At 36.8% G+C, this 288,358-nt stretch overlaps 19 protein-coding genes and 1 long non-coding RNA gene across 35 annotated transcripts in view; 9 read left to right on the top strand and 11 right to left on the bottom strand.

Moving 5' to 3' along the window:
• Positions 1-28,028: 28,028 nt before the first annotated feature.
• Positions 28,029-41,948, bottom strand: inhbab (inhibin subunit beta Ab). The gene is made up of 4 exons (XM_051867173.1): positions 41,703-41,948; positions 39,028-39,154; positions 37,361-38,459; positions 28,029-30,144 (listed from the first exon to the last, which is right to left on the bottom strand). The coding sequence occupies exons 3-4, from the start codon at positions 37,770-37,772 to the stop codon at positions 29,342-29,344; spliced, it is 1,215 nt and encodes a 404-aa protein (XP_051723133.1). The 5' UTR covers positions 37,773-38,459; positions 39,028-39,154; positions 41,703-41,948; the 3' UTR covers positions 28,029-29,341.
• Positions 41,949-44,938: 2,990 nt separating this feature from the next.
• On the bottom strand, positions 44,939-54,996 carry afg3l2 (AFG3-like AAA ATPase 2). The gene is made up of 17 exons (XM_051867157.1): positions 54,779-54,996; positions 53,885-53,978; positions 53,709-53,789; positions 53,502-53,617; positions 52,745-52,897; positions 52,562-52,636; positions 51,883-52,007; positions 51,414-51,687; positions 51,184-51,321; positions 50,928-51,081; positions 48,942-49,049; positions 48,094-48,219; positions 47,893-48,003; positions 47,636-47,751; positions 47,333-47,533; positions 46,472-46,666; positions 44,939-46,339 (listed from the first exon to the last, which is right to left on the bottom strand). The coding sequence occupies exons 1-17, from the start codon at positions 54,869-54,871 to the stop codon at positions 46,097-46,099; spliced, it is 2,403 nt and encodes an 800-aa protein (XP_051723117.1). The 5' UTR covers positions 54,872-54,996; the 3' UTR covers positions 44,939-46,096.
• Positions 54,997-61,787: 6,791 nt separating this feature from the next.
• plcd1b (phospholipase C, delta 1b) lies at positions 61,788-75,060 on the top strand. 2 transcript variants are annotated; one of them, XM_051873829.1, is made up of 15 exons: positions 61,788-62,050; positions 65,034-65,192; positions 66,589-66,817; positions 66,909-67,038; positions 67,161-67,389; positions 67,722-67,923; positions 68,105-68,249; positions 68,370-68,522; positions 71,523-71,672; positions 71,770-71,929; positions 73,082-73,198; positions 73,329-73,507; positions 73,641-73,773; positions 74,004-74,153; positions 74,386-75,060. In XM_051873829.1, exons 1-15 carry the CDS (start codon positions 62,020-62,022, stop codon positions 74,475-74,477), a joined length of 2,259 nt encoding a protein of 752 aa, XP_051729789.1. In that variant the 5' UTR covers positions 61,788-62,019; the 3' UTR covers positions 74,478-75,060. The 2 variants fall into 2 exon arrangements, with proteins under 2 accessions (XP_051729789.1, XP_051729780.1); XM_051873820.1 differs by lacking the exon at positions 61,788-62,050 and adding an exon at positions 64,203-64,390.
• Positions 75,061-76,513: 1,453 nt separating this feature from the next.
• Positions 76,514-93,963, bottom strand: ctdsplb (CTD (carboxy-terminal domain, RNA polymerase II, polypeptide A) small phosphatase-like b). Of its 2 annotated transcripts, XM_051864652.1 has the most exons (8): positions 93,334-93,963; positions 88,293-88,453; positions 87,999-88,031; positions 84,996-85,097; positions 82,682-82,738; positions 81,179-81,271; positions 80,186-80,371; positions 76,514-78,822 (listed from the first exon to the last, which is right to left on the bottom strand). In XM_051864652.1, the coding sequence occupies exons 1-8, from the start codon at positions 93,407-93,409 to the stop codon at positions 78,697-78,699; spliced, it is 834 nt and encodes a 277-aa protein (XP_051720612.1). In that variant the 5' UTR covers positions 93,410-93,963; the 3' UTR covers positions 76,514-78,696. The 2 variants fall into 2 exon arrangements, with proteins under 2 accessions (XP_051720612.1, XP_051720621.1); XM_051864661.1 differs by lacking the exon at positions 87,999-88,031 and having other exon boundaries at positions 93,334-93,962.
• Positions 93,964-97,230: 3,267 nt separating this feature from the next.
• Positions 97,231-103,220, top strand: hhatla (hedgehog acyltransferase like, a). Its single transcript, XM_051867108.1, is given in 20 exon segments — positions 97,231-97,294; positions 97,297-97,336; positions 98,116-98,161; positions 98,163-98,183; positions 98,272-98,319; positions 98,321-98,386; positions 98,885-99,037; positions 99,039-99,079; positions 99,785-99,962; positions 99,964-99,996; positions 100,185-100,354; positions 100,496-100,535; positions 100,537-100,560; positions 100,562-100,644; positions 100,742-100,777; positions 100,907-101,003; positions 101,005-101,102; positions 101,700-101,787; positions 101,789-101,849; positions 102,742-103,220. Coding segments are annotated over 20 exon segments (1,530 nt in total). The 3' UTR covers positions 102,885-103,220.
• Positions 103,221-105,176: 1,956 nt separating this feature from the next.
• Positions 105,177-109,846, top strand: klhl40a (kelch-like family member 40a). Its single transcript, XM_051875489.1, is given in 6 exon segments — positions 105,177-106,852; positions 107,181-107,341; positions 107,810-107,922; positions 108,021-108,207; positions 108,293-108,442; positions 108,550-109,846. Coding segments are annotated over 6 exon segments (1,839 nt in total). The 5' UTR covers positions 105,177-105,736; the 3' UTR covers positions 108,662-109,846.
• zbtb47a (zinc finger and BTB domain containing 47a) lies at positions 109,607-118,666 on the bottom strand. 5 transcript variants are annotated; one of them, XR_007926868.1, is made up of 7 exons: positions 117,497-117,906; positions 113,308-114,585; positions 112,628-112,775; positions 112,400-112,515; positions 111,056-111,200; positions 109,875-110,977; positions 109,607-109,841 (listed from the first exon to the last, which is right to left on the bottom strand). XR_007926868.1 is itself a non-coding variant. In XM_051875472.1 (6 exons), exons 2-6 carry the CDS (start codon positions 114,502-114,504, stop codon positions 110,571-110,573), a joined length of 2,013 nt encoding a protein of 670 aa, XP_051731432.1. In that variant the 5' UTR covers positions 114,505-114,585; positions 118,367-118,666; the 3' UTR covers positions 109,607-110,570. The 5 variants fall into 5 exon arrangements, 4 of the variants coding, with proteins under 4 accessions (XP_051731432.1, XP_051731423.1, XP_051731411.1 ...); XM_051875472.1 differs by lacking the exon at positions 117,497-117,906 and adding an exon at positions 118,367-118,666 and having other exon boundaries at positions 109,607-110,977; XM_051875463.1 differs by having other exon boundaries at positions 109,607-110,977; positions 117,500-117,907.
• Positions 118,667-121,882: 3,216 nt separating this feature from the next.
• On the bottom strand, positions 121,883-153,731 carry vipr1a (vasoactive intestinal peptide receptor 1a). Of its 3 annotated transcripts, none has more exons than XM_051875203.1 (14): positions 153,567-153,731; positions 152,360-152,402; positions 148,378-148,465; positions 143,261-143,365; positions 135,630-135,736; positions 133,216-133,313; positions 130,634-130,766; positions 127,039-127,192; positions 126,230-126,290; positions 124,624-124,690; positions 124,423-124,514; positions 124,198-124,327; positions 123,473-123,514; positions 121,883-123,323 (listed from the first exon to the last, which is right to left on the bottom strand). In XM_051875203.1, the coding sequence occupies exons 2-14, from the start codon at positions 152,360-152,362 to the stop codon at positions 123,132-123,134; spliced, it is 1,272 nt and encodes a 423-aa protein (XP_051731163.1). In that variant the 5' UTR covers positions 152,363-152,402; positions 153,567-153,731; the 3' UTR covers positions 121,883-123,131. The 3 variants fall into 3 exon arrangements, with proteins under 3 accessions (XP_051731163.1, XP_051731172.1, XP_051731154.1); XM_051875212.1 differs by having other exon boundaries at positions 148,378-148,450; XM_051875194.1 differs by lacking the exons at positions 152,360-152,402; positions 153,567-153,731 and adding an exon at positions 150,931-151,334.
• A 4,768-nt stretch (positions 153,732-158,499) lies between these two features.
• On the top strand, positions 158,500-159,142 carry LOC127498186 (uncharacterized). The gene is made up of 2 exons (XR_007925828.1): positions 158,500-158,630; positions 158,715-159,142. It is a non-coding gene; the product is annotated as an uncharacterized LOC127498186 (long non-coding RNA).
• Positions 159,143-163,749: 4,607 nt separating this feature from the next.
• si:dkey-29d8.3 (uncharacterized protein LOC556220 homolog) lies at positions 163,750-167,375 on the bottom strand. The gene is made up of 7 exons (XM_051878892.1): positions 166,940-167,375; positions 166,725-166,869; positions 166,517-166,615; positions 166,289-166,433; positions 165,957-166,102; positions 164,731-164,870; positions 163,750-164,626 (listed from the first exon to the last, which is right to left on the bottom strand). Exons 1-7 carry the CDS (start codon positions 167,046-167,048, stop codon positions 164,529-164,531), a joined length of 882 nt encoding a protein of 293 aa, XP_051734852.1. The 5' UTR covers positions 167,049-167,375; the 3' UTR covers positions 163,750-164,528.
• A 6,843-nt stretch (positions 167,376-174,218) lies between these two features.
• Positions 174,219-180,752, bottom strand: dnajc1 (DnaJ (Hsp40) homolog, subfamily C, member 1). The gene is made up of 12 exons (XM_051882312.1): positions 180,378-180,752; positions 179,198-179,299; positions 179,019-179,065; positions 177,955-178,120; positions 177,747-177,844; positions 177,567-177,657; positions 177,380-177,467; positions 177,104-177,267; positions 176,905-177,024; positions 175,576-175,624; positions 174,984-175,435; positions 174,219-174,666 (listed from the first exon to the last, which is right to left on the bottom strand). Exons 1-12 carry the CDS (start codon positions 180,528-180,530, stop codon positions 174,598-174,600), a joined length of 1,599 nt encoding a protein of 532 aa, XP_051738272.1. The 5' UTR covers positions 180,531-180,752; the 3' UTR covers positions 174,219-174,597.
• On the top strand, positions 180,076-191,097 carry bmi1b (bmi1 polycomb ring finger oncogene 1b). Of its 5 annotated transcripts, none has more exons than XM_051882384.1 (10): positions 180,076-180,177; positions 188,303-188,434; positions 188,572-188,668; positions 188,865-188,920; positions 189,138-189,188; positions 189,285-189,393; positions 189,575-189,617; positions 189,730-189,828; positions 189,936-190,016; positions 190,108-191,097. In XM_051882384.1, the coding sequence occupies exons 2-10, from the start codon at positions 188,317-188,319 to the stop codon at positions 190,435-190,437; spliced, it is 984 nt and encodes a 327-aa protein (XP_051738344.1). In that variant the 5' UTR covers positions 180,076-180,177; positions 188,303-188,316; the 3' UTR covers positions 190,438-191,097. The 5 variants fall into 5 exon arrangements, with proteins under 5 accessions (XP_051738344.1, XP_051738327.1, XP_051738336.1 ...); XM_051882367.1 differs by lacking the exon at positions 180,076-180,177 and adding an exon at positions 180,990-181,011; XM_051882376.1 differs by lacking the exon at positions 180,076-180,177 and adding an exon at positions 185,166-185,534.
• A 1,959-nt stretch (positions 191,098-193,056) lies between these two features.
• pip4k2ab (phosphatidylinositol-5-phosphate 4-kinase, type II, alpha b) lies at positions 193,057-217,817 on the bottom strand. Of its 4 annotated transcripts, none has more exons than XM_051882328.1 (11): positions 217,706-217,814; positions 208,911-209,008; positions 208,703-208,799; positions 204,499-204,651; positions 204,250-204,396; positions 202,736-202,774; positions 200,804-200,899; positions 199,098-199,211; positions 198,637-198,889; positions 195,427-195,530; positions 193,057-195,345 (listed from the first exon to the last, which is right to left on the bottom strand). In XM_051882328.1, the coding sequence occupies exons 1-11, from the start codon at positions 217,766-217,768 to the stop codon at positions 195,265-195,267; spliced, it is 1,245 nt and encodes a 414-aa protein (XP_051738288.1). In that variant the 5' UTR covers positions 217,769-217,814; the 3' UTR covers positions 193,057-195,264. The 4 variants fall into 4 exon arrangements, with proteins under 4 accessions (XP_051738288.1, XP_051738299.1, XP_051738307.1 ...); XM_051882339.1 differs by lacking the exon at positions 217,706-217,814 and adding an exon at positions 215,639-216,531; XM_051882347.1 differs by lacking the exon at positions 200,804-200,899 and having other exon boundaries at positions 217,706-217,817.
• A 338-nt stretch (positions 217,818-218,155) lies between these two features.
• nebl (nebulette) lies at positions 218,156-222,080 on the top strand. The gene is made up of 7 exons (XM_051882408.1): positions 218,156-218,561; positions 218,697-218,791; positions 218,993-219,077; positions 220,350-220,457; positions 221,006-221,183; positions 221,290-221,423; positions 221,531-222,080. Exons 1-7 carry the CDS (start codon positions 218,493-218,495, stop codon positions 221,705-221,707), a joined length of 846 nt encoding a protein of 281 aa, XP_051738368.1. The 5' UTR covers positions 218,156-218,492; the 3' UTR covers positions 221,708-222,080.
• A 585-nt stretch (positions 222,081-222,665) lies between these two features.
• On the bottom strand, positions 222,666-228,670 carry riok1 (RIO kinase 1 (yeast)). The gene is made up of 17 exons (XM_051882296.1): positions 228,426-228,670; positions 227,927-228,146; positions 227,702-227,792; positions 227,503-227,572; positions 227,059-227,101; positions 226,869-226,961; positions 226,587-226,699; positions 226,412-226,492; positions 226,247-226,333; positions 225,978-226,115; positions 225,781-225,884; positions 225,544-225,650; positions 225,324-225,389; positions 223,618-223,737; positions 223,480-223,533; positions 223,063-223,218; positions 222,666-222,982 (listed from the first exon to the last, which is right to left on the bottom strand). The coding sequence occupies exons 1-17, from the start codon at positions 228,476-228,478 to the stop codon at positions 222,872-222,874; spliced, it is 1,707 nt and encodes a 568-aa protein (XP_051738256.1). The 5' UTR covers positions 228,479-228,670; the 3' UTR covers positions 222,666-222,871.
• A 651-nt stretch (positions 228,671-229,321) lies between these two features.
• Positions 229,322-270,280, bottom strand: rreb1b (ras responsive element binding protein 1b). The gene is made up of 13 exons (XM_051882284.1): positions 269,246-270,280; positions 256,494-256,582; positions 246,470-246,601; positions 245,970-246,169; positions 243,930-244,019; positions 243,565-243,728; positions 238,291-238,432; positions 237,987-238,129; positions 237,688-237,877; positions 234,995-237,575; positions 233,454-233,624; positions 232,431-233,183; positions 229,322-231,850 (listed from the first exon to the last, which is right to left on the bottom strand). The coding sequence occupies exons 2-13, from the start codon at positions 256,495-256,497 to the stop codon at positions 231,342-231,344; spliced, it is 5,079 nt and encodes a 1,692-aa protein (XP_051738244.1). The 5' UTR covers positions 256,498-256,582; positions 269,246-270,280; the 3' UTR covers positions 229,322-231,341.
• A 1,485-nt stretch (positions 270,281-271,765) lies between these two features.
• nrn1b (neuritin 1b) lies at positions 271,766-273,407 on the top strand. Its single transcript, XM_051868219.1, has 3 exons — positions 271,766-272,334; positions 272,573-272,717; positions 272,894-273,407. The coding sequence occupies exons 1-3, from the start codon at positions 272,280-272,282 to the stop codon at positions 273,120-273,122; spliced, it is 429 nt and encodes a 142-aa protein (XP_051724179.1). The 5' UTR covers positions 271,766-272,279; the 3' UTR covers positions 273,123-273,407.
• Positions 273,408-276,759: 3,352 nt separating this feature from the next.
• Positions 276,760-278,142, top strand: lyrm4 (LYR motif containing 4). Its single transcript, XM_051877909.1, has 3 exons — positions 276,760-276,924; positions 277,157-277,277; positions 277,452-278,142. Exons 1-3 carry the CDS (start codon positions 276,791-276,793, stop codon positions 277,512-277,514), a joined length of 318 nt encoding a protein of 105 aa, XP_051733869.1. The 5' UTR covers positions 276,760-276,790; the 3' UTR covers positions 277,515-278,142.
• A 6,281-nt stretch (positions 278,143-284,423) lies between these two features.
• rpp40 (ribonuclease P/MRP 40 subunit) lies at positions 284,424-287,403 on the top strand. The gene is made up of 8 exons (XM_051867292.1): positions 284,424-285,042; positions 285,150-285,294; positions 285,384-285,452; positions 285,716-285,811; positions 285,919-286,044; positions 286,133-286,331; positions 286,542-286,676; positions 287,079-287,403. Exons 1-8 carry the CDS (start codon positions 284,926-284,928, stop codon positions 287,275-287,277), a joined length of 1,086 nt encoding a protein of 361 aa, XP_051723252.1. The 5' UTR covers positions 284,424-284,925; the 3' UTR covers positions 287,278-287,403.
• Positions 287,345-288,358, bottom strand: part of cdyl (chromodomain protein, Y-like) — a 22,700-nt gene continuing 21,686 nt past the window's right edge. Inside the window, exon 7 of the mRNA XM_051867278.1 lies at positions 287,345-288,358. This exon is cut by the window's right edge and continues 1,732 nt beyond it. The gene's annotated coding sequence lies outside the window, so the exon portion shown is untranslated.

The following is a 288,358-nucleotide window of genomic DNA, read 5'->3' as shown; positions in this document are numbered from 1 at the left end:
CACTCAATTCCCAATGGACAAAACCAAGTTTCTTTCTCCAAACATATTTAAAATGTAAAACGTTGTGAAATGTTGTACAGTTTAGAATGAAAACTCTTAAACAAGCTGATATAGGGACGCCTTTAACAGTGTCAATAGTTTGTATGCTTTGCATTAGCATAAAAAAGACCCAGCATCACAAATGTCCCAGAGGTGCACTGCTTTGTCACCGTCATGACGAACTAAACACCAGGGAGCAGCTGTTTGTGCCCCAGAGGTCACCTTGATCTAGAGGTCGGTAGGAGGCTGGTAGACGTCAATATCCCACCACATGAAAAAGCCTGCTGATTGAAGAACCTACCTCTGATGCCTCTATGACTCATATATAGGAAAGGAGCGATAGGAGCCATGGAAGATCAAGGGGAATACAAACACCACATTAAGTTCCCTGTTAATTCTGCTCTGTTTTGTGTTTCTCTCCCATTGTGGCACTAAAGCCAAGAGCATTACTGTGATTCTCATGTGAAAGTTTATTTAGTTATCACATCAAAGCATCTGAAACGATTGTCACATGGGATGCACATTAGCCTATCATCTTGCTGACACAGCCTACTGCTCTGGAACCACTAAGGAAATGAGCTTGTTTATGACTTACATTTACATTGTTTAGTGCATGTGGCCTGCACATTTTCTCCAAACAGCTGCATTCACCCTTCCGGATGGAGTATATGCTCTTTTTCCGAGGTCAGACAATTGTATTCTTGGATACACCGTGAGCGTTGTGAACGTGTAACCTCACACTTCTCTGTAACAGGTTCCCAGACTCCAGAGGGAGCAGCTAGGATTAATATGTGCTTTCAGGGTGAAGAGTCTTCGCCTCTCTCCTTGTCAGCTCTGGCCATCGCTGCTTTGGTTAGACACACGTTTTATACAGAGGTAATGAAAAGTTTATAGAAAACAGGTGGACATTAAATGAGTTTCACAGTGTCTGTCTCAGCTGTGTCCCATTGTGTGAGATAAACATCCAAGAAATCTGAACACATGAGCTCCTAGTACAACATTTCTTCATTGATTTGCGTCAGTCATGGGTGTCTGTGTGCCTTAGTGCAAATATACAGAGTTTTGGTTGTTTATTCACTAAATAGTGGGGTGACTAGTTTTTTTTTAAAGAGTTAGTATTATATAAGTTGCTTCTTTTTATTCTGAACTTGTGAAAGGGGGAATGTGATGAGATGGAACATTGCAAACCAAAATGGCAGCTGGTTTTCCTGTTATCAAGGTTGTGGCCTTCTATCAGTACCATTCAAGAGTTAAAAATAGGATTTTTCTATAAATAAAAAAAAAAAACTTTTTCTTCTGTCTATTTTATAGTAAGTAAACAGTAAGACTGGATGGATATGTTATGCTTAAAAATCTGATCAAGAATTAAAAAAGGCTGCATGGATGAGCGGGGAGAACAGAACCATACCGCCAATCCAAAAAATGTATGCTGTAAAACTTTGACGGAAGTGGTCCTGACAGAAATGAGACTTGAACTTTCTATATTTTGATTTTGACCACCCTGAAATCTGATGTCACTTCCTCTTCATTATGTCTTTTAACATATAATGACAGTTTTACCATGTGGCAGGAATCACAATTCATGGAAACAGATAAATGATCCTTTTTAATGATATATATATAATGAAATATATAATTAAAATCGGTGTTGGCTAGTTTATGAAACGGTGTCCATAGCCAGTTGGTGGTAACATTTTTTATGAATTCTAACAATGCAAAATTGTGAGAACATGAGGGTGAAGAAACATGAACGACGCTCGGGAACAACACTCATAAAAAGTTTAAGCCTCACCAATTTAAATGTTCAAGCTCAAGAAGATGTGAAAGGGAACTCAATTTCGCGCTGTGTGGGAAGTTTTCTGTGCGCAAACATCTAAATAGTGAGCTGAGCTCTCTTTCACGTCTTCTTGCACTTGAACAGACATATATAAACTCTGACAAAATGCCTGTCTTGACAAGAATGTCCGAACTGACTGTAAACAGCTGAGAAATAACGCACGTGTAACAGTATATTGGATCCGTGCATTAGCTCTTAAAGTGACAGCAGCAGGAATATTATGCTGCTGTCACTTTAAGAGCTAAATGTTAATCAAACAACAAAAGACAAAGAATCAGTCATTGCTCTTGACTAAATTGACTTTTGTAACTTTAATAAGGATTTATCTATGTTTCATGGCTGGTAAAAAAATATTTATGGCCAGTAAATTTTCTTAAAGGTTCAGTGTGTAAATTTTAATGGCATCTAGCGGTGAGGTTGCGAATTGCAATCAACGGCTCAGTCCACCACTCACCCTTCCCTTTCAAAGCACATAGAGAAGCTATGGTGGCCGACACAGGACAAAGATGTTATCGTCTGAGACAGCAGAGAGTAGCCAGTCAAGCAAACACGCTCTGTAGAGCAGTTTGTCCATTTAGGGCTACTGTAGAAACGTGGCGGCGCAAAATGGCGACTTCGATGTAGGGGGCCCGCGGTGTATGTAGATGTAGAAATGGCTCATTCTGGTAATAATAACATAACGGTTCGTTATGTAAGGTCTTTATACACCACTGAAAACATACTTATGTATATTATATTGCATTTCTGTCAATAGATCCTCCTAAATATTACACACTGGACCTTTAAGTCACCGGCCATTGGCAGATGTGTGTAAAAAGTTACAATATACTCTATATATATATACAATATATGTGTGTGTGTGTGTGTGTGTGTGTGTGTGACATTACACTAAAACAATTTTATTTTTATTTTAAGTATTACATGCATAGAATAATACACCATCAGGACATTTAATAACTCATATATATTCTAAGATTATAATACACTTATTAGCTGATTTTTTTTGTGTTCACTACACTTCCTCAAATGTTGTGGACACAATTGGTGACACATGAATGATTATGATCATGTTGAATCTTGAATTGAATGGCATGGCATCTAGTCTTTATAATCTATTCTGAATAATTTCTTAGCAGAACTTTGACTGTAACAAATACATACTTGTGTTGTACAAATTACCCTCCAAAAAATGAGGAACTAAACCAGTCACTTTGTGCTAAAAAAATCTGACGTCATTTCTAATCTTGATGTCATCCTGAACGTTCACTGTGATGTCACAGCTCAGAGAAGAGTAACACCTCCCACCGCATGCTTTTTTTGCAGCGGTGCAGAGAGAAAAGTTGTGAAAGAGACTACGCAGAAGGAATCCCCTCTTACCTCACTTTATCTGTTTCCCACAGATGAATACTTATTGACACAGTGATATGTGTGGGCAGCTCTGTTAGAGGATGTCTGCATACGTGGGTGCTTGCATACGTGTGTTTATACCGTTTTGCGTCCATAACGTCGAGTGTGCACAAACGCGTCTGTGCGCATCTCACTTCTATCTGTGGCTTGACCACACTATGTGGGCACCATCATCATCATTATCATCATCCCTGAGACATGGAATGGACGGCAGGGTGTAGGTACACACAGTGTGAGGGCCACTAATATGAGAATGACACCTCTCTGCCCACACATGGCCTGTTCCTCACCAATCAGAGTCACTCACAGAGGCATGCAGGGTGGGCGGCCATATCACGCAGGCTAAGTAATGAAGGTGTTGATGGAGAACACCACCGTTTTCACACGTCACGCCGGGCAGATTGGTCATATGGTGAAAATAAAATGACCTGTGTCATCAGTACACATATACAGAAATAGATCACATGAAATGGTACCATTTTAATTAATCAACATGCTCCCCGAAGACTGCCTACCGATGTCCACAAGGTCCATTTTTGTGATTAAGCCTGTATTTCTATAATGATTACACCCGCTCCCAAAACACATACGCGCACACATGGAACCACATGCCCAATTACCAGGTCTCTTATTAGCTTTAGATTAATGATCCCCCGAGGCTTCTCTTGTGTGAAAGAGCGCAGCCCCACCAACCCACACACTGCTCACACACATGGGCATTTTAATTGGCAGCCAAATCCAACCATAGTAATGCTCTTACAAGTCTGAGTCATCCTCACAGCACTGCATGCAAAACACAATACTATTAACTTTCAAGTGCATTTGTGTGTTGATAGTTTGATATGCTCTCTAATGTGAGGCACATTATGGCTCAGGCGAATTTGAATTATTTTAAAGCTGCTTTTAATGAAAAGTATCCTAGTATGGAACGCATCTGAAAAGTGTAAAGATGTACTTATTCCATTAATCCTTTAATTGTACCTTTAATCAGACCTCTGGGCTCTCTATCACCATCCGGTAGAAACAAAATTGCAAGTTACTTGGACCTTCTTTACTTATAGACATGACAAACATTCAATGGCAAATGTTGGGAGACTAAAATTTCTTGCTAAATTTAACCCGACAGGTCTGAATGTAAACTGTTTATTGTAAGCTAAGAAAGCAAGAAAGCAATCTTATCCTCCATTCAAAACCTTATTCTAGTAAATGAAATAAACTTACTTTCCATTATCATTTAAAATATTTACCTAAACCAATAATCAATTGTTGAGAATTGGCCTGTCCATAAAACATGGCCGATCCTTGAAAATTCAAACAATTCCTGTCTCATTTCCTCAGTTTTGTGTTTACTTTTATTTTGAAGTATATTTTCTGTTCCTATTGTTCTGCTGTTTCACTTCCTGTGTTTAGTTTCTGTTTGCCTTTGTTCCTATAGGTGACTTGTTTGTTTCCATAGTTACCATTGTTAGTCTTTATAGTTATTGATTACTCTCACATGTTCCTGGTTTGCCCCTTGTTATCCTGTGTATTTATACCCCCATTTTTCTCTGTTGGGTCATGTTCATCTATGGCTGTAATGTTGGTGTTCAAAGTTCAGTTTCCTTTTGTTTTGTTTTTCCAGTTTCAGAGTTAACTGTATTTGGATCCATCTCTCCCTCGTCTCTGAGTTTGCCGTGTTACACATAGACCGTGCACACATGAAACTACAACAATGACAGAAAATGTAACAAATATATATCACTCACAACAAAAATATAAAAGAAACAAAACTTAAATAAGATATAATCATAATGCGGCACTTATAGGAATTTCCTTTTACTTTCATTTTACAGTAAAAGTTTAACATCACATATATAATGCAATGTTAAGCCATTTAAAAATTTTCACCATATATTGCAAGTTAACTTAGAGTTAAACTATAACAGGTTTTTACTGTAGCATTTTCACAGTTTTTTTCTGAAAAAAAATACTGTGTGTACTTCAGTGTTTTCGTTTCTGCTTTACCATTAATGTGATGAAGTTAAAAAAGACAAGATGGTCTCTGCTTAATGACACTGAACATGAATGAGTCAGAAAATGAGCAAAGCAGAGCCTGGTCTGACTCAGTGGATTTTTTTTTTTTTGTTGTTGGTTTTTTTTCACTTTTAATCCACCCAAACTATGATCTATTTTAGCTGAGAGAAAAAGTTAAAAGGTTAATGTTGTTTACTGTTTAATTCAGTGCATCTCACTGTATCATGTCTTGAAGGCACCATTGTTGACTTTGCATATTACATTTTGCTCCCTATTCAACCATGTTCTGTTATGATACAGTATTTGAATGAAACACCAAAAATGGCATTTGAATGAAACATTAAAAATGAAAGAACACACTGCACATTTTGCCAAAATGAAGTTGTGATCAAGAAACCATGTGGTGCCAGAGACCTCGCTGGAGAACAGGTTTCAGTATCAAAGGCGGATAAATTTATCCGTTTCCTTCTGTGCATTTGTGAGACAAGCATATGTGCCTACACTGCCAGTAAGTACAGGATGGAGGATGTCTGAAGGGAATAAAATGGTTGAGTTTTTGCTGAGGGGGAACTCAAATAAAACCACACAGCTGACTCAGACACCATCTATCCAACCAACCACAACACACTAACTGCTGCCATAGAGCATTATATTACACCTGGGCACACCACCACAGATTTATAGTCACACCCTACCAGGCTCTACAGCCGTGTCACTGACCACAAACACAAACCCACTGGCACCTGGGAAAACCTCATTTTGTCAAACTTACTGTCAGTGTGAGAGTGTCTCCAGCAGTCATCTAGAGAGCTCCAGGCAAACATTCTCCTGGCATGATTGTAATATCACACATTGACAGAGCCTGAGCATCAGGTGCACCTGTTGCAATTGTCACACCCGTGATCGTAAGTGATGAGTTTTGAGCAACTCATGCCATAGGGGTTCAAATAATGTCCTGGCAATTACCTTATCTGAACCCCCATGGGCAAGGATGGGGGTTGTGACGCTCCAATTTCTCGTTCAGTGTTCAGCATCCAAGCTTTCAACTGAATCATGCACATGCATTTTAAATACTTACATTATGTTCTTCCGTATTTTGCCCAGGTAAAGTCAATAGTAAGACCCATTTAAAGGGTTAGTTTACCCAAAAATGAAAATTATCCCATGATTTACTTAACTGCAAACCAAGGTTTATATGACTATCTTCTTTCAGACGAACAAAATCAGAGATATATTGAAAATATCCTTGCTCCTCCAAGCTTTATAATGGTTGTGAATGGGTGGCCACATTTTGAAGCAAAAATAAAATGCATCCATCCAATAAAAGTAATCCATATGGCTCCAGAGGGTTAATAAAGGCCTTTTGAAGCAAAGTGATGGGTTTTTGTAAGAAAAATATCCATATTTAAAACTTTATTAACTATAATAACTAGCTTTCAACAGACGGCTGTGCGCCTCGATTTTGCAGCGGAAGAGCCCCCTCTAACCCGATGCAATGACGTAATGACGAATGCGGAAGCGCAGAGGATAGAGCAAAACAAAACACCGGTCATAAATTTAAAGTCTAAAATGAGAAATTTTAAAGAGAAATGTTGGAGGATTTTGATATAAGAGAAGAGGAGCTTGAGTTTGTTGCCCAGCCCTATTTGTTTGAACTGCGAAGAGGCATCTAAGCTAATAATACTGCTACATCCTACGTCACATCGCATCAGGGGGTTACTCATTTGGCGCAAGTATGCGTACGGTCGTCTGCCGGAAGCTAAATATTTGAATTTATAAAGTTTTAAATATGGATATTTTCTTACAAAAATGCATTGCTTCGCTTCAAAAGGCCTTTATTAACCCAATGGAGCGGTATGGATTACTTTTATTATGGATGGATGCATTATTTTTGCTTCAAAATGTGGCCCCCCATTCACAAACATTATAAAGTTTGGAGGAGCAACGATATTTTTAAGTATTTCTCCGATTGTGTTAATTGTCTGAAAGAAGATAGTCATATACACCTAGGATGGCTTGAGGGTGAGTAAATCATGGGCTAATTTTTGGGTGAACTATCCCTTTAAGGGATGGTCAAAATTACACTTTAAATTTCACAGTAAATATGAAGATACATATTCATGAAGATGTATTTAAACTCACCCCTTGATACCACACAAATATTTCTGCCCATTATCACTTGTCTGATTGTCAGCATCTGCTTTTCTGCAACAAACTGAATCCGCCTCGTTTATAATACGTTGTTGCTTATAGTTAAAAAAGGAAGAATTTTCTTGTGTTATGATTAGATGGGACAGTCTTCAGCCCTTCCTCAAACATCTCAACACACAGCCCACATCAGACTGCATGTAATAAATGCAAAAAAAAAAGAAAAAAAAGATCAACGCTATCTTTGCCTGACATCTGACTGGGTGTGAAAGACGTATGTTTGGGTGGGCATCTTTAAATAGATGCTTTACATTTACCAATAAGTCACATGAAGCTGCACTGTCAATATTTAAATAGTCAGTGTAACTGTTCATGTCTGAATACAGATGACATGTGCTGTCCCTTCACAACAGCTTTATAGACTAAACTGCACATCATCATGGCACTGAATGTAAATAAATGAACAGCACCTGTTTTGCTAAGAATTATGATCAAGCAATCTTCAACAGTGACGTTGCTGAGCTCATATGTGAGCTCTGGACTATCTCCTGGAGAGCAGTGATGAGTGTTTAAAATTATACAATACAACAAAGTGGTGGAGGGAAATGTGTGGTCCAGTTTTTGACTCACAGAGGAACCTGAAGAGACTGCCAGAGGACATATGGCTCATACCCCCTGTAGTTGGGCCATAGCATTCTCTGATGTGGCTGATTACACATCAACATCCAGAACAAAGAGAGCAAAACAGAGAGAGCACCCCATGTGGTCAAGCATGCGTGACAGTCCTTAATTATCAAAGGTTGGAGTGGGATGTTGGATTGTTTATCGTTGCACGGTCATTGAAAGTGGGAAAACACCCATATTCCCATATCTTTGAGTGAAGCCTTGTTTAGGCATGGCAAGAGGATGGCACACGGCCCTTGCCCAGGGCACATAATGCTATCAATTGTAAAAGCTTTTACAGTTCCTTGACATGTAAACAGTGTGCCCAAAAGACAATTCTTATTGACAGTGTTTTTGTTAAAAAGCAAAGCAAAAAGATGTGAATAAATGTGAAATAGATAACTTGTTCTGGACGTATCCCTCTGCATGGCTGTCCACATTGTGCATTCAAATTTCTGTGATGGTTAGTGTCCAGTAGGCAGCGCTGTCTTCTGAATGACTGTATGACCAGAGGGAGTTGAGGTTAAGATTAAACCTTTTCAGGAAAACAGTCAAATGCATTTATACATGAAGCTGCCAATTCTTTCTCAAGATAGCCTTAAAGGGCTTTCCTTAATCTCACTATTACATAAAAACATATTTGGGGCACTTTGTCATGTCTAAAGAAAGCACATGTCTGGAAGCCGTTCAGGGTTAGTGGTCTGAATATTCAGCACAAATGTATAATGTATTTTGCAGCTCATTTATGGATATTTTTCAAGGCAACCCTTACATTGACATGGAAAGCAATATAAAAGCACTATTTTTCAGCACTGACTTTATGACTAATTCTTCTAGAATGACACCCAAAACCTGCCACATAGGTTAATATCTATGTACATTTATTTATTCCCCCTTTTTGTGTGTGTGTGTGTGTGTGTGTGATTTTCAGTGAATAATGACTTTGATTTTTTTATCTGTTCCTCATTTACAAGACTTTAGAAGCCCCAGAATATAGCTCCCAAATAACATAGATGGCTAAAACACATTAAATCAAGGTTTAATCATATTTTAATGGTGTGTGTTGATAGTAATAACTGAATATAAATGAAAAGTTAAACTCAAGACAACTGTATTTTAGGTTGGGGCAAGTTGTAATTTTATAAAAATACAATTTCCTTTTTTCTGACAAGTTTAATATTTTACATTTCCTTTTTTGCCTTTTTTACTTTTGTTTGTCATTATTGTTTACTGTTGTTATATTTTGCATGTATTCATGAAGGTATTCATGCATAATGCATTAATAAATGCATAAATAAACAAACAAATATTCTATAGTAGGAAGAACACCAATTTTATATTTTTTTCAGGGCAATAATGTAAATATAGCTTTTGTTGTCACATTGTTTTTAAATGTTGTAATTTTATAAAATTACAGTTGCATTTTTTTCAGACAAATTTTTGCCTCTATTTTGTTTTGCATGCATGATAAATTTATTTTATACATTATATATATATATATATATATATATACGCACACACTGATCAGGCATAACATTATGACCACCTTCCTAATATTGTGTTGGTCCCCCTTTTGCTGCCAAAACAGCCTGACCCATCAAGCCATGGACTCCACTAGCCCCCGAAGGTGTGCTGTGGTATCTGGCACCAAGATGTTAACAGCAGATCCTTTAAGTCCTGCGAGGTGGGGCCTCCATGGATCGGACTTGTTTGTCCAGCACATCCCACAGATGCTCGATTGCATTGAGATCTGGGGAATTTGGAGGCCAAGTCAACACCTCAAACTCGTTGTTGTGCTCCTCAAACCATTCCTGAACCATTTTTGCTTTGTGACAAGGTGCATTATCCTGCTGAAAGAGGCCACAGCCACCAGGGAATACCAAGGGTGTACACATGGTCTGCAACAGTGCTTAGGTAGGTGGTATGTGTCAAAGTAACATCCACATGGATGGCAGGACCCAAGGTTTCCCAGCAGAACATTGCTCAAAGCATCACACTGCATCTTTGCTTTCTTCTCATAGTGCATCCTGGTGTCATGTGTTCCCCAGGTAAGCGACGTACACGCACCCAGCTATCCACGTGATGTAAAAGAAAATGTAATTCATTAGACCAGGCCACCATTTTCCAATGCTACGTGGTCCAGTTCTGATGCTCATGTGCCCAGTTTTGGCGCTTTTGGCGGTGGACAGGAGTCAGCAAGGGCACCCTGACGGGTCTGCGACAAAGCCTTGGCCGCTCATGAGAGAGGCTACTCACTGCAGAGCCATAACCTCCAGCTCCCCCTCTCTCGACCTACTGTGGACATGATGTGTGGAGCTGCATCCCCCAACCACACCCTAACCCTACCCATAACCCCATCTCTCCACCCATTAAACAGGCTAAGCTCCACCCTTGAGCTCCAGAGAGGTGGAGCTGGAGGACATTTTGCTCTGCAGCGAGCACTACTTGGCTCATGACCCTGTCGCCGGTTCATCACTGTTCCTTCCTTGGACCACTTTTGATAGATACTGACCACTGCAGACCAGAAACACCCCACAAGAGCTGCAGTTGTGGAGATGCTCTGACCCAGTTGTCTAGCCATCACAATTTGGCCCTTGTCAAACTCGCTCAAATCCTTACGCTTGCCCATTTTTCCTGCTTCTAACACATCAACTTTGAGGACAAAATGTTCTCTTGCTGCCTAATATATCCCACCCACTAACAGGTGCCGTGATGAAGAGATAATCAGTGTTATTCACTTCACCTGTCAGTGGTCATAATGTTATGCGTGATCGGTATATATATATATACATATTTCTATAGATGAAAGGACACTGAGTTCATCTTTTTCCAGGGCAGTAATGTAAATATAGCTTTTGTTTAGTCAAGGCTGTACAAATTCACTTTAAGTAAAGAACATCTCACCACTGTCATTTGAATACAGCCTTTTCAAAACAACACAAATGTTCTAGGAAATCATGTTATAGCTCTGTGCAAACCACACACTTCATTACAGAAGAGGTCAATAATGGATTCAGATCAGCGAGGCTATTTATGAAGAGGATATACACGAGACAAATGTACTGCAACCACATCACAGTATGTAGAACTATAAGTGAGAAGCATCAGCACATAATAAGCTCAGCTGAGAGTGTGGGAGAGGGAATAGGTGTAGGTGAGCTGTAGGGTAACCTTTTGAGGCAGATCTGATTATTTTCCTTCTCTCTATGTAGTGAAGTGGGCAGAACCGGCGTGAGAGAGGCCCGGCTCTAAGTGGGTTGCATTTGAGGGTGGGCAGGTCGCCACCACAGGGACGAGAAGATGCATGGTGCTGCCTCGTGACAGATGTGTCATCATCACCGCGCCAGCCACAGCCAATGTCAGCCCTTTATTGTGAATGTTAAAGGAAGCAGTTAGTTTCTTGATCACTAAATCCAGAAATTTGAAACGGACAGACTTTTCAAACAAACTTTTCCCAGAAGTTTATTCCAGAGCAAGCCAAATGATTGGCTGCGTCATCATTACTGTGCCAGTGGCAGCCAATCGCAGGCCTGTCTTTGAATGGTTAAAGGAAGTGGTTAGCCTCTTGATCACTAGGTATACAATAGGATTGAGAAAACTGACAGGCCTTTCAAACAAACCTGGAGCAGAAGTTTATTCCAGAGGAAGTGTTCTCAAATCCTCCGACATTTAGGGGTAATTAGGGCTTGGAACTCACGCATGCTGTTTACTTCAGCCCTTAAAATCCGACGAGCATCTGACAAGCTCGTAAACTTCGTAACAGAGAGTGAGGTATTAAATGTACCCCTCCAAATTGGCTCACGCTGGCGCGAACACTGAGATCCGCGTATAAAGTTCAACACAACATGTTTGGCTTTTTAATTACAGCCTCTCCCACAGTACGGCGTCTTTACAAAGCTTGTGATATGTGAGAGACTCTCCGTTTGGCCCGTCTGACATTTTAGCAAATATGTTGGTACAGTGTGTGTGCAATCTGTGGTAATTAGCGAGGTCAGGACCACCCACCGCACGCATTCTTTCTTAATAATTGTGCGACGTGTTCTTAAGACCGAAAAGCCCGACTGAAGACGTATAAACGGTAATATAGCCTCCCCCTCTTAGTCCCTCTTCCAACAGCCTACATCCTTCAGGAGCCCCCACACACTGTGTGCCATGTCCTTAACCAGTGTGCGTTATTCACTGTGAAGAGAAGTGTGGCCTTCAGGAAAGTTACAGCTGCGGTTTGATCTTACGTTGCACACTCTCTGACAAACACTGACAAACCAGCATGACTACTTTGGTTTCTACATGTGCAGTTGTGAGTGTGAGATCTGTTTCTTTTGCATGACCAGTCAGGCTGTATGTGTGCGTGCATGTGCAGTATGTGGAGGTGGCACACATGGCATTACACTTTAATCACCCACTATAGCTGTAGGAGTGAGTCAGCATCTCCAGTCTCATCAGAGGAAGGATGCATCCTGAGCCCAGCTGACACTCCACCATATACAACTCCATTACTGGCTCACTGCTTCCCTTTGGTACTTGGTATGCGCAAATCCCTGAACACCAGGGCTGGGAAAATTGTAATAGAATTGAATTGGCCATGGTCCACGGGATGGTGAAATGGATTTTGATTTGGAATGACATAAACAGGAATTTACTGACTTCTAATTCAAAGAAATTTGAAACACAGTCACACAACAGAGAATATATATATATATATATATATATATATATATATATATATATATTTATATATACTGGGTAATATATATATACTGGGTAATATATATATATATATATATATACTGGGTTATATATACAGTATAACCCAGTAGAATACAATTCTACAGGTAAAGGGTTTATTTTTAAATTTCTTTGTTCTAATCCACAGCTAAAATGTGAATAGTGTATACCGCTCTATATACTGATGTATAAAATGTGTGTATGTATGCCTTTAAAGGATTTGTTCACTTTCAAATGAAAATTACCCCAAGCTTTACTCACCCTCAAGCCATCCTAGGTGTATATGACTTTCTTCTTTATTCAGCTTAAGAAGAAAGTGTAAACTGATGTCACTCAGTTAAGCTTTTTCCATAAGTTGAATAGGGAAGGTGTAGGACATAGCGTACGCTTTTTGAACTGCGAGAGTTTTACACTTTCTTCGTAAGTTGAATACGAAAGACAGTCTGGCGGAAGCTAGATATTTTACTTCATAACTTGTTAAATATAGATTTTTTTTAGACAAACGCATCGCTTCACTTCAAGGTTAGTTCACCCAAAAATGAAAATAATGTCATTTATTACTCACCCTCATGCCGTTCCGCACCCTAAGACCTTCGTTAATCTTCGGAACGCAAATTAAGATATTTTTGTTGAAATTCGATGGCTCAGTGAGGCCTGCATAGCCAGCAATGACATTTCCTCTCTCAACATCCATAAATGTACTAAAAACATATTTAAATCAGTTCATGTGAGTACACTGGTTCAATATTAATATTATAAAGCGACGAGAATGTTTTTGGTGCGCCAAAAAAACTAAATAACAACATATATAGTGATGGCCGATAGTTTGACACGCGATCCGAATCATGATTCGACACAAAAGATTCATAACGCTCCGAAGCTTCATGAAGCTTTCTATTGTGAAGATAACCGGTGACAGACACGAAGCCTGAAGACACTCACTTTATTTGCGATTTGTTGATCTGTGTGAGAGGACCACAGTGCCCAGATTAACGTGAGCATAGGGAGTTCGCTGGCTGGACGGCAGGAGTCTGCGGCCCGTATTCAAAGAGCGCGCGCTGGAGGAAGATTCCCCGGAGGCCTACTACTGTGCTGCGGAGTTCAGGTACTTTTGTTTTATTTTATTTTCCTGCTCAGAAGAGTGAAGGGGCCAGTTTGTTGTTTCCAGTTCCACCGCGTAGCTACTCCAGCAACGTCTCAGGCCCGCAACGGGGTGGGTTATGAATGATTGTGTGTGTGTGTGGGACCACAGTTTAATGTTCATTGTGTTATTCAGTGACATTTGATACTCCATCTGAGTTATTTTGTCCATTCATTTCATGTGTATTTTTTGACAGACCAATTTAGTAATTTTGTCACCTGGGTATTGCATTATCAATGTGATATTGTCCCTTTGTGATTTAAAAGGAATGTGTGAATTACTCACACGAGTGCTGTTTTTGTCCCGAATAGCATTGAGTGCAAATGTGATATTGATTTTATACAGCAGTTCAAAAAATAAAAAGTCTTTTTTTAAACACAATATTGTATACTTTTTGCTCAGCGGTGCTTCGTTTCTGAATGTTTTGAGCGAATCAATCGGGTGAACCAATGATTCTTTGGCCTATTCATAAAGAGAGCCATTTACTTAATTCCTGAAGGAATCAGCCGTTTGAATGAATCGAATGACTCTATGGCTGCGTCCGAAATCGCATACTCTCTTGAGTAGGTACTTATTTTGAATAAGTATTTACTTTGCGACCGCTAAAAAGTACTTCTGTATGAATGTGTGTAGTATGACTGTAGTCTGGATTGTACTACATTCGCCATGTTGCCCTTTTCACGTGACCTACCAGCGTCAGTTGCGTCACTTCACTGCCATTCACAAATCCTCTCCCGTGGCCTCATGGGATAGTAAAGTGTCATTTGTATGCACATTTCAGAATCTCGCCGGAAGTAGTAGGTCATCCGGGTACTTTTTGCCTGCTCTTTTATGAGTACTGTGAATTCAGACATACGTCTTTACTGTTTTTCACCTACTATATAGTAGGGAAGTATGCAATTTCAATGCAGCCCTTGAATTACTCATTTAGACATTTACCGCCACCTACTGGCAGTTCTAGTTTCTTCTTTACAGTATAATTTCATTAAAAAAAAAATCATACTTCCATATTAATAATAAAAAAAACAAACATTAAAGGCATAGTTCAAGAGTTAGTGCACCCAAAAATGAAATTTCTGTCATTAATTACTCACCCTCATGTCGTTCCACACCCATAAGACCTTCGTTCATCTTCAGACCTCAAATTAAGATATTTTTTGAGGGTATCTGATCCACACATAGGCAGCAATGTCATTGCACCTTTTGACGTCCAGAAAGGTAGTTAAAAACATGGTTAAAATTGTCAACGTGACTACAGTGGTTCAACCATAATGTTATGAAGTGACAAGAATACTTTTTGTGCGCAAAATCAAAACAAAAATAACGACTTTATTCAACAATTTGAACTGTTGTCATACGTAATAAACTTAGTGCAGGCTTCCTTGTTTACGTTCGAATGCCGGCTCATTATTGGCCGGATCCTGTGTCAGCATCACATGCATGCGTCGTGCTGCTCACGTATTCAGATTCGGCCAATAATCAAGCATATAGCGTTACTTCTGGCAGGTCACGTTAGTCAAGCTCGCATCAGCTGACACTGATTCACATTAACCTATAGGAATACGACACCTATCACCGCATTCGTATATATATGGTCCATTCAGTATTATCAGCAGCTTTATCGCATTGCTCAGGAGCTAATTGCCCTCCTCCATCCCCAGCTCCTCCTTTGTCCAGTCAGGACTTGCCCTTCTGATATTTCTTTTGATCAAACTCATTCTTCAATTATGTTGTTACATTAATTATTGTCATTAAGAAAATTAATGATATTGCAATACTTGGTTCTGTTCTGTTTACCCTAAGGGGGGTTATCGCTGCTCTCCCTGCTCTTATCCATGCTAGGTTGCATGGATGGGCAGGGAGTTTTTGCCCAGAACAGAACCATACCGCCAATCCAAACTGTACGCTAACTGCCAGTCATCTTTGACGATAGTGAGCCTGACAGAACTATACTTACGACCAATATATATAATGAAAGTTTGTGCCTCTTTCTACATGTTACTTTGTTAGGTCAGTAGGTGTTGTAGTCTTTATTAGTGAGTCATTGAATCATTAATTCATCAACTGATTCATTCGAACACAATGAATCATTCAGGAACGAACCCAAGTGACGTTCTTTATGAGTGATCACTAAATCATTCAGTCAACTGAATCATTCAAAAACACTGAATCATTCAGGAACGAAACACTGCTACTGTGGGTTGTACGGAGACGACTCTCAAACTGGCAGAGCAAAAATAGCAAGTTACTGGCAATATTGTGTCTAAAATGCAAGTAATTACAGTATTACATTTTGTTTACTTCTTGTCCTGTTGTTTAAAAGCGCACGAGAAAGCACACTGTCGCACTGAACCTCAGTGGCCTCGAGTCACAGCCCTGCTGTTATTCACAACAACAGTTTTTGTCGTAATTATCACAGATTACAAGAGTTCAGAAGACAGTGAAAACATCACTGTAAAACAAGTGTACTTGCCAAAGTCGCATAAAATTAATGAGAACACACAGTTACCCAGCACAAATTCCCGCCATACAGCTAGTCAGCTACAACTGAGAAACCAATTGTAATCAAATTATAACCTACAATGCTCAAATTCATGTGATAAACACTCTGTGCTTTTTTTTTTTCTTTTTTTTTTTGGTCATAGTTCAGTAGCTGTGATGAATATGGGTACTATTTTGCTGTAATGTAATTTGTTGCAATCCGTGGGCAGCATTCAGCACAATACAAGCAACAATTCATAAACACTCCAAAATTCAGACTTGTCTTACCCTGAGAACCTTATTGTACACAAAATGAATACCGACAAACACAAAAGAGAAGCATCACACAAAGCTGACATACTGCAGGGTAGAGAGGAGGCTCTGTGAAAAAGGCACTATCAACAGCACTCAACATTTTTGCAAGAAATAATATTTAGACAGTCCCAGAGGTGGCATGAGGTCAACGCATCAGGAGACAATGGCTGCCTATTTTATCCACGTCACTTCCCTATGCCTAGAATAACATGAGGACAACACTGACCCTCAATGAATGAGACTCGCATCAGAGCCTGTCCTCAAACCTGGCTGCTATCCCAACAGGCCAACTCAAGCATGAACATTCTAAGCTTTAAAGGGAGGCATTTTCTCGTTTTTCTCATCTCCTAGAAAACTGCTAACTGTACCCACCCCTTTCTTTTTTCAGCTTCATAGACTTTGATAAATAGGATTGGTTTAAATGTTTTAAAACATTTTTAAATGGCTAGGTATTTAATAATATATTTTCTTTAAGCTATGAATATGTTTACACATCTTAATCGTTGTTAATCTTCTGTGTTTTTTAAATATATTACTCGTATATTTAATATAATATATATATATATTTTAACATTTGAATCCAATATATTACATTCTTTGGAAGTCCACATGACATTTTACAACCTGAACTAACCTTGCTTTGTCATAAAAAGGCCAAATTATATTATATTATACTGTAAGAGACATATTGACCTTGACACACAAGTTTTGTTTTTCAAGAATTTCATTTTTTTTTTAATTATGATATCAGTCCAATTGTATCACCCTTAAAGGGGTCATGAACTGCATTTTTTTTTACACTTTATAATGTTCTCTGATGTCCACTTATAATGTTATCAAGATTTTTACATAAAAAAACATCCTAATTTAGAAGTAATAAGCTATTTTCTATCCTGTTTTTGACCCTCACCTTCAAACATAGGCGTGCCGCATTCAAAACTCGGAAGTAAACACCCACTGCTATGATTGAGTAACAGTTTTGCATATTAAAATAAGGAAGTACTTGGAGTTACCACAGTTATAATTGATAAAGGATAACTTACAGTGTTTTGTGTAAACAGAATTATGAATGAATGTACCAGTGTTTGTCACACTGTCATTCTTTTAGTCTATTCTTATTCATCCTTTTAGCTAAAGTGTAAACAGGAAACATTGTCATTTGCAGAGTCGTGTTTTAAATAAAATAAAACACAAGATGTCGCTCACTGAAGCTTTTATTCAGGATTACAGCGAATGGCTTAGATCCTAACAATAAAAGCAGCGTCCAAAGCTATGCTGCTCTTTCCAAAGCACAGGAAAGAACAGCATATCACAACTATTCAGTTTGTATAAGTATAAATACTTAGTACATATCAAACAATCTGTTTAAGACAAAGCAATAGTGACACATGGTAAAAACACTGTTACTCACACTTGTGTGTTCCGACATTACTGTCAGATCCAATTAGTTTCTCGACACTGGAATTTCCAACTTCGATACTATACCTTGAAAAATATCGATATTCGATACCGTTTTTGATTCCACGGGGAAAACTGCCAAATATACACTGCCATACAGGTAATTTGTTATTATCTCATAATATTTTGATAATTTTGGGTAATTTTGTTGAGAAATACTACAGAAATGAAAGTAATCAAATGTAAAACAAACACAAACTGGATAGTTTTCATTGTAAAAATTAAATACAGATTAACGCTTACAATTAAAGTTATGAAAGTTTTTCAGTCAAGAACAGAAAGTGATTGTCTTTTTGTCTTTTGTTTTAACATGGTATCGGTGTATCGATATTGTAGAAAAGGAGTATTGGAATCGTTTTATATTTTAGTATCGATAAATATAAATCTTTTTGACAACACTAGATCCAATATAGTCAGCACAGCGTCATCTTTTATTTTCAGTCTCTCTGAAAAGCCTGCTTAAAAATGAATCCGCAGTAAAATGAAGCAAACTGTGTTTTACTGACACAATCTGACTGGAACTTTGTTAAAAATGAAGTTCATCCACGCTTTCTTAATGTTAGGATCACAAGGTTGGCAATGCAAAGACTATGTTTTTCCACAACTTGGCACTTCAAAACGTCTTGTAATCCTCAGAGGCATCTCTATCGTCTTGTATTTTCTACTACATGACATGCGCGAATCGGTGGGTGGGGCTAAATAGGCAATGATGTAGAAGTAGGCATTGATCTTCTGCAGAGGCTCTCTTTTGTCGCACTATGACGTAACGAGTCGTTTTCTGAGCTTGGTTTCAGTAAAAGCTGCTTTTGGACTAATGAGGAACTTTTGAGTTCTGAAACTTTGGTCTTTAAAATAAATGCTCTTTTTCATTTCTTTCATTTTCAATTCTGGCAATCACCATTTTTACACATACAGTACTGTTATCCATACAGATACAAAAAAGCTTTGTTCGACAGGTTGTGTTTATTTGAAGTCATAAATAATTACATGGTATAAAAGCTTTGCTGAGTGATGTTGGACAGTCCCGTCAGAGCGGGACTTTCATGGCATTTTGATCGGTAAATATTGCACCGCCCGCTGAGCTGCCTCACCCTGAGCCATTACAACCAAGAGTTTCCGAAAGAAGTGCTGACTAACCTGTCAACAGGGTCACTGCACTTTGTCTGTTTGCATAATCTTTTCCTTATTTATCTTATTTCACTCAATCCACTGGCTCTGCACTCCCCCTTTGCACTAGTGAAGTCATACAGATAAGATCCATGTTGCACACAGAGGACTACTTGAATAAACTTTACCCATTTGTGAAATGGAAAGAGAGTTTACTATGTTATACAAACAAAATGTGTTGGGAATGCAGATTCATCAAACGAACAGCATGCACCTCTTCCATCGCCCGAAGCGACTCTGTTGTGTTGTTTACTTTCGGATACGAGGGAAACAGAATTATAATGTGTCTTGGAGAGGATAGGGGTGCTTAAATCGTCATTATTTGCAGTAGATTGCTGGTGTCTTCTGGGAAGTTTAGAATGTTAAGTTAAAGCAAAATGCCTTCAAAACAACTATAAAACAAACACAAGGAAAATATCTAACTATACAAGACAGACGTGCAAATTCTCTGAGGGAGGACAAAAATGACTGGAAGAAAATGAGAAAAAAAAAAATTCTCATCTTCATTTAATTACCAAGTGAACTTCACATTGCTGTTTTACACTCTCTCTATTTAAAGATGGACTTCAGTGGGGTACAATGAGTTAAAGGTCCAAATTGCAATTTCAGTGCAGCTTCAAAGGGTTCTACACAATCCCAGCCGAGGAATAAGGGTCTTGTCTAGCGAAACGATCGGTCATTTTTAAAAAAAATAAAAATGATATACTTTTTAACCACAAATGCTCATCTTGCAGTAGCTCTGCGATGCACCACGCATTACGTAATCATGTCAGAAAGGTCACGTGTGACGTAGGCGGAAGTAGCGATCCAGTGTCTATAAAGTGAACGTGCAAAGACTAAGTCAAACGGCCTTTACAAAAAAAAGGTATAACAATGATATCGGACGATTTTGAAGTTGGAGGAGAACTGGCGCATCGCAGAGCAAGGCAAGATGAGCATTTGTGGTTAAAAAGTATCTAAATTTTTGTTTTTTTTAGAAAACCTTTCGCTAGATAAGACCCTTATACCTCATCTGGGATCGCGTAGAGCCCTTTGAAGCTGCTTTGAAACTGCAATTTGGACCTTTAACCTGTTGTACCCCAGTGAAGTCCACTATATGGAGAAAAATCCTGGAATGTTTTCCTCAAAAACCTTAATTTCTTTTTGACTGAAGGAAGAAAGACATAAACATCTTGGATGACATGGGGGTGAGTAAATTATCAGGAAATTTTAATTCTGAAGTGAACTAATCCTTTAATAAGTACTGAGGCAGTTTTTGTTTGTGCAAAAAAAAAATTTACCTAAAAAAAAAATAATAATAAAAGATTATGCTAAACTACATTTTAATTTTTTTTTCAAGAATTTCATTCTTTAAAGAAGGCGTTTTTCTTTGTCAGGAAAGCTGCATCACCCTGATATTTTTGACTTTATGCACCAAAAAGTCATTAAAATGAATTTTAATTAAAAAACTATTAAAACATTCTCAACATTATTAAGAATTATAAGAATTAAGTATTTATGAATTGCATTTATTGTATTTTTAAATAAATGAACAGATTAAATTAATAGAACAAAAAAATGAGCATTGCGTTATTGACTGCGGACTTTTAGAGGTCGTCATTGTGTGGTATAAAAATGACACTTTGGTATTTCACTAATTAGAATGGGCAAGACGCCCTTTTTTCTTTTCCTGCTAATCACATGACAAATCTATTTATGAGATTTTGGTTCAGTGCACAAACGGACAGATCTGTGTAGGGCCATGCTCTCCATCACCAACCGGGGTCTTATCTGCCCTTTTTCTCTTGTCCTGAATGCACTTTCTGTGCCCTCTGCAGGTATTACTTTACCAGCATCCATGTTCAAGCCCACATATTATGGACTATAAAGGAGTTTATGTCTCAGCGGAGAGAAGAGGAGTCAGGGGTGGAAAAAAAGGGAAGAGGAGGTTTGTAGTGATAACACAGGAGCCGTGCAGTCTGTAGGCTGCCGTTCTAGTTTTTCTCTGCAAACAAAGAGACGAGTGTTAGATTTCCCAGTCACTCTCACTCTTATTGTCAAAGTGAGAAAGCTGACCAGACCAGCAGACATGATACGTTGTTCTCAGCCTTGAAAACAACAGACCACCTTGTGTGGACTTCTACTGTAGGCCAAGGCAGCAAGACCTCATTTTTTCTGTCCCTTTTCTATCTTTCAGACTTTTTTATCGCCCTGAAAGAGTGTCAAGATTTGCGCAACCCCTTGGATGCCTGGCATGAGATAAAGCTCTTGACAACCTTGAGATAGCTCTCCCTTCACCGGCATTCCCGGGAGGGAGCCATTGTCAGAGCCATGGTACCATTGTTGCTTTTGAGTCTTGAATGGGCAGCCTGGGCCATCTGAAATAGACAACTGCATGTCAGGTATTAGATTAACACCCAGACCCAGTCTCTATAAGGTTATAATTATGGTCAATAAAGGAATATTTGGTGTTCAGTAGGTGAAGTTCAATTAACGGGATTTGTTATAATGTGTATGACCACAAATATTAATTTCCATTTGTTCCTTTTTTTTTTTTTGCTAAAAAGCAAAAATCTGGGTTTCAGTAGCTATGTTTTCATCTACAAATTTCAGGATATTGCATAAAAAATGCCCTCAAGTGAGGTGGATAATTTGTTTATTTGGTAAGAAAACATGCAGATAAACTACGATAGAAACACATTTTCTCAATAAATTCAATGGATGTGCAAAAAAAAAAAAAAACTGTGGCTTTGCCTCAACAGTTCATTGTTCACTGTATAACTAGAGTAGACAACCAGTGGACCAATCACATTGCACACCATCTAAAATATTGTTTTAATCAGTCTGTCATCAAGATGATTTGGTATAATTACTTCCCAGAACTGTCTCACACAATTACGTTCACATCCACCTGAATGCAAGATAACAGCATTTGTTATTGCATTTTATCTGTGTGCTCTGAGGTGTAATTTATTATGTATTATGTTAATTTGTAACTTTGGATGGAAACAGCTAGTGAGACACTTGAATGAGATCAATCTGTAAATGTTGAAATAAAAATAGTATAGCCACAAGATGTAAACAATATGTGTGATATCGATTTTAGTGTGAAAATCATTTACTAACCTTTTCTGTAAAAAGCTACATACAATTTAACACCTTTGTTGCCACAATAACGTAATGCCTAAAACAACTGTAAAAAATTATTTAAACCGCTTTACAGCTCAAATAATACATACATTGTAATAAAATATTTAAGGCGGGAATACACTCCTGGGCAAAAAAAAAAAGAAGAAAAAAAAAAGGGGCCAAGCTGAAATATTTAGTGATCTTTTAATGGTCTTACCCATTTAATCATAAATCACTGGTCAGGAAATTAACAAGAATTGCACAAATACTGTAGATCAAGTAACTCAGCACGGGATAGCCTTCCCCTTTGTTTTCTTTAAATGTTTAAAGGGTTAGTTCACCCAAAAATGAAAATAATATCATTTATTACTCACCCTCATGTCGTTCCACACCCGTAAGACCTTCATTCGTCTTCAGAACACAAATTAAGATATTTTGGTTGAAATCTGACGGCTCAGTGAGGCCTCTATTGCCAGCAAGTTAATTTACACTTTCAATGCCCAGAAAGGTACTAAAAACATATTTAAATCAGTTCATGTGAGTACAGTGGTTCTACCTTAATATTATAAAGCAACGAAAATACTTTTTGTGCGCCAAAAAAACAAAATAACGACTTTTCAACAATATCTAGTGATGGGCGATTTCAAAACACTGCTTTGAATCTTTTGTTTTGAATCAGCGGTTCGGATCACGAGTCAAACTGCCAAACTGCTGAAAACATGTGACTTTGGCGCTCCGAACCGCTGATTCGAAACAAAAGATTCGAAGCAGTATTTTGAAATTGCCCATCACTAGATATTGTTGAAAAGTCGTTATTTTGTTGTTGTTTTTTTGTAGTTGAAAATGTCCCCCAGTTCGTTTGAGTTTAATGTGAGACAGATCAGTGTTTTTTCAAACTGTTTCATGTCAGAAACCCCCAAATACAATAATACTCTGCAGGAGATATAATTCCCTTCCTAAATTATAAAAGTAGCTATAGCTTTTCACATGAAAAGACCCACTTATACTGTGTGAGAAAAATATAAGGCATCACATTATGAGTATAAATATAAATGGTTATTTTTAAATTAAATAATTGGGTTTTATTTTTACCACTGTACTAAAGCCAAAGCAAATAAAAAAAAAAAATATATTATCTGGAAATATTTATTTCACATCAAGTTATTTTTTTCCACCGACTTGCATAAAATGAAACGTTATTTCAGATTTATCTGTAAATCACTTTTCACAATGAATATAATTCCAAAGCAACAGGTTTAAATTATAATCATACAGAACTGTAATGCGGTCAACAGACCTGGAACTACTTCAGCCATGCAGCAGGCTACTTGAAAAAATAATCTGCCAATTTTAGAATGCACTGTATTTTTTTTTTTTAATGAAACAAATATTACTAGTGAGCAACAACATAAAAGCCATTCTGCAATATTCTCCTGTACTCCAAAGCATTAAATTACTTTTCAAGTGAAGCAGCTCATCAATACCAGCAGCTAAAAAGGCTCCCCACACAATGACACCTCTCCCTCCATGCTTCACTGCGGTAGAGATGCGATTATTACTTTTTCTCACCAGATTTTTGAAGACACCGCTCTGGAGCATCATCATGCAACTCGTGTTCTATTGTGATTCATCACTCCACACACAGCTTCCCTTATTCTGTCAACAAATTCATTCTGTCTTTGATGTTTTCTGAGACAGCAATGGCTTTTTAATGGAATTTGCTTAAATTTTGCTAATTTCCTGAACAATAATTTGTGGTTAAGACAATTAAAAGCTTAGGTGGCAGTCGTGGCCTAATGCTTAGAGAGTCAGACTTGTAACCCGAAGGCTGCTGGTTCAATTCTCAATATCGGCAGGAAAAATGTAGGTGGGGGAGTGAATGAACAGTGCTGTCTTCCACCCTCAATACCCACAACTGAGGTGCCCTTGAGCAAGGCACTTAACCCCAATCACTCCCTGGGCGCTGCAACAAATGGCTGCCCACTGCTCTGGGTGTGTGTCCACAGTTTGTAGTGCGTTCACTTCCTACTTCTAATGTGTGTGCATTAACTTGGATGGGTTAAATACAGAGGACAAAGTCTCTGTATGGGTTACCGTACTTGGCCTTCATGTCACTTCACTTTGTGTTTAGCCATTTTGGGCTTGGCCCATTTTTTTGCCAAGGAGTGTACATTACATGACTTTTTACTACGTAGAGGAGTCAACGCTAGTTGCCGAAAGTCAGAGCCAGTCTGCGGATTTTGGGCAGTCGGAGTTGACCGTTTTAAGAGAAAATCACGTAATGTATTATGTGCACAGTCTGTGCACAGCTTCTGACTATGAATCCATCCAGTTGGGCAATATCAAACATGTTCAAACAAGTCATGTAGTGTATAACCTTTAATGTAAGTGCTTTTATAAATTTGTAAGCTTTTTTGCTTTTAAATTGGACCCATTTACTTCCATTGTAAGTAGAAGTCACTGTGACCTTTTTTTTTAATAAAGAAAATGATGGATGAGTCGAAATAATTTTGGGGGGTATGCTTTAACTGACTTGATTACCTGACCATTGGACTTGGGTGCCACTGAGGTAAAATTATACTAACCATTTGTTAAAAGAAGAGTTGTGGTAATATAATTTATTTAAAAAACACTGCACTCCGAGTTTCAATCTATCCGTTTGCCAATTTTGAAGCTTTTTTACATATGTGTGCAACAGACTACTAGTTTTCACAACTCTTAAACAGGGAAATCGGCCAATATTGAATGTAAGCTATCGAGACTATGTAAATATGAATGGGAGGGTGCTGGCCTGGTTCAAGGCCACCATGTCTGATTCAGGGGGCTAAATTGTGTCATCCTGTCAGAGAGAAGGTATATACAGAGTCCAAGTTGTAAAAGGCATGTAAAACACATCCCCTGTCTTCATTTTGACAGATGAGGTGTTAGATAAACACTTCAGCCCTTACAATCTATACAAACACCCTTCCAAACACATTTATTCCTGGAGGATTGACAATGCTTTACACCCACACAGATTCTGTAGATCCAGCGCCCTCCTCTCTGCTTTTATTCTCTTGTTGGAGGTATGTTGAGTTCTCCAAGTGCAAGTCCTTGAAGGGCAGGAATGCATGTGATGTTTATACCTCGCGAGGTCTACTGATGATATTCAGTGTCAATCTTAGATGGCAGCAACAGTTTGCAAGCAGCTTGTTTCTAAATGGAAAGTGAGTTATTAGATTATTATATACAAATTATTAAATAATTATTAATAAATTAATTCAACATTGCAGGTTATATTTGTGCGGAAGGCACAACCACCACAAGGAACTTGAACTCTGCCGTGTTTGTTTTGGTTCATCATCCCATTTTATGATTCTATGTTATCATAGAATGTAGAGTAGACCCAACAAAGAGGCAATTGCCTTTTAAGGCACACATGTGACACATTAAAGTGACCAACAATGTTACACATGCACTTTTAAAGCATGTATTGTTTGTGTATATAGGCGGACAACTAAACTTGTGTAAACTCCCTCAGGCTTCAAACGTCACGTTGACCAAGAGAACGTTTCTGTACAAGTTTTACAAGACTAATTCAAAAGAGAACTGACCTTGACCTATATTCCTTATTGGATTTTTCAAAGGCAGAAGTCATATGAAAGTACTTGTCACAGTAATTATAAAGGAGGCAGCAATGAGACATGAAAACAGATATGATTGGTTTGCATACGAAGACTTCAGATGCGAAAGCCTCTAAGTGCCATCTGAAATTTTCTTCTAAAATGAGCATTTTTATCTAGCTCATATGTTTGTTATTTCCCTTTAATGGTAATGAAAAATACCTATTAATTGCCATTAAAGTGAAATTACTGAACCTAAACATATGATCTTGATAAAAATGCTCATTTTAGAAGAAAATTTCAGACGGCACTTAGAGGCTTTTGCATCTTAAGTCTTCATATGTTCTCTGAACATCTCTTTGTGCATTTCTATGGCAAGAGATTTATTTCAAATCATGATTAGTGATAAATCAGCTGTGTGTGTTCTGTTGCTGTGCTCTAAATGGCATGAAGGGTTTATGGGGAAAAGATTATGTCCTCCTCTGAGAGAGGCTCTTTTTCACAGGACCTGTGGGGGTTTTATTTGCTGAGTGATGATAGCGGTAATTACCTTTCTACCCCTGGGTCACATCTCTTGTCCTGACACAGCAAGCCAGTGTGCTGACAAAGTCCCTCTGTAAGTGCGTATATCTCTTATTGAAGGCTTTTTATGCTTTGACTATATTAAATGGAAAACCACACACTCATAATACATATTGGTTTGTGACTTACACTACTGTTCAGAAGTTTGGGTTCAGATAAAAAATAAAAAAATAAAAAAAAACTTTTATCAGGAAGGACACATTAAATTGATCAAATGTGACAGTAAAGACATTTATAATGTTACAAAATATTTCTATTTCAAGTAAATACTGTTTGAACATTCTATTCCTCAAAGAATCCTGAAAAACAAATGATCACAGTGTCCACAAAAATATTAATCAGCAGCACAACTCTTTTCAACACTGATAATGATAATAAATGTTTCTTGAGCATTAAATCAGAATATGTAATGATGTAATGTAATGATGCTGAAAATTAAACTTTTCCATCACTGCATTTTAAAATATATTCAAATAGAATAGTTATTTCACAACAGTGTTTCACAATTTTTACTGTATTATTTAACAAATAAATGCAGCCTTGATGAGCATGAAGAGACTTCTTTCAAAAACATTAAAAAAATCTTACTGATCCCAAACTTGAACGGTAGTGTATAGCTTTAAATATGAGCCATGATGGTGGATTCAATCAAAATCAGTGTTTACTAAACTTAATCATATTATTTAATATTATCTAGCACAATTTTTTTTTTTTTAAATAAAACTATTTCACTATTTGCTATAAATATAAATTATATACTATTTCTAAAATGGTTTAATCATATTCTGTGACAATACAAAATTTGTTTCTTCTCAATAAACATTTCATCGCAAAAAGATAGAGAGAGAGAAATACAATATTTGTCTTTTTCAACTCTGTTATGCTGTGACATTGCCTGTAATGTTTAAGCACACAGCACTATTTTGTAAAAGTGGACTTTTTCCCAGCATGTGCAGCTAGGTATGTATAACTTTAAGTTAAAAGTTAGCATTAAGTATTTTCTGAAAAAATCAGGAAATCTCATATAAAGCAAGCAAATATAAGCTGTTTCTCTGATTCCTTACAGTTGAAACCTCCCATTAGACAGCTTCTGCATGGATAAAAATAACAGAAAACAGCCCTTCAGGAGTTTACACTTTTGCACAGCATATGGTTTGGCTGCAATGGTTACGTGACAGATTTGTCAATTGATTTGCAAATTTATATATATAATTATACTACAATAGACTATATATATATATACTAGACTAAGCCAAACTAGCTTGCATTTAGTGTTGAAATAATGGTATATAGCTCGTCATCTGGCCTGGTAAACACACACTGTTGACTTAAAACAAAAACCTGAAGTTGTACAATTCAGCTTTAATAGTGAAGCAAAGAATATGCTGCAAAATAAATTAGATATAAAACATGACAAGCACATATTTTGATTTGTTCAACATATCACCATATGTTGCATAACTCTACATAAAACAGATCAAGTTCCTTTAGTGTCTTGTACTTTGAACCTGACAAAGCAGATTGCCATTGCCAGGACATTGTTTCTATCTCACTCTTTACTGAATATTTCTGTCGAGAACAACATTTGAAGGCTAGGTTTCAGTTCAGATTCTAAGACCTTTGTTATACATTGGTAGAGACAAACACTGTCGAAACACAGAGAGCAAAAAGTATCTTAATATTGAGGCTTTTTCAGAAAAGAAAAATGAACAAACAAGTTATTTTATGTGCTATATTGAGTTAATGGTTCGTTATGTTGGCCATACACGGTTGTTCCTAATTTAAATAAATTCACAGAGCTGGGCATTTTGTTGAATTGCTCTGAGAATGGGGTGTGTATGGTCTTTGGTTTTTTGTAAGTTCCAAATGCATAATGTTCTAGACTCTAATATGGCAACTGGAATGTGGCCCATAATGCTCTGGGGATCACGTTCTGAATGTTGGCTTAGTGCAAATTTATATTACTTTTCATCAACATTCAGAATGTTTAGGAGAAAAATAATAATAATAATAAAAATAATAATAATAATAGTTGATTAATAATAATAATATTAATAATAAAAATAAAAATAATAATGTAGTTTGGCTCCAGCAGCTGGTCAAACTAATTTTTGTTCAAGTATTTCTCATAAGAAGAATAAAATAAAAAGAACTACTACTTTTAATATGTACTAAAAAAATAGTTTTTGTGTGTGTGTGTGTGTGTGTGAGAGAAAAGGGATGACAATAAAAACATTAAACAAAAGCTAACAAGACAAATAATAATAAAAAAGAAGAACATCCAGTAATAATACTTGACTTGCATAGAGTTGCATGTTTTTTCTTCTTCTCAGAATATATAATTCCACACTTCAAAATAAGTCTCTTTATTGCAGTGCAGAGAATCAGGGCTGACACTTTGACCCATGCACCCGTTCCCTCTCAGTCTCTGTCTCCCTTCATTAAAAAAAATATATTATGCTTTATTCTCCTCTGTCATTTTTATATGAAAGTGCCACGAAAACCGCTCCAATTATCAGTCCTATTGGAATGGTCTGGAAACAAATAGGTTGCCCGAGTTTGCAGCTCAAATGTTTGTGGGAGAACACAGATCGCCAATCCTCTGATATGTGCTTTGTACCAACATTTAAGTGTTTGTTAGGAGTTCATGGCATTTTATGAGCAGCCACACTCCTCCACTATCATGTTCTGAATGTCTTTCTTAATGATCTTCTGCTCCTCGTTGTAGTAGAGCATGGACATTGCCCGTAGGCGCGTAGGCACGCAGCACGACTTGATGTTGGTAAAGGGGCTATACCCGCGCATCCGATAGTGATTGATGACGGTGGAATGAAAGGAGAGGGCAGAGCCTGTGATGCTGGCCACATGGCTGGGGCAGTCACCCTCGCAGTAGTTAGCGTGATATCCAGACGGAGCGATGATCCAGTCGCTCCACCCGATGTCCTTGAAGTTGACATAGAACTGCCGTTTACAGCAGACACGGATTTTGCCATCGCACTCCAAGCCGCGCTTGCTGCGCCGGTGCTGGTGCTCCTCAGCTGGCTTGAGCACGACCATGAGGAAGGGGCGGTGAGATTGTTCTCTCTCCTTGCCCTTGTTGCCCTCTGCGGGCACCAGGATAGGCACGGCACCAGCTTCAGCACACAAAGGACAGGAGACACGGAGACTGAGAAAGCTGCTGTCCCCGTCCAGCAGGGTCTGCACCATGCGGGGCACGGGTAGCGTGTGCCAGCCGCTGCGTCGTGTGTCCACAGTCTTCTCGGACACCACCAGTTCCTGGGATCCATCGGTAGAGACTGGATCAGCTTTGCCATGCTGCAGGAGCTGAATGGACACTTTCCCCTTCCCTCGGTTGCCTTTGGCAACCTTAAGAAACAGCCACACATTGGCCTGCTCCACCACGGACAGAGTGTTGCCCTCCTTAGAAATGTCAAATTTCATGACATCAGGGGCATCTCCTGTGAACGAAAGGCATGGGGCAATTGGTTAGTTTTGGTTTCAGGTTTTTAAACATGGTATATTATACTGTAGAGCTTGATCGGTTTATTAATGACACTCTGTTAGAGCCACCAGATGAGAAACTTCTTAACAGAATCAGAGTACATAATGCCTGCTATACTAAATTGTTGAGAAAGGATAGGTTGTTTTTTGCGGTCAATCTCCACCATCTGCAGTCCTTCGTCAACACCTAGACTCGGTCCATAAAAAACATTTCCTGCTCCTAAAATCCTGGCACTCCATTTGTGTACATAAAGCATGTATGTTATGACAAGGGCCTTCCCTATAACGTGCACATGACTGTCTGCTATAAGCCAGCTCAGCATCAGTAACCACTGATGATTTACAGACTAAAGAGATTGACTCTCTGAAATGACTCTCTGCCAACCCTCCTCAACAGGACAGCCATTAATTAAACTGTTTAGTCAACATGTCCACATTAAATAAATCCTGTTATCTGATATAAAGGATAGTCAGCGTAGCTTCGAAAACACCTTTTCTAGAACTCAATCTTTTATGCTCATCAATGTGCCACTGAGATATCTATCTAGACAAATACAGTTGCAGGTTTACCTTTACTCAGTCATCTCATATGACACTGTATATAATAGTGAGCTATGAAACTAAAGAAGGGTCAATACAGTCAGTTCACACAAGGCTAGACCATTTTTTTATTGTTTGTCTACGTATATATGCGCTAGACTGAAGTCTTTGACCATTGTGATGAGTCTTGCTGTTGTTTTTCAGCATCTCGCACCATGAGCACTGTGTTTTTAATACGCCTTTTCAACACCTGCATCCTGTTGCATCTAGCTGCTTTTGAACACAAGATTCATTTGTGCCGTGATTGGCATGTTATTATGAAAATCTGCCTGGATGAATTACTATTTAAAGCTCATGAAAGCCTCGGAGATCTCAGAGTAACTTTACTGGACAGTCTGTTCTCTTCATTGAATCTCACATTGTCAGAAAACTCCCACGAAACACTGAATGGACTTAACACATAACAGGAAGAACTATTTTTAAAGCTGAAGTGTGTAGTTTGGATGGTAAAATACTTTGTCTTAATCCAATTTAATATGCAGATACAACCATAGCCATTGATTCACCCCCTCAGATATAAACACTGAGGCTCTGTGGCACTTTTAAAAAGATCATCGTTGACTCAACCAGTGGCACGAGTTTGGGGTGGGAACATAATTGTGTTTTACCTTTAAACTGAAATGAAAGCCAATATTCCCTTACTCTGTGGATTAAGTTGTCAAACAAATCAGTGAACAATGCAGTGCCACCATACAAATGTGAATCTGTTTGAAGTTTCCGTTATGCTCCCTTATAACCGGTTAATTTATCAGTTGCTAGACCTTTTTAATTCTACTTTGAGAGTTGCTGGAAATTTTGGCAAGTAATGAAAAATAAAGAATACAGCTTAGTAATGCCAGGTTAATGGGAATGAACAATGTTTTCCCATAAACATTGTAGAAATGCTGCAGATGTTTTCTGAGAAAGAAATCGACAGCACTGGTTTATATTTGCAGATGAATGCGTCTCTCTCTCTCTCTCTCTCTCTCTCTCTGTGTGTGTCGCTATCCAGCCTGATCTCTTATCAGAACACCTCTTAACTCGAACAAGAGCCTCAGTGTGTGACCAAGTAAAAAGAGTTGGCCTTTCTTTCCATATTAAAAGGCAACTGCTTTTTTGCCATTGTCATTTGGTTCCTGAGCCAGTCTTTCACTGTAGTTGTGTTGTCTGTCTTGTAGGTTTAAAAAAAAAACGCCACGTGTCTCTGAGGTGACGGGGTCTGGGTGAGGTGGACACTTCAGAAGCATGTCAGTGGTACTGCAGTTTCGGGGCGAAGGTCAACTGTGCCCGCTGTCACGTAACTCACACTGAATTATTCCTCTTATTTGGAAACTCTTATCATATTGTCTCTATTCTTTATCTGTTTTATATGTTGAAAGTTTGCTATAGTTGTGTCTGTGCACTGTAATATCAAGGACAAGATTGTTTTCAAAATGGTAAAGTTGCATTAAAATCATGTGGGTATAATCTGCTTTATGCACGTAACTAGTTGAGCATGTAGAGTATCAAAGATTAAAGGATTGTTTACTTGTTATATTCATGGAATGGGTCTTTTAATTAATAAAACACTTCCAAAAGACTTGAGATCACTCGGCAAACGCTTTCTCATAACATCTGGACTAAAGAAAGTGTTTCTCAAACTTTTTTTTCCTTGGGTATCGCCTTTATCAACACCAAACCAGATACCTACAAACTAAATGACTGACCTTTATTAAACTAAAAGAATCAGAAACTACAGGAGAAAAACAGACTTACCTAGTAGCTTCCTGTCAAACTGAAGCAGTTTAAAAATATAGAATCAGACACTGCATTGAGTTTGATATTTGTGTGAAGGATTAAAATAGAAAAGATAAAATAATAGAGAAATAATAAAAAAAGAATAAGACTGTAGATAAATGCGCATACGTCCTGCTACAAACAGACCGGACTTTTACATATTAATTTGTTTTCTTTTCTTAAAAATATTGTGATTTTAATTTTTTTTTTGTTTTTTTTAAATATGTCTCCTCACAAAGGCTAAATTTATTTGATTAAAAAAACAGTAATATTGTGAAATATAGTTCTATTTTTAAGTATTTTAATTTGTAAATTATTCCTGGGTTTCCAGCAGCCATTACTCCAGTTTTCAGTGTCACATGATCCTTCAGAAATCATTCTAATTTGCTGATTTGCTGCTCAAGAAAATTTCTTATTATTATCAGTGTTAAAAACACTTGTGCTGGTTAATATTTTAGTAGAAAACATGATATATTTTTCAATAAATAGAAAGTTTAAAAGATAAGTGTTGGGTATTCACAATTGATGTCAGTCAGATCATTGAATTACTTTAGAAATAGACCCAATATCAATTGCTTTTGTGTTAGATAAAAAAACAGCATCCACCCAAAACTGGTGTTAACAAGACGCCTCACTATAGTTGGATATATTGTTGTACCAGGATATAAAAGTGATATCACAGTCCCTGATCACTACAACAAACACCTGATGACCGCAGCACAAAACATATTTTTCACATAACCAAGTGTTATCTTGCGTTTACCTATAATACAATCTTGCAGTGCTTTGTCTTGTACAATAGACAAAGATATCACCTATCTGTCCCCTAATAATGAAGCCTCAGTTATGAATCGTCAGGAGACAGGGTTGACACAGGGGTCAGAACAGGAAATAAATAGTTAAAGGATTAGTTCACTTTAAAATGAAAATTATCCCATGATTTACTCACCCTCAAGCCATCCTAGGTGTATATGACTTTCTTCTTTCTGATGAACACAATCAGAGTTATATTAATAAATATCCTGATGCGTCCTGACCGCCTTACGTATTCAACTTACGAAGAAAGTGTAACACTCACAGTTTAAAAGGCTTATGCTACATCCTACACCTTCCATATTCAACTATTCAACTAAGTTGAATATGGAAGGCGGTCTGGTGGAAGCTAGATATTTTACTTTATAACTTTTTAAATATGGATATTTTTCTTACACAAGCGCATCGCTTTGCTTCAGAAGGCATTTATTTACCCCCCGGAGCCATGTGGAGTACGTTTATGATGGATGGATGGATGCACTTTCATGAGCTTCTTACTCGTTGGTCCTGTTCACTGCCATTTTAAAGCTTGGATGTGTCAGGATATTTATTAATATAACTCAGGTTGTGTTCATCAGAAAAAAGAAAGTCAAATACACCTTGAATGGCTTGAGGGTGAGTAAAATCTTGGGGTAATTTTCATTTTAAAGTGAACTAATCCTTTAAGAAACATCCCTCAGAGTAAACCTCAAGGAACTTTAAGACCTGCATGCTGTAATGCATCGGTCAACTTCTAAGTAGTTTCAGGAAGCTGCTCAGAGAGGTAACAAGCCAAGCTAACCACACCAGATCAGCAAAACTTTCCGAGATCCAGATCGTCCGTATGCATGAAGAGCTACTACGATTATTAACGTGAATTCCTTTAGTGTGTAAAATCTTGCTCTTATTCCATACCTTCAGACCTTTGTGAGTGCATCACAACTGCTATAACCATTTATCCTTTCCAAAATACCTGGCACTGGAATGTCAGTAAAGGGACAGTTCACCCCAAAACCATCATTTAAGGCCTTTTCACAACAAGGACGATAACTATAACTATATAACTAAGATATCTTACTTTGTGTTCCACAGATAAAAGAAAGTCATACAGGTTTGGAACAACATGAGGGTGAGTAAATGACTGAATTTTCATTTTTGGGTAAATTATATTATGTTTTTGTTTTTTTGCGCATTTCAAACTTTTGATGAGTCTCTGTTCCTCCGACTCATCCAGTGAAGATACTTTCAAAGAAACCCGACCATTCCACACACCAACAGAGCAGCCCAGAGTAATTACTGGGCCCCATATTTTGATGAATGGAGCAATTATGGCCAGCTAACAGCCCTGTGGGTTTTGTATGGGATCGAACCACCCCACCCCTCTCCTCCACTCCCCGGAGCATCATTAACACCCCTGCAATCTCATAAAGGCTCTGAGGGGCCTTTTTTAATCTTAGGTTCATTCAAAAGGTCTATTTATAGCATCAAGGCATTGTGCACATTTATGTAAGCAAACAGGCACAATAGACCGCGCAGTCAAATGTTTGCTGGCTCCTTCTTGCACTCAAATGATAGCTGCAATTAAAGAGCTGTGAAAATCGTCCCATTAAGCCTCTGCAGGACTGTTGGTGGTCAGTCTGTGTATAAGAATCAGATGGGACTCCAATCCACATCATGGCCGGTGCTGGTCTAAAGATAGGTCAGCCTTGTTATCTTTAGAAACACTGCTATATTGTTTTTTCAAAAAAAAAAAAAAAAAAAAAACCCTGTTGCCATGAGATTGGGCCGCTTCAACCATCCGCTTCCGTACCCCATTCAGACAAATGTTGTTTTTTTTTTTTTACAGCAGTGTCATGCTGATTTGTGGATCAGTGACATTGTTATAAATAAGTCATGAGGAACCAATTAAAAATGGAATGTACTTGTGGATCTTCCCATCCCAGACTTAGTCTATTGAACCAACTAGGACGTAGTGTTTGTTAAAGTCGGCTCCAAAAGTGTATTCAATAAGGAAGAGCATTGTTTGTGCCATTTTTGTTTTTTTCCCCAAACAATTGTAAAAAATAGATGGCTGTCTATTGGCTACTCTATCATTAGACAAACAACACAATATGAATAGCATATCATCAGGTCAGCAGACACATATTTTCAGAGTCAAAAAGCTCAGCATTAGCGTTAATATGAGCTGTATGACATAAAATAAAAATAAAATAAAAATTCTGCCCTCATTTCGTTCTAAACCTACATGACTTTCTTTCTTCTGCAAAACACTTTTGAAGAACATTTGGGGACCACATTAATATATTTATTGTGCTCTGCAGAAAACAAAGTCAAACAGGTTTGGAACAACATTAGGGTGAGCAAATGATAACATAACTTACATTTTTGGGTAAACTATCCCTTTAAAGAGACTTTAAGAGAATGCTTGACATAGTTTGGATGCATACCATGATAAAGTGTAAATTTTGATACTAAATTGCTGTCTCTACAGTTTCCCGTTGCTTGACAGAATTGAAGATGTTTAAGTGGCTAGATTCAATAGCTGTTAATAGGGGCATCATTTCCTCATTTCATATCAGTAGCGCGGCGCCGAGAGCCTCCGGCAGCAGCGCACAGTCAGTGTTAATGCTCCACAGCTGCAGCGCATGTGTTACCCTTAAGATGACTCTCCCTCCTGCAGACCTCCGCTAACACCTACCTGAGTGCTTTTTAAAAGCACTTTTTCGAAACGGTAGTCTGAGTGGAGCCATTTGTGGTGACATCCACTGTACATCATATAATACTGTGCATATCTTAAAAGTGGAAACCCGCAAACGGACAGTCTCGAGCATAACGCCGTGAATTGTGTGAAAACTTGAACAATTCTAAACTTTTTATCTATTTCAACTTATAATGGAGGCGTGGATTTAGATAAAACAGTTCTACTTTATAATAACATTCATTAATGCAATATTAAACATATAATGCTTAACAGATCTATGCACAGTACCTGTCAAAAGTTTGGAAACATTACAATTTTTTAATGTTAAATGTTTTGAAAGAAGTCTTTTATGCTCAACAAGGATATATATATTTCATGAAAAGTACAGTAAAATATTGTGAAATATTATTACAAATTAAAATAACTATTTTCTATTTGAATATATTTTAAAATGCAATTTATTCCTGTGATGGCAAAGCTGAATTTTCAGCATCATCACTCCAGTGTTCAGTATCACATGATCCTTCAGAAATCAATCTAATATGTTGATTTGCTGCTCAAGAAACATTTATTACTATTTTTTTATCAATGTTGAAAACATTTTTTGCTGCTTAACAATTTTTTGTGGAAATGGTGATACCTTTTTTCAGGATTCTTTGATGAATAGAAAGTTCAATAAACAGCATTTATTAAATTTATGAAAGCATTTATTAAACAAAAATCTTTTGTGACATTATAAATGTCTTCACTGTCACATTTGATCAATTTGATGCATCCTTGATGGATAAAAGTATCAATTTCTCTCCCTTTTTTTAATCTTAACACAAACAATGATACAAAATGTGGTATCATTGTTTCCACAAAAAAAATTAAAGCAGCAAAAACTCTTTTCAAAATAGATAAAAATAATAATAAATGATTTCTGAAGGATCATGTGACACTGAAGACCGGATTAATGATGCTGAAAATTCAGCTTTGTCATCACAGGAATAAATTACATTTTAAAACAGAAAACAGTTATTTTAAATTGTAATAATATTTCACAATATTACTGTTTTTACTGTCTTATGATTAAATAAATGCAGCCTTGGTAAACATAAGAGGCTTCTTTAAAAAACATTAAAAATTGTTTCCAAACTTGTGACAGGTTTTATATATATTAATGAAATTTATATTGGTGTTACCAAGGTTTTAAGTCATACCAATTCATTGCATGTCACCGTTTCTCCGCCGTTTGCTCAACAGGTGAGAGTTCATCACTTAGCACCACAAACAGGCTATTAACGTCATCACATATCCTCATAAGACACTAAAGCATCCCTCACCTGGCTCCGCGAAAGTGATGATCTCAAAGGGCTGCTCCTCAGGTTGCTCTCGTTCCCCCAGCCCTCCTCCGTCTTCCTCTATCTCCACTGTGCCATCCTCACCCACCCGTCCCACATGCAGCTTGCGGATGGCATTGAGCAAGGCGGCGCGGGGCACCGGGTGTGTGACGTTGGGCCGGGTGTTCAGATGCAGCATGTTGAGGATGTGCCTCTTGACCGCCTCCACCATGTCCGTCTGCTCCTCTGAGTCCTTCTGCCTCTGGGCTAGAGCGCAGGACGGACAGGGGGTCACGGCGGGATCATCTGGATGCCCCGCACCTTGAGAGCCGCTCTCGGCCGGCGTGGGCGAGCAGCCCCCTGACAAACAGCCAGAGAGCAGCAGCACCCCTGTCACGAGCGTGAGAGAGGACATCCTGAGTGACGGCAGACTCACACCTCGGTCCTGTTCTGCTCCGCTGCCAAAATCACAGTCACTGCGCTGGCTTGTTTGTCAAATCGATACGGAAAGTGAGAGCCAGTCCAAAATAATCCTTATCTGAACGGAGCGGTCATGGTGATAAAAGTTGAAGAGGGCTGAACGAAGCTCTGCTGGTCCTCTCTCTGCAGGTCTCTCTGGGCTCCTCCTGCAGGTTGATGAGCTCCGGGTCGCAGTTCGTGCAGCAGAGATCTGGAGAAACCTGACGATGCACGGCTGCCCGTGCCGGAGTTGAATGGTTGAGTGGAAAGTGGGCAGGGTTAGACAGTTCTCTGACTCTTTCTTCAGCACTCTCCCTCTCTAGCTTCTCAGTGTTTGTCCCCTCTCTCTTTCTCTCTCTGTAATTATACCTTCCTCCTCTTCATCCCTCCCTCTCACTTTATTACAATCTTTCTCACTACTGACTCACTGACTTTTTCATCTCTCTCCCTCCCTCTCGTTCGTTCGCTCTCTTCAGTGACTCCTCCAGTAACGTGTACCATTTTTTTCCTCCGGAGAATCTAAGTTGCTCTTACGCACTCTCCCTCTCTCTCTTTTTTCCACTGATCATTCATCTCTCCAGCCATCCAGCCATCCGTCTGCACCTGTTGTGCAGGCTGGCTAACTGTGTGGTGGAATAATCTCCTGGGGAGGGAAAAGTCGAGGGTTCAACATGATTATCATAGCTATCTGTGTGCATAACACACGTGTAAACACACAGAGCGACTCATTCATGCTCAGTTAGGCACACACACAGCATACGGACACGCTTTTCATAGAAAATGACTGGAGGGTAGTGAAATGAGCATCAAATGAGCATTGAAAACACTAAAACTGTTATATTTAATATTCAATCACTCAGTCAGGACAGACATTTATAAGAGAGATTCATCTATTTAAATTTAAAAAAAGAAAAAAACTACATTTCTGCCAATGTGAATCAACCTAGAATGCTACATTAATCACTTCTTTTTAAAAAAAAAATTTACATTTCATGGTTACCTCTATAACATCATAGTGATGCATGGCAGTGACATCACTCGACTCCCTCTTGTGGTTATAATTCGTACATTCTCTATCATTTAAAATGATTTTAAGCAGTTATCCCACAAACAGTAAAGTAGGCAGATTGAAAAAACAGAACAATTATGAGAAATAAAACCCAAAAAGGTGATTCAGAACAGGAATGTTCATGACTGCAGAACAGACATACCGCAGCGTTTCTCCAGATGTTTGTGGTGTTCAGACCTCGCGCCTCATGAGACCAATTAGAGATGCATGCTGGTCCATACATGTGTCTGCTTGAGCTGGAGCGCATCACACCTTTCATTCTTTGGCTCCTGTGAACAAGCATTACTCACAGAATAACTCTGTCCCTCCTGAACTTCAGTTTTAAAAACACAAAATCATGATGGCTATAGGTGAAAGTCAAGGCTGAGCAAATGTTTTACATTTTAATGGTTACTATAGCAACCTTATTAACCATGCACATACACTACCATTAATTTGCGGTCAGTAAAATTATTTAAAATGTTCTTGAAAGAAGTATCACCAAGGCTTCATTTATTTGATCAAAAATACAGTAAAAACAGTGATATTGTGAAATATTACAATTTAAAATAATAATGGTTCTCTATGTTAATATATTTCAAAAAAGTAATGTAATTTCAAAGCTGAATTTTCAGCATCATTACTTCAGTCTTCAGTGTCACATGATCCCTCAGAAATCATACTTATATGCTGATTTGCTGCTTAAAGGATTAGTTCACTTTCAAATGAAAATTAGCCCAAGCTTTACTCAACCTTAAGCCATCCTAGGTGTATTTGACTTTCTTCTTTCTGATGAACACATTCGGAGAAATATTAGGGACTTTAAGCAACAGCTGTTGATGGAACGGCAACGACGACCGGAAGTAAACTGTAAACTGCCGTAGCTAAAGAACGCAAAAATCGCTAAGCAACAACAAAGAGGACGGCGTAGATCATTTAATCATTTGACATAGTAAACAATACATTACATGTAAATAAAAGCAAGAGAATGGTTGCTTTTGGCATTAAATGACATACAGATACAACTAAAATACCACATAACCATAGAACATAACATTTACTTATCTAATCTGTCACGTATTATCGACTACGGCAAATCGGCTATTCTCCCGTAGTAGACGGTTACAGTACAACGTCAAGAAGTAGCAGTTAAATTTGCGCATGCGCAACAGAACGCCAGAATGCCGATGCCGTTGTGTCAGCAGATGCTGCTTAAAGTCCCTATTAATAAATATCCTGACGCATCCAAGCTTTATAATGGCAGTGAACATGGGTCACTAGTATGAGCTGAAGAAAGTGTCTCCATCCACATCCATCCATCCATCATAAACGTACTCCACACGGCTCCAGGGGGTTAATAAAGGCCTTCTGAAGTGAAGCGATTCGTTTGTGTAAAAAAAAAAAAAAAAAAACCATAATTTAAAGTTATGAAGTAAAATCTAGCTTCCGGCATACCGCCTTCCGTATTCAACGTACAAAGAAAGTGTAAACCTCTTGAAGTTCAAAAAGCTTACGCTACGTCCTACTCCTTCCCTATTCAACTTATGGAAAAAGTGTAACTGACGCGATGCCAGTTTACACTTTCTTCGTAACTTTAATACGGAAGGCGGTCTGGCGGAAGCTAGATATTTTACTTCATAACTTGTTAAATATGGATTTTCTTTTTTTACACAAACGCATCACTTCGCTTCAAAAGGCCCACAAGTTTATGATGGATGGACGTAGATGGAAGCACTTTCTTCAGCTCATACTAGTGACCCCTGTTCACTGCCATTATAAAGCTTGGATGCGTCAGGATATTTATTGAGATTTCTCCAATTGTTTTCATCAAAAAGAGAGACATATACACCTAGGATGGCTTGAGGGTGAGTAAAGCTTGAGCTAATTTTCATTTGAAAGTGAACTAATCCTTTAAGAAACATTTCTTATTATTAATGTTAAACAGTTGTGCTGCTTAATATTTAAAATAAAACTGATATATTTGTTGAATAGAAAGTTAATTTTGTTCATAAAAGAACAATTTGTAACATTATAAATGTCATTACAGTCACTTTTGATTTATTTAATGAGTCTTTGCTGAATAAAAGAAGAAAAAAAAAACATGAGCCCAAACTTTTGAACGGTAGTATTTAGTCTGTTTAGATCTAAAATCTATTTTTTTCTCATCATTAATCCTCCATGTTGTGCCTAATCAGTCAAGTTTTCTTGTTTTGATTTAAAAGTGTATATCTGACACATTCAAATTTTTCTATTTTGAAGTAATTCTAAAAATGACTATAGTGATTAACAGCTTAAAGGGAAATGAAATTAAATATCTATTCCTGGACTTGTTAACACTTAGAAAGGAACACAACACTCCAATAGATCATTCTCAACTCTTAAACACTTATTCTTAGCATTGCCACATGTTCGCCTGGGCAGCGTGTGTGGTGAGTTTGCTATTTCTGAAAGGTTCCCATAAGGTGGTGTCATCACACATCCTACTGCCTGCCATGCCTCCTCTCTCTATAGATGACACATAGAGGGACTCTGGGAATGAGTAAGACAGGCTTCATCATCTGTGCATTCTCACGTGTTTCTACTTCTATATCATTTTTCAAATGCGTAGCATTCTTTCGATTACTTCAATCAAACCCACATGCCTTTTTTTCCCCGTTCTTTCCACATCTGGAATTAAGAACAAAAATATGACAACTATTCTCTGAAAGTTGTTAAAAATGGCTCTTTGCTGTAGTATTTGTGCTCGTGTTATGGTATGGTGTCATAACTATGAGTCTGATGATGTAAGAGGCTGTAAGGAGTTGGTGTGTGTGTGAGTTTTGGCAGGATAGTCCTCACCCACTACTACACTTCTGTATGAGTCAGGCCCCGCTGAGTGACGCTGTGGTACTGATGGTAGGCGGGATCCCTCGCTCTTTCTCTTCATCACTCTAACGTTACCTGCTCCACCAGACGCTGATCATCGCCAATGAATCACCTGCAGTCATGTTTGCAACTTTCACTGCCAACTGCCTCGGCATCTCCTGAAGCAATCACGTTTTTACATGTGTCCGTGAGTTATTCTCTGCCGAAATGAGTAACAGTTAGTTTTCCTCAAACTTCCTAAAGTCCTTGTAAACTTGCTAGGCAATGCAAACAGCCAGTCATTTTACAAATTATACTAGATAGTCGTATAGCACAAGTACACTATAAACGTTTCAGTTTAGAAGGTTGTTTGTTTTTGAAAGAAATGAATACTTTTACCAAAGACTTTACATATAGAAAGACACTTGTATTAATATGAATGGGAGAAAGTGCAACGCACAATATGGCGGAATAATGCTGCGTTCCAGGCAGGTTTTTGAGCCCATAAGTCACGACTTCAAACCACGACCCACGACTTTGTAGCGTTCCAGGCAAGTCGACGCCAAACTGCCTGAGTGTAAACAAACCAGCATGGCGGACCGTACGCGGCTTATGCTCATTTATAATCATTTTTATCGCCAAAGGTGCTTACTCCTTGCTTATTTGAAAGAAACGGAGGAGGAAAAACGGCGCATAAGGCAAGAGAAGCTGTTATACCTTTTATTTTTATTTTACCGTGTACTTGCATAAACACCGCATCCGTAGGGGCTGCCATTGTTGTTTCGCGGGCTATGTAACATCAGAGCGCGGAAATGGGAGTACATCGATCTAGTACGAGGTCACGGGTTTGACTGCCGCTCCAGTGCACTTTCACGGGTAGAAGGTTGGGAAAAACACGGGTTACAGGTTGCCTGGAACGCGGCATAAGTCCCGCCTTCTAAATAAGAGCCAATCGCCGATTGGTAAAGTCATCACGTTAATGCAGTGGCCGTTAGAAGCTCCGGTTGCGCATGCGCATTAGCTTGATCCAGCCTGAAAAATGCTGTTTTTTGTCATGATTCGAGCGTTTAGAAACAAAATTCACGAGACAGTTGTTGTCAGATTTCACTGGTGATTTCATATATGAATTTTAATCGAAAGCTTGGTGAACAGCTTTGGAGAATTTGATTTTTTCCCCATTCAAAGAGTGAGCAATTGCATGCCCGAGAGGCGTTTCACAGATGGCCGCCGATTGAAACGACTTGTCTTAAAGGGACTTTGCTTTTACTCAGCAAGGATGCATAAAATTGATCAAAAGTGACAGTGAAGACATCTATAATGTCAATAAAGATTCTGATTTCAAATAAATGCTGATCTTTTGGACTTTCTCTTCATCTAAGAATCCTGAAAAAAAGGTTCACGGTTTCCACAAAAATGTCTGTTTCCAGCATTGATAATTATAATAGATGTTTGAGCACCAAATCAGCATATTAGAATGATTTCTGACAGATCATATGACACTGAAGACTGGAGTATGAAGAAAGGATTCTTTCCAAAACATTAAAAAAAAAAAAAAAAAAAAATCTTTTCAACCCCAAACTTTTAAAATATATTGTAGCTAAGCAATTGTTACCTTAGACACCCACAGCAAAATAAGTTCTTCAAGACAAGTATACCTATCTATACCTACCTTATAACCATAATGCCTAATAAAAACAATGTGTAGTCATGTACATGGTAAAGGTCATGGTTTAAAAAAACACACACACACACCTCGATATATTAGAAGATATTTTAAAGTAAGTTTCAACTGGTTTTTGTCCATACAGTGCAAGTCAATGTGATCCAAATACAACATTCTTCAAAATTTCTCATTTTGTGTTCCACAGAAGAAAAATGTTTGGAATGACATGAGGGCGAGTAGTATTTTTTATTTTGGGTGATCTATTCCCTTTAAATGTGAAGTGTGTCATTTCTGTGGCACATTTCAGAATTGCAAAAATAATGACTTCCAACACTTCTGCTATAGTTTAAAAACAATAATTTTGGCGCTACTGGTATAGAAATTACACACTTCACTTTCAAGGAGGATGATTTGACCTGGCCAGGAAATGGTACATGTGAGGTCTGCTAAATTGAACACACAAATGTCCAATTTCCTGTCCAGGTAAGATCAGTGCAAACAGTCTAACATCATACAGCTCACCCAACATATACAGGGACAAGGACAAATGGTGACTCAAAATCTCCTTTGACTTTTTAAAGCACTTTCAGTATGATTTTGACTCCAGCAGTTCCCACATTCCCGAGGCGAGCTGCTAATCTATGCAGGTGATGTCACAGTGTGGGGAAGACTTTCATTTAGTGCTGAATCAGAGGAGACAGCGAGGGAAGCCTCTTCATGTTTGCCTAGTCTAAATGTGGACATCCTCCCCGGCAGGCGAGAGGCTGATTCATACTGCTGTTTAAACGGAGCGCTCCAGTAAATGTTACGCCATTGGAAGTGGGCTGTGGTGTATTTTTGAACGCTTATCACGAACACTCATCACGAACGCTCGTGTGAATACAAAAAATGAAGCCCATGCTTTCTTTGAACACATTACCAGATTCCCATGGGGGCGCTGCAATTGTTGAGAGAAAAACTATGATCCATATTTGCTTCCAGCAACAGTTCAAAACAAAGAGTGGAATTTATCCTCGTTAAAATCTCAGGGCTCCAGACAAACAAAATGACAAGAGTGCCATCGGCCCCTAAAAGGAAATGTGTAGGAGCCAAATGACTCCCTTTTTTTGACTAGAATGCTTTTCTAGTTGTATTCAGTATAAATTTGTTCTAATTTGATGCAGTTATAGTATTATTATAGTATTTATTAATTAATTAAACAGGCCAGGGGGGGAAGAGGCCACCCAGTTACACAAACAGCCAGTTAGTCAAATTCACAGCAACAGTTTCCAGTTCATTTCGAATCAATATAACTAGAAAATTACATCTGTGAGGAAGTCAGTTGTGAACTCATGAACTAACTAATGAGCAAGGGCTGTTTTGTGAATCTTTTTGGTGGAGTCAACAAAAAGAACCTTTTCATAAGAGTTGTTTTCAAAGCTTTCCTGTTCATCAATGCCAACTAGATTTTTAATTTTTTTGTTTCAGTCTGGAGCTGTGGATCTCGTAGCAACTTGAAGTCCATGACCCAAACAAAACAAGCCATTTCATGCCACGCATAGAGGTATCAAGAACTAAAGAAAAATAATTTAAAGTTCATGTAGATTTATTCAGGTTTTCGAACATGTTCAAAACCTTTTTCACAGAACAAAATACACATTTAGATGCAATATCAAGCGATACCTGCTGAAGTCACAAAAGGACAACGTGTTCTGTTCTGTTTAAACCCTCAAAGATTGTTTTGTGATTTGTATTTGTACTGTAGAATAAACACTGAATCTCAAAATCACCTTCATAAGCTCATCATCAACATAATGAACTACTTACTGCTCCAGCATTTGTGTATGTTTGCATCCTATTTCATTACAAATGCGACTTATTATGCGACAATTTCGAATTGAGCTAGTTTAATCAATCTGTATCATGGAGAGCAGCTGCCTGGGCCATAAATGATCCAAATAAACTTCAACAGAAGAAAAGACATCAAAAATCTCTGTCATTCAATTAAAGGATGTGATCATAAACTGCATAAAATAACATTGAAACCAAAGGCTGACACCCATGCCAGTACAAATCTGTCAGAGAAAAGAGTATGTTAGTTAACACGAATGACTTTGTGTACAGTTCACAACATTCATGATCGGATATTTCAGTCTTTTAGACAGCCAGTAAGCAAGCAGCACTGCAAAAAATAGCTTTTAAAAAGGTCACGAAATTTAGGGTGGTTTTGAACTGGAATATCAACATATAGAAAGAAAAAACACAACCTGTGCATGTCACTGAGGCAAAGCTTAAAAGTGATACAACATATTTCCTGTTAAATGTCAAGATATGTGTATATATATATATAGATATATTGTATGTCTTCTTGGTCATTGATAGGTAAAATTGAAATGACTAGAGAGAATATTTCTTGACAAGCTATAGTGCGCTTTAGCCTTGAGCTGAACTGATTTTTTGGCTCAAATGTCACATAAAATACACTTTACCTTCAACAGAATATTTTCTGATCCTTTTCAAAGCTGTTTCAATTTTGCTGAAACACAATTAACTTCTGCACATGAAAGTTTGTATTTCATAAACACCCTACTGTACACTATAAGTCCGATACTTACTACAGTAAGAGCCCTTAAATCATGGCTCTCCTGAAGAACAGGGTACTTGCCTCAGTGTCCGTGTCAGACAAGCGTTTCCCATCTCATAAATAAGTGCTCTGACCCTTTAGGGTCACAATCAACAGATGTCCTCAGAAGGGCATACCACCAGTGATCTGTCGGGCCACCTGCTCCTCTGTACTCTCCTCCTTCTCGCTGCCGCGCTCCTTGTTCCAGTCCTTCAGGCCCTCTGGCAGTGATGTGTCCTCGTCCATGCTCCCAGTTCCCTCAACAAACTCTTCATATGTTGACTTTTCAGCAAACGGCCTTCGGCCCAGAAGCTCGACCATGTCGTTCTTATCCAGCACCTCCTTCTCCAGTAGACGCAGTGCCACCTAGTGGTGAAGAGGGAGAATTACTGTTGTTAAGTTTCACAGTTGCTCTCTGTACACAGTTCTTTTGACATGATGATGTGATAAAAACGAATCAATGTAAAACACATTGATCTTGGTAATGGCCTGCCGTACCTTCTCCACCTCAGCCTTCTTCTCCGAGAGCAGCTGATGTGTGCGCTCATAGGCCATGCTGATGAGGTTTCTGACCTCTGTGTCGATGAGGCGTGCTGTGGCCTCGCTGTAGGGCTTCTCCAGAACCATTTCTCCCTGTCGTGGCAGGTCAAATGAAACCTGCCCTACCTTTTCATTCATGCCAAACTGCACAATCTGTAGATGGAAGAGTAACAATTTTCAGCTGGGGGTCTGTGGACTGATATATAAACATACCATAATTTAACCCCCAATTTTTTTTTTTAAATATTCCATATACATTTTTTCACCAACTTTATTTACCATAGCTGTTTAAACAATAAAAATATACATAAAACAATGCATATATTGATAGATAGGTCAAAAGTTTTTGAACGGTAAGATTAAATTTTTTTAAAAGAAGTCTCTTTTGCTCACCAAGGCTTCATTTATTTGATATCCAAAATACAGCAAAAACAGTAATATTGTGAAATATTTTTACAATTTTAAGGAACTGTTTTCTATTGGAATATATTTTAAAATACAATTCATTCCTGTGATGCAAAGCTGAATTTTCAGCATCATATATATATTATATATATATATATATAGTGCTGATTATGATTACTGGCTTTTTTTAGTTAATTTTGATTTTACAAGCACTGAAATTTGACTCATATATTTATTTATTTATTTATTTACCCACCCATCAAATGCATTTTTTAATTCTTAAGGAATGAAAAAAAAATGACAAACAGTATATCCTATCAAATGCAAATCAAATAGTAAGAAATCATCTGTTTACTATGTATGAACCACCAATGATACTTTCCAAACAGGCAATCATATAAATGTCTGACCTACCTGTGCATAGGCACTCTGTGTCACCTTCTTCAGGTCATCCTGTGCCCCTGTGGTAATGCGGCCAAAAAAGATCTCCTCAGACACACGTCCACCCAGTGTCATGCACATCCTGTCCAAAAGCTGCTCCTTGGTGTAGAGGTACTGCTCTTTAGGCAAATACTGGGCATAGCCCAAACCCTTCCCACGTGGGATGATGGACACCTGAAATGACCAATGATATGACTGAGTACACTGAAAAAGAACAGTTTCAGTGCAGAGCAGTATCAGAGTATTAAAGTACAGGTGAGTAAGTGGGAGTTTTACTTTAAGCAAAGGGTCAGCGTGCTCAAGAAACCAGCCAGCTACAGCATGACCAGCCTCATGGTAAGCCACTGTCTTCTTCTCCTCTGGCTGCAGCACCTGTGTCTTCTTCTCAAGACCTAAACATGCAGAGGTCTTATGATTATATGAACTTCACAACAAAACTATGCATGTGGTCTAATATAGTAATATTACATTTTGCTAAAAATATGTTAAACAAAATTAAAGTGCAATTTTCAGATTTCATATCTGTCACTTACCCCCAATTACTCGTTCGATGGCTTGCTCAAAGTGTTTTTGGTTGATGGCGTCAGAAAGATGGCGAGCTGCAATTAGCGCAGCCTCGTTGCACACATTAGCGATGTCCGCACCTGTCAGAGAAAAATCAGTGAGCAGTGAAGCTCAGTTTACAGCTCATAAACAACTTTTGAAAACCAAATGTATAAAAAGTCTTTACATGCCTGAAAAACCAGGTGTTAGAGCAGCCATTTTCCTTGCCAGACTTTCTCTGTTCAAATCTGCATCCAGCTTTAGTGGTCTCAGATGGACTTTGAATATAGAGGCTCTGCCTTTGATATCCGGTGGCCCTGCAATCATTATGCATTATATAAAATTTACATTACCATTTGAAAATTTGATCTTTTTTAAAGAAATTAATATTTTTATTCAGCAAGGATGCATCCAATTGATAAAAAATGACAGTAGAGACATTTATAATGTTACAAAAGATTTCTATTTATATAAATGCTGTTCCTTTGAATTTTCTATTCATCAAAGAATCCTGAAAAAAACTGAATCATAATTTTCAAAAAAAAAAAAAAATTAAGCAGCACAACTGTTTTCAACACTGGATAATAGTAAATGTTCAGCAAATCAGCATATTAGAATGACCATGTGACACTGAAGATTGGAGAAATGATGCTGAAAATTCAGCTTTGCCATCACGGGAATAAAATAAATTTTAAAATATATTCAAATAGAAAACAGTTGTTTTAAATTGTAATAATATTTTTACAATATTACTGTTTTTACTGTATTTTTAAACAAATAAATGCAGCCTTGGTGAGAATAAGAGACTTTCCCAAAATATTAAAAAATCTTAACGACCCTAAACATTTGAATGGTAGTGTATAGTTATTTATAAAACAATAAATATATTTTTGACAGAATAAATTCACACTTAATGAGGAAAATGTTTTAATAGGCTGCGATTAAAGTTCCCCAAAAGTTCAAAGGATAAACTTTGAAATCTACTGTTAAAAAAAAAATAAAAAAAATTTAAACACTGACAGGTGACAAAAACTCTTACCGATATATATCTGTCTATCAAAGCGTCCAGGCCTCATCAGAGCTGGATCTAGAATATCCGGTCTGTTGGTGCCTGCCAGCACTACAACATTGGTAGCAGTGTTAAATCCTATACAGGAGAGAAAGAGATATATATTTTTTATTTCCAACTTTAAATATTGCTATGGTCCTACACACGACAGATTTTAACGATCTAAGCGAATCCACTTTTGCTAGTTTAACGACAGGACAACGACAATGGTCGGCGTGCCCGGCGCATGGTCTAAAAGGGTTGTCCCTATTCTCCTAATGAGTAATGGGTGTGTTTTGGGCGTAACGTTCAATAAACCAATCAGAGTCTCATCTCCCATTCCCTTTAAAAGCCAGCTGCACTCGTGCCATGGCAGATTCGCTATGTACATGGCGGAATTTCCAAGCGGAAAAACTGAACGCTTCTCTAGTGAGGAAACGGATCTGCTTGCGCGCGAGGTTAAAGCGCGAGCAGACCATCTACGAGACAAGCCAGATTCCACCAAAGCATTTTTATCTTTATGCACACAATAATAATCTTTTACATTGTAATCCTTTTATACTGTGTTTCAAATTATTATGCTAGTGACATATCAGTAGGATTTCAGTTCAATAAATTGCTGAATAGATTTAAAATAATTGCTACAGATTTGAGTTTTTCTAAGAAAGTGTTTGTTTGTTTGTTTATTTATCCATGTCTTTTTAGATAACTAGTATCAATCTCAGACAAAATAGTTTGCCAGGTACTTAGGTAAATGGAAACCCTACTTAAAGATGTTGTTCCACATTATTAAGCAAGTCACAGTTCTCATGCAATATGGGGAGGAAGATAGATCTTTCTGAAGATGAAAAGCATGAAATGGTGCAATGTTGTGCAAAAGGCATGAAAACAACTAATATTGTGTGAAAACTGAATGGAGATTATTGAACTGTCATAAGATAATAAATGTAAATGTTTCTCTTTGTGAGGCTTGGTTAGTGGTGGCTGAAATGCATCTTTACGCACAACTGCCAGCCTGCATGGAGAGCTTCTTGAGACTCCAGAGACACCAGCAGCTTCAAATACCTGTTTGCTGCTCAACACTGGCTTTTTTTTTTATAGCTGCCCTTTTAATACATTTAATTTTTTTGACAGGAACTTTCCTTAATAAGCCTTTATCTGGCCGAGTTCTGCTGTGCTCTAAATCACTCACAAATCTTATGATAATTCAATAATCTCCATTCAGTTTTCACACAATATTAGTTGTTTTCATGCCTTTTGCACAACATTGCACCATTTCATGCTTTTCATCTTCAGAAAGATCTATCTTCCTCCCCATATTGCATTTCCATCTACCTAAGTACCTGGCAAACTATTTTGTCTGAGATTGATACCAGTTATCTAAAAAGACAAGGATAAATTAAAAAACAAACACTTTCTTAGAAAAACTAAAATCTGACTGTTTATTGTACTGAAATCCTACTGATATCTCACTTGCATAATAATTTGGAACACAGTGTATTTTTAGTATTTGGCATGTTTGTGTGCTGCTGCGCGTCCCTGTGTGTGTAATAAGCAGAGTGTACGCATATAGGCGCATATTACTAACGCGCTCTTTAAATAACAAAACAAATATTGCGCCATTGACTTTAGACCAGGTTTCAGTTGGTCAATGGCGCAGTCTATTTCAGTTGCCTCAAAATAGCAACATGCCAACAAATGGCACAAATGGGTGCACAAATGGGGGCAAATGCATTTGCTATTTAAACAACATGGCGCAGAACATGAAAATGATGACGGCGTCGGGCTGAAACTAGCAAAAAATACTTGCGTCACGCCGCATTGTGCCGGATGTATGATAGGGCCCTTAGAGTTTGAGACTAATAAAATACTCATAATTTGAATACGATTTATGACCCTAAGAAATGACAATGTATAAGAGCACCTAAAATCAAAGCATTACTCGATCATGGAAACTACTGTATTTCAGATACAAACCATCCATCTCAACTAGTAACTGGTTGAGTGTGTTCTCTTGTTCACTCTGTCCACCGAAGTTGCCTCTTCCTCTCTTTCTTCCAACAGCATCGATCTCATCTATGAAGAGAATGCATGGGGCATTTTTCCGAGCTAATACAAAGAGATCCCGAACCTACCCAAAAAGAGAGTGTTTTAGTCACACTGTGAACTAAGTTTGTTAGAAAGCATACTGAAGACCATAAAGCTCATAATAAGATACAGAAAATGTACTTACCCTGGCTGGCCCAACCCCTACAAACATTTCTAAGAACTCTGATCCATTCACAGTGATGAAGGGGACATTGGCCTCTCCTGCAGTGGCTTTGGCTAGTAAAGTCTTTCCTGTGCCCGGGGGTCCAGTCAAAATAGCCCCCTAAACAAGAAGATTAAACTTTCTGTTGAAATCTCAGTTCACTTTTACTAAAATAGCCAGTTATGCAATGTTATTTAAAAGTCTTGTGCTACCTTTGGAATCTTGGCACCCAAATCCTGGTACTGTTTTGGGTTCTTAAGAAAGTTAACAAATTCCATAATCTCCAACTTGGCTTCCTCACAGCCTGCCACATCCTTGAACTTGACGTCAATCTCGTCTCGTAGTACTTTGGCCGTGGTCTCACTGACGCTGAAGAGCCCACCCATTCCTCTCCCCGGCCGCCCTGCCCCGGCTGGCCCTCTCCTCAGCATGAACAGCAAGAATCCAATGATCAGTATGGTGGGCAACATGCTAAGGAGGAACGACCTGAAAATGACAGAAGAATAAGACTAAAATTAAAAAAACTAAATTGTGCAGCATTTTAACCTCAGGACTGATGATATTTGAACAAAAATCAATTTTGATATCCTTTCCTAAATTATTTTTTGTCCTATCTTTAAATGATCTCTAAATTGCTTCCATTAGGAAATGTATAGTTGCACATTTAAGTCAATATCTCACCCATCACTTTCTGTGGAATAGACCACCGGCAGTCTGTTTTCTCCTTCAATACCCATCTCTAGCTGAGCAGTCTCCAGGTTCCGCTCAAATGTGTCCACGCTGCCGATGTTGAACCACACATATTGCTGTTTGAAGAAAGGATCACATAGGATTCTTTTTATAGACCTGAGAAATGTATACTATATACATACAGTACCGTTCAATAGTTTGTGGTCGGTAAGAATTTTTTCATGTTTTTGAAAGAAGTCTCCCTATTATCGTGCTCACTAAGGTTACATTTATTTGGTCAAAAATACAGAAAAATAAAACAGAAAAATTGTGAAATATTACAATTTAAAATAACTTTTTCTACTTTATTTCAAAATTCTTTTTTTAGGATTCTTTGATGAATAGAAATTTCAAAAGAACACCATTTATTTGAAATCAAAATCTTTTTTAACATAATAAATGTCTTTACTGTCACTTTTGATCAATATAATGCATCCTTTCTAAATAAAAGTATTAATTTCTTTATTAAAAAAAACAAAATAATCGTACTGACCCCAAAATTTTGAACGGTAGTGTATATCAGCCTTTCAATCTGTGCTGGCTGATAGGTATGATTATATGGCCATTGCCTTGATTATCAATGACTATATAAAATAATAAACATAACTGTAAAATTCTCCTAAAAACTCACCCCATCAACTGGAGTTTTACCAGGGGTAAAGATGACTTTTACATATCGCTTGTTTACAACCTCTAATCTGTCAACCTAGAAAAGATAAAATACACAATAAATTCACAGGTCAAAGTTCAAGTGTAGCTAGAAAGAAACATCAAACAACATTAATTGAAAATACAAATCAAATATAATACATACCACTCCTTTAGCAAGATAACCATTTACAAAGTCTTTCCAGGTGACCTCCCTTCCTCCATCTCGAAAGAAGAAATAATATGTGACAGCTGCCCAGAAGGCCGTTCCACAAAGGAAATACATGCGAAACTCTTTATCGTCCCACGGCATATCACCCTGCATGAGAGTGACAGAGAAATAAGAGCCTGTATTTAAAATCTGAACGAAATGGAAATTCACTCTATGGATGTTATTAATTTTTTTTTTATTGTAAACGATTCATCCATGCATAGGTTTCATTTTTTTTTAAAGAGCATTTTTTAAAGAGTTTTTTTTTTTTGACCTTGTTCAAATTCAAAATGTCATAACTCGATCTTCCGGTGAAACTGAAGACTTCTCTCATTTAGTCTGCTTAAACACGCCCCTCTCTTAAGACTGAAAACTTGAATTCAGAGCCTTCGTCCAATCAATAACTGAAGGACAGAACCAAATTCATCTTTTTTTCGATAATACTTAACTAATTGGATGTACAAAACAATACGAAAGAAAATATCTGTCGCTACTTCTGTTACATTGCGACTTTTTTGAAGAGGCACTCTGGGAAATTACATGACATGCATTTCAAGATATTTTTCAAAACCATTTAAATTTGAATTTAGTTTTAAATCAATGAAATATAAATTTATGACATCTACCTCAGTAAATAGAGTAGTAAACAAGCTTTTTAATATGTTACAATAAGCCTAATATTACAAATAATAGTTACTACACAATGTTTAACCTTTTGGAGACGGCTGTACCAAGTGGATTCATCTTTCCGCCCCCCTCTTTTTCCTCCTCCTCCTCCACTACCTCCACTTCCACCAGCGGTCTTCTGAGCATTGGCTGGTTTGGGCTCTGGGTTAAAACAGATATAGAAAACAGCCATGTTGAAGGGCATCATATAAAAGCCAATTAACATGCCTAATAAGCTTATGAGAGATATTACCTTTGACTTCTGCATTGGATGGCTTGGGCTCACCGTTTTTTGGACTACCATTTTTATTATTAGGGAAGTATTTTTCAAATCCTTCAATGCAAGAAGACAAAACGTTATTAGCAAAAGAGTCTAGGAATGACCAACCTTTGAGCACCTCAATGTCATAATTCATGTGATTCCCACACCTTTGGGAGGTTTGGAGCATAATCTTCTATAGGTGCCCAAGACCTGAGAGAGCAAGGAACTTCTGCCTAGGACAATTTGTCCAACACCCTGAACCTTCAAAGGCAAATACATTGAGATGATCAATATAAATAATCACAACTGCTGAACAACAGACTGCTGTAAAATAAAAAAAATATATATATACTCAAAGCACATTTGGTCCCACATATTGCCACACTGAAGCCATTTGGAAAACATCTAGGGTTCCTCAAATATTATGTTTCAAAGCCTTTCCTTGGTTTACTGAGAAAACACCGTGACATTGACAGTGTTCGTACCTCTTGAAGGAACTTACGGTTTACTGCCTTTTTAAGAGTCTCTAGAGAGTTTTGCCAGTGAGGCTCAAATGCCTGAAGTATCTTTTCAGTGTAAAAGTGCTTTTAAAGATTATGTCATTTGTAATTTTACCCCATTGGGAATTATGTAACTACTATTTTCAACAGCCACTATGAAAACAAGCAGTGAAATAATAAGGTTCTTAACTGTTTTTATATCTATAAAAACAATGTTTACATGAATTACTGAAACATTAGACAAGCAATGCCGAGCCGTCAACAGGACAGACTGATGTTTTGGACACTGTCTTCGTTAGATTTGACGGTATAACAGATTCAATGTGAAAAACTGTGACATAACAAGAGCTAAACGTGTTACCCAACGCAATGTCACACAGGCCGAACCTTGTTTACTAACAACCTCTCCGGACTAGCCTATATCACTGCAGTCTGCAGCAGACAAGACAAACCGATGACACGAACAATAAAATGCGCAACATCAGATCACAGTATTGAAGGGGGTGATGCGTTCATGGATGATGAAAGATCCAGAGAAATACAGTCAAGCAGCACATTTACCGATTGCACACGGTTTGTTGATCTGACATTTGGCAGCAGAGCGTGGAGAAGGTTCCTGCAGCCTCTTGACAGATGCAGATATCGGTGTGCCATTATGGCACTGTGCGCTTGTGACTCTGATCAATACACAAAACAAGACATCGGACGAAAAGTTTTGACAACATGAACTTGAAATTGACTGCGGTCCATTGCGATTTACTTCCGGTGCACGCTGGTGATGTAAATAGCTATAGTTAACCCTCTGTGGTCTGGCGTTATTTTCCTGCACTTCCTCTTTATTCTTTTTATTCTATTAGTTAAATGTGTCATTAACATTACATTGAATAAATTAAAACAGAATCCAAACCTCTTCTGAACATGTTTTCAATTGCTGAAATAAACATCATTTTGATAGCCTAATTTTATTATTAGCCTTACATTATTTACTATTATATAATACGCAGTGAAGTTTATTTTGAATATACTCAAGTATAGCTTCAAAGTGTACGTTTTTTTTTTTTTTCTTTTTTTTTTTTTTTTTACATTTTAGAGTCATTAAATATTTTTTGTAGACTATAAACTTAAGTTTTGAACTTTTTTATTTCACTTTTTAAGAAAAAAAAGAAAAAGCTATGATTCCATTTAGGAATCATATTTCATATTCATCTTTCACATAAAACATGAATTTAATAGTCGTACAAAAATACAGAAATGTAAAGAAGATAAAAAAAAATAGGCGCGATATGGTGAAAATCTAGCTTACGGGATGATGACGTCATGACATCAGATTTGTAGCCAATGGGAAAACATTTCAATCTGAAATGTTAGTCAATGGGAGTTTTGACATAAATTGTTTTTGTTCTCATTATTAAAGGGTACTGTTTTCACTGAATAACATACTTTTTATTGTTAAAGAAAGATACAATTGTTCTATCTCATTTATACCAGAAGTGAATAATTTGGGGAACTGTTTGCAGCATACTCCTATTTAGGACAATTACAGAAAGACTGATAATGTTAAGAGAATTACTTATTTTTTCTCTCTAATCCATTTATTATCTGTATGGACTGTGTGGCCAAATTTAAACATGGCCCCAGTGTTTCTTCAGAAGGGTCGTAGCAGGGTCACAGTAAAGGACAGAGCGAAACACTGTCAGTAATGTGTTCCAAAGCATGAAGCAACATGTTTCCCGAAGTCTTTGACTTGGCACTCCATCTTGCCCAACTGGAATGGTCACATTCTTGTTGTAATGTTAGGTTTTCTCTGTTTTGGGGGCCAAATCCTCTAGATTAAGTTATAATGAAAAATATGCTTTTAAAAATGTTCCTCCAGTTATAGACCCTTCATGTCTATAAATACAGTATAAACGATCAATATACAAGACTTTTCTTCTAAATAATGTTACTTTATCTGAATGCAGCACAGTGTTGAAATGTAAACCAGAACATTTTGTTGACTTATTAAATCATCAGCATATAGAAATCTGTGTAACAGTAGCACAGTAGAAGGTTTGCAGGTGGTTAATGTTACGAAAGAGCCTACGCAGGATGATAATTTTGTGAGCATTCCATGCATGCCTACATCCTACAAGCTCTGTTCCATAGTATCAGTAACATTCATTTCAGTTTCAGTTCCTCTAAATTCACATATAGAAACTAAAATGAAGGAGTGACCTGAATCAACAATCAACACTTTTATACACAATATATGTAATATGTGTTTAAAAAAGTTATATTGTGTTTTTCAAAAATGTTCAAAGGTAGGAGTTTCTAAAAGTAATTGAGACTTCAACGGTAAAAGACTGTAAAATGCGACAGTAAAGACTAGTTGATTGTTTAACAGTACAGTAAAATTCTGTTAAATTTACAGTTTTTGTAAGTGAAAAAAACATTGCACAACATTCACAAAAAAAGTGAAAAAAACATTGCATAATTAACAGTGAAACACATTCCCAGAATTCCCTGTGTTACACTTCACATTTGATGTATTTTCGATTAAATAACTATATTTTTTCAAATAGCTTTTTTTCCTAATTTGTTATGTACATTTTTATGGTACAATTTATGGTTTATTGTTAATGTTTTTTTATGGTACAACCCCATTTCCAGAAAAGTTGTGACATTTTGTAAAATCCAATAAAATCAAGAATCTGTGATTTGTTCATTCTCTTTAAACTTTATTTAACTGACAAAAGTACAAAGAAAAGATTTCCAAAGTTTTCACTAACCAACTTATTTGTATTTTGTAAATATAAACTTATTTTGATTTTGATGGCTGCAACACGCTCCAAAGAAAGTTGGGACAGAGGCATGTTTACACCTTTCTTTTTAATTACACTTTTTAATCACTTGGGAATTGAGGATACTAATCACTTGATTTGCAGGTGGAATTTTCTGTTTTCATCATTGTCTGATTCTCCTTTTCATGATGTGCCAAACATTTTCAATAAGAGGCATATCTGGACTGCAGGCAGGCCAGTCAAGCACATCCACTCTATGGTGTAGTGTCTAAGAAACCACTCAGTTGTAGCATGTGCAGAATGAGGCCTGACATTTTCTTGCTTCTCAGGAAAGATGTCATCTTGATGGCAATATATGTCTCTATATATTTAATAGTAGCATGACGGTTTCTCATGCAGTGACATCTGAGGGCTCAAAGGTGATGCACATTCAACAGAGGTTTTCTCTATTCTCTAAATTCCCTGAATCTTTTCACAGTTATTATGTATAGTAGGTGGTGAAAGACCCAACTTTTTTGCAGTCTTGCATTGAGAAATGTGATTTTTGAATTGTTTGACAATTCTTTCATGAAATTTGGCACAAAATGGCAAGACATGACCCATCTTTGCTTGCAAAGACTGAGCCTTCGGTTAATGCTCATTTTATACCCAGTCCCCTCACCAATTACCAGTTCACCTGCTTATTGTGGACTGTTTCTAAACAGTTTATCTTGGATATTCTATTATCTTTTCACTTTTCTTTAGCCTCTGTCCCAACTTTTTTGGAGTGTGTTGCAGCCATCAATATCAAAATTGGTTTATATTTACAAAATACAATTAAGTTGGTCAGTGAAAACATTGGAAATCTTTTCTTTGTACATTTGTTTGTTAAAGGCACAATATGTAAGATTTTTGGATTAAAATATCCAAAAACCACTAGAAGAGTGTTATATATTTTGTTGACTTGTGTACTTACATTATCCCAAATGTTCCCAAGAATGTTTAAGTCCAGAGAAATAAGCAATTTTAAGCAGGACACTGACCGTGTCCGTACGTTGCCTATCAATGACATGCACGTTATCCTCGATTTCCAGTTTTATTTTGTAGAAACCATGGAAACACCAAAGACGCTTTAATATATTATGTGTTTTATTAGACAGGTGAGCAACTGTTTGGATACATACATCAACAGAAAACTAATCATGTTATATAGCTCAACACAGTAAGTCTTATTGTTTAAATCTTGTTTTCTTGATTTACCACGAGTACCATGTTTTACCATGCCTAATATCGATCTAGCTTACTGCAGTGTGCAACAAGTGTCTCAGAGTAGCCGCAGAGCGAACGCACAGAGTAGCATTATAACAACTTTCAACACAAATGTATCTAATATGATAAAACAGCGCTGAGTTATCCCACATACTCATGACCGGAAGAAGCGGAAGCGCACGTCTGCGGCATAATAAAAGCTCCACTGCTCTCGATCCGTGTCGTGTGTCGTGCTTGTCTCTCATTCTTTTCCACTGGCTGTAGACGTGAAGACAACACCTCCCATGATTCCACGAAATCAAGGCGTTATCAAGCTATGCCTTTGTTTTGAATAAGCGACCTCTAGAGGCGAAAACTATACAAGTGTGCCATTAAATAAAGGTTCAAGAGAATTAATAAATCACAGATTCTTGATTTTATTGCATTTTACAAAACGTCCCAACTTTTCTGGAAATAGCGTTGTACATCTAGTGTTGGTAAATTAATGTTTATTGTTATGTTTATTGATGGTGTTTTGTATTTGTGTGAATGACACTGTGAACCTTTTATATATTAGTATTTACCTTCTCAGCTTGTGAAAAAGCTGCTTGTGATGATATTTGATTCATCATGTGACCTTCTCATCACCACCTGTTTTTGGTGGTTATCAGTTTATTATAAAGGTACAAAACAGATATTAGTATAGGTTGGAATATTAAAATTATATCAGTTAATGAAGTATGTTTTTTACTGTGACTTTAAGTTAATTCTGTAAAACCTAAAATGTTGCTACCCTATTTTTACAGTAAATTTCTGGCAACCACAGCTGCCAGTTGTTGTTTTTTTTACCATAAATTTCACTGATTTTTTTTTACATTGTGTATATATATTTATTTGTAAATGATCATATGCTATATTTCTAGCCAGTCAACTTTTTAATTTACATTTTTATGCACATTACTCTGTTTTATTAAATATGTTTTAGATCAAGCTAATCAGATTATTGTAGCCAAGGCACAAAATGCTGCCTTCTGTCTGAATTCTTACCCTCAGCCCCTTCAACATAGAGATGGATTTGGGGAATAAGGCCCCTCTTCCTGAGGCTGCAGATTGGCCTAATGTTAAAATGCACTCATCCCAGAGCTGACGCTGCTTGGAGGGTAAGCCAGCCATGAATGGGACTGCTGATTGGCACAACAGCACACAGCTATACGCATTACTGCATGACTATTGTTGTATAGGGGTCAAGCAAAATCATACATTAAGTGTGACAGATGACAAGACATTCAACATAACTTCCTAAAATGACTGAAGAGTTACACATGAATTAACACTGACATTCTTCTGCAAAGTATTTGTGCAGGCAGGTATCTTTGATATCTCAGATCTCAGCTCTGCCGGCATTCACTCTGCGTGACATGCGTTGCATGACGACAACTGGATATAATGACCGATCATCTGTGACATACAGGCGACAGGTTATTTTTCAAAAGCTGCATACTTTAAAAATTAGTAAACTTACAGCATGCATTACATAAAGCATTTTGTCTAAGAATGATCACTAGGAAGTACCTGCTAGGTCACAGTGACTTGCTGTCCTTTATGAAAATGAGCAACACTAATACTTTTCTGCTTTTTTTTTTTTTTGAATCCAGAGTAATAAATACACTGATGTAAGGTTTATACTTTATTGGAGTGCACTATTTTACACTATCACTGTCATTTACACAAATTAACACAACTTAAACATCATTTTCTTTCCTAAACCTGCAAAGGATTTTACAATAATCACAATTATTTACTGTAATCTATTGACAGTCATAGTTTTTAATTCTCTAAATCACCCTCTGAAACCTGCTTAACCCTCTGGGCTGCACATACTTGTGTTTGTGATTTACTTCACTAGAAGGTGACAAAGTTCAATACTCTGTTTGGTTTCTAAGGAAACACTGAGTTTCACAGACAAGGCTTTAGACTAGTCCCAGACTAAAATGCATGTTTGAGCTGTTTTAACTGAAAGCAACTTGTTATCTTAAAATATGTCAGTGCCATTGTTTCGTCTCAAGATGCACACCAGTAATGTTTTTTTCTAAGGCACATTTATAAAAGCTACTTAAATGTCCTAATTGAACTAAGGCTTAATCTTGGCTTAATCTAAACCCTGTCTGTGAAACCAGGCATTGAAGACAAGTGACATTACTTAAGTTCATTATATGAAGGCAAATAGTACTCAACTGAACTTAGCAGCAAACATGTTGATTGTATAGAGCAGATATGATGTTCTGATACACTTCATTTGTATTTCATGCTGTAGCCTAAATTCTAAAATATACCACAGCTCACTGAAACAATTTCTTTAACTATTTCTAAGCTTAAATCAATCACAAATCAGTTCATATGACATTGACTTTTGACTGGTTGGTCTCTTGGTCCAATCAAGGAGTGGTCAATTAATAATTCCCTTTTAACAATCTCAAAAATGACCTTACAAACATGCTTTTAATTTTGCATTGCCGGTGGGCACTTGCATACGAGGCTAAAGTGCATGGCGGCTTGTTCAGAAAGCATCTGATATATTTTACACACAAAAAAACTTGACTTGGAATGTTTGTTTTATACTCAGCTGTCACATAGCAGATATGAGATCTGCATTGAGAGCATTACATTTTGCCAGTAAAATGTGTTCCTTGATCACTATCAGTCAGCAAAAGAATTATTTGACAAAGGCAATCTTTAAACCTCCAACTACAGCAGATCTAAATGTAAACACCTCAAACCACAGAGAGCGACAATCATGTGAAATGATAATCATCACAATTAGGAAGAGACCCAATAACACTTGAATATGTGTTCCAGGTTTTATAGGCATGTTTGCAGTGAAGAGATTCAACTGTTTTAGTGCCTACATGCACGAATGATATCAGATTTAGCTCAACAGTTTTTAATGATTCCCCCTTAATTGGGGAAAAATAAAAATCCTTCAATCTTCTTTGAATTTAAAAATACAGGCATATTATATAAGCAGGAGAGAGAGAGAGAGAGAGAGAGAGAGAGAGAGAGAGAGAGAGAGAGAGAGAGAGATTCGCAATATCACTGTTGCAGGGCTACAGGACAAAACCTTATTATCATGTAATGCAAACTCATTTTTAAGGTGCAAACATAGCCTTAAAAAGTCTATATTTCAAGCCTATGTATTTTAATCCAAAGCAAACCCACTGCAGAAATGCAGTCAAGTATCTGTTAAATGACTCATATAAAAACTGCTCAAAATAGTTACATGATTAGCTCATTGCTTTCCAGCCTATAAATTATTAGTGCTGTCTAGCAGATTCAATACACTAATACAGCATATTTACTCTTAACCGGCATGACAAGTGTCTGCAGCTCTAATTACAAGTGAAGCACGTAGTGAACGTTTAAGAACAGCTTCTCCAGAATAAAACAAACCAAACATTCAATCTCAGTCTGGATTTGCATTACTGTATAAGCATAATTTGTCATGACCCCTACAGGCAGCTGGAGGCACAGCATGCAGTTATGAGATGCTGAACTGATCAGTGGGAGTGGCTCATCATGAGATACCTTTTACTGAGACGCTAGTACCCACAGGCAGGTAATCTGTACCTGTGCTGAGAAGGTTGGAGGAATAGGTCCGCTCTCAGTTTCGTCTGTTTTGCGCCAGCGAGATTTTTCGAAATTCTATGTTATTTCTTTTTGCTTGTGAACTCCTGGAGTTGAGAACACTGGACATATTGTGCACGAGGAGGATATAACAGTCTTCTGTATTCATGAGAAATGGATTCCAACGGCATTGCTGATAAACAATGTAAGTGTTGAATGAAAACTGAAACGGAACTCTGTTGCAACTGAATTAATGATTCCGAAATGGTTGTGCGTATCACAAAAGTCAATCGATAAATATCTGAAAGTTCAGTTTGAGAGCAGTGAATGTTCAGACCCGTTCACTACTAAACCTGCACGCGCTCGTGAGTTTCAGCCACGCGCAACTGAATACCAAACATGATCCCTCACGCGCTAGCTATGAAATATTTCATTTAACTGCCGATACAAACAACAGGGAGGGAAATAAAGTGAAGATGAACCAGTTTTTATTTATTATGTTGTATATTTGGTATTGTATTTAATTTGTACACTACGTTTGAAAATACTTTCGCAAACCACACATTTTTGTTTTCAGTAAGATTTTTCCGTGGATGCGTATGATAAACGCATGAATGGGTGGTGTAGTGTAAATTGAGTTAGCGGACATAATATGGCTGCCACACCCTTGGCAACTTTGTATTGTCATTTGTTGGGTGTATTTCTCCATCTCACTACAGTGCTCCAATTCTGCAGCAATATAATAACCTACTAGATTTTCTATTGAGGATGAGGCACAGGAGAGGTGTCAGTAGCCTGGAGCAACATTCCGTCGCCTGACTCGCATAACATCCCTTTCATTACTTCAGTTCCTGAAACGTCTGTCAAATTATGGGTTTACTTGCTCTTCAAACCAAGGCTCAGCTCATTTAACAGTGTTTTTCAGCAGATCACAGTCTTAAATGTGACACATATATTTTAAAAAGTTAATTCAGTTTGTGCAGGGTAAGGTGGTTTTAAAGAAAGCAAGTTTTGTTCTAAGTTTTGTTTTGTTTTTTGTATTAAGACAATTTGTAGAGGGACTGTCTGCCCCCACAAACCCACTGGCTGCTTCCTGTTTTCAGTGAGAGGCAAGACAGTTATTTCCCTCTGGATGACAGAGATACTGGAGATTCAGGAGATGTATACACAACAAGCACACAGTCATTTAAATGCCTTAGGTTTTTTAAGAACCCAAACCTGGGTCATGTTTACTGTAACAGAAAGATATCATGCAGTACATACATGTCTGAATCTGTAAATAAACCATATAATCCACAATTAGGGCAAAACTTGTATAAAAGTATACATTTTTTAGGCATTGCCTTAGTGCAATATTAAAAATGTTTACAGAAAATTTGGTACAGAAATGTGGAATGAAATTAAAAATTTGTATAATTAAAAGTAAGTTAAATTTGGACCTATATCAGTGTTATCTTAGTTTATATACTATTATAGTATTTATTAATATTTTGAATGAGCTTTTATTATTTTCAGGTTTTATTATAATGTTAGTTTATGTATTACTAACTTTCTTATTTGCTTTTGTAATTTGTATTAGCTTTAGTTTTTATTTATTTAGCCTTATTTCAGTTTTTGTAATTTTAGTATTTCAATTAAGCTTACTTTATTTTAGTTAGTTGCCAAGGTTTTGTTTGTTTTCCCCCATGTAATATTTATATAGTTTATTTCAGCTTTATTTCAGTTAACAAGAAAAAAAATATATTTTTAATAGTTTTAGTTAACAATAACATTATTGGCCTATACATTTAACACCTCTAAAATATATAAACAATATTTGTATTGACATTGCAGTGAAAAAGAAACCCCTGTACAATTCTGAACCGGTCATTACTACCATCATAATGAAAGAAAAATGAAGAGCTCAAAGAGAGAGAGAGATTAAATGGCATATTTTGGCATGTTTTATCTGCACGTACTCTTACAGCACGTCTAGGGTTATCATAAATCCACCGGATCAGGTTTGAAGTGTGGCTGCTAAACACATCAGTCTGTCAGTGGACTGGCAAATGCAGCCACTAGATGACGCCTTTGCTTTTGCACAGAAAGTCACGTAAAAACTCAACAGGTATTTTACCAGCTGTTACGCATGTGTAGCATTCGCGCGTCGTGCTTTCGACTATAGTCTCAAGTATACTTTTTATAAGTATACAGTTATATCTTTCTTTAAATACACATCCTTAACTTGTTGATTGAATTTGCCAACAAACATTGCCACTCGTTGGGATCAGACGAAAGGTATCACTACACTGTCTTATTCTAGGGATGAACTTTGGATTAGTACACGCCCCGAATCCGCAGACAAGCGAGTGAGCCATACACCACACAGCGCAGCAAGTGGTTGGGATATGTTTGCGGCTCCTTTTATCAGAAGCAGTTTTAATTTCTGAGAGGAAGATTCACACTATGCAGTGTGTACGAAGACAACCAGTTCGGACCAAGTCTCAAGAGTCCTTATACCGCGCGCACAGCAAGACAGTAGCGCGCGACAACATGAAACTTATAGGTAGGAGGATGAAAATAACAATAATCTTGTTTTAATGTAATCTGAGAACTTCACCATCATACTTGCGTTTACAGTGGTATTCTATTGGTTATTTTAAGATGTATACAGTTCATTGACACGCACCCTCTCCAAGGAAATCTCGTAACCAGGAAAACATTGTCTGTCTCACCTATAAGTTGCTTACCTAGATAGCAGTGTAAGTAGGTCCCAGCTATTGTCGTAAAAAGAGCAAGTTCACGTCACACCTATTGATTCATGGTTAGGTGTAAATTACTCTCAAATACACACACCACGCCTTAGTAAATAATGCATTTTCTGCTGTGGCTGTTTGACCTAATACCTGGTCCTGTTTGGTGTCAGGTGTCCACAGTCTGTGTTCAGTGTCTTTCAGGAAGAGTCTTTTGTGTTTTACATAGAAGTTAAAACCACGTTTTCTTCCTCAGCAGCTGGATTCATGAAAGGGTTGGTTCCTTCCTCAATTGGACCACAGAGGGATAATACAATCCTTTTGTTTGTTCTGCCATCATACAAAAAAGGATGTTGTGATGTGGGAAATGACCCACAAATCTGCCTTTCAAAAGGAAATAATATGAGCTTTGAAAGAATTACTACAGGAGTGGTCTTGTCCTTGTCTTCCCCACAGGTTTGGAGGGTGACAAAGACCTGCAGTTCCTGATAAACGGCGGGGACCTTTTGAAAGTCCGTTCGGGCTCATGGAAAAAGACACGCTACTATAAGCTGCAGGAGGACTGCAAGACCATGTGGCATGAGTCCAAAAAGACCATGAAGTCCAAAAACACATGTGAGTCCTAAAAAAAAGATGTACACAGGGGTGTGTCAGAATCAGCCCTTTCTTTGCATGCGCTCTCGTGTCCTGCACTGACCCACAATGTGTTATGTTGGCTAGTATGTGTGTTGACGAATGTCTCAGTCACACAGAATTTCCCTGCTCAAATCCACATTTTTAAGCATAAACTGATTAAAATTATTGCATAGAGACTACATAAATTTTGTGCATAATGATATGTACAGACAGTGTAAAGTTAATGTCTGTGACAGTATAATTTTCTTGCATTCTTTAATGTTAAAGTTATCAACTGTTATATATAACTGTTATCAGTTTTGGACTAAAGTTTTATGCCAGCCTTATCAGATGGAGAGCCCAATGTTTACTGGGTGTGGTAGAATTGATAAAATTGATATATTTGCTGTACTTTAAAGACATTGCCTTGTGATTTATTGAACTGTTGGTGAATCTTTCTGTATACTCACATTTCTGTTCATCATATTGATGTACACTACCATTAAAAAGTTTGGGTTCAGTAAGATATTTTTAAAAGAAATGAATACTTTTATGCAGCACAGATGCAGATGATCAAAAGTGACAGTAAAGACATTCATAATGTAACAAAAGATTTCTCTTTCAAATAACACATTTTAAACATTTTAAAATATATACAAATAAAAAAACGTTAAGAATTTTCACAATATTACAATTTTTTTCCTGTTTTTGTATAAATAAATGCAGCCTTGGTGAGCATAAGATACTTTTACCAAAAACATTTTAAAAATCTGACCCCAAACTTGAACGGTAATGTACTCTAATATCATAACAATGACTGTCATAATGATGAACTTCATAGTTCTCTTGCTTTTATTCAATGTTTTTATTCTGAGCTTTAAAGCTCAGAGCATTGGCCAGAAGAATTGACCATGATTTTTTTTTTTATGTAATTAATTAAAAGGGGTATTGAAGAAACACTTTTTTTTTCACTAAATTAGGTGTTTCTATGCAAGTGGTGTGTTTTACAACAGCATATTCAAGTTATATTGTAATTTTATGACCAGTGCTGTAAAACATCAGCCCTGAGGCTATGTTTAAAACGTTTGTGTAAGTATGCAAATGCACAAAATAGAGCTTACAACGCTTTTGTATTAAGCATGACCTCTTCTACATATAATTTCCATATGCTCATTGACATCCAGACATAGTGAATCACAAACATTTTTTGGGACATAAAACATGCAAAATATATGCTCACTATTTCATTCACAATTAAATGATTAAATCTGAAAATGACAACACTGCTTAATGGTCTGGATTCAATGTGACCTGCATTACATTTTACTCCATTATATATTTTCTGTATTTTATTTTATGAAGTATGCTTATGTTTTTGTATGTCTTTCTCACTCAGTCTCTCTTGAGGACATTGAAGCGGTACGAACAGGTCGGCAAACTGAGGGTCTGAGGAAATACACAGAAGAGTCAGTGGAGGGTCGAGCATTCTCCATTCTGTTTAAGGGGCGACAGAAAACCCTGGACCTGATCGCTAGCTCTGAGGAGGAAGCCAAGAAGTGGGTCAATGGTTTGGAGAAAGTCATCTCAAACATGAACAACCTCACTCCGCAGAAGAAAACGGAGCAGTATCCTTTTCAAACGCGTGTGGTGTTGAGGTGCAATTCAAGCATTATTCTTTCAAATCTGTCTTTAATTGTCCTTACATTAGTGCTTTAGCTGGATTTACAGTTGTATGCGTAAAGCAGATAAAAACTTGGACAACAAGATGAGTCCGAAAGAGCTGAAGAGCTTTCTACAAGACATCAACATTGAGGTGGACGAAGACTATGCTGAAATGCTCTTTCAGGTAATATTCTTGTTATGCAGGAATTTAACCCAGTTTACCTGTCTATAATATTCTCTCACACTTTAAATAGATGAACACAAGAAATAACTTGACTAGAAATGCCACTTTTTCCCCTCTTTCAGAAATGTGACCAATCGAAGGGTGGATTCCTAGAGGGCAAGGAGATTGAGCATTTCTATAAAATCTTGACACAAAGAGAGGAAATCGATGTCATCTACGGAGAGTATGCAAAGACAGATGGTCTTATGAGCGCCACTGACCTGCTGAATTTCCTGTTGAATGAGCAAAGAGAGGATGTGTCTCAGAATGATGCTCTTCAGCTTATTGAGAAATATGAACCTGATGAAAATGGTAATGTCGCCGCCTTGTGTTATTCTTGTTTGTAAGTTGCTTTGGATAAAAATGTCTGCTATATACACTATCATTCAAAAGTCTAGTGTCAGTAAGTTTTGCCATCACAGGAATAAATTACATTTTAATAATATATTAACATGGAAAACAGTTTTTTTTAAGTTGTAATAATATTTCACAGTATTGTTTTTCATAAATGCAGTCTTGGTAAGAAAACTTACTGACCCCAAACTTTTGAACTGTAGTGTAAGTATATGTATTCAGCTTCAGTCTCAGTGGAAAAAATATACAAGTTCAAAGTCTTTGTAATTGCATGTCTGTGTTTCTTGTAGCCAGAGCCAAACAGCAAATGACAAAGGATGGCTTCCTAATGTACCTGCACCAGCCAGAGGGGCTGATCTTTAACCCGGCCCATAAAAGTGTTTACCAGGACATGAACCAGCCTCTCAACCATTACTTCATCTCCTCCTCTCATAACACATACCTGCTGGAGGACCAGCTCAAGGGACCCAGCAGCACTGAGGCGTACATAAAGTAATGTTAATCAATCAATATTTGAATACATTTTAATTACATACTGTAGTTAAAAAATGATAAAGTGCTTAATTTGATAATTTCTAGTTTCATAATGAAAGCATCTGAATTAATTTACCTCTTATAAAGCATGTTTTTATGGCTTAGTTTTGGAGTAGCAAGTTACATTGTCCCTGTACAGAGCACTTCTAAAGGGATGTCGCTGTGTGGAGCTGGACTGCTGGGATGGATCAGATGGAGAGCCAGTGATTTATCATGGATACACTCTCACCTCAAAGATCCTCTTTAAAGATGTGATTCAAGCCATTAAAGAATATGCCTTTAAGGTAAATAAATTCAAAACATAGAGGATGCTTCTGTTTGTTTTTGGACTTGTAGAGCTTGTCCTTCTGGTGTGCTTTCCACGTGTACCTGACTGACAACAATATCATTGTTCCCTTCACCAGACGTCCGAGTACCCTGTGATCCTGTCTTTGGAGAACCACTGCACTGTGGAGCAGCAGAAGACCATGGCTCAGCACTTGATCTCTATCCTGGGTAGCGCTCTGGTCACCAAACCCCTCGGAGATCAGATGCCCACACACTTCCCTTCTCCAGAGGTTAGTGATTGCAGGATGTTAGGACACAGTAATCCACTAAGCCACGTTATACAGAAGATCGTTTACAGGCATATTCAGTTGAAAGACTATGTAAGGGATACCGTAGGTTAAGCCAATTATTATTATAAAATACACAATAAACCTGACAGGGTGCACAGGAAGCCGAGCCTGAGAGGGATTATTTTTGTCATAATGACAGATTATTTTGTCATAATGATAGACTGAGCAGTGCTTCCCACAGGTTTGAAATATACTTGCAGAGGTAGCCAGGTGAAAAATCCTCCTCTTACCCATGGCAAAAAATGGTCTACTACATGTGACAAACAACAAATAATGTGTGACTTTTAACAATATTTTAATTTATTGAAATTCATTTTAATTACATAGGCTACTATTACATTTAATTACATGCTAGTAGTATTATGCATTGTAAATTATGCAAAAAACAGCATTTAAATGGTAGAGTTCTCCTGCTTTGTCATATAGTGTCGAGTTGAGTTTATTTGACATAAAAAAGTTGCAATACATCATTGGTCCTTGATTTAGTTAACAAGACTTTTTTTTTTTCTTTTTCTTTTTTTTTTTCTCCCATGACGACAGTTTTGTTGGCATATATTGTCACTAATGAACTTACATCCAATTTATTCAAACAAATTCACATTTATTTAAACCATTCCATCTGAAAACAAACTCTTTACTCTTATACTAAAACCAACCTCATCTTTTAAAACCTTAATGTCCAATGGCAACTTATTCCACTCCTGTGCACCTGTATATTCGAATGTTCTATGACCATACAAAGTCTTACACCGACATAGATTAAGATCCATAAAACTTTGTCTAGTGTAATGACCATGTCTTACATTAACCCGTGAGAAATAAGAATTAAAATACACTGGAGCCCTATTATTAATTATTTTATGTACCATTTTTAGTTTCAGGAATGCTAACCGTCTTTCAATTGGTAACCATCCAAGTCTTTTCTTCCTGTGGGGGAGCATCCCAGCCAGAGACTACAATAGTTTACTATGAATTAAATGGAAATCAAATTAAATACAATTTATTGTGTAAACAAAATACCAATAATGCCCAGAAGAAAAAAAAACAAAAACGTGTGACTTTTAATTGACCCTTCGCCAGGAGTTTGATTGACAAGCGATCTAACCAATCATAACGCCGAATCCGCCATTTTGTCCGACAAATCAGTCAGGAGTTATAAGATTAACCTCGGTGGACTTGAACTTGAAAAATGGTGTGTATTGACATCTTTCCGTGTTTGAAACAACATGCCTTCTCATGTTCATTCATGTTTATTTGATGCTATGAATTAACTAGTAGGAAGAGATGGTCGGTTCACGAGCCGCTTGAGCTGAGGCGCTACAGCAATCGGTTTTTATTGTTGGATATTGATTTCAGATGAAATTATTTTTATCATTTAAGAAGAAAGAGACTACGAATGAAAACTAGCGTAGTCTAGCACAATAAAAATGTTTAGTAGCGGAGCACTGATATTAAAATTCTGGCCGATACGATAAGCAAAAATAAGTGTTTAATTGCTGATGTCCAGTAGATGGTAGATATTAAAAACACTGTTATTATGTTAAAATAAAACTAAAACACTAAAATCAGTCGTTTTAAATGCTTGTAAAGCATTGTACAGTGTGAAATATTAATATTAAATTTTGAGATTGGCAAAAGATTAGATTTAACGGTGTTATTAAATTCTTAGTTTTTAAAGATTATTTTATTTTTTATTTTTATTTTTTAATATAATATAAATGTAAAATAGGGGAAAAGGCCATGCTCAAGATCCAATATCTGTATATAAAGATAAATGTTAAAATCTCTAATATTGGAAAATAACCAATATGGGAAATTATATTATGCATCCCTAATGTTTAGTGGTTGTAATACAAAAATATTTGACGACAAAATGCCTTGATTGATCAATCAGAATCAAGTATTCTTGTAAGCAGCATAATAAAGCAATATAAAGTCTGTTTGGAGTAAATGCACACATTATTTTGCTGTTTTACATGCAATTTTATTGTGACAATCCAAATTGCAAATTGAACATTTACTTAAAATATGCATAAAGCAGTTTAAAAGATCAAATAAATTTTATATAATCCAGTAGCTGTGGATTTAGACATGAGACCCAAGAAAGTTTTGCAGCCTGTTTGAACAGGAGATGCTTTCAGAGTGGAATTCTGTGTGGAATGTGTGGAATTCATGCAGCTGCTCTCTATTTCAAAACATTGCTGCATCTCAAACTCTCTTTGTTTCAGCCATTTACGATATTACAAATGTCAACTCTTCAAGAAAATTGACATCTTCAGCACATCAATTATGTGCACATATATGAAATGAGGATACTCTGCAAAGGCAGAGTTATAAGATGTTGATCCATCATCACAGTTTTGTGGCTTTTAAAGGCGATGTATTCGATTGCTATGGCGACTGGTGCTTTGCCTGCAGGGGAGCGGGTGATTATCATAGCTTATATAACATTGTTTTCCATTCCCTCCAGTCAAGGTGTGGCCTGTCCTGGTCACTGTCACAGTCAACAATAAAAACACTTCTGTTGGCTAGGGTATCATTTACAGCATAAGCTTCCTAAAACTACTGTTAGAAACAGCTTGTGCTGCCTGCTGCTCTTACTGTCAAAATCAATATGCAGTACATACATATGCTGCTCAGCATATTAAAAGTTGATAGCATTTTATCATATTCCAGCCTAACATGCAGACAACTGTAAATAAGCTGCTATTAGAATGCATTTCCTTTTGGTGACACTAGTTGTGCAGACACGAATACACGTTTTACTTCTACCTGCATTAAAAGAATTAAATAAAATCTAAAAAGAAAGGAACAAAAACAGGCAAAATGCATAAACAAAATGCATGTCTTTCATTGGAAGAGTTGTTTGGATGAATGCATGTAAATGTGAACTGATGGCAGAATCTGCAGTCTCTGATTTAATGACCGTGTATTATTTAGGAACTCAAAGGCCGGTTCATAGTGAAAGGGAAGAGACTAAACAAACTTGAGGACACATTTTCAGATGAGTTCAAAACAGCAGATGAAGAAAGTGTAACAGAGGAAGAAGATGATGAAGGTGATGAAGAAGACCGTGAAAAGAAGTCTAACGTAAGCATACATGTGTGTCCATGGAAAGTAATCATTTAAGTGCTTTATTTCTTTTCATTTTTAACATTTATTTTATAATTACACATACCTAAAACAGGAATCGAAGTCGCTGAAGTTGGCAAAGGAGCTGTCTGATATCGTGATCTACTGCAAAAGTGTCCACTTCCATGGGTTTGAGGATTCCCGGGACAAGCAGTCATTTTATGAGATGGCCTCATTCAAAGAGGGAAAAGCTGTGAAACTGGCGGAGGAATCAGGTGTGATGTCATGAATTGTGCTGCACAAACGCTACACAGGCTATTAAAAACATAAATACATGTCATGAGACGGAGACTCAGACTCTGTCCACAGATTTATTGCACAGTCATAAACGTGCATTACGTCACAGAAGATGAGTTCTGCTTGAGGGAGACTCCTGACACACAACTTTGAATATGTAAATAAGCAGGTGACTAACAGTGAAAAGAGCCATTCAGGTTTTTTTTTTTTTTTTTTTTTTTTTTTGCTGGACAGCAAAAAAGTGATCCACATTTTATTTATAAACAAAATTATCTGTTGAAATATTCAAAAATATTTTTTCAAATGATCTATTCAAATCTTTACATGTTTAATTTTTAGTAATTCAAATAAAATATGGCAATTCACACAGAAGGCAATAAGTTGTCTAAAAGTGGTAAAAGACCAGTGAAACTTAAAAGGTGGTCACCAGTTACAGTGTCTAAAACAATATACATTACTGTGTTTAAATTAATCTTTTTATTTTGCACATTAGGACACATTAGGATACAAAAGGACAGTAAAGACATTTATAATGTTACAAAAACTTTTCAAACAAATGCTGTTCTTTCAAACTTTCTATTGATCAAAAATCCTGGAAAAAATATTAAGGTTTTCACAAAAATATTAAGCAGCACAACAGTTTTCAACATTGATAATAATAATAATAAATGCTTCTTGAGCAGCAAATCAGCATATTAGAATGATTTCCGAAGGACCATGTGACACTGAAGACTGGAGTAATGAGGCTGAAAATTTAGCTTTGATATCATAGGAATAAATTATATTTTAAAATTAAATTTAAAGTAAGAAACAATTTAAAATAACTGTTTTCTAATTTAATGTTAATAATTTTTCACAATATTAGTATTTTACTAATTACAATATTACTGTTTACTTTTTGATCAAATAAATGCAGCCTTAGTTAGACTACTTTCAAAAACATTAAAATAATGTACCAACCCCAAACCTTTGAATGATAGTGTGTATTTTAACCTAAAATCTCCATTTGTTAACAACCCAAACACATTCCACAGCTAATAATAACTCTTAGATGCTAAAAAGAGAAAAAGCTAACAAGCATGTTCCCACAATAATTACTTCTTCTTTTTTTTTCTTTTTTTCTGTCATAGCAACCAATTATATCCGTCATAATACAGACAAGCTCAGCAGGATTTACCCAGGGGGACTGAGGACGGACTCCTCGAACTATAACCCTGTGCCTCTGTGGAACGCAGGCTGTCAGATAGGTAAAGACATGAATCTGATACCCACCATATAACTGACACTAGTGAGAAACATGTATATTCAGATTTAATCAGAGTGGAAGTTGATGTTAATGTCACAGTGCTAAACCAATCATCTCACTTCTCCCTCCAGTGGCCCTCAACTTCCAGACACCCTGCACAGAGATGGATCTGAATCAGGGGCTCTTTCTTCAAAACGGACAGAGTGGTTACGTCCTAAAGCCTTCTTACCTACGAGACCGAGACACTGAGTTTGACCCCATCACTCTCACCAAGGGACCATGGTTAAAGAGAAAGAGTCTTCATGTGATGGCAAGTGGCTCTGCAACATCTTTATTTTGAGCATATGGACTATATCTTTGTGCTGTTCATTGTCAGCTGCATAGCTTTTTTTTAAAATACTTTTTTAAAATACTTTTCACTACTCTTACTGTTTGCCTAATAGGTGATCTCAGCCCAGCAGTTACCCAAAGTGAGCCAAAGGAAGTCCTCTATTGTTGATCCCATTGTGCAAGTGCAGATCTACGGTGTGCCAGCTGATACGACCGTGGTGGAAACGCAGTACATTGAGAATAATGGTATAATAACCTGTAAAAAGGTAGTGGGTTCGAGTCTCAGTACGGGCAGGAAATGTAGGTGGGGGAGTGAAAGAACAGTGCTCTCTTCCACTCTCATTACCCACAACTGAGGTGCCCTTGAGCAAGGCACCTAACCCCCAATCACTCCCTGGGTGCCGCAGCAAAAGTGGCTGCCCAGGACTTGCCTCAGAATCAGGATGTTGCCTAATTGCTCTCTCTTTTCTCTCAAGGCTTCAACCCCATGTGGAATGAAAACTTCCAGTTTGATGTGTGTGTGCCAGATCTAGCCCTTGTGCGCTTTTTGATCGAGGACTACGATGCCACATCGAACAATGAATTTATTGGCCAGTACACACTTCCCTTCAACAGCCTAAAGAAAGGTTAGTGTGCTTCAGTCCTGTGCGAAAGCAACGGCAATCTGCAAAATGAAATTGACAATCTGCAATTTACGATTTTAAGTTTCGAATTAAAAAAAGGGCTAAACAAAGAAATGTGTATGTAAATTAAGTTTGCATGCTAAATACGATAACCGCTTTAACAATAACAATACTATTGATTTGTTGCTTATGTCATTGGGATATAAAGGGTATATTTCTGTTTGTTATACTGCAGGATACCACCATGTGCCATTGTTCACCATGAATGGAGACCTCCTTTCTTCAGCTGGGCTTTTCGTTCACATCATGATTTTGGATGCTGAATAATACGCACAATGGTGCAGGTTTTATACTGTATCTGAGATGATATCGTGTCACTATATTCAACAGCGCAGACGTCCTAAAGGGGAAATGTCTTGACAATGAGGCAGCTTAAGTGATTCTGATGGGTAGGGAAATTGTAGGAATACAGCAACCTTTCTGAAGTTGTAATATAATGGTCTCGCATTTAATATTTTAATTTTTTTTGTACTTTTTACTATTTGTAAAATGTTATACAGTTTAGTATGCCAAATGGATTACTTACTACAAATGTGCATTCTGAACAATATTCATGAGTATCAACCTTTAGACTTAGTTAAACAGTTTTTAGATATACAGATTTTAGCAATTACAAATCCATCCTCTGTAGTATTTCTAGATGCATGTGTTTTTAAGCTTGCATTAGAGTTTTTGTCTTTTATGTAGTTACACACCATATCAGATTTGTTATATTAAATAAGATACTTAAATTGTCATGTTTCTGGCTGATACTGTCAGCGAACTCATAAAGCCAGTGATTCTGATGAAACACATTGCCAACTGTATACATCCATGTAAAGGAGAAATAAAAGTAAGTTATTTAAAACTACTGTCTGAGTTCTACTAATTTTGTAATAACTTCAACCAGAGAAAAGAGGGATGAAGAAAGAGTATTCATATGAGCTTGAGGGATAACTGGCACTCAAACATCAGGATCAGTTTGCAGTAAACCATGTTTGGCAGTACAGACATATCTTGGATTCACATCTACTAAGAAGTGATTTTTTTCTTTTCTTTAAATCACAATATAAATATAACAGTGTATTTCTAAAACAAATGTTATATGAAGTAAACAAGTCATTAAAAGGGTTAGTTCACCCAAAAATGAAAATTGTGTCATTAATTACTCACCCTCATGTCGTTCCACACCAGTAAGACCTTTGTTCATCTTCAGAACACAAATCAAGATATTTTTGATAAATAATCCAATAGCTCAGTGAGGCCTCCGTTGACGGCAAGTTAATTTACACTTTCAATGCCCAAAAAGGTACTAAAGATGTAATATTTAAAACAAGTCATGTGACTACAGTGGTTGAACTTTAATGTTATGAAGCGACTAGAATACTTTTTGTGCGCCAAAATAACGACTTTATTCAACAATATCTAGTGATGGACGATTTCAAAACACTGCTTCGAAGCTTTACGAATCTTTTGTTTCTAATCAGTGGCCGGTTCGGAGCGTGTATCAAACTGCCAAAGTAATGTGAACCACTGAAATTTCAAAACACTTTAAGACGTAATGAAGCCTTGTTTACTGAAATCACGACTTTGGCAGTATGATGCGTGCTCTGAACCGACCACTGATTCGAAACATAAGATTCGTAAAGCTTCGAAGCTTCATGAAGAAGTGTTTTGAAATCACCCATCACTAGACATTGAATAAAGTCGTTATTTTGTTTTGGGGTTTTTTGGCGCACAAAAAGTATTCTCGTTGCTTCATAACATTAATGACACAATTTTCATTTTTGGGTGAACTAACCCTTTAACCATAGTAAATTTGTTAGATTAAACGTGACTACAGAGGGTCTGACGCTCTTTGGATCATTTTAAATCATGCTGGAGAACATGATCAGGTTTGTCACAAATGTGTGGAGTTCATGAGTGCTGCTGCCATTAAATCACATACATTTTGAAATGAATCATTAATCAATGATAACTCAACGATATTATTTGCTAAAATGTTATTAAATTAAATGCAAATTTTTTTTACTAGCAATCTGACTTTTGGACCCTACTGTATTTATTGAAATAAAATTATTGTAAAAAATGTTTAGTAGGTTAGAAGAATATTTTTGTTTATAATCATTACCCTGACATAAGCACAAGCAATTACTTGCATGCTGATTCTGTAATACAATTAAACCCTAACACTACACTAACATCTTTCAACCTCTTAAGATATGCTGAAAGACACCATTCAAAAGGTGACATTTACTTCTAAGAAATGTAAAGACCTGAGGATACTGGACTTTTAGTACACTGCAATATAAAAGGACACTGTGTTGTTTTTTAAAAAGGTGCTTTAATATAACATGTCAGAGTCCGGAAGAAAACTTGCGACAACCATGAATTAATTCAACTTGAAATATACTCCAAACATCAGCACTGTACAGCCTCTCCAAACTGATTTCAAGCCCAGAGTAAATCGTGTCTGTATGGCTTACTAAAAAATATCAAAGAAAATAAGGCATAATTTAATTGGACGTGCCGACTTATAACATTGACGTGACATCACGAAAACAATGTGTATTAAAAACAGCACCTGACAGTTTACAAGTGAAAAACACAGAACAAAAGTAAATAAAAACTGTGAGCAAAACCAATAGTGTTTCAACGCTGTCAGATCACCTGGAGTTCATTGTATTCAAAAAAAAAAAAAAAAAAGTGACATTTCGCAAACGTGAAAAGTATTGTGTTTAACGATTAGATATGAAAGCAAGCCAAATATCCAGGCAGCAAGATCTTCAGCAACCAGCAGATTTGAAAGAGTCGACGATAGGAGAGGCTGTACAGAACGTCAACAAGCAGAAAACAGCAGGTGTGGGCTAACATAAGCATACAGTTCAAATACTGACAGACCATAAAAGTGAGAATGAATTGCTCTCCCTCGCCTGCTGCGGAACAGGATGAAGAGAGATGGAAAGAGGTAGACGAAGAAAGACTGAGGGAATTGAAAAAAAAAAAAAAAAAAAAAACAGGACAGAACTGTGACGTGGCGGACTCTGGAGAGAGAGGTTATTGCCTGTTCAGCAGTGGATCGGGACATGCCGCCACTGCTCCTCTCATCTTAGGCACTGCGGTGATGCAGAGACTGCACAGCTTGCACCAAACACTTTCAAAACTTCTCAGAACCAGAATCTCATCAAGAGAAAAGGTCTCCGTTTAGCTCTACAGGAGGGCTGCACTGCAACAAGACGAGAGCAAACCCTTTAAGGCCCGACTGCGACTAAAAACGTCTGTTTCTCCTATGGATGATGCTCTGGCACAAGCTGCACAGTGCTCTAGTCCCTGGGCTGGTACTGGTCGTACCTACAGGGAGGTCTTTTGTAGTGTAGTGTACAGTGGTAGCAGCAGCAGGGTATGGTTTAAAACAAGTCGAAACTAATTAAAAAATATAAAGATGATGGACCTGTACCAATTCTCAATGACTCAAACGATGAACAAAAAAATTAAAAACGATAAAAGGGATACATTTGCAATTGTACATCCTGGCTTCCATAAAGGACACTTCCCCTTACTCTAATACAGCCGGGGGAACAACTGCAGTGTCTACGCTACTTCACCAAAGGCATTCAGATCAACGTAAAGTTTCAAGAAAGACTAGCGACTAAAATTCTGTCGACTGGGCAAACAATTTTTGAAATGTCCAAACATTTGTCTCCAGAACCAATATTAGTGGCTGGCCTGTTTGCTGGAAACGAAACGTTTATAAAACTATGAGCGATTGGCACGATACAATCTTCGGTTTAAGATCGGTTTTCCTAGGTTAGTTGGCAAAAGAGGCTGTGGTATACTAGAAGAGTAACCTAACAAGTGCAAATGCATTCCTTTGCTCTTAGAAAACAAACTAAACATATACAAGTCTAGATAATAGTATCAGTCTATATAATGGCACAAGCTAAAGCAAAATTGAAAATAAAAGGAGCACAAGAAGAACAAAGATGGAGACATGTACCCAGCTTTACATAATTAAAAATCTCTGGCCTCTTTAACAGTGCTTTTATAAAAAGAGACTGACCTGCCTCCGTTTTAAAGCATATAATTCTTGTAAAGATTAGGTTCTCTGGAAATATGTTGTGTACAAAATGTTAATTTCCCCCATAAAAATGACATTCAAAAAAGGCACTTTGTTGGGTCGGAGAGGAAACCCCACAGTCCTTTAACCCTACGGATTTCTACCTGCATAGCAACACCTCAGAGAATGGTTATGACTTGAATATTTTCATTTCAAAAAAAGGAAAGAAAAAGTTGATTTTTTTGGTTTATCATAAGCACTTTTCAAAAGAGAAATATTTGAGTGTCCACTAAATGTTAAAAGTCTGTTCATGTCACTGTGTGCGTGTCATGGTGGTATCGGTGAGGTGAGGACTGCAGGCTGGAGGAGAGGAGCTGGGAGCGGAGCGGCTCCTCTGCTCTCCACCGGGGGACTCCACTGGCCCCTCGTCAGGCGCTGCGGCTCAGGCTGCTACCTGCCCCTCAGGTTCTGCAGCACCCCGTACACGTCCTCCTCTTTGCTCAGTCCCTCAAAGAAAGGCAGCAGGTCCAGGAGCTCGGTGTCAGTCATGTCATCAAACCACGACTGCACGGGAACCTTTACAAGACACAAACACACACACACAATTAGAACCTGACATCGTGTTATAACCAGGTGATACAAGCGATAATCCTGCCATCTGTGTTATGAAATGTCACTGGTCCAAAATCTTGCTTCACCTAACTGTATTAAACATCAAATATTGCTGTCCTTTTGGCACATTATGCAGCATTTTCACTCTCAGTGACCAAAAAACAAACAACAACAAAAAAAACATAATAATAATGTTGCCAGAATCTTGTAGCACCGGTTAAGGACAGTGTAAATTGTTGATCAAACTGAGGTAAGTACTACGAGAAATACAAAAGAACAGTGACGGAAATCATAAGGAATTTATCTTGTTTCAGAATCTTCTTAATGATTCTGGTGCCATAATTCTTTTGGCACTTTTTCAGGCAGGAATATTGGTTTTAAAAAAGAAATGCAATAGCCAAATTATGAGATAGAAAATGTTATACATTTAAATAAAATTACATAAATCATTTAAAATTGTTTTCGCAAGTTGCATTTACACCGATTTTTTTTTTAGATGTGGCATAAATGTAATCCAATAATTGACCTTAACTATGCGTTATATCCTAGAAAAAAAAAAAAAAAGAAAAAAAAAAAGAACATTTATTTTCTAAAATAATTCACATAATGTGTATCTTTAAAAGGTACACTTTAGCCTTGTTGAAAGCTCCCGAGTCCCACCACCGAAAGTTCCTAAACTTTGAAAAAGTTCTACCTAGCGAGCAGGGACTTTCTGATGGGGAAATTTTTACCCAGAACTTCATTTAGACCCTGGTTCCTGTGGTCGAAACACACCGAGTACCACCCCAAAGTCCCTGGGAAAAGTTCCTGCGGTGGAAACAGGGCTTTTGTAACTTCTGGCCCCCTAGTGGTTACAAAATAAAACTTGGTTGTGCTTCGGCTCTGCTCCTTTGCACAGATTAATGTGGTTTGAGACACTGGACAAATAAAAATTCTTTTTTTTTTTTTTTTTTAACAACTGGTGATTCGCCGGAGGTTTGCCATTTTGAATGATCCAATTTTTCTTATTTGCTGTGACTTTCAGCTTCACGGTACCCATAGCTGGAGCTACTTTTCTCTGTGTATTGATATGATGCAAGAAGCACAGGTGAATGACATGGGTATGCAATTTTTTAAGAAATCCATCCCGACAGCTCTGATAAACTTATAATAATGATTTATATTTGGGTAAAGACATGGTTTGAAAGATTTTTTTAACACTCCCATTAATAAGATTTTTTTTTTTTTTTTAAAACAACTCAGCCCTCAACCCTACTTAAGATGTCCAAGAGTAACCAAACTACAGTTTGGTTAATGGTTAAGCGTTTCGTCAGCAATCAAAACTCACAGCATTTTCAGGATGGAAAATGTAGGAAGCAGGGGAGTTGTCCACAATGATGACATTCCTGAGCTCTCTCCCGAGCCGACTAAGGTCTTTGACATAGTTCCCTCTGTGGAAAACGCAGGATTCCCGGAAGAGTCGTGCCCGAAACACACCCCACTGGTCCAGCAGATCTGCCACCGGGTCGGCATACTGAAGCACACATAGACAGAACAGACACTTAGACAAGTAAAAAGGTTTTTTTTTTTAAACTGTAGAGTCACTGTGGAATCATCCAGCTGCTCCCTGCAACAAATACAAATCTAAAACAGAGAAAATGCAAGCTGCTAGGGCAACGTAACACTAAAAATGTCTACAAAGAGGATTGTAGGGAAACCTACAAAACCATAGTTAGATACGTGCCTCTCAGTAAGAAAGCTTGCTATTAAAGCGAATGAGCCATTATGTCCTCAATATAACAGACACGAAAGCAACCAAGACACGTGATCTAAACTACAGTGGGCCGCATACATTCTCAACAGCTAATGTGTCACTAACAGGAATGAGAAGAACAAAACACATCAGAGACATTAGCTACCGATACGGTGACAAATGAAACTTCACAGCATATCGTAAAAGCGGCCAAACTCAAACAATGTGAGCTTTCAAAGGTGAAGGCAGCAGCGACTGCAACTACTGGTACATGGCGCGCATTCTGGAAGAGTTGCCATAGAGACACTTACCCATGCATTAGCGGCTAAAACAAACGCAGGCCACACAGAGACAGAGAGGGGGGTCAGATATTAGCAGAGCATGATGATTCAACACCTACCCAACAGACCTTAAATCACTCAGCAGGACTCTGGCAGGTATATCACAGTACTTTCTCCCTTAAATAACATTCAGACTGTTTCAGCCAGTGAGGGTTTGTGCATGGACTTATGAGATGCTGACTGACTGCTGAGTCTTTTGACATGTTTGTTGACATTAAATGAGGCAGTGTCAGTGTGGTGGACAAACCTTGGCTAGACTGGCTGTGAAAAGCACACATTCAAACAGCTCGCCCATTTTCTGCAGGAACTCGTCAACGTGAGGCCTTTTGAGCACATACACCTACGAAGGGGAGATATTGTGAGCCATTTAAGTCAATTTAAATGATAGTAAGTACTCATAATAGAGTTCAACAGTCGGGTTCCGGAAGTAAAAACTCCACTCATTTTTTCCATAGGGAAACTGATTTTTAATGATAACTTAAAAACCAGCCCAACTGTGAGCTATAAGGTTGTTAATCGATGGTATATGCTTCGGTTGAAGCCAGACTGCATTATTCCAACTTATTTTTAAAATGACCGTTTAACAGCGGAATTCCAGGTGAAAAACTACATTACCCATGATGCTGTACAGAAAATTCCACCAATCAGAGTCAAAATAAGCAAACCTCCCCAACAGAGCTCTTTAGCTCCGCCTACTCCCATGAAGCACTGCAAATGACGTAATCGAGTCGGTCTCCCTATGCTCTCAAAATACTTAAATATTTGGATGTATGTTTCTTTAGACAATCAACATTTTTAAATGAGTAGTTTTATGTTTCTACATCGTTTTTAATTTGATTGTGTTGTTTGCAATGCTTTATGGGATTGTAGTTCTTCCCTCAATAAAGCTGTTAAGTACAGTCTTGTACCTTTTTATTTTTGTCCAATTTTCAAATACTTTTCTCTGCTTCAAATCAAAGTTAATGTTATGATTCACCTCGTAGCTGGTTGGCTTGGTTCATGGCTTATAACGCTTTAATAAAGTTCGCTTTTAAATCCCTATGGGAGAAATGAATGGAAAAAATATTTCCGTAACCAACACCACTGAAAAGGTGGATGGGCACTGTTGCACTCTATATATGTATAATAATAATAATAATAATAAATAATAATAATAATAATAATAATATGAATCTTTATAAAACAATATAATACAACATATATTATATAGTACAATATTGTCATAGACAGGAGCCATTTAAGTCAAATTAAATGATAATAAATGTTCATAATACATATAATAATGAAATCTTTAACATGCAATATAATATAAAATATAATATATATCTAATATGACGCACAGAGCATTTAAATTCATTTAAAAAATAATACATTTTCTTTATAAAATATAAAACCTATTATAATAATATTGAAATATTCATAATATAATATAATATAATGTCCAAAAGTCGTTTTCTTGTTCTTCAATCTGAATGTCAAAACACTGAGGAACACAAATAAAGCACAGATGATCTGCATCAGCTCCATGAAGACAAACGGCTGCCACCTAGTGCAAGTAATCATGAATAGGCCTCCCAGGACAGACAGCCTATCCTGGATTACTTGAACAAGGGAACAGCCACTCAGCCATTTTCACCACTCCATCAAATGAAGTTGACACTGACATAAAAACCATAAATGGTTTCATAACTGCTATAGAACACACTAGAGTATAATATGAAACCTGCGCATGTTTCCATCAATTCTGTACCTGATGCACTGTGCCATCTATCTCCACCGGGACGATGAAATCAGCATTGCTAATAGGCTATGAGAGAGAAACAAATGCAAAACAGAGGAGTTATGACCCAGCATCAGATGGGAGACAAATGTAGAGAAAGTGACCCAACTAAGCCCACCCAAAAATAAGTTTCACACATTTTCTGAAATACCTGAATAGCCTTCCAGGCAGTATGCATGAATCTTATTAAATACTCATGTTTTGGTCTGTCATGCACTGGCTCAATACGCTTCTAATATGTTTTTATTTAATGTGGCTATTAACGGTTTTATTCATTTTCATTCCATACATTGTTTTACTGCAACTTTGTGAGCATCACTCAGGCTGTATCCTTCTCTACCTTATAAAATTCATCTTTCAAAATACAGAATATTGCTTTTAAATACCAATAATAAATCATATCAGGCTACATTTGATTTATTAATCGGTTAATTTTAAAAATTCTTATCAATACACAGCCAGTTTTATCACTGGATTGTATTAAAACAACATTTTTCATTTGCCTATTATACAACACTATCTTGAAAAACTCGAAAGATGAGCTAAAATAAAAAGTAAAATGACCAGATGTGAATTTTTGGTTGCATTTTATTTTACAGTACGTGCACTTATGGTGTACTTACCTAAGAAAGTACTAGATAATATAAGGTAACTACATGGGTTAAGGTTAGGTTTAGGGGTAGGTTCAGGGTTAGTACCTAGTTATTACTCAGTTACTGTAATAACTATAATACATACTGTAATATGTACATCGGGAAAAGAACTGTAAAATAAAGTGCTACCTAATTGTATTTATTTTAATAAAACATCAAGTGAGCTTATTACTCACTTCAACTTTCTCAAAACATTACACAGCAATAAACTAATAGATGATAAACAAATTGACAGCAATCAGAGGTTACTGATGTGTGATAAGCTCCATTTACTTATAATTTGCATAATCACAATGAAAGAGCAGTAACAACAAACAGCAGAGGGCGTCAGTGCTCTTTAAATACAAGCCTTCCAAATATTACTAATCAGGTGTGGGGAGGTTTGAGTATGGCACACCTCACACATTTGTCCTTACTAGCATGACTGAAAAAAGTGGATCACAGACAAATTAACCCTGTACAGTCTGACACATGAAAATACATGGAAGGTTTTGGAATTGGAAAAAGTCTTTTTGTTGAGTATCATATTTGATACATCAGGCTTTTATTTTTTACAGGAGAACATGAAGCTCACAATCAGAGTTTCTTTTGTTTGTTTGTTTGTTTGTTTTCAGAAGCCCAAACTGAGCAAAAATATGCAATTTGTTGCTGCTGATGATATTTATATTGTCTAATATAAATCACTGAGATCTTTATAGCAGTATAACAGACTACTAATATGAAATATGTTTTAGTGTGTTTTTTACGCCATGTTAGCATCATGGCTATTTACATGGCAAACACAAAGGTTAATATCATAATCCATAAAATTTACATTATTATAAAAAACATTTCAATATTTTTTAGTATGATGATATTTAAATGCTTTGATTTATGATCAAGCTCTGTTGTTTTCATTTTGGCAATATAATGATTGATGTAGATCAATTTTCCTCAAAAGCCTGATGTATCATTTGATATTCACATTTTAACATGATTTTTCCAAAAAAAAAAAAAAAAAAAAAGTTGCTTTAGTGCAGTGTGCTCATCAATTATTAAAAACAATATGAAATTTCTTGTTTTGTTTAAAGATTGCACATCATAGAGATGCATGTACCATGACCTAAAGGGGGATTTACAATTAAACTAAAAGTTTTAATTGTAACTTATCAATCAGAGGGCAGAAGGCATGTAGTAGATTGTGTACAACAGGTTTTTCAGCAAAGTTTTGATCATGTTGATAATTCGAAGGCCTTAGAATTTTGCGTATCAAATATGATACAGTAGGCTTCATAGGGTTAAACTCTCAGTTATAATCGAACTACTCCACGTTAAACTTTTGAGCTTCACACACAGATCAAGATGATAAAAAGCTCACTATTGAGTTTCACAATCAGTGTTGCTCTTCTACTCTCCTTCTACAAGCAGCAGAGACAAATGAGCCCTGACTGGGCCGTCACTAAGCATCACAGGAAGCTCTGCCCGCATGCATATATATCTCTGATGCAAATAGGTCATCGTGGGTCACAATCACTGAGCAAAATACAAAGAGTAGTCACAGTTTCATTGTGACCCATTCCTGGTTGTTTTTCTTTGGGAAATACCTAAAAATGACCTGGACTTGTGTCGACATGCAACAATTAATGAATTACCTTAAACGAGCTGTGCACCAGAGTCTCATCCAAGTCTATTACCACACACTTCTTCCCATAGTCATTTATGTTAACCTCAGGCAGGAGGTACTTCTCTGGAGGCTGTGGAAATGCAAAACAGAAAGAGTTAACATTATGAACATGGAGCAGGTTCAGTGTAATGAGTGAGAAATAAGGCACGGGAGGTTAAGCCGCGACGTGTTAGACTGTTATCAAGCAATATGAGCAGAAAGATGGGGAAACGAAGCACTGTCCCCAACCATCTACACATTTCCTCTGGAAATTGTAAGGGAAAGCTTCAGGCATTTTAGGAAGTGTGTTTCCTGAGCTGCACAGATGACGCTCATGCAGTAACATCCCAGCTCTTTCTGAGCGGAAGTGGAAAGGATTATGGCTGTGCGTGGGGATTAAAAGGTTTTTCACACATTAATCAGAGATGCAGGTTGTGTAAGGTTAGAGAGTGTGAGAGTGACTTCAGCACTGGCTGCCTGTATGAAATCCCATCACTTTATTTATAAGCTGCGGGTGAAAGGGTCCACCTCTTGATCCAGTTCTCTAATCCTAGCTGCACCATCTCAATTCATGCAGAGGCAATCTTGTTATAGAGGGAGGCAGTATGCTGTCGAGTCTATCTAATCTAAATCCCTGTCTGTTTAATAGGATGAATCAAGCTTAGGAGGAACCGCTGGAGTGCAGTCATGATCTCAGTCCGAACTGCTGAATGAACACAGAAAAACACTTACACACTGGACACGAGTTCCTGTTCAGTACGCAAACAACAGTACAGCAAATCATGCAGCAGAAACTTCATTGGGGGATTGTGTGATCGCTACGTCTAAAATCTTATGGCAAAATCATAAGATCTGACCTTCCCATCTGGACTTCAACAACCTACCATTGAGATTAAAGGGATAGTTCACTCAAAAATTAAAATTATTCCATGATTTACTCACCCTCAAGCCATCTTAGGTGTATATGACTATCTTCTTTCAGACGAATACAATCAGAGATATATTTAAAAATATCCTTAGTTTAAAAACAGCCATACGCATTCAGCGTACGTCCAAAAAGCGTTAACTTCCGCGACACAGTACACAATGCCATGACGTTCTACACTACGCCATGGCGTATAACACGTAGTATGTCATGTCATTATGTACTACATCGCGGAAGTTAACATTTTTTGGACATACGTCGAATGCATATGGCTGTCATGCTGGAAGCTTGTTATTTTACTTTATAAAGTTTTAAATAATAATACTTGTCTTAAACAAATGCATCAATTCGCTTCAGAAGGCTTTTATTAACCCCCTGGAGTCATATGGATACATTTTTTTATGGATGGGTGCATTTTTTTTGGGGGGGGGGGGTCTTCAGAATTTGGGGTATCATTCACAACTATTATAAACCTTGGAGGACCTTATAAGGATTTTTTAAATATATCTCCGATTGTGTTTGTCTGAAAAAAGATAGTCATATACACCTAGGATGGCTTGAGGGTGAGTAAATCATGGAATGAATTTCATTTTTGGGTGAACTATCCCTTTAACAGCAAAAACAAACAAACAAACAAACAAAAAAAAACACGCTAAACCCTCATCAATTATATTTTGCAGACAATCACCCAACCTATTTATGAACTTTTTGAAGTGTCTTTTTTTTTTTTTTTTGCCATTACCTAACATAATATGCAGAAAAAACCATAGCCGTTTATAGGTCGATTTCCAAGGTGCAAACCAAGACTCAACAATAAGGATGGCACAGTTGATGGATCATTGAATATAACTGATCTTATACACTACCGTTCAAAAGTTTGGGGTCAGTAAGATTTTATTAATGTTTTTTAAAGAGGTCTCTCATGCTCACCAAGGCTGCATTTATTTGATCAATGATATAGTAAAAACAGTAACTCCAATCTACTTTAGTCTACTTGTCACATGATCCTTCAGAAATCATTCTAATATTCTGATTTGGTTTTCAGGAAACATTCCTTATTATTATTGGTGTTGAAAACAGTTGGGCTGCTTAATATTTTTGAGAAAACTATGATACATTTTTTTTTTTTTTTTTCCCAAGATTCTTTGACAAACAAAAAGTTCAAAAGAACAGCATTTATTTGAAATAGAAATCTTATGTCTCTTCTAAATGTCTTCACTGTCATTTTTAATTAACTTAATGCATCTTTCTGGAAAAATGTATTAATCTCTTTCTTTCAAAAAAAAAAAAAAAACGTAAAAAAAAAAAAAAAAAAAAAAATTTTTTTTACTGACCCCAAACTTTTAAACGGTAGTGTACATTCATTTTTATGCCTTGCAAAATTAAACGTTTGTTTTTTGTGATGTACTCTACACTGTTCTTGTAAATTCTGCTGATCTATCTCTAAGACTGATTATCTAGCTGGATGACATAGATTAGGTTTTTTTGAATTCTCAGAAAATACCTCTAGACCTCAAAGCAGTAGTAATAGTATATTAAATGACGCACCAAACAGTAATTTCCAGCTTGTTTCAGTTTCAAAAACTGTGAAAAGGAAACTAAACATTAATAAAACATGTAATTATTTCTAGCAATTATAAAAATGCATTGCTAAAAACAGACCAGTGAAAATACTGGCATGGGAAGTAAAAAGTAGCCTGACTGACCAGTAGAAGAAAAACATTCTAGTGGTGAAATATTGCTTATCACCTTTCAACAGACTAGAAAACGCTGAAATAAACACTTGCTTTATCAAATCAGAAGTTGTCATACTCCCAATAGTTAAAAGCTGGAGGGGGAGGGGCACAGCCAGCAAGTTGCCCATAATTGTGTGGAAAAACATTAGGCTTTCCAGTCGCCGTAGAAGTAGTATAATATACAGTGTATGCAAGCATCCATCAGGCAAAGTGCATCACTGTCCACAGAGCCGCTTCAAAAGACGATTCGAGTGTACAGTGGTGCGACGCTCCATGCGGCATGCGAGAGCACACAGACAGACGGCACGGAGTGAAGTGGAGTCATACATACACTGGGGATAGGGATGACCTCAACCTGGTCACACTGGGACATGAGAGATGAAGACAGAGGAAACAAACAGGAGAGGAAATGAGGTGCTGAACCACAAGACAAATGGACAATAATTCAGACACATGTGATACAGTCTGCACAGGAAAAGAGAGAGAGAGAGAGTTGATGACTTCTATTTAACATGAGCAAAACACACATGACGGCGAGACGCAGAAGCAGTGTCTCTGGATGAATATATGCATCTGGGCTTCTGTGATCACTCCCCTTATAAAGAGGATGTTTGGGCAGTCTCACCTTTGGTGGAGCTCCGTTCTCCTCCACAGGTGGGGGCAGAGGGCTGCTGTTGTTGTTGGGGGTGGCGGGGGGCTCGGCATCGTAACTCCTCAGACAGCAGAAAAACGAGCTGAAGATGCTGCGAGTCCTCTTTTTCTTCAGGCTGCTGTTAGACAGCGAAACTAAAAAAAGAACAGACAGAAACAACATAGGTTTAAAACAAATGACTACAATAATAATTTACTGAGGATGCATGATATTTTTAGTGACCACACTGGTGTATTATTATTTCAGGTTGTCGTTTATAATAAATTCATGTGATTTAAGCTTTTCACGTTGTAAATGCTGTGCTTCCGGATTCTATGCCAGAACGCCGGCTCAGTATTGGCCGGCTTCTGGGTCAACACCACATGTATGCGTCGGTGCTCTGGTGAACAGCGTTGGAAACTGACACAGAATAGAAGAAACTGTTGAATAAAGTTGTTGTTTTTATTTTTTTGGCAGACAAAAATTATTCTTGTTGCTTCATAAAATTAAGGTTGAACCACTGTAGTAACATGGACTATTTTAAAGATGTCTTTACTAACTTTCTTGGCCTTGAAAGTGGTAATTGAGCTGCTGTCTACAGGGGATCAGAAAGCACTCGGATTTCATCAAAAATATCTTAACTTGTTTTCTGAAGATGAACGAATGTCTTAACGGGTTTGGAACATGAAGGGGAGTAATTAATGACAGAATTTTCATTTTCTGGGTGAACTAAACCTTTAATAATTTCTTTAAAAAAAAAAAAACTTTTGAATGGTAGTGTACATTGATATGTAAACAGGCCATGATATTGGTTATCTGTAATGCTATGATATTAACAAGCTGCAATCAGTATCAGCCAAAGTTTTTAGTTAGTATAATTCTAAAACTTACTTCTACATGACAATACATACTTGTGGCTAAATACATATTTAATAGAGATAAATACAGAATGACTAGTGTCAGAAGTTAAAAAAAAAAAAAAAAAAAAAAAAAAAAAAAAGAGTTTTAATGTTTAAGATGGGTTACATTTATTTCAGTCAGTGAAGCATATCTACCTTTTTCCTACGCCCCATGATACTATGCGAAAATTATAGAAGTAACTTCCATTAAACTGTAAACAATGAGCAAAAGGTTCACTCAGTGACTGAAATAAACATTTTCAAAAACTGGGTAAAATGAGATGACATTATTCTACTCACCCTTCAACCATCCAACATTAAAAGGACATTTAAAAGTGTAAAAGCATTAACAAATTACTACCACAGACCATGAATAACCCCCGATTATTTCCGCAGCAATATTACGGACGTGTTAAATATCACTTTAGTAATATATGTCTGTATGTAACATGTTGCCTTAATGAAAAATGTTAATTAACTGGAACATTATGGCCTGGTTTCACAGACAGGGCTTCGATTAAGCCAGGATTAGGCCTTAGTTCAATCAGGGTATTTAAGTAGCTTTTATAAACGTGCCTTAGAAAAACTACTACTAGTGTGCATCTTGAGACAAAACAATGGCACTGACATATTTTAGGATATGGCAATGATAGCTGCTTTCAGTTAAAACAGCTCAAACATGCATTTTAGTCTGGGACAGGCTTAAGCCTTGTCTGTGAAACTGAGGGTAAGTGATAATTCAAAGTAATTTCCGTCATTGTCACAATTCACACTTTTTCATACTGTTACAGTGGAATACAAAGGGAAAAAAAAGAAAATAATCAGGAGGAAAAGAATGCAGCAACTGAAAAGAGCTCTTGCAATAGATATTCTTGTCCTACCACGTCACATTAAAATACCAAGCGTAACGTTATTCTCTTGAAGTCTGAACATGAAGGAAATTTTAAAACTCATTCAGTCAAACTGACGGATAAGGAGTATTTATAGCGCAGCCTTATGATTTGAAATGATTTGTTTTAGTCTTTTTGAGTGGAACTTCCCAAAACCGGAAGTGCCACCCATAATCTAAAATGCAGTAGGCTCGTTAGGAAAAAGGTGGAAACATGGCATATAAAGTTCAATAACACTCATTTAGGACACTTGATGTTGGAAATGCATGAACACCCTTTAGGGAAATGGCTTTCTCCCGGTCAAGATGTCACATGGCATCTTTAATTAAAAGTCCAGTCTATTACAAATGATTAAGGACAGGCTTTACACCAATACACTGCACATAATGAGGGGACGTCAAAGATCCTCGCAGTCCTCCTCTCCTCATTCACACACACACACTAATAATAATCTGCCTTCATTCCAGCGCCACAGCAGAGGCTCTGAATGTTAACACTGAGGTCACCAGCAAGTAAAGGCCCTTTAAAAATAGTGACAAGCAGAAAAAAAATATGAAACTAGACCCCACTCGCTTACAAACCCCACCCCGTGCCCTTTAGGCTCCTAAACCCTAGTCCATCCACTCATTGGCTGCCGACTCCAGCACCATTTTAAGGGACAGAGGCTATTTTCCCTCGTTCCTGAAGCTTCACTGATGACTTCAGAGAAGCACAGACGAACGAAAGAGGGGGAATATTTGAGGGAGAGAGGGAAGAAGAAAGGAGGGGCAGCCTCAGCAGAGGCGGGGCTAAGAAAACAAACAGCCTATGAAAACCGTGCATTCCTCTCCCGCCCCTTTAACCATCTCAAAGGTTTGGCTGAACATCTGATGATTTTCACCTCAAAATCCAATAACCCATGCAATACATGACACTAACATTTAGTATGAAATTTAATTCTTTTTCAAATGCATTTTACAGCAACAGGACTGAGCTTATTAAAAGACTTTAAGTGCACTTTCAATAGTTTTGATTAAGAAAGCAGCTTTTAATAAAGCATTACCATGTGTTGTTTCGCTTTAAACGAAGGGCTAGGATCATTTTTCCAAAGTGGGAGGACAGCAGCTTGGCTTCACTCAGGAATATTGGAGGAACTGACGTGTCAGGAAGCATGTTCAGCATCATGGTTTGAAGTGTAAAAAAAAAAACGTTTATCTTGATATCTAGATCAACTGAGTAGCCCGTCATAGTGAGAGTGTCTTTGCAATGCCACAACACAAAAACCATACACACGCATCTGTCTGTAATCTAACTTTTATTTAAATGCCTTTACCACATAAAAAGAGCAAAAATATAGACTATAAAAGCATCCAATGAACAACTAGCTTTAAACTACTTCCATATGCACTCCAAACAAGTAAAAGAATAAAATGCAGTAAAGTACAGGACGTTTTGCATAATTGTGGACAGAATGCAGAAAAGATCCCTGTCAGGCAACGGGCCAGAGACATTGATCACTGCGGCAGACTATCAGATGCCATCAGAGCTCAAGCAGCTGCCTTTAAAAAAAAAAAATCCTGTAATTACAACTGACTTTAATTACTTCTGGCTTAATATTAATCTACATGTTGGAAAGACCCATTAATGGCTTTGAAGAGGGAACCCTGGTCTGGATGAGATCAAGGCAGTAGATGTGAGCCACAAAAGGCATTTAAAGTGTTGCCTAATAGGCCATCAAAAGCACAAGGACAATTTTAGATTGTTAAACTTTATTCTGCACTGTTTTGAGAGGGCAGCTGTTGAAGAGCTTCTCCACTCAGCCACCCAGAGGTCAAAGGTAAAGCCCTGGAAGTGCTCCATCCAAATGCCTGCTGTCAGAACCGGACATCCTCAGATGAGCAGCCATGCAAAACTGCCTTATACAAACTCATCTTTTTACTTTCAGTTTTCATGCAACATGTATCTATTTTATTTAAGGCAAGACACTATTATCATGCACTTGGCAATTTTGAGATTTTAGTCTATTTTGCTTTCATAAACACACAACATGTTAGTTCACAACACATTAAGACTGGTGGAAAGAAAACATCCAAAATAGCAATATAGTGTTTAATACACTTTATCTTTTTGCGTCTGTAGATTTTAATTGCAATACATATCTTTAAAGACTGTTTTCTCAAAATGAGCTTTCCTCCTGTACTGAGCCAGAAATCTCCATCTCAGTAGCAATAGTACATACACCAAACTTTAGTTTTATTCCTATAAAGTTTTTTTTTTTTTTTTTTACAGTGTAATTTGTTCATATATCGTTCACCTGATTTATATAACAGTCTATTAAAAAAAAAAAAAAAAAAAAACATGGTGAAATATATATATTTTTTTCAGCTGTTGACACTTGACAGTATTTTCTAATTTGTGGATTAATAAAAAGATGTCCAAAATCCCCTCTGTAAAAACGTTCAACTTAAATATGTCGACAAAACAAAGCTTTATCCAATGTTCCTATTTTTGTTCGGGAATTTAATATTTAATAATGCCTCTGCATATTTAAACAACATTTCAGAAAACTTGTACAAAACCGTTGTCTTAATGTAATGTATTTAATCAACTGGGTTTGATGATACTGGGTTTAATCAACAAGTGTACCCTATTCAACGGTTGTGTCTTGCTTTAAAAAAATGAAAATGTGCTTTTTGGCGCATAAAATTATGTTTGCCTCCTGGCAACCTACACAGTATCACAACTGACTTGCCTGTTTTGTAAAACAAAATTGTATTCAACTAAATAACGCACCTACTTAAATATTCCTGTTGCTGACTTGACTGAAAGAAGAACAAATCAAAAGTCCACCGCTTCTTAAATAAAACATGTGCCCTTTAAAGCACTCTGCTTATGCAAGTCTGCCCCGTGACAGAAAGAAACATGTTTACGTTGGTCTCCATCCACATCACGGGCGACCAACGCTGACAGAGCCCAAACTTTCGCTCTTTTCGCTCAGTTTACATTGCGCCTTTACGACGACTCAATTATATAAACACACTCGGTGATTGTTCTGCACCAAAAGTAACACATTGTCATATGAAAGCATATTAAAAGTTATCAAAAAAACACTATATCCTCGTTTATGTTAGTCCAAACAGGAATGAAATGCCTGAAATGTTTCTTCTCCGCGGACGCAGGCTCGCAGCCCGCTCGTTTAAAATGGTGGGTAAAGCTAACAAAACGCGCTACGGCGACCAACTTCAACGCACAAAAAACACCTCTCACCTTTCTCAGCATTTGACGAGAGTATCTCCTCCTCCTTGGGGTTCGTAACCTGCGTTATTATGGACGTGTTGTCCATGGAAACGAGATGTTAGCTCCTTTTTCCAGCGAGTTCTGGCCGTGTCCGTGTTTCAGGTTGTGCTAACAGCTAGTCGAGTTAATGGCAGATCTCCAGCCAGCCAGCAGACTGCTGTCGCTCAGGCTAGCGTGGGCGAACGGACTGCAGCCGACCACTAATCTTTGCGTTTTGTTGCATTAAAATACGCGTCGCGGACACACATTTGATCAATCAGCCCGTGCGGATGCGCATTACAAAAATCAACTGCGCCAGCGCCGAATGGCTAACAAGTAGTTGGAGGTTGGATTGCTAATGTAGGATAGCGTTAGCAAACTGACCATGAAACCTCCGAATGCGGGCTGAATAAATGACCCGCTCGATGTCTGAAACGCTTGCGTTTAAACTCCTGGAACAATAGCGGAGAACGCCAACATCTGTGCGCTTAAACGATCGTCATAAACTGTCTCTTCATGTTTTCCCGTGTTTTCTGATCTCTGCTTCCAATATGGAGACGGCGAGTGTTTGATATTCACGAGATAGAGCTGAGGAACAGCAGGAGGAGGTATTTTCTGGGAACCCCCCACCTCATATTAAAAATAAAAGCACGGCCTGGGAGCGCTCAGTCCGCCCAATGAAAGGGAGTCCGCACAAAGTAGACTGATCAACACTTTAGGCACTCGACTATGGAGTTGCGATATTTAACAAACGAAGTCCAAATCAAATACACGAACATTTGGTCTGGTTTATGGTTTTCAGTTCTGCTTCGTTATCATTAGAATGAAAAATACAGTGAGAGAAGAATAAGAGTGAGATTTAGAGAAGTAGCTCAAAATGTTTTGATTTCTTCCTACTGTTGTTTAATATGTATTGAGCAGCTTTAATATGCGAATAAACAGTGAAAATATATGTCATTTAGAGTAAAGAAACGGATATAGAAGGTAAATAGGCATCACACTGTACAATATACAGTAAGATAAATTTGCCTGTGCCTGTATTATGAAGTGGGAAACAGTATATTTCTGCCTGTGAGGTTTAAACAGTAAAGGGCTTTCCTTTGCGCAGTTAATTTCCATAACATAACATCTCCCTCTGCTGTTCAAAGTTATTGTTGCACGTTTGTAAAATATCTTTTCTGCCTCTTTTGAAGTTTTTATTTCGCCTGTTTCCATATGGTTCTCTGTCTCTGCATATTATGTTAAAAAAATAAATAAAAAATAACCTAGTCAACAACAAACAATCTGGTCTGTATTTAATGTTGACACACCCATATTAACACAAAATGTAGCCTAAGAATTTCCAGTTAACCAATGTATTTTGTTTTGAGTTATAGCTATATTATCTTAGTGTCTTGTATACATATATGAACGAAACATATATGTATTGCAAACTTTTCTTCTGCATGCATTTTAGGCACATTGTGGTGGTAATCAGTAAAAATTATAACCTTTTGAACCCTCATTGATTTGACGTCACTGTTCATACTGTCACTAAGGCAGTATAAATTACTTGCAAATTTATTTCAGGGAACGTGATAAAGGAGTTAAAGTGTGAGTCCATCATCCATAATCGTTTAAACAGGTAATAACAAAGGATGACAGACTAAACATAGAACATATTAGTTTCTTTTCATGCCCACAGTTGGAAACTATACAGGCCTAAATTAATACCAAAGTTATGTCTGAAGTGAGTGATGGTTCATCTTCACTGTAAGAGCTCACGGGATTGCTTTGCGACAGCCTACATCATCCCAAGGTCCAGAACTTAAACAATTAAGAAAGCATTCTCTCCAACCGGCCGTCATGCACCTGTATACCATTTAGCGCAGGTTCTTGAATTTGTGCGCCTTTTTGATGGACCAGTTCTGGTGCCACCCCCCTGCGGTTCCAGTCCGGATTATAAATACACTCTCTACACCCCTCCCGCAACATCCACACCAGCTACTGCTGCCTCTCACAGTGCACCATCGGCACTGGGAAACCGGGACGGATGTATTAGGAGAAGCCCCTACTCACCCCCTTTTCTTTTCTTTTTTTCCCCCCCCAATTTTGTGGGGGCTGACATCTGTCTTCAGACATCTGTGAAAGGCTGATACGAGGTTAGTACTGAGCAAGTGCACTTCGTTTTGAATTACTGTACTTACTGTACACGGTGTTGTAAACAGACAGAGTCCCACGGACTATAAATGAGACAACGTGTGGGCGTTTGGAGCTGTGCAGCATCATTTACATCTGAAAGAACTTTATATTTGTGTGTAGCCTATATTAATAGTCTACACAGATACTCTGATTTTAATTGAACAGGTGCACGCATGCTTTCGTGATTGATTAAATGTTAAAATAAAAGAAATTGCCTGCCGGGAGCGCTCATTTGGGAGTTCAGTCCTTGGTTTTTCATACTCTTGAAGGATCCCCTGATGTGTGGGAGATCGCATTGCGCTGCAAGCTGCCCGCACTGTACCATGAGCAACTGCTCAGGCTAAAATAGAAGAGGTTGTACGGCGCAGCTGACTGTGCTGTTTCTGAGAGCCGTGAAAACAGGCACTCCCATTTAAGTCACTGACTTACAGTCTTCTGAGAATTAGACTTAGGGTGTCAAATAAGTGCGAAAAATGTTTTTGTTGTTTAATTCGTTTTAGTTTTGTTACTGACTGGCTAGGAGAAGTTTTGGTGTTAACGTATAATGCGCAAAATAATATGCCTCCTTTATAGGCTATTAATTCTTGATGAGCATTGTGTGTGTGAACTTTTACTGATATGGTAATTAGTGAGGAGTGTCTATCCTGCTAAAATGTAAATTGCATTTACTTTTAGCTACTGTTGGCACTTGGCCACAGGGTTTACAATTAACGTTAATAAACATACTGTAACAAATAAACTATGAAAGTATATTAACGAAGCTATATTAAAAATATATTAACATTAAAAGGCTCATATGAATAGGCCTAAAGTTTAATATGTTTGTTGTTACCATTTGCACTAATGTTTGAAGCATTACAAATCACCGCTCCTTTATATAAATTGGACTTTAAACTAGTTCTGCAAGTAAAACTTGATTATGGGTGTCAAAACCCGAAATCAAATGTCATGTTTCATGACAGCGTCACTGTGGCAGTTGTAGTGAACGGGAATTATAATCATCACAATTATTTAAAAACATCTTTCATTAAATTGTGCTATTTTGATTCCTACCGCTTTCTTATATTATCTTCTGAACCGTAAATCTTTTTTCACTCCAACCGCAAAATTTGTTACTTCATTAATATTAATAGTCACGTCACAAAGCTCTCCTGTGATTGGACAGATATTTGCCCGCTGATATTATTTAGGTGACAATTTAACCGCCTTCTCCTATCGCTTCACAGTATATGCGAAGTATTTTTATTGTCTTACGGTTTAGAGCTAAACTTTTGCACTAAACTCAAATATACTTTTCTATATACGAAAAGTATTAATAGTGTCCTTTTGACCTGGTTGTAAAATACCTGAAAGAAGAGAAGAAAATCTGTGGATAAACTGAGGAAGTGAGTGTGAGTGACGTTTGACCTGTAACGGCCGTTAGTGAGTATGACAGCGGAGCTAATAAAAATACTGTATAATACGAACAAATAATCAAATAAAAACGAAATACGATTCGACATCATAATTAATAATTGGTTTATGAAAATTTCACACGTCAAACGATAAAAACATTCTTAACAAACTTGTGGGGGTAGTATGTATCTATAAGTTTCAATTGTATTTAACGTTTACCGTATCTATTTTCTGCTGGGGTCGTTGGATAATTTTTATTATGAGTGTAACGTTACTTAGATTTTAATGTTAAGACTACTCTTCAGGTTAACCATGGGGATCAGACAGGCCCTTCCCAAGATATGAGTGTACATGTACACTGCTGTCGTCTCTCTTGCACTCTATGGGCAGGAGACTGGATCATTGAGGCCTCCAGTGGGTACACTTTATTTTTTATCTCTTGCTTTTTCTTGCTTCATTAAGATCACAGAATTATAGTCATGTCTATCATGGAAGCACTAGGTACACCACGAGTAAAGGTGCATTTTCACTTAGATATACACATAACGTTAGATATAGTATTATTGTTTAAGTGTTGGCATGGCTTATTGACATCCATGCTGGTAATGGAGCCAGGTCCTGCCCCAACTTTCACTTATTGATTATGTCTACTTTTCAGTACATAAACAGAATCATCAGTTTAGCCTGGGGTCTAAATTTTCCAGTCTAACAATGATAACCCTCAACAACCTCTGACTTTCAAATAAGATCTGTTATGCAATTTTGTATTATCTTTGTAATTCATGTATACAAAGATTTGTCAGATTTCACAGGACCATTCTCATAATCTCAAAATATATTTTAGAGTCTGATATATCACAGAGAAGCCTCTGAATATGCAGGCTGGCAAAATTTTACCTTATGTAATGCTATTAGGTTTTGCTCTGGAGGCTTGCAGCTCACATTATTTGCTGTTGAATCATGTGAATTCTGATGTTCATTTTATTTCTTTCAATGATACATGTTAGCTGTTCAGCAAAGACTGCATGCATACACAATAAATATTGTAAATTTTATAGCAATGAAACAAAGTTAAACGTCTTTCTTGATATCAAATGAGAAAGAAACATTACCATGTCATGTGGCCAAGCTTTATTTTTTTGGCCTGAATGCACCTTGTATGCTTTTGTGAATCAATTTCTCTTTTATTTCAAAGAGCAATGTAAACAGGAAGGCATTTAGAGAGAATGTGAAACCAGGATGGAACCTACTTCGGCCGAAAAATGGCAAGTATCCATATAACTTTGTTTTTACATAAATGGCTTGTATTAATCATATTAAGATTTCTGTGACTGATATCCTCTGTCTCTTCAGGATGTTTCAGATTTTGAATGGGTTATGTGGTTTACCACTTTCCGCAAACCATATCCTGTTTGCCCTCTCCGGTCATGTGATCTTTGCTAAGATCTGCTCGATGTTGTCTCCAAAGGTACCGTATGTGGTTATTCACCTTGTGCACAGTGATCAGTTCATTTGCAAGGATTTGCAATACTAAAATAGAATAGAATACTATTTCTTGTGCTATTTTTGTGGGTGTGTTGCAAATGTTGCATGGTTTTATGTGCCAACAGAATCAACTGTTAACCAATGATAGTGGAAAAAAAGCATTTTGATATTAACAATTGGGTGTGTGAAGTGATCTAATCTGAATGTTTTTTGTGAAATGTTACATGTATTTTGTCTGCTGTCAATGAAGACTGGTATAGATGCATTCAAGGTAATTCTGAGAGTACTTATTTCTTTGTTCATACTGACTGACCAACTAATATTAGTGCTGCTACAACTCCAGCGATTACTTGACTATATTGTCATTTCTAAAACAGTAGCTGCTTAAAAGACCTTTAAAACCCCATTCAATATTGTTGCATGTGACAGCTGTATGTCATAAATGTGTTTTTTCACAGGGAATTTTCTTCTTAACCCACAGAACAGATCTTTGATCTATATGGTGTATGGATCTCTAGCTGTCCTGATTACTATGGGATGGACATACATCTCTCTCGTCCTGTCTCACTGCATCATCCTCTACAGTGTGGCCCTCGTCAAGAGGAAGTGGCTCTGCTTTGTGGCTGGACTTACCAGACCTGGCAACTTTTAAGATGGAGCCCTTTAATCTTGGCAGGTGAGAAAGTCCATAGTTATTGTATCATCTTTTATAATGCCTCTTATTAGGTTTGGGCCAATAGACAATGTCATCTTCCATTGCAAATGGCTGACAGACTTCAGGATGATGAGCCGGCATCGTGATCAAATGGCGGACCACAGTCCGCATCTGGACCCATGATAGCACCAATTTTACTGTTTCTAGTTGGAAGTGACCAGCGCATCAAAAACAGTGGTGCGGATCACACCACAAGCATTCAGGATTGTTGTGGTAATGATATTTCAGTGCTATATCCTCTAGTAGTTTTATCTCAAGTCAAACGTGCTTCATTCAAGCCCTTTCAGCTCTGTGCGTGTTCTCTCTTTCTCCAGATGCGCACCACATTGGTGCTTGTCCACTGCATGGAGCAGTGCGAGTGTTTTTAATTCATTCCAATGGAAGTTGAGCTTAACACTCAGAAGCGAACATGAAGCCTACCCAATGTCATCGTCCATTACAATGTTTTATTGTAGACATTGTCTGATGCCAATTTGGTTGACATCGCCCAACCCTACCTCTTATAAAATGTTTTCCCCACAGTCTAACAAAAAAAATAGTTAAAACCCAACAAACTGGCCAAATAGGACATAGATGTAAATAGGTGCAGTTCAGGTGTCTATATCAGCATGTGAAAAACCATTTAGTTTTGTCGTTTTAATGTTCTGATTCTATGTTTTGATGCAGGGAAGGCTTTGCGACTGGCTCCTTTGATCTGCAAGACGTCTTGTTCTACGGAGGCTGTGGCTTCTCCATTATGCGCTGTATGAGCTTTGCTCTAGAGAACTGTGAGAAGAAAGACGGTAACTACAGTTTCTTGGATCTGATCAAGTACAACTTCTACCTCCCCTTCTTCTTCTTTGGACCCTGTCATGACCTTTGATCGTTTCCATGAGCAGGTGAGTCCTGTACCTCAAGAATCTGATACCTTCCCTAACATTGTTCTCAAGAAAACAACAATTTTTAAGGTCTAGTCTCTAAAATCATGTTTATAAAAACTGAATCTATTTAAAATACATAAATGTAATTTCGTTGATAATGTCACTCTGGTTAAGTATGCACTATAAGTTCCCTCTGATATTCTCAGGCTAACAACCCTAACTTGACTCGTAAAGAAAGAGAGATGTGGAACATCACCGTTCATGCTGTGGTGCACCTTGGGGCTATTTTGGTGGTGGATGTCTTCTTCCATTTCTTGTACATTTTGACCATCCCTGGCGATTTGAAGCTTTTGAAGCAACTGTCTGACTGGTCTCTGGGACAGTTTGATAAAATTATTTAATATTAGAAAACACAGTGGATGTTTAGAAATGATGTTACAAATAGTTTCTAATTATTTGTAAAGTAGTACAATTTTATCTGTTTACTATCACTACAATATTGATTGTATTGCTTTTCAGCTGGTTTGGCATACTCTAATCTGGTGTATGACTGGGTTGAAAGCAGCCGTCATGTTTGGTGTCAATTAACACAGTATCCAGACTGGACCATCTTGACCCCCCTCAGCCTCCTAAATGCATCACAATGCTCTATGTCTTCGCTGAAACGTAAGTATGGTCATTAATAGAAGAGAAATAGAGCATGTTTTTGGTCTATGTAACCAGATCAAATGTTAACAGTTTCTTCTAACATTGACTTTCTTAGACACTTTGACAGAGGAATCAATGACTGGCTATGCAAGTGAGCAAATAATCATCCCATATGTTTATCATCACATGTATCATTTTAATATATATTGCCTATATCATCATATACTCAGAAAAAAAAACATTCATTCATACAACATATATCTCCTGTTCTCTGTTAATGATATGTCTATGACTATATCGGAGAAAACCATGATGCTATCTTCAAGGAGCTTCTTGCAACCATCAGCACCTTTGCTGTCACAACTCTGTGGCTTGGACCCCTGTGAGATTGTTTACATCTGGTCTTTCTTTAACTGCTTTGGCCTAAACTTTGAACTTTGGGTGGCTAAGTTCTTTTCTCTGCCACCATTTTTCCACCATTGAGGTAAGATCCCAAAGACATCCACTGAACAAATACAATGTAATTCAGCCTGATGGATTTGAGCATTTGGGTTTTCAATCATTACACTCCCAAATTATTTTCTTTGAATATTACATCATGACTGAATAGCCTTGCATTTCACTGATATGATGCTGATATATAAAGCATTGCATGGCCTGGCTTCACATTATTTATCTGAGTTACTAACTCCTTACGCCCCAAATCATAGACTGCTCTCTTCACAATCTAATCTGTTGGCTGTTCCTCAAACCCGCTCAAAATCTAAGGGTGACAGGGCTTTTCTTTTTATGCTCCTATTCTTTGGAACTCTTTTCCTCTTGAACATAGGGAAGCTCAGACTTTGGGGATTTTTAAAGCTCAACTTAAACATATTTTTTTAGACTAGCGTATGCTTGTTGATTTTTGTTTTTATTTTGTTATGTATTGTTTATCTTGTGTACAGTGCTTTGAGAAGCTGCTTTTAAAGGCACTATACAAAATAATATAAAAAAGTTTATTATTATTATTATTATATGAAAATAACAGCATTGGATTACTCTGAGTTCATCCAGAATGTAATATTAATATTTTTCCAGCGGAATCTTATGTCCGAGGCGATGTCACGTCGAATCAGGGGCTTGTTCAACGCTGTTAACTTCTGGCAAATTATCCTGTACAATGGTCCTGGCGCTGAACAGTCTGGATTTTGCTCAGCTGGTTGCTAAGAGACTGCTTCTTAAAGGTAATTGTTTGTTTTAGATCATTATATAATGAAAACTAAAACAAAAGTGGCTAGAAGTAACCTTTCTTACATATATAAATCACTTATATAAAATTATATATATATATATATATATATATTTATAGGGTGCGATTGTGAAAAAAGCTATAAATTAACATTTATAGAATAATTATGAACTTTAATGAAACATATTTGAACATTTTGAAAAAGGAATTTTTTAATCCATTTTTACATTTTAATTCATCAGTAGAGTGAGATTTTCACTCTTTTGCCTTGTCCTTTCCTCATTGGGAAGCGCTCAAACACATTATAAACATCTATGTTTGAGCAGATTACCTATTCTGATTACATAATCAGAATATTTGTTTTGAATTGGTCCATTAAATTGAATAAGTTTTGGTTCATTTTTGTGATGTGCTCCAGAAAGGAGACAGAGACTTTGTTTTTTCTTTATGTTGTTATTATGAGTCTACACAAATAAAAGAAGACCCTTTACAGTTTTGTATTTTAAGTTCTTTCCGCTGTTATGAACGCTAATTTAACATGCCACAATTAAAACCCGATTTAGAACAATGCATAGCGATATAAACTTGCAATTCAGATTTTTTTTCTCGCAATTCTGACTTCTTTTCTAAGAATTGTGTGATATAAACACAATTGCGAGTTATACAGTCCAATTCTGAGGGAAAAAGACTGCCTTTTCTTAGAATTGCGACTTTATATCACGCAATTCTGACTTTCTGACTTTATAACTCTTACTATCTCACACACACATATATATATATCATGTATGTAAAAATGTTGAAACAAACTTGTATCAGCACAAAAACTCCGGAGGAATGAAAAAACAGCATGCACATGAAGAATAATAGGACCCTTGTGATTCCCTCAGGCTTCCCCTTGTCCACTCTCTCGGTGCTGTTTGTGACTTACTGTGGTGTGCAGCTGATAAAGGAGAGAGAGCGAAAGCAGGCCCTACTGGATGATCCGGAACCAGTGCCACCCCCAGAGGCGGGCAAACAGAAGGCCGAGTAAAGGACAGAGAGGTCATTGAATCCAATCCAGCTCTTGAGGTCCCTCTTGTTAATTCTGCCCCTGAGCTTTCATGCCAGACTGAAGCAGTCCCATCACTATGGTCACTGCTTTGCACAAGTCTGTTTTAAAAACACAACATGTTTTAACTGTGAATAGTTCTGAAGTGCACTTGCTGTAGTCAAATGCAACCTGTTCTCTGACAAAATCTAGCACAGACAAACCAAGAAGTGCATTTTTTATTTATATTTTCAGTGGATGGCTTTTTAAAGGATGGGCTTGCAAAATATTTTATGAATAAATAATATATTGAACAATAAAAAGAAAATTTACAACGTTTTCAGGGTTTTGTTTCAGTTCTTCTTAATATTTTTAATATGTTTACAGCCGTGTTATTTTAGTATTTTTGAGATACTATTATAGTTTTTATTAATTTAGTTTTTATAAAATCTTCTGTTTTCATTTTAAAGTTACGTGTTAACCGTAACACTTTACAATACGGTTAATTAAACATTAGTTAATGTATTAACTAACATGAACTAACCATGAGCAATACATTTGTTACTGTATTTATTAATCTTCGTTAATGTTAATGAAAATACAGTTGTTCATTGTTTATTCATGTTAGTTCACAGTGCATTAACTAATGTTAACAAGATTTTAATAATGTATTAGTAAATGTTGAAATTAACATTAAAGGGTTAGTTCACCCAAAAATGAAAATAATGTCATTTATTACTCACCCTCATGTCGTTCTACACCCTTAAGACCTTCGTTCATCTTCGGAACACAAATTAAGATATTTTTGACAGCAATGCCAAAATAACGACTTTTAAACAGATGGGCGTTTTCAAAACTGCTTCGAATCTTTTGTTTCGATTCAGTGATTCGGGTCGCGTGTCAAACTGCCATACTGCTGAAATCACGTGACTTTGGCACTCCGAATCACTGAATCGAAACAAAAGATTCGAAGCAGTGTTTTGAAATCGCCCATCACTAGATATTGTTAAAAAAATCGTTATGAACGAACGGACATGAGAGTGAGTAATAAATGGCATTATTTTCATTTTTTGGGTGAACTAACCCTTTAACAAAGATTAATAAATGCTGCATAAGTGCAGTTCATTATTAGTTCATGTTAACTAATGTAGTTAACTAATGTTAACTAATGAACCTTATTGTAAAGTATTACCATGTTAACTAAAGATAAGTTAGTTATGTGCATTTTAGTCATTTTTTTATTTGTTTTTTAATGTCTACATAGTTTTTTATTCATTTTTATTTTAGTTTTAGTTATTTTAGTACATCAAGATAAACAAATTTAAATGAGAAATGTTGCCTTACTATTTTTATGGTTTTAATTTTAGTTTTAGATTACTATAATAACTCTGGTTTACAGCCATTATTATGACAAAACATATATGTTAGGAGCTAAATGAGCTTGTAATTTATTTTACATGGTTCTGACCATAGGTCATTTCAACCACACAGAGCTTAGTCACTTTTCAAAGTTAAACTTTGTGCAGTCACATTTTTATGTTACTCGTCACACTCCAGCAGATGATATGGTGTGAACACATTTTCCCTATTAGGCTTTGTCCTACATTGAGCTTTGAGTGGCACACTGGAGATTTGAGTTGATTAATGGGCCTAATATACACTGATGAATACTGTAGGTCCGCTATGCTGTTATCAGCACACAATTATATATCCTAGTTTTCAGTCTCCCTTTGGACCTCCCTTTTGTCACCTTACATGGGTTATTAGCACAGAATTAACCTTTCACTTGTCTTCAAATACACTATTAAAAATAAAAGTTGGCATCTAAAGGTTCTTTAGATTATTTAAAATGTTGATCACATGTTGAAAAAAAAAGTGGTTATTTTAAGAACTGTTCTATGGGAATCCCCTTTTGACACCTTTATTTGTAAGAGTGTACCTTCAGAATTATGTTATTAAATATTAATGAAATGACAGAAAATGCTTAAAACCAAATACATGTTTGTGATTAACTGGTTCAGGGTGAAACAGTAAACAAGCTGTGGCCTAGTGCTCAAACATATTAAACCTCTTAGCATTCCACTGTACCGCCCGTGGTACACACACCTTTCAAAGAGTCCAAATGGTTCAAGAACAGCATGCCATTTTCTTTGGGGATGCCTTTTTTTTTTAGGCGTTTTAGGCAAATTTTACAGGAATGCTAAGGGGATAAGACATGGCGCTCCTGTAAGTGATACAAGTTTGGATCCAGCTCTTGTCAATAATGATTAAAAAAGCCAATTATAAATGTTGCAAATTTAAATGTTGGCATTGCTAGTTTCTATCATTTGAAGCTATTAGATGTAGGAGCCCATGATACTGAGCATCTCCACTAGAGGGCTCCACCAGGTGGACATTATCTCTCAAAGCAACAGGCAGGCAAACTTCTGCTTGTCTCCTTTCAAATCTTTTCTGATTTCCATCTTTTGTTTCTCTCTGCAACTCTTCTTTTCAAGTTGATCACATTTCACATGTCACGTCTTGTGGCATTCTACTGTCCTTTTTCATAATATCTCCTCAGTAGTCCCAGTGAGAAACATGTCAGCTGTTGGCATGATCTGTTTGGCTGGGGGAAGGGAGGGACAGGTTGAATTTCAGGCCCTAAGTGTGGTTCATTTGCGCATTTCTATATATAGATGGACAGACAGTAGCTGATAACTTGTGACAGCTGAGGAAGGAGGTCACACCAAAGCAGACCATCCTCCGCCATTTCTCTTTTAGTGTAACAGTGTTAATACAGTCAGTTCAGTTCTGCAGTGGGAGAGGACCAGGACACCCCTCCCTCCTACTGAAATATCACATCAAACCATAACAAGATGGCCTCCATGTCAGTGGACCCAGTGACAGAGCCGCGGATGTACCAGCAAACGCTCCTACAAGATGGGCTCTGTGATCTCCTGGATGCTAACAAGTTTGTGGACTGTGTTCTGAAGATCAGAGACAAAGAGTTTCCTTGCCATCGGCTAGTGCTAGCTGCTAGCAGCCCTTACTTCAAAGCCATGTTCCTGTCAGACCTAGAAGAGAGCAAAAAGCGGGAGATTGTTCTAAAAGACATCGAACCTGCGATCATGGGAATGATCCTGAGGTACATATACACCTCGGATATCAACCTGACTGAGCAGAACGTCCAAGACATTTTTATGGCGGCCAACATGTACCAGATTCCGTCAATCTTCAGCGTGTGTGTGTCGTATCTGCAGCAGAAGCTAGTTCTCAGTAACTGTTTGGCCATCTTTAGACTGGGACTGTTGCTAGACTGTCCACGTTTGGCCATGGAGGCGCGGGACTTCATCTGCGACCGGTATTCCCTCATCATTCGGGACCAAGACTTCCATCAGCTGGGTCCCGGCGAGTTGGCGGCTATCATCACATGTGACTCCCTGAATGTGGAACGAGAAGAGTCGGTGTTTGAATCACTCATGGACTGGGTGGAATATGACACGAATGAGAGACTGAAAGACCTGCCAGAACTTCTACACTGCATACGTTTCCGTCTTATGCCGACAAGTTACTTTAAAGAGAAAGTGGAGGGGCACAAATTGATCAAGATGAATCAGGAGCTCAAGAAGGAGCTCCAGCTTATCAAGGATGCACAGAAAGGACTGCTACATAGGGTCAAAAGGTCATCGCACAGAAAGGAAGGCGCAACGGTGGATTCTGAAGACGAGGATGAGGAGGGTTTGCTGCCGGGCATCCTAAATGACAACCCACGTTTTGGAATGTTTCAGACAGATCTTATTTTGATGATTAGCGATGCAGGAACAGTGGCGTATGACAATGGTGGAAACGAGTGCTATATGGCGTCTTCATCCACCGAGATCCCTAAGAACCACTGCAGTCTTGTCACGAAGGAAAATCAGATCTTTGTTGCTGGAGGTCTGATGTACAACGAGGAGAACAAAGAACAGCCGTTCAGTTCGTACTTTCTTCAGGTAACACACAGGCATGTTTTTGCGAATGTGGCTAAATGTGTTTGCATTACAAATCAATGTCTCAAAGCATCACGAATCTCTGGTTCCAAAAATACATTTGTGAGAATGACCCTCAGGGTCCCTTTTGCTTCAGAACAGCTGTTAAAGCTTTGAACCTCATGTGTCAAGTTTTTAATAATGCCTGCATGACATTTTCCTTTCCTTACGTATTTCCAATGAAACCTGTGAAGGGATTGTGTTGAAGGAATCCAACAATTATATTCGTATGAGAAAGGAGCAGTGCTTTTGGATTATTATCTTTCAATCTCAGCTCTTCTTTATCCCACAGTTTGATCCCATGAGCTCTGAATGGCTGGGGATGCCCTCACTACCAAACCCTCGCTGTCTGTTCGGTCTGGCTGAGGCTGAGAACTCCATTTACGTGGTGGGAGGAAAAGAGCTGAAGGAGGGAGAACGTGCACTAGATTCTGTTATGATCTACGACAGACAGTGAGTACAATCAGGAGATATCGCAACATGTAGCTGACTTGTTGCCTCACTGATCAGGCATTGCAGGCAGCGTTTGCACACAAAGGTATATCCCCAAAACTGATTTCAGACAGTTCTGGAACAGTTTCGTAGCTAAGGCAGTATAACAGTCTCCTGTCAGATGTCATAACGACGATGTCTGTAAGATGTTTATGATTTAGAATGTATGTAAAACTGCTCTTTCTAAGATGTTTATCAGATGTATTTACACAGCAGATGTTTTCCAGATCTCCAGGTCTTTAGCAGACATCTTACAGATGTACCTGTGCTATGGTCTATGACAAAATAGAGATATCTTTGGTTATAGCTAATCGAATATTTAATTACTACAATATTAATTTCTTACTAGATTAGCCCCTGTTCAACAGGATGTTGTTTGATTTGGTTGAATGCTGATTTGTTTTCATTGATAATTTCATCATCACACAGGTCATTCAAATGGGGAGAGTCGGACCCTCTTCCATATGCAGTTTATGGACATGGAATTGTTTCACACAAAGGGCTGGTTTATGTAATAGGTGGAAAAACCTGAGAGCAAGTGAGTGAAGAACCTGATTTTATCCTAATTTACAAACACATACAGTAATGCCTGGTTGTCCTGAGTTTTCATAACCGCATGACTTGAAATGTAATCATGCAGGAAATGCTTGAAGAGAGTGTGTGGTCTATGACCCCACTAAATTTGAATGGAAGGATCTGGCACCCCTGAAAACTGCCCGCTCGCTGTTCGGCACTGCTGTTCACAAAAACAAAATTTATGTGGTGACTGGAGTCACTGATAACGGCCTGACTAGCAGTGTGGAAGTCTACGACATCGCCAGCAACTCGTACGTGACACTCTTTTATCATATTATGTGTACGTTACAAGCTCATGAGTAATGTAAGTTGCTCACTTGTGTGTCTCCTGCTTAGCTGGTCAGAGTTTGTAGAGTTCCCTCAGGAAAGGAGCTCTCTTAATCTGATCGAACTGGGCGGCTGCTTGTATGCTGTGGGGGGTTTTGCTATGATGCCCAAAGAGACCACCGAAAAACTGGAGCCCACTGAAATGAACGACATATGGAAGTGAGTATTTAGGTTAAACTCAAACTGATTTAATGAGATTTATTGCACAAAGGAAACTTGATACTAAAGATGAGACGTGAGGTTTGAACTTGTGATTTGCCTGACAGGTTTGACGAGGAGGAGAACTGTTGGAACGGGATCCTGAGAGAGATCCGTTATGCTGCAGGGGCCACAGTTCTTGGGGTGCGTTTGAACACCTTGAGACTCACAAAGATGTGATCTACAGCTGTCATCTATAGACAAAACACACATAAAACAATGCCGCCCACATTTTCATAAACCAGCAATACATATATTCCATTGAATCATAATGAACATAACAGACCTAGCTTGCTTAATGTTAATATAATTTGTTTGTGATAGATCTTAAGGTATATACTGTAATAGATCAATGTTTTATATCCAAGTTGTTATGAATTTCACTGGGTCAGTGTATAGAAGATCTTAGTATGATGCAAATAGTCTATAAAAGACATTCTGCTGTTCCAAGAAAAGGATGGAGATAAATACAAGACCCTCTATTTTTTCAAAAGAATGCTTTGTTAGTCATTGTTGAATAATTTGACCTTATTTAAATGTCCATGTACATTGATTTCTATCATTCTATTATGTTATTTTAGATGACAGCGTAACATTTTGCAATTATGACCAAGTGCAATGTTCCTATATTTTAAAAAAAAAGAGAGAGAAATGAATGGCAATGACTGAACAATAATCTAATATACTGTAGACAATGACCAAACTAAATGAAAACACTAACAACATAACAGTTGTCTGTAGTAATGTCAGTGCACATATTGTCGTACACCCTCCAAAGCCAAACAAAAATAAAAATAAGACATTAAGGTAAAGGAATTCAAGTTTATATTATATATGCCATCTTTTTTGTGCTGATACTGATGTTGACTTTCATGATGGATCTACACGTTCATGATTAATAGACAGCTGACACACTGACACATAAACACACTGGAATAAAGAGATCTGAACACCTCTCAGGTTTTGGAACATAGACCAAAATATCTTAATTACATCAACAGAAATCTGCAGAAGAACTGCAGAAATAAGATTGTAATACCCAATTCATTAAAAAAATACCAAAAATACTGCTGTGTAAAAACATTTAAAGATTCTTGTCTACAAGTGCAAAAATGACCAGTTAAAAACAATAAAAAATATATATTTTAATTCAGAAGATACAACATTAGAGTCTGCATGAGACTGTGAGAGGTGGGTGTATATATAATAGTGGAGAATAACTGATTTTTTTCATTAATAATATAATACGTTCTCTAATAATTCACCTGTTAAAGGGGTGCTGTGGTTTTTATGACCTACAATAACAGCAAGTTTTACCTAAACACATTCATGAATTTGAACATTACCAAAAACACAAAACCTCAAGTTTTTTTTTGAGGTTTCGTAACAAAACAAATGAGCCATAAACTTATTGACTCATAAATTTACCAGCTGTTAAAAACATACAAATTATAGTTATTAATGCTTCTGAAAACAATAAACAAACACAAAAAACATGTCCTAACAGAAATGATAAAACTATCACAAAATGTAAAGACTAAACCAACGCTTATGAAACTCTTCACACCATCAAGCCAGTAAAATAAAGTGCCAGAATCTACTGACTGCACATTTCCACCACCGACAAAACTTGCATTATTTACTCATGAATTCTCTGTATATATATATATATATAGCAGGTCATCACCCCAAACACAAGTAGTACTTATGGACAAACTTTGACATAAAATAAAGCATCTAAGACCAATAAAATGTAAACTGAAAGCTATATAAACCGAATATGCTTTTGATTTATTATTCTGTAAATATACTGTACATAAAAACATATATGTGTTACATTTAGTATTCTACATCTGGGTAATAGTTTTAGTATATTACTTAATACTTTTTGCCTAACTAGGGTTTATCATAGCACAGAGTGTCAACATTTGAACATGGGAATGGAAGGGATATTAGAATGAGTATTAGAACATCAGGGAATATGACATATGCAAACAAATCAAGGCTAACATGAAATCCCACACTCTTTGCTACATAAAAACCTCTGCATCACAAAGAAACATGATATTATGATAATACAGAGCAGTAGTTACAGGTTCCTGGAGTCTGTCCTTCCAATGGAGTAGAGTGGCGTAAGGGAACGCAGCTGAGAATGTGACGGACCCCCATCCACTGAGTGGAGAACAGATGATGGAAAAGAGACTATGCCATGCAGATGTGGGCTGATATCTCTTAGTGTTTCCATCCCGACAGGCAGTTCTTGATTTGCAACATCTTCCGTTTGATTGGATATAGCGGAGGAGTCCAGCAGTGGAGGGTTCCTGACCTGGGAACACTTCTCTCGGTGAGCTTTCAGCATGTTGGAGAAGCGGAAACGCTGGCCACACGCTTCACAAGGGTAAGGCTTCTCTCCCGTGTGCGTACGCCGGTGCCGCTTCATATTGGGTCGACTCGTGAAGCTTTTCCCACAGATCTCACATATATACGGTTTCTCTCCTAAAAAGAAACTGCAGACCTCTTAGACTGACTGTATAAAAGTTTTCAAAATGCTGTACATGTGTAAGAGCATCTCACCTGTGTGCGTCTTCATGTGTTCATCAAAATACTGTTTCATACTGAAGTCCTTCCCACACCACTGACACATAAACTGCTTGTGTCCGATGTGGATGCTCATGTGAGAGCGCAGTTGGTACTTATACTGAAAACGCTCACTGCAGACCTAAAGAACAAGGAGTGGACAAATTTAAAACATGGCCAACAATTAATAACTGATATTATAAAACAGACTGTTCTGGTCCTGGATGCAGATTGTCCATTTCAGCTGTGCTAAAATATGCAATGTTATGATGCAACAACAAATGGTTATAGTTTATTATCACCGTGAAGAAATACTAAAGATAGAATAACTTTCTATTATTGTATATAATAATAATAATAATAATAATAATAATAATAGAGTAATACGTGCACATGACATGCAGGAAAAAAAGTAAATCTTGCACACGATTTTCTATTTCGTTCCCTTGAATGCTAAATCATGCACACGACTGACTATTCATTCCCTCGGTTTACTAAATCTTGCAGACAAATTTTTTATTTTGTTCCCTCAAGTTGCTAAATCATGTGCACGATTTACTAATCCGTTCCCGCAATTTACTTAATCTTGCGAACTATTTTCTATTTCGTTCCCTCGATTTGCTAAACCATCGTCCACAAGATTTAGTAAATCGTGGGAATGAATTAGTAAATTGTGCGCACGATTTAGCAAATCGAAGGAACAAAATAGAAGATCGTCCACAAGATTTAGTAAATCGTGTGCACAATTTATTTTAGCAAATCGAGGGATCGAAATAGAAAATCGTGCACATGATTTATAAATCGAGGGAACAAATTAGTAAATCATGCGCATGATTTAGCCTCCTATTTTTTTCCTGCATATCATGTGCGGGGCTCCGTAGAGTAAAAATAATAGATTAAAATTAATCATGTAATTTTAAGAATTTATATTGGAAACATTCAAATGAAGATCTCGATTACTGTGAAAAACTATATTTTACTGTGTCTTATTGTTTACATACATCAGGGACTATATCCAAATACTTTACAGGTACTTTTGATGTAGCAAAGAGCCTTGGGTTTTATGTTTTTTTTGTTTGTTTTCATACACCATATTCTCTGGTGTTCTAATATTCATTGTAATATCCCTTTCATTCCCATATCAAATATTGACTGTGATATGATATAAGTATTAAGTAAAATGCTAAAACTATTAGAAAATTACTGGAAGGGGACTTTGCTAAATCTAATAGTGAAAGAATGAGACTTAATGAATTTGCTCAAAATATTAAAATTGCTATAAAAAGCCAATAATGAAAATAGTCGCAGCTTGTCCTACTTTATTGCTTATTGTTTTCATACCTCACACTGGAAAGGCTTCTCTCCTGAATGTTGGAGAGAGTGGACCTTCAGAGACATGCTCCTTTTAAAGGACTTGCCACATGTCTCACAGGTAAATGGCATCTCTTTTGTGTGGGCTAAAGACATGAAGAACAAGTAATAAATTAGACAGTCAAAGCTTACTGTTTACAGAATGGGAGAGACTGCAATTAAAGATTTGAGAGTGAAAATGGCACTAACACAACTCACCGACCATGTGTTTGCGTACATGAGCCATTGTGTAGAATTTCTTCTCACAGATCTCACAAGTGTACTTCTTCTCAGCATAGCCATGAACAATCTTATTGTGCTCATGGAGCGACCAGAGCTTCCTGAAAGCTTTTCCACAAGTTAGACACTACAAAATGAGATAAACACCAGTAAAAAACGCTATTCATTCTTTCAAATACAAACATGTCTACTTGCATAAAAGACACCATGAAATCACAGTTCTTTATAGAATATTGCAATGTTTATAATAAATGATTTATCAGTGCACATCATTATTTATTTACATAACTTTGATTGGCAGACAAAAGTTGCTCAAATTTTAATAAGCAGTGAAGCAGTTAAATGATTTTTCCCAAGAAAAATAATAAAAAGACAAACTACATTTTCCTTTCAAGAATTTCATTCTTTTAATTAGGCATTTTCTTCATCATGATATCAGGAGAGTTTTATCACCGTGAGATTTTGGACTTTATGCCCCCATCAAAAAATATTTAAAAAAATAATAATATGGAATATAAATAAATAATGTAAAAAATTAATACAGAAATTAAAAGCATGTTCATCATAGAAGATGTGTATTTAAGCCACTGTATGTACAAAAGTTATTTTTAAATGTATTTTGAATAAATTAACAGATCATGACAAAAAAAAAATCCCACCTGTATGCTCTTCTCACAGTCGGTCTGCTGATGCAGCAGTAGCTCACTTTCCAGAAGGAAGCGTTTTCCACACTTGTCACAGATATGCATGCGGTTATGTGTCACGTTCATGTGTTTCTCCAGGTACCAGCGGTTGTTGAACGTCTTGGGGCACCTCACACAGGTGAAGCTCGGAAACTTCAAGTTATCCTGGTGCAGGTGCTCCTCCCCAGTCCCACCATGAGCTGTCTCTTGCCTCACTCTCACACTGCTTTTCTTGGAGACCACAGCTAAAGCATCATCAGAGGCCTGGGTCTGTCGTAGTGGTCTTTCAGATATGAATACAGGTAATGTGTGGTCACCTTCCTCCTCACTGGTGCCTTCAAGTCTCACATCATCATCATCATCTTCGCTTTGCTCACCTTCCTCTTCCTCCTCCTCCAAGGTCACATTGTTTCTTGATTCCTTAACTGTCTCATCGCTCCTCCTTCCTTTTCCAGGAAGTTGTTGTGCTGAGGGTGACGGAGCTGCTGCGCTGCCCTCTAAACCTTTGGACACATTAAGGGTCTGGTTGTTCAAATTCAACTCAACAATTATTTGCTCTCTGTTAAATGAATCAAGTTCTTCAGAGTCCTTCAGGTTTCCCATTTCCTTCCCTTCTACTTTATAAGCGCCTACTTGCACTTGACGCCCATCACCAACTTGAACAGCATATGAGTTCTCTTCACTTTTCCCTCCATAGATTCTGGCACAGGTGGGGTCCTTCTCTTGCTTGATCTCCATGTGAAAGTTGGAGTTTACTGAGGTGCTGTTGCTCCAGCTCTGAGCACTGACTTCCTGTTTGGCTTGGTCTACACCGGGACTGATTTCCAGCGAGCCTCTAGTAATGAGTTCACTGCAAGAAGTGGCAATGTTGCTCATCTGGAGCACCGTGGCAGCTTTGAGCACGTCGTGGGCATTGCAGCTGGAGACAAGCAGCTTGGAAGTGTAGATGAAGTTGAGGATTTGCTGCAGGCCTTGAGGCTGGAGGGCCTCCAGAGAGAGCTCCACACGCCGCAGCTCCTTACTCGACGCAAAGAGTGAGTGGAAGAAGGGGCTGTAGGCTGCTAGGACACCCTTGTGGGCCTGGAACTGGAAAGAAGTCTGGTGGTGCAGGAGGACGATGTCCACGTCACATAGATCAGGTTGGAACAGACGTTGCTTGTTCAGCCTGTCCATCAAGAAGGTGCAGTGAAGGGCCTCATCCTCGACGAGGGAGAACTCTGCAGATGGGTGCTCAGCAGTTTTCTCCACTATGAGCTACAACAGAGCATCAGATTTAAATGAGATGCAAATCAACTTCAGGTTTTAAATAGATATTGATTTACATTGCAATCAAACAACAGGCTGGTGTAATTGTCATTTTAAAGGCAGCTGTTAAGCATATTTTATATTTTTTAAATGATATATACTGTAATGTGTATTATTAATGTCACTGTGTAGCTTTTTGCATATTTTATAAAGACAAAAATTACATATATATATATATATATATATATAAGCAATAAGGTACGAGAGGCTGTGCTGTATCGTGAATAAGTCACGGCTGAAGGGTGTTGTTAGGCACGATGCGAAGCGGAGCAACTTTCATGAAGTAAACTTTTTCTAAAAGCCTTCCTTCCGCCGGAAAAAATAGTCCCTGACCTCGAACAGCAACAAAAGTTGGATTATTACGCCATTAGATGGTGGCAAAGACTGTCTTTATGAGTATGTCACTCAGTAGCGAAGACTTTTACATTGAAAAGACGAATTGTTGTCAACACGGCACAAGACACGGGAAAACCCCTTAAATGTTAAAAGGACAAGATAATACATCGGACATTTAAACATTTTTTATTATGAACATAGGACTGACCTGAAGGAAAGTGCTAAATCTGAATGCAGAAAATAAACTCGCTCACTCGATCTCTTTCTCACAATACTCTTCTACATAATACAGTAAGCTTCAATGAACAATATAATTTGAGAACATACAGTTTACGTTGCTAAGAGTGGTTGCTAAGGGTGTTGTGTAGTGATACACAGAACCATTGGGTGAAGCGGTCATAGCCGTGTTTTATCGTGAATAAAACACAGCTATTGACCAATCAGAATCAAGGACAGAAACTAATTGTATGTATGTATATATATATATATATATATATATATATATATATATATATATATATATATATAAATAAATAAAAGAATCACCCCCCTTTAAAGTAATCACATTTTGTTGCTTTGCAGCCTGAAATGAAGACAGACACAGTTTTTGTTTTATCCAGCTGTATACTCTTTATAACTTATAACATCCAAGTGAAAGATATAACTCCAGCCTGTCAGAAAAAAAAAAAAAAAAAAAATTAAAAACCAGAATCACTGAGTTGGAAAAAGGATCACCCCCTTGTGTCAGTATTTAGTTGAACAACCTTTTGCTTTAATTACAGCCTTTAGTCTGTTGGGATATGTCTCTACTAACTTTGAACATCTAGACTTTGCAATATTTGCCCACTCTTCTTTGCAGAACTGCTCAAGTTCAGTTAAATTTGATGGTGACTGTTTGTGGTCTGCAGTCTTCAAGTCATTCCACAGATTTTCAATGGGGTTTAAGTTTGTGCTGTGACTAGGCCATGCAAGGACATTCACCTTTTTGTTCTTCAACCACTGTGTGGTCAGTTTTGCTGTGTGCTTTGGGTCATTGTCATGTTGGAAGGTAAACCTTCTTCCCATTGACAACTTTCTGGCAGAGGGCAGCAGATTTTCCTCATCCTATTTTGCCCCATCCATTTTTCCTTCTATCCTGACAAGTGCTCCAGTCCCTGCTGCATAGAAACACCTCCATAACAGGACATTACCACCTCCATGTTTTACTGTAGGAATTGTGTTATTTGGATGGTGAGCTGTATAGGATTTCCAGCAGATATATCGTTTGGTGTTGAGGCCAAATAATTCAATTTTAGTCTCATCTGACCCTAACTCCTTTTTCCATGTGGCCTTTCTTGAGGAGTAGCTTTTTTCTTGCACCCTTCCCATACAAGCCACATTTGTGGAGAACTTGTGATATTGTTGTCACATGCACACAATGACCACTCTTTGTCATAAATTCCTGCAACTGCTTCAGAGTTGCTGTAGGCCTCTTGGTAGCCTCTCTGACCAGTTTCCTCCTGGCTCTTTTATCCAGTTTGGAGCAACGTCCTGATTCAGGGAGGGTCTGTGTTGTACCAAATACCTTCCACTTCTCAATAATAGACTTCACTGTAGACTTCTAGGCATTGATAAAGCCTTTGAAATGTTTTTGTATCCATCTCCTGACTTGTGCCTGTCCACATCTTTATCCCGGAGATCTTTTGACAGTGCCCATAGTTGATTGTTTGCTTCAGTTGCACTACCAAGGACTGAAATGCTCCAGGAAAGCTCTTTCCATGCTGAGCTAATCAAAATGACCACATCTGATCACAGTTGAAAGTCAAATGACTTTGTGTGTCATTGAGAAGGTGTTTAGCTACACCTGATTAAGTTTACAATTCATTTTTTAGAGGAGGGTGATCCTTTTTCTAACTCAGTGATACTGGTTTTGATTTTTTTTATTATTTTTTTTTTTTTCTGACATGTTCTAGTTATATCTTTCACTTGGATGTTATAAGTTGTAAAGCATAAATACAGCTGGATAAAACAAAACTGTGTCCGTCTTCATTTCAGGCTGCAAAACAACAAAATTTGATTATTTTAAAGGGGGTGATTCTTTTCTATACCCACTGTATATATACACAGTATATGCCATAATATAATTATCCACACAAGCAGTGATATATGAAATATTTCATTATATACATATTATTTTGAAAGACCTAAGACATTTCTTTTATCTGACGTTCTACCAATACTATGTACCAATATTATTGCAAACAGACAACATTGCTGATTATGTTGCAGTATTGTTCAAAGTCATAAACTGGACCAGGTACTTTGTGTTAAAATTAGATCAGATGCTTCGATAACATTTACATCAGCATCTTATCAAAAAGTCGCAAAAAGTTGTTGAAGCTCTCCACAGATGTGGTAACTGCATGATGGCAGCTCATCTGTATGACAAGCACATCATCACTCAGATGTGACTGATATATGTCAGATTCTACAGGCCTAATAAACATCAAAGATATGCAGGTAACAGTCAGAGAAAGGGTCTTACAACCATGGTGATTCAGTGGTCTCTGCCTCGAAGGAGTACCGTCTCCCCTCCTTAGCATTTCAGTGCTTCGTTTTCATGAAAATAGCTATGATTTATATTCCCATTGTGCTCTTCTGTTTAGACATCTGTCCTTTTTCGCCATGTCCGCATGTAGAAGGACTCGCACTCTCAACCAGGGGAGTGATGATGATTGGAGGTCGAAAATCATATGGGTCGTTTTGTCTGGAGCTTTAAAGCGACAGGGACGTGATTAAAGGAGGGAAATTCACAATCCGCATCTTTCGACTCATATTATGAATACAAATGGTAAGAACACATTTTTTAATGTCTTCAAACGGTGTCCTTGAGCACCTGGCGCCAGCTGCGCAGTCATAACAGCAGAGCCCATGGCAGCGGGGTCAGTGAGTCCACAGCGGAGTTAACCGGTTCACCGAAGGCAGCGTGTAACAGCTGCAGAGCGCCACAGTGGCCACGAGGTGTCGCTAGAACACAGCTTTTGTTAGACGCTTTTAATCGAAATAATCGTTGCACGTTTTTGTCTACATTTTTTTTGCATCTATAAAAGAATGTTACTTTTCATGTTTTGAAATTACTATTTGATATTTTGACATCTTACTCTTAAAGTCTTAGGCCTAAAATATTTTATAGGCTACCACTGATCATGAAACACTTTCAACAAGTTGAAACAACGATTAGATCAAAAATCGACTTAGACAGTAAACAGTGGAGAGCGGTATTATGCAATATAGGTCATTTGAAATGTATCTTTGCTGAGTGCATTATTTACAGCTTATTTTTATTGATGAGTTTTTTTTGTCGTTTAAAGGGTTAGTTCACCCAAAAATGAAAATTATCCCATGATTTACTCACCCTCAAGCCATCCTAGGTGTATATGACTATCTTCTTTCAGACGAACACAATCAGAGATATATTTAAAAATATCCTTAGTCCTCCAAGGTTTATAATGGTTGTGAATGGGGGGCCACGTTTTTGAAGTCAAAAATAATGCATCCATCCATAAAAAAGTAATCCATTCGAATCAAGCGGCTTAATAAAGGCATTTTGCCGCGAAGTGATGCGTTTTTGTAAGAAAAATATCCATATTTAAAACTTTATAAACTCAAATAACTAGCTTCCGGCGGACGGAAGCTTGTGTTTTACAGGCTGCAGCCAGGTGATGTATTTCCGCCCTTGAGTGGAGCTACACTCGCCCCTTAACAGAAGCTGTGCCGAAACCGCTCCCTATCCACACTATATAGGGTGTCGGCCATTTTGTAGTGGTGTCCGAATTCTGAGTGAACGACTTCATTCCCTACATTCGTTCACTACTTTATACCCACAATTCTCTCGAGTGTACATTCGATGGACACTCGCTGAAGCACTATTTTCCAAAATCCAATGCGGAGAGGATGTGTTTATTTTTGTTTGCAGTTTTTTTTTTTTTTAAAGTATTTAATGATTATGAACACATTAAGCATGACAAACCAATTATACAATCAATGAAACTCATGAGTTTTGATGAAAGCCATGATTATGCAAGCCGTTTCTGCGACAGCTCCAGCTCTCCGACACAGTGTATACGTCAGCGTCTGAATTCACTCACTTCATTTCGTTCACTCCATGCAGACATAGTGCACTCAAATGTCATACACTATATAGGGATTAGTGAATGAGTGAATGAGTGAACGAAGTGAGCGGTTTCCAACGCAGCTAGAGATCGTATAGAGTTCCTCAGGGATGACGTGTTTTTGTAGGCCAAACCGGAAGTTAGCGGCGCACGGGTTCCCTCGATCGAAAGCCAATGCATTTTTCCCATAGACTTTTGGAAAATCGCAAAAAATAAGCTCTGTGTTTAACAAAAGGTTATGACACTTACATGTATTGTCTATCAAGATAATCTTTACAAGTTAACACAACATTTGTACATTTTGAAGCCTAAATAAAGTCGTCAGATATAAAAAGCTAACAGTAGGCTATAAACGGACTACAGCACACCATGGTCGCAGATCAACGTCACCACCACCAAGCTTCCTCAAACTTTATTTAGAAAACAACTTTATTTAAAAACATGCTCGCTGATTATGATCTGCGCTGTGTATGAATACTTATCCACTTTTTCATGAGAAATGCTGTCCAAATGTCCTGTTTGTCATGATGACGTCTAAAGTCCCCACCAAAGGAAGTAGTCCCTTTTAGCAATTTGTTAGCAACCGCTGTTTTTAAGACACAATAAAGGTTTAAAAAAATCACAAGCGGGTTATAACTGGTGTGTTTTATCTCATAGATCAAAACGTGAAAATATTTAGAGGCTTTGTTAACCACAAACCTTATTTCAGGCGATTTAGCAAAAACCCATTAAAAAAACCCATTGACTTCGGGGAGATGGAACCGGAAGTCCTAAAATGCTAACTCGCTTCCGGGTTTTGCCTATAAAAACATGTCATCCCTGAGGTACTCTATTATTATAGGGAGATAGGAGGGTCTGTATCTCTTACCATTGGAGAAAGCATAACAGCTAGCTTAATCACGTGCAGCACCTCTCAGCCTATTGTGTCGCCGTTCAAAACTCCTCACTGCGTAACTGCAAAGCTTACAATACTACTACATCGCGTCAGAGGATTACTCATTTGGCGCAAGTCAACTTGCGCATTCTGCGTATGGTCATCCGCCGGACGCTAGTTATTTGAATTTATAAATATGTATATTTTTTGTACAAAAACACATCACTTCGCTTCAGAAGGCCTTTATTAACCCTCTGGAATCGTATGGATTCTTTTTTCTTTTTATGGATGGATGCATTATTTTTGACGTCAAAACGTGGCCCCCCATTCACAACCATTATAAACCTCGGAGAACTAAGGATATTTATTAATATATCTCTGATTGTGTTCGTCTGAAAGAAGATTGTCATATACACCTAGGATGGCTTGAGGGTGAAATCATGGGATAATTTTCATTTTTGGGTGAACTATCCCTTTAACCCTTTAGGCCTACTTAAGATTGTGAATTCTCTTTTTAACTGATCTAAGTTTTATTTTTATCTGTTTTTTGTTTTCTCTTAAAGATGAAAAATTACCCAGAAAATTAGTCCCAAGGGTGTAATTAATATTTCATTTGTCCTGTGAAATATCTAAAAAAAAATCAATCCATGTAATCATAACCTATATTTGAGATTGTACTAACCCCGTAAATATAAAACATTAAACTAAATGCCTTAAATATAAAGCCATGCACATAATCCTAAAATCTACAATGTTTTGTAGAATACCTTATTTTGTGCAATACATTAATCCTGCTTTCTATTTTTAAGGTTTCTTTTAAATAATGTAACTCTTTTTGTCTTTGGTGTTGTTAACATGCATATGTTCAGAGTGTGTGCTGTGATGGACTGTAACACTAGCTCTGCTGTAACCCATTTAGCCTTAAACTATCAAAAAGATAAGAATCGTTAGACAACAAAAAGGTCCTCAACAACATAAGAGGAAGGATGTAAATCTTAGTGATTTTCGAACTTTATGAGTAAGCTTAGGTAATTCACAAATATCCATAAATCATAGAGACTATAAAAACTGATGTCAGTAAAGGGCATCTAATAAGCCTCTCAAACAAAGAGTATATGCCATATAGACTTTAAACATTCCATTTGTGAAGTACAGTAGTTGAGGCTTTTGTTATAAGAAGGGGTTTCGTGCTTTCATTAATATTTATATCTACCTAATTAACATGGTGTGATTCTAGGCTTAGTTTCCAGCCCTCCCCCCATGGGAGTCCATTCATTTCAATGAAATCCTCAGGAGTCACTGCCTCCTGTTGGCTCATCTGCTCACAATAAAAAAATAACATTTTGTTTATGTATTGGAGATCTCGCTGTAATTTTAAACCAGGCTTGGCCATCCTGAGCTAATCTGTCTGGTGGGACATCAGCAAGCTCACTGGTATTCAAACATTGAAAACGTTATATGTAGAGTTACACAAAGGGATAAGGAGAGAGAGTTATGAGAATAATTTAAGAAGGGATTTGGTAGATAAATAAATGACAGATGTGTTTCAGACGGGAGGTAAACAAAGATGAGATCTCTCTCATCATTCACTGGTTCTGGTTTCTCTCACTCCATCATTCTTGCTCAAGATTTAATTGTCATCCTAACAGTGATGTCTCTAGCATGCGCTTACAAATTTATTTTTTAAACTTAAGGAGAAATCTGAATTTCACAATAAATGAAAACAAAGCAGTTGCTATTGTGGTTGATTTAGCCAGAATTAGTACAATGTGTTCAGTTTGTTTTAGAAACAAATTTTCCTATCAGAAACAAAATTTTTCTTTCTTCTTCCTTCCTTCCTTTCTTTTTTTTGAGTATATATATATAAACTTTGAAGACACTTAACTTTTAGCATTGATAGGTAATTTTTATTTAAAATAAATAAAATAAAAACGAATTAAAATTGCTTATTGGTGATGTTAATGATAGTTAAAAACTGAAAATAAATAATTTAATAGGAAAGCCTACTAAGATCTAATGTTGAAATTAAAACTATACTTTCAACATCCACAATACACTTTCAAAAAAACCCCCAAACAAACAAAAAAAAAAAACAGCAACAACACTCTTATAGCGACATTTTCTTATAGCGATTTTCTCTTAAGTGTACATCTTATTCACTAAGGTACAAGAACTGTGCATGCAAACATGCAGGAGCATTATCATGTCAGCAACTATGACTAACAATATGCACTTTTGACAGCTAAAAAGATTTTGGACTAAATATCCTCTTTAGAAAGACCAATCTCATAAAAATGCATCTCACACAACTGTCTTTATGCAACAGTGCACAGTTACACAACCCGTGTACATTTTAACATAGAACTATACAATAACACTATAAATCACTATCATAAAAATATAGAACAATGCACTATACTTCAGCTGCACAAGCAAACTTGCTTTTATGACTCTCAATTGAGAGTGTTTGTCCACATGTACACAGACACGCAAGCACGAGACACATGGAAAGGGTGCAAAAACAGGATTGTAGCAGAATGTCAGAATGTCAAAATCACATTATTTTTTTCCTGGAATAAGGAAGGAGATAAAAATAAAACCTGGTCACTAGAGACCTAAAAGGTCACCATTCAGCTGTACAGATTAGTAAGAGTCTGAGAAATCTTGAGCAGCATAATGAGGGCAGGGGAAACAGAAAAACATGACAGATACCAACTACAAGATTAATGCCTGTGGTGTTGTGCACAAAAATAAGGCAATGGATGGGGACCACAAAAACACTCTGATCGCATCCTTGTCCTAAATTCAGCGTCCCACGCTGTCCAGAGTCAGTAGTTTGATGAAACACAATCAGACGTCAAAGAGTCCATTTTACTTGCATATTTCTCTCCTGATCGATGTGTTTGAAATGATGGCTATGAAGATACATCACATGCCAAACCGTCACCATAAGCCTTGTGCTGCATGGTTTCCCTAATGTTCCTGCTGAGCAGTGAGATGTGCAGTTCCTACAGGAATGAGGGCGGAGCTGCAACCTGCAGATGGAGGTGGTCCGGGTGACAGCCTTTCTGTGCGTGTACATCACGGATTCATTGGTTTCTGTGTCCCGCTATAAACGGAGCATCACTCGGCACTCAGACGGTGGAGAAATCATCTTGGCAGGCGGAAGCACGACGTGTGCTGGGGCTGCATTTCGTCATCATGGTGATTTGGGAGCTGAAGTTGAGGCCGTTGCTTGCCATTGAGGGCTGATGGTATTTGGTATCCGCTCCCAGAAATCTCTGCATGTGCCACCGCCTCCACTTTCGTTTAATCTCAGACTGAACCTGGACAGTGTGTGAATGAGGTCAGGGGAGAAAAAATTCCAGTTATTTTTAAAAAAATAAATAAATTCAGTCATGTGTTTCCAAACATTCGACTGGTAGTGTAACTGGTTTAATAATCCAAAATCAAATTTAAATTCTGATAATATTACCTCTCCATTTAGAAAACAGTACAGGACAGCCACACAAAATCCCTGAAGAAAAAGAGAGGACAATAAATCTGAGCTGCTGTGGGGCAGATTTTTAGTCACAGTTAAATATTTTACAGGTTTAATTTAGCAAGAAACACATTTTGAAAGACTGGAAACTTTATCTAAAGATTTCCAAAAATGAGGGAAAATAATAATGTAATAATTAATAATGCACATAAATAAATATATAAGTATTTATTAATATATATATATATATATATATATATATATATATATATATAAATTAAATAATATAATTTTATTCCATTTAATTCCAGCAATTCTGATCATATAAATTTAGACACATCTGTTCTAATCAGATTAAGTTTTAATTATAAATCAAATGAATGAAACCACCATCTTCTTCCACAAAAACCAATGGTTATTTTTATATTTCAACCGATTTGACTTCAGAAAAAGATGGATGGTAAATCTTTGAAGTATTTAAGGGCATTTTTGTATATCTTCATTCGACCTTTTCATCTAGCTGCATAACAAACATGGAGGGAATAAATATCACTAGGCATGTCTGGGGTTGAGGCAAGCTGGCAGATCCCACGGTGAGTCCATTGCTGTGGCCAATCTTAGTATTCTATTGGCATTTAAGGAATCCAAACTAGATAAGCAATTGCTTATAGAAGAGTACAGCTGTGGGTAAAAACATGTTTCAGTCCCCTGCTGCCTACCTGAAAGGACCCCAGGATCAAGTCAAACACCAGACGCACATAAGACTCGATGTGATGAGGCATAAAGGCAAAGATTATATAGTTTATTCCAAACAAGGGAATCAAAAGTAGAGTTGATTTCGCAAGTCTCCTGTAAATCAAAAGAAACGGCATATGTTGGAATACTTTTGTGTTTATATTGTGCATGGAAGAATATGGTGTCTATGGTTTAACACAAAAACTCACGAGTATTGGTGTGATTCATTTCTCCCAATATCCCGGCAACTGATTTTCTGACGAAGTATCCGTATGATACAAATTAAGAGAATAAAGTTCATCTAGAGAAACAGTGTAAAGATTAGGACCTATTTGAAATATTTCATTCACCACTTTCCATATTAATTTATATTATATTGCCATATTAGAATTTCATGCACGGTCACTCACCAGTATCGTTATCAACGTAGGGGTTTGTATAATCCACCACAGACCATCGTCAATAAAATCCCAGCATCTGTTACAAGGAAATAATCGCTGTAGAATGAAGCTACAGTAATGGAGCAAAACATTTGGGTTCTGCAAGTAAAATACTCATTCATTTTCTGCATAGAGAAATTTATTTTCAGCAATGCTGTATAAAGCATTTAAGACTACCTTGAGCTACAAGGTTGTTACTGCATATGATGGTTGCGAACTCCGGTCCTGGAGAGTCTCAGTCCTGCAGAGTTTAGCGCCAACCCTGCTAAAAACTCACCTGCCTGTAGCTTTCTGGCAACCTTTCAAACCTTGATTAGCTTGTTCAGGTGTGTTTGATTAAGGTTGGAGCTGAACTCTACAGGACTGTGGCTCTCCAGGACTGAGGTTAGCCACCCCTGGTATAGACCTTATGCGCCAGAGAAGCGCGCAGCCATCTTTAAAATTTTGTCCTTGAACTTCCATTTTTGCGATAGCTCTGTTTATTCCTATGGCATTGCTGTCGAATCGCTGTCGAAGAGTAATTAGCTGATGAAGTGGATTTACTTATTGTAGAGTTGACAAGTTATCATGAGCATTGTAATGTTTGAAGCGGATATCATAAATGTCAGTAGACCGGGAAGTTTTTAAAACGAGCAGTTCATTTAGAAATCCGCAAGATCATACCTTCATGCTGTGGAAATACAACGAAAAGGGGCGGGGCTACATAAGCGCGTTCCTGAAGAAGGGAGGGTGCGGGGGGCTTCAGTACATGCAATATGTCGGAAGTGCCAGTACGCAAGGAAAACTGGCGGTACGCTAAATGTAAAAATAGAGAAAAATACTGCGTACCAGCCCATTTCAAGCACTGGCTTCTGTAGAAGCTGTATATACTGTAAACACAAATGATTTCAACTTTTAAAAAAAAACGCTGTATTTAATAGTCAAATGTCTGGGTAAGAACTACACTACCCCCAATCCTGAAGAGTTATAAGTCATTGTTAGCATGGAAACAATTGGTGTAGTCAATTTCTTTACTAGAAATTAAGAGTTTACTTTACTCTTTGTTAAATAAATGTTTAAAATCCCTATGGAGAAAATGAACTGGGAAAAAATGTCCAGACCCAAGAATGCTGAAAAAGTGGTATGTTGCACTCCACAATCCATAAACACATGTTGCACTCCACAATCTACATGTAGATTTAATGCAAAAACAAAGACATATATATATTTTTTTAAAAATGGCAATAGAGAAGAAAATATCCATGTAAATTCTTTTCAAAAGTCTCCTCCTATGAGCTCTGTTCTAAATATAGACTACTGACCTCCATAATGGCACGTCATTTATCATCAAGGAACAGTCTTGTGTGAAATTTACAGTGTCAGCTAATACTGTAGCTATCGGCAAAAGGTGTACAGAAGACAGAAATTCAACTGAGCTCATAAAAATAGTAACATACTTTACTCAATTTTAATTGTTACTCTTAGGTAACAGGCTACAAAAAGCAGAAGCCTTTTTTATATGGCTCCCATGAATGTGTACATAAAAATATCGGCAAGTACCAAAGTGCTGTTCTGTGAACAAGCTCCATTTACTCACCCAATGTCATGTAAATAAACTTTTGTGATGCTCCAGATTGTTATGAAGACACCCGGAACTCCTGTAACACACATATCGTCTATGAATATTGTCAATATTTAAATGCATACGGTTTTGACATATGAAGGCATATTTACAGGGATTCTTTATTTAAAGGGTTAGTTCACCCAAACATGAAATTTCTGTCATTAATTACTCACTGTCATGTCGTTTTGGACACAAAAAGTATTCTCGTCACTTCATAACATTAAGGTTGAACTACTGTAGTCACATGGACTATTTTAACAATGTTTTTACTACCTCTCTGGGCCTTGAAAGTGGTAATAACATTGCAGTCTATAGGGAGTTCAGACTTGCATTTCATCAAAAATATCTTAATTTGTGTTTTGATGGTCTTACGGGTTTGGAACATGGGGGCGAGTAATTAATGACAGAAATTTCATTTTTGGGTGAACTAACCCTTTAATTGGCCTACACAATCAATAGGAATTCAATAAAACAAGTGGGATTGCCAATTATCCTCAAATCTTAATTAATCCTGAGATACAAATCGGCGCCTGCTTATCGCATTTTAGAATCCTAAATGTAAAGAAATGTGATGTGAAACTTTTTCCAACACGATATAGTGACGTCAATGGAAAAGTTAATTGTTAAATCTCTAGTGTGTACATGCACAAGGTCCTGTTGACTTTAGTGATCAATTTTTCATTCATTCATGACAGGTGTTTCTCTCCTGTCATGAAGAGTTACAAGACTGAGAGGCCATATATCTTAATGTCACTGCCACTGATATACGTGTACACACGCACCCCATCCAATGAGAATGTACCACCAGAAGTACTTCCTCTCAGAGAAGAAGGACACAGCCAGGAGAGCGTGCAGATACAGACCCTCCACCAGTAACCAGAAGAAACTGGCTATGACGCCATACTGGAAGAAAACCACCGCAGCCTTGCAGCCCACCTGTAAAATGCAGAGAGGATTTTGTTTAGAACTATTATGCACTTGTGTATATTATAACAGGAACTGTGGTCTTGCATGTTTACCATGTACTTAAACAAAGGGAATGCCTTTGCGCTGGTGTGTTGCATGCGCTTGGCGCTAGAAAACATTGTGCAATATTTCTAAAGAGGGGCATTAAAAAGAGTATAAACACATATAAAGAACTGCTGCATGCTGATCTATTAATTTTTGAAACTTAGTGCACTCACTGTTCAGATAAGTACTACATGTAATTATCACCTAGAAGTAATTACTGCAATAATCACACAGCCATAAACAATCTATATAGCGAATCAATTTTAATTAATGACAATATCTAAGCCTGATTCCTCTACGGGACACTTAAATGTCAAACATGTTTTTGTGACCTTGCAAGGGTGTTTACAGAGGGGATACCGTGCCATCAGGAGTGTTTGAGCACCCTGTTGTGACAGATGTGACATATTCTGTTGGCCAACAGCTGCGTCCAGACAGCTCAAAACACTCAGACCCAGATGAAGAGTGTTTATACAGGAAAAAACACACAGAACACACTACTAAACCTTTACCCACACGGGCCGTCAAAAATTCAAGCTTTCTAATAACCAAAGAGACTCTTTAAGTTATTACTTCACAATTATAATTATTTTTTTAAATCCGAGCACAACATATGCTATTAATGACTATGACAATGGCACCAAACAAGCCAAACATAACCATGATGCTAGGTAAATACAGCGTCGACCATATCCGGATGACGGAGGTAATTTACAAACTCTTCAAAGATCTTAAAGGACTGCTCAAACACAGCTACGCCTCGCCACAAAATGAGATTAAAGAGCACTTTACCAACCAGCATTTAAAGAGCAAACCTTATGACAAAACATTAGAGCAATTTACTACTGACAGTGTATTAATTGTGGAGTCTGTGCTGTTTGTTTCTTACGAGGGGAAAAAAAAAAATCAATTACATTCACCAGGTGCAGTTACATTCAGCTAGGAAAGCAGAAACGCACCTATATAACCTAAAGAATCTATTTTATGTGGTTATATTCAAGTGAAAAATATGATTTAAAGTCACTAAATCAAATGGGCTTACATTGGATTACACAAACAGAAGTCATTTTTGTTAGTTCAATTAAAAAAAAAGAGATCTTTAAGGTAACAGTTGCCTGGTAATACGTTTTACAGTGCACCAGGAAATATAATTGTAAATACAACTGGAATATCACATTTTATTACATGTCTCTCAGCAGTACTTCATTCTGCAGAATTCAGTGGTTTTAGGTTTTCAACAGTCAGGTCCTGGGCCGGAAGTAAAATTTTCTCCATAGGGGAATTGATTATTAATGATAACAACATGAAATCACCATGAAGTCAAAATTGACCATTTTTATTTTTTTATGGAATGTTGCAGTGTTAATTATAAATGATTTATCCATGCACATCATTGTTTATTTTTTTTAAATTCATGTGCTCTCGTAATCTTTAATCAAAATAACTTTCCCTCCCTCTTGCAGCAACATCTCTTCTCTTTGATGCGTTTTTTCTGTGCGAGGGCAGGACAACCTGTCACTCACATGACATCACAGCAAACCACAACCAATCAAGTCCCAACATACATTTTTTCTTGTTTTCTTGAAGCCGCTTCCTGGTATATACGTCACAATAGGCTAGCGTTATCTAGTGTCTCAGTTACCAATTGTAAATTACCTTGGAGAACATCAGTATTAAAGGCACAGTATGTAAGTTTCACAGCTAGAAGTCGCTTATTCAAAACAATAACAAAGGTGTAGCTTGATGACGCAGTGAATGAGCATGGAATCATGGGGGTTGTTGTCTTTACCTCCACAGCCGATGGAAAGCAAATCGACAGGCAGAAATCGTGTTTATGGATGAGCTAATGTATTAAAGTTTTATTAACGCTACTGGGGTATGAAGCAGGGCGGGGCTGAAAACCTGAGACATTTTACGTTGCTGTTTTTATTATGCTTATATTAAAAACAGCATTTTAAAATATATTGTATGGTGGAGAAAATGCTCTATTATTGTTACTACAAATAAAGCTCTTTCTTATTATGCTATGTTAGCCAGTTGACAAAACAGTGTTGTCTCTAAGTATGGTAGTGTAGTGGGATTTTTTATTGTTTATCATTTATTCTCTTGATTTACAATTTTTGATGCATTGCATACACTTGTTTTCTCTCTGTTTTTGTGACATTTAAAGGTGCAATGTGTAAAATTTAGGAGGATTTATTGACAGAAACGTAATATAATATAACTATGTTTTCAGTGGTACATAAAGACCTTACATAATGAACCGTTATGTTTTTATTACCTTAGAATGAGCCATTTCTATCACATACACCGCGGGTCCCCCCTCCATGTCAAGTCACCATTATGCGCGGGCATGTTTCTACAGCAGCCCTAAACGGACAAACACTCTACAGAGTGCGTTTAGTCACTATGTTGTTCTTCTAAATCGTTTGTGTTTTTAGAGGCAGCTTGCATCATCACTACATTGGATACGCACAAAGTAGTAGTAGTAATAGTAGTCTGGTTTATTAGAAGCAGAGACCGTTAGAAGTAAGAAGAAACCTCATTGCGTCACACAAGCTACTCTCTGCTCTCTCAGATGACGACATGTCGGCCAGACGGCAACCGTAGCTTCTCCAAAAGGGAGGGGTTCGCAACCTCACCGCTAGATGTCACTAAATTTACACACTGTACCTTTAAAACAGAAAAATATGAAAAATAACTACATGTGCTGTTCTCTTTTAAGAAACACTTGTGAAACTAAAATAAAAGTGAATGTGATTGTCTAGACAGCTTGAAGTTCAAGAGGGCATCTGCTAAGCTTTAGGCCCCTGTTTTTTTCACATTCTTCTGATCCTTAAATGGTAACATGTTTTATGATTGGTTTGGGGTAACAAGGAACAATAAGAGGGGTATATAAGGCAGCCCGCACTGGGTGTGGGCGTTCTTCTCTGTGGAACTCCGTATCTGCATTGAATAACCTTCAAGTAAGAATAAAATCAACAAAGACATTTCTTGAGTGTCGTTTCATTACATTCTCACTACTAAAGAATAACGGATTTTTCCACAACAATACAAACTTGTTAACTTGAGTTAAATCAAGAAAACAAGACATTCAAACAATATGACCGTATTAAGCTATATAACAGTTTCTGTAGATAAAGGTATCCAAACATTTGCTCACCTGTCTAATAAAACACATAATATATTAAAGCATCTTTGGTGTTTCCATGATTTCAACAGAAGTAAAAGTGGAAATTGAGGGTACCGTGGATATGACGTCATTGACAGGCGACACAGTGACAAGGGATGTTACACTGGTTAAAATAGCTAATTTCTCTGGATGTAAACCTTGTTTACATTATCCCTTAATTAAAAGCCACTTACAGATCCATGGTGGCAGTCATCAGGTTCCACCACCCCATACAGGACTACATCCTTCATTATTACAGCCACAGCCTTTAGTATAAAAGACATGAACAGGTGAATGTGGATGTAGTTCCTTGTGCAGTGCAGTTTTCTGGGAAGCAAAGAGAGAAAGAGACTCAGTGGTTTGTTTCAACATAGTAAATGATATGCAAAAATACAATTAACCAAGTGCTGAAGTCTACATACTAGGCTCTGCATATATACACTGTGTTCCAAATTATTACGCAAGTGACATATCAGTAGAATTTCAGTAAAATAAACATTCAGATTTTAGTTTTTCAAAGAAAGCGTTTGTTTGTTGTATTTCTCATATCTTTTTAGATATCTGGTATAAATCTCAGACAGGTTTGTTGAGTAGTTTGCCAGGTCTTCTCAGGTAAATGGAAACCCTACTTAAAGAGGCTGTTCCACATTATTAAGCAAGACACAGTTCTCATGCAATATGGCAAGGAAGAAAGATCTTTCTGAAGATAAAAAGCATGAAATGATGCAATGTCTTGCAAAAGGCATGAAAACAACAAATATTTTTCTCTGAATAGAGATTATCGAACTATCAAAAGATTTGTGAATGATTTAGAGCAGAGAAGAATCCGTTCAGATAAAGGCTTATTAAGGGACGTTTCTGTCGAACAAATTAATTGTATTTAAAGGGAAACTATAAAAAAGTATTTTTTTGTGTGTCTTCATAAAGTCTTTATGTACCACTGAAAACACAGCAAACAGGTATTTGAAGCTGCTGGTGTCTCTGGAGTCTCAAGAACCTCTCCATGCAGGCTGGCAGTTGTGCGTAAAGCTGCATTTTAGCCACCCCTAACCAAAGCTCTCAAAGAGAAATGTTTTATAAATACATGAAGACTCATTTTTAAATGACGAATGCTGTGCTGCAATAGATGGATGAATTTTTGGATGGTTGGTGAATGGCCACCAGATTCCAACAAGACTGTGACATCAGCAAGGAGCTGGCAGGTGATGATTTGGGCTAGAACATTGGGAAGTGAGATGGAAGGTCCTTTTAAGGTCTCTGATGGTGTCATAATGCAAGATAGGTGGAGTTTATAACTGACCATTTTCTGCTATGGTATAAAAATAAGGACTGCGCCTCCTGATATAAAACAATTTTCATGCAGGACAACCCATTATCCCATGCTCCAAAAAAACACCAAGGCAATAAAACTGTTTGAAAATGTATTTCTTCACCGCAGCTTTGGTTAGGGGTGGCTGAAATGCAACTTTACACAACTGCCAGCCTGCATGGAGAGGTTCTTGAGACTCCAGAGACACCAGCAGCTTCAAATACCTGTTTGCTGTTCAACAATAGCTTTTTTATAGCTTCCCTTTAAATGCAATTAATTTGTTCGACTTAATAAGCCCTTTTCTGACCGGGTTCTTCTGTGCTCTAAATCATTCACAAATCTTTTGATAATCTCTATTCAGTTTTCGCAAAATATTTGTTGCTTTCACGCCTTTTGCAAGACATTGCAGATTGCACCATTTCACGCTTTTCATCTTCAGAAAGATGATCTTTCTCTCTATATTGCATGAGAACTGTGACTTCCTTAATAATGTGGAACAACCTCTTTAAGCAGGGTTTCAATTTACCTGAGAAGACCTGGCAAACTACTCAACAAATTTGTCTGAGATTGATACCAGTTATCTAAAAAATTATGAGAAATAAAAGAAACAAACAAACACTTTCTTTGAAAAACTAAAATCTGAATGTTTATTGTACTAAAATCCTACTGATATGTCACAGCATAATAATTTGGAACACAGTGTGTCTAAATATAAATATATATATATATATATATATATATATATATATATATATTTTTTATGAAATTTCCATACATATTGCTATCTGCACTCAATAGAGAGTTCATCATTCATAAATGTTGTTCATGTTGATAGGAGAGCCGCTCATTCTGTTCATACACACTGCTTGTGTTCAAAGCTGAGTGGGAAACTCATTTACTATATGTATGAGAGCTTAAACATATCAAGACTCTCAAGAACTGTGTTCCTGTTTAATTAAGTGTGACGTAAGCCAAAAGGGGAAGCTGTTCAATACACTTGAGATCTGGCTTCACATCTGAGGTCACTGAGGGGAACATTCACTGTGGTTCATTTACTACTGAGAAGCCTGTGCACTGCAAAGTTGCATGTTAGAGGTTACAAACCACCAAGCCATTTTGTTTGGGATATTGTGCAATGATTGAAACTGTGTATAACCCTATCAAATGCCTGAATCTGTGCCCTTTTGGAATGTATTGTTAAATGTGATCTAAAACGAGGCATTTTGAACAAGGTCATCTGTCTTGAGATCAGTGTGATTTAGAAGAACACTGATCTGCTGCTAGATTCACAGCTGAATCAATCACATAAAATATGGGCATACACCAAGGACAAAAAAACTATCAAATGAGAGTTGGGTTTTTTTTTTTAATGGGAGAAAGGCAAAAGCCATAAAGAGCACAGGTCCTGTGAATCCTGTCCTATAACACACATCAGTGGTATATTTTGAGTTGTATTTGAGGATTTACCTGAAAAAGCACAGGATGATGATGGCAATAATGAGGGATATAAGAGACACAGTGTGACCAATAGTGTATCCAATTCTCACAGAGCCCAGGAATTCACCCTACGAGGGGGAAAAAAAGTGAATGATAGCCAACTAAACTCAGAAAAAATGATTAATATAGAACTGGAATAAGAACTATAAAAACAGTCTTGATTGTTTTAAATAGTTGGTTTAATTAGCTGCCATTTAGCAGAAGATTTTCCATTAAAACTGAATCACTCCGCTTATCGGTGTTTCCATGCTCAAGACAGACTATTTCTCTTTCTGCAGGTTACATCAGTACACCAGTAGGTGGCGAAAAGAGACTGTTTATTGATTCATTCAGCCAATTTGTTCAAAAAGCGTATTCATTCAGAAACAAAACAAGTGACTGGCTGCATCTGAATAATATGCGTACTTCCCTACTATATAGTAGGCACAAAAAAAATATATAAAATGTACGTGAAAAGAGTAGTATGTCCGAAAACACGGTCATTATAAAACAGTAGGTGAAAAGTACCCGGATGACCTACTACTTCTGGCAATATTCTGAAGTGCGCATCCAATGGACACTTTATGCCGAGTTCACACTGCACGATTTTAGGCCTGATTTTCACTCGCCGACAGATTTTGCGAAATCGCAGACAAATGCCTGAAATTGGAGGCAAATCGGTGCTCGTTCACAAGAGTTACAATCCCGCAGTGCAAATGATCAAAGATGCGATCTGAGAGAATCAACGATGCCTGCGATTCAAAATCCTGCTGTGAAATGTGTTCTTCTGACTGAAAATTACATTGGCGATGACCTACAGCCAATAAGAGAGCAAGATTCAGGGCAGCGGGAAGTTAGGGGAGGAGTTATAGACCCGCATTTCCCAACCATTTCCTCCTCCATAATCTTTTTTTTTCTCCTTTTCGCATGCAATGTGAAACACCATGTACAATATGCACATCAGTGACTGAATGCTACCCCAGATAATCGTGCAGTGTGAAAAGAATAGTGATCTGACAACTTTGAAAATCGTGCAGTGTGAACTCGATATAAAGCGACACAACTGATGCTGGTAGGTCACACATGACAAAACATGACAAATTTAGTATGTCCGGATACTACGCACATTCAAACTATATTGAACATACTTTTTTAACTAAGTAATTAATTATTCGAAAGAAGTACCTACTCAGAGAGTAGATTTCGGATGCAGCCACTGTCTTTATGAGTGAGTCGTTGAATCAGTGGTTTTACTCAACCGATCCAGACACAAATTAATGTTGCCTTCACGCGCTTAAGTAGTCAGACTATAATAATTGGAATTATTGTAAATACAAGTTTCCTAGGCAAAAATTGCACATGAACGCCCTCTGATGTCGTGTTTACCACTGGGAAGTTTGGAAATAATTTTGATACCCGAGATGGGCTTGCCAGAAACTTTGAACATGGTGGAGGGGAGAACTACTGTGACAGGTAAGATTTATTCATTTTTTTCCCCCCACAACAGCTAGATCGTCTTGTCCTGTCATTAATGTACTGCATATTTACATGAAAAACCATTAGAAGCGTTTTATACACAGCGAAAATAGCCTGTAATAGAACCAAAAAAAAAAGGGAAAATAGACCCAATTACAGAATCAGCAAGCAGACTATCTAGATAGCACCATGAATGTTTATATGGTTGTCAGTGTATGAGACACTAAATAAATAATAATTTTGGTTTTAATAAGATTTTACCAATAAATAGGCAAGAATAAACCTGGTGTCCTCCATGATTCCTGTTCATTCCAACAACAAGCACTTGAATGCAACAAGCTCGCAATCACTTCTGAAGTTGGAATTATGACATTTCCGATAGCACACGAAGGCACCATAAATCAGCAATGAAACCCCACTATTGTAAGCTACAAGGCTGCTTCTGCTTTGGAATGGCTGACTACTTTGTTTTTGCTCTGCCAGCAAAAATAGTTTCAAACAAAGTAAAGTAAATATTGTTTCTAAAATATAAGTTACTCAATTTTACATTTTGGTCTAATTATCAGCAAGGCTTTTCCAGGATGTTATGGAACAACAGCACACTTTAGCTCAAGTGTTAATAATTTCAGGTACAGCAAACTAAGGTTTGGCCACCTACCACCGATTGTTTTAATTGATTTATTTTAGATTTCATTGTAAACTTGATTGATGTTGGAGCCATTGCACTCTGACATATAGTGCAACAGCACCGTAGCCCTTTCCCGAAGCTGTGCCCCTCTCACCTCCTCTATCACCTCCTGTATCTCTTTGACTGTCCTATCCAATAAAGGCAAAAATGCCCAAAAATATATTTAAAAAAAAAGAAAACTTTATTGATAGCGTGCCTGGGTGCCAATCAAAACAATGGGGGAAAAAGCAATCATACGCACCATGTTTCCATCCTCTGTGATATTTAGATCGTAGCCACAGTTGAATGCAACGACAACTGGCTTAATTTCTGTCCAGCCATTGGCAGTACAGCTCTTCGATATGTTTCCTGCAAATGGCAAAAGGGTAGTGAATACGTAGGTCAACAATGGAGCGAAATGAAGAGTGCTAAACCAATGATTCAATGACAGCTTCATTCCTCCAGTAATCACTGCAACTCAGACATACTTAAAACACACAGCAAAAGATGAGGTGACCGATGACTGCAAAACAAGCAAAGGAAATGAGCACTTCATGGATCTCAAGCGGCCAATGAATTAATCAACAGGAAATTACTTACATCTACATGCAATGGAAAACTTGGATCGTCTTATTTTTTTATGTTGCAACACAAAATTTCGTAATCTGATTTATTTTAAGTAAAATTCAACGCAATTATCTGTCACTTTTTGGTACAGTTTTCCTTGCAATTCGGAGAAGCAAATTTCAGTGACTGATCACTGTACTAAACGTTCATTAGCTCGAGAATCCTCTCAGGCCTGGAGGACTTCAAACTGAATGGAGCTGATTTGTGAAGTAAAGAGTACACAAGCTCATCATCAGGTAATCATGCTCTGCAAAGTGGAGGAGGAAAAATAACAGATGCAGTCCTGTCGGTCTTATCGCTGCCTGAAATACCAGCTGGCAAATCCTTTTACTCACTGGACATATTATGACATTCTCATAATGGCCCTTTAGATCCTCCTCTCATTTTTCTGCACTACATGTAACGTCCATGTCACTCTTATCAAATTCATGACCTTTCTGACATAGACTTGAGGCTAGGTTTTTTGAGGGTTGATGTCACAACAGAAGATGAATAGAAAGGAATGGAATTTAAAAAAAAACAGCACCTCCCAAAATATTCCCAGTATTACGAGGCAAGGATTGTAAATTTGCCTCTGACTTAACCAAGTATTGAAATGTCATGCAGATTTCTCACTCTGCATTTGGAAATACTTTGTTTCCTATAAATAAAATAAAATAAAATAAAATAAAATAAAATAAAATAAAATCTACTGTTTGTCACTGGTTGTATTTTTATCTAACAATTTCCCAGGGGACGATTTGGCTCACCATTAAAGAGATGAGTCATGAATAAAACATCAACTTCTTCACCCCTGAAAATGTTACTCTCATTTGTAGGAACCTTGTCATCCTTGAGGGGTCATTAGGGCATCAAATAAGGTAGGAATAAACCTCTAGAGAACACATCATTTGTGAACAGAGAAACAACAGCATACAGGGTTTCATGCAAATCCACTGCACATTAATTGCAACAGAATCCTTGTAACAAAATGTCATAAAATCAGCTAGCAACAAAAGCCTTTAATGAGTAGCATTTTGAACAGTGGAATTTACACATGTAAATTTGAATCAGATTTTTCTTACATAGCTTCCACAATTAATTCACAGACTTTTGACCATCCCATTCTGCCTGTGCACTAAGACTTTAAACATGTTAAAGAACAGAGAAGCTTTTTTCTATTTCTGAAGTTAAACAGCAGCCCCACATCCAATTAAAATGGCTCTGTGGGAAGCAAAAGGGAAAAAAACCTGACAAAATTTTGGAACGTTTGATATGAGTTTGGCAAGTTGTAGCGGTGATCATCTCCCTCAGATGCGACAGCTTGGAAACCTCATTATCAGTGTGCCAGCAGTATGTGTAGCTGATGATGTTTTACCTCCGAGAGTGAAAATCTACATTTAGACAAAGTGGGGATTGAGGACATTCACAGAGCCTGCAACAGGAATACATAAAATATGAGCTATTTTAGTGTTAACTAATAAACAGATTATAGTCAAAAACACTGAGAATAAAAGAAAGCACAAACTGCTCCTGCTCAACTTATAACAGCCTCCAGAGCCTGCGAAATCCTTTGATGACTCAATTTTTTTATTCATATCTGTGACAAAAGCACTGTTATTCAATATGTTTTTCATAACTGACAATCTCCTCATCAAAATACATGTGCATTAAAAACGCATAAGACACTGTCTGTGTAATCTTAAGCACTGGGACTAGACCGAGACAGATAAGCTACTGCTGCTAGAATCTGGGTTTGTTTTCAATGAGGGATTGTCAGAAGAATGCTTTCATCATCCCGAAAAAGACAAGACAATGAGGATTGTCAGTGCCATGTATGAAGATGTGGACCAAACATGGGAGCTAATCAACCTGCCGTTATGTTATTTCAGAGCGTGCCTTTGAAGAGATCTTCTGCCTCGAAGCATGCTGCAGAAATACTCGCTGGGCCTCAGAGGTGGCCATGGGTTTAAGCTCACTTCTGATTCAATGCCAGCCTGAAGGAGAGGATGGGGGTTCTGGTTCTGGTAAAGTTTTGGTCCTTGAACAAGTGTTGACAGTAGCATGACTTGTATAAACATGAATCAGACTGGGCTTTTGATAAAGCTCTTTGAGCAAAGTGTTATTACAGCAGCTTTCCACAGTGAAGGTGGGTGTGTAGGTGTGTCCTTCTCTTTCAAATGCAAGCTGCTTGACGTATTATTATGACAGCGGCTCCAAAAGTGGGACTATTGTAAGAAGTCGTCGCAAAAATGTGGGTAATTAAAGAATATTCAGGGTTCAATACAAGTTAAGCTCAATCAACAGCATTTGTGGCATTCCTCCAGAAATAATGGTCACATTGAGGTACTTACAATGAATGTGACCAATTTTTATGTGACCAAGGTTTTAAAAGCAGAAATGTGAAGCTTAAAATTTATAAAAGCACTTTCATTAATTCATCTGCTACTAAAATTAAAACTATTAACTACTAAAATTTTGTTATAAATTTTATTTTAATTTTATTTATCTGACCCTGGACCACAAAAACATTTATAAGTCGCATGGGTATATTTGTAGCAATAACCAACAATACATTGCATGGGTCAAAATTATTGATTTTTCTTTTATGCCAAAAATCCTTAGGATATTAAGTAAAGATCATGTTCCATAAAGATATTTTGTAAATTTCCTACCATAAATATATCAAAAATGTATTTTTGTGTATTTTTGCGAGTGGATATGCATTGCTAAGGACAATTTTAAAGGTGATTTTCTCAATATTTAGATTTTTTTGCACCCTCAGATTCCAGATTTTCAAATAGTTGTATCTCGAACAAATATTGTCCTATCCTAACAAACCACACATCAATGGAAAGCTTATTTATTCATCTTTCAGATGATGTATAAATCTCAATTTCATAAAATTGACCCTTTAATCAACATTAGGCCACATATTCTCAATTGAGCTTAACTTGTACAGAATCTGGAACTTTCCTTTAAGGTGTGTTTACCTTTGCTTGCAAGCATGTAAAGTAACGAAGAACAGCTTTGGTTTGGTAAACTTTACTTTCTGAACATTTATATAAGGTGTGATCATGAGGTCATTGCACTATTGACAGTGTGTTTGACTGAAGCATGAAAGTGAAGTCTGAGTTATGAGCAAAGAAAGCACTCTGAAAAGTTGAGAAGATTAATGACTGTATGTTTGCTGTAAAACTCCTGGGTAAAAAGTTCACATGTGTTAGGACACTAGAAGCTCCACCCACCATAAATTTATGACATGTCCCTGGATCTGTGTGCTGCCAAGTTTCGTAACGCTTGTTTTCCTTTCCATGCTCCTATAAAAATGAATTGCCTTTTGATTTGACCATAACACAAGACCTGATAGACTCTTTTGAATCTGTAATCTGATACTACAACTGGACAGATTGAGCTTCAAGAAAGGAATGTTACTTCTGCTGGATAATATAGGAACAGCTGGAATACTGGAATTGAGATTTAATCTTCAGGCTTGATTACACAAAGCATCATTGCTATTAGGAAAGAGCCATAAACTGATATTTCCACACACACAACAGTCCCAAATGGCTACATTTGTACAATTAAACCACTTAAAAATGTCTGAATATTTGGTTCTACAAAACATTTTTCTTCCCCTGAACTGCTTCTAAGAAGGATTTTTTTAATCTTATTTTTATTTTTTTATTTTTGTTTTTTGTGGATTTATGAAGTCACTTCTCCTTATGTTCACACTTATTTTGCTTGATAGGTGTTAGTGCTATATTTCTCAAAAATAAATGCCACTTGGTTTGATATTTTGTTATTTAAAGGGATGGTATAATGCCACTTTTACAAGATGTAAAATAAGTCTCTAATGTCCCCAGTGTGTATATCATATACAGAGTGTGTATATGAAGTTTTAGCTCAAAATACCCCACAGATAATTTTTTATAGTATGTTAAATTTGTCACTTTTTGAGGGTGAGCAAAAACGCTCAGTTTTTGTGTATCCCTTTAAATGCAAATGAGCTGCTGCTCCTATGGAGAGGGCGGGGTTTCAAGAGCTTGTGTTAGCACATAGTGTTAGCAGTGCCGATTACCTCACGAAGACTCCCTGAAAATGTCAGAAACTGTTCAGCCTTTTATGTTCAAACCAAAGTCGGACAATGATGGAGAGACTCAAGAAGAAGTGACAACATGTATGCAACAGGACTTTCTTGAATGGTTAGTTGCTTAATTTAAGTAACTGATGTGGAGTTAACTATCTTAAAGTCATTGATTAGCATGTTCTGTCATGACAATCTATAAATCGCTTGTGTGGGAACTGTTGTAAGATCCTACAGAGCCAGAGAATATATGCTGCATGAAGATAGAACAGGTATAGTAGTTTAGTTCAATTACGGTTATAATGTCATGTTGTCATCTTTTTTTAATTTTTATGACATGCTATTGCATTTGTGTTACGTACTGTATTGCAATAACATGGCCTCACCCCCTTTGTTGTGTGTTCTGGGGGGCAGGGTTTATGTAAATTTTGGGGTTAGTGATGTCACCAACCCGGGAAGAAGCTTGTTGTAGTCCCTACCAGCCATTTGTTGTAGTCCTTAAACAGAGAATTCTTTAAAAGAAAATATCTTCCTTTGCATTGAACTTTGAGCATCGTAACTTTGCAGATGTTGTTTATGCTCAAACAGCAACATTACACACTAACTAAAGTTAAAAAAGTGAAATCATAAATCAACCACCCCTTAAATACAAATAGATTCAAATGTGGCTAAAGTGTCCGTTAAAAAAAATTAATAATAAAAAAATACAACCCACAAATCAAAAACAAATCAAACCCACAGTAAGTAAGGGTACCTAACCAATATAGAAAGATTTGATGGATAAAAAAATGTGTATGATTTATTTTGAGGGCATTAAAAGAAGTGAACTTTCCAAAAACCATCCAATTACGGTTGCATAAATTTCACACAGACCTACTGAAATCAGCATAATCGCAGCATTCACTAATGCAGAGTAAACTCTAGTGTGTATTGTAGGAACCCTAATAAAACAATCCTAACTAATATTACCAACATTCACTGTTGAATATCTTTTAAACACTCTTTCTGGGCAATAAACACCAAGCATTTCTGGGAAATCGGTGCTACGGAAAACAAATGTTTCCTTTGATTGGTCCAGAAAGCCTCAATCTGTTTGCAACAAATTAATGAGGATTTTTGTGTCCACTGGGTCCGTACAAGTCCTTTGTTCTTCCCTCTGGTTCATAAATTGTTCCATCAACACAGTAGTTATATATGTCTCTGTCTCCACTAAAATCCAACTCAACATTCCCAGTCAGTTAGTTTTTTCCCCAAATTGATTGTGAGTTTGGCCCACCCTCCAAACTAATATCCAGGTCTTTTCCCATTCACATCTGGCCTGTATCACAGCTCACGAAAGGCTATCTCCTGCATGAACTCCACAAGATAAATCCACTGCATTTCACCATGTACCATCTAAATCCCTCAATCCATGTTTTGGATTTCTTCCAGAAAGCACTCTCTCAGAGCACTCAAGAGTTTCACAGGAAAGGCATGCCCCTTTCAACAAGACACAGATATGACCTGGAAGCCATTAGATGTGTGTAAACAGTTCATAGGACGAAATCAGGGTCGTAAATCAAAGCTGAAGTTTTGACAGAAAGCACAAGTGAGTAGAAGAACATGCTAATAAATAAATTAAAATTCCATCCATATGGGGGTCTAATAAAGATAAAAACACAGAGACACTTTCTACAGAAAAATGGTGTCTCAGCTACCTTTTCAACATACAACAAACCTTTATAAGAGCTCGCCAAAAGTGCTTTTCTACAATTATGTGTCATTATAGAAATGGACTCTACAAAACAATTGCATGGATGTCACAGCTGCTTTTAAAGCAAGATCGATTTGAAAACCTTATTGATCCACACAGTCATTTTCCTTTACAATTTCATGATTATTGAGCAACTCAACCATGGCAAACTTAACTGCCATAGACTGTCCTCAGTTTCTCCAGACATTTCATTTCAACATGACTCCGTTTACTCCTCTGTGTGCTTGAAGGGGAAAAGGAAAATTTAAGAGCCAGGTTAAAATCAAAATTATCACTGAAAATATGAAATGAAGGCTGTTCCATTAACTTCATGAAAAAAAGGCATTTTTTCCCCAGATGGTTACAAACACTAAAATAAATCAAGGTAAGGTTTCGTTTGAATGACGTCTGGCAAAACATGAGTGCTCATGTTTAAACCTGTCCATCAAAGGACTGTATGACTGACAGGCCCATTGGACAGGCTAGTAGAAAAGACAAGTCAGCAGCGATCCATGATTGCAAGCTGGTAAAATTATGATGAAAGCAGTTTAGTTATTAGCTAGTCAGCAAATAATACATAAGTCAAGGACTCTAATGGACATTCACTCAGCAACATATATATGAATGAAACATCCACATAAATAAGTAGGTTCAGAATGTATCATGTTGCCTTTTTAAACAATCCCACACTTTTTGTTTTCACCTCACAAAGTCAATTTCAAAGTCATTTCAGTTCATTACTCCAGTCTTCAGTGTCACATGATCCTTCAGAAATCACTCTAATATGCTGATTTGATGCTCAAGAAACATTTCTAATTATTAACAATGTTGAAAACAATTGTGCTGCTTAATATTTTGTGTGTGTGTGTGTGTGTGAGAAATATGTATGCAAAAAAAGATAATGTCATCATGTCTGCTTCATGGTATCCATAAAAAACACAGCTACCTTGATTTCATGTTCTATTGCTAAATACACAGCCAATCCTGATTATCCTAACACAACCACAAAAGGCTTACTAAAAGGTATTAAAAGTTAGCCATGGCTTTCTTTGTTTGAATAAATTACAGCAGTCATGAATTCTCAGCAAATAATTGCCCAGCAGGCTCTCCCCAGAGAAAGTCTAATGAATACAGTTTGTGTGTCAATGTCACTGCTAAATTACAGCAGCAGGTCCCAATAGCACAGACAATCATTCTCTTGTCTCCAGAGCTATCAAAAACTAATCAGAAGAACTCAGAAAAAGGCTTTGGCATAGTCTTTAACTAACGTCATATTGGTTGTGATGCTAATTCAGTCATAACGAGGACATTTGCTTTCTCTAAAAATACATTTCTAAGCAGGTTGCAGAACTACTAGTGACTTTAAAAGACATATAGAGAAATAGAATAATGGTGAAAACACAAGAAAGACAGGTTTATTGAAAAACATTTTGCATCTTTATATTTATTGGAAAAGATACTGACATACCTCTCTGATCACTGACATGGCTGAAGTAATTTGGACAGGGGATGGTGACCAGCTCTCCAATACTGGCTGATGGCCAACACGCTAGATCCCATTCACCTGTGCAACCTTATCAGAGAAATGAAGAAAAACTGATTAGGAGACGGAAACTGACTAGGCCCCGTCCACACGAAGCCAGATCTTTCCCTATCCGATCTTTTTTTTTACCTCGTCTCAAGAAATGTCTGCGTACACACGAAACCGCTGAAACCGGCTCAAAACGATGTAGTATACATGTCAGACCAGTATGTGGCGCTGTAATTCTGCCACAGAAATACACTTATAACAGAGAATAAGACTTGGAGCATGCGCATAAACCTTGTGTGCTGTATACAAACTTTAGTAAAGCTTAGAAATAACGCTTTATTTTGGCTCAGTAGCTTCTGCAGCACGAACACAAGCATCTAGAGTCTGTTATTGTTGTTGTTGTTTTTGCTGTTTTGTGCTGTTAGCGGCATCTGACTAGGGTCGACACGTGGGGTGATGATATCATAGTTTCACAAAATATACGGATAGACTGTACACACAAAAACGCAAGGGCGTCGTTTTCAGATTTATCCATTCTGGGACCCGGTTTCAAAAAATATCGGATTCACCTTCTGAAAACGCCGGATTCGTCTGGATGAAATGCCTATCCGATTCAAATTTTTTGCGTATACACCTAAATGCGTCTCCGTGTGGACGGGGCCTGCCACCTATAATTATGTTTTAATTGGTGATAAGATCTGCGTCCGAAAACTGGAAAATGCTGCCTTCGGAGGACACATTTCAAGGTAGGAAGGCATCAAGGCACATCTGAATCCAATGTTAGCTTCACTTCCTGTTTCCTGAGATACCTTCATCTGATCGATTTCTGAAGGCAGCATGTTGAGAAAGAAAATTAAAGATGCCGTCCGAAAGTTGAGTTTGCTAGTCAGTTTGCGACTATGTTTTTGAGCAACATTTTCCACTTTTGATGTCATTTAGCGAGAAATTACTACTGTAGTATTTAAACATTTGTTTAGTTCAAGTTCAAGTTTGGTTTATTTCTAGAGCACATTTAAAAACGGCCACAGGCCGACCAAAGTGCTGTACAACAATAAGAAAAAATATACATAAAGAAACAGTTAAAAACAGCAAAAAGTTTAGCTTTTAGTTCTCACCAAAGCTCGCGCTATTTTGCGGTAGATCATTAAACTGTTACGCTGCCTCAGAAGTCAGTCCGAAATCAGTTTCGTGAGGTATCTTCACGCACAAATGCTGCCTTACAAGTCATTGCCTGATAGGGCAGCGAGGCAACAAGTCAGCAGGTTTTCAGATGCAGCCAGGGTCTAGAATAGATTGTCTCTTCAATTGGTCAATAGAATCCTGTAAAATTATTATTATTATTTTATTTATTTTTTTGGGTAACGCGTACATCGTTAGCGCGATGTAACGTAAGTAGCAACAGAAGAAAGGGCAGGGAATTGGTTGGTTCAATACATCCATCGATTGTTGATTGAATGAAAAAAAAAAATCTGAATGCGAGTTTTAAGTTGATTGTAAGAAATGTACAGGTTTAAGTGGACTAAATGATTGGAGACATCCAGCATATGTCACCAGAGATTACACGAGAAGATTGAGAGACATTTTGATTAAGAATTATTAGGTCAAAACAAATTTTAATATAAAAACATATGTATGGATGAATCATTCACAATAAGATAAATAACACGCATTTAGATAATAGATAGGGTGATTTTTCATTTCACACCATTTGATTCGGTGAACTGACTTAATTCCATATTTAAGTCTTTGCTCTGAGAATCAAATCATTTTAAAATCCAACTGATATCAGATTTTATAACAGACTGGGCTACATGACAAAAAGAAACTAATCAAAAACAATGCCATTGGAGAGCGCTTTATCAAAGTTCATCTCACAGTCTAAGAAACCAATTTGCATATTGGTCTAAGATATATTACTCAGGGGAGATTTGTGATTGAGATTTAAATCACAGGACACACAGATGACAATACACAACCATGACACACTAGCCCATAGATAATCAGATCTGTTTCATACAACTAGCTTTTGTAATTGCTTTGTTCATTGAGAACAAAATCAATATGAGATTAGGCAGCGTTTCAGTTTGACGAGGTACATGCCCAATAGTCAGGCACTGAAGCTCTTGGTGAAGTCCACAAACTAAGACACTTTGAAATAATATTTACTAGCTTTTTTACACACACAAATCCCTGTTAATGATTCCAGTAATTAAGGTGCTCTAATATGTGATGTGTTCTTAAAATTTGCAATTAAATGTGTGTTATCATAGCTCATTTGTGGTTATTGTCCTCCTTGCCAGTAATGAACAAAACTTGATATCACTGGTGACCTTCTTTTCATGTTTTTCATTATCACAGCAGAATCAGACTCTAATATTGAAGTGAAAAAAGCACAATTCATATAATTTCAGTTATTTTTAGCAGACAAGAGCATCATTAGTTGATAAAGGCTCTACAAGGTTAAAGGGACTTAATTACATGGAATGTGACAGCGTGTGAATCTGGACTGAACTGAATTCTGTAGGTAGTGCATGTGCTCTCTGAACAAAGTCTAACATCAGTGATGGAAAATAATGCATAAAAAATACAATGTGTTCGCCGCAAGCAAAACCAACCTGCTGAGGTTTACTAAGCCACTGAAACTGGCTAATTTCTGCCTAATTAGCCAGCATGCCTTTGTAACCTCTTCTAAAACGTGACAAGTTATAACCCAGACAAGCAATCACAAAACAACAATTATTTGTCCAATCTACAATATCTACAGTAATGAGAAGCAAGGTTTGAGCTGACTGCAGTGTGTGGGAAGATGTGATGGAAAAATACTGACACTTTTGCAGATATGCAGATAAGCAGCATAGCTATATTTTTTGCACACTAGCTTTTTATCAGATCTTAAAACACTTAAAATGTTGCTCTTGCAGTATTAGGCCAACCTCATACTCCACATTTTTATGCTGCTTTATGTTTGTAATGCTCGTGTATGGATTTATGCTGCTATTTCTAGTTGATGAACATTTCTAGTTGAAGTGAGACATTTTGCATTACAATCACTGACCTTACTGCCACACTGTAAAAATGTTTGTAATTTTTACAGAAAAAGACTGTAAAAATGCTACAGTAAAAGCCTTAATTAGTTAACTGCTTTACCGTTTCATTATATGTAATTTTACTCTGAAATACCTTCAAATGTATTATTTTTGCAAGTTGAAAACAATGAATTAGGGGTGTGATGAGACCGGTAGCTCATGAGACTGAGATTGAGTTCACGAGACGAGATTTTTACATAGTATTTTTAAGAAGTCCTCAACAACAAAATACCTGATACCCGACAAAATAGTCTGCAGTTGCATTTGAAATGTTGTAACTAATCATCTTGTAATGAATGTCATTTCAGTTCTACTTTCTGAGTATGAATTATCATATGCATTGAAAGACAACAATACAAGCACTGTAAAAAGTTTTGCCACAAGCTCAACTGACTGGCTTCTCTCCTGTATGAGACTCTTCAGACCTTACTGTACATGATTTATGAGCTTCTACAACTTTTGACCTCCTAACTGAACTCCTTCCCACAAATTTGATTATAGAAATAAAAACAGTATAAATAAAAATGAATAACACAGTTTTCTCTTAGTCTTAAGTGCAAACAATAAGTGCAACCATAATCAAAGTGCTCTTTCAATATTTAAAGTGCAATAGACCAAATTTTTCTTCAAGCATGATACCGAGCTGAGAGATGGTTACAACTACACAGCCCAGCCTAAGATTGCTTTCATATTGGGAGATATTTGCATGCATCAGGAAGCCTCTTTCAAAATGCAGGGTATTGAAATCGCGTTTATCTCGCGATATCGCATGTACTCTGTGAATAGGGAGCAGTGGTGCTGAGTGCGAATTCTACAAGATAAGACATTTATCAGATGCTTAGGATCTGTTGTGCAATGAATGCTCTGCCATGGTCTTGTCAGTCATCTCTCGTCACGTGATCAGTGATCTCTCCTGCCGCTGTACTACGTATGACTGGTGTTGGTTGAGCTGGATGGAACTGAAGTGACCGTTATCCAACTAAATGAAATGGTTTTCATATTTTTTTTAAAAAAGCAAAACGACACGGTAGGCATAATGTAAATGTAGCGGTGACATATTCTATCCTATTTTCACCCTCACGCTCCATCATGGCAATATCACAAGACTGCTTTTCACCTCGACGAGAAGTCACATTTTAATCTCGAGAAATCTCATCACACCCCTATGAATTACCATATAATTTATGGTAAAAAACAGTCCCTGAAGTCCCAGAAGTACCTGTGTGACACATCACATATAATTATATTTCATATAAACAGTTTTGTTTCTTTTTTGTTATCAGCAAAGTACATTAGGGCATTTTGTGTTACATTTTTTGTTATTTAGTATTATATATGTTTTCTATCTGTTTATATAAGTCCCCCTGAGGTGAAAATCAAGTCTTTAATGTTGTTAAAACCGTGTGCAAATTCATGTCAACACACTTGACATTCTCAAAAACACAGTTTGAAATCGCTGGTGTTTCTGACGTCACAAACTATCATCAATGAGTGGATCTCTGAGCTGGCGTGAGCGAGTGGAGGCGGGGCTAATTTGCATATTCATAGAACCGCGAATACTAATGGTATAGAGTTACATTCAAGCTATTTTAAGGCATGAATGATGTTATTTTGGTGATCAAAGATTAGTTTTAAGGGATAAAATTATAGACTACAGGGGGACTTTAAGTGTTGCCCTGGTGGTGTTTTGTCTTTGTGTGTATGACCTTGAGCACCATCGCACGAATACTGGACATGTTTTATGGACAGGCCACTAATGATTTATCATGTGGCTTTCTATTGCACCACCTGCATTATTATGGTGGTTATCAGTACATTTTAAGGTAAAAAAAGTTGATTTTGGTAACCACAGCTGATGATTTTTACTGTAAATTTAACAGGATATTTTTACAGCATATATCACCAATATAAAGAAATCACACGGTCTTTACATTATCATACACAGACACGGATATGCAGTGTACATACCTGATGTGATGTTTTCCAACCCGGACAAACACTCCCTTTTCTCTGCTTCCAGCTCCCACATGACCTCACACATCTGGACAGACAGCATCTGTTTAAATCAATAACACAATTACAAAATTCTGACATGAGGTATGTTTTCTTCCAATAAAATATATTTTAATTTTTGAAGTTACAAAGAACACTACATCACATTTCCAAATATCAATAGACCTTTGATCACATTACAAGCTGAACAAAATTACTGTTTGAAGAGAACGAAGTGTACTGGTTGCACATGTGACACTGCCTCTCCCTTTTCCTGTGTGTCATGGAGATTTGATGAAGGGTAGGACAATTCATGTTGTTCCTTCAGTTTTACATAGCATAAGTACCTGAAGCTCTTAATAACGTCTCCTTTCACCTAAAGAACTAACCTCTGGACATCTATATGGTGGAAAAATTCACAACATAAATTATTTGTCTTAAAGCTGTCTCTCTGCAGCTGTATCCAATTTCCCCCTAAAAATGTAGGCTGTATTATATAAGAATATGCTCTCATAGATTCCTCCATATAGAGCACCAGAGGACAGTGAGATTTATGGCAGGTACTCTGGCAGATGAGGTCATTGAGAGGTGGCATCTATCAAAATTTCACTGTAGAGCTATGGTTACTCCTAAACCAGTACATATGCTTACAGAAATATGACCATCTGGGTCAAATGTTACTCTGGTATACCTAAACAAGTCAGTATGTGTGACCTACAGCAGTGTTTTACAACTTGTTTTGCCCATCAAAAGTGCCTTCCTCAACACCGGCCCAGAAAGGTGTGTCCCTTTTAACTCATATTTTGCAGAATATCATTTAGTATTATGATTAATATTACCATCATTTCTGGGAGGAAAAAAAGATACTATGGGTGAAAACAGACTCATCTATAGCACATAAACTGCTATAAACGTCATCCACACAAATTCATAAAACGAGCATATATTAGGCACTATTTTATCGATTCAAAGCAGAATCTAAATCTTTTCACGTACTACAGATCTACTGGACAGATCCTGCTGTTCAGTCTGTTTTCGATTAAACCAGTTGAAAATGCATGTTCGCAATATTTCACGTATGTGCCCAGAGCAAACAATAGCATTCTTTTAAACATACAGGCTACTGTACTGCATGGGATGCCATATTCAGAAGTGAATTCAGTGGCACGGTGAGCTGTACTGTATAGAGACATGAGTCACTGTCTGCAGTGAGGAAGGAGCTATGATCAAGGACAGTGCTGACATGCACACAGGGATGAACAGAGAAGAAGATGAGGGTTGTTACCTTGGCATCACAATAAGAGAAGAAAACTATTCGACAATTGCAAATAGCATGATCAACAATATGACAACCACTTTAGATGGTGAACTTTTGCTGTACATGTGAGAATTAGAGGAATCTTCCCATGGTAACACATGCTACTGCGAATGCACTGCACTAAACCTGAAGGATTTAAAGTAAATACTGACAGACAACTGATTTCCCTGGTTAACCTGCAGAAATTATAAGATTTCTAACATTAGTAGCGCAAAATGTAAATCATGTAAATCATTCTTTTGACATTTCAGCACTTTTTTGTGAAATCAGAATTTAATAATTATATTATCTTCATGTCTGGCCAAACCTATAAAAATTTGTGCTTGACACAATTCAATAAACAACTCTATATTTATGTTGATGGACATCTGACATCTACACTTGCAATACAGATGCATACGGACTACGAAAGATGCTTTTTTTTTAAACTATTAGGCTGTAAATGGCACTGCAAACTCCACACATGCACAAGATCTGATTATCATTCACTTGTATAAATCAGCTTTATTAATAACATCTTTAAATAGCCTATATGCTTTATCAAAATGTCAGAGAAAATTTCAGTGTAAGTGAAGTTCTCTTATCCAGACAATTAGCCTATGTCCTGTCAGCATTTTTATCTTAAATTGGATTCATTTTTGACGGATAATGCAGGAAAGTTTAAACTGATTGCGTTTTATCGCAGTTAGCAGAAAGTCAATGTAATTCTTCAGAGAGTCTCATGAAATGTAGTTTAATTCAATTCTGTAACAAAATTCTGCTGCTATAAGATGGGAAACGCACAGAACAGCAGCAGCTGCTCTGAGACAGAAGAGCAACAGTTTGAGGTAACCAAATTAACCGTGGTTTTGCTACACTAACCATAGTTTAACCATGGTCTTTGTAGTAAAACTGGTTATACACAAATGGTAATTAATCCACCAAAAAAACAAAACAAAAAAAAAAAACAAAAACAACATGGTTACTACACTTTTACTATATATAAATCACGGTTATTTTTATAAGGGTTGTTTTTGTCAGGACAATTTAACGTGGCTTCAAATTTTAAACGCAAACATTCTTCAATGAAAAAAAGAAGAATGAAAAAGCATATAAATCCTTGGACCTGACAATTTTGTTTAAGGACGAGGTGTGTTAAATACTTCATTGCTTTTCTTTCGTCGATGAGTAATTACATGGGAAACCGGATGAAATTAAGTGTTGATACTCACAGGTCCGAGCGAGCAGGCTAGGTATAAAATCAGCATTCTTTTAGATATATCCATTTCAGGAGATTCAGCAGTTGCCTGAAAGAGCTTCGCAAAAGTACCGATGCACAGAGACAAGTTGACGGGAGATAAGTAACTGACAAAGAATCCGAAGCGTCAGCCAACTATGCGCTGCGCGCGCGGGCGCTCCGGTGCGCGTGGGTTCACCAGTCGTACTACGCCGCAAGACCTGTCCATGTTTCTCCTTAATCCAAAAAAACACTTCATTCATAAACTCTGGAATGATGCGAAGCCATTCACAAATGGCATAAACCACGTAGACATACGACACGCGCGAAGTGGATTGTAAGTCCAAAGCTGTCGATCCACGTCCTAAACCCTCACTTCCAAAGTAGGTGTGTGTGTGTGTCTGCGTGTGTGTGTGTGTGTGTGTGTAGTCTACAGTAGCAGCACACCCCTGAAGAATAGTGCTAAATGACTCATTCTCTGTCTTAACCTGTCTGCACAGCACAGCTTCTGTGCTTTTTATTTAGGGCGCCGATATTGTTCTCTGATCTTGTTATTCAAGGAACATCTTTTGCTCTATTTTCTCTTATATTATAACTAAAACAGAGCCTGTGCTCTCTGAACAATTAAACACCATCTATATCACAGCTTCTGATTTCTTCTACTGTTTCCCATTAAACAGCTTCAGTTCTCATAAATTAATTTCTGTAGTTAAACGGTATGTTATGTAATATTGTGCCATGTCATGTCATATAAGACAATAATGTAAACTAACACGCCAATGTAAATATGGGTGCCCTTACCTTCCCAAGTTGCCTATAATCACCAATAACTCACTGGTGGAAGTGCCTTGGGAATTTGTAATAAATGTAAATGCATTCATGGAAATTTCTTTCATTTGTAGAGAAATGTAGAGTTAATCAAAAGCGGATATGTAAATGCATATATGCTTGAAGCATGAAATCATTCATTTTGCAAGTATAATGGAGATACTAGATTAGCCAATCCACAGCATGAGCACATGTTTTCTAAAGAACCTTCCAGAAGAACAAGAGAATGTGAATGTACTCAATGCAGTCCACTTAAACATTCCAAGACAATGTACGTTAAATGGTGTACATGCCCTAAAGAACTGATATTCCTCTTAACTTACTATCAGCTCACTAATCTTTCAAAAAACTATATACATACTACATTCCCTCAGATTTACTGCTCATTTACAAAGATGCATTGACTTTATGACATGCTATGCCAGCACACAGTTTTGCACCCTTCATCATTAATAACAATACTGCAAGCAAAGAATTTATACAACTGGAAAAAGACAAAAGTCAACAATTTATGCAAAACACGTGTGCTCCATTTTCTGTTAATTATTTGTTGATATTATAGCTAAAACAAAAGGTGCAAAATGCAGTCAACTTACCATGCATTAAATATTTACTCCAGCATAATATTGGCCAAACGATCTGTGAATACAAATATATGTGGACATGAAACAAGCAAAAACATCAAGCAAAAACTTTGTGTAATGACATCCTGGTTTTTTTTTTTTTTTTTTTTGTTGAATGTGTTGTTAACTCTTGTGAAATGGTATCCTGGTGTTTTGTTTGGATGAGTCACGGAACTCAGATCTTAGGGATGCCATAAAATCCTACTAACCATGGAATAAAACAGCTGAAGTGTAGACAGTGCCATATATGACCTCTAAAGTGTTTGTAAAATCTGCCTAAAGTTCCTCTTTCTCAGTTCTGACCAATAATTTGAAAGACAGTTTATCAGATATTCTGAACTACTGTGTTAACTTCCCTGATCAACAATATGTCATAAACTTACCAAATGCCTGACCTTTACAAATATGTACTTCAAAATCTTTACACAAAAGTTTCTTTATCCTATATTTGCAGTCTTTTTGTGCTGCCAGTCTAAAGAGGAAATTTGCCTTCACATGTGGAATGGATGAACTGAAACCATCTTTGCTTTTGGCCGTGGCTCTGTGATGGAGAAGGAATATAACACTTCTTATCTCATGCTTCATCTATCACTATCTCCTGGACTCTATCCTCCTTAAGCCCACATCCTGTTCAAATCTAGAGGTGTGTCTCAATTTGCGTACTTGTGCACTATTCTATGCCATTTTGTAGTATAAATACTGCGAGTAGTGTGTTCACACTGAAAATTCCAAGAAAAAGTAAACTTTAAATACCCGAATGAGGCACTTAGTTAACCGAAAAACAAAGTGTGGAATGTTGGACACTTCATGCTCTCAACTGTCAGAGCTTTCCTTGTACATAGCGGAGGGGGAGGGGCTATCAGGCTCTGACGTTGGATGACAAAATAACCTTATCAAATTTATACACTACATAGTGTATAGCATAAGTGCTACTGTATAGTGCGTCATTTGAGACACAACTTAGGAACACGGCACTGCCCCCTCAAGACCTATCTGAATCAGAACAAGCCCTACTATCAACAAGCAGTCTCATAAATCACACACAGAGGATACAATGATTTTAAACTGAGCATTACTTGTCATGTCCAGTGAGTTTAAACCTACTGTGAATAAAGTGGTGGAAAATTGATTTAAAGGGTTAGTTCACCCAAAAATAAAATTTCTGTCATCAATTACTCACCCTCATGTTGTTCCAAACCCGTAAAGGCCGGAACACACCAAGCTGACCGTCGGCCGACTGTTTTCTCAGTGTGTTTTCGCACCGTCGGCTAAAGTTGGTCCTCGTCAGCTTTTTTTTCCCGGCCGATTCGACATGTTGAATCGGCGTCGGAGCTCGGCGGTCAGCCGGGCCTTCTGATCATTCTGATTGGCTGTTTGATTAGGCTGCCACCTGCTGGTACGGAAAGGCATTTCTTTTTACGCAGGCGCAGAACAGACGTGCTACTTGGCTGTCGGGTGTCGAGCTTCGATTTGGTGTGTCAGGGTAATTTTGGACCCAGACACTGCCAACATGAGCTAACCCCGCAGTCTGCTTTCGTTGCAACTAAGTTCGTTGGCGTCAGCTTGGTGTGTTCCGGGCTTAAGGCCTTTGTTCATCTTCGGAACACAAATTAAGATATTTTTGATAAAATTCGAGAGCTTTCTGACCTCCCTATAGACAGCAACATCATGACCAATTTCAAGTCCCAGAAAGGTAGTGAAGACAAAAATAGTCCATGTGACTACAGTGGTTCAACCTTACAGGGTCGGTTCACCCAAAAATGAAAATTGTGTCATTAATTACTCACCCTAATGTCGTTCCACACCCGTAAGACCTTCGTTCATCTTCACAAATCAAGATATTTTTGATAAAATCCGACGGCTCAGTGAGGCCTCCATTGACAGCAAGATAATTAACACTTTCAAATTCCCAGAAAGGTACTAAAGACGTATTTAAAACAGTTCATGTGACTGCAGTGGTTCAACCTTAATGTTATGAAGCGACAAGAATGCTTTTTGTGTGCCAAAAAAACAAAAATAATGACTTTATTCAACAATATCTAGTGATGGACGATTTCAAAACACTGCTTCATGAAGCTTTACGAATCTTTTGTTTCGAATCAGTGGTTCGGAGCATGTATCAAACTACCAAAGTCAAGTGAACCATTGAAATTTCGAAATGTTTCGAAACACTTGTGACGTAACAAAGCCTCGTTTACTGAAATCATGTGACTTTGGCAGTTCGAACCTCTGATTCGAAACAAAAGATTCGTAAAGCTTCGAAGCTTCATGAAGCAGTGGTTTAAAATCCCCCATCACTAGATATTGTTCAATAAAGTAGTTTTTTTTGGCGCACAAAAAGTATTCTCGTTGCTTCATAACATTAAGGTTGAACCACTGAAGTCACATGAACTGTTTTAAATATGTCTTTACTACCTTTCTGGGCATTTGAAAGTGTTAATTATCTTGCTGTCAATGGAGGCCTCACTGAGCCGTTGGATTTTATCAAAAATATCTTGTTCCAAAGATAAACAAAGGTTTTACAGGTGTAGAACGACATGAGGGTGAGTAATTATTGACAAAATTTTCATTTTTGGGTGAACTAACCTTTAATGTTATGAAGCAACAAGAAGAATACATCTCTTAGGCTGTTCATGTTGTAAACACAGTGCAGCATTTCCGGGTTCTCCATCAGAACAGCAGCTCAGTATTGGCTGATGTTCATGTGAGCACCACATCTCATGCGCGTGATGCTGACGCTGGAGCTGGCCAATAATGAGCCGGTGTTCTAATGTAGAACCGGGAAGCGCTGCACTGTGACGTATATCCAAGTGAAATGGCTGCTCAAACAAGAAAAAAAAAGTAGGGCAGGACTTGATTTTGTCTATCAGGAAATGACTGGATGGTTGTGGTTTGCTATTGCTGTGATCTCATGTGAGTGACAGATTGTCCCGCCCTCATGCCAGTAAACATGTCATTAGAAAAAAGAAGTTGCTGCAAGAGAGAGAAGATTGATTTATGAAGCTATTTGAATTTGAGGGGGAAAAAAAGATGTGCACGGATAAATCATTAGAATAAATACTGCAATATTCCTTTTTTTAAAAAATAAGAAATGCCCATTTTGATTTCATGGCGACTTTAAAATACGGCACATGCAAAACTCTAAAGAGAGCTAATCTTCTACAAATTCTTATAGGTAAAGTACTGGATAAAACATTGTTCAAGCCTCATCATATCAGCATATTTAAGGCTACAATAAGATTTATGACATACTGTATATTCCAAAGCCAATATTTAATATCATAAAAAGTAAAATATTATTTTAAAGAATAATCTGCCACCAAAAATGTTTACTTCCTCCAAGAGGAGAGTCACTCAAGCACTCACATAGACACTTAGTTTGCCATATATTTTATTTATGATTTTTATTTAAATTTGTGCTTCCAATAAAAATACCCACTAGGCAAGGTTAAATGACAGAAGTGAGGGAGTGAAAGCTAATTAAATCAAAGAGGGTTGATGCTCTGGGCAGAAAAGAGAGTAGTGATTCATAAGTGTTTGGTCAAATCAATTGTCCAAATGTAATAGGGTCACCGACAGACACAAAGGTGGACCTGTTGTCTCAATTTACCCTCTAGCAAGTCAGCATGAAATCTGGTTAGAGATCAGTTGGCACATTAAACCACCTTACCTGGAAGGAACAAGGAGCAATGGTGGATGATGGTAATAGATTATGGCTTTTTTGTCCTTGAGAGGGAGCAAACTGTGCATCACTGTATACTGCTGAAGACTTACTAGCTATAAAATTCTTAAATTGTTTGTTCCTGTTTTTGCACGAAAACAACAGTGTGAAGGTTTATGGTGGATTACATACTGAACATTTTTATTGTATTCCAGAGATGTGTGTTTGGCTCAGAGTTAATATTAGACAAACAAATACCAAACCTTAAACCTGCTGTTTGAATACCAGAGACTCTGCACAAGTCGTGGCCTGCATAAGGAATCATGTGCCAGTGTACTTTGGGAAAATTCACAACCTGTCTCCAAAAAAGAGACCACATCCAACATTTGCACATCCAACTGATTAAAATGATTTAACGATTCACCAGAAAAAAAGATAGGTATTTTCAATGCAGTGAGCCAGACACTTAATAATACTATCTGCAGCTGTTCCTTATTTGAGTGTATTACCAAGTGAAAGGCCGGAATGTTAAATACCTCGGACAAATTGATTATATTGATTGAAACCTGAATCCTCCGTGATACTTTGCATGTGGAGGCTTTTAAATTAAAGGGAAATACAATGATGCGATGTGTTGAACATGAAAACAAATCAGTTGTTAGTATGGATTGCAAAACAACTTCTCTAATGATTGACCTAAGTCCTTAGTCAGGTTAGTGGCCATATTGAATTTAACAGGGATCATGAAAACAAGGCTGTGAGGAACAGACTTTTACAGTCTTTACAATGGCACAGTTTTAAAAGTTGTGAAAATTATGTGATCTAGGACCTTTGTACGGTCATAAAGGTCCTATCACGTAATTTTCACAACTTTATGGAGTTTTTTGTCAACTGAAAGTTTTTTTTTCTGAAAGACATTTCATCAGCTGAACAATTGGTAAACAATCTATTGAACGCACCGTAATTCTATCCCTCACTGCCTCGTTTTCATTCCTGTCAAAAATTAAGTATAATTTTACTATGATGTCTATAAGGAGATTGTCCTGACGTTCTTTCATAGAATAGATTATATATTTGGATGTGATGCTCTGCTAGTTGGTCGATAGAGCTCTTTAAATATTTTTTCCTCATTATTTGAATTATCCCAAACAAAAAAAAAAACCCACAAAAAAAACCCAAAAAAAAAAACAGGTACATGATCAAACTGAAATGCTCTCTCGCTCTGGACTCTCACATCAAGGGCTATGTGTACATGCAGTGACATATTCAGTAATGACTGAGCAGCAGTAAGTCATTTAAGTGGCAGATGTCAATGATTTGCTTCCAGGCCGAGACAGAGGTCTTGACCAACATGGTCTCTCTGTACAATCTAATCTCAGTGACTCAGAGGGTCAATCATCGTGTCCTTTATATCTAATAGTAATGTGAAAGCAGTCAGAGAGCTTTTATGACCAATTTTATTTAAAGGTTAGTTCACCCAAAAATGAAAAGAAAATCCTGTCATTAATTACTCACCCTCATGTCGTTCCACACCTGTAAGACCTTCGTTCATCTTTCGAACACAAATTAAGATATTTTTGATAAAATCCGATGGCTCAGTGAGGCCTCCATTGACAACAAGATAATTAACACTTTCAGATGCCCAGAAAGCTACTAAAGACATATTTAAAACAGTTCATGTGACTACAGTGGTTTAACCTTAATGTTATGAAGCAACGAGAATACTTTTTGTGTGCCAAAAAAACAAAATAACGACTTATTCAACAATGATGGGCGATTTCAAAACACTGCTTCATAAAGCTTCGAAGTTTTACAAATCTTTCGTTTCGAATCAGTGGTTCTGGAGTGTGTATCAAACTGCCAAACTTGCACATTGAAACCCGTTTTTAACAAGTTTGCATTTTCAGGCCCCTAAAATGCTGTTGTTGTGTAAATGAACATCCAAAACACATAAAAAGTTTTCAGTTTTTAGTTGAAAATGGTGTCATGTAAACACCCCCTTAAAGGGCATCTTCGATGACAGTATTCTGTAAAAAGATCTTATCTTTTTACCATCTTATTTGCATTCCGGTTCTGATACCCAAAGGCACAAGAAGACATGTTTTGTCTAATGCAGTGGGTCCCGCCCATTTTCCTCCATTTGTTACCACTGTTTTTCTACCACTTGTGACGTCTGCTACCAAATGGTCTATATTCATATCTAAAAGACATCTGCATCCATGGTATTTCCAATTTTATATTGGAAATATTGGTCATATTATTAAAACAGCTGCTCAACCGAGTATATAATTTATAATCATTCAGTACATTTCTGCTTGAAAATAAGACATCTTATTTTTGTTCCTAATACTAAACTGACATTTGACTCAACACTTCAGCTTGACCACAGAGGAAGTGTCTTTCAACACTATTTAAAAAAAAGGCATGAAACAAACGTCATTGTTGCTGCTGACTGATGCTGGTTAGTACTCAAGTCTATTTTTAATATTTTATTTTGTTACACATTTAAGTGACTTTGTAAGTACATGTAACTTCATCCATTTTAATTTGCAGTTTTATTTTGAGAAGAGATGAGAGCAAACGGTAAGAAATGAATTAATTTACGGTTTTATTTATTATAACAACAAAAAATGCTATCATTCACTCATGTTTTTTGTGATCTTCAAGATTCTTTTGAGGAATGGCCTCGCTACTTCTTGTTCTGCGTCTGGGTCATCGACATCGCCCTGATATTTACTGTATATCACTTGGAAGCATGTTTGAAAAAAAAGGTTGAAATGTACATTAAGAGCAGATGTCAAGAAGAGGACTATGTCAACAATGCAAGCGAATTTATATGCGAGCAAGCCAGTTGAAGCAGTAATTGGACAATTAATGTTAAATTGCTTGGCAGTTCAAAGAAACAACTGGCATCTTTTAATGGACCTACTTCATTAAATGAATTTTGTTCACTCCATTTAACTGTATATTTTGTGCAGCAATCAGCAGTAAATTTTGAATAACAGGTACAGCTTGATAATATGATGTTCATATTCACATGTTTCTGATACTTTTTTTAAAATGTCTAAAATAAACCTGAAAAGATAATGAGCCTATGTTAGTATCTAACCTTTTTTTCTTGTTACCAAAAATCTGAGTTTCAGGTGGGTCAGGAAATCATTACTAAATAACCCCTAAAATAAACCATTATGTTATAAATGGTTACAATAAACAATAAAATGTGTTCATTTAGAAACAAGCACAAGAAGACTCAGTATGCTCTAGTTTCGCAACATTTGTTTCATTGGTATAACATATAAAATAATTTAAAAAATAATTAAAATCGATAATAATCGATAATGAAAATCATCGACAACGAATGTCATTATCGATTAGTTGCGTCTGCCCACCGTGCACGGAAAACTTCCGCCAGTCGCGTCAAATTACAGCACTGAATTATGCATTTATATGGACCAAATGCATCTAAAAATAGTGGAGGAAACAGAGTGAGCTGCTGCAGGAAAGGTACGTCATCCAAACTGCCCAAAACATGATTATTTTAAGCTTCAAGCCAATGCATTAGTTTAATGTTTAACATGGCTTGCCCTGTCAGAGGCGTTGACATATGCGTGTGCTTATTGTGTGATATGTTTCCTCAGCGCAAAACTTTCATTTTACGGTTATATCCTTATCTCATCTGTAAGTGTTACAAATTCCCGCGAGTATTTCCATTTTGCATAAAGGCTCGTCCTGACAGTCTGCGTTAAACTTCAAACTTTACTGAATGAGCGCCAGCACGCGCATGCGAGTCAAACAGACGGAGAAGTAGATAATTAAATTCAGCACAAAAATATTAATTTTTCTGAAATATCTGTTGTTGGACGTTAAATTTAGGTTTAAAAGTCAACATGTAATTCAAGTATTTTATGAGAGTGGTAACTGTAAAGGGATAACAGCGTGTAATTGAATATAAATTTAATACGTTTCTTAAGGCCCTTTCACACTGAACGCGACGCGAAAAAGCAAGGCGAATCGCGGAAGAACGGACCTTTCACACCGAACGCGAAACGACTGATAATCATTTGCTAATTCACGCCTGCACGCTAGGTGGCGCCGATCAACAATGCATTTGTCCTCAAGTAAGTGTTTCGTATATCCTCCTGGGACCCAGGAATAGACTTTTGTCCTCTGTAGTGGACATTATATTTTAGTGATTTTTTCTGACATTCTACATGTCACAGTTTTAAGTCTGGATGTCCTGTAAAGAGCACATTCAGGGCTTTGCAGAGATACCAAATTATTAGAGGTTTCACCATGACAACAACAACAACATCTTGGTCTTTAAATATGACTGAAAATGAAAATTAGCACTCTTATGGAAATATGATATTTTGTAGGCCTAATTATCATTTAAATCAGATTAATTTTATAAATCAACATCTCAGGAAAATGTTGGTGTTTCAAATCAAAATATGACTTTCTGTTACGAAACAGGACATTGATTTACATGACCTCTGTAGAGGACACCAGGACTTAAATCATGATTATCAGGCATTTTAGGAGATACAACAAGTGAATAGGGACAGAAATTATATATCAATATTCCTATTAATTATTAGATATTATTATGAAAATGTTGCCAATTATTACTCCCATTATTACACTTCTTTTTTCATTGCATGTTGCTCCAAGAACACATTAATATGCAAATTAGATACAGTGTATAGATGCATTGCATTGAATGGGAAAACTGATGTATGGCCATTTTACCCACATATTGCATAAAGTAAAATGGCAATTAATTCCATTATATCTTTCATAAGAGTTGAGAATCATCTTTATACAAAGTTTGGTTAAAAACAATCCTGAAGCCTAAAAATTGATTGGTGATTAAAAAAAAATCCCATTGTTTTTGCCTATACGTGTCATTTCATGTCATTTTATTTTTAAACGACTTAGTCCTGGTGTCCACTACAGAGAACATAGCATAACATATGAATAAAATATAATTTTTCAAAAATGTTATTTTTTCATTTGTTTCTTATGCTCTAATGACGCGAAAAAATACTAAATTCGAAAAACTTTTTTTTCTTCTGGGTCTCAGGAGAAGTCCGCTTCATAATACATTCAGCGGTAAATTAAGATGAATAAAGTTTGGTATTACATTAGAAACACAAACTATCTATAATGCTTACTAGAATAGCCTACTTCGTAAAATTTAATTAGAGGTAAAATTAGCATCAAGCTACATTTCAAAATGTATATGATTATTAATCTTTGCTCAAAACGCACTTTAAACCATCATCGTGTTATTGTAATAACTTCTGATATGACCTAAAGTGGGGTTTGATTCGATAATGGGCAGACATGCATTCTTTGTATTTTTACAATGGATTGAACGCTAAATCTGCTTATCATTTGTCATAGACATCCTTTATTGTTACAAAAATACCATGAGCTGCATAAAAAAATACAGAAAACATATCGTCATAATCATATATCTATTTTCCTTCGTATTTTATCTGTAGAAAAATGTTTCACTCATTTTTTATATGCGGAAGAGCAGGAGCAGTGTTGTAGTACTCGAGACTCGGACTCGGTCTCGAGACCACTCGAGTCCCATTCAAAATATTTCATGACTATTACTGTATGGTAAGGTTTGGGGGCAAATAGCAATGATAATATTGTGGTCAATAAAACAAAATGCATTTGAATTATAATTAACATGACAATGTGTACAATAGTAACGAATCGCTCAAAAGTCGGAAAATTCGCGTTGCTATGGGCTGCGTGCGTGTGCGACTGACTGATTTTCCACAGTCTGTTCGAAACTTAGGCTCTCGAGCCATATATGGTTCTTTCTCTGAGTGCCTATGGCTCGACGGAAGAAAAAAAAATAAACCAAACAATTTTTTAAACTTTTTTTCCCCATCAATAATCAAAGCTAGTGTGTCGATTTAATTAAAAATCTATTTATTATATATTTTAAAATATTACATAATTCACTAATGCCTGTTTGTCACGTATAGCACCCCAACCAATCGTGATCTGGCACAACAAGTTCAAATTTCATTGGACAACGTGAAGTGGAAATTACATGGACAGACGAGCGATTTCTGCGGTTTGTCTCATTTTATAAATCAAATTGCATCGCTGACAAAATGGATGTAACTACTACAAAAACAAAAGTCGTATTAATGGTAAGTAGTGTTCAATTCATTTAGTGTTGATACACCGTTTACCTTTTGATGAAACTATCATAGTTAATGAAGCCAAAGTGCCACCTACAGGCCTATTATGTAAAGTGTAGGCTGGCGAAATGGTGATGTGAAAGGACCTATGGAAAGGACTTTATTATATTACCATTTTTGATAATTATTAGCTTGCTGATTAATTTTAAAAGTTGGAAAGTGGAAACAGTTGTGCTGCTTAATATTTTTTATAACATGATGTGATCCTTTTTTTTTCAGTCGATTGATTTAAAATCTTTAATTTAAAAATGGTAAAAATAACAGCATTTATTCAAAATAGAAATATTTTCTAACAAATTACCTTTACACCACCTACTATGTGTTTTTTTTTACCCTTAACTGATAATATTTTTTAAACCAATATCACTAAGTAAATAAAATACAGTGTACATGTCATGGTATATTTGATGAGTATGGTACCAATTTTATTGTTTCCACCAAACATTTACATATTCTTGAAGATTTCTTTAGGTCTTGTCTCAGACCCAACCTTAAGTGAACTTGAACTTGTCTTGGACTCCAACCTCTCTGGTCTCGGTCTCGACTCGGACGAGCTGGTCTCGACTACAACACTGAGCAGGAGATATGATTACATGATGATTAACAGATTTAAAACGCGTTCTCATTATCATAACACTCGCGCACATGGAAGAAAACTGACAGTGATTACAATTAATTATCTTTATTATTATCTTCATTTTTAATGTAGGGATTTAAACCATCTTTTTGCTTTATAGCTCTTTTGCATATAGCATAGATATAGATATATTCACTATACATGTTTTCATAGCATTCAGTTGGCACGTTTGTATGAAGGACAGCATTAGGCAGGATGTGAAATAGTGTGTTTTGTCAATAAAATAAAATATTAATCTGATTAATCAAAGAAATAATTGGCCTTTGGCCAACTAATAGATTATCAAAATAATTCTTAGTTGCAGCCCTAAAAATAATCATTAATAAAATAATCATTCGTAGCATACTACTTTCATTTTTGCACAGGGTAAGCGAGTCTGAAATGGAGGGGATGTTAATCTACTGGGAGGAAAAAAATGTCCTTTATTTGTCGTTTACTTTCTCATAAGTAATTCATCCTCTAGTGAGCAAGCCAAAGTACACAGGGTCAAGCCTGCTGCAGCTGCTGCCAGGAGACACACACATTCCAAAGGGCAACAACATGCATGACAAGATGCTTCAGTTCACATCCACACCAAAGTAAATGTACACGAAGAGCCATGATCAAAGCGTGTATACTCACAAGACACAAATGTTGTGTATCAAACCCTGAATGTCTCTGTAATCACTGTTGAAAGCTCAATGGTTTCAGCAGCTTGCAATCAACACCAAGGTGGTTTCCAGAGCGCTTGCACTAAACATATCAGTTGTTTGTCACGAATCATTCGTCTTAGTGTGTATCACGCAACGTCTGTTAAACTTTTAGTAATCATTAAAAATTAGATTCTTACATCAGATGCATTTCAAGTATTTTATTAAACATTCATAAATGAGCTTTTCACAAGTGTTATATCTTTAAAAACACAACATAAAACTTAAAACACAAACAAAAGAGAAGGAACATGGTTTTGTTAGTATTATTGGCTCTTGTATGATATATTGCTTATGATGTTCTTTGTTTATATCTTGTTTTGGATGAAAGCTTCTACTAAAATACTGAATTTTAATGTAAACATGCACACATGTAAATCCTATAGTAAGTAGAAAATCAAAATACTGTCAGGTAAAAAATTGTTATTTTTGGTCATGAGTAACTGTATACATATACATAATATTACATTTTAAAATATATTAAAATAGAAAATAGTTATTTTAAATTGTAATAATATTTCACAATATTACTGTTGTTAGTGTGCTTTGATCAAATAAATGCAGTCTTGTTGAGCATAAGACACTTCTTTCAAAAACATTCAAAAATCTTATCAACTCCAAACTTTTGAATGGTAGTGTATAATACAGAACAGAATACCTCATAATGTAAGGCACAATTAGTATTCTAGATATGGCCAGGCTCAAGCTCAGAATACAAATACAAATTTGCTAGTGTTTCATGCTAATTTTCTTTCAAAAACTTTAAAAGCACCTGCCCTGGCTGAAACACATTCATGCAGGTACTGCAAACCTTGAAGAGTTATCATTCAAGGCACATCATTTTTAATATTTCATGTGAAACACATGTTTATGATATCTGGCTACTTATCAGTGCCGCTGTTTGGTGACATCAGGACCTCAGGGTTCACAGAACTTCACAGAAGAGAGGCCGAGTCCTGTGTCTCCAAACCACCAGACCCACCCGCACCACTAACACAATACAGGCCATCACAAGGAGCACCACTATAGAAAATAAGAGCATGACATAATATGTAACATATTGTGGGACCTGTATGCTATATTTATGGTCAACCAAAAAGACATGCATGTGTTTATCATTGACTTACCTGAAAAGATTGCGTTCCGGCCAGGTGCAGCTGCGTCGTAATGCTTGCTTAGGCTTCCAATTAGAGCATAGATAATCACAGGGTAAATGGTAAGGATGTAACGGACATGCTTCTCTATTAGAAAGTTTTCAACTGTAAACCTGTAGAAGAAAACGCAAAAAAATAAAGAACGCTTTAGACACACTGTGCTGATCTAATGCCAATAATCATATCTTAAATATGGGTCAATGACAAACAAAAGTGACCACGATAAAGAAAGTGATATATATCTTTTAGTTTAAAAGATTTTCAAAAATCTAGTTTAAAAACACATCTAAAGCCATTTTCCAGAAAGGTTTTAATATAAAGGGTTAGTTCACCCAAAAATGAAAACTCATTTATTACTGACCCTCATGTTGTTCCACACCCGTAAAACCTTCGTTCATCTTTGGAACACAAATTAAGATATTTTTGATGAAGTTTGAGAGGTTTCTGTCCCTCCATAGAATAAAGTGCCTACAAAATTTTGTAAGTAAAGTGGTAAATTATGTTTTTTTGTGCAAACAAAGCACTCTTTGCTGCTTCATAAAATTGAGGTTAAACCACTGGAGTCACATGGAGTACTTTAATGATGTCATTCCTACCTTTCTAGACATTGAAAGTGGTAGTTGCGTTGGATTTCTATAGAGAGACAGAAAGCTCTCAGACTTCATCAAAAAGATCTTAATTTGTGTCCAGAAGATGAACGAAGGTCTTACAGATGTGGAACAACACGAGGGTGAGTAATAAATGACAGAATTTTCGTTTTTAGATGAACTAACCCTTTAATGACTTTATAAATTGTCATGTAGTGTTTACAAAGTAAAAATAACATTTTCCTAACACCTTGAATACATGTGTATTAAACATCTTAATAATTATTTTTAAAAAAGGTTTTAAAGTGCATTTTTTAAGACAAATTTTTCAAATTTTTACAAATTTATCTGAGTTGTACCACATGACAACTACAGTAACCTTGTTTTGTCATAAAAAAGGTAAAATTTTTCCACATTTTAGGAGACTTACTGACATATGTGTACAGTCATGATATCATTTCCTGTTTTATGTTTTTAATTGCACGTTCTTCGCATGTTTTGTTTTCGGAAAAATAATAATAAAAGCAAACACACAAATCCGAACAAAAAATGTGCATATGTCATTGACCCATTTGTAATAATTTGTAGCAGAAAATGAATGATTATGATTACCATATAATTACTTCCAAAAGAAGTATGCATAAAGAAGCTGTAGCAGCATTTGTTGTGGAAACTGATGCGATATTCAACACAACAGTGAAGTTGAGCAGTGTGGCAATGGTTGTCCATGTTGCATAGGTGGCAATACCATTTTGAACCTGAGGTACACATATAGCATTTAAACAACAAGTGAATCTGTACTGCACCTAATTTACCTGCTCTTTTGTTTGAGTTGATACGGAGCATTTAAATACCCTACATATGAGATGATATGCCCATTTTAAGAAAAATATAAAATGATGAGTGCCTCTTGTCAAGGCAAATAAGACATGTTCAACACATACCAACACTATGATGCAGAGAAGTTCTTTTGGGTGGTGCTGTTTCAGCCAAGCTCCATGAGTCCGTAAACCAATACAAGAGAAGAAGATCAGCAGGTAGTTGGTGAAAGCAATCAGGGCCAGAACAATCAGTGCCGGGATCATCAATCTAAGTCAATAAGAAACAAACATGTGACCTTACAAGAAAAAACTCTTATGATTATGCCAAAAACTATGTTGGCTACAACTTACTCTCTATCCCACAAGACTAGCCAGATGCTGTTCAGAATCATGTTGATGATCCATGAGAGAAAGAATTCAGAGGGAAGGATTGCTGGACTTGAGTACAACCTGAAAACAAATCATTCAGGCAAAGACTATCAAACTTGAATAAATGGCTTTCAGACAGTATGAATAAGCAAAGTGTTGATGTGAGTAGAGTGTGTGTGGTTTGAAGTACCCTCTACAGAAGGAAGTCAGGATATATACATTCATCAGGAAGAGCCAGGAATATATGATTCCCCATATAGAGAAGGTCCATCCTGCAGGAGTGATCTCTGTCCAATATCTGTCTGATATATTTCCAGTGCTGCGATGGAATGGACCTACAAAGCCAAAGTGAAACTACATGTATATATAACTCAAATATATCCGTAAATAAATAAACGTACGTACCTTTCCCTGATCCCGCGAGCGCATTGACAATCAAAGTAGCAATGTAAGCTAATTGAGAAAGGACAATGAGCAAAATACGCAAGATCTTGTGATCCCCCAAAAGCGGCATTTTATCTAAAAAGCACAAACTATTAAATTCTTTCGTTTTTGTGAAGCTATGACAATTTTGATGTTGATATTGCACTTGTCACGTTGTAAAGTTAGCTAGAGTCGCTGTTACACACTAGGTGCTAATATAAACTCTATATTCACGCAGTATTTCTGCGTAGAGAGTAATGTCGTCCGTCCTTTTTACTGAATTATACCTAGCACTTTTAATAACTTTATTTTTCTGCTCTTATGAAGAGGTGGCGTCTTCTAACTTGTTTACGTTATAAAACAAAAGATGCTCAGTTGAGAAGTGTAAGAGAGCCATCTGCTGGACAATAACAACACCGGATGTTTCATCTTTATCATACTTTATGGCAGACTAAAGGTCCAAATGTAAAACAAAACAAACAACAGATAAAAAAAAAAAAAAAATTTAAGGAAAAAAAAAATCAATGCGTTGCAAAAATACAATAATACCAGCAACTTGGACTGATAACGTGTAGTAGGCCTACTGACCCTTATATTTGATAAACCACAATAATCTCATTTTTGGAAACATTTAGCCGGCAAATAAATTTATACATAGGGTCATTCCGTGTCAAATCAACCAGAGGTCCCCAGCTCAAATTTTTGAATTTGTTAATAGTTTTTCTGTAGAAAGACAAACATAAATAGTGATGAAAGCCAAAATATTAAATGTCATAGATGTATATTTACTGAGTAATCCACTATTTTGTAGAGGGGGGTCAAAATGACAATTTTCACCTGAGATTTGGAGCCAAATTAGAGGGTTGTAAAAATGACTTAAGAAAGATGGCAGCATCATTATTTTATTTTTGCACAGAGATTTGTAGGTCTATTAGTAAAATCTGTTGACTTTAGCAATCTTTGTTGCATTACATGCCAACAGTGACCATTCAAAAATGGCAAAAAGCACTTTTTGTGTTTTTTGCCTCAAGTTTGCATGCCTGTAACTCAAGAAGTATTAAAGATATCTTAATATCCTTTTAGATTTTGGTTCTTAAGAAACTTTCCTTTTGGTATCTTCATTTTAAAGGCCCTCGATGGTTCAATCCCAGAGATATGGACATGTTAATGTGGCTCCATGAGTAAACTGGTAAATTGTACACATTTTCAGTAATCAACAAATTTAAGTATTAATAAGATTCTCATTATTAATAAACTTTTCTTTTGGAAAATTTATTTTTAAGGCCCTATATGGTTCAATCTCATAGGGCTGTCAATGCGGTAACGTGTAGTTAGGATACTGCGTATTTGAACTCTTGGTAGCTTCAGAAGCTGTTAAAATGAACAAAATCCCATCTTCCAAATAACCCTAAAACTGATTCAAATATAGATTCTTATAAATACACTTTTAAGAGTAAGTTAATGTGCCTCAACTTAACCTGAACCATTTTACAGTGGATTTTTGGTACTCAGAGAGCTATGTTTTATGCAATTCTTTTGACAGAGGGGAAAAAAAGATACGTTTCTAGTTTAAACATTATTTATTCTTCAGACATTCCTCTTTAAACACAATAAGTATCAGCTATGTGCAAAGTGAACCACATTTGGATTTCGATCACTGAAAATGGGTGAAATTCAACAATTTGAACATGGAGCTGCTTTGAGATCCCCATATCTATTGGACTGAACTATATAGGGCCTTGAAAATGAAGATTTCAAAAGGAAAGTTTATTAAGAATGAGAATCTAGAAAGATATTAAGATATCTTGAATACTTATTGAGTCACAGGCATGCAAACTTAAGGCAAAAAACACAAGAAGTGTTTTTTTGCCATTTTTGAACTGTCACTGTTAGCATATAATGAAACAAAGATTAAAGTCAACAGATTTTAATAGATCTACCAATCTCTGTGCAAGAATAAAATAACGATGCTGCCATCTTTCTAAAGTCATTTTTACAACCCCGGAAAATTGGCTCCAAATCTGACATTTAATATTTTGGCTTTCATCACTATTTATGTTTGTCTTTCTACATAAAAAATATTAACAAAACCAAAAATTTGAGCCAGGGAAGTTGCTGAAATTTGGTGATAGCTCAAAGATCTTCACCTACATTGGCCTGTAGCTGCATTGTGTGTTTCACACAAAGCTCAGCAATCAGCTGCTCTATTCTACCCAGTAAACTTGAGACATCCATGTTATTAAAAGTCACAGGCGGCAACTCATCTAAATAATGAGAAGAAAATCTCGGGGTATTTTCACCACACTCGTTTACCACTTTAAGACAGTTTATGTTATTAACGTCTTTCTGTGGTCCTTTATGAGAAACATTCCGCTGTGTAGTAGAACATAGTTCAAACAACACTTTCTTTGAGGACTCGATCCAGTCAAAATCAAACGTATTTGCATGCAACAGGACAATTTCGTCCTGGCTTAGAGTCTTAATTTTGACCGCAAGAAAATTAAGTCGAAAATTTAGTCGTTTGTCTCGACTAAAATTAAACTATGGCCTGGTTTTATAGACAGGGCTTAGACTAAGCCAGGACTAGGCCTTAGTAGCTTTTATAAATGTGCCTTTAAAAAAACATTACCGGTGTGCATCTTGAGACATATTTTAATATATTCTTGAGAGATATTTTAAGATATATATCAGTGCAAGAGGTTGCTTTCAGTTAAGACAGCTCAAACATGCATTTTATTCTGGGACTAGTTGAAGCCTTGTCTCTGAAACCAGGCATAAAAATATCATTTATTAGTGTGAAGTCTTAATGAGTTAAAAATAAAGAAGAAGAGGCTGTTCACATGTTCCTTATTGTTATTAATATTCAGTGTCAGTATCACAGGGCACCAGAGACAGACACGTACTGTAGGCATATGAAATAATTGTCAGAAAAATCTAATTTTCTAAAATGGAACAGCTTATTGAACCTGAGTTTAAAAACTTTTGAAAGAGTTTGCATTTGTGTTTTATGTTATGTGTCATATTAGATACATCAGGCTTTTATGGCTATATATGGCTTTATAGTATGATATAGTAAGAATATAGAGCTCACACTCAAGGAGAAAAAACACCTCGTTTTTATTCAGAGGCCCAAACTGAGCAATAATATGCATTTTAGTACAGTATATCAGACTTAAATTAAATTAAAATGTATATAAATATCAGTTGTCACTCTATATCCTTCCAAAAACATATACATATGCAATACAATGACGACTGAGGTATACAAATAAACATTCCTCGAATGCCTGATATCATATTTGCTACATACATTTAAACATGAAGGGGTATTTTTACTGGCTAAAAAAAAAAAAATCGATCAGAGAGCAAAGTGCATGTAGTAGATTGTGTACAACAGGGATTGATTGAAAGCTATTTGGTTGTGACATTAAGAGGATTGAACAGAGTTCTCTGACAGTTTACCACACCAGCAGGACATGTGCAAATCTAAAACAATTTCTCTGATTAACAAGTCTGATGTGTTGGTATTGCTGTGATGTGGTATTGTGAATATGACAGTATGATAGTCATCTGTTTCGTCAGGTTGGTAAAACAATTAACAACTGCAGTGCAGTGGAGAAAGAGTAACAGTATTTGAAACCCTATATACAGGTGCTGGTCATATAATTAGAATATCATCAAAAAGTTGATTTATTTCACTAATTCCATTCAAAAAGTGAAACTTGTATATTATATTCATTCATTACACACAGACTGATATATTTCAAATGTTTATTTCTTTTAATTTTGATGATTATAACTGACAACTAAGGAAAATCCCAAATTCAGTATCTCAGAAAATTAGAATATTGTGAAAAGGTTCAACTTTGAAGACACCTGGTGCCACACTCTAATCAGCTAATTAACTCAAAACACCTGCAAAGGCCTTTAAATGGTCTCTCAGTCTAGTTCTGTAGGCTACACAATCATGGGGAAGACTGCTGACTTGACAGTTGTCCAAAAGACAACCATTGACACCTTGCACAAGGAGGGCAAGACACAAAAGGTCATCGCAAAAGAGGCTGGCTGTTCACAGAGCTCTGTGTCCAAGCACATTAATAGAGAGGCGAAGGGAAGGAAAAGATGTGGTAGAAAAAAGTGTACAAGCAATAGGTATAACTGCACCCTGGAGAGGATTGTGAAACAAAACCCATTCAAAAATGTGGGGGAGATTCACAAAGAGTGGACTGCAGCTGGAGTCAGTGCTTCAAGAACCACTACGCACAGACGTATGCAAGACATGGGTTTCAGCTGTCGTGTCAAGCCACTCTTGAACAACAGACAGCGTCAGAAGCGTCTCGCCTGGGCTAAAGACAAAAAGGACTGGACTGCTGCTGAGTGGTCCAAAGTTATGTTCTCTGATGAAAGTAAATTTTGCATTTCCTTTGGAAATCAAGGTCCCAGAGTCTGGAGGAAGAGAGGAGAGGCACACAATCCACATTGCTTGAGGTCTAGTGTAAAGTTTCCACAGTCAGTGATGGTTTGGGGTGCCATGTCATCTGCTGGTGTTGGTCCACTGTGTTTTTTGAGGTCCAAGGTCAACGTAGCCGTATACCAGGAAGTTTTAGAGCACTTCATGCTTCCTGCTGCTGACCAACTTTATGGAGATGCAGATTTCATTTTCCAACAGGACTTGGCACCTGCACACAGTGCCAAAGCTACCAGTACCTGGTTTAAGGACCATGGTATCCCTGTTCTTAATTGGCCAGCAAACTCACCTGACCTTAACCCCATAGAAAATCTATGGGGTATTGTGAAGAGGAAGATGCGATATGCCAGACCCAACAATGCAGAAGAGCTGAAGGCCACTATCAGAGCAACCTGGGCTCTAATAACACCTGAGCAGTGCCACAGACTGATCGACTCCATGCCACACCGCATTGCTGCAGTAATTCAGGCAAAAGGAGCCCCAACTAAGTAATGAGTGCTGTACATGCTCATACTTTTCATGTTCATACTTTTCAGTTGGCCAAGATTTCTAAAAATACTTTCTTTGTATTGGTCATTAGTAATATTCTAATTTTCTGAGATACTGAATTTGGGATTTTCCTTAGTTGTCAGTTATAATCATCAAAATTAAAAGAAATAAACATTTGAAATATATCAGTCTGTGTGTAATGAATGAATATAATATACAAGTTTCACTTTTTGAATGGAATTAGTGAAATAAATCAACTTTTTGATGATATTCTAATTATATGACCAGCACCTGTACATTTTTGTCTTGCCAGTGAAAAATAAGTAGCCTAAGTGCCAGGTTCTTATAAATGTACTCTTTGTATAAATATTGACTTCATATTTATAAATAAACTGTAAAAAGTGGTAACCTGCAATTGTTACCTTAAAGAGCTATTTCTACCTGATTTAACCTGATTAGTTTTGTTGGTATAAATTGATGCATGTTGATTGGTTCAGTGATGTTAAAAAATTTTTTTAACTTGAATAAAAGCAGTTAATTTAGATGTTACCATTTTTAGGTTATCATTTTTCCCCACCGTGTAGGCTATATACAATAGATTCATGAAACCTGAAGCGGCTGTAATGAATTGCGTTTCTTCTCACAGCCACGTGAGGGCGGCAGACATCTTTTAATACGAGTCCTCATTATGAATTAAACAAACTGTCCGGAGCAGACTGTAAGACATCTCTTTTGCTTATAAACCACTTTTACCATTTCGTAATATCTCGCGTAACTTCTGTTGTTCTGCTATTAGTTAATGAACAGTGTATTGTAAGCCTATTTCACAAATACGTCTCAGTTGTCACTGGAGCTGTCGAAATGATTCCACTTTGCACGTCAAAAATATATATTTCTCCCCCAAGTCTGAAAAACATTTGTGACTGTACAACAAGTGTTTACGTGTTGTCTGCTGTTGTCATGTAGTAATATTACAGCCTCTTTGTATCCGATAGAGAACAATGTGTGCGGGTGGCTTAGATAAGAACATGTAAAATATGAAATCAAATAACAGATTAAAGGGATAGTTCATCCAAAAATTAAAATTCTGTCATCATTTACTCCCCCTCAAGTTGTTTCAAACCTGTATAAAATTTTTTTGTTCTGCTGTACACAAAGATATTTGGAATAATGATTGTAACCAAGCAGATCTCGCCAGCAGAAAAAAAAAAAAAGTATGTATGTTGGTGTATGTATGTATGTGTATATATATATATATAATATATATATATATATATATACACACACACACACACACACAGGTTTGAAACAACTTGACGGTGAGTAAATTATAACAGAGTTTTCATTTTTGGGTGAACTATCCTTTTAAGAAACTGATCAAACGGATTCCCAAAAAAGCATAATATTTCTGAAACTGGTTTTAGAGAAATTCGCTGCCCTGTGCAAATGGCTATCATCAGTAACTACTGTTACTTATTCTATTTTCAGAACTTGTCTTTTTCCACTCAAAAGATGATGCATGTCAAAAATAACATTTTTTAACATATCTCTATAATCAGAGAAGCTGTATTGTATAACATGAAAATTGCAATTTGCAAATGCAATTTATCTTAAGTTTTCCAAAAGTGTATTTCATAAAAAAATACTACACATTACCATTACATTACATTATTAAAGCCCTACATTATCACTGACATAGGCCACAACATGAAAATGCAACATTTGAAAATAGCATCTTCAATTGCAATTCACCAGTGTCTCAAAGCTGTACATACTGTAATTTTATTAAAAAAAAAATAAAATAAAAAAATTCTATAACATCATCCCCTCTTTCCCTTTTTTTAATGAGGTTATTCTTCCATTTTGTAGCCTCAACTTCCTAGTCCAGTTAATGACCTTAGACCCTGAACTAATTCATTATAGAAATGGACATTAGAAATATTAAGGAATAGGAATATATAAAATATTTTTGCACATAAAATGAAGATAATCACAATACTTTTATCAGTTTGCCTACATAAGAGGCAAAGTAATTCCACTCATCTATAGTTGTTTGAGAAAGTCATATTCAAAACGTCAAATGTCATTTGGTTAATGTTGATGATAGTGATATTTTCAAATACTTGCAAATCTTTCGATGTACAGGAAGCACAATGTTGTTTAAAAGTCTTGGACTGAGAACTAATTTTGATTGAATCTAAATCTACAGCATGGCAATGTATAAGGACAACTCTTTCACACTCTTCAAGATAGTCAATATGTGCTGAAGCATAATAATGACCACATGAGAGACTGACGCCTTAATTATTGTATGCAAATACTTTATGTTGTAACAAATGACCAAAACATATTACAGCACAACACATGCTTCTGGAGGGGAAAAAAAAAGAAAGAAAAAAAAAAAAAAAAGTTTCAAAATTGGGGGAAAATCAAAATTAAAATGTGTCTCTTCTGCTCCTCAAATGGTCTGGTTGCATAGAGAAACAAACGAGTCGACAATCTGAAATAGATTCTAAAATAAATAAAACCTTCTTTAAATGTGCAGTTTGGATCTCTCCAATAATTAATGCTGACGTTTCAGGCTCTGCTGAACATGACACATAGTCTGACAACAGGACGTAGGGTTGCATTAAGGCACATAACAAGCAGGTGAGAGGTACGGTGAAATACTTGAGACCAGGAGTCAGCTTTTGGCCTGCTTCCGTTTCAGAATCAGCTCCGCCAGGAGTTTATAACGGGACATGCACTCCTCCTGAATAGGAAAAAGAATCAATTCATCAACTAATATCAAAATCCAGCTTTTATACGCAGTTAAACATTGGTTTAAAGAGGACCTATTATGCCCTTTTACAAAGTCTTGATTTTTTTAGGGTCTTGAATAGGTTTTCATGCTTGAATGTTCAAAAAGCAAATTTTGTAAATATTTTACATTGTTGCAGCACCTCTTTTTCCTTTATCACGCTCAAACAGCAACATTACGCATTAAAATAAGTTGAAAATGTAAAAAAGCCATAGTAGGTCCAATTTAAATGAATTTTCCAAGGACTGGGTGAGAAAGTTGATGCTCACCTTGGTCTTTCCAGGCACCACCTTAGCGATCTTGTCCCAGCGTTCAGTGGTGCCACGTGGGTATTGCTGTAAGGCCAGCTCCAAGAGCTTCTGCTGGTTCTGTGTCCAGACATCATCAGCAGCACTGGGTTTTTCTTTGGAGGCTGATGGTTTCTTCTCATCTTCACTGTCGTCATCCACAGCTGTGGGGTCGAAGTCTCTTTGTCTGCGTCCTTTCACCTTCTCCTCCGCTGCTCCAGTTCCAGTGCTCCCGGGTGCAGACTTTTTTGTCCTCCTTCTGAGCGCTTTGCTCTCCGAGTCCTCTGCCCCAACAAGCTCTGCCGAATCCTCTGGCTGCTGCTGCTGCTCTAAGGGCTCCTCTCTCTGGGTCATCAGACTGTCAGGCACCGTGACAGCTCTGGAGCTCTTTCCCATCACTGCACCACCCTTCAGCTCAGAAAGCTTCACCAACCCTAGAAACAGAGACAAAGTGGAGAGAGAGACATGAGTAAATGTTTTGACAGATATGCTTAATAATATATCACAGTAGATGATAAACGGTACATGACAAGTGGAATTTTATTCAAAATCTTTTAACAAACAAACTGCTTACCTGATGTATTGGTGACACAGTCTTTGACTTGCTTTACTTTTGTGGTCACCTGTATAGAAAAAAAGTTTTTTATTTTTTAAGAAGACTTTTTCTGTATAGGTTTATAAAACCAAACAATTTTTGGTTTCGGTGGCTCTTCACACACATCTACAACTCAAAATAACAGCATTTATTTGAAATAGAAATCGTCTGTAACATTGTAAATGTTTTTTGATCAATTTAATGCATTCTTGCTAAACTGAAGTACTATTTTCTGCCCCAAACTTTTGAATGGTAGTGTATTTGTTCATGTGTGAACAAAACTAAACAGTCAGGAGACGCTGCTATCTACAATTTAAAGTCCCCCTGTAGTCAATAATTTTATCTCTTAAAACTCATCTTTGACATATTTAAATGTTTTTTCCAGTGAAAAAATGAAAATTTCTTCATGCCTTAAAATAGTTTGAATGTAACTACAAACTTGCTTCATTTAGTATACGTGGATCTATGAATATGCTAATTAGCCCTGCTTCCACTCACTCGCACAAGCTCAAAGATCCACTCGGTCAACTGAGGTAAACGCTGCACAATGGTATCGTTTTTTACAACGTCGGACACATAACAGTAATTGATATGATTAACCTTTGGCTTGACGTTATCAAACAGCTAATAATGTGTTGCTAATGTTACACAAACCATGTTCCCATTCGCCATCTCAAAGTCAGCTGCCCTCTAAAAATCAGCATCCTTACAAACGCATTAAACAACTTAGAATGTCAGTGGAGAAAAGCATATAGTTCATCATGACATTGTAATATACATAATATACATAATTCACCCGCTATATTGCTAAATGTACCTGATTTTTCATATCAACAGAAAAATATACCCGGATAACCTGGCTTCTCTTGAGACTCCCCTGCTTCAGAGCAGTCATAGTTAATGATATGCTAAAGCCCTCCAGCACGTTGATGTGATTGGTTACAAGGTAGTTTGTGATGTCAGAAACACCGGCAATTTCAAACTGCGTTTTTGAAACTGTCTTTAGATCACTGCAGTTTTAAAGAGAAAATACTCAGCAATGGTGTTGACTTATGAATTTGCACATGGTTTGTCTGAAAGCACATTAAAAACACCACTTAGACATATAAACAACATTAAAAACTTGATTTTTACCACAAGGGGACTTTACAATGCACAAAATTGTTTTTATATACTTTTATTTAACAAATGATCAATTTTATGCAGTAAATAATGAAATTTCCATCTTTATGCAAGTTTGATATTGTATATCAGCATAATCCCTGCTATTGGTCGACCACTAGTCATAACGATACTAATTAGACTCACCTCAGACACTGATCTGCCTAACTCATGTGCAATCTTCTCCCACCGGCCTGGCGTTCCACCAGGAAACTTGGCCATACAGCGGGAAAGCTGGCTAAGATCCTCCTCTGTCCACTCGTGAACCTACAATCATCACCAGCCATTAGTTAATGCAATACTTACATTTTAAATCAGCATTTTTTCAACAGAGACAAAAACTTACTTTCTTCTTCTGCTGTTTTTTGTCTTCTAACCAGTCATCCATTTGATCTTCAATGTCTTCAATAGATGTTCCCTGATCATATGCTGGCACAAAAGCAGCATTTGTACTGGGTTCATAGACTGGAAACTCCACTTTAGGCTTCTTCACCTTGGGCCGTTTTTCTTCTGCAGAGCAAGATCGGCCAGCATCACATATTATTAAGTGTCACATAGTCACAACTGAATCCCACTAATTATGGCCAGTGTGCAACGTATAACTGTGTTGTCATGATCTTACTCTGCTGCATTTCCTGTTCTGCCAGAGCCTCCGCCTCCTTCTCTTTTACTTTCATTTCCTTATAATCTTTATAATACTGCTTCACATCCTAAAATATAACAGAGTCATGATTACAGATGTCTGTTTGAATTTTCTGAGTGTCTCTTTAGAAAACACATTTAAAGCCTCAAATCTGGTGGAACAGTACCTGTATGATATGAGGGAGAGACTTCACTGAATAGTACAACCAGATGCTTAATTTAAGAGGCAAAATGTCATGCCAGTGTGGCCTGTCAGATCTACAAAAAGGAAGCAAAGATTTATAAGTCTGACCAGCAGGGTCAACATTTCTTCTTCTTTAAGAAAGCATCTGGTGTTATTAGGTTACCTCTCATTTTTGTCCTGTCCCAAGGACTTAATCTCTTCTGTTATCTTACTGCTTTGCTTCTTCTTCTTCTCTCTCTTCTTCCTGCTCAGAAGTTCATCCTGAGAAGAATTAAGACATAGCAGCTATCACTGGGCATGCTCAAGTAAATTTAGTATTTCAGCTACCATTACACGATGACAACTCTGCTATAAAACAATTAATCACTTACCAACTGCTTCTCAAGGTAGATGGACCATATAACTGCATAGTGACCCACGGTTAGAATGAGGAAAAGGAGGAAGCCCAACTCTCCATTACTCATCTTCCTAACACGTCGATAGTAGAAGACAGGCTGTCTCCAATCTGGCAGCCCATTAACCAGGATGTCGTCATATCTGTGAATGTAGTAAGAATCTACTATGTAAAATCTGTCTTAAAAGACTTTAGCAAATGTAATACACAGTTCATAGACCCTAGTCACAGTCACACTGGTACAAACTGTGGTTTGGTATCTTACTCAAGGGCATAATGTCAAATTATTGATGCTCCTATTTCATCTCTATTTAAGAACCTTTAAGAACTTCCTGATTCTTTAAAGGGTTAGTTCACCCAAAAATGAAAATTAATGTGTCATTAACTACTCACCCTCATGTCATTCCAAACCCGTAAGACCTTCGTTCATCTTCGGAACACAAAAGAAATCCGAAGGTTACTGAACCACACATAGGCAGCAACCTCATTGCACCTTTCAAGGCCAGGAAAGGTAGTAAAGACATCGGTTGTAAAAGACATCAGAACGCCGGCTTATTATTGGCCGGCTCCTGCGTCAGCATCACATGTATGCGTTGTGGTGCTCACGTGAACAGCGTCGGCCAATACTGAGCTGGAGTTCTGACGTAAACACGCAAGCCTGCACTGTGTACAACATCAACAGCGTAGGAAATTGACAGGGAAGAGAAGAAATTGTTGAATAAAATCTTTTTTTTTTTTTGGTTTGTTTTTGTGCACACAAAAATGTATTCTTGTCACTTCATAACATTAAGGTTGAACCACAGTAGTCAAGTGGACTATTTTAACGATGTCTTTGCACCTTTCAAGGGCAAGAAAGGTAATAATGACATAGCTGCCTATGTGTTCAGAAACCATCAGATTTCATCAAAAATATCTTAATTTGTGTTCTGACATGAGGGCGAAATTACATTTAAGGCTTTTAAGACCTGCACAAATAAAATTACCACAGTTTGAGAACCAGTGGCGTAGGATGAATAAAGAAACACATCATGAGAATCTCACCTTTGTCTTCTTTCCTCATCCTTGAGAACTTCATAAATGGCAACTAACTAGTAAGAGATGACAAAGAAGATATTTCAAATGTAATAAACTGAATTCCAAAAGGTGTATAGAAACAAGCAATCAACATGCTCTACATTAAGCCAAAGAGTACTTTTATACAGGCTTAACAAAACTCCTACCTGTCGAAACTGGTTTTCTGCATTTTCATCTTTGTTTTTATCGGGATGTAACGTAAGTGAAAGCTTTCTATATGCCTTCCTGATCTCAGAAGAGGATGCATCCTGTTAGAAACAGAATCAGGAACATTAAGATCATAAACATTAATTGCCAATATTTACAAGAGTCAGAAACACATACTCTGAGACTACACTGCAGTACTACATGTTTGTATAAAAATAAAATCATCACATATGATCATTTTGGTAGTACAGACTGTGACTGGATTGCTTTTGGTGTTTCAGGCAGAAATTAATAAGTTAGTAGCAATAAAAGCTGCAACATTTTTTGTCATCTCATTTCCTACATGTAGAATAAAATTACTACCACTAAACATACTTTAATGTCTGCAATATAAACTGGAATATGCAGCATAAACTGGCAGCTGTATCTGGTACAGCGACAGCTACCAGCTTATCATACCAGTAAGGTTAAGCTGGTTTTTGAAGCATGGTAGCTGCTTTACCAGCTTGGGCTAGCTAATAACCATCTTAGACCAGCTGAAAACTAGCTACCATGTTCCAAAACATAGCTACAATCTTTTTAGCAGAGAATTAGCATTATTAATTTTCTGACAGCGAATTCCTGCAAGGTACAGGTATAACAGCGGCATTTGTTATCCCCAATTCCCCATATAACTTATATGAATCACGGTTGACGCGTTAGGAAAGAAAGTGAAACCAAATGCCAGTACGGTTTTGTTTTTTTACATGTAGCGGTTATGACAATAAAAGCTCGGGATCTTCAATGCATCAAATACCACTTAGCAACTAAATGGCAAAATTAAAGCAAGACGATAAAACGATCGTTTCTGTGCTTAGTGATGACACGTCATGTTGTATAGGCCCAGAGCCCGGAGGTTTCTTTGTCAATGGCCACCGCCGTCCAGGTTCTTCAGGAGGCAGAGCCCGTCTATCGCTACCCTGAGTCGGGAGGCATAATAGTGAGGCTGAAGAGAGCTATTTAGCTAATGGGTTGGGTTACGTTGATAAGAATACAATCACTGTAAACTCTGAAAGCGACACTGCGATAAATCGACGTCGGTGCGCTGCAATATGTTCAAGTTAAGTGCATTTACCGACACCGTTTGAGTGGCCCGAGTTAAAGGCGTGACAAACTTGCATTACATCAAATTGTTCTTACCTGATTAACCGAGAGGAACTCGTAGAAGGTTTGGGGGATTTCCTCCACTAGATCGAAAAGCTCCAGGTCTGCGTCCCATGCTAATGTTGGCAATGGCTGAATAACAAACAGCCCGGAGAACAACACCAACGTAAGGATCTCGGGCAAAGCCATTGCTGAAAGTTTTATATGTTTGTTAAGGTTTAACAGCCACTATCCATTCGGAAACCCTGTTTTTGAGACGCCTTTAGCATAACTTGCCGTCCTCTGGCTCAGACAGGCCCATAGCTTGAGCTCAGCCTGCTGTACGTACACACGTTTCACATGCAGCCGCCACAGAGCGAGCCAATAAGCATGAAAGCTTCAGTAGTGACATGTGCGTCATGTCCATTCTTACCATGAGAGTACTTTCAGGACCTCTGCCATCTCAATTTTTGAGGTACAGATTATTTTATAATAGTATCAGGTGAGCATTATGTATCCCGGTAGATGCGCAGCAGTGTTGTTCCCCAAACACACACACACAAAAAACAGTATCTCGGCCTCGTTCGTTCCAGGGCAGGCAGGCTTTCCCATGTCTGTAATATTATCTCTCTTTTGTCTTTTTTTGTTTGTTTAATCTCTTGTAAAAGAAGTGATGTCACCAGCAAAAACAGTAAGGCCACTATTTCTTTTATGATTGGAGAGATATGAAAGAATGATTCAACCCATGTAACGCTGTATGTTGTTCACTTAACCTAATAATATCATTTCTATCGTTTGTGTCAATTTTGCGACATTGACATTTCGCATCTCAACATTTTGAACCATTCATCCCGTCTCAGTGCTACATTAATCTCGTTTCTTTTCGACAGCAACAGCAAGGGCCATGAAGTTCAGATAAAAATCCATTTGATTGAAACTGTTCTGGCAGCAATAAGTCTCTTGGTTTAACATAAGCATGACTCATTACATGATATCTGCGCCATGGTAATAATTTTCTCGACGATTTTGTGAATAAGAAAATATTTGAGTGAGTATTGACCGATTATAGAGTCAACATTTGAGATGTTAGTTAAGCTATAAAGCTTAGTTAGACTTCATATCTTTAAAAATAGGGAATACTAAACAAAATCTAGTGTTAAAATAGCCTATAGGCCTACGAAATAACGATTATTAAATAGGCTATATTTAATAAGTATTTTGCATTGATGATCAGTGGTAGCCTATACCTGGCCTACAATAAAAGTCTTCCCCCCCCCCCATAAATTATGCTTTTTATTATTATTATATTTTATTGTCATTTTTAGGCCTATATATTTTTTTTTTCAATTAGCCTAACGGAATCATTGTTTTATAGTTTTGATTTGGTAATTAGTGAAGTTGCATTTACGACATGCGCAAACATGTTCAATTCTGTGACATTTTGAGAAAACTTTAAAAAAAAGAAAAGAAAAAAAAAATCTCATTTACACTTCTATAATCTAGAAACTCATGAGGGCGTCGTTGCGCTATAGTTACGGATAGTAGCCCATCTCCAAATGTGTCATGGGTTGGCCCTTTTTAGTAACGGAAATCTGAAACAAAATAGGCTACATATTTTTCTTTTAGTGTAATGGAAAATCTTTAATTTAGCCCATTTTCTTTGTTTGTTAAACTCTTGTCCTTGAGGCAGCACTGACCAGTGGTGTCAACTTAGGGACGGACGCAATAACCTGTGACGGGGAAGTCTGATGTATCATTTTGTTACCTGTGCGCAATTAAAATATCCAGTTAGAGCAACAGCTTGAGGTTCTAACCACGTGACACAACAAATAAGGTAGTGGAATAAATCTGAAAAGTAGGCATACAAGCAAAAAAGTCTGCGTTCATTTAAAACACTAAAGAAAGGATGGCAATATTGCCATCGCCTTGTCTAAAAATATTATACGTAAATCAATCAAAGCGCGAAAGCCAAAAGCACGATATTTACCGAATAGACTAGCCTATTTACCGGCTCTAAATAAATAGGAAATAAAAAAAAAACATTTTTTTACTTATTTTAGAGATCCGTTAACAGTTAGGCCTACAATTTATTTGATTTTCAATTTATCTTTATTATTTTTTATAAATAAAAAAATGCATTTTCTTATGCGTTTGTGTGAGTTAATTAATTTTCTTAAATGCATCAGAATTACAAACCTTCTCACTTGTATATTTCTATATTTGCACTTGGAAAGTTGCCCTGGGAACATTTCCACTCCAGTGAGTCAATCGCCTATAGCCTATAACCTAATCAATTATTTGATTTTTATTCTTAAGTTCTTTCTAAACAAGTATCGAAAAAGAAGGGAAAACTTTAATAATTGTTGAGACGATAAGATGCGGCACAAGTCATTCAGATAAAATCTGAACAGATTATTAACACCTTAACACTGAAAAATTGGTGAACGACACGCGGAGGTATGGTATGGATTAGGCTATAACCTACACAAGAAAAAAATGCAAACAAGCTCGCTGGCTTATTTGACATACAACGCAAATACATTTAACATACATTTTTGTGAAATATTAAACCAGAAATATTATCACACAATGATGTCTGACCTTTTTTGCCCACACATTATGCTTCATTCGCTTATAGTCCAACATAATAATGAAACAATATTCATGTTTATTAAAGAAATCGTCATCATTCGATTTAGACCATCAAAGAAGTTTAGTTATTTAGTAGGCTACAAACTCAAAGCGCCTTTATCTGTAAGTCCTGACCGCCTGCTCCCATTCCACAAATCAATTTTGTGGAATCAGTAAACAATCAATAATCAATACAGTCATTAAACTTTAAGCCAATATAGATAAGACAGGCGTTTTTGAGTGATCTGCTCATTTTATTTGTCAGTTAGCCTAGATTTTATAACAAGTCGCTATAATTGTCTTCATGAGCTAAGATGAAAGAACGAATAACCGACCAGATGAAAGCGCTCGTGCTTTAAAATATTTTTATCTAGACTATGTGTAGGCTAAATAAGATTCGGGTCTACATTTCAGTAGCTTAATCGCGTAAGGAATGGGTAAATACGAAAGCGTGCAACACATTCACTTCACTTCTATTTTTCGCTTTTCTTTCTTTTTTTTAATATCTGGATAGTTTCCCATGATGCCTATAGACACTTAAGAGTTGTCAAAAACTTCAGTCTGTCCTAGGGAATAACATCAGGCTCTCTCTTGAGTTCTTCAAGACTTCGTGCTGCGTTAACACCCGCTAGGCCATTGAGATACGGCCATTTTGACGAGTCACATCTGCAGCCGGAATAAAGAAATAATCGGTATCCTTGAGAGAAAATTACGCTAGTCGCTGAAATTACATTTGGCTTATCCTGACCAATTCCATTGATGCAGCCAATGGCCTGTTTTATTATTATTATGTATTATTATTATAGCCATGTGAAGCTGGTACGGTACGTGGTAACAGAAGAAGCTTTACGTTTTGCACAGCCCGGTACGGTTAACGCTAAAGTGCCTCGGGTTTCCGCCAGCATGCTGAGCTTCTTTGTTTTCGCTGAAGTGCCTGTATTAGAGCAGCTGACGTCATGGCAGCAGACTGCGCGTGTGGTTTGCAGCTGAACGCAGTGCCCTAAAAGACAGTCCAGCGTTACAGAGAAAAAACACCAAATCTACTAAGCTACACGTGAATGCGCACACCAATGCGCGATCAGAATTTAACTGATTATCTGAAAATGTATGTGTGATCTGAACTGTTACACGAAAGAGAACGCTTAGATAACTGCGCAAACGTTTGCGAACGGTCTGTAGAATTTGTAAACGCAAAATTTAAGAACAATCTTTTTGTTTAAATTGATAAATCCTTAACTAAACACAACAAAGTCAGGAGTGGTAAATAAAGTAGCATATGAACGGTAATTTAATAAAACATGCCGTTGCTTAGAAACGACTTTCCTTCAATGTTTCTTTTAAGACAATGAGTTCACAGAATTTCAGAGTCGTCTTAAGTGTAGCCCACAGATACTATTAGGTTAAGCTATGGTAAAATATTGCAGCAAGAACTGTAAAGGATACATATGTGTCCCTTCTGTGACCGTTAAATAAGTTCCTAAGATATTCACATCAGGAGGACAATTACTAATCACCACCCGACTTTTCTTTTATGAGAGACATAACTTCACTGTAACCTGTGTGAAAGTGAGTGTGAATAAATCATTAAAAGTCATTATCCTGACGTGTGAGGCTCCTAACTAATTCTACTTCTAATCAGGAAGCCCATAATTTTATATTCGGATTAGCTACACGTTAAGTCTATCTAAAAATGTAACCAAAAATTAGGAATGTAAATAGCCTACTAATTTCGATTATTTGCTTTACTGGTTTAAATGAATGTATAAAGGCAGTGAAATAAAATATTTTTTGAAGGCCTATATTGAGCAGTTACATGCACAACAATGCACCAGGTAGCCTACAAATTGGCCATTAAAACGTTAATTTTACATTTAAAAAATCAGCGTGAGATGAAAAATAGAGATTTTTTGAGCGATTATCGATTCCTACTTTTATGATGCCATTTAAAAAAAACACCCTATATGTGACATATTCAAAATAACTCTTGTGCTTCTTTTGCATTTAGGCATTATGATTTGCGTGAAAATAAAGATAGCCTACAGCTTCTCTAAAAGTTAGTTCATCGCTTATTGTCTAAGAACCTTTCCGACCAAACTACATGGCTTGGCGAGGGGTTTTGCTCTTTGACAAAGACATGATCCGTCAGAGGGGTACCCTATTGATGATATACCCCACTACTAATTCCCAGGCTACCCGTAAGGAATGAGATCACGTGATGGAGTGGGGCGGTCGAACTAAGCCATTTTGGGGACTGTGTCAGTTCGCACTGAACCATCAGACACTGTGTTTTTCGGATCGCCGTGCGGGAGAAGTACGCCTCTGTAATTTACCATCTATGACCGGAATCTGTGGACGTATCTGTGAATCAAATCGGAAAGTGTATGCAAAGAGTGAGCTACGGTAACCTATATGCAATTGCGCAAGAAGGCCACAATGAGCACGGTAGTGGTACGTTAGAGCCATTGACAGCGTCTGCAGCTCATTCCAAGATGGCCGCTTCAGTAGCATTCATTTTTTGCTGATCGACTCTCAAGTTTCATTGTCTACCACAACAAAGCTAGGAAACCATCGGGAATATACTGGGTATGTACGCTTGAATGTACAAAAGAGCGGAGTCACGAGCTTTTCTGATTTTGTTTTCTTTTTCCTTCTTCGGAGACAAGAGAGTCCTAACAATGTTGCCTCTTGTACCTATCTGTGATCGTTTCTCATACGAATTTCATTTCAGTTTTCTCACATTTTTTTATGAAACGCAACCAATGACATATGTTAACACAATGTGCACGTCAACGAGTATGGCATCTTTGTAAAATTAAAGTATATTGTTCTCTTCAAGTGCTGTTTATAACATAAAAAGTCGGCGCGCGCTGAAGAACAGGCGAGTTGGGTCAGGTGTTAACGGGTGACCACTTTCATCCATTTCTTCTCGCTCTAAAATCAATCATTTGCTCTCTTATTTTATAGAATTGAGTAGTCTAGAGAGTGTATATTTAGGAAAAATTTACTTTACTGCGCTTTAATGTCGTCGATTAATTTTATTAACTTAAATTCATATGCGTATTTGATGGGTACCTCATCCTATAGGCTGTAACACACGAAATACCATTATTTTGAGGTGGTTAACTTCCGAGTAAATATATTTTCAAGCGTGTTCACTATTGTTTATTTGTTACTGAATTGGGTGTTTTGTATTAGGCTTTTAAAAAATATTGTAAAACATTGTCTTGATTCTATGCAACGTACGTGACCTGACACGTCAGACTAAACATCTTTTTTTTTTTTTTTTTGGACAGAGTAGGATAAGAGTCCTAATTCTAAGATTTTATATTCAAATGTCCTTTTCGTTAGTCTAATAAAATATAGATTATAATTTTTAATCAGTCAGTTGTTAACTAAATAGCCTATGTGACTCACCCCCGATGTGTCACAAGTTCATAAAAATGTTTTTGATAACTCTATTTAAGGAAGGAATAGCTAAATAGTAGGCTATTGGTTGTTAACTCGAACTTAATTGATAGTTCTCTACCCCAAGTTCTCTGCCAAATAATTTTTTTCTGGCCATATTTAAATGATTAAGCCGTCACTGGTAGATAATGTAGGCTATGTTTTCCCATTGTCTGGGCTTTCCACATATATGCTGTGCCTATAGGCTACTGCTATTTATTAATCATATAGGCCTAGGCCTTTTTTTTTTTTCTTTTCTTTTTTTTTTCACAAATTTTGCCACACCGCAAACATCTGTGTTTCATAGCCAAATCAAAAAATATTTTTAGTGCTTGCTACTCTATTCTTTCTGACAGTAAAAGAGGACACATTATTGTAATTCTGAATATGAAGATATGACTCGGTTATCTGCAGTATGGGCTAAACTGTCAGATTACTGTAAGTGCAGTTTATTCTTGACCTAGACTGTTCTTCTTTCTTCATATATATATATAAACATTTGTTCCGTTTTCAAGTGCATAGTGTGAAATGTGCTATCAGATACGAATCATGGTACTAAAGCACATATTAGTCTTGTGAGTTTATTTGTCAAGCTTGTGAAATGGCTTAGGCCAACAGTTACAAAGCACACCTGTTTTTTTAGCCTTCGCTGGAACCTTAATAGCCACTTTGTTTCGTTAGGCTAATCCTCCGATCTACACGTTTACTTATGTAAAATAATACAGTCTAACGTAATCCTTAAAGACAGTACTTAATGAAGAACTAAAAGCACAAAAATACTCTATCTTAGATATTTTAAAAAAAATTTTGTCACGGACTAAAATGCATGGTGTTGTTCTGCACTCTTTTGAATGGCATTAGGTTCGCTATTAAGTTGTTGATAGCACTTATAAGATTGTAGTAGCCTATAATGTCGTTAGCAAGATGTTTTCTCAGTTACTGGGCAACTATTTAAAGGTTTGTCTGTGCCTAATGTAGATAGTCTAAATTTATTTGACTGTATTTAATGCGTTGGATTCAGTACGCTTTGCATTGGGAAGGTTTATATTTGAACATTAGCAGTTACGGGATATTGGTAGCCTATTTGCATGAAAATTGATCACGTCTAAACTAACCCCACACAGCCTACCAATATCGCAGTCGAGACACAGCGGGCTCACAGACGCGAGCTCTCGAGCTTCCGTTGACTGTGTTCCTCACTGAAGACATCGGAAAGGCAGGGAAGGTGTATTCTCTATCACATTTGGAAGCGATGCGTGCTGAAATGGTGGTTGTACGACGTGTTTACGTTATAGTGATAACTGCTTCTTCAACAATAGTGTGCGGTGCACAGGTCGCAGCCTCATGAGAGCGAACTCGCTTGGACACGGGGCTGTCTAGCAAAATGGCAGCCACGTTCAAGTAGCGATATGTTTTTTAGCGAGAAACACTGTGGTCGAGAGGAAGTGATAGCGTTTTACCGTTAAATGGTTGAATTTATGATCATTTGTAATGATCTGGACCATCTGTGAATCGTGCGAGGTATGCGGCTCCGTTTTGACTGGCACAATGCCAATTACAACCCGTCGTCATAGCAACTATAAGTCTGGGCATTTTGGCTTTCACTCTCACCTGTGCGTGCGCATCCCTGCAAATATAAATAAAAACCATTTCAAATTGTATGTGGACTCTTCCCTGGAATGGCAATGAGTTTAGCCAAAGGCGATATGAATTTAGAATAACACCAATTCATGTGAGTTGTCAATTGTCGGGTTACATGTTAAACGTGTATTTTGTCTGTCTTGGTCGCATTTTTGTTCGCTTTAAGTGCAAGTTGACCATCTAACCTAGTAACCAGACTTTATTTTCCTATGGGCTATTAATTATGACTAAATATTAGGCTAATTAGTGTCTTGTTTGTTTGTCAGGTCGGCGAACTCACATGACAATGCACCGAACAACAAGAATCAAGATAACGGAGCTCAATCCTCATTTGATGTGCGTTTTATGTGGAGGATATTTCATTGACGCGACCACCATTGTCGAATGTTTGCATTCATGTAAGTCCGAAATCTGTCATAATCTATATTATCATATTATTATTATTTTTATCTTTAATGCTTTGCTTTGTCCGGCATTGCTCAAACTCCAATTTAATTGGTCGCATACTAATTAATTTGTCGTCTGTTGTTTTCAGTTTGCAAAATGTGCATTGTGAGGTATCTGGAGACCAGCAAATACTGTCCTATTTGTGATGTCCAAGTTCATAAAACAAAACCTCTCCTCAATATCAGGTAATGATGGGGATTATGTGTATGTTAATTAAATATTTTATTTCTGATTACCTTATTTTTTATAATTTCAGTAGGTTAAATATCCATGTAAAGCTCCAGCTTTGAATTTCTGTTAATGAATGAATGAATGAATGAATGAAGGCATAGTTTCTTTAGATACCAATAGTAGCCCCTCAAAAATGCTTGTATATTTCAGATCAGATAAGACTCTTCAGGACATTGTTTACAAGCTCGTACCTGGTCTGTTCAAAAGTAAGTGTAAAAAGTTCATTTTAATTATAGGCCTATATATTAATTTAGTTTCTGAAGGGGCTGGGCATCACATAACTTCTGTCAAAACGTCCTGACGTGACTTTTTTTTTTTTTTTTTCCAGGTTTGTGTTAAAAATTGTCATAGCAATATAGCTAATTACTAAAAAACTCTTAAGAAATAATGCTGATAAGTATTCATTGTGCTTTTGTTACTCAGATGAGATGAAACGAAGGCGGGATTTTTACGCGGAGCATCCATCAGTTGATGGTAAAATGTTAAAGAGGGTCATTGTGATATTTTAATTCATAAGTAGTCTTGCTTTTTTTTTTATCTACATGTTGTAATTATTTAACTGTCCTTCAGCTACTAATGGTTCTAATGAAGACAGAGGAGAAGTGGCAGATGAAGACAAGAGAATCATTGCTGATGATGAGATCATCAGTCTGTCCATTGAGTTTTTTGATCAAAACAAGTAAGTTCAGTTCAATATAAGCTCCTTATTAGAGATCACTTACATGTTCCCTTATGATATTGACAATGAAATGGTAGTTAAAAAATAGTAAAAGTCATGTAAAAGTAGTAGGCTATACCATAGGTGAAGTTTATAGTATTAGTTAGATATTGCATTCACTATTTTCTTTTAAAATGATCAGGTTTGATAGTAAAGATGGAGAAGAAAAGGATACCACAAAAGAGGTAATTCATTTCCTGATAAATGAAATATCTAAGAACAAGTCTTACTGTGTCAGTTTAGAGGGTTATAGTGGACTATACTTACTGAATTTCTGTAATGGTCTAATTTTCGTAGGTGAATGTAAAGCGGTACTTACAATGCCCTGCAGCTATGACAGTAATGCATCTCAGAAAATTTCTCAGAAGTAAAATGGATATTCCCTGTACCTTTCAGGTAATATTTTTTGCATTCACATTCTAAAAGGTTTCGTCTCCTTTCAACACCTTTTATATAATGACAAATTCAGCTTATTTAAATGACATTCTTTCTTTTTTTTTCAGATTGAAGTTATGTATGAAGATGAGCCATTGAAAGATTATTATACTCTCATGGATATTGCTTATATCTACACATGGAGAAGGGTAGGAGTTTTAAATCTAAGATATTTAACATACTATACTGTTTTGTTACATTTTAGTCTGATTATTTAGATAACCTGTTGATATTTTACAGAATGGGCCCTTGCCATTAAAGTACAGAGTTCGGCCTGGTTGCAAAAAAATGAAGTTGAGCAGCCCGAGGGATGAAATGACCGGTGGCAGAAGGCCTGATACAGAAAGTGATTCCAGCAGTGATAAACCGAACAGCCCGACTGCTGCTGCCGCCCCCTCGACATCCTCTTCACTGCCCAGCCCAAGCACCCCTGTCCAGTCTCCACATCCCAACTTCCCCCATATCTCCACTGTTAATGGAGTCTCTGCCAAAGTGGGCCACAATGGCCAAACTCCGTTCAGCAGCAAAGTCTGCAAAACCTCTCATAATGGTTCCAACTCTCTTGGGTGACTTGCTTATGGATGCCAAAGCCATCAATCCCATACAAACAGAGCTGTGATGTAGATGCTTTCTTTATAAACCACCTCTTCAATTTTTTATATCATTTTTAAATATATTTGTTTTGTCACCATGTGTGAAAACTTTGTAACACAGCATTGTTTGTGTTATATTTTGTATTAATTGCATAACTAACATTGTGAAGAGTACTGGAGGGAAACTCTGCAAGAAGGAGAATGTATCTAGGTGTTTTTATAAAATCTGTCTTGTTCATTTAGATTAGAACATATGTATATAAATCATTTCCTTGTTCATGAAGTCTCCAATAAAATACATGGCGGCACGCGGAATGTTTATCCAAATTGTATTGATTTTTATTCGGCTGAAATGTGTTACACCAGCCAGTAAATTTGCAAAGGACAGAAATGCAGCGTCAGTATTGTTTTGGATAAACCCGGAAACTGTAATTTAAAAAATCTGATACGTATGTGCTTGTTATATAAGTTAAGAAATGTAGTATCACGCGAGAATAGAAAAGGAGTCTTCAATCCTCGCGTGATAGGCCTATTTCTCAGCTTATATCGTTCTTTCTTGCTCTACAATTCTGTTCAAGCGGTTATTTGTTATTTACTTTGTCTAAATAAACATTTTACTTTTTTTTTTATTACCAAATACAGTGTGTGGACTTTAAATCAAAACTCCCGTGACTTTGTTTTCAAGGCAAGCCTATTCTGCGTTAAGAACTTGCTTCGGCCTTTAATAAATACGGTTATCAGATCAAAGGAAGCTGTTTGATACCTCCCTTTATTTATTTTTACTATATAAATGTTTTAAAACAATATTTAATGCTTAAAACTGCGACTACTCGCTGCCGTGATGCGTTCATGAAGTGAAATATGTAGGCCTAATTTTCAGTCCAGAACATAAGTCTTTGTGCTTTGACCCCTGTCAGTCTGTGATCAATAGAAATGAATCCATACATAGTGTTCAAACAACAGACAATCACCTGGGTGCAAACTACAAAAATACGAGCTTACAAGACTATAGTCCCGTTAGAGACAATAACTAAATAAAAACAACAAATAAATAGTCGGCCAATGATGACAATGAGAAATACGGCTATTATCTTTGCTAGCTTATTAGCTTTGACTGTATAAAGTAGGTGAAATATTTTATAAAGTTTTAGCTATGTCCAGCCGTAACAAATCTCTCAATAAACCTTTAGTTGTAGGCCTACCTGTTGTAAGGTGAGGTATCACTAAGTAGGCTAGCTAGTTTGTTTCGTCCGGCTCTTGTATTTTCTCGTCCGTGGAGTGGAGACCGCTCTCACTGACCTCAGACCACCAGCCCTCTTAACAGGTCCACACTGAAGATTTACATAAATATGTAGCCTACATAGCCGACTATTTCGTTCTCGTAATTAAAATAGTTGCTAGGCGTAATTATCTTAACCGATAGGCCAAACCTAACGATCTCTGAATAAATATTGTTTATTAGAATTGTATTAACAAGTACCTAGGCCTATTAATTATTTAGCTACTGTCCTAAGCGCATTCTTGAATATTCTCGTAGGTATTCTGTCAGAATCGGCGGCTTATGACAAGCAGGCTATTTAGTCGAAGTTGAACGCTATTATTGATATTTATTAAAAACATCCAGTTTTAAATGTAAAAAAAAAAAAAAAAATTATATAGAAAGAAACCAATTTAAGGAAAAGTTCAGTAAAAGATATTTAGCTTTGTTAAAATCTTTTGAAAGGCATAAATTGAAAACGCCGTCAAAGCGCCTTTTTTGGTGCTAATTCATCGATGTACAGAATAGTTTGGATAATATCTGAGACGCAAAGCCTCAATCATAGTGTCTCAGTTTAAATTAAATGAATGGTGTAGTTGCGCTGAGAAGAACTGAGTTTTGCTTTGTTAATTTAAAAACAGTGATAATGGAAAAGGAAAAAAAAATCAAAGTGAAATAGTACTACAAATGCAATGTCATACGAAGGATACTTTTCACTCGGAGCTGTTCATGATTCTCCTCGATTGATTACAGTTCGGCACTGCTTGATAAACATAAATAAGACTACATATGACCTACCCTTAAAGTCAATACATACTGATTAATCTGTGTAGCATTTCATATTAAAATAAAAAAGGATAATTAAAAATTGGCGCGCTTAGGTAATAGGCAACGCGTTTGTGGAAGGCCTACACTGATTGTCATGCAACAGTACGGGAGCGCGATGCGCCCTCGTGTGGTTGTAAACATGTAATGCATCCACAGCTCATTACAGTGTTATAATGTACACCATCAAAATGAGATGATCTTTTTAATGACATTACATTTTTAAATTTTCATATTATATATATACACACACTCTGATCATCCCTATGAAATTTACAAAATGTTGCCTTGTGAGTCTTTATTATATTTTGAAAGTCAAGTAAAATCTGTTCCATTTGTATTTAACAAAAGACATTTAAAATTGAATATGAACCAACAATTATGTTGATAACGGGTTTAACAAAGAACACACCCAAATATAAACCTTTTACGGGAAGCACTTATTGTTTTTTAATGGTTTGTCTTGTGAATGTAAGATTTTTCCATAATACATAAATACTATATAACCATTAATCAAGCTGAGCAATGCATTGTTTTATTGAGCAATGCTTATGGGACAGGATGCTTTTAAATATTTTAGGCCTACAACACATACACACAAGAGCTGCACACTTTCATGACGTAGATAACAACAGTTATGACAAGTAGACTGACAACTGATAATATCTTCCTTCGACAGCGTATTTAAAAGGGCTCACATTTCCTTCTCTTTTTTCTCTTCCTCAAACGTTAAAGTATCAAACTCACACTGTACCATTAACATGGAAGCATGTCTTTACAAATTACAACACATGAGATCAAAACTCTATACAATTTGAGACAAAGTGAAGTCTTTTCCCCACAAAAGCTCATAGAAGTGGCTCCAAAGTGGCTTCTTTGAGATTCAAATGTGTTGTACAGACATCAAATTCATCAAGGACTCAGAGAATAAATCAGGAGTGTGTTCATAAAGCCCAATCTTGTGCTGAATTACCCAAACAGACTTCCACTGAAAACTGTCCTAAAACAAGAACTGACATTGCTTATCTAACTAGTAACTGAAAAAACAGAGAAATGAAAATACAGCAACACATCAAGCCTCAAAAGTGTTTTAACAAAAAAAAAAAATAACTTCAGTTATATCAACAATGTATTGGTAAAATAAGCTAAATGACCAGTTTAATCATTTCAGTGAAATCTTAAAGTTTTTGTACCATTAGGACTGCAACATTCAGTCATAATATTGCAAACACGTAATACACTTGCATATTTACACATCTACACATGAACAGCAAAACCACCTTAGGATTCGTCCTATTCACCTTTCCCTTTTTAGAAAATAACATTTTTCAAACATCTCTTTTTAAAAAATGATTCAAATACAAAATTAAATAATTCAGAGTAAAAAAGGCACACCCTCGCACAGTGTATATATGTCAACACATAAAGTAGAATATTTAGGATTACTTTGCAAACAATATTCCAGAAGAAGACATATCACAATATCTATATATTTTATAATACTAAAGGTCTCTGGGTTCACACAAATTTCAGACGATGATGACAGAGAGAGAGAGAGAGATATCAACAGTAAGACCTAGAGTCAGGCAGCATTCTCTCCTCTTTACAGTGCAGCTGAAACACTATACGCAGATTCGAGGATCAATATAGCGCCAGCACAACTGCATTCTCAAGAGAACGGCCCACTGTAAACTTGCTAATTGTTACTGTAAAAAAAAAAAAAAAAAGGAGGTACAAAATATGCTTCATTTTCATAACATGTTCTCTAATCAACAAAAAACAGGCAATGCCTTGTTCTTTCACTAGGGATACAAAAGTGGCGACGCACATGTAACCCATTAGGTGCTTAACACATTCTACGAATCACTACTATTGCATGACCCTCCGCGAGTCAGTGGTAAAACTGGAATCGTTTGCATAAACATTTTGGTGCATTAGATCATGTGCAAAAACTGTTGCTTTATAATTTATTCTAAACATTACTATCGGAGTCAACTGCAAATATTGAGCTCCTGTGCAAGACTTTACAATGCACAACAGGCAGATCATCTAAATCCAATTCGCAGATTGGAGATTAACTATGAATTTAGCAGTTGAACCTGAAGTTGCATCATTTTTTTACTGTTACGTATGCTTTGTGAACAGACAGAAAAAACTGATTTGATTTAAAGGTACTGCCTGCAGTTAATAGTGCAATAAACACTTTCAAACAATTATGCTCTAATTTATTTTCATTCTGACTCTGGTCATATTTGTTCAGGGCTAAATTTAATTTATGAATTAAAATATATTATTAAAAACTGGACTTTTTTTTTGTTAAGAACAATGAATTTTCTCTACAGAAAACATATGGACAATAAATATATAAGCAGCTTTGAGAATTCCAGTATGATAATCATACCACGTAGCTGGGCACAAACAACATCACTCGGTTTCTCAATCAACAATATCTAACACAAAGATACAGAACGCTATATATGCATGACTATATCACATGTATGCCTTATCAACCACATGGAGCCATAAACCTACCAAGAAATCAAACGGAGAAGAAAAAGAAACTGTAAACAAAAAAAAAAGATCTTGATAGATCTCAGAAGTGATCCTTTGACAAGTGGTATAGAGAGACGATGGATCCGTTACCACGGCGGAACCTCTCTTAGGATATGAGCTCATATGTGACCGCCTGTGATTCCGCCTCATTCCATCCTCAGGTACTGGTTAGGACAGAATGGTGGTGATGAAATCATAAAAGCGCTTTGAATATTGCTCGGGGTTGACCGTTGAGATCTCTGCCCCTGCCTGGAGAAGGGAGAAACAAAAATGTGCCATTTAGTACTAGCACTGTTTATGACATATTGGAACCGTGTTTGTTACTCTTACCCCATGTTTGACTGTCTTAGCTGCATGGGCTGCTTTCTTCTTGGCATCATATGGAGTGAGAATGTCAATCACCGCCATGAAGTAGACTTCTTTTTTAGGAGCATCTGTAAGGTAGAATGGACTACGGTTTTTAAGCAAGAACTGGAATGAAGTGAGACAGAACTGTCACTTGCCTTTTGACTTTCAACACTGAATATTTAACGTTAATATGTTTGGTCTTGGCGAAATAGATCTGCTACGTCGCTGTCCCTGTTGGTTATTGCTGCTGCTGTTTCAGAGCAAGTACAGCACCTGCTACTGCCAATACATACACGACACGCTGCTGTGAGCAAGTAAGACATGCTGCTGCTGCTGTACAATAAAGTGTACATGAATTTCCCGTAGCAGATCTATACAGGTGGAACTAGGGAAGGGGAAGGGTTTCTGAAGGCGCGCTGCTACTGCTACAGCAAACGCTGACCAAGTATTTTAAGGTTTAGCAGCGAGCTCATTGGCTGCTGATACAGCAGGAACCAATCAGCTGTGCCCTATAGAGAACGATGCAATTAGTTCACCCAAAAATGAAAATTCTGTCATTAAGAACTCGCACTCATGTCGTTCCAAACCCCTAAGACCTTCGTTCATCTTCGGAACACAAATTAAGATATTTTTGATGAAATCCAAGAGTTTTTTTTAATCCCCCATAGGAAGCAATGTAATAACCATCATTCAAGGTTTAACCCTTTTGCACGCAAGTTTAAAATATTCTGGCTGACGCCCCAGCGTGAGTTTTTTTTAAGGCAACTGTTATTTAGAATGTGTCACTTTATTGTTTCCATGGTGACGCATCATTGCTTGTCACGTAACGCACCACAGCGCTGTATGACTGATGATCTGCTTTTATTTAATTTTTCCTTTTTTATTCAAAATATTCACAAATTTGTTATCTATAGCATGAAATATCTGATATTCCGATTGTCAAATATGTGCAAGTGGATGTGTTTTGCTGTTTAAACACCTTTATAACGATCGCGTTAGTTGAGCCATATGCGCGATGGGCGCCGCCATGTTAGTTTGCGCCGCACAGAGAATCGGATCTGTTGGATTTACAACACGTGAATTCATCCACTTCTCCCGAAATACATGAAAGTGAGTCGGTGAACTGGGGAAGAACAGAGTAAACTTTAAAGTTACTTTCACAATGTGTATCTTATATGAATAAAACGTGTCGTCTAATTATAATGGAAAGGGTTGTTATTTCCGCTTCTATAGACATCATTGTGTATTATACAAATTCTAAATATATTGTTTTGTTAGTTCTCATGTGTATTTAAATGTCTGAAACCTAAAATAAACATTATTTGGTTGAAAACACTGCATCTATGTGATATATGAAAGCGCTGCACGCGTCCGTCTCTGGTTTAGCGCCAGCCAAAGCGCGCACGCACATTTGAATTTGGCAGTTGATCACGTGATGCGCTGAATGTTCTAATCACACCTGTGTGATCGTACGCGTCAAAGGGTTAACTGCTTTTCTTGAACCTTGAATGATGGTAATTACGTTGCTTTCTATTGAGGATAAAAAAACCTCTTGGATTTCATCAAAAATATCTTAATTTGTGTTCTGAAGATGAAAGAAGGTCTTACTGGTGTGGAACGACACAAGGGTAAGTACTTAATGACAGAAATTTCATTTTTGGGTGAACTAACCTTTTAAATGCCTTGCAAACTAAATGCTTGGTTTTATGTGATGCATTCAACATTGTTGCAGAATCTGCTGATTTGTCACCAAGATAATGCTATCTAGCTAACAGATAAAATGTGACAAAGAACAAAAATGACTACTACAACCGTTCAGTAATGATGTTTCATGATATTCCATCATTTTCCAGCAAAAATATTTATGAATATATTAAGTTGCATTACAGCTGTATAATTTCTATCTTGTTGCATATTTTCTTTTTGTAAAGTATAAAAATAATGAACACAAAATAGAAAATGTAACATTTAATGAATAAATATTTCTAGTAAAAAAATAAAATAAATAAATAAAATTATATATATATATATATATATATATATATATATATATATATATAAAACATTGCTAAAAATAAAAATAGTTAAAATCTGAACTACTGACCTGACTGTGCATCAGAAAAAAAATAAAATAAATAAATAATAAATGATTTTCAATCCATGAATGTGCAATATTGCAAAATTTAAATATGGCTGAATTTACAGTATTTACAGAGGAATGGTGTCCTTCTATTGCTGTTCATTGTAACACAATAGACCCCCCCCCCCAATGTATAATGTTTTTTCAAAACTCCAAATATTAAAATTGTGTGCATTACTTGTCCAGTATTATTTGTGCTACACACTGTAAAAAATTTTTTAAATTGTACTCAAAACACTGTAAATTACAAACAATATCTGTAAATTAACAACTTGACTGTTATTTTAAGTATTATGATATTAATGACCAATTAAAGTAATTCACATTTTTATACAGAAAAATTACTGTATTTTTATACAGTATTTTATATAGTATTTATACACATTTTTTTCTGTTTTCTTTAATTTACATAAAAATGTATGTAAAATTACATAATTCAAAAATAATTAGTAATTAAACTGTAACAAAACAGTTAAATGATAAAACGGTCGAATGACTGGCAGCCAAACCCCCCATAAAATTGAAGTAAAATATCCTAATTTAAATAAACAATGAAAAACACCTTTTACAGGTATTTGCTGAATGATTAAGATTAAACAGTCATTTGACCATTTTTTTAAGATTTGACAGTGAAGGTGTTTGATCGTAGTAATTCAGGAAATACCTGTTTAACAGTGTTTTTCTGTAAAACATTTAAGGAAAACTTCCATTAAAGTTGCACTTTATTTAAATTAGGATATTTTACTTTAATTTTACGGTTTTTGTTTGGCAGCTGTAGCTTACAATCTTTATTTTTACAGTGCAGGCATGAATGACACCTCGAATCATTCGGCTTATTTAAGAAAGGTATATTATTACTTTCGAAGTGATTTGACTCACAATTTTTTTTATTTTTTCAAATAAAATGGGCAGAAAATACATTAAAAAAATGGCTCTCAAGCTATATATCTAGAGACCAGAAAATCATAGCCACCTAGAACACCACAAAAACAATCTACCTACACCCTAGCAACCCTACTTTTAATTTAGTTCAAGCTGGAAAAATGACTTACTTTCATGGCTCTTGATGGCATATACGTCAATGACGGGGTCAAACTCTCCCGGGCCCAGAGGTCTATTGCTGTCTAGTGTGTTACTTGGGCTGTCTGGTGGGGAGCCAGTGGCCCCTCCGTCGCTCTCTGTCCCCTCCTCCTCGCCAGCGTCATTGTCTTCACTCTCCTCTTCGGGCTGTTCCTGCTCCCCTCTCTCCACATCATGGATCCCCACCAGCAGACTGTAGTCCATCAGCTTCAGCTGGGCCAGGAACTGGAAACACATTTTTCAAAGGATTAGAGCGTGAAAAAATCATTGTCCTTTTAATTAGACACAGTTTTAACGACACAGAGGGGTGATTAGGGCGAATGAGTGTTTAGATAAGAGTTTAATGATCCAATTACATTAAACAAAGCAAATGAATAGCCAGGCAGTAGCAAAGTGCATGATGGATGAGCACACAAACTTAATGCACACAGACCTCTACGTCATTCTTCAGTTTCTCCAGGAACATTTTCTTGTTTTCCCCATCTATGTAGATTTTCTGGCCATCATTGATGAAGTCATTGTCTTTGTAAGTTGGAAGCTCCTTGGTCTGTTATTCACATTGGGGAAAAAAAAGTGTTAAAGTGGCAAAATGTATACATTTAATTCTGATGTTTAGTTTACTTTGCAATAAAAAAAATAAATAAATAAAAAATAAAAAAATCGATGTCACTGACATACAATACCATAAATTCTTGATTTGTTAATACACTCAAAATTTAAAACTTTATGACAAAAATAATAATTTTTGAAGCAATATTTTTTACATATGGAACAAAATGAAGTGAAGTGTGTAGTTTCTGTGCTATTGGTAGTACCAAATGAAAATGCAATCTGTTTGTTTGAGCGGCCCAAATAGGACAGACAAAACAACATTAGCTCAACCAATGGGGTGGAAGTGTGTGTTTGTCCAAACAAAGGAATTATTTTTGCAATTCTTTTTGGTGCCGCTAGTATTGTAGAATTAACACTCTTCACATTTACTACAAAATTCTAACAATTAATGATGCATTTCTTTTGTCCATCATCTTATTACACTAAAAATCACCATCTAAAAAATAAATACAGTCTTTGTGGGTGAATAAAAATGTTGAGCACTTGGTCTGGTGCTATTATGATTTGCCCACACAACAAATAAACATCTGAGAATTCACTAAGCTTAAAAATAGCACATCACAGATGCAGTCGGGTGAAATACTGTATAAAGCAGCCTGCCTCCTGTGGACACTTGGAGCAACAGGGTGTGATTTAGACTTCATTATTGGAGCCAACAGACAATTACAGCATTTAAATAATTACAATGATCAAACCCAGGGTTATTTCCTAAATGCCTACTTTCACAAACATCAGCGATTCCAACTTGAAGTCTACAGCTAGTATCAAGATTAAAGGGATAGTTTACCCAAAAATAAAAAAAATTCTGTCTTCATATACTCCCTCTTGTATGTCATTCCAAACCTGTAAGACTATCTTTCTTCTGTGGAACACAAAAGAAGATATTTTGAAAAATGTTTTGATTCCTTTGATATTATGAAAGTTTTACAGTCCTTTAGGTTTGGAACATCATGAGGTAAATGATTTTTTTTTTAGGTGAACTATCCCTTTAATTCGTTAGATTTGTATTGCATTAAATTTGTGATACATTTATCAAACATCAATTTACACATTATTTAGCTATAAATACCTTTGTTGTAGTTGAATAAATTCTGTGTCCTGCAGAAAAACTGAACAAAAATCTAGATCTAGAATATATCTAGGAATCTAGAATACACGTTTTGACCTTTCATGGCCAATTGATGAAGTTTTGAATTGATTCCTGAGACTCCAAACTAGTAGAACATGCAGATGAGCATATGAAGGTATACTGTATATAAACACCCATATGGCTCAGCAGAACACTTAAATGCTGACGCACTAGTATTCCAGTTCTTTTCACAATTCCAGCAGAGATTGTTGAAGAAGCAGTCACCGTTCTGGAACAGGAGGACAACTTTAACTTAAAGCACCAGCCCTGGGCTTTTGTTTACAGTCCCTTGTGGGATCCAGAGGGAACGGTGCTTTCCTGAGGCAAAATGCAGGGTGATTCATGTTGAAGAAGAACACTGAGCAATATGGGACAGTTCTTTGCTGTTTTGTCCTTACGTGTCTTATGGCGCAGTAAAAGCGTGTGGCAATCCGGATGGTTTGTAGCTTTTGGCTCATGCGTGATTTGGATGGAGCATCCTCAGGTGGGCGAGGCTGCAGGGAGAAGGGAGGTCAGATGCAAAACGCAAGCACCCACAAATCACTGTGTGGAGGTGAGAGACCTGAGCTTTCTACGTAACTTTGGGGAACTGCGTTCTTAGGCATTTTTATAAAAACAAAATATGTAAAGCCTTTAGAAGACAATGGAAGAATTAAAAAGATGGAAAAATCCCACATACATGCATCAAAATGAAACACACCAAAACAGCAGAGTGATATAAAGTTGATTGATAACATGGCTGTTGTACAGTAAACAAGTGAAGACACAAAACATCATGGGAGAATGTTAAGAAAATCACAATTGAGAAACAAAGGAAACATTTCATCAAATACTGTGACTGACAAGAAATCTGTATATGACACATAATTACAAATATACATCAGTTCATATTTGCCCAAGAGTATCATATACAGCATTAGAATGTAAATATAAAATCTCAATGGAGAAATGAATCAACAAAATAATTCATCATGCCAGCAAGATTAACATGCATATAGAAAAAAATTATATATACATGCAAATCGTTCACATGCCCTCAATATGTACACAGATATGAGAAAAACACAAGATTAGGTTTGCCTTATGTGAGAAAATACTGTACACAAGTGTAGACTGCAAGAGTATTAACCCTTTATTAATACACACAATGTATTTATATACACTACTGTTCAAAAGTTTGGGGTCGGCAAGATTTTTGCTCATCAAGGCTGCATTTATTTGATCAAAAACACAATGAAACTGTAATATTGCAAAATACGATGACAATTTTAAATAACCGTTTTCTATTTATTATATTTTAAAAAGTAATTTTTTTCAGCAGTCACATGATCCTTCAGAAATCATTCTATTATATGCTGATTTGAAACATTTATTATTATTATTATGTTATTTATATATAATTCTGTTGAAAACAGCAAACAGGTGCTTAATTTTTTTTTTTTTTTTTTTTTTTCAGGATTCTTTGATGAATAGAAAGTTCAAAAGAGCAGCATTTATTTGAAATAGAAAACTTTTGTAACATTATAAATGTCTATACTGTCACTTTTGACCAATTTATTACAACCTTGCTGAATAAAAGCATTTCTTTCAAAAAAATAAAAAGTAAAAATCTTTTTGACCTCAGTCGTTTGAACGGTAGTGTACGTTCCACAGGAAGTTTAATTCAGTGTGATAATGTGTAATCCAACAGTCAAATGTTCCCTGAAAACAAGTAGTCAAAGTCTGATCTATTATTTACAATAGTTCTACTTACCATCTCACTCTTTACCTTCAGAGATCAACACACTTAAATTACAGTGTAAAACAATAGGGTATCACGATATAAGAGACACCACGGTTCTTGGGTTTAAAATAATCCAATATTATAATTATTTTTATTCTTCTCAGGACCATTACCTAAATAAATTGAAACCACTGGACTACAAAAGTGCAGTTTCCCAGACTCTGAAGCAAAATAAATCAAGCAAACACTGAATTAAAAAGGAACACAGAGAGTTTTTTTCCCCAAGGAATGGATAATATAGAAAATGGGAACTTTTCACACAGGAGAATTTTATTTTGGGAGTTTATTAATACACAAGACACATGGAAAGGAAGATGATGTTATAATATGTTCAGAAAAAGTTTTTTTTTTTTTTTTTTTTTTTTTTTACATAATTTCCAAACTCAGACATGCAATACATTAACATGCAAATGTGAGCTCATTTTCTGAACACTTATGTAATCATACACTGGAAGTGAAAATAGTTCCAGTTTTAGCATGGAAGTTCATCCCCTATTCAAAAGTTCTATGCTTTCTACACATAAAAAAAAAAAAAAAGAGAGTTTACCTTTTCTTTGTCGCTAGCCTCTCTTGCCACTGTGGATCCCTAAAAATGTACAAAAAGTCATTATTAAAAGAATCGTTTACCCTAAAATTAAAATTGTGTCATTTCCTCATTAGGTCAAAATCAATATTACTTATTTCCAACAATCTTTTCTGAAGTTATTTATGATACACTTCAACCAATTCATTAAAAAGATCTGATTCAAAAGAATCATTTGTTCATGAATCAGACATCACTACTTCTCTCATTAAGGGACCAGGGAGAACTAGGGTGGATGTCAGAATTTTCTGTGAATAATGAGTTAAAGTTATCACATGCCTCAACTCAAAGACTCGAAATATAGCATAAGTTTAATAACAAAGCATAATGTAGTAACTGCACATAATGTAATAAGTCTTACATTATTAATGTAATAAAATGTTCATAATGTAATAATTCTTAAAATATAATAAAAACTCTTAATGTAATAATGATCTTTCAATGTAATAATTTTTCACATTATGTAATAGGTTATTGTATGAGAAATGTATTACATTATGAACCAATGTAGCAATTTATAATGTAATCACTGTTCATAAGGTAATACCAGCACATAATGAATAAGTGAATCAATGTTTACGAAATAATAGTAATAATAATAATAATTTTTAACATAATACATCTGAGCACAAAACATAACTAGGCTACAGTGTGAAATCAACATTTTTTTTTTATTTTTATAAAAGTTGTACTAATTTTGTGATTATGACGTGTTCCATCATTTTGAGTCACCTTGACCCAGAAACACATTTTAAGTTTTATGCACTAATTAAAAAAAATAACCACTTTCCACTTTCTAATTTTTAAGTATACGTTTTTAATCATTGTTGAGATACAGTCATTTAAATGCTCATAAAAATGGGCTTATATTCTAAAAAATGTATAATGTATTTATAATTTTAGTGATATGATTCTCTATAGAGATGCTTTTTTTCACGGTTTGTCATTAACAGTATGTATACCTTTTTGTTGTCAAATTAAAAAAACATTTAATATTCTCTTTACCTAAAGCCTACAAGTGTATTTGGCTTATGTATATAAAAGAAGTAATGTACAATAATAATAGTAAGTAATTTCAACATCAATAATAATGATAATAATAATAAAAAATCTGTTGTATTACATTTTTTTTAAAGCCTGGATTTAGATTTCAAAAATGTATACCAGTGCTTAATAATAATAATAATAATAATAATAATAATAATACTGTAAGGGATTACCAATGTTTTTATGTTTAAAAAAGCTATGACAATATGACAAAGATTTTGTTGGGTTTATAATGTAATACATTTCTTATAATGTAAAAAATGCTACCTTATTATTTTATTACGTTTTGAGAAAATGATTACATTATTAACATTTTATTGCATTAAAAAATGTAATACTTATTACATTATGTGCAGTTATGATGTCCCGATCCACTCACTTTCATTATATTAATATAAGAGTAGACGGCTCTTTAAACAAGAATCACTCACCTTCAGGTCATATTTTTTGTAAACAGGCAGCCGGTGGCTGAAAACATTGCGAGTGACGATCATGTAGGTCTCATCTCCATCCACTGTGAGGCGATACATGCCCAGAAACTGAGGGAGCAGCGTGTTTCCATGGCACTCGACTATATACTACAGTGGGCAAATACAATACAAAAAAAAAATAAATTATTCACTTGTGAGACTCACTATAGGATCATTTTCTTTGTTCAAAGAAACAGATTTTCCCTCTACCTGGTGGTACTTCTTCAGAATATTGTGCATCTCGGCCACGTCCTCGCTGGTGATGATCTTGATGACGTACCTCTTGTTGTATGAAGTGTGGAAACGAGCTCCACTGCGGCCCTGAGCATCACTGGGAATTGGGGCCCTGCGTGTCAGGGAGTTCTGCCACGGGAGAAAAGAACACTGAAGGATTTCACACTGCCAGGCTTGCACTAAACAGCTCCAATAAAACGGTGAAAAGCAACTGGCACTTCTCCTAGACTGCAGTCTGCAGTCAGACTGGAATGCCAGACTGTACCGTCTGGCTACTTCTTTTATTGAAACCCATCACAAACTGAAACACGTTAGTAGATTTTGGTCATTTGGATCGCAAAAAATCCTATCTTGCTCTTTTATAGCAAAAGAAAACGAGATAAAGAACATTTTGCAGTTAGAGCCCCATGCAAAAAGATAGGAGTCACTGGGTTTGCATTAAAATGGCATTATTCAACCAGCAAAAGCACAGCTGAGTTACTGCCAGCGCTCTGAGATGCCATCTTCGGTATAGCTGCCAAAAACGCAAGGTCTCTGCGGTTTACTGCAACAGCCACACTCAGTGTTGTCGTTGTACTGAGTGGGATTCATTTTCATGATGTTCAAAGTGGTTCCAAATTTCTTAGTAAAACTGATTTAGTAGATCAGTATTTCTCAACTGGTTTTGCTTTAGGACCCAGATTTGGATACCATGAATCAATCAAATTTTCAAAATGATCAACAACTCGAGCAGAAAAATCCTCTTTAAGAACAAAAACTGAAATATTTATATCAATTTATTAATTAACATTACAATACAACCACATAGGCCAAAAATATGCAAAATTATTATTAAGAAGGCATATACTGGAAAACTGAAAACTGTCAATTTTGTAAATGCAAAAACATCAGCAGAAATGCAATTTACCTGTGGACCCTTATTTAATGTAGTCAGACTTTTTTTAATTTATTTTTTTACTTTGCATAATTTTGTTCATGATTTTGGAGGGTGAGGACATGTCAATAAATTTGCACCAAATTCTCAGCCTTATTTGACATTAAAGGCACAATATGTAATTTTCGCCACTAGAGATTGCTTATTTGAAACAAAGGTGTAGCTTGATGATGCCGTGAACGAGCGTGGAATCATGGGAGTTACCTCCACAGCAGATGGAAAGGAATCCGACAGACTCGGGCAGAAATCATGTTCGTGGATGAGCTACTGTATTAAAGTTACGGTGATATGAAGCAGGGCGGGTCGAGAGCCGTGGGAGCGGAACGAGGCCGCTGGAGCGAACTCTAATGATAGACACCTGCGATATACACCAATCTTGAGTTCAGCAGAGCTTTTACTATGCTTTTGCTGCAGTTGGCCACTTTCGCTCTTTTTGTTGCGCATGTGGGGTAACGCAGCGCTGTTTTAGATGGTTAAAACAATCATAAATATATTTAAAAATGTGTTGAAAGATATGTTATAACATAACTGTGTGTGTTCGCTCAGTGGCTGCTATGAGAGACTTGCTGTGCTTTGCAGTAATCTAGATCAACATTAGTAAAACTGGAAATCGAAGGTAGCATGGATATGATGTCATTGACAGGCAACGCAATGACACGGTCCCGTGTCCTGGTTAAAATTGCTGATTTCTCTGGATTTAAACATTGTTGGAAAAGTTTGGGATATATAACATTGTTCTAGTGTTTTTTGGATATTTTAATCTAAAAATCTTACATATTGTGCCTTTAAAGATACTGTATTGGCAATCATTCTCTCATGACTTTTAAAAACCTTTTATTTTTTATATCAAACCTATGCACAATTTCATGATTAGCAGCATTTAGCATTGTTTCCCCCCGCTGTCCCTATCAAAACAGAGCAGATAAGACCAGATTTTTTTCATGACCCACCTGTTGAGAACCACTGTTGTATTCATATAAAATTCATATTGGATGCATTTATTGATTTGAAGATGTTTTACAGAAGTCACCTGGAGACATTAAAAAAAAAAAAGTGCTTTCACTTCAATGAAAACAAAATGCTGATTCCAACAATCACAGTGCTGGGTCAACAGTAGAGTAAGTGTAGTACTGAGGTATTCTGGGACATGGGCCAAATTCAATACAGTATTTTCAGCTTATGACATTTAACTTGATCTGGGCCTGAAAGATCTGATGATTGCTACTGAAACTAAAACCTGATATTATTGCAGTTTACTTATAAACTGCTACATATGAACTGAGAAACAAAAATGCTTTGTTTTAAAGGTGTCATATCACGAGGAATCAACTATTTTTTCGTAGTTGTACTGTTGCGTGGTCACGAAAGCTTATTGTTTGCATGCGTTTTAAGCACTGCGGTTTAAAAACAGGTGATAAACCGTTGAAGCACAATGAACATCGAAAGAGAACCAATTTTAGTATATGCGCACATTGTCTGAGAGACTGTTTTTTCAGCGCCGTCTGAAAGACACACGGCATGAAGCCGCTGCTCATAGAGCGCGTGAGAACTGAACTGAGTGCTTTTTGCTGCCTAATTAGGCTTGAACGGTTAAATATACATACCTACAAGTCAAAGTTACCATGTATTTGCAAGTAAACAGTCATTTATGTTTAAGAGAACGTTAGAAGTTAGAAGAGAGAAAATGCACGAGTATACTGAATATATGTATTTAAGAGCGAGTATGGCATACTCATATTGTGATACAAGATTTTGGTCATTTCACCCACCCCTACCGTAATGTGTATGTTCTGTTTTGTTTTTGTTTTCACGGTTTCCTGTTCTGGTTTATCTGTGTTCTTTGTGCCCCATGTGGTTTCCGTAGTTACAGAGTTAATTCACCTGTCCGTACTAAACTTTGATTACTCCCCTGTGCATTTAAGACCTTAGTTTCCTAGGTTCTTCGTTCGGTATTGTTTATGTTACTGTTTATGTAAAAGCTAAAACGATCTCCTAGTGTTTCTCCTTTGTTCAATAAACAAGTCTTTCGTTTCATCCTTTCTTTGTGCAAGCCTTTTAATGTGACACGTTGAATCATGGTTTAATTTTTTTTTGATTTTACAAACCAAATCAGCGTTGATATTGCAAAGCTGTTTTAACGTCTTACTTTCTGTACAGATCTTCAAAGCTTTGTCTTCAATGAAATTTCAATGTTAATTCATAAGTATTTTGTTAACCTTTTTTTTTTTTTTTTTTTTTTTTTTTACAACCATTTAGCATTAAATTGACAACTGACATTTCAATCACATTTGAACGTTGAAGGTCGGTCACGTTCCAGCTGGGACTGTAACTTTCAGACCTTAATCTTCATGTGCACAGGCTCTCAACAGCTTGTGCAGCACATCTCAGGGCGGTTTGTTTAATAAGCCTGTCAAAGTGCACTGCAGGCTTTGCAAAGAGGCTGTTATTGAAAGATGCGGCAATAAAAATTATATTGGACATGACAACAAACTTGCAGTCGGTGTGTGAATGGAGTCAAAAAAGTGCTCAGCCAGTTGCTCATTTCACATGTGAAGAATGAAGAAAACGGTCATTAAAGCTTAAAGAGGACCTATTATGCTTTTTTACATTTTCAACTTTGTAGTGTGTAATGTTGCTATTTGAGCATGAAAAATGTCTGCGAAGCACAAAGTCCACTCTAAAGGGAGGTATTCTTTATAATATCAATAAGCACTTTTCTGAACTCCCTGAAAAGCCTTGATTGTAGTCTTGAACTTACGTCACAATATTCCTCATTTAAATAATTCCCGCTCAAAGCATACACAAAAAAAAAAAAAGGAGAGTTACGTTAGTACTGTGTTGAAACTTGTGGTTATGGTGAGGAACTTCACACAGCCGAAATACGCTCAAAGTGGTTGCCCAATCACAAAATACTGACCCAGCCGACCAATCAGAGCACACTGCACTTTTCTGAAAGAGGGGCTTCATAGAGACCAGAACTAAATAGAGCATTACTGACAGACTGGGAAGAGAGGTGCTGCAACAGTGCAAAATATGTGAAAAATAATGTTTTTTTGTTTGCTTGTTTTAACATTGAAGCATGAAAACCTATTCTAGTAGACCCCAAAAACAAACAAAATCAAGACTTTACAAAAGGGCGTAATAAGTCCTCTTTACATGTAACCATTTTTGGCACAAAAAATGACTAACATTATTGGGAAAAAAATAAATAAAAATATATATGACATGACTTAAGCACTTAGGTACCTGATATTCCTGATCATCAATGGAGAACCGCTCCCTCAGATTGCGGAAGACTAGGGGACAGTACTCCTTAAACTTGAAATGGCTTGGCATGTTCTCTCTTTGGAAGCAGAAAAAGGTGCAAAAGCCGATAACTACCAAAAGCAAACAAATAAATAACAAAATAATCACACTAAGTTCAGCAATATCGCATCGAGTCAGTCTTTCTTACTTGTTGAAGAGGTGGTTGTCCACCTTGATCTTCGAGTTGGCTTTGAAGTCATCAGGCATCAGCATAACAGGAATTTGGATGTGACTGAGTTCATTTATCTTAAAAACAACAACAACAACAACAACAACAAGCTGTCAAAGTGAAAGAAAATGATTCAGTTATGCCAAATGACAAAATAATATTTGAACAGTGATGCATATCAAAAATAGCTTGATATCTGTTTTACAGGAGACTTCTGGACCTGCTCCAATGAATAAATCAAACTGTTTTCTTATTTACTGAGAACTATCTGCAGTACAGGGGCCATTCTTCAAATGTGGTGCACTGATGGACCGCTGCCAAGAAACAACTTCCTTTCACTAACAGCAGCAGTGAAAAACTGAGCTGTCTGCACCAACAGGCTAAGCATTACTTATTTGGCCGGACTGTCCACTTCCTTTTTTTTATTGCTCTAAATAATTCAACACACGTCAAGTGGCCTTTCATGGGCAATAGCACACGCATGACTACACACAAACTCAAGTCAGTTGATTAATAGTGACATGAACTCAGAAAGCTGCCTACTTATCCAAGGATAAGCATATTTCTGTTCAACAATGGGTGCACATGTGCGTTTGTCCTACAAGGTGGAATCCAACCTGATTTTTGGACACTCCCTTTCCACTATGACGTGTTTTGTGTATGCAGAGAGTTATTTTTGCGCATCTTCCTGTGCCTCCATCTGTTCCTGCTGCATTAGGGGGCGTCCTCCTGTCTATTAAGAAGCATTTCAATAAAAAAAGCTGAACTTTATGATTTAAAACAATGACAAACAGGATGTCAAAAATAAGTATTACGAGGAAAAACAAACTACGTCTGATTTAAGGTACTGGTAACAGGCGAAATTGGAAGCCTCAGAATACCAACAACCATCTATCACTGTCTAATGCTGCACAATAATATCACAGTGGAAATGCAAAGCTGAACAGGAGTCTACAAAGAGATAAAGAAGGACTAGAGAAAGCAACTGCAAGACTGGGGGAGAGGGCAGCAGGTTCACTGAGAGCAGTACTGAAACAGCAGCAGCTGAAAACAGGGAAGGACAAGCCACGGTCAATCAGCCTTAGTTGTGTGACACACACACACACACACACACACACACACACACACACAGCATCCGCTCATTTACACATTATGTGCCATGTGATTCAGGGTAAAACTGTATCAGTCATAAATTTCACATCTAATATTAAAAATATGTATAATGAATTTAATGATTTTTTAAATGCTGTATTTAAAAAATATTATTATATAATATTATTATGAACAAATATATAAAATAATGTTTTATAATATGTTTTTAACAGATATACTATATTATAATAAAAGCTATAAAATATATAATATAAAAATACAACAAAGAATTCAGTGATACTATATATTATTTTATATATTTAAAAAAATATATATATTTTTTTGGTTCTCGAAATCTGATGACGGCTGAGAGCCGTGCGATATTCTAGTGATAACAGCACTCCTAACTTTTCACTGTTTGTATCACTCCGCTTGAAGAGACTGTAATGGCAAATCCACCGTATTATATATATGAACCATGAACTGTAGTTTTAAGAGTTTTTTTTTTTTTTAGGTGAGAATGTAGTTGTTTAGACCTGAAATATGTGACTTATATTTAATCATAGCGCCTATTTTACAATTTGTTTAGACCATCAGCGGCCGTTTAGTGTTCGTGTACCTGCCGAGAACAGCTTCATCCCGGCCATCTTTGGGGATTTGTGTCTTATTTTGGTTAAACATGAGATATAATTCATTTTGGATACATAAAACTAGCAATCTTTGGTCTTATTAATCTATTACTTGTTCCTGAGCAAATCGAATTGGGCTATGTTAAATTTAGTAATTTAATATTATGGCTATATTTAACTTACATCCTGTAGAGCACTGCTTTTTTACGTTTGACTGAACTGTACAATTATGTTTATTTTGTCATTTATAATGGCAATTTTATATAAATAATATGTTGTATTCAGTATTGAGAAAAGGTCCATTAATGTGTAATATGGACTGAATAAAAGTTACAATAATACGCCATTAGATGGTGGCAAACTTTACAAGTGAATGAGTCAGTCGCGAGAGACTTTTAAATTGAAAGGGACTTTTGTAAACAAAGGATGTTGTTTTAGAACTGTTATGGAAAATTCCCTTAACTGTAAAAAGGGCAAATACAAAGATCGCTTTCCTCAGCGGACATTCAAACGGATTTTTATAATGGATTTAATATTATGGACATCGACCTGAAGAATGAATGTTATATCAGACACAGGTAATGAACGATCCAACTTCAAAGCATAGTATATGCATGATTATTTTGATCTTAATGATAATCACAAAATTAAAATTGATATTAACTGCAGCATGATTACATGTTTGTCTTTGTATCATTTATATTAAATACAGACGTGTTTATTCTCTAATATATAGTAGATCTTCACCCCCACCCCTTTACACTCGGTTACATAATCAGCATACAATTTCGTTTGGATAAAGCCATTGAGATTAATCAAGCAACCAAGAAACCAGGGGCTTTCCAGGCGGAGTAGGTTGTGTGTTTTCTGAAAGCCACTCTGGGACATGTGCGCCGAGAACATTACAAGCAATTTCATACTTCTTTTTATTGCATTTCATTTCAAATAATTCCATTACTGAAGCCTGTTTTCTCAGCAGACTAATATCTGTCAGCACATACGGCTTATCACCCACTTTACATAACATAGCGCTACTACAAATTCACATCAAGGGCAACAGACAGTGTCGTTCCTTATGTGCTGGGAAAAGAGGCTGGCTGAGCATGTAACGGGGTGGGGGGGTGGGGTGTTCTGGCTCTAGTTAAGGCAGTTTCTCATTCTGGCCATTAGGGAAGTTCCTGCCACAATGGAAGAGGCCTTTATCTCCTTCACCTCAGACTTAAGTTATACCTCCGAGACTCTTACGCAATCAACATGAAAAAGCTCATCTGACTCAGTGCTGAATGAGAGGATGAAAAATCTAAAAGGAAAGAAGAGGGGAGGAAGGGTGAGGATTAGATGAGAGAGAAGAGATGAATCTTAAAGAACTATGAAAGATATAGACGAACATCAAGCATACGCAAGACGGTGTGACATATATGTGGTGAAGGGAGGGGCTCCATTGGCCTAAATGATAAAAATAGGCTAAACCCAGAGGCGATATTCCTGAACACTACATTTATGAGGTCAAAAGATCTCATTGTCAGTTAGCCCCAATAAAGCAAAATTATAAAGGATGGATGGGAAGAATGCGCTAATGATGTTTGGGAGCATAAACCTGCAGGCAACACTAATTCGTTTGGGGGGTGATGCTATTCTACACAAACACCCAATGACTGAGAGGAAATGATGGAAAGAAAACTCCAAGATGGAATTCATGCCCCCATAAGTATTCCTAAGTGTTTTAGACATTCCATGTTTTTTTACAATAAAAATATTTTTGTCAGGTAACCTGAAAAAAATGTGCTTGGTTGCTCTATAGCTAGTTTTATTTGTTTTTATTCAAGTCCAAAAATTATACTTAAAGTGCCCCTATTATGCTATTTTAAAGGTTCCTAATTTTTTTTTGGAGGTCTCCTATAGATTTATATGTATCAGATCAAATCTCAATATACATCATATGCACATCACCTCATTTCTCAAAGAGTCTGAAAACGATTCATTCGAAGATTGTCTAGCTCCTCCTTTCTGCGAGCCTACTCTGCTCTGATTGGTCTACCGCTGACAGTGTGTTGGAAACGAAATACCCATTATCATATCTGAATTTCAGCTTCTGAATGTGCATACTATGGACACTTTACTATCCTGAGAGGCCACAGGAGAGGATTTGAGAATGGAGGTGAATGTAACAATGGCAGATGTAGTACGTCTGAATTTCATTCATACTATTTTAACAGTCGCAAAGTAAGTTTCAAACCAAATGTAATGCCTACTATACACTATGCGATTTCGGACACAGCAAGTGACACAAACGGTAATGATGGCGTCAGTTTTTTTCTGTATCAATTCCAGCGCGAGTCCTCATCTTTTTGAAGTGCATGCAAAGTGAATTTGCAATGCTGAAAACAGCATCTTCTCGACCTGTCGACAACACGAACAAAACTCTTCCAGCCTCAGTTACAACTACAGTGTTTGAGGGCAGGTCAACGTAGACGTTATTCACGGGCAGCCAATAAAGATCATAGGTTGGCATTATGCAAATATGTTACATTGTTATGTAGGTACGTGACAGGAAGTAAGACTGGAATTGCTGACGACTCATTTCAGCTGTTCAGAATCAGTTCTTTCTTTTAGGAGACAATAACTTTTTTTGTTGTGCATCTTTGTGTGATCTTTAAAATTTTGCAGACCTTTTACATTCACAAACAGCTATATTACACACTGCGTGAAAGGTAATATTTGAAAAAGCATAATAGGGGCACTTTAATATGACCGAATCAGCCTGACTACATTGGGCTACATCAATGGAAGTAATTTTTAAAGTTAAATCAAGCAGAAATAAACTGCACATATTCACTTTTTACAGCACAACCTCTAGGGCTAATGAGAAAATACATTAAAAGGCCATTCAAACAACCTCTCCATTCCTGAAGGGGGAAACTGGCTTGTGCTTTACTACATCTACTTAGGATACTCTAAGGGACGACATTAAGTATATTTTGAAAAAATGGGATGAAACAATATTTGTTGACAGCCAATGTAACTCTTTCACCATAAATGATGCGCTTGTACAGTGGCTGTCTATAATACTACTAAGTGTTAGGCAGGCATAAAATCAGTTGATATTGGATATTCAAAAATACAGCCTGAAACTTTTGACTTTAAACACTGGATGTTACAAGTTAATTTAAAGATAAGAATAATTCATCAAGCCCAATAGCCTAAAAGATCTAAATATCAGGTTTTACATGATTCCTACATAAGCTATATGGTATAAAAAAATTATAAAGTATAAAAGGCAATTCATGTAGATGCCACTTAAAAATAAGAGTAATTATGAACAGCATTTTCAACAGCCATATAATTCTATAGTATTGAAATAATGCTAAATCTTCCTCACCTCAACTCTTCTTCTAAATAAAGACATACAGAAAATTTAGATGCTTTTCAATTGTATCTGAGATGCTTATAGAGTGCATAAAAACAATGAGCATTTGATGTCTTGACTTCAATCTATGTGTAAATTAATAATTATACTGTACACTATACAGTGTTTGCACTTCCACACAACACAGAGGTAAGAAATAATAATTTCATGCATCTCATGCATGTGCATCATGACAGAGCATAAGGCTCCCAGACACTGGTGTTCACATTCCCTGGAGACCAATTAAAGCTTTGTCAGATACCTGGAAATCTTCCATTCCCACAGGAAAAGTACTCTTTAAACATATCAAGGTATGTTTTTTTAAAAACACATATTTAGCACTAGTTAGTGTTTTTGCATTTGTCGAATATTGAGAAATAAGAGAATAGAAAAGGAACAAACATTTAGAAAACCATTTGTTATGAGCTCACTATAGGTAACTGAGAAAAAGTGCATTCTTGTAGTTGTTATTTTCTTGCAGACATTAGGGATCGACACAGGATCAGGGATCTAAATGCTGTCTGCAGCCTGTATAGTTAGTCATTCAGCATCTTCTAACACCATGACTATGTGCCAAAACCTCGCATCTGAGGAGCAAACACTTGCTTTGCTTGCTGACAATCATTTCATTGATTCTTGAGTACTGGGAACAAAACGGGCCACTAAACTGAAAAATAAAGAAATTAAAAAAAAAATATATGTACATATTGGATTAATCACCTCAGTTATTCACCAATGTTTGGTTGTAATCTCCTGCTTCTTGCATATTTTTTCTTATCCATTAGCCTACTTAACATGGATCAGCACCATCGGATACAAAAATAATGTGTCAAACATAATACAAATATTGACAAATGTAGCATTTGTGTCAAATAATTAATGAATTGACACCACAGAATGCTTTCAAACTGATTTTCAGCACCATCTGTTGAATTTTCACTACCGTCATGTAATGGTGTTAATGAAATAATCACATTCTGCATATCACACATATTACAGCCATTGTGTTTAGCTGGTTTTAATCACTAACATGACCTACTTAAAAGTAGAGAAATTACGTAAAAATGATAATATATATAAACTCACCAGAGTCTATGTGATCTATTGATCTCATAGCAGATGAAATATGTAAAGAGGACCTTCAGAATTAATAATAAATTTTTATTGGTAACAAAAAAATACTAATTTTAAGATTAATTGTGCTTACATTATTAATAGCATTTTTTTTTAAAATATCCTCAACAGTATTAGTAAAAAATATATTTATCTATGTTCTTAGATTTATGTAAATTATTTGGTTATGTCTGATGACAGGTGGTTTTTGGTTTTGGTGAGTGATAATCTCATTCTTGTTAAAAAGCACAAGATTAATTTCAAGGCGGAAATCTAAAGTTGTGTGGCATATCTCAAGAACAGAACAGATCTCAACAAATACCTCTGGTGTTTAGAGTCGTAGAATGACGTCAATGCTACAGTTATCGAGGGATCAAGAAGCCGCAAGAAAACTGTCACACGTGCCTTCAATCCGCTCAGACGGAGCATCGCAGCTGTTATAACCTGTAAGAAAACGTAAGCCTTACCGAGTGGTTCACTCCCCACATCAAGACGCTGAGCAGCGGGTCGCTGGCCCGAAACAGCTTCACCTTCTGAGACACGAAATGTTTCTTCTTGGTTTTCGTTTTGCTGGCGATGGATGCAGCAAGGTTGCTGGCTGCAGAGGCCATGTTTAGCGAGTAGGCTCGGATGAATGAAATCCCTCTCTGTGCGTGGCACTATGGCGATGTCTTGACACAAGCTGTTCAGAATCAGCAGCGCCCCACCGGATCTCGACATGCAATTTGTCCCTTTCGTTATTTAATGCATCGCGTTCATGCATCCCTCTGTAAACGCGCAGCTGACGGAACGATGGAAACTCTCAGAAATCCCGCTATCACCAACTCCCACCAGCTAAATGCTAGCTGTCATTGACGTTAGCTTGAAGGTTACAGTTGGCAGGATGTATGCCGCTACCAGCTCATTCACACACACAGCTTTGCAAACTAAATCGTAACCTCGCCCGGTGAAGCATCCCAGAAGCTCAAATGAATGACTTCCGTGTCCATTATGAGGCTAAACGTAAAATGTAATAAAAGTAAACAGATGCACAGATTCAGAACGCAGATATTTCACACCACCCTCTTTAAAAAGGTGTGTCGCCTCATTTAAATCATGGCGAAAACCCGTGAACAAACGTTATGATGATGTTACAATCCCTTATGATTTTCTCAATGCGAACTTAACGAATAAAAAAACGGCGAAATACTAATAGGAAACAACCACTGTCCTGCTGAAGTCAAGTTCCGACGAAGACCGGGCATCTGAGCCATCCACTGCGCCTGTATGCCGCAGCTGGATCAGTCTTTACTGCCTCTGACAGCTCTGCTTTAGCTCAGCTCAGCACGTTGACACATAAATCTTCTGTTTCACGTAACATTATTGGCCTGGCGCCACGCTTGGGTAGATACGGCTAGAGCTTGATGAAATCCTATTGGTGCACGGTGCACCAATCTCGATTTTGGTCTTGGCCAGTAATGTAAGCTTTTCACGCTTAGTCTTCAACGTTTAAAAAATAAGGCTGTCTAAACATTAGAAAGGTTATTCTGTGCAAAACCGAGTCCACAAAAGAGATGTCGCCGAGGACGTCAAACAAACCAATTCCATAGGCTAACACGTACCTGCGGCGTAAACAGCTTAGGTGGATAATCAAAATTATTGTATGATTACAATCAATGTATATGTATCTTAAAAAAAAAAAAAAAATTTGCATGGAATAGCTAGTATTTTATGCAGACTATATACAGGCCTTAAATGTTAAGAAGACCACATTTAATCATTACAGTAGCCTATTTGATTCGATTTCTTAAAAATGCACTGCTTCTTTCTTTATATAGAGCTACATTTTATATATTTATAGCAATTTTAAGAAATATGTTGTACACATCTATGAGATGAAGACTCCATATCAGTAGCCTAATAAGTTTTATTTTACATAGAGCGGGTCGCCTCATGGGGGCAGACATGTTAAAGGGATAGTTCACCAAAAAATGTATCATTTACACACCGTCAAAATGTTCCAAACCTGTATGAATCTCTTTCTTCTGCTGAACACAAAAGAATATATTTTGAATGTTGGCAACCAAACAGTTGATGGGCCCCATTGATTCTATAGTATTTTTTTTTCCATACTATGGAAGTCAACTGTTTGGTTACCGACATTCTTCAGAATATCTTCTTGTGTTCAGCAGAAGAAATAAATTCATACAGTGTTTTTTACTTACATTTTTAGGGTCAGTACATGATGACAGAAGTTTCATTTTTGGGTTACTATCCCTTTAAGATCGCATAACCAGTCGAATACAAATAACTTCGCTAATCTTGTTATTGAACACTAACCTGATGGCGGATGTAAGATTTTTTTTTAGTAAATATAAACTTTTAATTTTGTGTTATGTTATTTTCACATTGCTAGTTGTATTCTAAGTTAAAAAAAAAAAATAAAAAAAAATAAAACATTTAGATTGGAAATGCACTAACCTTTGTAATAGTCCAAGCAAATTATATCCATGTGATTTTAATATCTACTTGGAAAACACAAGTATTACACTTACAATGGTTATTCTTGGAGCCCCCCAATGCATATTTTGCATGTCTCCTTCGTCTGACACTCCCATTTCAGGTCTTGGGTCTCTACTAATGAGCTGATGAATTGAATCAGGTGTGTGTTTGATTAAGAAGATATGCAAAATGTGCAGCGTTGGGGGGCTCCAGGAACGTGGTTTGAGAACCACTGATGTATTGTGGACTACTCCTAACATTCACCCAAAGGCGCATCTGTCGGTGTTCTACTGCCCTCTTTAGGCATTATAATGCCATCATTCTCAACGACTTCTGATCGAGACTCAACATCCTATAAATTAAGAATGACCAAGATGCGATGTTATTCATGTCTCTTTAGGACAGGTTGATGAGTGATGAGAGAAACTAAATAAAACACACAAACAATTATAAAGATCTTGTAAAATATTCGGTCAGAACTTCAACAAAATACAATACGAAATAAAACGTGTCACGTTACTAAGCTTAACTCTTTATTTAGACACGTTTTGCACTTTTTGGCTCACTGTACACCCACAAAATAGCCAATTCCCTGCGGTCAGTGTTTGAACGCTCCTCCAACAGTCTCAGTGGGTGATGTTTGGTGAAATCTCACGCTTTGCTCCTGTTCCCTCACTGCGAGACCAGCGGCACGCTGATAAACACTCGCGAGCCATGCGAATTTAAAGCTCTGCGACAAACTCGTGATGCAGCTAATCTGATATATCCGAGATATTTTACAAGAAGTTAGTGGATTATCGAAGTTATGCTATTTTCCCGGATCATCGCAACAGCTTGAAAATGAACCCTCATTGCGCGCGCTGTGGGAAAATTGTCTACGCAACTGAGAAAGTCAACTGCCTGGACAAGGTATATTCTCTCTTACTTCCGTTGCTTTTAAGGGAAAATGTATACATTAATGACTATAACGTTCTTTCATAAACATCTACCAAATATAGTTGGATTGAGCTTTATATGCAGTTTCCGTCTTCCCTCATCTTACAGTATTGGCACAAAGGATGCTTCCATTGTGAAGTGTGTAAAATGACTCTCAACATGAACAACTACAAGGGATATGAGAAGAAACCCTACTGCAACGCGTATGTTATTGTCAAAAATACTAGTTTATATACATTTATGTTCCTATACATTCTTAAGTTAATTTGATGTCTTATGAAAATTGTTTATATATATATATATATATATATATATATACACACACACACACGAGTAAGATGTTAAAATATGAATACGGTAGCGTCCAAAATCCCAAAATGACTCGCCTCCTTTCTCCCATAAAGGCACTACCCAAAACAGACCTTTACAATCGTGACAGACACCCCTGAGAACCTACGGCTGAGACAGCAAAGTGAGCTCCAAAGTCAGGTAAGAACACTATGTGGGGTGTTGTACATTGTAATTACATGATAAAAATAAATTTTAAGAATACTGCTCTAAATCTAAAAGCGTGCATAGAGGATAATGTCATTTGTTGCTATTGGTAGAGACATTTCAAAGGGATAACATAAGACAATCATTTACGCCTGTGAGAGTGTTTTGGCTGCCAGGGAGGGACTGGGTGTGATATTTTGAGGTCAGCATGGAGAAAAACAAGGCAGCTGTCTACTCCGTGGTGCACTGGCCGATCCCCTCAGTTTCTCCACCTGGCAGCACAAAAGATGCTGCCAAGAACATACTGTGGCCGACCTAATCCTGGCATTATGACAGAATACATTTTTCTGAAGGATTGGTCAGCAAGCTGTGAAAATGCACGTTGTGGACTTGCATACACAACATTTTACCTTACTAATTAATCTGCTGCCATTACTATTGCTCATACTTTGTGTTAAAGGGTTACTTCACCCAAAAAAAATGGGTGAACTACTTAATTACTTGCCCGTAAGACCTTCGTTCATCTTTGGAACAGAAATTAAGACATTTTTGATGAAATCCGAGAGGTATATGACTCCTCCATAGACAGCAATTTAGCCAACACTTTCAAGGTCCAGAAAGGTAGTAAAGACATCGTTAAAAAAGTCGACGTGACTGCAGTGGTTCAACCTTAATTTTATGAAGCGACGAGAATACTTTTTGTGCGCAAAAACAAAACAAATTGGCTCAGTATTGGCCGGCTCCTGCATCAGCATCACACGCATGCGTCGTGTACTACTGAGCCGGCGTTCTGATGTAGAACCTGGAAGCACTGAACGTAAACAGCGTACGAGGATAACAGAGAAAAGAAGATATTGTTGAATAAATTTGTTATTTTTGTTTTGTTTTTGTGCACAAAAAGTCATTTCATAACATTAAGGTTGAACCACTGTAGTCATGTTGACTATTTTAGCGATGTCTTTACTACCTTTCTGGACCTCAAAAGGTGCAAAGACGTTGCTGCCTATGTGTGGTTCAGTAACCCTCGGATTTCATCAAAAATATCTTAATTTGTGTTCCAAAGATGAACGAAGGTCCTACAGGTGTGAAACGAAATGAGGGTGAGTAATAAATGACAGAATTTTCATTTTTGGGTGAACTAACCCTTTAAGGATCTGAAGACAAAAAAAAAAAAAAAATCAACCATCCAGAACTTCTTAGCAGCTACATAATGCACACAGAAAACCTTACCAACTTGGTAAAAAAAATGGTTTTCTTGTTCTACAGGTCAAGTACAGGAAGGATTTTGAACAGAGCAAAGGTCGGGGCCTCAAATTTGTTTTGGATACTCCAGAGCTGCAGAGACTGAGGAAGGCCCAGGATCAGATCAGTAATGTATGCTGGAAAATGCAAGAAATGCAGCCGAATGAAAAAACCCAAATATGTAAATTTGATCAATTAGTGTACTAGATATGCAAGCATCCATGATTAGTTTTGTGATAGTTATGCTCAACAAAGCTGCATTTATTTGATCAAAAATACAGTAATAGTGAAATACTATTACAAATACAATTTTTGAATATATATTAAAATGTAATTTATTCTTGTTATGGAAAAGCTGAATTTTAAGCAGCCATCATTCCAGTCTTCAGTGTCACATGATCCTTCAGAAATCATTCTAATATGCTCAAGAAACATTATTATCATTATTATCAACGTTGAAAACAGTTGTGCTGCTTAATATTTTTGTGGGAACCATGACACGTTTTTCCAGAATCCTTTGATGAATATAAAGAACAAAATTTCTCGTAACTTACAACTTTTGATTAATTCAGTGCATCCTTGCTGAATAAAAGTATTAATCATACTGACCTAAAACTAAACAGTAGTGTAAACATCACACTTGTATGTGCATGAAACAGGTGATATCTCCATTCTTGCAGGCCAAGTATCACAAGGATTTTGAGGTGTCAGGTTTGCATGGGGTCACTCAGGGATTGCGTGGAACGTACCTGGTACGGCCTCAGGTGGCACCCAGCCACGAAACGGTGGGGAACAGCACACACAAGGGTGTCCATCAGTGCATAATGGAGTTGGATCGAAGACCTGGTGTCATTGTGGGTAAGTTCACTAATGTGAGACGTTCACACCTGGTATTACCCCCTAAAAAAGGGAAAAGAATTTTACCACTGAAGATCAAGATCATCCTGATAATTGTTTTTTTTAGCACCTGTTCTTCCTGGTGCCTACTATCCCAGTGGCCACAGCCATGGGCACAGCTACATGCATCAGACCAGCATGCATTCACTGAGGTCAATGCAGCTGAGGTCACAACACACGAGTATGGGAAGTATGAGCATGGTGAGTCCTCATTTTCCTAGCATATTATATAGCATCTACACCATGGTTGTTTTTGATTAAAAATGTATTCAGTAAGGTAACATACTTACTACTGATGCACACACCAGACTGTGTACAGGGCCCTGTATGACTACACGGCACAGGATTACGATGAGGTGTCATTCCGGGATGGTGACATCATTCAGAACGTGCAGTCGATCGACGAAGGCTGGATGTATGGAACGGTACAGCGGACGGGGAGATCAGGTATGCTGCCTGCCAACTACGTAGAAGGAATTCGCTAGGTGTCCTACATCTCTCTCACTGAACCTCGAATAAAACGCCATATCTGAATTGTTCATAGGCATCAAATGTTTGTAAACAGTCACAGCTCTTTTTTAATAGTGTTAATTGTCCCACTTTGTAAGTGCTTATAATGTTATATCTGTCATTTTGTAACTCTGTTCAAAAGTTTGGGGCGAATAAGATTTTTTTTTTTTGAAAGAAATTAATAATTAAATTAAAACAAAGATGCATTAAATTGATAAAAAGTGACAGTAAAGATATTTATAATGTTACAAAAGACTGCATTTTCAAATAAATGCTGTTTACTGCTGTTTTGAACTATTTATTAAAGAGTCCTAATAAAAAAAGTATCACAGTTATATAAAAAATTTTTTTAAAAATATTAAGCAGCACAACAGTTTTCAACATTGATAATTAGAAATGTTTTTGAGCAGCAAATCAGCATATTAGTGTAATGATGCTGAAAATTTAAGCTTTGCATCACAGGAATAATTTACATTTTAAAATATATTCAATAAAAAAAATTTCACAATATTACTATTTTACTGTGGCATGTGAATAAATGCAGCCTTGATGAGCATAAGGGGCTTCTTTCAAAAACAGTATTTTTAAACAATATTTTTAAAAATATTGTATTGACTAACAATATTGACAATGTCACTTTAAAATAGTGTAATAAAAAAAAAACTCCCAACTCGAATTTTTGAATTGTAGTGTAATTAATGCAAGGTTAAATGTACAAGATGTAAAGATGATGTGTATGTAAAATGTAAAGAGGTTTTACCACTTAAATATGAAAAAGAGCATTATTTTTAACAGCATGTTGCCTTGTAAAACATGAATATTTGTGTAAACTGTTCTGCACAATGTTTATTAAATGTTCTGCTACAGCAAAACTTTGTGATTTGTCAGTCTACAATAAAACATGACATTTTACTCACTATTCAAGCAGTATGGTCAGAGAAAAATGCAAGTTTTATTGTAGTATTATTTAAAGAATCATTTTAATAAAAGTTGAAAAACATTTACATGATGCTGACAGCAGATGTTTATAATTATTAATGGGCTGACACTTCATTAAAAAGTTCCAAGCTTCAATACTGGTTCCATCAGTCATGTAGCAAATCTGCTGTAACCTCAGTTCACCTTCATTTGAACCAAATTCATCTTCCTTTCTTCATTTTGACAGCCTTCTCCCTACGCTTTTTCATATGCTTTGGCACTTTAGTTTTTCTTTTCTCCCTCTGTGCTTCTTTCACCAATTTCTTTCTTTCCTGAAAGAGAGAAATACCAGGTTATTCTTAACCACTGAACACAATTCCTCTGTGCAACATTTTCTGTTCCCAGTAGGTACCTTTCTGTCCAGTTGTGCTGCCTCACTGAGGGTCCCACCCTCTTGCATCTCTTCCCCTTCTGATTTCTCCTCTTCATCTTCATCTTCATCCTCTTCCTCCTCTCCCTCAGAGCTTGAACCGTCATCCTTTGTGGTTCCTTCCAGTATTGACGGTACCTGCCAAATAAAAAATTGAGGAACAGCATTTTTAATCTGATTTCTCATTGTCATGACATTTGAGTTTGGCGACGGCTGTTGTTTATATTCTCTGCCTTAATCCTCCCACATGGCATGTAGGCAAAGAAAACTCCAAAGAGAATTATGCAAAGACTCAGTGGGCGCATTAATAGCAAAAACAAAGTCGTGGCCACATAAGGTGTCTTAAACCTAATGCTTAATCTTTAATAAACCAAATGGTCTTTTTAAAAACAAACTCACCGTTTGCACACCAGAAAGGTCCTTCCTGAGGCCTGTCACTGTCTGGTACAGAATCTGTAATGGAAAACATTCATTTCAAACACTTTTCTCCATTCTCACACAATTACTTCATTGTTCATTTAGTGTGGTGAGACGTACATTTTCAGAGCGTGTATCTTCAGAAGAATTCTCCTCCTTTTTCCTCAACATCGTGTCCACATCCCTCTCATAATGGGTGACTTCATTTAGTGTGCGTGGAATATAGGCTCTCTTAAACACCTGTTTTGAGACACACCCACATGTGAGTTGTTAGACAGGGTTCCCACACCAATTAATTTTCATGACTTTTCCAGCTTCAGGATTACTGTATTGAATATCGGTTTAAAAAAAAATCATTTTATAGTGATTGCTGGGAATTTACATTTATATTAATCTTTGACATTCAAACAATGATACTTATTTACCAATATCAAACATCTCTGGTACGCTCATCAATGGACAAACTGGTATTTTTATATATTAGATATTAGAATATACAGTCATTTTGTGTTTGCAAACAGCGATGATGTTTTTGTGGGCGGAGCCTACCTGGTGGCAGAAAATGACAGTTCTGCAGTAGCAGTCTGTGGAAGCCACGGAATAAAAAAAAAAATAAAATAAAAAAAAAAGAAGTTAATTTCGAGTTTATATCTCACAATTCTTAGAAGGAAAAACAGAATTGTGATATATACTCCTTCCGCAGAATTACGAGTTTATATCCCACAATTCTGACTTTTTTCCCCCTCAAACTCACACTTACGAGTTATAAAAAGTCCAAACGGGAAGTATAAACACGCAAATGCAAGAACGAAAAGTCAGATTTGTGAAACAAAAGTGTTACAGGCTATGTTTAAAAGTTATAGGTTTAAATATTATTTCTGTGCATATATGTCCTCTATGAACTGCATGTGTGAATATTATGTAGAATTACGGTTAATTCATGCTTTAATAGTAGCCTAATCATTGCAGGTTTCATCAGTCCAGTCTGTGACAACATAAACATCTGCTTTTAGCTTCAAAGGGCGTCTTCAACGACGGTATTCTATGAAAATGAAGACTATATTTTTTGCATTCCGATTCTGACATCCAAAGGCACAACAAAACATTTTTCTCTTATTCTGTGGATTTTGCCAATTTTCCTCCACTTGTTACCGCTATTTTTCTGCCACCACTATGCGCGCGCAGCTGCAAGTGACATAACTGTGACGTCTGCTCAAAATTGGTCTATTAGCAAGCTTTTACCAGTGTTATTTTAGTATCATTTATATACTATTATAGTATTTTTAATAATATTGAATTTGCTATTTGAATTTTATATTTAAGTTTTCATGTTAATTTTGAGTAATTTTATTTTTTTGTTAATTTGTTCATTTTGTATTAATTTTTGTTTTTTTTGTATGTATTTATTTATCTATTTTTTTATTTCACTTTTAGGTACTTAAACCTAAACTTACTTAAGTTATTTCCCAAGGAAACATTTCTAATGTTTGTTTGTGTAGTTTTTTTTCAAGTGTACATTTTTCAAGTTAAGTTTTTCATTTAATATTTATATTTTATTTGCTTTATTTCAATTAATTACCACAATTTTTAAAAATAACAACATTTGCTTATACTCCACTCAAGTACTCGCAAAGAGCAATATCCAGCCAATTAAATATTTTAAAGCAGGGCAAAACCAGGAAAAAAAACCTTCATATTTACTACAAAAAGACTTTTCAATGACATTTTACATTTTCACATACCCATTCCAGACCTGTAAAATCACAAGAAACTCTGGAAGTTAGAATGGGGAAACAAATGTTAAGAATTGTTAAAAATAAGTGCACCTCCTCGTCAACTTTGTCATGATTGGATCTCTCCTCTGCAGTTCTTTCAGACGCTATCTCCATCGCCTGCAGATAAACCACAAACATATTACAGTCAAACTACAACACTGGATCAACACTACAACAAATAAATGCACACAAATAAATCAAGGTTTATAAGACTGTACAAAAATCAGGAGAGAGAGAAACACTGTTAAGACTAATGATAATGATATCTGACCTTGTCCAGGTACTGATTAATGTTGTCACTTGTGATGGAGGGGTCCGTGACAAACTCAAATAGCTCACGTACAGTCATAACTGCCACATTACGTTTTTGGAAAAAGTCTGAGGGAGTAAAATTGAGTTTTAAAAAAAAAAAAAAAAAAAAAAATGAATGAAAATATTAATATCAACAAATAATTTTAAGAATACATTTGCTATCCATGTTAACCTATTTGAGTCTGCACATGCTTACCATTGACATTGCTGCAATCTTTGCGAAGAAACTCCAGAGCATGAGGGTGATCGTGCTCAACAGACTGAGAGACGTCAATAATATAAGCATCTCCGTTATGATACCTACACACCAGAACAAACCATGTACAACTGAACATCAACAGACATTACCTGATCATGTGTAAATCATGTGTACATAATATAAAGTCAGCTTACAGCATATTGAACTCGCTAAGGTCAGCGTGGACCAGACGAGCTTCATTGTACATTATTCTCATGTTCTGGATGATCTGCATGTAGAGTTCCCGGGCTTTGGATTCAGAAAGGACAGCATTCTTCAGTAGAGGGGCAGGCCTGAGAAATACACAAACAAGTTCACTTGAAAAAAGCCTGGAGTATCATTTAGAAAAAGTTAAAAACCTTGAAACAATGCCATGGTCATCAGTCACTGAGAAGTAGTGGTGTATCTGTACATGCCTACATACATATCATCTCGACCGATGAAGCTCATGACGAGGACATGGCTCCGCAACATGATGGGCTCTGGACTTGGAATCTGTGCCGTCTGTAGTCTTGATATAAATGCATTCGCATCAGAGACATAAACCAACATCATAACATAGGTTCATGAAAGGCATAATAACGCTCACCTGATCAAGTTTCTCATTTCCTTCTCAGCCCAAGTGCGCACCATTTTTCTAGGATTGCCCTTGCAATAGCCATGACGGAACCTAAAATGTATTTCAAAATAGAAATTCACTTTCAATGGCACACATAAAGAAGGCTAAATAGGACTAAAGTCCTGAACAAAAACATCTGTCTTACCTGAACTCCCCGCTGACATATTTATCTCTGTCTTTGAATAGTAGAATTGAGGTTTTGTATATTTTAATGGCCCTGCTTTCTCCTTTAGCAGTAGTTGCATGATAGACGTTTGCCTGTCATATAAAATGCAGAAAAGAAATAAAAAAAAATTGAATAGCACAAGAAAAAAAATCCAACAACACTAATATTATTTCTTAGTAAAATGACTGACACAGACACAAAACCCAAGTTTATCAAATAAAGCAATATATCATTTTATTCCATTTAGACAAACAAACTTGCCTCTTTGCCTGTGCTGATACAGCCATTGATCTCTGAAATGACACCTCTGCTGAGCATTTTGAACAGAATCATACGTGTACGGGGGTCCAAAACCTGTGCGGCCACATTAAAATATCACACTGAAAGGTGCATCAATTACAACACTGGAGTTCAAGTGAAATCATCACATATGAAGCTTGAGCAAACTTACCTGTTCAACAGTAGCTCTGTCTGATTTGTCCTTTACTCGAAACCTGCAAAAATGTATGCAATTTCTAAAATTTAATAACTTAAAATTTAATAACCTGAATGGAAATCATATCCGGATTCCGGACCAAGATATTGTTGTTACGGTTAACTAAAAAGTAGAACTAAAACTATTAAAAATATTTTTGTTAATTTAAAAAGCTGAAATAAAATATAAACATTAGATGAAAAACTTCAATGAAACAGAAATACTAAAATTACTATAGTTGAAATAAAAATACATTTAAGCTAAATAGAAATAATTCAAAAAATAATAAAAAAGACAAAGGCACATAATATTACTATAAAAAAGAAGCTTAAAACAGAAATAAGTCAATTTAAAATATTAATAAATACTATAACAGTAAATGAATAACACTGATCTGATGTTATGGTTATGATTACATACGTGTCTGCTTCCCTCTGCTTCTGCATCACAGTGACTTTATTGATCACAGAATCAGCATAGCTCAGTTTATCTGTGAAAAACAGAGACTTAATTCAAACAGAATAAAAATTAATGTATTTTTCTGTAGATACATCTGTAGTACACAATTTTTCTCCCATTTTCCTAATTTCATTTGTAGTTAAAATAATAATAAGCTTACCAAGGTTTATTTTGTTTTCATATTTCCTCAGGACCTTGTCTGATGGAGTGGACATTTTGATGTACTTATTATTAGAACTTTGACGGTTAGCCTGGCGGAAAAAACAGCACATGCAGCATATAATGAAAACATACTGTCATTTAATCGAAACAAATTCCTAGAAACATCAGGTTTGTTGTCAACAATGGGATTCAAGTGAGGCCATAATCCTTTAAAAAGGAATACCTGTGGATTACTCCCAGTTCTCCCTGCAGCGTAGCGCTTTGTAAAGTCTCTTCCTCCTGAATCACTCCAATCCCATTCATCGTCCTCTTCATCATCATCATCATCATCATAGTCCTCCTCATTTTCACCTTGCTTGTCATTTTCAAAGGATTGTAAAGTAACTTCATTCAGTCTGTTCTCCAGCGAGGGCTTGTCAGGGACTTGATTGATATCTGACTCACTGTGAAATACCACACATTACCTTCACGTTACCAAAGCAGTCATTAATTCCAGTTTGCCCCTCTATAGATGATACCCGTTTTAAAGCTTCACAATAAACATAACTCATAATAAACACGCATGTACATATATTCTGATAATATAGGATCAATAATGTATCATTGACTGCTCTGTCATATAAATCATGATCACAATACAATGTAAATGTATTAATATACTTTTTCCCTGTTACATGACTGACAATCTGTCTCTATCAATTGAAGTGAATCAAGTTTCAAACCTTCCCGTTTCGTCAGCGTCATCAAACTGCCCTGGTACAACCTGATACATCATGGTACTCAAATTTTAATGATAAGAAAAGAGGAAAAATCGTTTGAATCCTTAAAATATAACCCAACAAAAAGGGAATGTAAGGGAATTGACCAACTGTCAATACACGCTTACATACTAACAGCACGCACGCGCACGCACGCACACACACCAGCACACTCACACTTCCGGCAACGTGGGTAAGGGTGCTGAGAAGGCTCAAACAGAGATACCGTAACGCCAAATATTACACTGGTTTTCAATAAGTCATCTTCGTTGATTAATTATTGTACTTCATAAAAATATACTGTTTTGATCAAAAATAAGATTTAATATTATGGTCACCATGATTCATATTTTGTTGATCCTGGAACAACATTCCAGTCTGAAAATTTAGTCTTAACCCTATTCCTACCCCTAAACCTAATCCTACCCATAACTTATCCCTAAAATCAGAGGGGAAAGATAGGTGAATAACATTGATGTAGAAGCACCTAACCCTGGTTGCAAGCCTAAACTTGACATAAACAGTAAACTTGACCCTCAAATCTGATTGGTTGATTGGAACGTTGTTCCAGGATCAACAAAGATGTTGATCCGGGAACATGTCTTGCTTGGCAAAATCACGGTGACCCCGTTGGTCAAGGTGTTCTGGGAAGTTTACAGGGTGATTCCTAGAGCATTGCCAAGCAGTCAGAAATTGATCATTAAACAAACAAACAAACAAACAAAAACAAAACAAACAAACAAACAAAAAAAATTGTAACATACTAGGTGGTACTACATCTTTGTTTAAAATGATCATTTATCAAAATTAATCTTTATTGGCCCCAGTCACATTACTTAAATAAAATTAAATGTGGAAACTTTTTGGACTGTTTTAAGTTTTAATTGAGGAAAAAAAAAAAAAAAAAAATTGACAGGACTTAATTTCTCACTCTTTCTTAGTGTACATTTAGCCTATTGATTGGATGATTTATTCGCTTTACAGGGTTGAACAGCAAGGAGGAAGCAAGCAAAATCAATGAGTTGCCTACATCTGAATTGATCTGACAGATACTTGCAATCCATCTGACAAACATAATCACTAATGATAATGACATTACAATTTCTTGCAGAAAAGTTTTGGTACAATGAAGCCTATACACAGTGTGAGCAGTCTTTAACTGTAGTGTAGTGAACAGAGGTCGAATTTTATACACCAGATAGATTACATAGAAAAATGCTGATTTTGAAAAGCCCCTGAGAAAGAGAATAACTGAGAAATTCAAATTAGATTAACATGCAAAATCAATATTTTTTTATCATTATATTGTCAAACCCATCAAATTATACTCTATAGTTCAATGATCTCAAACAAATGTATAACTGAATTGGTTGAAGGTTTCATAAACTGACAAACAAAAAGACACAAAAAAGATGTAATTATCCAAAGCATCCTAATGTACATTGTATCCAAAAATGTAGAGAACCTCACAATCTCAAAGAAGTTCAACAAATATCATTTTTTTGATTCTCCTCGTTGCACAAACTGGATTCTACATGGCTTTTCAAAATTACAACCACATGCTTTAGACTGATCAATAAATACCTGCATAAAATGTTCAGTGTTTTCTGTCCATATAGCTGTGCACACACTCATGCACTTGTACAAATTTACAAGTACAAACATCATTACACACAAACACACACACACACACACACAAAAAGAAATAACAAAGAAAATGTGTTTCAAAAAATATAAAGAACAGTTAATTTACAATGTTTCTTAAGTTGGCTTTAAATCCAAAGGCTCGCAGCTGTCAAAATGAATAAAAACATACTTGTAAACATTTTGCCATTGCGAGGACTTTGGTCAAATCCACTGAATCTCATATGACGTGTTGTGTGGGTATCAGGCGTTATTAAAGTCACTCTACTGCAACAACTAGTGTAAAACTAAATGAATTGTTTTTGTTTTTTGTTTTAGGGACGATTTATATCCCTTCTACACAAGTCAAAACCAGTATGAGGGCTACTTTTTACATTCTTTAACAAGTATTGGATAAAAAAAAAAAAGTTTGATTTTTAGTGTGAACACCAGTGTTGAAGTCAAAGTGAATCTTAGGGAGATTTCCAGTACAAACACAAACCCCAAAAAGGCAAACACAAATCACACTTATTTAATACATACTGTGTGATTCTCAGAAGCACTCTTCTCTCTGATGCACAGGCCTTACAATATAATACTTCACACTCTACGCCACCAGAAGGTGCTGTTTCAAGACTTCCAGCCATTTATACACGTTGTCTGCATCATTTGTCAATGAGGCTCAAAGATGGAGGATAATATACATAGAATAGGCAAATATTGCCAAGAAACTGATTGGCCGATGATCACCCAAAATAAAAATTACAGAGCTAAACAGCAATTTCATCCAAAATGTATTCAGCCAATCTTGATAATGAGTCAGGCACTTACGCTCTTCAATTCCACAAGAAAAAAAAGCAAAGAAATAGAAATCAAACAAATTTCATACAGATACTAAAAACATACAGAAATTGACTTAAGAATAATACATTTTAATGCTGATACATAAATCTTCTGTTCATCATACAAATGCTTCTAATTGATTGATATAAATGTTTTATATGATTCATTAAAAATCATATAAATAGGATTAAAATTGCTACTGTCCAGTTGTGTTTATCCAGATTTTTAGAAAAAAGAAAAAAATATATATATATTAAGGCATCAAAAGAAGCTTCAGAAACTGTTCCCCAGTCTGCATCTTTCATGCATACTGTATTATAAGACAAATATCAGCAAAGGCCAGGCTTTGTAACTCCTAGTGTTTGCGGAAGCTTCATAAACTATGGCACAAAATCAACACAGTGAATTTTTTCTTCACTGAACAGGCGTCGTTTCCTGAGCCGCTGTACAGCTATGGACACTGATTTTTGCAGGTTCTGGGTCACAGCCTGATTGGGCCTCTACTGAAGCAACTAACGGTTCCTCGGTTTGATGTTCCTCCTGTTCAGCCCCATCAGGCTGAGGTTCTTTGGGAGGTTCTTCAGCAGAATTCATCTCCATAGATGATTCCTCAGGGTGCTGCTTCTCCTTAAGGTCCTCCATGTGTCCTTCACTCTCTTCTTTTTGAGGCACTTCTGCTTTCTCACGTTCATTCTCACTCTGGATTGGAGCTGTTGCGTCACTTTCGCTTCCAGATGAACACCTGGCCTCTTTTCCCTCCAGCATTCTGTCATCATCTCTTGCTCCATCCATTTCTTCATTCATTTCTGCATCATCGGTCCCTTTTTCATCCGTGGGTTTCTGGTGGACACGCTGATGCCTCACCAGACTGTGCTTCAGAGTGAAGGTACGATGGCAGGTTTGGCACTTGTACGGTCGCTCGCCTACAACAAAAAGGTCATTTTAGATGTATCAGCTTCATATTTGTCTCTCCTTATTGGAAGGTATAACAATAAGGCTAAGTTCACACTGCTTAGTGCTCAATTCTGATTTTTTTTTTTTTTTTTTTGCTGTTCAAATTATGTTTTTAAATGCAGCCAATATCAGATTGGAGTGTGAACTGATAACAGTCCTGAACTGAACCTCATGCACAAAAGAACAACAAAGCTGTCAACGTAATACTTTCTGAGTTCTTTGGTTCTGAGTGACCAAAGAACTACTGATTTGTAAAAATTTTGGACTTACTCACATCAGTCAAAGTTGTAACGAGTTGTTGATCTAGTGTGACATAAAAGCTGCACAAATTCCTATATGACTGTTCAGACTGACGTCACATTGCAAAACATCAGATCTCTATCTGGTTTTGGACCACATATGGAAGTGGCTTAAATCAGAATCGAAAAGATCAGATTCCACGTGGTTAGTGCTGTTTACACTGACTCCTCTGAGTCGCATATGAGCAAAAAAAATTTGGCCCACTTTTTCCTGCAGTCTGAACACAGCCTAAGAAGCTCCAGATCTTACCAGTGTGTGAACGCATGTGTCTGGTCAAGTCTTGCAGGCTCCAGAAGCGTTTGCTGCACACTTCACAAATCTTCTTTCTCTTATCGGTTTTGCCTCCGGCTGATTCGCCCTCCTCTTCCAAAGCCCTGAGCTCTGAGGAAGCAGCCTCTTCTTCATCATAACTCATATCTTCTCTCTCCTTCTCCTCCTCATCAACACCACTTTCTACACAGCTGCTGTTCTCATCCTTTTCATCATCTTCTAACTTTGCGTCCTGCTCCACCTCTTTTGTGGGCGCTGTGACTGGGTTTTGTGAAGCACTTTGGCGTCTTCCCTTCTTGCTTCCATCCTCGGGCTGGACCTCCAGATGAGTTTTCTGGTGCCGGCTGAGAGTGGCTGCATGGCGGAAGGTCTTTTTGCAGGATGCACAGGTGTGGGGGAACTCGTCTGGAAGAGAAACCGGTTCAGCAGTTGATTTTGGCTGGTTCTGCTCTGCTCCAGAAAGCTTGAAGTCTACAAGCTTGCTGGCAAGGTTTATATCAAGACTCTTGTTGCTCTGAGAGTCATCATCATCATTTTCTACTCTTTCAGGGTTTCCCTCATCTGGCTGTGTTTGGTTTGGATCCGTGCTGCTGTCTGTTTGTTCAGCGGCTGATTGTTCTGTTTGTTCTGGAGCTTGTTCTGGGGATGAAGCTTTCTCCTCTTGTTTTGGGTCGACAGAGCTCGTATCGACAATATCTACGGCTGTAGAAGGTTCAGTGTCAGATACACTCTCTACAAATATAAGAAAAGCTTGTTAAGCACTTTACACATTGCACTGCTATCATACACACCCTCACAATGATGTAACAATATTCAATATACAGTTTTTCCAAGGTAAAATGTCTTGTTGATAAACAGAAAACAAAGCAACTAAATTACAGTACATCATGAAAGGGGCATTAACCCTTCATCTCAAAAGTTAAATCAGCACATTTTTAGATATAATTGTTATACACATGAGACCATTAGTGCTACATAATAATATATAACAATGATACTGACCAAAAGTGCCTGTGCTTCCTTGGGATCCTTCGTCAGCCTTAGGTTTGGGTCGAGATCCATTGTTTTGAAGTGCCCGATTAGATATTCCATGTTTGCGGAGCAGGTGGCGCTCACAGTTTGACTTGGTGGAAAAGAATGACTCACACTGAGGACAAGGGTACGGCTTCTGACCTGTGAAATCAAAACACAAAACTGTAAGGATCTCAAGTGAGAATCAAAACATTATTGGCTCAGATCCATTGGATCAAAATATCCTCCTGGGACCCAGAAAAAAAAGTTTTTGAATTTAATATTTTGTTTCACATCATTACATTGTTTAGAGCAAGAAAAAAAAATGGAAAAATAACATTTTTGAAAAATTATATTTTATTCATATTTTATGCTATGTCCTCTGTAGTGGACACCAGGACTAAGTTGTTTAAAAAATAAAATGACAATAAATGACATGTATAGGCAAAAACAATGGAATTTTTTTTTTATTCACCAATCAATTTTTAGGTTTCAGGATTTTTTTTAATTAAATTTTGTTTTAAGATGATCTCAACTATGTTATGAAAGATAGAACGGAATGTCAATATCAATATACCATTTTACTTTATGCAATATGTGGGTAAAATGGCCATACATGGATTTTCCCATTCAATACAATGCATCTATACACTGTATCTAATTTGCATATTAATGTGTTCTTGGAGCAACATGTAATGAAAAAAGAAGTGTAATAATGGGAGTAAAAATTGGCAACATTTTCATAATAATATCTAATAATTAACAGGAATATTGATATATAATTTATTTCACTATTCACTTGTTGTGTCTCCCAAAATGCCTGATAATCATGATTTAATTCCTGGTGTCCTCTAAGGAGGTCATGTATGAAATCAATGCCCTGTTTTGTAACAGAAAGTCATATTTTGATTAGAAGCCCCATAACATTTTCCTGAGATGTTGATTTATAACAAACAATTTAAAAAATAATCCAATTTAAATGATAATTACAAAATATTATCATATTTCCATAAGAGTGCTAAATTTGATCACTAAATTAATGTCAGTCATTTTTAAAGACCAAGCAGACGTTGTTGTCATGGTGAAACTTCCAAACATTTGGTATCTCTGCAAAGTCCTGAATGTGCTCTTTACAGGACAGCCAGACTTAAAACTGTGACATGTATGTCAGAGAAATTCACTAAAATAAAATGTCCACTACAGAGGACAAAAGTCTAGGATAATATAATATAATATAATACAATATAATAATACTGAAGACCTCCAACTGTAGCATGTTTGTTCACTCTTTCTGCATTACTTAGAGGATAATCTGACATCTATTTAGAGTCTGAAATGGTTGAGGAACAATTCCAGCTAAATGGCTGACAAATGAAATAGAGGCTACAGAATGTGTTAAATGTACACTATTTTCCTAAGAATTGTATTTAGCTCCCTGTATTATAGGATAGAGTAAATAAAAAAGTATATGAAGTGCTTTTTGACATCATTGGCTTGTGGTCATAATTTATGAATTGTAAACATTGTCTCACCTGTGTGTGTTAGCATATGCCTTTGCAATGAACTGGCCCAGGGAAACAGACGTGGGCAGTATGGGCAGGTCATTTTCTGCACTGAATTGGAGTAGGCATTCTTCTTTCCTTTGTTCTGTGGAGGTTTCTTTGGCTTGTCCTCTCGTCCTTCCTTCGTCTCCTTATTGACAGACTGCTTCTCTTTCTCCTCTTTCATTGGCTCCATCTGACTGGGTTGTAAGTAAGGGCTGAATTTATTTGCATCAGTAGTAGCTAGCATTTTCTCTACACTGGGAAACTCGCCACTTGACTCCAGATCAATGCCACTGCCTGTTGCCAATCTTGGATCACAGAATTCCTGAAATGGTCGCTTCTTGCCTCTCTTCTTTGAGTTATCAGGAGATCCATTTGGAGTGGAATCCAGTTTGGCGGTGCCCTTCTTCTCATTTATTACATTAAAATCCATTGCACTAACACTGTTCTTGGCATCTAATTCTGTTTCAATCAGCACTGGGGTAGCTGACACAGATGAGATGATCTGAGCAATGGAGGCCAGCGGTGCCATTTCAGAAGTACTGGAAACAGAAGATGGTTTTGGTAACAGTGGCTTCAAGCGGGTAAAGGGCTTGGTAATGTCACTAGATACAGCTGGGGCCAGGTTAGAAATGGAGACTGGGAGAGCTGCACGAACCCCAGGGGTTGTTTCAGGGGTCTTTTCTTTCTTGACATTATGATGATTCAGGGACATGCTCTGAGGAAGTTCTTTCATCGTTCTCTTCTTCTCAGGATCCTTAGGTATTGAGAGATCAATGGGCTCCATAGAGCAGTCATTAAACAGAGGAGATGTTGTTCCTTCTAGCTTAACATTTGAAGCAATTGTTTTTTGAGATTTGCTAGAGAAATCTAATGGCTGGTCCTGGTCCTCAACAGGCCCAGAGAAGGGACCTACATTTTGAGGAACAGTGCTGTTAACCAGCCCATTTGAGGTTGGAGGGTTGGCTTGAGCAGTGCCATCTCCTCCAACCGGTACAAGACTTTTGATGTGTTCCTCAATTTCCCTTTCTGGAACATCTGGGTGATGCTTCAGCAAGTGGTGAATGCAGTTCCTTTTAGCGAGAAATGCCACCCCACACTGCCTACACTCAAAAGGCTTCCGCTGACATCCATTGTGTGTTCTCAGATGAATCTGAAGGGCTCGGTAGTTCTTAAGGTCCTCCCCACAATATCGACAAGATGTGCTACCAGCACCAGCCGCATCCAGGAGGTCTAATGTGGTGCCTCCAATGACACCGCTTATGCTAGAGGAGGTGGTTACATATTCTATGTTTTTCTCTATGTCTTTGCGTGTGTTCTTCATGTGTTTCTTTCGCAGATGGCGCTCACAGTTGGCCTTCACAGTGAAAGGGTAATGACAGAGGCGACATACGTATGGCCGCTCACCGCTGTGCGTTCTGAGATGTCGAATCAGCGTTGCCTTGTCAGGAGCGGCGTAGCTACAAATGGTGCACTGATATGGTGAAGCTCCCAGATGGTGACGCATATGAGCCTGAAGGCCGCCTAAGAAGGAAAAGACTTCTTTGCAGAATCGACAAGGGTACTCGGCCTTGGCTGTCTTCTTGCCCACGACTCTTGATTCCTTCTCTTTGCTGTCAAACTCTTCTTGCTTTCCAGTTTCATACGAGATAATCGTGGTTCCTATGACATCTGGCCCCAGTTGAGTAGTCTCCCAATTTGTGGGAGAGGACGAGGTTGAGGACGAAGAGGAGGCTGATGATTGTCTGGTAGTTCTCACTTGTTGGCCCGTTTGGGGTGGAAGGCTAGGACTGATGTTACCCGATGAGGCTTGTTGGGCATTCATGATGGGTGGAGGGGGTGTGGAAGCACCCATGCTGGATCGAGGAGTGATTAAGGGCTTAGGTTTCAGGGAAGCAATCTGTTTGGGGTCCATCTGTAGAGGACTGCCCAGACCTTTGGGAAGCAGAGACAAAGACATCTGAGGTGGCACTGAGGCTGCGATCTTAAGGATTTGTTCAATGTCCGCCAGCTCCACCGCAGCTTGACCACTTATTGGGACAAACATACCGCTACTAACGACACCATGGAGCGGCTGTAGGGACAGGAGGCTGAGAGCAGCGTTCTTGTTCATGGCTTGAAGAGAGACGGGCTCCAAAATAGAGATGCCAAGACTGCTACTGCTTTCTTGAGGTAGATTTGTTGAAGGTGGCTCAACGCGAATGAAGCGAATGCTGTCTAAAACTTCCTGCTGAATTTGCTCTTCTGATTTCTCTGGCTTGGCTAAAGAGGAGTGTTGGAGACCTAGGCACTCCATGAAACCATTCTTTCCATCTGAACGGGTACTATCAACATGTGGTATTAGTTCATTGACCTCCTTGGAATCCATGGAATGGGAGCTGACTTTGGGTGCATCCTTAACAGCATAAGCGTTTTGTTCCTGAGGTTCAGTGCTGGTGTCTGCGCTACATTTATGTGAGAATTTGTGGAGATCCAAAGACTGCTGAAGAGGGAAGGCCTTGTTGCAGACCTCACAAACAAATTTATGGAACTTGCTAGAGCATCTGCGCAAATTGCTCTCACACCAGACCTGAATAAATAAAACAAATCAAAATGATGATCTGTCGTCATCCAAAAAAAATTAAAAAAAATAAATAAATAAAGTAATTCTTTCTCATCTGATGAATTTTACAAGTCTTCACCTGTGCAATTTGGGGAAACTTTTGACAGCTGAAGTCAATGAAAGCCAAGTCTCCAAACCCCAAAGGGATGGAGGGGTTATTCTGGATAAAGGGTCGTCCCGAGGGGTCAGTGGGAAGCTGCTTATGAATGACAGCGTTATGACGCAGGAGACCACGGTGTGTGCGAAAGGTAATGCAACAAATGTTACACCTAGGATTAGAAGAATCAGTCAAAAACAGTCTTGATTTAACGAAATCAAGTACTACACTATATAATGTGTTGAGACAATATACAGAAGCAGACAACATCCTGAGCCTACCTGAGTGTAGTGTCAGGATGTGTCTCCATGTGTGATTCCAGATCATATTTACAGATGAATGTCTTAAAGCAGATGGGGCAGTGAAGGAGCTCTTCTTCACTCTTGACAGAATCATCCTCTCCAGGCTTTTGTATCAACATCACCTAAACATAAGACAAAATTTGTTTGCATATAACTTGATAGGTATGGGCACAATAAATTCCAAAAGTTATTCAAATGTTTTGACTGCTTTTACTGATAAATAACAAAGACAAAAAAAAAGAGAGAGAGGTGGAGGTGGGAAAAAAAAGAGGTGGAAATGTACCTTTTTTACTGGTGGTTCCTCAGCCTGCTCTGCTTCATCCTCTACACTGGGCTTCCTATTAGTAGTGGGTCGTTGGCGCTTTCGTGTGGAAGAACTGAGGGTAGGAATACTGTTTGCATCCTTTTCATGAATTTTCATGTGCCTGCAGAAATATATAACTCAACTCAGTTCTGTCTATTAACAACCATAATGAAAAGGAGAGAAATTAAAATGCTTTATTAAGCAACATGCATAGACGCTCCTTACTGCCTTGTGTTGTAAACTGTATTTTGGCATTTGAGGTGATCGGGTAACATTTTATCCCAAAAATAAAAATAAAAATAATATATTTTGCATAAATAAAATAAAGTGTACTATTAGTGTAGAAGAACTACTCTTAAGATATTTTATGTTGTGACATAATTTTTTAGAAATATTAATCTCAAATAAGCTCAATTCTCATTATGGTAATGTGAAACACAGGGTCTCATTCTCATTATTGTAACATTAATATATAAAAATTAAGATTAAAATTTATTGTTTTAAATGTAATACAGTAAAAAAAAAAAAAAGACCATAACAGTAAAAAAATAATAATCATTGAACATACTCTTTAATTAAAACAAATTTTTATCCTCATCCATGTAAAATGTTCTCTGTTTTCATCTTGATGTGATTTGAAGGCCACTGGAATACTTCCATGATTAAAGGGTTAGTTCACCCAAAAATGAATATTCTGTCATTTATTACTCACCCACATGCCGTTCCACACCCGTAAGACCTTCGTTAATCTTTGGAACACAAATTAAGATATTTTTGTTGAAATCCGATGGCTCCATGAGGCCTGCATAGGGAGCAATGACATTTCCTCTCTCAAGATCCATAAAGGTACTAAAAACATATTTAAATCGGTTCATGTGAGTACAGTGGTTCAATATTAATATTATAAAGCGACATGAATATTTTTGGTGCGCCAAAAACACTAATTAACGACTTATTTAGTGATGGCTGATTTCAAAGCACTGCTTCAGGAAGCTTCGGAGCGTTATGAATCAGCGTATCGAATCATGATTCGGATCGCGTGTCAAACCGCCAAACTGCTGAAATCACGCGACTTTGGCCCTCCGAACCGCTGATTCGACATGCTGATTCATTATGCTCTGAAGCTTCCTGACGCAGTGTTTTGAAATCGGCCATCACTATATAAGTCGTTATTTTGCTTTTTTGGCGTGCCAAAAATATTCTTGTCGCTTTATAATATTAATATTGACCAACTGTACTCACATGAACTGATTTAAATATGTTTTTAGTACCTTTATGGATCTTGAGAGAGGAAATGTCATTGCTCCCTATGCAGGCCTCACGGAGCCATCAGATTTCAACAAAAATATCTCAATTTGTGTTCCGAAGATTAACGAAGGTCTTACGGGTGTGGAACGGCCTGAGGGTGAGTAATAAATGACAGAATTTTCATTTTTGGGTGAACTAACCCTTTAAAGCTTGCAACATACAAAGGAGTGACCAGGTGGGGGGAAATGCAATGATATGGCCAGCAGAGGTCAGAGGTAATGTGTGGAGGAAAAGTGCTGGGAGTCACATTACGACATGCTGGAACGTGTGCACCCCTCACCCTCCTACACTTACACAGAAACAAACCCACCTTTCAGGTTCAACCAGATACAAGGCCCCTGATGCTTATGTGCAGCTGCGTTTCATTTAAAATGGTTGTCTGTATATGTCTATAGAGCATATAGTATCTACACTGAGCACATTTTCAAATTAAATGTGCTTTAATTGCATTGTGGTGTGCAGAGTTTATGGCCATGCACTCCGAGTGTATGTAACTGGAAAGGGAGGATAAATGTCAGCAGACCCAGTGGTAAGAATCTTGTTTTACATTCTACAGCCAAAGATATTAATAGAAGAGAGGCAGAGTGATGGTCACCCACATGTGGACCCAACCCTGACAGCCTGAATCCTGTTCCATCTTATGTCTCTGGCCTCACTTACTACCAGAAGAAAACCATGTTGATACCACACAGATTAAATCAGTATCAGCAATAATAATGTTAATTATGCAACCATAATTCCAGCTCTTGCAATTTCTTGTCACATGCCACTTAATCACGTTGCGGTTTTGTGTTTGAAGTTACTAGTTGATGCAGGACCACTGAGTAATTTTTTTCCTTCTGAAGTGCCTCATCAATATTGCCAGAGGGCAGTGTGGGAAAAAATTGCTGCATGATTTAACATTCTGCCAGGCATTGTTGTTTTTGTTGAGTTATGCCATATAAAATTATATGATTAAAAATGATTCATAAATCCATAATGTGCCACCCAAAAAAATATGTTCAGCACCCCTCTCCCTGCCCCCTGCCTTTCCCCCCTCTCTTACTCACACAAACTTCTTCCACCCCCATCTGGAATGCCTGCATGTCTCAACTGCACAAGGAAGCCCTCTATGCACATCACATCAACACAAACAAAAAGAGTCACAAATCAAACCCTCAATCACAAAGACACATGAAAAGGAAGCATGGACACAGAAAAATCTTTCCAAATATAGGTGACAAAAAAGAAAGAAGCTAGTGCAGCCATCAATATCAGTCAGCCTTGAGAATCAGGCCTCTCACATCACATGCAGACATTCCTTCATCCCTCCCGACCCTCCCTCTGTGCCCTCCTTCTCCTCTGCCACAAACTTACAACTACTTATATTAATGCAGCCTGCAACCTGTGCATACAGCAACATTTTGTTACAATTATTTCTTTAGGTCACCAAACAAACAATTTAACACAAATGAAACCTAAATGTGGTATGAATATAATGTATATAGAAAGCTACTAAAGACGTATATAAAACAGTTCATGTGACTACAGTGGTTCAACCTTAATGTTATGAAGCGACTAGAATATTTTTGGTGCGCCAAAAAAACAAAATAACGACTTTATTCAACAATATCTAGTGATGGGCGATTTCAAAACACTGCTTCATGAAGCTTCGAAGCTTTATCGCCCATCACTAGACATTGTTGAATAAAGTTGTTATTTTGTCTTTTGGCGCACAAAAAGTATTCTTGTCGCTTCATAACATTAAGGTTGAACCACTGTAGTCACATGAACGGTTTTATATACGTTTTTAGTAGCTCTCTGGGCAATGAAAGTGTTAATTATCTTGCTGTCAATGCAGGCCTCTCTGTTCTGAAGATGAATGAAGGTCTTACGGGTGTGGAACGACATAAGGGTGAGTAATTAATGACAGAATTTTCATTTTTAGGTGAACTAACCCTTTAAAGGCACAATATGTAAGATTTTTTTAGATTAAAATATCCAAAAACCCTTAGAACAATGTTATATATTTTGTTGACTTGTGTACTTACATTATCCCAAATGTTTCCAACAATGTTTAAATCCAGAGGAATTAGCAATTTTTAATCAGTGTAACGGCCTGTGTCATTGTGTCGCCTATCAGTGATGTCATATCTGAGTCTCGATTTCTGGTTTTACTTCCATAGAAACCATGGAAACAACAAAGATGCTTTAATATATTATATTTAATATAATATATATATTTATTAGACAGGTGAGCAACTGTTTGGATACCTTTCTCGACCAAAAACAAATCATTGTTATATAGCTCAACACGGTTAGTCTTATTGTTTGAACCTCTCGTTTCCTTGATTTCCCGCGAGTAACAAGTTTGTACGCAAAAAGTAAATCAGACAACATTATTTTGTCAAGTGGCTAGCATACCAAATCAGAAAGAGCTTTATTTGTAGTAACAATACAGCATTTTCTCCACCATACAATGTTTTAAAATTGCATGCCATTTAACAGGATAGTCATGCAGCATTTAATATATTCTAATATCGATATCAAGTGTCTCATAGCAGCCACAGAGCTAATGCACGTTATAACATTACTTTCAACACACTCAAATGTATTTTTAGTATCATTGTTTTGAAGTTAAACAGCGCTGCGTTACCCCACAATTTTAATTCGTCAGATAAAGAGACCTGCACAGTAACTCAGCACTTGTGGCTGTTTCATTAGAATGAAATAAAATAATGTGAATTTAAATGATCAAATGTAACTGTAACATTGTTCAAGTTCAGCGAAGAATGAGGCGAACCTTAAATGTAACTTTAAACGTATAATTTGCATAAACAACAAAACGAAAGGAGTGGCCAACTGCAGCATATAAGCATAATAAAAACAGAAACGTAAAATGCCCCAGGCTCTCTGCCCCGCCCTGCTTCATACCACAGTAACATTAATAAAACGTTAAAACATTAGCTCATCTGAGAATACGTCAAATTACTTTCCATCGGCTGTGGAGGTGAAGATGACAACCCCCCCATGATTCCATGCTCATTCACGAAGCTATGCCTTTGTTATCGTTTTGAATAAGTGATCTCTAGCAGCGAAACTTACATACTGTGCCTTTAATTGATTATAAGCTTTTCAGTTCTCTCACGAACCCCCAGGGGTTCACAAACCCCATTTTGGAAAAGCATGTTCTATAGTCTCATCTCTTTTCTCTTCTCTTTTAGGAAATGTAATGGGTTCAATAGTAATAAAGATTACAATAGTTTTGACTTGTCCCTCTATCTTTTCAAAAGAGCAAAAAATGCATTTAGAGGAAGCAGTCACTTACAATTAAATGATTGCAGGGCCATATACAGTATACACACACTAAAATACATTAAGATACATAAAACATACTGTACAGACTGCCACGAGACCTGAACATTATACATTGTGACATGAGACTAGTGGAATGAAGTTGCTTGTACTGACCTTGTAAAGTTTGTGTAAGTGTAAAACTATATCCAATCTTTTAACTTTGTTGTCATGATGACATAAATCCACTAACTTTTACATGGTATGCACAATGATCAAAATACCACAAAAGCACTATTTATATAGAGTATAAACAAGTGTTTCACTTCAAAAAAGGATGATTTAGACAACACTAGGCTAAAATTCTAAACAGAATTTTACAGAAAAATTCATATATTACTGTAACCAATATATCCGATAAAAAAAATAAAAATGAATGAGGGATGAGTCAAAATTATTTTCTTTGGTACTGAACATTATTCCACAAATTTTGTTGACAGAGCTTCACTTTAACCAATGTATTAATGAAAATAATCCATGAAGCTAAACGGGAAGTTAAATAGTCTTTTGTGTACAATCATGTCTGTCTGAAAAAAAGGCTAGCCTATACTTATGTAAAAGTTAAACATTTACAGTTTTAAAAACCTCCAAAATCACTTTCTGACCATTTACCTGTGCATGTTTCCATTGGTGGTGAATGTCTGGCTACATATCACACACTTGTATGGCCTCTCTCCACTGTGAACCAGCATGTGGCGGTCCAGAGAACTGGCCGAGCTCAAAGCCTTCCCACAGATACTGCAGGAGTGGTCAGTGCCCCCACTATCTGTGTTATGCTGGAGGTTAAACGAGGCACAGATGTCAATACACTGATATATAGTCTATATATAATATATAAAAAAATGAGTATAAAACATCTTCAGTTTCAGTGAAATTCTGATCTAATGATTTTAAAACAAACTTACTAGTTAAATCAGATTGTTGAGATTCAGTAAACAGGTGTAGATGTAGGGATGTGTTTGTGTAAGAGTACGCACCTGTCTGATATGCATGGTGAGCTGGTGCTGTGTCATGCAGTTTTTGTTACACAGGGGGCAAATGAAGCTTGAGCGTTCATCTTTGACTTCCTGTAGTAGACACACAAACAAGACAAGCTTTAGATACAGTACAACATACCCAAGTGTTGTTTTAGTGTCACTGATATACTATTATAGATTTTGTTAATATTTTTAATTAGATTTTATTTTTTTGTATTTTCTCTTTTAACATGAGTTAAAATGTTTGTTTTTGTCATTTTTATTATTATTATTTTTAAATGTCTAGTTTTAGTTATTATAGTTTTAGTTATTTTAGTACTTGAACTTAAACTAAACGAAAATGAGAAATTTTGTCTTGGCAACTAGCTGAAAGTTTTTTATATTTAATTTAATTTTATTTTAAATAATGTTTATTTTAAGTAATGAAAATGTTTTTTTTTAATGGTTTTCATTAACAATAATATTAACCCTGCTATAAAAGACATTTTCTATTCTATTTTCTATTCCATTTCTACATATACACGACTCAAACATTTTTAAGTCATTTTCTAATCTCTGTTTGATTATTTCCATTATATATATATATAAAAACAGAAAAGAAAATGAGCTCTGTACAAATTTCATCATATATTTAACTATTAATTTCTAAATATTACACCTCATGAGAGTCATGGACCCTGAAAACACAATAGGTAATTGTGTATTAATCAAACAAAAATACAAAATCAAATGAAAAATACCTCAACACATGTCGCACATGGGACGTTTATTTGTCCCCCCATGAGAGATAAACACAATAGGTAAAACAGATGCGGGATATGGCCTGCCTGATGAAGATAGTATGTGTCAGAGCAGCAGGAGTGGTTGTGCGCTTGTGTCACATGGAGTAACAAGTGGCCTCTCCATCTGTTTCTCCAGACAACAGCAGCACTGGCTGAGGAAGAGCATCACTAATTCAGTGGGCAAGACCTTCTGCAGAAGAGTAGTGGTGCAGAGTCACTCTCAGCGTATGGAAATGCAGTTAGGGTTGTAGGAAGGGATACCAGAGGGGGCTGGGAGACTGAAACACCTGTTTTCTCCACAGAGAAGTGTTTCAGTCGAATCCCACACTTTAATTGAAGGCATAAGACAAGCATCGGCTCTCACAAAGGGGGGATTGAGAAAGCGCAAGGACCATTTGTTGCCGATCATGTAACTGCCAGTCTGACTGACTACCAGAGATAGTATGAGTGGGATGAGACAGACCACTTGTAGAAAATCAGGAAAAATCATAACAATAAATATGGGATCTACAAAAATGAAAGTGTCACCATGTGATTAAAAAAGCTAGTCAAGTTTTTGTTGTTTGTTTGTTTGTTTGCTTGCTTCTTGCTCTAGAACGCGCATATGCATTAGCTGAACCAGCCTGAAAAATATAATTTTCCAACATCACTTGAGCTAAAGAAGCAACATTTGCATTTGAAATATGTTATTGAAACTCAATCTTGACAAACAGTCTTATAGATTTGGTTGCATCCGAAATCACATACTTCCCTACTAAGTATGTAAACTGAGTAGTCCAAATTCACAGTAATCATAAAACAGTAGGCAAGATTCTGATATGCACATTATATGGAGACTTTAATATCCCATGAGGCCACAGAGGAGGATTTGTGATTGGCAGTGAAGCGACACAACTGACGCTGTTGGTTACATGATAGTGGCAACATGACAACTGTAGTACATCTGGAATACAGTCACTTTTTAATACAAAACAGAACATACTTTTTAACAGTCACAAAGTAATTACTTATTCAAAAGAAGTACCTACTCAGAAAGTATGTGATTTTGGATGCAGCCTTGGTCCCTATTCAAGTAGATGAGATACCAATATGGCTGCCAAGTGGACTGACTAGCATTCAAAGGATATTGTTGACCGCTGCAACCTACTACAGATGTAGTTATTACTGCAGCTGACATTCCCTGAATGAGGTGTACAATACAATTATGGCAATAATTTTGCAGCTTCTGCTCACATGACTGATATACCAAATGCTATACCTGATTTCTTCTCCCAGTACGACTGACAGAAGGTGATTTGGTGGTATTTCTGGGAGATGTTTTGGTGGGCTCAGAGTCGACTCCATTGATCTGGCCCACATTCATCACAGTGCTCATCATAGAGTTGATAGAGGACAGCTCCTCCTCTGTTCTGACTTCATCTTCATGCTCTGGTTTGTCCGTTCCATCACAGTTTTCTTCTATAAATGACATGATTACTAAATGACCATGACATTTTAACCATTACACTGTCATCATTTACTCACACTCTTGTTGTTCTAAACCTGAATTTAAAAAAAAAAAAAAAAAAAAGCAATCATTTTTCCTGATTCTGTCAAATGAGTCTAAAAATGTCTACTTTTGTAGAAATTTTGTATACTTTTGTATCACAGAAAAAATCATTTGGGTTTGGAAAAGCATGAAAGTGAGTAAATAATGACACAATCTTTATCTTTATTTATTATAGCTTTATCTCTATAAGAATGACTGTAACATCTTACCTTCAACAGGTTCTGGTGTATGTGTGGATGGCTGATTGTTAACAGCCTCTTCTGACAAATGAGACTGTTCATTCACATCAGCAGCACCAACACCATTGCTGACAGGCTTTTCAGAGGAGGCACTTTCCATTTCTAAGAATGGAGAATTTTCATTACTCACACAGCACTCAATATAACCTAAATTATAACAGATACACCCATTAATTAATTACTTTTCCCATCTGCAAAAGAAGCTATGTGGAAATTATTAAGAGATTGTATCTTATTGCATAAATGGTTACAATTAATCTCTGCAGGAGCTGTGAAGTGTTTTACAGGACCAACTTTATTCAGCATATGCTCTTATTGATTGTTTTCATAGATTCAAATGGACAAGACAAAAGGTCAAATAGAGTCTTTTGGAAGGTTCTGTTGAGGTTTGGATGTGGTAAAACAGGACTAGGCTATATCCTTGATAAATATTGATTATGTATGAACACTACCGTTCAAATGTTTGAGGTCAGTAAAATGTTTTTTTTTTTTTTAAGGAAGTCTCTTAAGCTCACCAAAGCTGCATTTATTTGATCAAAACTACAGCAAAAACAGTAATATTGTGGAATATTATTATTATTTAAAATAACTATTTTCTATTTTAATATATTTAGGGCCCAAGCACCAATGGTGTGAGGACCCTATTGTAATTGCTCAGTCAATTCTTCTTCTTCTCCGAAATGAATCGCATTTTTGAGGGCCTAAACATGCTCGAAAACTCATGAAACTTTGCACAGACATGGGTTTCAGACTTAGGTGTGGCAAAATAGCTTGATAACAGCCCAATACCTTCAAAAAATTCCCTGGGAGCAAAATCTGTTAACCCAACTGGAAGTGAGATATTTTGAATTTTCTCTGCAAAGTTTTTGTTTTTGCCATTTCTAGACATTGTACTTAAACGAACTCCTCCTAGAGCTTTAATCAGATCAACATCATATTTTGTCAGTCCAATCTAAAGGCCTTTGCGACATTAAATTGCGAAGATTTTGCGAATGTTTCGCCATGAAACAGGAAGTTGTTGTAACTCTGGCATACAATGTCCATTCTGCCCCAAACTTCACATGTTTGATAATAGTCCTGGCCTGAAGACATCTACATGCAAATATTCAGTTAGTCATAGCTCCACCTGTTGGCAACAGGAAATGGCATGCTTCCCACTGTAATTCACTCCCTGAAACACATTTAAATATGCCACTAGAAACACATTAAATCATGCAACATTTGGCTAAGTGCTAATGTATGTGATTAACGCCACGAAACAGGAAGTTGCTGTAAATCAGGCATACAATGTCCGATCTGCTCCAAACTTAACATGTTTGAGAAGAGTCCTGCCCTGAACACATCTACATGACAATATTCAGTTATATTAATAGCGCCACCCACTGGCAACAGGAAGTGACATGTTTAACACTGTGATGCACTACTAACAACATACTAAAATATGCAATTAAGTACTAAACATGCTACAAACATTCTAAAACATGCTAGCAACACTTAGCTGAGTGCTAAAGCATGCTATTATTGTCATGAAACAGGAAGTTGTAACTCAAGCATACAATGCCTCAAACTTCGCATGTTTGATAAGTGCCAACCTACACGCCAAAATTTAGTTATAGTCATAGCGCCACCAGCTGGTAGCAGGAAGTGTGGGAAATACATATGACTGATGTAGTCCTCCTATATTTATATACTTCAATGCATATTGCCCACCGTGCTCTGTTTTCCTAAAGCCACCGGGTGGCGGAGGCACAGGTGCGAGGGCCCTTTCAATGCTGCTTGCAGCTTTAATTTAAAATGTAATTTATTCCTGTGATGGCAAAGCTGAATTTTTAGCATCATTACTCCAGTCTTCAGTGTCACATGATCCTTCAGAAATCATTTTAATATGCTAATTTTGTGCTCAAGAAACATTTCGTATTATTATCAATTTTGAAAACAGTTGTGCTACTTAATATTTTAGAGTAAACTGTGATATTTTTTTATGTTTCTTTTATAAACAGAAAGTTCAGAAGAACAAAATTTATATGAGGTTGATTTTTTTGTAACAATGTAAAAGTCTTTACTATCAATTTTGATCACTTTAATGCGTCCTTGCTGAACAAATGTATTAATCTTACTGACCCCAAACTTTTGAACGGTAGTTTATATATTGGATTTAAGAAGCTACATTCTTGCCACAAACAATCTCAATTTGAACTGAGCACTGTGCATTGTGTTGTCTAAAAGCGAAGATAGGAAAAGCACTGGCTGTGGACTGTTTGAGGCAGCTGTGGGAGTGTGATACTACAGCGAGAGAGGCCCATCCCAGTGAGGGGGTGGTGCAGGGTGAGGAGACGAGGGAGAGAAAGATGAACGACACATACGTGAGAGCGCAGGAGGGGAGAGAAGGAGGGGAAGCAGAGATGGAGGAAAATGCTGAGAGAAATGTGAAATGTGAGAAAAGTGTAGAGAGAGGACTGGAAAACAGAGTCGAGAGACTGGGTGCATGTTCAAACGGGAGAAACTTGGAAGTCTTTCTGCTGTAAAGAGAGGAACAGTAGGGGGGTTGGGTTGAGAGTCAAAGCAGGAAGTGGCTGTGAGAGCAGTGGAGGGTAGACGGTTGTCTGCTGTACTCTCTCTTGCTCTAACTATGCGGCCCTGCTGCAGTTTGTGTGAGCCGTTGCAGGGTGTGATCTCCTCTGCTGGAGGGGGGAGGGTAGGAAATCCCCCTCCCAGCTCCCACCATCCCAAACTCTGCTCATGTACTTCCACTGGTTGGAAAAGTGTGGACAGAGGAGTCTGATTGTGCTGACTATTTGTAAAAGGATTTTACTTTGAGGAAAAGAGATGCACATATGGCAGTGTGTAATGCATGTTCACACTGACTGGAGGTCACTAGGTTGCTAATAATGAAGCGGTCACATTTACCGTTGCTCATGTTCAAATTTCGCTCATGTTCGATTTCGCCACACTCCCAAAAAAAAAAAGCTTCTTGGTTTTAAAAGTGACTTCTGTGTGAGAAGTGCTTCATACATCACTGCACTATTGATAATGGAAAAAATTTCACTAATGTGACCACACCTTAAGTGTTCCTAATGCTGGATGTCCTAATGTTACTGGTGGGTCATGTAACTGGCCATAGCAGTAATACTGGCATATCATAATTAAAATTAACAATTATCAATGTATGAATCAAACTCACTTAAGGGCTTTTCAGACTTGAAATAGCTAACCCTGGGTCATTCTAAACACCAGGTAAATGGAATCCTGGGTTATCTTGCATCACGTTTCACACTGCTCATAATTTACTCGAGGTTAATAAATCCGGGCTATTCATAAGCTGACGGTTCACATTGTACATTCCTAAACCCTAGGTTATCGTTCTTATTTGCATATTTGTGGTGTCAGTGTCATTGATTGAATAAATGTAGCACGTGTCCTGTTTACATAGCTCTAGCATTGCGCATCCTCGCATTGCCGACTGTACTATCGAGCTTATACTAAATGGACATTTCAGACTAAAAGTAAGAATGAAACAGTCTCCACTCAAATGTCAGCATTTGATACTTTTCCTCTCAAACTCGGAATTTACTGTTTATATACAATACGCAGTGTTTCCATGACTGTCCAAAGCAGGCAAATATGAGTACGCGATTGGTTGTCTGTTGCTAAGCGTCCAGTTGTAACATACTAACACTGCATCGTTTCACACTGTACAAGTTTGGCAAAGCAAAAGTCGTGCTAACCCTGCTCCGGAACAGGGTTTCATAACCCCGGGTAAAAAGCAGTGCTAACCCTGCTTCTAAATTACAAGTGTGAAACGTTCTTTTACCCGAGGTTAAAAGCGGTGTTTAGAACGACGATAACCCAGGTTTAAGTGCAGTGTAAAAAGCCCTTTAGAACAGTGTTAATTTTGATAGCAAATTTTGATTTAGTTTTAGTCATAGTCTTTTGACTAAAATGCCATTTAGTTTTAGTCATATTTTAGTCATAAGAAATTGTTTTAGTTTTAGTCGACTAAATATCATAAGATTTTACTCGACTAAATCTACAGTAGATTTAGTCGACTAAAATCTAATTTATTTAAATTGTAATGCATTAAGCATTTCTCTAACAATACACAGATCCTATACACTGATATAGGTACATCTGATATTCCCCAAACTGTTTATGTTCACCCAACTGTACTTTACTCGCCAAAGCAGACGGTTTTTGACCGTTCAAGTGCAAAAAGACACGAAAGAGCAAAATTCAGTATTTTCAGGGATTGACACTTATCATTGAGGTACTATTATAGTTTTCGTTTAAAATTTTTATTAGATTTGATTTTTAGTTTTTCTGCTTTCATTGTAATTTTAGTTAAAAGTTATAGAAATTTTTTGTGTTTATGTCTTTCAGTTTTTGCTTTTAAATGTCTATAAGTTTTTATTTCTGTTTGTTGATACCTCAGGTTAAGCTAAAGCTTAGAAACTAGATGAAATAAAATATGTTTACATTTTTTTAATATATATATATATATTTTTTTTTTTTTCAGTTAACGTTTATTTCAAGTAATGAAGATTTCTTTGGTTTTAGGTTTAGTTAACTATAATAACCCTTATACTTGTAAAATATATTGAATAATGTGTCAAATAATGTTCTTAGTCTTTCCTTCCTGTGACAGAAGATACAGTAGTTTACTATGAATTAAATAGAAATTAAATTAAATACAGTTTATTGTGTAAACAATATAACAATAATGACCAGGAAAAAATAATAATTATAAACCATTACGAAACACACCGTGACTCTTATTCTGAAATGTCTGCAGTCTGCACTGTAGCAAGCTGCTCATGAGGGTGATAAAATATGCATTCTTATAACCGTCTAAAACATACTACCATATAAACATTGTATAGTAAACATTGTCATAGTTCATCAACATTAGTTTATAAGTAATCGCTTGGCATAAATGTGCGCTATTCATTAATTGTGAAGCAGTCTGAAGTGCTGCTGCGCGAGCCTGTAGAGTATGCAACAGCGCCACGTTTCCCGCGGTTAGATCACCATGTTACACTTCAAATGTGCGCATCTTCCACACAGGACAGCAGTCCTAACTGGATATCTTCCCTAATCGTCCCTCTCTTTCATTTTCGTTTCATTTTTATTCGTTGACGAAAATTAGAGTAGATTTTAGTCATAGTTTTAGTCATTCAAAACGCATTTTTATTTAGTCATCGTCTCGTTTTTTTTTTTTTTTCGTGAAAAAATGTCGTTGACAAAAATTATGACGAAATTTATTCGTCAACGAAATTAACACTGCTTTAGAATGACATCAAATTCTGACACATTTTTTTCCATTATATTGCTATGTGTGGGCACAGACAAATTAAATAATCAGTGAAATCTCTATTGTGTTGTCTCTCATTTGCATAAAGCTAAACTCTGGACATGCTCAAATTGCATCACCAATGGTTGCTGTTGCTTATGTCGACAGAAATCGTCCACTCTCACTGAAAACAAATGACTGTGTTGCTGCAGATGGCTATCAGTGTGAACGGCCCTTAAGGCCAGATATTGAAAAGCTTTGCTATAAAAGCCTTTAGCCATTTAAAAATATAATGCATCCTTGCTGAATAAACTCATTAATATCTTTCAAAAAATCCTCAATCCATTGAGGATTTTTAAAAGTGAATAAGAGGGATAAATGGATAATTTAGAGTGTGTGGCCTAGGCTCAATCAGCCTCACAGATGCATCATATAAGTGCTGCAAGCTGAGATAGCAATACAGCATAGATCCAGAGATTATCTGAGATTAATGAGCTGTTATTAGCCAAGCATTTCTGGACTCAGTGAGAGGATTAGGTTTAAAGACAGTAATTAATTAGCCACTGGATCTAATGACAACAGATGGGCATCACAGTTAAACACATCATCACGTGGTTCATAGGACTAATATAAATGGCAAAATATTTGGTATGTGAGACATAAAATCAAATGAACTGGCAGGAGGTAAACAAAAAGTTCAAAACCAACTACACTAACGTTCAAAAGTTAAAGGGTTAGTTGACCCAAAAATGAAAATAATGTAATTTATTACTCACCCTCATGTCGTTCTACACCCATAAGACCTTCGTTCATCTTCTGAACACAAATTAAGATATTGTTGATGAAATCCGATGGCTCAGTGAGGCCTCTATTGAGAGCAAAGCCATTCAAACTCTCAAGGTCCATAAAGGTACTAAAAACATATTTGAAACAATTCATGTGAGTTCAGTGGTTCTATCTTAATATTATCAAGCGACAAGAATACTTTTCGTGCACCAAAAAAACAAAATAACGACTTTTCAACAATATCTATATGGGCCGATTTCAAAACACTGCTTCATGAAGCTTCTGAGCTTTATGAATCTTTTGTTTTGAATTAGTGATTCGGATCTCCTGTCAAACGGCTAAACTGCTGAAATCACGTGACATTGGCGCTCCGATCCACTGATTCGATTAGTAAAGTTCCGAAGCAGTGTTTTGAAATCGCCCATCACTAGATATTGTTGAAAAGACTTTATTTTGTTTTTTTGGCGCACAAAAAGTATTCTTGTCACTTGATAATATTAAGATAGAACCACTGAACTCACATGAATTGTTTCAAATATGTTTTTAGTACCTTTATGGACCTTGAGAGTTTGAATGGCTTTGCTCTCAATAGAGGCCTCACTGAGCCATCGGATTTCATCAACAATATCTTAATTTGTGTTCAGAAGATGAATGAAGGTCTTACGGGTGTAGAACAACATGAGGGTGAGTAATAAATGACATTATTTTCATTTTTGGGTCAACTAACCCTTTAAAGCTTGGTAAGATTTCAGGTTTTTGAAAGATGTCTCTTATGGCGAAGCTGAACTTTCAACAGCCATTACTCCAGTCTTCAGTGTAAGTAAAATTTTTGTGGAAACCATGAAGCATGTTTTTTTTTATATTTTAACTGTCTTTACCGTCACTTTTGATCAATTGAATGTGTTCTTGCCGAACAAAAGTTTCAATTAAAAAAATTTGTGACCCCAAACTTTTAAACAGTAGTACATATGTAAATGAAAAACTAAATTTCCACCCATTTGATTTGTTGTTGTGAGGGGTTGCCAGGGTGTTGCCATGAGGCTGCTAAAGCATTCTGACTGAGTGACATTAGCAAGTTGCTTTGTGGTTGGCAAGGTGTTCTGGGTGGTTGTATCCTGGCCCAAGTCAAACAAACCCACTCCCAGGTTTCTGTGATATTCTCATCCCTAGATAATACTTCATAGTGGTTTGTTCAAAATGATGTTAAAGCTATATAAAGTAAGTAGAGTATAAAGCAAAGTATAAACAATAATAATATTACAGTGATGCTCACCTTAATAAGCACCAGTAATAATTCAAAAAACATTATACATGTAAAGAATGAAAAGAACAAATAGAAAAAAGGAGTGTTGATGCTCTGATAGACACTGTCCAGGCAAGCACATGACCTACAGGCTATAAAAGTGTCTTAGTTAATGGGAGTGTGGGGATTATATAGACCTTCCCTCCTACTGGGAACAGATAACACTAGATAATGATGAGTCCATCTGCCCCTGACCATCACTCTCTTTTACACACTCACACTTCAAGGTGAACCAGCAGGACGACAGAAACCAGAAGAGGAGGCATATAGGCCCATTCATTGATCCTCTGAAGAAAACATGGTCCAAAACCTATTGAGCGGCCTATATAGACAGCTACCTTTTAAGGCAGCATCTTAATCATCATGAAACCACTTAAGTGACAGATCTGTAACACTCTACATTAGTGCTCTGCACTGGAGACTCAACTCCCAATTGATTCCAACAGAATTAGGCATTAGCATGTTGCGAAGCTAACAAACAATACTCTACCAAGCATTAAGAATACATTTCACACACAAATAACTATGTATATTACCAGCATTTCTCTCACCTCCACCATATTGGATTTATTCTTTTCACTGAGGTAGTTGCAATGCATTCTGGGTTTGCTCAACTAGGTTTTGGAGCGCAGCAATAAACTTTCTCAAATCCCAAGGAATGACCCCACTGCATGAATGCTCACAGTAGATTTATGCTGTCATTCAGAGTGTTCTTGACCAGTCTATTCCTCTTTTCGTTCATAAGTAAACAGAGGAATGGAAAGTCTCCCCCCCCCCCCCAACCTCACCCCTCCTTGTTCCACCAGGGAGAAAGCGGGGAACTTGTGCATTTCCTGTTTGGTGTGGTGGCTGGGAAGTTCTGGGGAATGCTGAGCCATTCTTCTCCTTTGCTTCCTCTACACTGCAGAGCTCCCCTGTTCTTCCCTGTTATCATCCTCCATCTTACAGGCCATCCTCCATCTCACTCACTTATATTCCTCCTCCCAACACTACCTAACCCTCCATCTCTTTTTCCCTGTCTCATTTAGAATAATTAGCATCTCAACCTATGAAATACTATTTGATATCTAAATAAAGATGTTCCGAACGGACACTCAACCTAAGTAAAATTTTAAATATCCTTGAATGAATAGTTCACACAAAAATGAAAATTCATTCAGACATCATTCATATGACATTCTTTCTTCTGCAAAACACAAGATATTTTGGAAAATGTTTCCATGTTTTTGTCCGTACAAAGAAAGTCAACAGGGTTCGATGTTGTTTGGTTCCTAATGTTTAAAATGTCTCTTTTTAAGTTCCACAGAAGAAATTAAGTCTTTTAGGTTTTTAAAAACATGAAGGTGAGTAAATTATGACAGAATTTACATTTTTGGGTAAACAAATCTTTTAATAAAGGTTCGGCAACACCTCCTGACTATCCACACAGATGTCCTCTTGTCAGGCAACTCTATATGGACATGGGTCAATGACGTGACTGGTCATTTTTTTGTCCAAAGGCCTTAATAATAAAAAACAAAGATATGACATCCAAAGTATGTAAGGTAGAATCCAAAAGGTTTTAAATATATTTTGCTACATATAAAGGTATTTTAAAGATTTTGAAGTGTCAAAAGGTCATTCGGTTTAACCATTATAACTTTTTAAGGCCAATACAGCCAATTCATTTGTGATTAAAATATCAAAAAATTTAATAAATGTATATATTTTTTATTCTGGCATGATTTTATAACTTCATATATCAACATAGTGCAAAATGGTATTAAAATTATGTATAGAAGTCATTGCTTTGTTATGAGAAAAAATGTCCGGAAAAATGAATTTCATTGATGTCATTCGGAGTAACCAATATAAAGGGACCATTTTGGATCAAGTCATGCGTTCAATATTATGTGACAGGATGTGACATCATTCAGACGCCTGCAAAGGACCACATGATCATAAAGCAAAGTATAATCTAGACCGTAAAAAAATATCTTGTTAAATTTATGTTGCTATCGTGGCCAAAATATCTTCACTATAAACAGTATGGTGAGAATGTTTCAGGTATTACCAGAATGCATATTGTTGCCTGTATGTTTTATAACTTATAACCATTTATTTCATTAAGTAATATGGTTTTCTACTTGAACAATGAAAATCAATTTTTTTACCTTAAAATGTACTGATAACCACCATGATAATACAGGTTGTACAGTAGAAAAATCACATGATGAATCAGAGTTAATAAAACATGTCCAATACTCGTATACAGATGGTGCACAGGGTAATACAAACCTTTTACTGTTTTCACTGTGTAAATTATATAGTACTTACCATAATCCATAAATTTAATTTTAATGCATTTAATGCAATGTTAAACCATTTTTGTGGTAATTTAACATACTGTTAACCAATTAACAGGTTTTTACAGTAGAATTTCTTTTTCTGTAAAAATTACACACATTACACACAGCCTGAAATCTGAACCCAACACCTATGCTGCCTGCAGATACACACACACACACACACACACACACACACACACAGAGAGAGAGAGAGAGAGAGAGAGAGAGAGAGAGAGAGAGAGAGAGAGAGAGGGAATAGTCAGTAGTGTCCGGTGTCTTTTGCATATTTACCCATTTTAAGATTTGGGCTAAACACGTCACAGGGTCATGGAGTCACAGGGTCACGAACACAGGATGAGCGACAGCGACCTCTGTTCATACTGAAAAAAGCAAAACACACACACACACAATTACTATACACAATGAAAGTGTTACACCGCAAGAAAGCTGTATACAAAGCGAGTGTTATGTTTAAAAAAGCACAAATAACACAAGAGTTAAAGGGAGCCAAGCCGCTGAGTAAGCAAGAAAATGAATGTGTGATGTTTCCCCTTTGGGATTAAAATGAGAAATCCTTCAGGCTACGAGCAGCTTGTGGATTCAGAGCACGTTTTCCCATTAGGCGAGGTCTGGTGAGAGACAGCGACCTGAAAAGGCCACATGAGAAAGAGTGACATCATTTCAGATGTGCTCTCTGTAGTGTAAAGGTAACAGGAGAGATCCAGCCTCAGGCCTCTTGTTCAGCTGGTAAACTGAAACGGGCTGCCATCACATAACACAAAGTCACATGCACTGCCAAGTTTCCTCTCTGGTGAGCGTAGGAGCCAGTGCTACAGGCATCTGTATGGAACATTACTACTGCTTTTACAATAGCATATCACAAGAGCTGGTATTAAAAGACCCAGGAACAAAAGGAGACAGAAGAGTGTGAGGATGAGGGGATAGAGAGACGGATGACGTTATGAAGATAGATGGCAGGCAGATGGACGGAGCTTAAGGTTGTCAGGATGCACAAAACAGACTTATTTCAAATTATCCAGTCAGGAAAAAACATATGTTTGTTTGACAGATTTTCACGTGATGCCATGGAGACAAATAAAGTGGGTTAGAGTAAAAAGTGTGAACATTTTTTACAGCAAATAAGCTAATTTGATACAGCATGATGGAGCTTACGCAGGCAATACAAGTTTGAGTTCCCCAGTTCGTTCTTTCTGTGTTTTGTGTTCCTCTAAGGTTTTGATTTTGTCAAAAATAATGACGATAATTAAACGATTCTAATTAAAGCATATTGTTAATGAAATTATGATGACAAAAAAAAAAGCTGCTGAATAATAGCAATGCACTAACAATGATCCAATCCAAAATGTGTAAATTTTGGACTGTTACAGTTTTTTGTCATTCATACATTTTTGTATTTTTGCACATTATTGTGAATTAAAATGTTATTTTCACTGAATAAAATGTTATTTTCCACTGTGAAACTTGCACTATCGCTCAAAAGTTTATCGTCAATAAGCTTTTTTTAATTAATACTTTTATTCAGCAAGGATGCATTAAAATTGATCAAAAGTGAACTTTCTATTCATCAAATAGATTCACCTTCCACAAAAACTCTTTGATATTAATGAGAAATGCTTCTTGGGCACCAAATCAGCATATTAGAATGATTTCTGAAGGATCATGTGACTGAAGACAAGAGTAATGATGCTGAAAATTCAGCTTCGCCATTTTTTTTACTGTATTTTTGATCAAATAAATGCAGCCTTGAGCATAAGAGATTTCTTTCAAAAACATAAATAAATCTTACTGACCACAAACTTTTGAACAGTAGTGTATATGCCATTTTATTCCAAAAGCAACAATAACAAAATGATTATTACATGATAAAATGTTGAATAAATATAAAAAACCTTTTTTAATCAAAAAGAAGTAAACAATGACTCAAAAAAAAAAAAAACAAGGTAATGTGTTCGGTTCTCAGGGAACACTGATAAAACAAACAAATGAATAAATGTAAAAGTAAGCAGGTAAGGAAGTAGAGTTCTGCACACTTCACTGGTACAAAAGTTCTTAAGAAGGCCAAAACAACAAGGAAAAGAAAGAGCGTGTGTCTAAGGCAAGAGTGTGTCAAAGCTCTTGCATCCCTATGTGACAGGCACAGGCAAGTGTTGGATTGTGGGCAGGTGTTGGCTCATGGGGCTATCGCGTTCTGCTGCCTCTACACTCCATACTGTTCCTGTATCAGTTTCAGCATGTGTGTATGTGTGTTTGTGTTGAGTGGGGGAGGTGTCAGAATAGAAGGGTCTCGGTGGGGATGGGGGCTACAGTGCTACGAGAACCAGAAGGAGGATTCCTGACAAGAGGAGAGGTTTCTGGTTAAACTGGTTCTACTGCTCTGCTCGTTCCTCCCATCTTACTCTCACTCTCTCTCTGGGTGGTTCTCCTCCTCCTACATCCTAACAAACTCCATCTTACTTCATCACAAACTTCTGCTGCATTTCCTTTACAAATGTCCTTATTATGATGTGTTGTTTAATTTTCTGCAATTTAATTTCCAGGCAAAAAAATAGAACTGAACAGAGTTCAAAATGAAAAATATTAAATTAGAGTCATATAAGAATATATGAGCACTATAAAAAGTGTACTGTAATTCTTCTACATATCAAATATGGAAAGATGAGTAAAACTGAAAAACAAAAATAGAAAATCTAAGTTGTACAACATAATGACTGGTTTCTAGCTGCTCTAATATGGTTTAGGTGTTTGGCCAACTGGAGAACCAGCTGTTGGGCACCTGGCTGAGCTGGTAGACCAGCATGGACCAGCTAGACACCAACTATCATGTTCCAAAACACAGCTATCACTTTAGGCTGGTTTCAGCTGGATTTTCCAGCAGGTGAAGGAGTAGTGAAAGACCGAGACAAATCAAGAAATGTGTTTGAAACTCTGATTGGAATGAACACAAGGGGTTAACGGGAGGAGGAGGAGGAGGAGGGGACCACATGAGGCCCTTGGCAAAGCAGCACTCAGCTGTCACTCCAAACAGGTGGCCCTGACATGACCTTTGGCTTTTATTGCATACAGCAACCATTTTGTTTTAAGGCAACCAAGCCAGGAGCTCCAGCAAAACCCATGACATCACACAGAAAGGATGAACTCCAGTGAGAAGTCAATAAATATAATCAAAAATATGATTTATTTGTGTTTGGGTGGAAGGATGCTCACAGTGGGGCATGAGCTACTGGCTATTACTACACTCATAAAAAAAGGCCTACAAACTTTTGATAATAGGGATGCACTGGCCAATTATGGGCGGTGGTGAAAATTACCTAGTTCTGGCATGAAACTCTAGATGGCGCAGGCTGATTTAACTATTTAGGTAGCGATCACGTCATTATCTACATAGCAGAGCTGATTGGTTGCTGTTGCATCAGCGGCCAGTGGGCTGCGGCTCAACATTCAAACAAATAGTATTGCTGTTAGCAGTCTGCAGCGTGCTTTCAGAAACCCTCCACCTTCCCCAGCTCCACCTGTGCAGCAGCAGCAGCATATCTTACATGCTTACAACAATGTCTGTGAATGTATTGGCAGTAGCAAGTCTCTGTACTTGCTCTGCAGCAGCAGCACCATATAGATCTATTCCGTCAAGACCAAATACATTATAATTGCCATAACCATTACAGTGCCAATCTCTATTACCATACCAATTTCCAGAGAGTTGTCATGACAATAATGTTTCAATTAGATTTCATTTTTATATTCTGTTTTCACTTTTAATTTTAGTTAAATTGTAGTAATTTTGTCTTTTTTTGTCATTTTTTGTAAAACTTTACAATCAGGTTTCATTAACTACTTTAGTTAACATGAACTAAGAGTAAACAATATTTCTACAGCATTTATTAATCTCAGTTAATGTTAATTTAATGAAACTTATTAAAAAACTATAATGTTTTAGTTTATTTAGCTTTAGTTATTTTAGTAGGCCTACATCAACTTAAATGAAAATTAGAAATGTTACCCTGCCAACTAGCTAAATTTTTTATATTTTATTTTACTTCAGTTAATGACGTTTTTTAATGGTTTTAATTTTATTTTTAGTTACTGATAATAACTCTAATTTAATCAATTACAAAATTATAATGTACAGTATGAAAAATGGATATTCATTTCAGATTTGCAAAAGATTATGTTTAACAGTGTTATAAAATTATGACTGTTTTCTAAACATTAACTTTGAGTGAGCCTTAGATGGTGGCAAATGTAATCAAAAAGGTTAAAAACAGGGGAAAAGAGCATAAACAATTAAATATCAAATTATGACCAATATATATTGAAAAAAAATAAAAAATAAACTGGTACCTATATATTGTGTATCAAATGATATACATGTAGTCATGTACTAATGTACTTCGTCCTTTACCACAAGTTTAATTTATCACGTGAGAATACGCCTCTCTGAACAGCACACTGATTTTAATTACCCAAATTACTTTTGGCATAAATTGGTTTTGGCTAACTGACAACTTTAATTTCGCTTTCAGTGATCTGGTAAAATATTCATTTTGGTGCATCACTAACGTCAAGATTATTTTAGTGAAGAAAAATTCACCTCTTGGCCCGGCAACCCACATGCAGACCATCTTTTAGTCTGTGCTACCAGAGCGTAACCATCCATTCACTGCGAGGAGACCCTAACTTCCTCTGTCACATACAGCTGCCGTCCTGTGATGGCGCGCTGCAGTATAGCAGGCTGAGCTCTCTGAACTACCTCCCATTTCCAGCACTGTGCATTCCAGGCTATTTAAAACTCAATCCCAGTGCAGATTTACCCAAGCGTACACTTCTGGTCATTATTTCACAACCCACCACCCACCCCCCACACCCTGATCTCTCCCCATCTCACCGACTTTCTCCAAACCCATCTTTAAGGGCCACTCTGCTGCAGCGGAATGAATCGTTCGGTAAAGGATTTGAGGTTTGAGGCCTCACAGACAGCCACTGTCTCAGGCCAGACAATACAGTGTATTCCCAGTGAGCTGAAGTAGGTCAGAAAGTGTATTTGGCAGTGTTACGCATGTTTACGCTCACTGTCTCCACTGCAGAACTCGCAGCCTCCCGCCTGCACGCATGCATGCCAGCTCCCTCTGCTTCTAATGTCTGTTATATCCACCCCAACCGGCCCTCTGTCCTTCTCCACCCACCTTCAACTGAGTTTTTTCTAAGTCCTTATCATCAGACACAGACTTTGTCTATTCAGCGCGCCCACTCTTGCGCCTCTGAATGAGCATGCATGCATGCATGAGCTCGCATGCACACAGACTACTTCTGCATAAAATAAGTCACCAATGGGGCTTAATTATAAACTACACATGGGCTTTTCATCTCAAGAATGTTCTTCTGCTCAAATGGGACCGTTGTGTCCATCTCCTCAGGGCTACCCTGATCAAAGTACAGGGCCACATCACTGACCGCTAGTCACCATAGAAACTGCCAGAGAGTCCCACTGACTCCAGAGAGTCCCACCCCCGAAGCCCCACCCCTCCTCAAGGGCCCTGTCGTCTAATACGACCAATCCAGTCAGGGCAGTCAGGTGACATTGCAAGGCTTATTTGAGCGAGTAACTGCTGGAAACAGCCGGAGGTTGTCTGTCAACCACATGGCGCTTGTCAAAAGCTAGAACGGAGAAAAGCAAACTGCCTTTGCGAAAATAATCCACTGTGCTCGCGCATACACAACAGCCATCGCTGAAATAAGTAAGACTTTGTGTTAGAGCAGCTCTGGTGCCAGTGGACAGACCGCTACTGTGAGGGTGCAACATACAGGAGACATTTGGAGGGGGCAGTGCAAAGATGGTCTCCATCCAGCGTTAACCATTAGGATTAACTAATATTACTGACATAAAACTGCAGAGTTTTGCAGCATTATCATGTTAAACAAATGGAAATTGCATGCAGAGAACCTGATAAGAAGAGTTTGGAAGCCCCTAAATGTCAGTAAAACCTTCACAAAGTCATTTTCTGCGGGCAGAGTCCATATGCGTGTGTATACTAATCCCTCTCTTACCATGGTCCCCCTCATAATCTTCTGTACTTTGCCTTGGTGAGCACACTGATCTGAGGCAAACTCAAGACTGACAGAAACAATTAGATCATGATGAAAACTAAATTGATGAGGGGGGAAAAAAATGCTATTTTAGCATTCTACATATGTACACATATATACATATATGGATATATTTATTGGAAAACAAGATAAAAACACTAAGGAACCTAATTTTTGCAGTGTAGTACACAAATTTTGAAGATATATTTGTTAAATTCATCTTTGAGAGTAGGCTACAAAATAATATTTGTGTTTTTGGCCACTTTTTCAGTGTTTGTTTCTAAACTCCAAATTGTACGTTACATGCTGGCTATGTAAATGCAGATAACACAGACCTCTGCACAGCTGGAAATGGTTGGCCAAAGGTAAAGCGTCTATTTACTTTATTTGGTTTTTAGTCTGTCCTATCTAATGATTATCTCAAACATAGCTGTTTGACTGCATTGTGGTATACTCACATTGTTAGTAGCCCAAACGAAAGAGAATGATGCTTAAACCAAGTGGCACGGCTACTCACAAAACTGCATGTTTTGTGAGCTGCATTTACACAGCAAACATGTAAACACAGTAAATAGTAAAGACAATGCTGTGATTGGTTGGAGATGGGGGAGGTCACATAGAACAGCTCTCTGATTGGCTAGAATTAGCTTTTTTTGTTTACTTGGTAAACATTTATGCATATTATAAACTAAACGAGGGCATGGCAGTAAACCCCATCAACAAACACAAACAATTAAACAATCAGAGATCATCTACCTGAAAGTAGTGAGCGTAGAGAGATGAGGGCACTGTTGAGCAAGCGCTCCAGTTTAGAGATAAAGGATATTATTATGTTCTAATTTTATCATGTGTGTTAAGATTATGATTATATTGCTCACTTTAATATTGACAATATGTTTCAGATGCATCACAGCTATAAAAACAGGATTTGCTAGTCAGCTGCAGGTGATAATAAGGGGAGGGGCATTCCCGTTCTAGAGAGCATCTGATTGGATAAACATTTGTGTAGTGCAGGATGAGTCATGAATATTTTTGGTCCATTTTCCCAGATGAGAAAGACTGTACGGTTTGCATATATGTGCTAAAGGTTATTTTAGAAGTTAAATTACATAACCTAGCTTCAAAACTTACAGACATGGAATAAAACCCATGTCTCATGTTATCATGGAGTCTTTAAGACTCACAATCTGATAATCAGATTAAAATACCTACTCATTTGTGTTCATTTTGCCTCTTCAAGTTCTTTGTCTCATTCTAGTATGCTAAAAGAACACATCCCATACTCTGTGATAAGCAGGTTAATATTTACTGCAACCCTGAGATGAACCGGGCTACAAAAGAACCAGGAGTGACCTTTGCCTCATTTCCATGTTTTGTTTTCCCTGTCCTGTTCTGTCAGGAATCCTCTCCTCCTCGACAAGCTTTTGAAAATGGCGATTAGTTAATTTAAATGAGAATAAACTCTCAAAATACAACTTAAAATACAATTAATGTACATTTAACTACATGAAAACAAGCCTCATAAACCTTTTTGAAATGGATCAATTTTATAAAATCAATATCCTAGTTTAACAGTTTTAATAAAGTAAAAACTACTTCCTTGCTGGAGAACACATATATAGAGACAGTTTTGTACTATTTGCTTGCAAATGTTTTGCAAGTTGATAAATGTGAGTGTGGAAACACAGAAAACAAAAATATATTTGTTTAAAAAAGGACTAAACACTTAACATAGCTGGGATTTGGACAAGGCTGTTGCAAGTGTGCATTATCAGACATTAGCGAGAGCCAGGATGGTGGACAGGCACGTTCTCCTTAAACACACTGTGTCTTATTTTCTAAGAGCTGGAAGAGACGGGAGCGGCCGGGTTTCTCCTCCTGAAAAGACGCCATTTTGCTTCATTGTCTACACTGCCTCAGGGCATTTTGGGAGAGGCTGCTAGAGAACTGCCTGAATCACCTTAATCCTGTCGACTGATAACAGTCAACTTTTAGCATCTTTCCGCTAGCATGACTTCATAACCTGTTTTTGTTTTGTTTTTTTTAATCCCACTGAAAAACAACTTTTAAAAGGTATTAACACATTATGAAAGCTCCACTGAACATGACATCAGATGATACGGCAAGATCTTGTGATAATGTGCCATGAAATACTCACTAATGAGACAAATGTGCTGGTGAATGAGTCTGCTTTGTCATCACGGTCATGTTGCTCCAAACCATGATACTTGTCAATTTATCATCAGAGATCCTGCCCTCTAATTTATATATAATAAGCTCCAAAATGACATATAGCACCATAAAAGTGGTTCATATGACTTGTAGTGTTGTCAAAATTCTTTTTTAAAAATTTAAAAATGTCACGATACCAGCATTTCCCCCTAGCATTTTGAGCGCTGTTGAGCAGATTCTTAAACACCTATGATTGGCCACTGTGTTCACGTGCTCAACAGATATGTCTGTGATTGGCTACAATGATCAACGCTTCAAAAACATGTTGTAAATAGACATCTTTGACGCTCTTCAACGAGTGCTTACACAGATACACACGGAAGCATTTGAAAGCAAGGCGTCTATCCGCGGATATATTAGGGAACAGTGCTGCAAACCTAGACTAGAAATAACAAATCTATAAAGCTGACAAAATATGTCTCATGAAGTCGTTCTGTATACGGACACGCTAATTGAGGCTCTTTGAAGAAAAGTACAGAACGAACAGCCCAGCCACATCTGTTTCCCATTGCACATCGATCTCAGAGACACAGAAGAGGATCTGTCCTCAGCCGGGACATTTCTCTGTGCAGCTCTCCTTGTGCTAAGCTAGATGAGACTGTATAATTCAAAGTCCATGCAGCTTAACCACGAGATACTGACATCAGTTTTTCAACCTGCAGTGCACACCTAGATTTCCCAGTTAAATGACTCCTGCACTCAGTCATACAGAGTCCCTCCCTCCTCTCATGAATCACTACAATCAACTGGAACTGAAATGAAAGTCACAGCTTTGTCATGAGATTTCATAAAATCATGCATGACGTGACACCACTCACTGCGTCATTAGATTAGTAGAGTTTCATGACAAAAGTTTAACACTCATGTCAGATCATAAGCTTTTCTGCTCTTTTCCAAAGCAAAAATTTGTTTTTAGAATTACTTTTAGAAACTCCTCTACATGATACAGATGAATTAGCCACAGGCATATTTTCATATCTTTGAAATGTTTGTTCAATGCTTGAACTCGAAACTGGGAAGTCTGAAGTACAAAGAATGCTAGTACAAGACGAACTGGTTCCACAATGTGACTCGACCTGCCATCTTCCCGTTTCTGTCTCCCTCCTTCACTCCTTAATGTGCAACAAGAGCATTTCTTCAGCATCTCCGCCTCCCTTCGCTGTGCTCCCTCTCTAGAAGCTATCAAAAATTCACAGACTGTGGGCAACTGCCAGCTGAAAAAACTGTTTAGTCAGCAACAGAGGCAGGGTGGGAGAAGAGGGGCGGGGGAAGCAGCAGGGGGAGGCAAAGGAGGAGGCCTGCAAAGCCGTGTGTGATTCGTCTTCTTTTTCTCTCACAGACAAACGTAAAAAAAAAGTGAACGCAAAGCACACAATCCCTCAAAAAGGAGTGTCAGCAAGTTAAACTATTTATGATTGTGGTAAAACATCACAGTTTGACTATTATGACATGTTTGATTGACTATCACACAACTTGATTCTCAAACTAACGGGGTAAGGATACGGTACCTATTGTTTCTATCTTTTTCTAACTTCCTCTATCCACACAGGCTGCTCTATTTCCTGTCATCCACGTCCCACTTACACCAAAGCATTTTCATGAGGACTCAGTTTCACTTTTAGTTTTTCTTTGCTACACTTATATAATTTAAGAAGTAACAATTTAGTCCAGAGGTTCACAAACTTTTAACTACAAAGGACCAAAAATGTAACTTAATTGAGAGCCATGGACCGAAAGTATACTAATTAAACTATATTAAAGTGTACATTTAAAAAATAAATCTAATTAAGTTATATTCTCAACATTTATATGCAAAAATAAAACATAAAATAAATTAATTAGAAATGAATATAAGTTTCAACGGCATGTTTTTTCCTTTTTTAATCCTCTCATGATATGCCAAGATTGGCCAAATCAATGGTGTCCAAAACAACACTGGATCCCAGTGACTTTCATTGCATGGACAAAAAAAGAGATAAGTCATACAGGTTTGACATGAGGATGAGCTATTAATGACCAAACATTGGTAATTTATGGGTCATAATTCAAATATTGTTAAAGTCTGTCGCTTAACTTTGAATAAAACATGCAAAGAGTAGCATCCATTTGCAAACTAACTTTCTTAAGACCCACAGGTACAGTGTCTCACCCCAGACCCCAGGACCAAACCAGGCTTCCCACTCCCTATGAGGGAGAGGGAACATAATCTTATCTAAAATAGACAGGTTAAAAATAGCTCCAGAGCGAAACAGGACGCCCATCTCTACCCATGGATGAGTGAACAGAACACCCATCACTAGGGGCAAAAGGCTTGGTGAGATGACCAACTAGTTTCTCCATTCATTCTGGGACTTCAACAGACCAGTCCCTCTGTCTTTACTCTATGCAAACAATCACAGTTGGGCATGTTTGTCAAAGGAAGTTTACTAGGGAACCCCCAAGAGTTGATTTTAATGAATTTATATTAATAAAGATGTACCGACCTTCATTTCCAAGGCTGCATCTTGATATTCAAAAAGACCAAAATAAAAGCACAAAACAAATCCATCCACTCAACAGGTCTGTTTGTTGGGCTTTGAGACTCTTTATATACTTTAGAGTATATGAATACAAAGTGGAGTAAAAGCTGATGGCCCCTTTCTATCACTATCAGCACGGCAGCTCTGATGATCACAATGGGTTTTCTCTATTCATCTCTGGCGACTCCCTGCTGAGGACAGAGGAGATTACAGCTCAGACCACTGGTTGACTGTTCACTAGAACATGCCTTTGAATTTTCAATGGTCTTCTTGCCTTACGCGTCTGAACAAACACATCTCCACCCTACATCGGCCTGCATTGTGAAAGCAGCAGCTATTAGGAAAATGAGAAAAGGAGGATTTGGTTTTTTTAATCTTGCCTCTCTGCATGGAGAAAATAGTAGACAATGATAAAAAAATTAAAAAAAATCTTAAAATTTATGCTTATACAAAGTAATAGAGTAGTAAAATATTTGCTTAAGGTGATGAAGCAACACGTTCCCATCCTGGTTCAGAGTACATTTACAATGGCTTAATCTTTTAAGATCACACTGCGATTGCCCAAAGGACTGCGACTTATCTTTGATTAACAAAGTTTCTTTTAATAAAATGTGATGCTTATGGGCAAAATTAATTTGTGCATGATACGTTTCAAACATAAAACCCTCTAAATCAGAAGTTTTCCACATTTACAGACTCAGTATATAAACATATATTACATTATATATTGCATATCAGATAATTTGCTGGAAATATAATTTAATTCTATATTTTATATAGCCTAGGGTCTCTCCGGATCCCCTGGTTTTAGGGACCACCGGTTGTAAATGAATAGTAGGTCATCATAAACCACATCTCAGCAATATCCTTAGATGACCATCTAAAGCTACACAGTCTCTGGGAAAAAATGTAAAAAAAAAAAAAAAAAACAACAACAAAATTGTACCTTTACAGGTAAAACAACTTGCCACTTTGGCAGTTCCCTAGAAACATCTTTGTAATTTATTTACTTCTAAGTTCACAGTAGTACCTTTAGGGTACACGTTACTACTAATATGCAACATTTATGGGTAGATAAGATACAAAGTTGTCTCAAGGGTACTGCCCCAGTGACAAGCTGTTGTACCCCATATAGGTACAACTTTTAAAAACTTTTTTTTTTTTTTTCTGAGAGAGAAGGGGATGGAAGTTACCGTACAAAACAACCATGATGTAGTTAAAAGTCAGCGGATTGAGAGGACTGAGCGAGTGAATGATGCTGCCACTGCAGGCCTCCTGGAGCCCAGTGTTGAATTTGGTAATGGAATGTGAACTGCTCATCTGGATCTCTGCACATTCTGATTCTCCAAAGAGACGCGAGAACGAACAGAGGATGATGGGAGGAGGGCACAAGCACAGCCTCTATCGAAACACCCGCACGTAAACGATGCATCCTCCTAGTAATTAGTCATCCCAAATTGAGATGTTTAAGTCGTATCGTCGATGTGGCTTACTTAGTTCAAGTATAAACGACTTTTTCTTGTAAAAGTATTCGTTGTTCATCTCATGCAGCAAACCCAACCCAAAGATAGTCACGACGACAGCGAACTTCCTCCTTTAAAACTTTTGACATTCCCAAACATTAAGTTTGCAAAGTGCGACAAACGAAACGATGATGGTCTGGTGAACAATAATGACTCGTCGATGATGAAAAAAGTCGAAAGCGCAAATAAAACGTAAATACAACATGTCCCGACAAGGTCAAAATATAAAGGGAAGCGTGTCCAACCCCCCACGCGTTAGCCTCGATCAAAGTTCTGATGTGGATGCTTAGGTTCACTATAAAATACTCACTTTTGTTGACAATATATGAGCTAAACATTTTGTCAAATGGGAGATAAAGTCATATTAATGACAGCGAGTTTATGGTTAATTAAAGTGGTTAAGTAAACTAAGGTATGCTGGTTGAATACATGTGCGCTGGTTAGACGCGAGTGAATTCCTGTAGTCAGGCGTTCAACCTTTGGATGCGAGAATGAAACGAGGAAGCACAAACTCTGTGCGAGGAAAAAAAAAGTTCGGACATCATCTCAACATCTTCGGCCTTCCAAGTTAAAAACTTCCAACAAAGTATCAGTCCACCAAAGTTTGCAATCGGCAGGATGGAGAACGTAAACAACAACAACATGTAGAAAAGTGCTCAGTACTTACGCTTGACTTTGTCGGGGTTGGGCTGAATGCGCTGAGACATGGTGATGGTGAAAAGAGATGATGGACTTCGAAAAAAACTGCAAACTTGTTCCGGAGAGCGATCAAAATGGCGTATTTGAGGATGTGCAAAGTTCGCCAACTGGATACTTCACATCGCCCACTCTGTTAGCTCCCTAAAGGAATGATGGCCATCGATACTTCCGACGAGTGAGGGTCAGAAAAGTCACTTTTTCCTCAAAGTGTGTTCCTGAGCGCTGCTCAGTGAACGTGATAAGTAGACGCATCACGTGTTGCTCTAGTCTCCAAGGGGACGTGTGTTACTGAGGCTGCCACTGGAGTTCAGCTGTGAGCATCTCTACGGGAGGGGTGGAAAACTTCTTCACTCCTTCAGCCTCATCCAATTGATTATTCGATAGATAGATAGATAGATAGACTTGTTATAGCAACAAGTGTGTAACAACAGGCTTTTAAAAGCATTTTTTAGGCATATAAACACATTTTGTGATACATTAAATTAACTTCTTATAAATAATTTATATTTTATATCGTGTAAATAATATTTTATGTTGCGTAAACAATATAAAATGACTGAAAAAGTAAACGTGATAGCGACGGGACCCCAGTATCACTATGTGAAAGGCAACCGATGATGCAACACACCTCGCTCTTTGGCGCCTTCTTTCTATCACAAGACAAACACCTGTTGGTCGTCATATACTGGGATGGAGCATACGTCATCTAAAAAAATACTGTGGAAAGGCATTTAATAGCATCAGAGACAAATGTCAATGCGATGAATGTCAAAGAAAGACGAAATAATTTGAGTTTCACCTCATTCTGTAGGCCAACTTTACTGAATTTTCTGTGAAAATCGACAACAGCCCTCTGTAAATCGTGGCTTCTATATAACATAACAAATATACTAAGTATAAAGTCTTTTTAAAGCTTTGTCTGATATAGTTAATATTTTGATTAATGATGTTTGAGTAATCAGTGTGCAAATAGGCCTACTTTTGTAAAATAAATAAATAAAATGTGTTGTTTCATCACCATGCCTGTAAAAATAAATTACAACCATGAAGATGTATTTGGCATAAACCAATCAAATCTTTAAAAAAGTATTTTTATTATTATTTCCCCACCATTATGCTGCATGTTTTGCACAATCTTAGTGAAAATTACTTTCAAGGGAGTAAAGAAAAAATAAATATATAAACAAATAAATAATTCATGACATATGATGCTTCCATTTTATAGATGTTCTTTGGTGAGGACTTTACTAACTTTTCAAAATATTTATCTTCAGTCATCATTATCATTGGTTGAAACTCATGTAACTCATATAAGCTAGTGCATTTAACTATGCGTCTCCTTTAGTGGTTTAACTCTTCCTGGGATAACTCTTATACCTGAGAGCTGACAGCAGCAGCAGCAGCTTTGGGTCTGTGAGTTTGTGTTTGTTCTGCCACTAGAGAGCAGTCTCTGCATCACCTTATGTAATCACATGAGAGTGACCTTGTGTTGGGTGGTATACTAAGCAATGTCTCTGACCCACAGTGACCTGTATAATTGCCTCTGGCCTACACAGTGTTCTCCATCCTGCAGAAAACTCCTCTGTACTCCTCTGTAAAAGTTCATTTGTATTAACATGTTTATAGCCCCCCCCACCCCCACCCCCTTTAGCTTTTACTTTCTTTAGCCTATTGTTTTCTTTATTTTATATTAGTTAATATTCAAAATGTTTGGTTTTCATAGAGTGATATTTACAGTCTCTAAAGTGAAAACTGAACAAGTGACGAGGTTAAACACAATGAATGTGGTATTCAAAATAATGATGACATTTCAAGGCAATACAGCTATTAGGTAGGCTACAACTCATATCTGTGTTGTAATGAGTGTGAGAGCGTGTGCTGATGCACGTATGGATGATCTAATATTTGAAATACCTGTGTATGAGCATGTGTTTGGGAAACGTGCGTCCAGTAACCTTACACAGAGTAAGGCTTATTTATTTGACAACAGCGCCATCTGATGGCAAATTATATATGTAGGCTACTGCTTATGGCCTCAACAATCAAAACTAAAAAACTGTACTCTACCCTACTATTTTATTCAGACAGGCTATTGTATTAAAGGGGTGCTTTTGCTTTTATTTTATTGTAAAGTGGTAGCTTTTGGTAGTCTACTGTATAATAGCTAGTTTATTGTGTAGTGTATAGTATTGTGGAGTGGAGGCTGAATTTTGTTGATGAATTTGGAACTAAACACTATAACATATATAAGATATGATCAACATGCTTAATATATGATGAACATAATTACGAAATGCTCCCAGATTTCGTTAATCTACAAGAGTTTTGCTAATGGAATGTATATCCATGTAGGACAATCTGCAGTAAATTCCTTTAGGCTTTTTATGTTGTTAATAATTATGTTGTTTGAAATACTGATCGCTTGGGGGCGCTTAAGGCACGTTCCTTTCCCATTTAAGAATGAAATCGCACACTCCTGACTCTGGAATAACCCATTCACGCTATGCTGGTACCTACTGTACGAAAAGAGCACTGAACATTTACATGTTTAGAACATGTCCGTGATTAATCGCGTAAGTTCCTTTTAGAAGTTCTAAATTCTGATTTTACACTTAATTTGGGTTACAAAGGATTACTGAGGCAATTGTACGAAAAAAAATACTTCAAATGTTTAATATTAATATAAATTATAGGATGTTTAATTGAATATATTTTACAATGATTCCAATAAATATGCAGTATAAAAAAAATCATTTTATATTTAAACGTGAGGTTTTGTCTGTCAGGTGCACGCTTACGTCATCATAGCGCAAGAAAGTAAAAAAGGGGGAGTGGGTAGGTGACATCTCTATTTCTGTACAGTCCTTTATCGCTAGCAACTGTGGGGAGACAGAAGTAGTTTACTTCCCCTTGAAATGCAGTAGTTTCCTGATGAGAGGAAGTAGGCTAGGCGATTTCACACCTCCTTCGCTGACTATTAAAATAATCCTGTTAATCGTAGGATGGGAGTGACTTCGACCGATAAATACAACTTGGTACTTTTCACACTGGAACTAGGTGAGTCAGTGAGTCCTTTTTTCCCCAATTGTAGTAGGTTACTGAAAAGGCTGAAATTCAATTTTCAAACTTTGCACACCCTTCAGGTCGAGAATATTTTTTAATTTAAAGTGTCTAGCCGAATGGTTCTGTGAGGGTCAGAATTTTGTTAATTTTAAATTGAGGATTATATGAATTCCTTTTGAAGGAAAACAAGTTGTGTGTATGATTCTGGCTGATTTATTCTGTTGTATTTCAGTTTCATTGGTACAGGCAGCATGTGCTGGAGGAACATGTGAAAACGTATTTAAAGGTTTCTCAGACTGCCTGCTCAGTCTTGGAGAAAATATGGTGAACTATCCCCAAGAGCTGGATGACAGCGAAAACCTACAGACCATCTGCTCGTAAGTACACACTGTCTGCAATCATTTCTGGAAGAAGCTAAGCATTTAATATCTGGTGGTCCTTCTTATGTTTTAGATTTGACATATCTATGAGTTGAACTCATGCCATCCATGACTCAGACTCACAATACTGAAACATATTTCATTTTCTGCATCTCGTGTTTATCCTCATGCAGATATTGGAATGACTTCCACTCGTGTGCCTCCACCGCAATTGCAGATTGTCAAGAAGGAGCAGGCCTTTGGGAAAAACTGAAACTTCAGTCCCGGAGCTTGAACTATCAGGGAAGCTTGTTTGAATTATGCTCCGGGGATAATGGAGTATCCAGAGTTTTATTAACAATGGAACTGAAGATACTGCTGATGTGTTTCACCACACTGGTGGCTTGGCTTACTTTTGAGTAAGAAACCTGAAGACCTGACCTGAAACAAGTTCCTAAATGGATTATATGCACCCCTGTTTCTCTTCAGCTGAATCAATTCGTGTTTTGATGCACATTGACTTCTTGGCACTCTTTGAAAAAAAAAAAAATATATATATATATATTATGGAAGAATTCAGAAATGACTTTCTTAAAGGGATAGTTCACCCAAAAATGAAAATTCTGTCATCATTTACTCACCCTCAAGTGGTTCTAAACCTGTGTGAGTTTGTTTCTTCTGCTGAACACAAAAGAAGATATTTTAAAGAATGTTGGTAACAAGACAGTTGATGGCACCCATTGACTTTCATAGTATTTTTTTCCTACTATGGAAGTCAATGGGTAACATCAACTCTCTGGTTACCACGTTCTTTAAAATATCTTCTTTTGTGTTCAGCAGAAGAAACAAAGTCATACAGGTTTGGAACCACTTGAGGTAAGTAATGACAGAATTTTAATTTTGGGTGAACTATCCCTTTAAATGGCCTAATTTTTTTCTTTACCAAAATTTGAAGATGATTTACAGTAAAAATCTTATGAAAATCTATATTTTAAAATACAATCGTTTTGTCCATTGGTGTGTAAAAACAGCAGACATTCTGCACTGAGGACCAATAATAGAATTTAGTTTTATTATTTAAGCATGCCTAAATGATCTGATAAGCACATATTTAACAACACAGATAGTTTTTCTTCAAAGCCCAATCTGCCCTAACAAAATAAACTTAATATAATAGATTATATTAATACAATATAGGATAATAATGACTAATGTAGACTAATATGTATAAATTAAAATGGCATTTGCAATACATACAATTATAGAAAAGTGTTGAAACTGAAGCAAATGAAGTACAAATCAAATAAATCACATATTGTTTGGATAAAGACCATGTATTTTTTATTTTTTGACTTCTCCACTCACTATAAATTATTTGTTATATTTTAAGATTCTCTGTCAAATAAATAGTTTCAAAAGGTTCAAGCTCATTAGAGAGATCCTGAGATTACAGTCCTGCTCTTTCACCCCCTCCCAATACAGCGAGTTGCTTTAAATAAAATAAACAGCTAAATGCATGCGATTCCACATACTGCACTGTATATTTTTCTATGAGGAGTTGCATATGCTTATTTAAAGTTACAGAGCCTCTAGCATTTTTTCCTCTTTAATGACAGCAGAAAATCTGAACATCTGTCTAAAGCAAGACACACACAATACTACATATTAAAATAGAGGGAACATGTTCGTTGGAATAGTAATGGCAGGAGAAGCGCAGATGCTCTCTTTCCTGTAAATCCCAGCCCTTGAAATAGGACCACGGCCTGGTTATTAACACGTGCTGCACTGATGGTCCTAATCATTCCCTGAAGGGATTGTGTGTTCATCGACTCAAGCACATCTGGCTTTTTGTGTGCTACATAGCCTGACGTGAACAAAATAAAAGCAGATGTAATTCAGTCACCTTGAGAGTAGAATATACTGTAAGTGGGAGTGGAAAATTAAAAAAAAGATTTGCTTAAATTATTCAATCAATATCATTTGCATCTCACAAATGCAAACAACTTGCCTCTGCATTGCAGAACATATAAGTAACGCATACTGTTTAATAATTTAGGCACTCTTCCAGACTCAGGACAGCATCCTAAACACAATAAACCACTCAGATTGACACGATCGCTTAGCATGTTTTTGTCAGCATAACTTTTTCACTTGGAGATTTTTGTTGCAGGAAAACATAATAAGCTTTGAATCCCCAGTTGATAACAGTTGATAAGACCAGGTGGTTTATTGTACATCTCATAAAAAGCTTTGTATAAGCCATGGAAATGCCTCTGATGATTATCATTATGTGAAATATTTAAGACGTTGTTTGAGTAGATGATAGCGGTTGGTATCTAAGGAGTCAGAATGTGCTCTTTACAAACACCTGCTGTCTAGACTCTAGAGCAAGAATCCCAATGTGCACCATCTCACTGTGAAAATATCAGCATGACTTCACTGGGTAGAGCTCTCTGTACCTGCGAAGACATTAATTCCCAGTGTAGATGTATTTAAAAACTATCAAACAAGTCTGCATATTATATGAATCATTTGTATTGTGTAGCAATTATTCGTCTGTGCATCACAAATTTCTTAGTATGCAAAATTCTGAGCTCCCAAAATCGCTGTCATGTAGAAGGCCATTGTACTTTAATGTCTGAATCTCTCTCCTCTTCAGTTTTATGGGCTACAGAAGGAAAGAGTCCTGGTTCTTTCTGGTTGTTAATAATGCAGGAGGTTGTGTGAGTAAATGGGGCAGGCAGTAGATCCTACGTGGACCCTGTGAAAATGGAAGCAGCGGAGCAGAGGATGAATAATACACACAGGTGACATGTTTGAATGCAGAAAGTCAAGGAGAGACGCGGAGGTTTTCAAAGCTCCTGCTCAATGCTTTGAATGTCATGAAGATTTGTAATGAATTTAATTCTGTGTGGGAAGATGCTTTAGCAAACAGAAGTTACTCATGTTCTCCAGCTGGCTTTTCATCTGAATTATGGAGTATCAGTCATTTTTGTGATTTTTTTGTCTGCTAAATTAAACTAAAAATCAACCAACAAACAAATAAATAAATAGAAAACCCAAATGAATGCTGATGAGATGTATAGTCCTTCCTTGGAATCATTCCTTAAATGTGCACCACTAAATAAATAAACAAACAAATAAACATGAATGCTGTAGTGTTTATTTCCAGAAGTGTTAACACAATGGGTACAACAGTGGGTATTACATTATGTTTATTAGTTAAATAACAGTTAAATATAGATCTGATTGGTTCCAATTTGAGTCTGTTACGTTTTTCTTCCCAGATAGTTTTTATTTAGCAGAAAGAGCACAGTCTTGATGGTGTGATGCTTACAGAGGCCCCATATGTCACAGTCAGCCATGATGCAGCCCTGGGGATCTCCTGTGGTCTCCCTAAGGCACAAACACTGTTGTGGACATGAATTTCTCCCAATAATGTTACGTTAGCTGCCCTGTATAACATTCATAAATGGCAGCACTTGAAAAATGATACAGTACCAGTTGTATTTCCTTTTAATATACTGCCTTATTGGAAGTAATTTTGCTACTGCTGGAAGTAAAAACTGAAAACTGCCATCTCGATGGTTTGTTGTTCAGCTGCTAGAGCTGTTTCTTTTCTCTCTTTTTTGCTGGTGGTGTCAGTTTAGTCATCGTGCAATATCTTTGTAAGGTTGCTTGCTTACAGGTACTTTTCAAATATACGGCACAAAGTAAGGAGTGAAATGTTTCATTTTTTATTGTTTATTTTTTCTTTTTAATCACATGGTCAGTGAAATTACATGCTTAACCTTCAGAAAAATTATAAAATGATAACTGTATTAATTTAATTGTTGGATACAGTCGAGAAAATCAAGACCTCTTGGGTGACACAGGCCAAAATGTCATGCCTTTGTAGGCTAATTCTGTTATATAATAATTATTCAAATATTTTGTCACACCAATCTAATAGTTGCCACAACAAATGTACTGTAACACCAATGTATTCGTTTAGTGCGTTTACAGTTTGCCAATTTGCATCATGCAGGTTCCTGAAATGCGTTTATTTCATCCACTGCCAGCGCCATCAGCCTGACGGATCCTGACACTAGATGGCGATATATCAAATGCAACACAAGAAGAACGACACTAAAATCAACATGGCGTCATGCAGTCGGACTCAAGTGATCTCGCTCTACAGGATGCTTATGAAAGAGAGCAAAAAATTCCCCTCATATAATTACAGGTACGTCTGTACTCTTCCGTGTGGAATATAGTCTATATATAATATAAATGTATATATTCTCGCTTTTTTGTGTGTGTTAATTTTGTGTATAGGCTGCAAATAAATCCAGTCAGTTGGATTATAAGCGCCAATATGTAGCCTATATAAATCATGCCTTTTAAATTAGTTTAAAAATTGAACGATTATTTACCATCTACTGTTTCTTAACTATAAAAATACTGTTTGTTTACAGAACATACGCACTTCGCAGAGTGAAAGATGGCTTCAGGGAGAATCTTCATGTTGACAACCCTAAAACACTGGATATGCTCATAAATCAAGCTAGAGAGAATTTGGCGGTCATCAAGAGACAGGCAAGCAATGCCAGCTTTGTTTAATATTCCAGTATGGTTTTTATCACCAAAGAACTACTAAACATGAATGGCCTGATTCAAGTGACAGAATGAGCCCATTTTAAGAGTATTTAGAGTTACTAATACATTTTATGTTCTACATCTAAGACAGTATCACTTATCCGTTTTTCACAGGTTTCCATTGGCCATCTGTATTCTGCTCAGAGGACTGTTGTTGAAAGAGAGCATCATTTATAAATGTGTTCAGCATCAAGAATAGTGCCCATACAGTATGGTTGCGAATGACAAATCTGTGTAACCTATGAGCTGCACCACTAGTCGACTGTCTGTGTAAAATTGTAATGTATTAGTGTATATTGTAAATGTATGTTGTTGTAATATTCTTTTCAGCAATTAAATAAGATGCATATAAAGCATGGCTAGCATCCACCATTTGTAAAAACTACTTAGCTTTGCAGATCAATAAGCCATATTACAATACTAAACATACAGGAAGATCCCCTTAAGTACTTTTAAATTGTAACATATTTAGATATAGGTTTAGCATGTGCAAAATGATGATGCATCAGCCAATGCGTTATTAAGGGAAATAAATAAAAACATTTGCTAATTGAGTTGTCATTGCACAAAATGTAAAATTACAGGTGTAAGATGCTGAATCATAGTAAAACAGATTCATCTAAAAAGTAAATGTATTCTATGACTTATATAAAAGCATATGAATATATACATATTTAATTGCCCATGTTTTAATTGAAGATATGTCTTATACTCTGAATGATTATTCTATTTTCTATTTATTAAATGAATAGCAAACATGTCTGAAATGTATAACTCATGGAATTATTAAAAAGTAATAACATCATTGGGCCTTCCGTCTCAATAAAAACTATATTTTTTACTCCACAAACCTAAAAACATTATTGTCCACAAATTCATCATTAACAAATAGACACAAAAACTCTGATATTTAACTTGCCACAGATCACTATTTTCAAAAAACAAAAAATTAGACCAGTTAACCTCAAAACTGCTTCAAATGAATAAATCTTACAAATGTTGATATTAAGATGAAATGCTAAAACTGAGAGGAGCATAGCAATTCATTAAATCTGTTGAGATTGGTTTTTGTGCCATCTAAATTCAAGTGAAAAAAAATAATGTTGGGGAGTCATCCTATCCTGTTTTCTGTGAATGTGTGAGAATTGCTATTTATTATCCGCTATAGGGAAATAACGAGAAGAAGAATAAAGTGCAGTAAATGGTAAAACTTATTTGTGCTACAAACCAGTGTGTTTATAATTAAGACAATACATTAAAATAATAGGGTAAGAATTACCGGTTTGAAATATCAAGCAGCATAAGCTGTTTTATAAAGCTAAAAATAACTGGAGGCAGATGACATTGGAAGCCAGACACATTCAATTTACAAATGGCCGCGCCTGCTCTTACCTGAAAAAATAAGCTTAGCACTACTTATTTCAAAAAGTAAGTAAAGTAAAGTTCACTTTATTGAAGTAAACTTCAGATCACTGCACAACTTTCAGTCTGATTCTATTAAGTCACCATAAAAAAGTAAACTTTACTTTTGCAACAACATCTCTTCTCTGATGACGTGTTTACTGGCGCGAGGGCGGGGCGACCAGTCACTCACATGACATCACAGCAGCAAACCACAACCATCCAATGATCCAATCAATTCAGGTCAAGTCCCGCACATTTTTTCTTGTTCGAAAGGCCGTTTCATTTGGATATAGTCTACGTCACAATAGAGGAGAAATTACTGTCCCGATTTCCGCTTCATGCCGACTTTAAAGTGTAGTTCTCTCCATCATTATTGTCCCAGTATTCCCCGAGATCAGTCCGACAATACACTGCGAAATGCACAGATGAATCTTTGTTAAAACAGAGCGGCGCGTGCAAAATAAAGTAGAACTGTTCCCACTGTAGCACTTTTTCTTCATCCAGTCTTAATACAGCTTGTATATCCGAAAATGTCAGCCAGTTATTTAAAGTGTACCTGACCCCAACTTCTCTTCTTGCGTTGCTCTGCATCACTCTGATCACACCCTTCACTTCAGAGGCGGTTACTGTGACGCTTTCCAACGCGACTCCCAGACGGCTTGACTTCAAATCAAACTCCAGCGAACTAACAGGCATGTCAAATGCTGGCACCAAACGTGCTGGAATCAGATCACTGTCACGTTGAAGCTCTTGGTTTGGAGGATGACGCCGGAATCCAGATGCATCATCAGAGATGTCAAAGTGTCTGACGTTTGCGAGGTTCAGCCCCATCATGTCTGCAAACTGAACTCTCCTTCCACGGTCTAGAGTCGGACATTTCTTGTGTGAGAAAGAGTCATCCTGATACAGAGCTACAGGCAGAGATTTGGCTCTTTGTCTGTCAGTTTGGTGAGTCTTTTGTAAATAAGATGATAATTTGCCATATTTTGATCCGTGTTCTGGTTCAGACAGACACTCGGTCATGTCCGAAGTTTGAGTTTCCTCTGACTGCTCAGTGTCCATCAGCACTCATCACATCGACCAGGAGCAGAAAGTCTTTTAAATATGAATACGAGACCTGCAGTCTTTGCGTAAGAAAGATGCTCGACAAATACTACATGCACATGAGTTGCGTCACAGCAACGTCACCTGTCTTTGCAAACAAACTGATGATGTCTAATCAGCAAAAATTACTAAACCAGTGGGCCTTTAGAACATATTTAGCGTCTTAGCTATTTAATAAATGTTTATTAAATGAAAAATAATTACACAATTTTACATTTTTCTAAATTTATTTAGGCCTACTTTATTTTTTTTTTGACAAGTGACACGATTTCTTTTTTCATTATTTAGGCCTAATTCATGTAATAGCCCAAAAGCCGATGGATAATTTGTTCCCTATAGTAAATGAACTATAATAGTTAATAATGAGACAACATTTAATAATGATTTCCAATTTTTTTAAAGTCTCATTTAGTTTTTCATTGTATGTTATTCCAGAATACGTTCTGTCAATCATTGTCTAGTGCAGAAACGATGACGAACAGCAGAGGGCTCGTGCGCACATGGCAGAGCGAACGAGCACATTTTTGTGCACATGGATCTGTTTACACTCTTTATGAAGCAACAGAGTGCAGTTAGGTTTTTCTATGTAGGATGCACGATATTCCACATGAAACCACTCGAAACGATGCGCAGAGGAAAGTTCAAGTTTATTTTCATTTCATAGGCCTAGCTGTCACCAAAATTTACAATGTAGGCTAATCTTAAACAAAAATCTTAATAAATGAAAGATGTAACTTATCTAGGCCTATATTATTTTTTATTTTATTTGTAGGCTAATAATAAATTATATTAGTATTCAGTTGGTTTTCCCCAGAATTTCAGTTAATCCAGAATCTCGTTTTAATTGAGATTCTTAGGCTACTTCTTGTCTTATCGTTAAGGATAGATAGGGTTTAGAGCATAAGTAAAAAGAAAAATAAGTTATAAAGCAACATTATTGCAGAATTTTTTTTAGCTTAGTAACCATTATGGAGCAATATTAGGCTATTTATACAGTTTACATAAGGACGTCTGTCTCTAGTTCTCTAGTTTTGGTATAATTTAGGTTAGCTACTTTATCTTAGTAACCATTATAGAGCAATATTAGGCTATTTATACACTTTAAGCCTATCTAAATTCTTGTAATAGACCTCTCTCTTTTCTATCGTTATAAGTAGCCTAATAATTTACATACTTTCTTTTTTTTCTTTATAATTTACCTTCATGGAATGTACATAACATTTTTTCAAATATTTTGCGTTCCCCCGAGAAACTTTGCGTTCCCTCGCAAAGATATTATCGTTCCCTTGCTGTGAGCTCGGACAAACACTTCCTCTTTAATGTCCCGCTGGCTGGCCGTAGTGTTTCAGTCAGTTCCATACGTTAATAATGCACACAAATAACGCGCGGCTCATAGAGTTTGAACTTGTTGGACTCAAATATAAAGAAATGCAGTCAGTGCTTAAGTCAGGCAGTTCAGTAAAGTTGGCAATATAGCTATTCACAGATTCGAGCTTCCCGGATCAATAACTCGTGAGCTAAACGTTGTTAAAACACAAATTCAGCTATTTCCAATCATAGTAGGCCTAACGTAGACAGCGAGCTATAACAACCCAATTTTACTCAAATGTGCTTTATAATATATAAATTGGTTTCTATGAGCAGGCGGCGGAGAGACACGTCTGAAGGGATCGTCTGAAAAGTGCAAAACCCAAAACCCTTTTGCTCATTTTATATTATGAAAAATACTCAATAACTTCACTGTAACACACTGTACAGTCACCAAATTCAGTTCATACGTCACTGCTCTCCTGATGGTAATAGGTACTACAACACTTAGTTTGGCAAGAAGCATATAAAGGCCTACACAAATGATGTTGGTACACAGCTTACATACAACAGCTTTTGCATGATAATTGCTTACTGAATTTGATGGCATTACAATGTATTTAATATTTTTAATAACAGTGAAGTTATTGAGTATTTTTTTTTATAATATAAAATGAACAAAAGGGTTTTGGGGTTTGCACTTTTACGTCGGTCAAACTTCTTAGACGGTCCCTTCAGACTTGTCTCTCCGCAGCCTGCTAGAACCAATTTATTATAAAGCACATTTGAGGAAAATTGGGTTGTTGTAGCTCGTTGTCTAGGTTGATTGAAAGTAGCTGCATTTGTGTTTTAACAACCTTTAGCTCACGAGTTATTGATCCGGGAAGCTCAAATCTGTGAATATATTGCCAACTTTACTGAACTGCTTGACTTAAGCACTGACCGTTCTTTATATTTGAGTCCAACAAGTTCAAACAGAGCCGCGCATTATTTGTGTGAATTATTAACGTATGGAACTGACTGAAACACTACCGCCAGCCAGCGGGACATTAAAGAGGAAGTGTTTGTCCGACCTCACAGAAAGGGAACGATAATATCTTTGCGTGGGAATGCAAATATCTTTGCGAGGGAATGCAAAAGGTTAAAAAAAAAAAAAAAAAAAAAAATCCTCCCATCCCAAATTTTTTTTCCACCAGCACGTCAAATTTCCTCCCTTCCCAATTTTTTTCCACCACCACGTCCCTTTAGGGGCTCCATAGGATTAATCCTTAGTTCAATTAGGACATTTAAGTAGCTTTTATAAATGTGCCTTAGAAAAAACAAACAAAACAAAACAAAAAAACATTACTGGGGTGCATCTTGAGACAAAACAGTGGCTCTGACATATTTTAAGATATGTCAGTGCAAGTTGCTGTCAGTTAAAACAGCTCAAACATGCATTTTAGCCTTGTCTGTGAAACCGGAGGCAAAAGGCTATTACAACAACAAGGCATTCAAATTACTCAAAATTAACTTAACATTAAAATGAGGTCTTAGGCACAAAATGAAATTAGATGGAGAGAGAAAAGGCTAGCCTAAATAAATAAAATAAAAACATCGCAAAATAAATAATAAACCTCTAAACGCAAAAGACAGCCATTTCAATTAGTAAAAATGATCACGGGGTTATTAACAAAATATTATAAGCAATTATATTTAGCTTATCAACTAAATCTAACAAAATCACAGTTTTTTAGTCTTAACCCATTTCAGCCCACCGGCAACTATATATTTGCCGCAGTGTATAGTTGTCATTTTCCTTTTGTAAGTATTTTTCTAGATGTTATCCATGTTTTATGTCTCAATGACATGCAAGAAAACAACCAAATATAGGATTTCAAGAACAAAAAAAAAGGTATTCACTTCCTTCCTGCCACATGAGGCTGTCAACTTCCTACCCCTACTTCCAGGAAGCATGGCGAAGGCAAACTCTCCCAAAGAAACATTATTTTCATGTTACTAATAAGTATTTTATGTTGACATATTCATATCTACATCATGAAGGTCTCTAGAATCATCCAAACAAAACAAATCTTACAAGAGATCTATAGTTTTTTGTACACTTAGTCAAAAGTCCAAGTGGGCAAATGACTTGTAAGTACATATATCACGGGGAAATATCACTGTGTTAATAGCTTATTAAGTCAAGGTTATTGGTGTTGTTTAGTGCTTTTTTCTTTCATAATATCCCACCTAGAACATAACTTAACCCTTTAACTGACATCTCTGCTGTACAGCTTAATATGATAGTGATGGACACACTTCCTTTGCATGTGAGAAATGCGGTGTTGCCTTGCATATTGAGTGCTTCAAATTTCATGCAAACCACTAAAACTCTACCCAAGAGAGATAGAAAAGGGGAGTGGGGAGGACACATATGACATAACTTCCTATTCCGAATGTCTTTTGAAAGAAATTGTCTGTATGCACTGTTATTTATATATTTATTTATTTGTTATATGTGACCCTGGACCTCAAAACCAGTCATAAGGGTCCATTTTTTTTTTTTTTTTTTTAATTGAGATTTATACATCATCTGAATGCTGAATAAATAATCTTTCCATTGATGTAGTTGTTAGGATAGGACAATATTTGGCCGAGATACAACTATTTGAAAATCTGGAATCTAAAGGTGCAAAAATATTGAGAAAATCGCCTTTAAAGTTGTCCAAATGAAGTCCTTAGCAATGCATATCCACTCACAAAAATACATTTTTGATATATTTATGGTAGGAAATTTACAAAATATCTTCATGGAACATGATCTTTCCTAATGATTTTGGGAATAAAAGAAAAATCGATAATTTTGACCCATACAATGTATTGTTGGCTATTGCTACAAATATACCCATGCGACTTAGAACTAGTCTTGTGGTCCAGGGTCACATATAGATGTAAAATTTTCTTCATTGTATTTATTTTTATTTATTTATTTTCATTTAACTTTTTGATTCACAATGCTCTGTTGGGGCAACTTAATGTGCTGCACTTTGTTCTGCACTGTGTTCCGCCACTTTAAAACAAATGGATTTGTTGTGTTTTCATATTCAAGAGATTATAAGCTAGATGCAGCTTTTTTGGGTTTGCATCAAACGTTCGTCGACTTTTATGCTTAATAAGTGTGTTTATGAATAGAGATTGATCTGTTGAAAGCAGTTATTTTGAGTTAGATGCCAAATGTTCTCCTCCTATTCAAATTTGACATTGAAGGGATGCATACAACATATTTGCCCACCAGCAACTATAGTTGCCGCACATTCAAATACAATTTTTAAGAAAAAAAAAAAGCTGGGGAAAATAAATGCAGAACATGTTCACATGGGACACTATTAACACAACTATATGCATGAAACCATTTTGAAAAATTTGGGCACAAATGGGTTAATTTTCACAAGATTTTTTAGACTGTATAATTCTTAAATAGCCTACTACAAACGGGGAGACTCTAAAAAAAAAAAAAAAAAAAAAATGTAGGCTATTTTCTTCATAGTTCCCATATTTATTGGATATACAAATGGCAAGTTTAAAACAAAAATCTTTTTCTCACTAACTGTTTTATAATTCGCTCTGGCTCTGCTGTGAGCAGGAACTGACGTCAAACGTTTGCGACAAATGAAGTTGCTACTATTTTGAAACCTTACCCCCTACACGAAGAAGTTCGGTTTAATCAGATCGGTTCTTTTTTTGCTGCTTGATGTCATAAAAAATGTAGATATTGCGCATAGTTATCAAAATGTCGCCAGAGCTCGAAAAGTTCCCGAGAAACGTGTTGGTGTGCGAGAAATCAAACTTCTTGAATGAAAAGTCTCGGCATGACATCCACGTGTCGAAGCACAACTTTAATTACAAGGTGAGTTTAATCATTAAACATTTGCTCAACATATTTATTTTACAACTCTGCAGGGTCGCGATAGTTTCAGACGGAAATGTTCCGCTTTCTCTTGACTGTCTCCACAGATCTCAGTGCTGATACCTGAATGTGGAATCCTCCCTGCAAACATCACCAGTGTGATCAACAGCTTCAGCCCTTATTATTTAGTGCGGAATCTGCCAGTTTATGAACTACTGGAAGAAACATTCCTTGAGTCACTTGTAAAGAAAGGTAGGAGGGAAAATGTGCGAATGTCCATCTCTAGTCCATTTTTTTGGAATTGAACTAGATATTTAGTTTTTTTTTTACTCTTTACACAGGAAACTTCTATGCGGTCTCTTACAGCACCAAAATTGATGAAGATAATTCCATTGCACTTCTTTCCAGCGGTAAGCAAGATAATTACACACATTAGCATATGGTTTAGTGTATTTTAATGACTCCATAAAATAAGTGAATCTCATCATTCTCGACATTTTGATTCACGATTCATTTTGATTCCAGAAGTAATGTATTCCAGAATTTATTGAAATGTTTTTAAATAAATCAAGTTATTGTGAGAGAAAAAAAATCAGTTTCATCTAGAATTTTTTTTTCTTCCATTTTTTTTTATTATCAATAATAACTTATTACATAGTTTTGTTTTTCCCAGGTCAGTTAATTTTGTCTTTAGATAAAGACACATATGAACAGCTTGGCTTGGAGGGACGACCATCTCAGTACAATCACAAAAAGGCCATGAGATTTGGTAAATGTCTTTATTCTCAGTAGCATGAAATGAAGGTGTTTTAATCTTTGAACAAAAATAATATTCAGTAAATATTATTACAATTATAAAATGTCTTTATTTTGCAGTCGTGACTCTGGACCTCACAGACAAAAGCTTGACTCCAGGCACCAAACGATACCAACGGGTTCTGTCAAGTATAAAAGACAGACTACCACTCAGATATGACTTTCTGTTTACTAAATGCAACACAGGTTTGTAGCAAGTAATCCATCATTACCATTACTGACCTTAAACAAATTTCTCAATTGCTTTAGCCTTTTGTATTTTTGACTTTTTCAGGTGCAGATGAAGATAAGACTCTTTGCAAGCTGTTGTCCCAGTACTCATACGAAGAGCACAAGCCTGCTTTTACCCATCACACCCTGAAAAATATACCATGTCCCACACTTTACCCATCAGATATACAGGGAAAGACACTGTCATGTGACCCACATCACTTTCTGGAGTGGCTTGGAGCAGTTAACCTGGACATCAGTTGGTGAGTGAAGGCCAGTCACTATATCATGCTGTGCTCTTGTGTGATTGTGATTTGTTAAATCTGTAAATAGGCTCCATATATTGTACAATGACTACTTAAAGACTTGGGCACAAATAGACGACAATGAAATTACTATGACATTTTGCTTCACAAAATTTAAAGGAGGTCAAGGTGTTTTGACTACATTTCTCAATTTGTGTATGTTTTCAGTGAAAATGCTGCAGACAGTTTCCTGTCGACATATGTGTGTCCAGAGCCCAAGAGCTATGTCAGTCAAGCCTTGCTGTGCACTGTTACTGGCTTTATTTCACCTGAGAATGTGTTTGTGTTGTTGCAAGAACTCAGGTAAGACCCCAACATTACCGTCACAAACTATATTTAAACATAATATGCAGAGACAACTACAAGTAAGCCATTTGTAGGATAATGTCCACATAAACTCTGTGACACGATCAAAACATAGAATTTGAGTCATTATTTTAATAATTAAAAAAAAGTATGCTTAATTATATTGGATGTGTACAGAGACCTTGAGCTTGGGAAAGGTACTTTATGAACGTAACTATTATAATTATTAATTGTACTTATGTTGGTCAAAAAAGTACTATAAAGTGATTTGCAATTAAGTGTCTGAAAACATTCAGTTTGCACTTATAGTATAATATTTCCATAAGTATTTAAACAGATGCTTGTGGTGTATATTTGAAACTTACAAGCTGTTTTTCCTCACTACGTTGGATTATCCAGGCAGTATTTCAATGAACCGAAGTTTACACCATGGATTTCCCTCACTGTGCATGGATTTATGGATAGTCCTGTGTCATGGGGAGCCACAGAACATGGATTCTTCAAAGGTGGTGAAAACTTCTACAATTTTGTTTGCTTCAAGAATCAGGACTACTGGTTACACATGGCTGTCGGTGCTCAAGATGGCTGCCCACCATGAAACAATGGACATTTGACACTTGAGGATGTGAGACATGTTGTGTTAAAATGTAAAATACAAACGTAAATGTATGATGTTGGTTTTTATTCAAATTAAATTATAAAAGCACAAGAGTGGGTAAAAACACTTATATTTGGACCAGTCATTTTCACAGCTGTTACATGTTCTAAAACCTAAAAAAAAATCTTTACAGATTGTACAATTTATAGCACTTAGTATATCAACTATAAGAAATAAGCCTTGCCATTATATAATCTAATTTTGACCAGCATTTGAAACTAAAGGCAGATCACATATGTACAGCTATGCTGAAATTCAGAAAATGAGGATAATATATCATTTTGTCAGTGAAGTGACTGGAACAAAGCAATTTTTCCATCGGGTATAGAGTCAGCAATGTTTTACATCAAACTGCAACACCCTATATACAGAATTCAAATCTGCAAAGATGTCAATAATAGAGAGCGGGCTGAGCTGAAATGTGTCATTTACAAAAAAACAAAAAATTCTAAATTTAACACATTTTAGAGATTACCGCAAAGCTGCTTTGAGAAAATTAGGATTTGTTTCTGGTTTTTGTGTTGTAGGGTTATTGACAGATAATGAATGTTAATTATCTCAGATCAAACAAATGTTTCATTGACATCAGTTTACATGACATCACATACAAGTTAAAATATATAAGACATTATTAATGTCACAATGCACTTCATAGTCAAATATAACCTGCCACATTGTTTTGGAAAAAAAATAAAATAACTGAACAAAAGCATTCAATAAGTATAATAGTAAGAATGAAAACAATTCTTTTTTCACAATCATAAATATAATTCCATAAACAAGAATTAATTTTACAAAATCTTTTGGAAAAGGGAAAAACGTACACAGCCATCTGTTATTCCATGTTATGGAACCACTTCAGCAAAATCTATCTATGGTCAATAAATACTGAATAAAATTAACAACATAATATAATTTACAAATTTTATTGCTGGGGCTGAGCTGATTAATTACTGAACTGAATTTTGCTTTCCTGTAAAGTATCGAGTCAGACCAATTTCAAGGAGCAGAACATTAGGAA

The sequence above is a fragment of the Ctenopharyngodon idella genome, chromosome 2 (genome assembly GCF_019924925.1).
Source record: "Ctenopharyngodon idella isolate HZGC_01 chromosome 2, HZGC01, whole genome shotgun sequence".
Taxonomy (NCBI): Eukaryota; Metazoa; Chordata; class Actinopteri; order Cypriniformes; family Xenocyprididae; genus Ctenopharyngodon; species Ctenopharyngodon idella.
The sequence above is the reverse complement of the archived record's forward strand: the minus strand, read 5'-3'. Positions and strand labels throughout refer to the sequence as shown.

Excerpts from the sequence above, each read along its gene's own strand:
- inhbab (XM_051867173.1), bottom strand. The coding sequence starts at position 37,772 with ATGTCCTCTCTCACGCTCGTGACAGGGGTGCTGCTGCTCTCTGGCTGT. Across the intron at positions 30,145-37,360 it reads CATCACTTTCGCGGAGCCAG|GAGATGCCCCTGATGTCATG; the intron begins GTGAGGGATGCT and ends TTTCGTTCACAG.
- afg3l2 (XM_051867157.1), bottom strand. The coding sequence starts at position 54,871 with ATGGCACACCGATATCTGCATCTGTCAAGAGGCTGCAGGAACCTTCTC. Across the intron at positions 53,790-53,884 it reads ATGCTCCAAACCTCCCAAAG|GATTTGAAAAATACTTCCCT; the intron begins GTGTGGGAATCA and ends CTTGCATTGAAG. Across the intron at positions 51,322-51,413 it reads TGGGTGCCAAGATTCCAAAG|GGGGCTATTTTGACTGGACC; the intron begins GTAGCACAAGAC and ends CTTCTTGTTTAG.
- plcd1b (XM_051873820.1), top strand. The coding sequence starts at position 64,291 with ATGCAGTGTGTACGAAGACAACCAGTTCGGACCAAGTCTCAAGAGTCC. Across the intron at positions 64,391-65,033 it reads CGACAACATGAAACTTATAG|GTTTGGAGGGTGACAAAGAC; the intron begins GTAGGAGGATGA and ends TCTTCCCCACAG. Across the intron at positions 73,508-73,640 it reads GAAAGAGTCTTCATGTGATG|GTGATCTCAGCCCAGCAGTT; the intron begins GCAAGTGGCTCT and ends TTTGCCTAATAG.
- ctdsplb (XM_051864652.1), bottom strand. The coding sequence starts at position 93,409 with ATGGACAACACGTCCATAATAACGCAGGTTACGAACCCCAAGGAGGAG. Across the intron at positions 88,454-93,333 it reads CTCGTCAAATGCTGAGAAAG|TTTCGCTGTCTAACAGCAGC; the intron begins GTGAGAGGTGTT and ends TTCTTTTTTTAG. Across the intron at positions 81,272-82,681 it reads TAGATGGCACAGTGCATCAG|GTGTATGTGCTCAAAAGGCC; the intron begins GTACAGAATTGA and ends TCCCCTTCGTAG.
- zbtb47a (XM_051875451.1), bottom strand. Across the intron at positions 111,201-112,399 it reads AGAAGCCTTTCCAGTGTGAG|GTCTGCAGTGAGCGTTTTCA; the intron begins GTATGAAAACAA and ends CTTGTTCTTTAG. Across the intron at positions 110,978-111,055 it reads ACACATGAAGACGCACACAG|GAGAGAAACCGTATATATGT; the intron begins GTGAGATGCTCT and ends GTTTCTTTTTAG.
- vipr1a (XM_051875194.1), bottom strand. The coding sequence starts at position 150,984 with ATGGATATATCTAAAAGAATGCTGATTTTATACCTAGCCTGCTCGCTC. Across the intron at positions 133,314-135,629 it reads TCACAGAGGATGGAAACATG|GGTGAATTCCTGGGCTCTGT; the intron begins GTGCGTATGATT and ends TCCCCCTCGTAG. Across the intron at positions 124,691-126,229 it reads GTTTATTTACATGACATTGG|ATGCTGGGATTTTATTGACG; the intron begins GTGAGTAAATGG and ends TCCTTGTAACAG.
- si:dkey-29d8.3 (XM_051878892.1), bottom strand. The coding sequence starts at position 167,048 with ATGCCGCTTTTGGGGGATCACAAGATCTTGCGTATTTTGCTCATTGTC. Across the intron at positions 166,870-166,939 it reads GCTCGCGGGATCAGGGAAAG|GTCCATTCCATCGCAGCACT; the intron begins GTACGTACGTTT and ends TTGGCTTTGTAG. Across the intron at positions 166,616-166,724 it reads CTGACTTCCTTCTGTAGAGG|GTTGTACTCAAGTCCAGCAA; the intron begins GTACTTCAAACC and ends ATTTGTTTTCAG.
- dnajc1 (XM_051882312.1), bottom strand. The coding sequence starts at position 180,530 with ATGGCTTTGCCCGAGATCCTTACGTTGGTGTTGTTCTCCGGGCTGTTT. Across the intron at positions 177,658-177,746 it reads GGACAGGACAAAAATGAGAG|ATCTGACAGGCCACACTGGC; the intron begins GTAACCTAATAA and ends TCCTTTTTGTAG. Across the intron at positions 177,468-177,566 it reads CTCTCCCTCATATCATACAG|GATGTGAAGCAGTATTATAA; the intron begins GTACTGTTCCAC and ends GTTATATTTTAG.
- bmi1b (XM_051882384.1), top strand. The coding sequence starts at position 188,317 with ATGACAATGCACCGAACAACAAGAATCAAGATAACGGAGCTCAATCCT. Across the intron at positions 189,618-189,729 it reads AAAAGGATACCACAAAAGAG|GTGAATGTAAAGCGGTACTT; the intron begins GTAATTCATTTC and ends TAATTTTCGTAG. Across the intron at positions 190,017-190,107 it reads ATATCTACACATGGAGAAGG|AATGGGCCCTTGCCATTAAA; the intron begins GTAGGAGTTTTA and ends GATATTTTACAG.
- pip4k2ab (XM_051882339.1), bottom strand. The coding sequence starts at position 215,782 with ATGGCCTCTGCAGCCAGCAACCTTGCTGCATCCATCGCCAGCAAAACG. Across the intron at positions 204,652-208,702 it reads TTGATGATCAGGAATATCAG|AACTCCCTGACACGCAGGGC; the intron begins GTACCTAAGTGC and ends CTCCCGTGGCAG. Across the intron at positions 202,775-204,249 it reads ACAAAAAATATGACCTGAAG|GGATCCACAGTGGCAAGAGA; the intron begins GTGAGTGATTCT and ends GTACATTTTTAG.
- nebl (XM_051882408.1), top strand. The coding sequence starts at position 218,493 with ATGAACCCTCATTGCGCGCGCTGTGGGAAAATTGTCTACGCAACTGAG. Across the intron at positions 221,184-221,289 it reads AAGACCTGGTGTCATTGTGG|CACCTGTTCTTCCTGGTGCC; the intron begins GTAAGTTCACTA and ends TGTTTTTTTTAG. Across the intron at positions 221,424-221,530 it reads GTATGGGAAGTATGAGCATG|ACTGTGTACAGGGCCCTGTA; the intron begins GTGAGTCCTCAT and ends TGCACACACCAG.
- riok1 (XM_051882296.1), bottom strand. The coding sequence starts at position 228,478 with ATGATGTATCAGGTTGTACCAGGGCAGTTTGATGACGCTGACGAAACG. Across the intron at positions 226,116-226,246 it reads TTCATCGGTCGAGATGATAT|GCCTGCCCCTCTACTGAAGA; the intron begins GTATGTAGGCAT and ends TGTATTTCTCAG. Across the intron at positions 225,390-225,543 it reads TTAATCAGTACCTGGACAAG|GCGATGGAGATAGCGTCTGA; the intron begins GTCAGATATCAT and ends GTTTATCTGCAG.
- rreb1b (XM_051882284.1), bottom strand. Across the intron at positions 244,020-245,969 it reads GTACTGGGAGAAGAAATCAG|GAAGTCAAAGATGAACGCTC; the intron begins GTATAGCATTTG and ends TGTCTACTACAG. Across the intron at positions 238,433-243,564 it reads ACCAATGGAAACATGCACAG|GCACATGAAAATTCATGAAA; the intron begins GTAAATGGTCAG and ends ATATTTCTGCAG.
- nrn1b (XM_051868219.1), top strand. The coding sequence starts at position 272,280 with ATGGGAGTGACTTCGACCGATAAATACAACTTGGTACTTTTCACACTG. Across the intron at positions 272,335-272,572 it reads ACTTTTCACACTGGAACTAG|TTTCATTGGTACAGGCAGCA; the intron begins GTGAGTCAGTGA and ends GTTGTATTTCAG. Across the intron at positions 272,718-272,893 it reads AACCTACAGACCATCTGCTC|ATATTGGAATGACTTCCACT; the intron begins GTAAGTACACAC and ends ATCCTCATGCAG.
- lyrm4 (XM_051877909.1), top strand. The coding sequence starts at position 276,791 with ATGGCGATATATCAAATGCAACACAAGAAGAACGACACTAAAATCAAC. Across the intron at positions 276,925-277,156 it reads TTCCCCTCATATAATTACAG|AACATACGCACTTCGCAGAG; the intron begins GTACGTCTGTAC and ends GTTTGTTTACAG. Across the intron at positions 277,278-277,451 it reads TGGCGGTCATCAAGAGACAG|GTTTCCATTGGCCATCTGTA; the intron begins GCAAGCAATGCC and ends CGTTTTTCACAG.
- rpp40 (XM_051867292.1), top strand. The coding sequence starts at position 284,926 with ATGTCGCCAGAGCTCGAAAAGTTCCCGAGAAACGTGTTGGTGTGCGAG. Across the intron at positions 286,332-286,541 it reads GTTAACCTGGACATCAGTTG|TGAAAATGCTGCAGACAGTT; the intron begins GTGAGTGAAGGC and ends GTATGTTTTCAG. Across the intron at positions 286,677-287,078 it reads GTGTTGTTGCAAGAACTCAG|GCAGTATTTCAATGAACCGA; the intron begins GTAAGACCCCAA and ends TGGATTATCCAG.